At 32.6% G+C, this 288,358-nt stretch overlaps 4 protein-coding genes across 13 annotated transcripts in view; 1 reads left to right on the forward strand and 3 right to left on the reverse strand.

Annotated features, from left to right (window-relative positions):
• Nucleotides 1-3,475: 3,475 nt before the first annotated feature.
• On the reverse strand, nt 3,476-8,551 carry LOC114336324 (zinc finger protein 235-like). Its single transcript, XM_050653208.1, has 3 exons — nt 7,997-8,551; nt 5,134-5,368; nt 3,476-4,050 (listed from the first exon to the last, which is right to left on the reverse strand). The coding sequence occupies exons 1-3, from the start codon at nt 8,549-8,551 to the stop codon at nt 3,476-3,478; spliced, it is 1,365 nt and encodes a 454-aa protein (XP_050509165.1).
• A 10,730-nt stretch (nt 8,552-19,281) lies between these two features.
• Nucleotides 19,282-143,496, reverse strand: LOC126887491 (zinc finger protein 729-like). Of its 8 annotated transcripts, none has more exons than XM_050655089.1 (3): nt 143,113-143,496; nt 21,102-21,563; nt 19,284-20,597 (listed from the first exon to the last, which is right to left on the reverse strand). In XM_050655089.1, exons 1-3 carry the CDS (start codon nt 143,249-143,251, stop codon nt 19,537-19,539), a joined length of 1,662 nt encoding a protein of 553 aa, XP_050511046.1. In that variant the 5' UTR covers nt 143,252-143,496; the 3' UTR covers nt 19,284-19,536. The 8 variants fall into 8 exon arrangements, with proteins under 8 accessions (XP_050511043.1, XP_050511046.1, XP_050511042.1 ...); XM_050655083.1 differs by lacking the exons at nt 19,284-20,597; nt 21,102-21,563 and adding exons at nt 41,964-53,156; nt 88,670-90,631; XM_050655086.1 differs by lacking the exon at nt 143,113-143,496 and adding an exon at nt 78,891-79,559 and having other exon boundaries at nt 19,282-21,563.
• Nucleotides 143,497-148,190: 4,694 nt separating this feature from the next.
• Nucleotides 148,191-224,781, reverse strand: LOC126887489 (E3 ubiquitin-protein ligase listerin). Its single transcript, XM_050655060.1, has 20 exons — nt 224,482-224,781; nt 224,236-224,424; nt 221,285-221,551; nt 220,784-221,042; nt 218,637-218,848; nt 207,737-207,927; nt 205,393-205,810; nt 198,155-198,556; nt 193,436-193,640; nt 191,460-191,961; nt 187,006-187,348; nt 181,649-182,088; nt 180,444-180,621; nt 176,938-177,103; nt 169,014-169,362; nt 167,438-167,581; nt 164,484-164,617; nt 149,329-149,546; nt 148,965-149,153; nt 148,191-148,530 (listed from the first exon to the last, which is right to left on the reverse strand). Exons 1-20 carry the CDS (start codon nt 224,527-224,529, stop codon nt 148,303-148,305), a joined length of 5,082 nt encoding a protein of 1,693 aa, XP_050511017.1. The 5' UTR covers nt 224,530-224,781; the 3' UTR covers nt 148,191-148,302.
• Nucleotides 224,782-229,099: 4,318 nt separating this feature from the next.
• LOC126887500 (protein roadkill) overlaps nt 229,100-288,358 on the forward strand; it is a 506,726-nt gene continuing 447,467 nt past the window's right edge. For 2 of the 3 annotated variants that reach the window (XR_007699087.1, XM_050655117.1), the window contains exons 1-2: nt 229,100-229,314; nt 250,071-250,101. The gene's annotated coding sequence lies outside the window, so the exon portion shown is untranslated. The remainder of the gene's footprint in view (nt 229,315-250,070; nt 250,102-288,358) is intronic. The other variant, XR_007699088.1, reaches the window with a different exon arrangement.

A 288,358-nucleotide genomic window follows, 5' to 3' on the forward strand; every position in this document is an offset into this window, starting at 1 on the left:
AGGGTGCACTAATATCCAAGATGTCCCAAATTTTAGGTATATTTTAAAGATATTTTATAAGTAGGTACTATCAATTATCTAATTAGTCCAGAAAGCCACTGCGCATCCGCTAGGAAAAATGTTCCGATTCAGATTTTCAAATGTTCAGATTCAAAAATTGTTTAAACTTTTTTTTGAGCATCATTACAGTTGCTTTCCTGATGAGAACAAGAGAGTTTGAAATGGTCCATAGAAAGATGGTAATGATCTCTGAATCGAAATTAAATATAATGCCTTTTATCTACCCACGGTTTTACTCACGTATCGAGTACTAGGAAGCAGATTTGTTAATCTTTACCTCGGTGAATTGATATGTTGTGGAGTGCAACTATGTAGACTCCCCATGTCTCTACATCCATCACCCTTTTTCCTTGCAATTTTAGAAGGATGGGAATAGGTATAACAGAGAATCTGTTTCCGAACTAAGAAATCCAAAGATTTCATTATTTTTAAACATTTATTTGTTTGAAAATGGAGTCTTTTGGGTTTCGACATTTTGTTTTTTTTTTGAAGTTATACTTCTTTAGGCGCGATTGAGAGTAAAATTTCATAATACTGCGCGCATGCGCACACAGACAGTATGTACTTAGTTGCAATGAATTGTTCAGAATTAAAAAACAACTCCGAACTCTTGGGAGGAAACAGGTAACATTGGACTAGAGATCGAGAGGTCGCGGGTTCAAATCCCGGACGATTGACGTTTTTTTTTTAATTTTTGGTAGTTTTAATAAAAAAAATTTGAAAGTGGTAGGTAAGAAAGTTAGTTTAATATTTAAATAAAATGCAAATATAAACAGTTAAGTATATTTATTTCGTTAAAATTATATAATAGAAGTAGGTATAACTTCTTACGTGCGTACAAAGTACACACACATTCTTTTTTTTGCATGGAACAAAGCTTTGTATGGACAATACAAAATTCGGCCGCTCGCAAAAGCACCGATTTTAAAAATAATTTTTAATAATTAAATGCAATTATACTTTATAAATATTTTTATTTTAAGATAATATAAATCTTTCTTTAGTCAATGACTGTAAAATAATTTCTTAATTGTTATAAATCAAGGCACCACAATTTAAAAAAGAAAAAACAATTATATCGGCTTAAGTTGGTTGTAGAAAATTTTTATTTTTTTATAAACCTTCACTTCGTCTTCAGCAACAATAATCTGTAAGTTAGAAACTCATAGGATGTACAGGGCCGCTTCAGCTCTAAAAGTTTATACGAAATTTGCCCCCTTATTTTAAAACCCAAAAATTATCTCGGCCTCAGATCGTCGTAGAAATTTTTTATTTTTTTATAAATCTTTGCTTCGTCTTCAGCAACAATAATCTGTAAGTTAAAAACTCATAGGATGTACAGGGTTGCTTCAGCTCTAAATGTTTATAACGAGATTTGCCCCCTTATTTTCAAACGCAAAAATTAGAGGTTTAAAAATGTTTTACGCATTTATTTACATCAGAGTATAAAAATATAACTCTTTAGAAGGAGATTGGATGTTTCGCCAACTCTCTACGATTTTTTTTCAAAAAATTATAGCCTTCGACATTTGATCTCTTGGGAAAAACAATTTATATTATCTAAGCAACAGATTCGTTAATCTGGCTTTACAATTTTTTTTATGTTTGGAATTGAAAGAGCTTCATTTTAAAGCTTTAAAAAATAAAAAAAAAATCATTTGTACAATAAATAATGCAATTGTAAAAAACGGCCATTTTGGACCTTTAGCAGGCTGTTTTGCAATAACCAATAAACGAAATTAAACATACCATAGCTCAAATTGTAGGTTTTTAAATTCACTGCAACTTTCTATTAAATAGTTTTTCTCTAAAATCAATATCCTAAGCTGCAAAATTAAAAATCTTTAAGAACTGCAAATTTAACAAATGAAAATCGCAATTAAAAAAAAAGCGCACAATATTTTTGGTTACATTTTAGTAGAAGTTATTCCTGGCATCGTCCTTTACAACACCTGATAGGTTTCAAAAATTCCTGAATTATATCACGTTTTTTCTCCCACAGCCTGGGGTAAATACATAGTTGGAAAACTCGCAATTATGTGTTAAGCATGCACTTTTAGAGAATATCCGATAAATAAACCAGGACATTTAGAAAAAAATAAATCAATTCTTAAATACAGCACCTATAGACTTACAACTTTTTGCATTGTGTTCGAGATGGGGTCAGGAAAAAAGTGTACAATAGAAAAATGTTTGTAAATGCATTTACAGTGCATAAAATGCTTCCAAAGTGCACAAACACGTCAGGATCAGTATATTAAGGGCCAGATTTTGTTACTCTTGGATTTTTGGGGTCGTTGAACATGAATACGCCATCAGATTCGACTTCTGGTGCCCAGGGTCACTGCTAAGACATGTCATTTGGAGTTTCGAGGGTTTTAGGCATAAATTGATGCAAAAAGATTAATAATAGTCTCCCGTTTTATACCGCTAATGCGGCTTTGGGATTATAGCAGAATAGTCTGCTATATCTAGGGCCTACGGTATACAAGGAAGGTAACATGGTCAGTGCTATGCTTCAACGAGTCGACCTGCAGCAAAAAGATTACTATAGTGTTTTTAAGGTCGCTGAATACGAATATACTATCAGAACCCACCCCGGAGCACCTAGTATTCAGAGGGATGATTCTGATGTCGTATTCGTGTTCAGCAAAGTACCCGGATTAACATAAAATAAAACAACAATATCAATTTTAATTCGGAATACTAGAAGACTTTTAAAAATAGAATTTACACAATTTAATATTTGGTCAATTTTAAGCCGCTTTAGTATAAGGCAGCAAAATTTCGCTTAATTTACGAAAAGTAAGGAGTACAGTCGAACCCACTTATTAGAATATCGGTAAGGAATAGAAATTTGAGATTCCGAAACATTTCTACTAGCCACCAGTGATTGGTTATAGAAATACTTTTGCTTGGCACGAAGGCTATTCCAATAAGCTAGCTTATTCAAAACAGCTGTTTTGAATGTATTTCTAACAATGAAGAACTGATACTTTGGGTATTGGACGAATACACGTTACTTTGTAACGAGTAGGTACTCTTTTTACATCACTAATCTAAATAACTTTTTTGAGTAAACTTCTCTTCTTCTTCTTATGCAATCCACTAATGGATGTTCGCGATCATCACGTTTGACCATTTTTCTCTATCCATTGCAGTATGTATTAGGTCTCCTTTGTTTTTTAGTCCTGTCCATTGTTTGACATTACGGAGCCATGACATTTTCTTCCTGCCCACTCCACTTCTTCATTCAATCTTTCCTTCAATTAAGGTTTGCAGAAACTGGTATCTTTCGTTTCTAATTAGGTGCCCCAGGTATGCCGTTTTTCTCTGTTTAATTGTGCACATCAGTTGTCGTTCTGTACCAATTCTTCTCAGGATTTCTTCATTTGTTATTCTTTGAGTAAACTACTTAAGACAAATTTGAAAGTTCTTCGTGAATTTTCATGTGTTTATTTAAATTATGTTTTCTAGTAAACTGCTTAGGACAAATTTCACATTTATAAGGTCTTTCCCCAGTGTGAACTTTCATATGTTCATCTAAACCAGATTTGTATGAAAACTGCTTAAGACAAATTTCACATTTATGAGGTCTTTCTCCAAAGTGACAATTGATATGTTCATTTAAAGTACTTTTTTGAGTAAACTGCTTAAGACAAATTTCGCATTCAAAAGGTCCTTTGTGAACTTTCATGTGTTGCTGTAAATTATTTCTTCGAGTAAATTCCTTAAGACAAATTTCACATTTATATTCTCTTTCTCCAGTGTGAACTTTCGTATGTTGATTTAAATGACCTTTTTGAGTAAAATGTTTGCCACAAATTTCACATTTATAAGGTCTTTCTCCAATGTGAACTTGCCCTTCAGTCTGAACTTTCATATTTTGATTTAATGTTTTCTCTTCAGAGTGTCGATTTGTATACTTTTCTTCTTTATAAGACGAAGGTGGTTTCATAAATTTGATTCTATTCTCCTCCTCTGAATAACCTAAAATAAATACCAAGTATAAAAATTTTGCTACTAACAATTGTAAAATATCTTAAACAACTATAGAAAAATTATATGAAGTAAAATAATACAGCTTAATTAAGATTATTCATTTTTAATTGGTATCTATTGTAGGTAAAAGGGTTATCAAAATTTGGAGGAGCAAGCAAAGAAGAAAATAAAAAGACATCTTAACATATTTATTTGTTAAATTTTAATAAAAATATGTTTGATATATAATAATATGTGTATTTCATTTTAAATGCAGATATCATCTTTAAAAATTATGAATAAATTTATATAAAATAATTTTAGACTTTCAACATTGTTTAATAGTAATTAAACGCCATGTTTAAAATTTCTAAAAAACATTTTATATAATGTCCTAAAAAGGTTTGTTCGGCCGTCCTGCGTACGGATGATTTTGTAACATCGGACGTCCTCGGTACTAATAGTGATGTGGATTGTAGTTACTTTCGACTATTCGTTACAAATCGTTACTTTTGTATAAAGTAATCATTTACAGTATTCGTTACTTTGATTACTTTTGTATTTGAGTACCGGTAATCATATCGAGAATCGTATTTCTCAGTAGGTAGGTATTTTGTATAAAGTATATAATCATTTACACAGTATTCGTTACTTTGATTACTATGATTACTTTTGTATTTGAGTATTAGTAATCATATCAAGAATCGTATTTCTCAGTAGGTAGGTATTTTGTATAGGTATTCCGATACAACAGCGACCTTCACCAATCTGTTTAAGGGATAAAAATGATTTGATTACTACGATTATTTTTGTATTTTGTAACGAAGTAATCAGAGTAATGAAAGTAGATACAATAGCCGTTACTCGCTCTGATACGATTGGTACGAAGTAATCAGAGTATTCGTAAGTAACGAGTACTTTGTAACGAATAGTTACTTTTTCAACATCACTACTCGATATGTCCTCAGGACGTACGAATGTCCTAGTGGTACGTCCCAGGGATGTACTTGTGCTGTTTGGGTTCTTCGGGGTGAGTTTTCATATGTTTGTTGAAACCAAATTTATAAGGAAACTGCTTAAGGCAAATTTTACATTTATAAGTTCTTTCACCAGTGTGAACGTTCATATGGGCATTTAAATTACTTTTTGTAGCAAACTGTTTTGGACAAATTTCACATTGATAGGGTCTTTCCCCAGTATGAACTTTCATATGTGCATCTAAACCAGATTTGTACGAAAACTGCTTGTCACAAATTTCACATTTATAAGGTTTTTCACCAGTGTGAACTCTCATATGGATATTTAAAGTACTTTTCTGAGCAAACTGCTTAAAACAAATTTCACATTTATAACGCTTTTCTCCAGTGTGAACTAGAACATGTTTATTAAAACTTTTTTGTAGGGCAAACTGCCTAAGACAAATTTCACATTTATAAGGTCTTTCACCAGTATGACCTTTGATATGTTCATTTAAATGACCTTTTTGAGAAAACTGCTTAAGACAAATGTCACATTTATGAGATTTTTCCCCAGTGTGACCTTTCATATGGTTATTTAAACTAAATTTCCGACCAAACTGCTTGTCACACATTTCACATTTATAAGGTCTTTCTCCACTATGTATTCTCATATGTTCATTTAAAGTATTTTTTTGAGTAAACTGCTTAAGACAAATTTCGCATTCATAACGTCCCTTATTGTGAACTTTCATATGTTGATATAAATTATTTCTTCGAGTAAATTCCTTAAGACAAATTTCACATTTATAATCTCTTTCTCCAGTGTGAACTTTCGTATGTTGATTTAATGTTTTCTCTTCAGAGTGTCGATTTGTATATTTTTCTTCTTCTATTCTATTCTCCTCTGAATAACCTAAAATAAATACCAAGTATAAAAATTTTGCTACTAACAATTGTAAAATTTCTTAAACAACTATAGAAAAATTATATGAAGTAAAATAATACAGCTTAATTAAGATTATTCATTTCTAATTGGTATCTATTGTAGGTAAAAGGATTATCAAAATTTGGAGGAGCAAGCAAAGAAGAAAATAAAAAGACATCTTATATGTATTTGTTAAATTTTAATAAAAATTTGTTCGATATATAATAATATGTGTATTTCATTTTAAATGCAGATTTCATCTTTAAAAATTATGACTTTTATATAAAATAATTTTAGACATTTTCAACATTGTTTAATAGTAATTAAACGCCATGTTTAAAATTTCTAAAAACATTTTATATAATGTAAAATAATATAATAATATTAATTAATATAAATAATTTAAAATATAAAAAGGTTTGGTCGGCCGTCCTGGGTACGGATGGTTTTGTAACATCGGACGTCCTCGGTACGTCCTCAGGACGTACGAATGTCCTAGTGGTATTTGGGTTCTTCGGGGCAGTGGCGGCTCGTACCAATTTAAGAAGGTAGTGCCAGAACTCGGGCAGCCGCCAAAATTTTTAGTGACGGATTCACGGTATTGTCAAAAAAGGTATACTTACAACAAAAACTGAAAAAATATATGCGCGGATATTTTTATCTTATGTATATTATGTTTATTGATCTGAGGTGCCAAGCAATTGTCCAACATTGATCAAAACAGTTCCATAAATTAATTAATAATAAAAACCTCTTAACCTACCACCAGCATTTACTGCTGATAGTGCTTGAAGTTTGTTATTAAGATTTAGTCTCTATTTACCAATTTATAAAAATAATACTATTTCATTATTCACACACATGCACAAATTTTTGTAATGTCACTTTTAAAGTTTACGATATATGAAGTTCATTCTTCTATTTTTTGGTTGCAAAGTTTTCAATGTCTTTATTATTAAAATTATCAATACAATTTACAAAATGCTTTTCTGCAGATAGCATACCTAAAGCACTATGTTTTAACATCGAAAAACAGAGTTCTGCTTCAGATGTTGATATAGGAATGGTAACTAAAATACTTAAAAGTTTAATAGTTTCTTCAAATGTGCTTTTTAAGCCTTCCCTCTACAATAAAACCGATAGCTAAACAGCCCCAGAGGTAGTACTTTATTCGTCTCGCCAATACAGTACCTACTTCTAATTCAGTTTAACTCGAGTTTTGTTTAAAAATTAAAATTGTCTCCATATTTCATTAAGAAATGATTCGGAGAACTGATGCTTATAAGCAGAAAACTTCTCCGACATAAATAAATTAGAAGCAACTAAATGTCCGGAGAAGGTAGACCTTTGAAAGACCTATTTTGAATAATATGAACCTTTAAGTCGTTGTCTAATTCGGCGCCAAAATTGACCAGCTCCTTAAATATGCCTCTATTTTGTGAATTTTGTTTTTCGTCGTGACCTCTTAAAGCTAACTCGAAAGCTCCACAAAACCTTATAACATTTGTAGTTTTTTTCAAATATTTACAAAAAATATTCTTAAAAATTTAAATTTCTTAAAAATTTTTTTAAGATACTAATCTTCATTGTCAGTTAATAAATTAAAGTTAAGAAATAATCAAAATATTATACTACACACTACACCCACGATCATGATGCCCTAAAAGTTTAATTATAAATACAAAACTTTTTAACAGAAAATATACATAATAAAAGCGACAAACCAGCACGTAAAGAAACTCAACCTGGTGCCCGGCACAGAGATTCACATTTAAAGGTATACTATATAGTCCAATATAGCTCTTTCTCTGTCACTTAAATAGAATGCTCGTAAAATCTTTCTCTCTTTAGTCGTGTCAGTACTGACTTTGGCACGAAGGAGAGATTTTCCTGTGGAATAATCTCCGCTGTGGCAGGGATTGTATTACGCCCATAGTTGCCATATTTTATATAATTTATGAAGATCAAAAGAAATACACACAAAAAAATTAACAGGAATTAAAAAGTTTTGAAGATAAAAAATATGTTTCTGCATAGTTAGCAAGGTAGTGCCATGGCTCTATGGCACTACCTCACGGGCCGCCACTGCTTCGGAGTGAGTTTTCATATGTCTGTTTAAACCTATTTTATAAGGAAACTGCTTAAGGCAAATTTTACATTTATAAGTTCTTTCTCCAGTGTGAACGTTCATATGGGCATTTAAATTACTTTTTGTAGTAAACTGTTTAGGACAAATTTCACATTTATAGGGTCTTTCCCCAGTATGAACTTTCATATGTGCATCTAAACCAGATTTGTACGAAAACTGCTTGAGACAAATTTCACATTTATGAGGCCTTTCTCCAAAGTGAAAATTTATATGTTCATTTAAAGTACTTTTTTGAGTAAACTGCTTAAGACAAATTTCGCATTCATAAGGTCTCTTATTGTGAATTTTCATATGTTGATATAACTTATATCTTCGAGTAAATTGCTTAAGACAAATTTCACATTTATAAGGTCTTTCTCCAATGTAAACTTGCCCTTCAGTCTGAACTTTCATATTTTGATTTAATGTTTTCTTTTCAGAATGTCCACTCGTATATTCTTCTTCTTTATAAGACGAAGATGTTTCCATAAATTTCATTCTATTCTCCTCCTCTGAATAACCTAAAATAAATACTAAGTATAAAAATTTTGCTACTAACAATTGTAAAATTTCTTAAACAACTATAGAAAAATAATTATATGAAATAACCTAATACAGCTTAATTAAGATTATTAATTGTGTGGTCGGCGGACAAAAGTAGACAAGTCAATTTTTGAAACTCATTTTTGATTATTAAAAACACCTATAATAGTTATTTATGTACCAAGTCAGTAAAGTGACTCTTTATCGAACGAGTCTGATATTACGAGCAGAGAGAGCGAGGCGAGTAACAGACAAGTTCGACAAAGAGTATTTACTGACGTGGTGCATACAAAATTTTATCGCCAATCATAAAAAACATTAACATTTACTTAATTGCATCCTAATGCAAAAAGTGTGTGTACTTAAGAAGAGTAGTGTGTACGTAAGAAGTTATACTTGTATTATTATGATTTCAACGAAATAAATATATTTTAAATAGTTGAATCGTATTTTTATTTAATAAACTAATTTTAACACTTAAAATAAAATACCAAAAATTAAAAATACTGTTAATAATGATTAATTATTTATATAGGAAATAAGCCACAATTAAAATGAAAAAATAATTTTATTAACATATAAATAATTAATCATAAAAATGCCACAAGGAAATAGCTTCAGAACAATACTGTTAATAGTTACGTTATTGTTTATGAAGTGTAGCATCTCGCAGCGCAGTTGCTTTTCCCTTGATGAATACTAGAAAATCTAAATAAATATATTTGCTAACAAATTATCAGTAAATATCTATCACTGTCCTGTATATGTATAATCGAATTAACAAAAACACCATTTTATAATATATATTTGCATTAATACAAAACTTGCAAGATTTAAAAATTTTATTAATTTTAGACGAAATAAAAATTTTATTTGACAGTAATGACGATGACAGAATGCTTTTGCATGATGGCCGATTTCGATGTTTAATCGATCATTGTTATCAATATTGAATAAGTACCTAATTACTAAATCTGTAAAGTTTTGATTTATTTTATATGAATATAATTGCAAAATACTACAGAATTTCACTTTATGACATAAATTTAATTAATAATAACGTAAATCTTGTACAATATTTTTAATAATTAAAGTAAATAAATTTTAAGCTCAGTCAAATAAATAATAATCGATTACTGCCATCGACCACTTACATTCAATCTCAGTTAATTTGATTAATCGCGGCAGGTAAAGTAAAATTCTTCTTTCAGTACAATAAAGTGTTACTTTACTGCCGCAAATGAGGGCAATTGAGTACAATAATGAATGACTTTAGTGACGGTTGGCGATAAAAAAATTATCTACTGCTGAAATACAACAGAAAAATAAATTGTGATATGTGTAGTTCCATATCCAATAGTGACCTTTTTCAAAATCAAAATTTTAATTTTATTTAATTAGGTTTAACTTTAAAACTCAAAAAGTGACTTGTCTGCTTTTGTCCGCCGACCACACAATTTTTAATTGGTATCTACTGTAGGTAAAAGAATTATCAAAATTTGGTGGAGCAAGCAAAGAGGAAAATAAAAAGACATCTTAACATATTTATTTGTTAAATTTTAATAAAAATTTGTTTGATATAACAATAATATGTGTATTTCATTTTAAATGCAGATATCATCTTTAAAAATTATGACTAAATTTATATAAAATAATTTTAGACTTTTTCAACATTGTTTAATAGTAATTAAACGCCATGTTTAAAATTTCTAAAAAACATTTTATAATGTCCTAAAAAGGTTTGTTCGGCCGTCCTCGGTACGGATGATTTGGTAACATCGGGCGTCCTCGGTACTAGTAGTGATGTGGATTGTAGTTACTTTCGACTATTCGTTACAAATCGTTACTTTTGTATAAAGTAATCATTTACAGTATTCGTTACTTTGATTACTTTTGTATTTGAGTAATTAAAAATTTCTTAAACAACTAATAGGCCTTGGGCCCGCATATACAATTATTATTTATGACCACACCGTTGAAACTTTTTGTACTTGTTACTTGGGTGGAGTCGGACAAATTTTGAGCTTGGCGCATTATGGTAGTGGGGCGTTTATCTGTCAAGCGGTGACGAAGTTGTCAATTTTATGCAAGAAAAAAATTTATTACCACATTGGTCATTCTATTTTAATCAATGGATTTTGTTATATAAACAACGAAAACAATTTTGTCGGACAAAAATTTTGGGGCATATGACGCGTCGGACACGCTAAATATGTCAAATTTATGAAAATAATAAATTTATTACCACATCGATAATTTTAGCGGTATCTATCATAAAACCTTTTTACAATAATGTGGTAACCTTGTCGGACAATTTTCACGGGGCATATGCGCAGTCGGACGCGCCGAAGATGTCAATTTCCTGAAAATTTTTTATTTATTACCACAGATGTCATTTTTATTTTGTACTGTTCTTTTACATGTATAATGCATATTGGATCACTTGTCGGACAAAAATAATGGGGCGTTTTGGTACAATTAAAATAAAAAGTAATTTTTATGCATACAGGGTGTTTGGTAAAGAATGGGCCATAGCTTAACCTCAGGTCCCTGAGGTTAAAATAGGCCGATTTAAGCTAACTTACCTTAGTACAAAGTTTATAATAGCCGAGATACAGGGTGTCAAAGTTAAACTTTTTTTTTATTTAATATTGAATATTTCCTGATAGGTATGAGATAACAACATGAAATTTTATATCTGGGGGTTTCTTAAGTCGAGAAATCTATATTCCTTACCAAAAATTATGCATTTCCCAGAGGGCGCCACATATGCCTTTCAGCACTCATTTATTACGTTCAATTTTTTTTATCCCTCACTCTGTATAATTTTGACATTAAAATTCTTATTTTCCTATTAGTTTTACTTAAAAAAGGTATACTTCTTTCATCTTCCTAAACTCAACCGTTTTCGAGATAAACGCATTTTAAATATGCGATACACCATCATTTTTAGCATAATATCATTGTAGTTACACCCGAAAAATAACTTAAAATTTATGAAAATAATAAATTTATTACCACATAGCTAATTTTAACGAAATCTACCATAAAACCTTTTTACAATAATGTGGTAACCTTGTCGGACAATATTCACGGGGCATATGCGCAGTCGGACGCGCTGAAAATGTCAATTTCCTGAAAATTTTTTATTTATTGCCACAGATGTTATTTTTATTTTGTACTGTTTTTTTACATGTGTAATGCATATTGGATCACTTGTCGGACAAAAATAATGGGGCGTTTTGGTACAATTTAAAAAAAAATTAATTTTTATACATTTTTGACTTCATATTAAATTACGTATTTTTCGGCTCATATTACCCGTATGCGCGCCAATGGTGAATATTAAATTCTTAACTGTAGTTAAAAAATGTAGTTAATAATGTAACTGTAGTTAATACCCAAAATTAATTTTGGGTACAACTCTAAGTCATCATCATCATCATCATCATTTGGCTCAACCGAGAAAAACTGTTTTAAAATTTTTTTTGATAATACCTCCTCGTCGATAGCCTAAAATAATGAAGTTTTCTGTTCGTTTGCCCCAACATTTTTGTCAGACAGTTACATGTTTTGGTTAAGAATATAATTAGTTGTAACTTACTACTTTGTCGGAAAAATGGTTGTAAATATAGGGGATGCATGAACCCAGCATAATTTAAAAGTATAGTTTATTAATAAACATTAAATTTTTTGTCCGACTTTGGATTTGCCCCAATATTTTTGTCCGACACTTAGATTTTTTGATTTGGAATATAACTACTTATAACCCGATTTGTGTCGGAAATTTTTTTACTTCGAGAAAAAAAACTACAGAACTATGTTTGTCGTTGTTCAAGGATTATGTACGCAAATATCAGATCACAATTTTTCTAAAATTTTCCCTCTTGTCGGAAATTTTTTTGGAAAAATTTTGAGTACAGCTCTGCGTCTACCATTTTAAATGTTTTACTTAGTGTGTGTACCAATTTTGAGCTAAATCGATTCAAAAATAACCAAGAAAACTGTTAAAAATTTTTTTGATAATACCTTCTCGTCGATAGCCTAAAAGAATTAAGTTTTCTGTTCGTTTGCCCCAAGATTTTTGTCAGACAATTACATTTTTTGTTTAAGAGTATAATTACTTGTAACTTACTACTTTCGTCGGAAAAATGGTGGTAAAGATAAGGGATACACGAACCCAGCATAATTTAAAAGTATAGTTTATCAATAAAAATTAAATTTTTTGTACGAATTTGGATTTGCCCCAATATTTTTGTCGGACACTTAGATTTTTTTATTTGTAATATAACTACTTATAACCTGATACTTGTGTCGGAAATTTTTTTTATTTCGAGAAAAAAAACTACAGAACCATGTTTGTCGTTGTTCAAAGAGTATGTACGCAAATATCATATCACAATTTTTCTAAAATTTTCCCTCTTGTCGGAAATTTTTTTGGGAAAATTTTGGGTACAGCTCTACGTCATACCCTTTTAAGTGTTTTACTTAGTGTTTGTACCAATTTTCAGCTAAATCGATTCAAAAATTACCGAGAAAACTGTTTTAAAATATTTTTGGATAATACCTCCTCGTCCATAGCCTAAAAGAATTAAGTTTCCTGTTCGTTTGCCCCAACATTTTTGTCAGACAATTACATTTTTTGTTCAAGCGTATAATTACTTGTAACTTACTACTTTTGTCGGAAAAATGGTTGTAAAGATAAGGGATGCACGAACCCAGAATAGTTTAAAAGTATAGTTTATTAATAAAAATTAAATTTTTTGTCCGATTTTGGATTTGCCCCACTATTTATGTCGGACACTTAGATTTTTTGATTTTTTAATATAACTACTTAAAACCTGATACATGTGCTGAAATTTTTTCTTAATTCCAGAAAAAAATAGAGAACGATGTTTGTCGTTGTTCAAGGAGTATGTACACAAATTATCAGATCAAAATTTTTCTAAAATTTTCCCTCTTGGCGGAAATTTTTTTGGGAAAATTTTGGGTACAGCTCTACGTCATACCCTTTTAAATGTTTTACTTAGTGTGTGTACCAATTTTGAGCTAAATCGATTCAAAAATAACCGAGAAAACTGTTTTAAAAATTTTTTTGATAATACCTTCTCGTCCATAGCCCAAAAGAATTAAGTTTTCTGTTTGTTTGCCCCAAGATTTTTGTCAGACAATTACATTTTTTGTTTAAGAATATAATTACTTGTAACTTACTACCTTTGTCGGAAAAATGGTTGTAAAGATAAGGGATACACGAACCCAGCATAATTTAAAAGTATAGTTTATGAATAAAAATTAAATTTTTTGTCCGACTTTCGATTTGCCCCAATATTTTTGTCGGACACTTAGATTTTTTGATTTGGAATATAACTACTTATAACCTGATACTTGTGTCGGAAATTTTTTTAATTCGAGAAAAAAAAAACTACAGAACAATGTTTGTCGTTGTTCAAGGAGTATGTACACAAATTATCAGATCACAATTTTTCTAAAATTTTTCCTCTTGCCGGAAAATTTTTTAAGAAAATTTTGGGTTCCGACCTACGTCATACCCTTTTAAATGCTTTACTTAGTGTGTGTACCAATTTTCAGCTATATCGATTCAAAAGTAACCGAGAAACACTGTTTTAAAATTTTTTTTGATAATACCTCCTCGTCGATAGCCTAAAAGAATTAAGTTTTCTGTTCGTTTGCCCCAACATTTTTGTCAGACAATTACAATTTTTGTTTAAGAATATAATTATTTGTAACTTACTACCTTTGTCGGAAAAATGGTTGTAAAGATAAGGGATACACGAACCCAGGATACTTTAAAAGTATAGTTTATTAATAAAAATTAAATTTTTTGTCCTACTTTGGATGTGCCCCACTATTTATGTCGGGCACATAGATTTTTTGATTTGGAATATAACTACTTATAACCTGATACTTATATCGGAATTTTTTTTTTATTTCGAGAAAAAAAAAAACTACAGAACGATGTTTGTCGTTGTTCAAGGAGTATGTACGCAAATATCAGATAACAATTTTTCTAAAATTTTAACTCTTGTCCGAAATTCTTTTGGGAAAATTTTGGGTACAGCCCTACGCCATACCCTTTTAAATGTTTTACTTAGTGTGTGTACCAATTTTCAGCTAAGTCGATTCAAAAATAACCGAGAAAAACTGTTTTAAAATATTTTTGGATAATACCTCCTCGTCCATAGCCTAAAAGAATTAAGTTTCCTGTTCGTTTGCCCCAATATTTTTGTCAGACAATTAAATTTTTTGTTTAAGAATATAATTACTTGTAACCTACTACTTTTGTCGGAAAAATGGTTGTAAAGATAAGGGATGCACGAACCCAGCATAATTTGAAAGTATAGTTTACTAATAAAAATTAAATTTTTTGTCCGACTGTCGAGTTGCCCCAATATTTTTGTCCGACACTTTGATTTTTTGGTTAAGAATATAATTACTTATAACCTACTAATGTTGTCGGAAAAATGGTTTTAAAGGTAAGGGTTGCACGAACACAGTATTTTTTAAAATACAGTTTACTAATAAAAATTAAATTTTTTGTCCGATTTTGGATTTGACCCAATATTTTTGTCGGACACTTAGATTTTTTGATTTACAATATAACCATTTATAACCTTATACTTGTGTCGGAAATTTTTTTAATTGGAAAAAAAAATACAGAACGATGTTTGTCGTTGTTCAAGGAGTATGTAAGCAAATATCAGATCACAATTTCTCTAAAATTTTCCCTCTTGTCGGAAAGTTTTTTAAGAAAATTTTGGGTACATCTCTACGTCATACCCTTTTAAATGTTTTACTTAGTGTGTGCACCAATTTTGAGCTAAATCGATTCAAAAATAACCGGGAAAACTCTTTTAAAATTTTTTGATATTACTTTCTCGTCGATAGCCTAAAAGAATTAAGTTTTCTGTTCGTTTGCCCCAAGATTTTTGTCAAACAATTACATTTTTTGTTTAAGAATATAATTACTTGTAACTTACTACCTTTGTCGGAAAAATGGTTGTAAAGATAAGGGGTACACGAACCCAGCATAATTTAAAAGTATAGTTTATCAATAAAAATTAAATTTTTTGTCCGACTTTGGATTTGCCCCAATATTTTTGTCGGACACTTAAATTTTTTGATTTGGAATATAACTACTTATAACCTGATACTTGTGTCGGAAATTTTTTTTTTATTTCGAGAAAAAAAACTACAGAACGATGTTTGTCGTTGTTCAACGGGTATGTACGCAAATATCAGATCACAATTTTTCTAAAATTTTCCCTCTTGTCCGAAATTTTTTTGGGAAAATTTTGGGTACAGCTCTACGTCATACCCTTTTAAATGTTTTACTTATTGTGTGTACCAATTTTCAGCTAAATCGATTCAAAAATAACCGAGAAAAACTGTTTTACAATATTTTTGGATAATACCTCCTCGTCCATAGCCTAAAAGAGTTAAGTTTCCTGTTCGTTTGCCCCAACATTTTTGTCAGACAATTACATTTTTTGTTTAACAGTATAATTACTTGTATGCTACTACTTTTGTCGGAAAAATGGTTGTAAAGATAAGGGATGCACGAACCCAGAATAGTTTAAAAGTATAGTTTATTAATAAAAATTAAATTTTTTGTCCGAATTTGGATGTGCCCCACTATTTATGTCGGGCGCTTAGATTTTTTGATTTGGAATATAACTACTTATAACCTGATACATGTGCTGAAAATTTTTTTTTTAATTCGAGAAAAAAATACAGAACGATGTTTGTCGTTGATCAAGGAGTATGTACACAAATTATCAGATCACAATTTTTCTAAAATTTTCCCGCTTGTCCGAAATTTTTGGAAAAACTTTGGGTACAGCTCTACGTCATACCCTTTTAAATGTTTTACTAAGTGTTTGTACCAATTTTCAGCTAAATGGATTCAAAAATAACCGAGAAAAACTGTTTTAAAATATTTTTGGATAATACCTCCTCGTCCATAGCCCAAAAGAATTAAGTTTCCTGTTCGTTTGCCCCAACATTTTTGTCAGACAACTACATTTTTTGTTTAAGAGTATAATTACTTGTATCCTACTACTTTTATCGGAAAAATGGTTGTAAAGATAAGGGATGCACGAACACAGAATAATTTAAAAGTATAGTTTATTAATAAAAATTAAATTTATTGTCCGACTTTGGATGTGCCCCACTATTTATGTCGGGCACTTAGATTTTTTAATTTGGAATATAACTACTTATAACCTGATACGTGTGCTGAAATTTTTTTTTAATACGAGAAAAAAATACAGAACGATGTTTGTCGTTGTTCAAGGAGTATGTACACAAATTATCAGATCACAATTTTTCTAAAATTTTCCCTCTTGTCGGAAAATTTTTTTAGAAAATTTTGGGTTCCGACCCACGTCATACCCTTTTAAATGCTTTACTTAGTGTGTGTACCAATTTTCAGCTAAATCGATTCAAAAGTAACCGAGAAACATTGTTTTAAAATTTTTTTTTTGATAATACCTCCTCGTCGATAGCCTAAATGAATTAAGTTTTCTGTTCGTTTGCCCCAACATTTTTGTCAGACAATTACATTTTTTGTTTTAGAATATAATTACTTGTAACCTACAACTTTTGTCGGAAAAATGGTTGTAAAGATAAGGGATGCACGAACCCAGCATAATTTGAAAGTATAGTTTACTAATAAAAATTACATTTTTTGTCCGACCGTCGAGTTGCCCCAATATTTTTGTCCGACACTTTGATTTTTTGATTAAGAATATAATTACTTATAACCTACTAATGTTGTCGGAAAAATGGTTTTAAAGGTAAGGGTTGCACGAACCCAGTATTTTTTAAAAGACAGTTTATTAATAAAAATTAAATTTTTTGTCCGACTTTGGATTTGCCCCAATATTTTTGTCGGACACTTAAATTTTTTGATTTGGAATATAACTACTTATAACTTGATACTTGTGTCGGAAATTTTTTTTTTATTTCGAGAAAAAAAACTACAGAACGATGTTTGTCGTTGTTCAAGGAGTATGTACGCAAATATCAGATCACAATTTTTCTAAAATTTTCCCTCTTGTCCGAAATTTTTTTGGGAAAATTTTGGGTACAGCTCTACGTCATACCCTTTTAAATGTTTTACTTATTGTGTGTACCAATTTTCAGCTAAATCGATTCAAAAATAACCGAGAAAAACTGTTTTACAATATTTTTGGATAATACCTCCTCGTCCATAGCCTAAAAGAGTTAAGTTTCCTGTTCGTTTGCCCCAACATTTTTGTCAGACAATTACATTTTTTGTTTAAGAGTATAATTGCTTGTATCCTACTACTTTTGTCGGAAAAATGGCTGTAAAGATAAGGGATGCACGAACCCAGAATAGTTTAAAAGTATAGTTTTTTAATAAAAATTAAATTTTTTGTCCGACTTTGGATGTGCCCCACTATTTATGTCGGGCGCTTAGATTTTTTGATTTGGAATATAACTACTTATAACCTGATACCTGTGCTGAAAATTTTTTTTTAATTCGAGAAAAAAATACAGAACGATGTTTGTCGTTGTTCAAGGAGTATGTACACAAATTATCAGATCACAATTTTTCTAAAATTTTCCCTCTTGTCGGAAAATTTTTTAAGAAAATTTTGGGTTCCGACCTACGTCATACCCTTTTAAATGCTTTACTCAGTGTGTGTACCAATTTTCAGCTAAATCGATTCAAAAGTAACCGAGAAACTCTGTTTTATAATTTGTTTTTGATAATACCTCCTCGTCGATAGCCTAAAAGAATTAAGTTTTCTGTTCGTTTGTCCCAACATTTTTGTCAGACAATTACATTTTTTGTTTAAGAATATAATTACTTGTAACCTACTACTTTTGTCGGAAAAATGGTTGTAAAATAAGGGATGCACGAACCCAGCATAATTGGAAAGTACAGTTTACTAATAAAAATTAAATTTTTTGTCCGACTGTCGAGTTGCCCCAATATTTTTGTCCGACACTTTGATTTTTTGATTAAGAATATAATTACTTATAACCTACTAATGTTGTCGGAAAAATGGTTGTAAATAAAAAAATTTCAGGAAATTGACATCTTCGGCGCGTCCGACTGCGCATATGCCCCGTGAAAATTGTCCGACAAAGTTACCACATTATTGTAAAAATGCTTTATGGTAGATACCGTTAAAATTATCCATGTGGTAATAAATTTATTATTTTCATAAATTTGACATATTTAGCGTGTCCGACGCGTCGTATGCCCCAATATTTTTGTCCGACAAAATTGTTTTCGTTGTTTACATGATAAAATCCATTGATTAAAATAGAATGACCAATGTGGTAATAAATTTTTTTCTTGCATAAAGTTGACAACTTCGTCACCGCTTGACAGACAAACGCCCCACTACCATAATGCGCCAAGCTCAAAATTTGTCCGACTCCACCCATATAACAAGTACAAAAAGTTTCAACGGTGTGGTCATAAATAATAATTGTATATGCGGGCCCAAGGCCTATAAATTTCTTAAACAACTATAGAAAAATTATATGAAGTAATCTAATACAGCTTAATTAAGATTATTCATTTTTAATTGGTATCTATTGTAGGTAAAAGAATTATCAAAATTTGGAGGAGCAAGCAAAGAAGAAAATAAAAAGACATCTTAACATATTTATTTGTTAAATTTTAATAAAAATTTGTTTGATATAATAATAATGTGTATATTTCATTTTAAATGCAGATTTCATCTTTAAAAATTATGACTAAATTTATATAAAATAATTTTAGACTTTTTCAACATTGTTTAATAGTAATTAAACGCCATGTTTAAAATTTCTAAAAACATTTTATATAATGTCCTAAAAAGGTTTGTTCGGTCGTCCTGGGTACGGATGATTTTGTAACATCGGACGTCCTCGGTACATCCTCAGGACGTACGAATGTCCTAGTGGTACGTCCCAGAGATGTACTTGTGCTGTTTGGGTTCTTCGGGGTGAGTTTTCATATGTTTGTTTAAACCAAATTTATAAGGAAACTGCTGAAGGCAAATTTTACATTTATAAGTTCTTTCTCCAGTGTGAACGTTCATATGGGCATTTAAATTACTTTTTGTAGCAAACTGTTTTGGACAAATTTCACATTGATAGGGTCTTTCCCCAGTATGAACTTTCATATGTGCATCTAAACCAGATTTGTACGAAAACTGCTTGTCACAAATTTCACATTTATAAGGTTTTTCACCAGTGTGAACTCTCATATGGATATTTAAAGTACTTTTCTGAGCAAACTGCTTAAAACAAATTTCACATTTATAACGCTTTTCTCCAGTGTGAACTAGAACATGTTTATTTAAACTTTTTTGTAGGGCAAACTGCCTAAGACAAATTTCACATTTATAAGATCTTTCACCAGTATGACCTTTGATATGTTCATTTAAATGACCTTTTTGAGAAAACTGCTTAAGACAAATGTCACATTTATGAGATTTTTCCCCAGTGTGATCTTTCATATGGTTATTTAAACTAAATTTCCGACCAAACTGCTTGTCACACATTTCACATTTATAAGTTCTTTCGCCAGTGTGAACGTTCATATGGCCATTTAAATTACTTTTTGTAGTAAACTGTTTAGGACAAATTTCACATTGATAGGGTCTTTCCCCAGTATGAACTTTCATATGTGCATCTAAACCAGATTTGTACGAAAACTGCTTGTCACAAATTTCACATTTATAAGGTTTTTCACCAGTGTGAACTCTCATATGGATATTTAAAGTACTTTTCTGAGCAAACTGCTTAAAACAAATTTCACATTTATAACGCTTTTCTCCAGTGTGAACTAGAACATGTTTATTTAAACTTTTTTGTAGGGCAAACTGCCTAAGACAAATTTCACATTTATAAGATCTTTCACCAGTATGACCTTTGATATGTTCATTTAAATGACCTTTTTGAGAAAACTGCTTAAGACAAATGTCACATTTATGAGATTTTTCCCCAGTGTGATCTTTCATATGGTTATGTAAACTTAATTTCCGACCAAACTGCTTGTCACACATTTCACATTTATAAGTTCTTTCTCCAGTGTGAACGTTCATATGGGCATTTAAATTACTTTTTGTAGTAAACTGTTTCGGACAAATTTCACATTGATAGGGTCTTTCCCCAGTATGAACTTTCATATGTGCATCTAAACCAGATTTGTACGAAAACTGCTTGTCACAAATTTCACATTTATAAGGTTTTACACCAGTGTGAACTCTCATATGGATATTTAAAGTACTTTTCTGAGCAAACTGCTTAAAACAAATTTCACATTTATAACGCTTTTCTCCAGTGTGAACTAGGACATGTTTATTTAAACTTTTTTGTAGGGCAAACTGCCTAAGACAAATTTCACATTTATAAGATCTTTCACCAGTATGACCTTTGATATGTTCATTTAAATGACCTTTTTGAGAAAACTGCTTAAGACAAATGTCACATTTATGAGATTTTTCCCCAGTGTGACCTTTCATATGGTTATTTAAACTAAATTTCCGACCAAACTGCTTGTCACACATTTCACATTTATAAGGTCTTTCTCCAGTATGTATTCTCATATGTTCATTTAAACTATTTTTTTGAGTAAACTGCTTAAGACAAATTTCGCATTCATAACGTCCCTTGTGAACTTTCATATGTTGATATAAATTATTTCTTCGAGTAAATTCCTTAAGACAAATTTCACATTTATAATCTCTTTCTCCAGTGTGAACTTTCGTATGTTGATTTAAATGACCGTTTTGAGTAAAATGTTTGCCACAAATTTCACATTTATAAGGTCTTTCTCCAATGTGAACTTGCCCTCCAGTCTGAACTTTCATATTTTGATTTAATGTTTTCTCTTCAGAGTGTCGATTTGTATATTCTTCTTCTTTATAAGACGAAGGTGGTTCCATAAATTTGATTCTATTCTCCTCATCTGAATAACCTAAAATAAATACCAAGTATAAAAATTTTGCTACTAACAATTGTAAAATTTCTTAAACAACTATAGAAAAATTATATGAAGTAACCTAATACAGCTTAATTAAGATTATTCATTTTTAATTGGTATCTATTGTAGGTAAAAGAATTATCAAAATTTGGAGGAGCAAGCAAAGAAGAAAATAAAAAGACATCTTAACATATTTATTTGTTAAATTTTAATAAAAATTTGTTTGATATAATAATAATATGTGTGTATTTCATTTTAAATGTAGATTTCATCTTTAAAAATTATGACTAAATTTATATAAAATAATTTTAGACTTTTTCAACATTGTTTAATATAGTAATTAAACGCCATGTTTAAAATTTCTAAAAACATTTTATATAATGTCCTAAAAAGGTTTGGACGGCCGTCCTGGATACGGATGATTTTGTAACATCGGACGTACTCGGTACGTCCTCAGGGCGTACGAATGTCCTAGTGGCACGTCCCAGGGATGTACTTGTGCTGTTGGGGTTCTTCGGGGTGAGTTTTCATATGTTTGTTTAAACCAGATTTATAAGGAAACTGCTTAAAGCAAATTTTACATTTATAAGGTTTTTCACCAGTATGAACTCTCATATGATTATTTAAATTACTTTTTGTAGTAAACTGCTTACCACAAATTTCACATTTACAGTGGGACCTCGATTACCAGTCTCTCCATTAACTGTCACCTCTGTTAACCGTCAGGGTCCATACATAAGTTTTATTGACTACATAAGCAAAAATTGAGTCATCAATTCATTTTGTTTGACCATTGCGATAAGCCAAACGAATGGTTTAATTTGTGATAAGAATGCAAACAACTATCGACTGCTGACAGATGATGAAATCGTTGAAATGGCAACAGAAGCGGACAAAACAGATTCAGAAGCTGACACAGACTTGGAATTTGATGGTGGCGATGTCGCTGATGCTATTGTAAATGACACAAATTTGAAGAAGCTAGATTGGAGTCAAGAAGTTAGAGAAACTGCACCGCACATGCAAAAATTCATAGAGTGATATTCTCAACAAGAAGCCAATAAAGTAGATTGCATGGTCTTACACCGATTATGAAATTCACCGGTTCGTAAATGTGAAGAAACAGTAAAACAAAGATTTTAGAATATTTTAAACCAAATTTATTCGATGGTACGTACTTCTTATATTGTCAAAAATAACATACAAATAAAATTTGAGACTTGCACTATGAACTTTTAATATTTTTTAATGTTCTGTTAACCGTCTTTTCGATTATCCGTCATACCCTTGGTCCGGTGCCCTGACGGATAATCGAGGTTCCACTGTATAAGGTTTTTCACCAGTGTGAACTCTCATATGATTATTTAAAGTAATATGTTGACTAAACCGTTTAAGACAAGTTTCACACTCATAAGGTCTTTTACCAGTATGAACTTTCAAATGTTTATTTAAAGTACCATGTTGACTAAACCGCTTCAGACAAATCTCGCACTCATAAGGTCTTTCACCATTGTGACTTCTCATATGTTCATTTAAACTGTATTTTCGAGTAAACTGCCTAAGGCAAATTTCACATTTATGGGGTCTTTCTCCAGTGTGAACTGTCATATGATTATTTAAAGTAATATGTCGACTAAACCGTTTAAGACAAGTTTCACACTCATAAGGTCTTTCACCAGTATGAACTTTCAAATGTGTACTTAAAGTACCATGTTGACTAAACCGCTTAAGACAAATCTCACATTTATAAGGTCTTTCGCCAGTATGACTTTTAATGTGGTTTTTTAAATTACGTTTTATAGTAAACTGTTTAAGACAAATGTCACATTGATAAGGTGTTTCCCCGCTGTGACCTGTCATATGGTGATTTAAAGTACTTTTCTGAGTAAACTGTTTAAAACATATTTCACATTTATAAGGTCTTTCTCCAGTGTGAACTCTTCCATGTTGTATTAAATGATGTCTTCGAGTAAATTGCTTAAGACAAATTTCACATTTATAATCTCTTTCTCCAGTGTGAACTTTCGTATGTTGATTTAAATGACTTTTTTGAGTAAAATTCTTGTCACAAATTTCACATTTATAAGGTCTTTCTCCAGTGTGAACTTTCATATTTTTATCGAATGTTTTCTCTTCAGAGTGACGACTCATATATTCTTCTTCTTTATGAGGGGAAGGTGTTTTCATAAATTTCATTCTATTCTCCTCCTCTGAATAATCTAAAATAAATACCAAGTATAAAAATTTTGCTACTAATAACTGAGGGGATTAGATGCTAAGGGGGTGCAAGTGACAAAATATTGTAAACTGAGTTAAGTGCAGAAACTAATACTAGATAGTACTAAAAATTTAGTGGCAAAGAGATACAGGAGAATTAAACTACTGATGGTGACATATCGTAGGTTGTAGTTTGACTACTGACGAAATATTTAAAAAGAATTTGCGGCAAACAGGTATAACTACACTTGTATCCCTTTGCCTGTATGGTATTGGTTATTAAAAAGTGGCAAAGAGAAACAAGTGCAAAATTTTAAGCAAAGGGGTACGTACAAGTGCGAACGTTTTTTCAAATTTTCAAATATTTTGAACGAAAATAAATACTAACTCTACAAAAACTTTTACAATTAGATAAATTTAATGTATAAAATTAATTCAAAATAAGTCCAGAAGTGATTGTCTGTAGAATTTACTATGTAAATTTAACTTTGACTTCGTTTTTCTCAACTAAACCATTCTCATTGTACTTGTACTCCTTAGCATCTAGTCCCTCAATTGTAAAGTTCCTTAAACAACTATAGGAAAATTATATGAAGTAACCGAATATAACTTACTAAAGCCTCTACTAAAAATGGGAAATTTTTGATGTCTCAAATTTTCTAAACCTGTTACCCGATTTGAATAATTGTTTTTGGTATGTTATAGCCTTATTCTTTAAGAATATCGATGTAATACCACTGTTGTTAAACAGTTAATTGTCATTATATACCGCGTGTAACAATTATACTGTTTGTTTCCTCAAAGTTCGGAACACCCGGTGGAATATTCTAGCACATATAAAATATTGAAATTAAAACTCAATTATAGCCTTAGGCTTTCTTCATATTCTGTTTTTTAATTGATTCGCTTATGTTGGATAATAAAAAAGTTAGGTATGTTAACAACTAGCCATGTTTTTGATCAATAAATCCTCATTTTCTGCTTAGTTTAATAAAAAAAGCCTAAAGTAATCTATGGGAAATGAACAACTTAATTACATTAGGTATATTTTACTGCTGTCAGAAAAAGGAAAAAAAATGTTTATTTTACAAATAAGCATTGCTTTTCGCTTAAATTAAATGTTCAAACTTCCAAGAGGCAGGTGGTTGGCAGAAGCTTGTTTGAACATTTAATTTAAGCGAAAAACAATGCTTATTTGTCAAATAAATATTTTTTTCTGTTTTCTGAAAATAGAAAAAGCGAATTTTGAATTATATAAATTACATACATTCTCCTTTTTTGGCAATTAATTTAATTTAAAAAATTTTTTGGACACTGGGTATAAACAATTATGTTAATATACTTGGGTATACTATTGAATACCCTTTCAAATGAACTATCACACAACCCCGACTCTCATTTAAAAAATCATCGATTACGCCATCACGTCCATACGGATGACGTCACTTGTATGAAATATATGCCAAAATATCGTAATTTAAAAATAATAATTGACTTTCGGGATTTTTCCTTAAAGTCGCTGGTTTACGAAATATCGAATTTATTCCAGACATTTGCATCATACTGTATGTAATTTTCTGTAATTTCGAGGCTTTCCGATACTAAATTAATGCAAACAAAGTACTTGGGAATGTTCAGGGTTGCTGAGTATGTTTATGACGTAGTTTAAGGCCTCTGGAGTATCTGGTGTCTAGGGTGGAGAGTGGATAAAAATAAAAAAGAGTATAATAATAAATTAATATCGTTTGTTCTTAAAACCAGGTCTTTATTTTTTACAATCAAGAATTTTAACATTTTAGAGGTAATTTTACATTTACAATTAATTGAAATATATGTTTTATTACATAATTTATTACATTAATTTTCATCTTCCGCATCGTAGAACAAGCACCGTATGTTGCTCTATGTTGGATCCATCACTTAACCCATCAATTTGTTCCCACTTTCATCATTTATAAATAATAAGAGCGTTTATAAATACATAATAAGAGAATTTTTATAAATAATACGAGAGTTCATCATGAGAGTACTCGCGAAAACTGATCTTAGTGGACATGGTTCTGAGAGTAGAATGTGCGAGCACTATCCCATAGGTCAGCGGTGCTCAAAGAGTCGATCGCGATCGACCGGTCGACCGCCAAAGTTTTTGAAGTCGATCGCGATTCACCGAAAAAATACAAATGAAAAAGATGTGGACACTAATTTACTTCTGCATATATATGTGAGGTGGTTGAAATAATTAGTCCCGAAATAATTTCTTTTCTAGAAGAACGAGGGGAAAATTTACTTCAAAACGAAAAGCTCAGTGATCTGGCTTTCGTATCAGATTTATAAAATCATTTGAACTTCCTTAATTTGGAATTACAGGGTAAAAATAACAATTATCGATATGATGTGCGCAGTACATTCCTTTATCAACAAATTGTTATTCTTGATTAATCAAATAAACAGAAAGGATTTAAACAACTTTCTATCGTTGAAAAAAGGTTAACCGCCCATTTGAATTACATACATTTATTTTTAAGAAACTGACAGATATCGTAACATTCATGTCTAATCCATTTTCTTGTGAAGACGTGGAAAAAATTGCCACTGAAATATTAATTACTTTCAATATGGAGATTATTTCCGTGCAAAATGGAGATTCCTTTCAATATGGAAATCATTTCACTGAAAATAATTTCAGATACTTATATACACCTTAAGTCCAGAGCGGCTGATAAGAAATTTTGGTATTTCATACCGTATAACAAATATCCATCTTTGAGGCAAATAGATCTGAAGCTCATAGTATTCTTTGTATCAACGTACTTGTGTGAGTCTGCATTTTCCCAAATGAAGGCAGTGAAATCAAAGTATCATAATCGGATAACTGACGAACATATCTCATCATGCTTGCATCTGGCCCTCGGTAATTCCGTACTATCATATTATGAAAATCTTGTGAATATTATGCAGTGCCATGCATCAACATCCAAATAAAATTAGGATGAAAAACATGACTTTAATTGCAACTCTCTGAAATTACAACTTTTTATCAAATAGAAATGTGCAACAAAGTTTTTTATTTTCAAAACTGTTGTTTTTTACTAGCAGTCGATCGCGGGACGCTTGCAGTTTATGTGGTAGATCCCACACAGTATAAGTCTAAGCACCACTGCCATAGGTGCTCTCAAAGTGCTGTCTGATAGCAAAAATTCCTGAGAGTGCTCTCATGTGAACATACACCTGAGAGCACATGCCGCAAGTTACTCTCAGAAAAACTCACTGGCTTTAGAACTTAGGCAACATGTTCATTTAAACCACATTTGTACAACCACACATGTCGCATTTATAAGGTTTTTCACCAATGTGAATAAATTCTCATATGTCCATTTGCAAGGACAAAAATGGGGCAATTATCAGCGAGAAAGAACAAAACCAAGACGAAGAAATAATTCATCACACAGCAGAACAGCTAGTTGAGCAACCAACATTGGAAGAAACGATAAACGTCATAAAACATCTAAAAAATAACAAAGCACCTTGCACAAATGGAATAACTGCAGAACTGATAAACAATGGTGGACATGTGCTATGGAAGCGTATCCATAAACTAATCGACTGCCTATGGACACTAGAAGTCATCCCATGGAAAGTAGGAATCATACCTCCCATGTACAAAGGGGGAGACAAACGACTCTGCAAAAATTATGTTAACAGTTTTAAATGTCGTCTACAACATATTATCAGGAATTATATACAGCCGCCTGGAATCGCTTTTGGAAGAAATGATTGGTGAATACCAATGTGGTTTCAGACCAAAGAAGTCAACTATAGACCAAATACATATGTTAAGAGGTATACATGAAAAATGTGTTGAATATAATATACCAATTTACAAATTGTACATCGATTTCAAACAGGCGTTTGATGGCATAGATCGCAAGGGCTGATCCAGGACCAATTTTCGGGAGGGGCCATGAACTTTTTTTTGGGAGGGGGTACCGGGTGTCTGGGGGTAATTTTTAAAAATTAGGGTTACAATGGTGAGTTTTAAGGCACTTTTTACACTTTTAATTGCCATAAAGTCATTCAAAACTTATCGTTATTAAAGTATTATTAAAGTCAGTACCGATACCTACACAGTTCTTCAGATCCAAGTGCAGTTCTTTTAAAAAGTTTAATACTATTTTTCCGAATGCTTCTCCTGTCAGGCCTTGTTCTTCCCCTCTTTCTTGATTTTCACTGATTATTTTTATGTTCTCATAAGCGTCAATGGACTTAACAAATCTTCACGAATATTGTTATTGTGTATGTATCTCAATTTTAGAGAAAGCTGTTCCACGTGAGATACGTCGGTCGTTTCGTCAAATATGACACAGCAATAATTTGCACTTTGAACCTAATTCATTATTTGTTTAATTATTTCTTCGCTACATGTTATTAATTGATTTTGACTGATGCTACCATTGACTGGTACCAATGTACGTTGCTCGGGAAGATGCTGCGGATGTGTTGTTTAAGAGTCTTATCTCCTGATGCGATTTTAAACCTTCACAATTCTCCTCATTGCTAGATCCAGCACCTTCGTCCAGAAGCAGAAGGCCATCTACACGGCCTTTTACAGGCCTAAGAACACTATAGACTAGACTCTACTATTGGTCGTAGTCTTTTTCTATTTTCTTATATCTGTTTAGACCTTTGAGAGTCTATCTGGTTAATGACTGACTTTTGCGGGTTGCGATAACTTAGCTGCTTAGTAGAAAATCTAGCTCAACCTGAAGGCACTCATTGTGGTAGTCTGATGTTTTTTCATGATCTATCGCTCCGTCGTTGCCCATTACTTTGGCGAAAGATGTTAAAGGTTTTGGTTCGTCCACATAAGTAGGAATAACAATTTTTAATTTTCTTGTTTTTGTAAAGAATATTTTAATTCATTTTCTTTTCAATATTATGGGACACCCCGTATATACGAGTAGGCCAATACCTAATTCAGTGAGTATGTATTAATTTTTATCATTATTTTCAAGTAAAAACCTTAAAGTTTTTTGTATGTAATTACCTGCCTACTCGCCTCATTTTAAAAAGACAATTCGCCAACCAACTCTCTTGGTTAACAGTCACTTACAATTATTCCGAAAAGTGTATAGAAACTCAATATAGTCCTCGCGAGTGATTTATACTACTCAGCAATAGCAGTACGAAAAATAGCAGGCCTGCTCCAGCTTGTGCAACGAGAAATGACAAGGTAGGAAATATTTTTATTACAATTTACTTTAAGGTCTGGTTTTTTTACTGTTATTTTTTTTATTCTATTTTAAATTCACCCTATGCTAAACAGTCCACTAATAAAGCTCTCACTGAGTTAGTAGTCTCCTCCAAGATGATTTATTGATCCGTTACGAGCCTGATAGATCCATTTTCTATATTTTTTTCTTGCATTTTTCATTTTTCTAAGAGGGTAATATAGTCGGGGAAAGTTTCTTTTAAACCTGAATTGTTTGATTTTATTGTCATACTTTGCTAATTTACAAAGATCAGAATCAAATTCAGGTTATTTAACCGCATTTCCTTTGACTTTATTTTTTTGTTATTCTTTAACATAAGGCGATAAAATATTCTTTACAAAATTAAAATCACGTATCAATTAGTAAATTGGTTTTTTGTTTGTGCCGATCGTTAGTGGTACCTATACCTCAGTTAATGTTGTTTTTTAAGTAAAAAAGGAACACATTAATGTAAAAGTAATTATTATTAAATTGTCAACGTCGGCCAATAGACAAATTTTGTTATAATAATTATTATACAGGTTGACTCTATTATAGATGAAACTGTGTGTTTATTTTACACAGTAATTTTTATTTAAAGGGTTTATGTTTTATAATTATTTTTTGTCTATAAATATTCAAATAGCAGAGGACATAGTTTTCTATTTTATTAGCACAAAGTTCGGTTGTATTTTATTAATTTTCGTGTGGTGAACCTATTTTATTTCCTAACGCTAATTTCATATTTTTCTAAATTTATTAATTCTACATTTAAATTTACAAAATGGCAGATAAAATTAAAAAATATCAATCTTTAAGACAAGTTGAAGTGCAACAAATGACTGAAATTCATGCTGTTGCTTTAAAGGTAGCTGCTGACGATAAGAATTTTTACCCGGTTTTGGAAGTTATGTATGAAGGATTGGAAAAAATTCGTGACAATTTTTATGATCTTCATAATAAAATAATTATGTTAGTTTCTGAGCAAGATAATGAGGACGCGCTATTTAAAGTCGAAGATGATTGCCGTAGTAATTTTGACAAATTATATTATAAAATTAAATTAACATACGTGCAAGCCTTTAGAAAATCTTCAACATCAAGTCAGCAAACTACATCAACTTCACAGTCTCAAAATCCTTTACCTATAAATTATTTTAATTTACCGAAACCGGAATTGCCATCTTTCAGTGGAAAAATAACTGAATTTAGAAGTTTTATAGATCAGTTTGATGCTCGCGTTCATACTCTTACTTACTTACAACCAATTGACAAATTTAATTTGTTACTATCGTGTTTAAAGGGTGCAGCGCGCGATGCTGTGGATCATATTGACATCACAGCAAACAATTATCCAATTGCCTATGATCTGCTTTGTAAAAGGTTTAATAATGTTAGGGTAATCGCTGCCAATTTATGGAATAACCTTGAAAGTTCACCACAACTGACTTCAGAAGATCCAAAAGAACTACGCAAGTTGTTAGATACATTTTCGAAAAATGTGGCATCTCTAAATAAGCTAGGACTACCCACAGTACATTGGGATTTTATACTTGTTCAAATGATTTTAAAACGATTAACTGTTTCTTTAGTAACACGTTTTGAGCTTTTTCATAATAATTCAACCATCCCAAGCTATAAAAAACTGATTGATTTTTTAAATCAAAGTTGTCTCGCTTTAGATAATATTGATTTTCACACTAAACCAAAATCTAACTTTTCTAAAAAACCTAATTCTTCCAAATCTACATCATTGCTTGCTCAAACAGAACCTGAACCAAAATGTTCTATCTGTAAAACTAATGATACCCATGCCATTTATAAATGCTCCGTTTTTTTGGCAAAATCTCCTGTAGATCGATTTCAATTAATAAAAAAGAACAAGATGTGTATTAACTGTCTTGGATCACATCGTTCTAGCCTATGCAAATCTACATGGACTTGTCACTCGTGCCATAAAAAACATCATACACTACTTTGCTTCTCCTCTTCTAAGAAAGAAGAGAATGTTCAAGATTCGGCGGCATCCACTTTAAATTCAACGACTGGATCATCCGTTTCTGTGTGTTTTTCTTCCGCTGATAAAAGTACTTTGCTTTCCACTGCATGTATTGAGGTGCTTGATTGTCACGGTAACTACCAACCTGTTAGGTGTCTGTTAGATTCGGGAAGCATGACGTCCTTCATCTGTCAAAAGACCCTTAGGCGTTTAGGTTTACGTCCCATGAAAACTTCAGCTAACATCCAAGGATTAGGTTCTATGCAGTCGAACACTAATTTAGGTGGGGTTACCATTTCTTTTAAACCAGTACGTAAATCTTCTCCTATTTTGACAACCGATGCGTTAGTCTTGACAAAAATATGTGAGGATCAGCCTTTATGTAATTTAGAAGTTAATACTTGGCCCCATATTGCTAATTTAAAGTTAGCAGATGATAACTTCTTTCGTAGAGGATCCATAGACATTCTTTTAGGAGCTGATGTATTCTCTACAATTCTTTTGGATGGACGTATTTACGGCAATCAAGATGAACCTGATGCAATTAATACTATATTTGGCTATGTGCTTATGGGAAAAGTAAATATTTCAAAGGCACCTACTCTTACGTCTTTATTTTGCCAAGTTGAAGATACGGTTTCTTTGGATCAGCAAATAAAGAAATTCTGGGAATTAGAAGCAGTCCCTGAAGTTTTTTGCTTAGCTCCTGATGACGCTAAAGTGGAAAATATGTTTATGAATACTTATACGCGTGAACATTCAGGACGCTTTGTAGTAGATCTACCTTTTAAGGAAGAAAATCCTGTCTTTCCTAATATTAGATCACTTGCTCTTAGTAGGTTTTATTCATTAGAAAGAAGGCTTCAAAAATCTCCTGAACTTTATGACCAATACCGCACCTTTATGAAGGAATTTGTTGAGCTCGGTCACATGGAACCTGTCCCATTGAATAACTTCGATTCACCTTATGTTTACTATTTATCGCATCATTGTGTTTTAAGACCTGAAAGTCTAACAAGTAAATTAAGGGTCGTTTTTAATGGTTCCGGGCATCTTCCAAATCAACCCTCACTCAATGACAAATTATTCACTGGTCCTAAGCTTCAGACTGACATCTGTACAATTTTGATTAATTTTCGATTGCATGGTTATGTAATTACGGCCGATATTTCTAAAATGTATAGGCAAATTTTAATTAATCCTACTCAAACAGATTATCAAAGAGTACTTTGGCGTTCTAATAATTCTGAACCTGTTCGAGATCTTCGTATCAACAGAGTTGTTTATGGTCTCTCTTGTTCTCCTTATCTTGCTATTAGATGTCTACATCAGTTGGCTAATGATGACGGGGATTCGTTTCCTCGAGCAGCCGAGGCACTTAAAAGTGGAACCTACGTTGATGATATCGTTTCTTCCTGTCCTAGTTTCGAAAATGCCTTAGCACTAAGAGACGAACTTATTGGCTTACTTGCCAAAGGAGGTTTTGAGTTGAAAAAATGGTCCAGTAATGTACCCGATTTATTGAAAGGATTAGCTGTATCAGATTTAGCAATAAAACCTCTTACATTTAATGATGATATTTCGTCCAAAACACTTAAAGTATTAGGGTTGGAATGGGACGCTTCTTCGGATACATTTGCTTTTAAAGTTCAAGTTTTAGACTCTTCTTGTACAAAACGTCATCTTTTGTCCAATTTAGCAAAAATATTTGATCCTCTTGGATTTTTATCTCCAATAACATTTCTAATTAAACACCTTATTCAAAGAATATGGACTCAAAAGATTGGTTGGGATGATGCTCCATCAAAAGAAATTATCCGTTTGTGGAAAAAATACATTGATGATGTAGCATATTTGAGTAAATTAAATTTACCTCGTCGTTTATTAATTGACGATATTTTACGCTTAGAAGTTCACTGTTTTGGTGACGCTAGCGAGAAAGGTTACTGCGCTGTCTTGTACTTTCGATGCTTATCACCTTCAGGCCAACCTTTGGTTTCTTTTGTTATAGCTAAATCTAAGGTCGCACCTATTAATAAGGGACTTACTATTCCCAGATTAGAATTGTCTGCTGCGGTTTTAGTGGCTCGACTAGTCTCCTTTGTTTCTTCTGTTATTAAAGATAAAGTAGAAATCAAGGAAATATACTGTTATTCTGATTCTGCTGTTACATTACGTTGGTTACAATCTTCCCCTCATCAGTGGAAAACTTTTGTGAGCGATAGAGTAGCTTATGTGCAGGAACGAGTAACTTCTTCATGTTGGCACTATGTTCCTTCTGAAGAAAATCCTGCTGACATTGGTTCAAGGGGTTGCTTACCCTCTGAGTTAATTAACTATTCCAAATGGTGGGCGGGGCCAACCTTCTTACAATCTGATCCGCTAACGTTCTTTGAACTTAATTCAAAGGAGTCTACTAATGTAAATTTGGAAGTGCGGACTGTCGCATTGATTGCTGAAATTCCCAATAATTTTTTAGATATTTTATTGGATCGTCATTCGTCTTTAAATAGGTGTGTTCGATGTTTGTGTTACATTATTCGTTTTTTCCATTATGTAACCAAAAACCGATATGGTAATCTGGAAATAGGTTGTTTAAGTTTATTGGAGCAACATAACTCCTTACTGGTTTTTGTTAAACGAACACAGCAGATCTTTTTTAATACTTTAATAAATTTTATCCAAGATAAACAGCTGCTTCCAAAAAATTTAAGAAAGCTTTCACCTTTTATCGATGCAAAGGGAATTCTACGTGTAGGTAGTCGCCTAGCTAATGCGCCCATTTCGTATGATCGCAAATTTCCGGCATTACTTCCTAACAGTTGTAAATTAACTGATATGATATACACGCCGGGCTTCAAACTGTTCAATACCTAATTTCTCAGCGTTTTTGGATTATATCTTCCAAACGAGCCATTCGTAGAATACTGTCTAAGTGTGTTAAATGTTTTAAGGTGAATCCTTTGTATCCAGTTCCGTTAATGGGAAATCTACCGCTAGCTCGAATATCTCAACTAAAACCTTTCAGTAATGTTGGAGTTGATTTTGCGGGCCCTTTTCCTATAAGAGCTTCCAAACTTCGAAAGTCTCAAACTCTTAAAGCGTATTTGTCGCTTTTTATTTGTTTCTCAACAAAAGCTCTTCATTTAGAGCTCGTATCTGATTTATCCACTGACGCGTTTTTAGCTGCGTTTAAGCGATTTGTCAGTCGTAGAGGCCGATGTCAACATGTTTATAGTGACAATGGCACTAACTTTGTTGGAGCCAGAGCAGAACTTAACAGATTGGCATCACAAGCTGCTTCTCATGAATCTATTCAATGGCATCTTATTCCCCCTTCTTCTCCACACTTTGGAGGTTTATGGGAATCTAATATTAAGACGGTAAAGGGTCATTTAATTCGCACAATTGGAGAACAAGTACTAACTTTTGAAGAGTTATATACTATTTTTTCTCAAATTGAGGCCATCATGAATTCGAGGCCAATATGCCCGTTAAGTTCAGACCCAAACGATCTTAGTGCGTTAACTCCAGGACATTTTTTGACCATGGAGCCTTTGAGTGCTCCGCCCGAAGAAACGTTGCTCGATGTTCCGCACAATCGGTTGAATCGTTGGCAATTATTAAATAAGTTGCACCAACAGATTTGGGAACGGTGGTCTAAGGAGTACCTCCAAACTCTTCATCAAAGGGCTAAATGGAATTCTCCGTCTCCAAACGTCCAACTAGGTACCTTAGTGGTAATCCGCCAAAATAATATTCCCCCGCTACAATGGCCTTTGGGCCGTATAATTCCCTAATAACACAAAACATTCCATGAATGTTCCTAGAATGTACACACAGGACATTGAAAACATTCCTGGAATGTCCCCAAATGCACACGAATGTCCCTGGAAAGTCCCAGGAAAGTGCTGTGTCAGCATTTTAAATATTCTTAGAATGTTCTGTTGGAACATTCCATGAATGTCTACGAATGTTCTTTGGACATTCACAGTCTATTTTTTAGACTGAATGTCTTGTTGGAACATTCCATGAATGTTCTTTGGACATTCACAGTATATTTTTAGACTGAATGTCTTGTTAGAACATTCCATGAATGTCTACGAACGTTCTTTGAACATTCACAGTATATTTTTTAGACATTCACTGAAATATATCGTCAGTAATGTGACAATACCTCCTATATGTTTTTTCATGAGGTTTGCAGGAGACGAAAAACATTTTTTAAGGTCACTTTCTGTTTTCGTACGTATTCTGACTTTTTTGTAGTAAATAGATAGTTGAATTTACTGCAAAACAAGTCAAAAAATATATGAAAACAGGAGGTGGCCGAAACAAGTTTTTAGTCTATCTTACAAATCTCTTGAAAAAAACAGATGAGGTATTGTCACATCACTGACGATATGTGGCCATACCAAATAATACATCCTTGATAAATATAAACATTTTTATTGCAAAAAATCTTTACATACATTTTTTAATGTAATTTACTGACATTCCTAAATATTATAAAAAAATGTGTCACATTTGCTTTGTAAACCTTTCTTTTGCTTTTCGTAGCCACATATTCCGTTTCCTTTCTGGTTTTTTGTAGACCACTTCTCTCAGCTGATTCTAAAAGAAAATAAAATAAAAGGTAATTTTTCTATCCTTTACAATTATCAATCAGAAGAAATATTATTTACAGGTAATAATACGCATAAATAATAATAATAAAAAAATAAATATTAAATAATATTTAAATAAATAATAAATAATATTTAATAAATAAAATAATAATAATGAACATTTTGTATTTTGACAACGACATCCGACGTGGAAGTAGAAACCTTAATAAAATTATTTTTTCAAGTAAATTGTGGCTTATTTCCTCATTAGAATAGTTAATTACAAAAAAGCCACAAAGAAATAGATTTTTCACAAACAAATAAGTATTTAGTATTCATTATATTTATTGTTTTTATTATTTACTTTAATGTCCTACTGGTACATTATTTGACAAATAATGACATTTCGAAGTCTGTTAAGTACGATATAACGCCCTTGGGCATTAAATTTAAATAACGACTTAGATACTGTCAAGTTGACAAATATCAACCTAAGTAAAACTATGGTTACCACAATTATGTTACTACTGTTGCTGGTAAATGTACTTATTTAAAAACTAATCAATTCAAAATTCATTCAAATTTTTCGCATATAAAGAATAATTTAGTCAGACATTAAACGTTGAAGGCACCACAGGTATTATAATAATAACGCTTTCGGTCAACGTATATCCCTCAGGCCCTTGTTAAAAACACCATTGACCTCAAGCGTTATTATCCTTATAATACCCTTGGTACCTTAATAACTGTAACATAAGATTATACCTTAATTCTTGTTTTCTATTTCTGATGTTTTTATTTATTTACATTGAATATTAATCTGTTTTGTTGTATAATCTACTTCGCAATAATTATGTGATATATTTGACTTAAAATGAATTCAAAAATTTTTTGCAGTTGGGCAACAATGTCAACTTAGATCTCCGATGTAGATAATGAATTACAACAGTATCTATATTGTACAGACTGTATTATTAATTAGGTTATTTATTTATTGAAATATACATCCACCAGGTATAAACCCATAAAGGTGTACATAAGAAAACTACATACATTGACTGAACACTTGATGACAAAATATAAAATAAAATAAAGAATAACCAAAAATGTTTCTGTTGTTAATACACATACACAATAATAAACAAAGACCTTAATAAAGAAAAATAACATGGCATCAATTCGATAAGCTATTGCGTATTTCGCGTTTAAAGATGTTAAAACCAAGAAAAAAAATGCATATACCTGTGTGACATAAGCTATTGGAACAGCACAGTCTCTTAAACGAACAGATGAAAGTGAAGTTCTGTCAATATCTTTTTCTAAAAAGTGTTTTGAACATACTCCTCTATTAACAAATCTGATCTATACTTCATGTCTTCTTCGCAGGATCTTCTGGAAAGCTAAAAATACAAAATATATGCATTACTAAGCATTATTAACAAATTTTAGTTTTAAATAAAAAATATGATTAATGGACTCACAAAATATTATAAACAGCTTAGAAATTGTTTATTAGTATAGTCGGTTCCCCAAACTCTGACACAACTGGCTAGTGATTTTAGTAGGTAATTTTTTTTGTTTTTGGCCAATTTTGCCAAAATTACAGTAATTATTAACTATTTAGTTATTATTTTTTTTTTGCCAATTTTACCAAATTGGCAAAATTATTTACTAAAATCACTAGCCAGTTGTGTCTGAGACTCAGTAGTACTGAGACTGAGTTTAGCAAATCGACTATAATATTCTGTGTATTCATTAGTTGGTACTGCATATTATAGTGTGTGGTCTACCATCCTATTTATAAAGGCATACATTAGCAAAAACGCAAAAAGAATTACTTTAGTTTTACAAATCCTATTGTTATTATCTCTATTTACTATTTTAGTTAGGAATAAGCGAAGTTTGTGGCTTATTCACAATTATTATTAAAATAATAAATGGATATGACCAATTATTAACTTATAAAATAAAATAATAATTCTTCTGATTTATGCCTTTTATTCACTTTGTTATATCTAGGTTACTTAAAAGATTTTTTATGAATAGTATTATTAGGGTATTAATAGTATTAATTTATTTTCTGAAATACAGGGCATGCCTTCGTTTACATATTTGCATACTAACCTTTTAATAGGGCTTTTCATTCACAGTCATTTGTTTGGAGCTTCTGTCATAATTGAAACGTTATTCCTGCAGATTTTTTTATCTACATTTGTTTCTGCTACTCCAACTGCGTTAAAAACAGGACACCATTTTATTCACTATGTTAATAATACTATTAAAGCTATTATAAAAGTATCCGAATTAAAAAAATATTCTTAAAAAGCACAAATAATAAATAATACAAACGATCCACGGCAAAGCAAGGTGACCAAGATGAAGATGCCAAGATGGCCGAAGCGAGGTCGTTGGTTGGTCGTTTTTAGTCACGTGATGCCCTCTCAAGCGCCATGCACAAAAATATATGCACGGCGAATTTGAAAATGAACGCAAAAGAAATAAATATAAATGCCTCTCTTGGGTTTTGCATAAGTTATAAGTATTTTTTTTATTAACAAAATCGCATTCCAAATTGAATATTCGCGAACAATAATTTTTATTACATTTGTATGTTTATAATATTGTATTAATTGAACTTGGGAAACTCTTTAAATTTGACATATTATTGCACTGTAGGCCTAAAGTGTCACTTAGTTTGTCTGGTATGTTATAAGTAATGTTGTATCTGTTACACGTATGTATTATTTCGCAACTTAAAATATAAGAACATTGGTAGTATGTTCACAGAATGTCTTATGGTAACATTCCAGGAATAATTTAAACAGATGTTCACCGAATGTTCCCTAAATGTCCAGGACATTCAAATATTGATAGAACTTTGGTAGTACATTCCTGGAATGTTGTGTGTTGTTAGGGTTGAGGTTCATCCTGGATCTGATGGTATAGTTAGAGTGGCCACAGTGAAAACTAATAGTGGTATATATAAACGCTCTATAGTAAAATTATGTCCTTTGCCTTTTGAGCCGTAACAATACTGCGTATTGTGGTGGGCGGTTGTGGTTCGTCCACATAAGTAGGAATAACAATTTTTAATTTTCTTGTTTTTGTAAAGAATATTTTAATTCATTTTCTTTTCAATATTATGGGACACCCCGTATATACGAGTAGGCCAATACCTAATTCAGTGAGTATGTATTAATTTTTATCATTATTTTCAAGTAAAAACCTTAAAGTTTTTTGTATGTAATTACCTGCCTACTCGCCTCATTTTAAAAAGACAATTCGCCAACCAACTCTCTTGGTTAACAGTCACTTACAATTATTCCGAAAAGTGTATAGAAACTCAATATAGTCCTCGCGAGTGATTTATACTACTCAGCAATAGCAGTACGAAAAATAGCAGGCCTGCTCCAGCTTGTGCAACGAGAAATGACAAGGTAGGAAATATTTTTATTACAATTTACTTTAAGGTCTGGTTTTTTTACTGTTATTTTTTTTATTCTATTTTAAATTCACCCTATGCTAAACAGTCCACTAATAAAGCTCTCACTGAGTTAGTAGTCTCTTCCAAGATGATTTAGGTTTCGTGACAAGGCTTTGGGCTGTCATCCCCTTTATTATGACCATATTTTTCATTAGAAAAATAAAACGCAATACTTGCAAAACAATCCTTTTTGAATGTGCGAAAGTATCAATCAACTCATTTGTTCCAAGTGCTGGTGACCCAGGTAACGCTTTATTTCGTTTTGAAGTTATACTTCTTTAGGCGCGAAAATTTCATAATACTGCGCGCATAGACAGTATGTACTTAGTTGCAATGAATTGTTCAGAATTAAAAACGACTCAGAACTCTTGGGAGGAAACAGATAAGAGGTAGAGCATTGGACTAGAGATCGAGGGTTCAAATCCCGGATGATTCACGTTTTTTTTTTATTTTTGCTAGTTTTAATAAAAAAATTTTGAAAGTGGTAGGTAAGACAGTTAGTTTAATATTTAAATAAAATGCAAATATAAACAGTTAAGTATATTTATTTCGTTGAAATTATATAATAGAAGTATAACTTCTTACGTTCGTACAAAGTACACACACATTCTTTTTTTTTATTTTTTGTGTGTACACAATATAGAAACTGATACGATTTTGATGGCTACCAAGGTCGTTCTAACCATTGGCACTTTATAAAATTATCAACATTTTGATTTACACAACATCCTATCATTCTTGAAGCTTCCGTTACTGCTTTTGTTCAATTCTAGTCCAGAAGATATATTTATCCCCTGTTTTCTACGGGTACATATATATGTGTTTGAAACCGAAAACATTTGAACTGCAAATATTTAAATTTATATTTTTTTATTCTCGGAGGGGGCCATGGCCCCCTCCCTGGATCCGCCCTTGATAGATCGACAAAAGATGTTAAAGCAACTATCTATGTTAGGAATTTGGACTTTGGAGGGTTCCAAAGCTATGGTGAAAATACATGGAGATATGACAGAGGCATTTGATATTGAAAAGGGACTTTTTAATATCAATTTCAAAGGGCAAAGTGGTGTCTCATCAACAACACTTTTTAATTAACTTTAGAAGCTGTTAAATACTGCGCTTCATACAAAACTAACTTAATGATAAACTATGTAGAGAACAATATACCATATATTACTGTTCATTAATTATTTGATTCGGTGATTTGAATCTCACCGAAGCCTTTATTTGCTCTTAATCACAGTTAGACAAAATAGCAGAAACCGAGATGTTATTATTCACTATGCCATATCAACCGACTGGCCGACACATCGCACCCTCAGTGCAAGACTGCAGTAAGTCAAAATAAGTAGGTTTCGAGATAAAGACGATTTTGTTTATTTTCGTACTAATATTGGTGAAATAAGACACAAGTTTTAAGAAAAATTAACATTTAATTAGGTATGATTTTGCATGCTTTTTAAATTTAAATAAAATAATATTGATGCTAAAAAAATTAGGAATTTCAAAGGTACAACACTTTTGCACGGAGAAAATTGTTAATCACTACACATTTAGTATTAGAATTTCAAAGTTACAACACTTTTGCACGGAGAAAATTGTAAAAAGTGTAGACACATTTACTATTACACAGTTGTTTTCCTCTTCTCGTACATCATCTTGTGCCAAAATATTTTTATAAAAACTATGGTGGGCTTCTGGTATCATACCCAAATGGCATAAGTATACCAAATCTTTCTTTTTTGCCATTTTAATTTTTGGCTGTTCTTTGGCAAGTTTTCTGAGAATAGATATTTTTGACCTGTCAGTATTGTTAATACACAAGTTTTAATATAACTGTTTTTTCTTTCATGAACTTTTTGGTCGTAAATAATTATTAGTCTTAATTTATGTGTTTTTAATCCAATCTAACAAATAAATGGTCAAACTACATCGCACACATCTTATGGAAAATATAGTGTCACACAAAGGACATAAAATTTACATGAATAGATTGGTCTCGTAAATATTTGTGTATTGTCTCGGCCGTTAATGGATTACGTAGACACGCTGTATATTAAAATTAAACACCACAAATATAGATATTAAAATAACAAATATCTTACTTTTTTCGTGCCTTTCATTGCTTGTTATCGAAGCAATTGCAATGTTCCGTGCAAAACTGTTGTAACTCTGTTACATTAGAGTTTACAACAGTTTTGCACGGAACTTATGTTCAAAAACGAAAACTAGTTAAACTGTTGTTGTTGTTGTAGTATTTAGCCGGTTAAGCATTTGAAAGTTACTAAAGTTTTACAGGGGATAGATATGCATGTTTACAATCGAATTCCAGGATTACTTCATTTTCATAAAATTTTTGAGTTACTAGTCTTGCACTGAGGGTGCGACATGTGTGCAATATTTACGGCCCTTGTGTAAAGGTAGATTATTGACTTACCTATACAGGTTTAGTCAAAAAAAATTTTGTTCGAAGGGAAGAATAATATGGCAGAATTATTTGAAGCTTTACATCTCGGAATATGGGTTATAATGTTGACTTATTTATTATGTAAGATGAGAGAGTGGTACCTGGCTCAAATTATCGATGATTTCACACATTTCGATGAAAACATTATTTTCGTAAAGTCGATATGATGTTTAGTGGAAATGGCATGTTGTCACCAGAGCTGGGCCGGGTACTGATAAATTGTACTCGGGTACAGAGTACCGGGTACTTTTCATATTTGAGTAACTAGTACATTGCTCAAAGTACAATTACCCGAATTTCTCGGGTACTTATTTCGAGTACATTTGAATACAGAACCTGAAAAAAGGTAAGAAGGTAATAATTATCTCTGCCTCTCTAAACATATTTATTTATGAGTCATGAAAACATAAAATAACGTACAATTCCAACTTAAATAAAAAAATAAGAATTTTAAAAATTGATAATTGATTAATACAGTAAAACCTGTCAGTAACGGCCACTAAAAATGAAGGAATTATTGGCCGATATAGAAAGGTGGCCGGTACATATTTCCAGTTTTTGCAGTCCATAAATACATAAAAGATAATTGGAACTTTGTTTTATTTTGTTAATAAAAGCAAATATAATTCTATACATAAACGGAAACTACTAAAACTATTTTAATATCCTAATATAAAACAAAACTAGGTAGGTACATACTATACTAAGGAAAGAACAGATTAATGTTAAGCTTTTTAAAGAATTTTTCAACTCACTTTATTAATTTAAATCATACTTATAAATAGTGACCAACGTTTCTCTTTTACAAAGCTTTTACATTTTATTATCGGATTTTAGGAACCTTGTGACCACCGACCCGTTGCAGATTATTTAATCTCCTGTCTAGGCAGATACAATTCGCAAAATTAAATTCCAACAGAGGGCGCTCAAAATTTCAAAGATGGACGACAACGCTAGGAAAACAATTCATTTTGTCATTTGAATTCACAGTTCTAAAACGTTAAATTAAAATCATTTACAGGAGTGTTTTGCCAAAGTAACCACTAAGTTTTGCAACTAAGACATCTTATAAGTTAAAGACGACTCAAAATTATGTTTAATCTGTATGCATTCATTAAAATTTGATGCTAACTACTGATTTGTTTTTACCTTTTTTTCATAAAAAAATCTGGCCCCCGATAATCACACAGCGTTCTAAAAATTATTAATCTATCTTAGGATTTCTAATTTTGTTTTTAATTTAATTAATAGGTGCACTACAGTTTATTTTACACCGACAGATAACAATGTTTAATTAAATAAAAACTGGAAACTTGGAAACTAAGTAGGTGAATTTATTTTATAATAATTGTGTTCTGGAAATTACGAAGTGGTCGGGATATTTTTCATAACAATGTACATTATATGTACAGAATATATACTACATTTTATTCATTTATTTAATTTTGCAGTCGCTTAAACATTAAAGAATACTACGTTTAGTACAAACGTTAAATTAACAAAATGTGTGATTTGGCATTGGTTAATTTAGGTCATTACGTAGAGTATAATAGGAATGAATACTGAGGAACACTGCAATAGTTTTTTAAGTCGAAATTATTGTTAATTACAACATAAACTGACCGCAAATATGTACACAAGTTAATGGCAAAGTTAATGTTTTCCTTGAGTTGATGCTTTTCAATTTCGCCACCAGGCGTCGCCCACTTTGCTGTTCCTCGCCAATAGGTCCTAATAAATAGTACTGGGAATTTCGATCAACAAATAGCCAAAATTATTTTAACAAAATTGTTTTGGCCCACATTCACATTCAATTTCTAAATAACTAATTTTTCAAAGTTTCATCAGTTCTTCAGAGCATTTCTTCGAGGGCTATTAATTTTATAATGGCATAAGAGAAAAGGTGTTTACTTTTTTCGAATGGACTGATACTGAATACTGCGCTTTGCGTGTTGTTATTTAATTTGCTGTCTCACACGCAGCGACAAGTTTAGACTTGCAAAAAGTACTATACGGACTCAGGTACTGGTTACTGAGTACCCAAAATATAATTAGAGTATAAAATTCGGGTACTTGTACACGGGTATTGCCCAGCTCTGCTTGTCACAATATGCATGGCACATTTAATGTCTTTCTTTGGTGTGAATTTTCATATGTCTGTTTAAACTAGATTTATAAGGAAACTGCTTAAGGCAAATTTCACATTTATAAGTTCTTTCTTCAGAGTGAACGTTCATATGGACATTTAAATTACTTTTTGTTGTAAACTGCTTACTACAAATTTCACATTTATAAGGTGTTTCACCAGTGTGAACTAGAACATGTTCATTTAAACTACTTTGTAGTGAAAATTGCTTAAGACAAATTTCACATTTATACGGTTTTATTTCAGTGTGAACTTTTGAATGTCTACGTAAAGTAATTTGTTGAGTAAACTGCTTAAGGCAAATTTCACATTTATAAGTTCTTTTTCCAGTGTGAACGTTCATATGGACATTTAAATAACTTTTTGTAGTAAACTGATTACAACAAATTTCACATTTATAAGGTTTATCACCAGTGTGAAATTTCATATGGGTATTTAAATAGCTTTTTGTAGTAAACTGCTTACTACAAATTTCACATGTATAAGGTCTTTCTTCGTTGTGAGTTTTCATATGTCTGTATAAACCCGATTGATGAGAAAACTGCTTACTACAAATTTCACATTTATAAGCTCTTTCACCAGTGTGAACAACCATATGCTGCTTTAAATTACTAAGCAGAGTAAAAGGCTTATCACAAATTTCAGATTCATAAGGTCTTTCATCAGTATGAACTGACATATTATGTTTCTTCAGAGAGGATTTAACAGGAAAATCTTTAGAGCAAAGTTCACATTTATAACTCCTGTTATATTGCTTTTCTCCACTGTGTTGTCATATGATAATTTAAACCATTTTGTTGCCTAAACTGCTTACTACAAAGTTCACATTTATAAGGCCTTTCTCCAGTATGAATTAGAACATGTTTACTTAAAGTACTATGTAGACGAAACCGCTTAAGACAAATCTCGCACATATACGGTTTTTCGCCAGTATGACTTCTCATGTGTTTGTTTAAACAATTTTTGGTAATGAACTGCTTAACCCGCCATTACACGCGCTATGAGGGAATACCTCACCATATTTGTTTATAACCAATGAAATTGTCTTAACTAATACGATAACCTTGAGCACCCAGGAATGCCTTTAGCATCGTCCATGAGAGGGTATGACAAAATTATAGAATATTTCAGGCGGTCAGTTTGCTGTGATACTTGAAAGAAATGACCATCCCTCTTCAAGTGAGAGAATTCCTCACTGCGCGTGCAATCACGGTGAAATCACGTTTCTGTTATTTCAAAGAAACTTTTAGGTTTTTGTTTAATATTTGGGTAAGTTTAATTATGATATTATTGTTTAGGTTAGGTTAGGAACAGTGGCGCACCGAGGGGGGGTGTTTGGGGGTTAAAATCCCTCCCAGAGCATATAGAAATATATATAAAAGAAAGTAGGAAAATGTAACTTGTCTTTCACAAATAATACAAAAAACTTTCGGTGCCCAAGCCAACCCCCCCAGAAGAAAATTCTAGGTGCGCCACTGGTTAAGAACCCATTTTTAATTTTACCTATTCTAATTGGGAAATAAGCCAAAATTTAACTTGAGAAATTGATTTTATTGACATTTCGAAATGCACCTCGGACGTCGTTATCAAAATACACAATATTAATAGTTAATTACATAAATGCCACAACGAAATAGCTTCAGAACAATTATTAATTTTAATTTGCTTTTTTAGTAAAATGGATTCTCGTAAAGAACGTCAATTACTTCAGTGGCTTGCTGAAATTGAAAATGAAGAAAACAGCGAAGGTTATGAAAATAATAATATTATGAAAATACTAATATTGAATTGCCGCGAACATAAGAACTATCTCTGTATTGTTTCGAATGCAAATAAGGGACGATTTGGGAATTCGAGATGAAGCAGAGCCTGTAGAAATGAACCAAGTATCTAATAAATGTGCATACTGTCCTAAGAAGAAGAACAGAGAAACTCAGACAAAATGCTACAAGCTAAATTGTAGAAGATCAATTTGTAATTTGTAAGGAACACACAAAAATTAATGTAATGTAATTACTAGTGTAATTCCGAGGAAGAATCTGAGTAGATGTATTTATTATCTTTAGATGTGTGCAATATTTTTAAAACTTTTCAATTGTGTACTTATCTCTTTTGTCTTATCATATTATTTTTACTTTTGTTTTGCTAAATTAATAAAAAAATTGGTTTACGAGACTTTCCACGATATGTGAGTACAACCCATTTTATATTTATACAGGTTGACATTCATTCTTCCTCGAAATAAGTCGAATTGATGTAGGTGAGGGCGACGCTCATACGCGTGCAACCACGTCACAATAGAACACGCGTGTAACGGCGGGTTAAGACAAATGTCACAATTATAAGGTTTTTCACCAGAGTGAACTGCCATATGAATATTTAAACTGCTACGTTCACTAAACCGCTTAAGACAAATCTCGCACTTGTAAGGTCTTTCCCCAGTGTGAACTTTCATATGTTTATTTAAAGCACCTTTTTGAGAAAACTGTTTGAGACAAACTTCACACGTATACGGTCGTTCTCCAGTATGAACTAGAACATGTTGACTTAAAGCACTAAGGTGAGTAAACCGCTTAAGACAAGTTTCACACTTATAAGGTCTGTCGCCAGTATGGTTTCTCATGTGTGAATTTAAATAACGTTCTACACGAAACTGTTTAAGACAAATGTCACATTTATAAGGTTTTTCGCCAGTATGACTTCTATTGTGTTCATTTAAATAACGTTGTTTAGTAAACTGTTTAAGACAAATGTCACATTTATAAGGTCCTTCGCCAGTATGAACTATCATATGATTATTTAAAGTAGTACGATGACTAAACCGCTTAAAACAAGTGTCACACTCGTAAGGTCTTTCGCCAGTATGAACTCTCACGTGTAGGTTTAAATAACGTTTTAGAGCAAACTGCTTGGGACAAATTATACATTTATAACGTCTTTCCTCAGTATGAACTGTCATATGATTATTTAAAGTACTACGTTGTCTAAACCGCTAAGACAAGTTTCACACTTATAAGGTCTTTTCCCAGTATGAAGTCTCACGTGTACATTTAAATAACGTTTTGTAGTAAACTGTTTAAGACAAATTTCACATTTAAAAGGTCTGTTACTAAAGGTTTCTATATAATTTCTCGTTTCTAGGAACTTAATCCACATAATTATCGACGTATAATGACATAATCTACATAATTATTCGCCAATGGGGAGGCTGAAAGGAAGAATGTGCAGAAATTCGACAAATCTGAATTACTGGGTTTTACTGGTATGTCAATTTTGATGTACATTGTAATTTTGTTGTAAGGTTTGTAAATTATTTATATTAATATTTTAGATTTTAGAAGATGCTGTGTTTATTAAGCATAAGATTATTAAGTTTAATCCATTTGCAATAACTCTCAATAAATATATTAGCTATTTTCGAGGTGGACATTTTTTACCCACCCTTGGGCGTACATGGAACCTAAAAAAGGTTGGGTGTTTAAGGGTTAATGAAGAATTAACAAAATTAAGAACAGCATAGCCAGTTGTCTCAAAAGTTTTCTTTAAAAATTGTGAATTGAGTGGTAACCTGGCTCAAATTATCGATATCAGTTCTTTTATTTAAAGCAGATGGATTTTTGAGAATTTCACACATCTCGATGAAAGTGCATCTTTGATAATTTTGGTGAGTATTTTGCCTTTTGTGAAGTCGATATGATGTTTAGTGGAAATAGCATGTTGTTACAATGTGGATGGCACATTTAATGTCATTCTTTGGTGTGAATTTTCATAATATATGTGTTTAAACTAGATTTATAAGGAAACTGCTTAAGGCAAATTTCACATTTATAAGTTCTTTCTCCAATGTGAACTATAACATGTTCATTTAAACTACTTTGTAGTGAAAATTGCTTAAGACAATTTTCACATTTATAAGGTCTTTCTCCAGTGTAAACTACCATATTATGGTGCTTTAAATTACTTAGGAGAGTAAAATTCTTATCACAAATTTCACATTCATCAGGTCTTTCACCAACATGAACCGACATAATATTATTATGTTTCTTCAGAGAGGATTTATGAGAAAATTCTTTAGAGCAAAGTTCACATTTATGAGGTTTTTTCCACTATGAGTTCTCATATGATAATTTAAACCATTTAGTTGCCTAAACTGCTTGAGACAAATTTCACATTTATAAGGTCTTTCCCCATTATGAACTAGAATATGTTTACTTAAATTATAAAGGAAGACATTGCAAAAAACTAGAATTGAATGCAGTACTAGGAGACCCACCAAAGAAAACGGAACCGAGAATCAAAAAATAATAAACGAGATAATGGCAATAAAGAACTAGTTAAAATGCGAGGTGGAATATAAATTAAATTAATATTTATTGACGGAAAACTCCATTTTACAATTAAAATTAAAAGTCAAAATTAAACATTGAACACAAGTTAACTTACATTACTTACAATTAAACTAACGACATCAAAAAATTAAAATCAAATTAAAATAATTCACATGAAATAGTCCTTTTAAAAGCATTTAGTGTGACTCCCATAAAGTCTATATTTGGAAACTCATTTACACTAGAAACAATTCTATTTTAAGGCATATTTTCTGCATGACGTGTATTGCACGATCTAGCGGATAGCAAGGGAAATCTTCTCAAATTCCTAGCTGGAACATAAAAATCTATTCGACCCAGAATGCTAGGTGCAACAATAATACCATTTAACACCTTAAATACGAAATTAAGGTCAAAGTATCGCCTGCGATCCTCTAGACGGTGCAAATGAAACATCTGCATGACCTGACTGGAATTCAATTGCATTCCTCTAGTACCTAATCTATACCGCAGATATCTAACGAATTTATTTTGAATCGATTCAATTCGATATTTGTGATTCTCATAACTTGGACTCCAAATCAGTGAACAATACTCTAGTAATGAACGAACGTAACTCAAAAACAATCTCACAATTACAAACAAATTATTAAAATCATATGACATTCTGATGACTAACCCTAATGTCCGATTAGCACGCGCAATAATGGCATCATAATGGTCCACGAAACTTAGCTTACTATCCAGCAACACACCTAAATCCTTAATTACCTGAACCCTAGATAAATCCACATCTCCTATCTTGTATTTAAAATCACTGGTGGTCTTATTACGTGAAAAAATAATATATGAGCATTTCGAAGCATTCAATCTAAGATTATTTTCCTGGCACCAATGTACTAAAGAATCCAAGTCTCTCTGCAAACCCTCACAATCAGATTCTGACCTAATGCATTTAAATATCTTCAAGTCGTCTGCAAATATCAGATATTCAGATTTAAAGTTCCTACCAATATCATTTACCAACAACAGAAAAAGCTTAGGACCCAAATGGGAACCCTGCGGAACCCCTGACACGGCTTCAAATCCATTAGAAACACATCCTGCTGATCTTACTTGCAATGTTCTTCCTTGCAAATACGAAGTAAACCAAGCTAATAAAGAACCAGTGATACCAAAGTTTCTCAGCTTTGTAATTAAGACATTATGATCTAGTAGGTCAAAGGCCTTACTGAAATCGGTGTATATAGAGTGCACCTCGTAACACTCATCCATTGCTGTACCTATACTATCGATATACAAAAAGAAGTTAGTGAGAGTAGAACGTCCGCCTACAAATCCATGTTGGTTGTCCATAATAATGTTCCTAAAACAATTATCCAAACTTGGCAAAACCATTTTTTCAAATACTTTAGATAAGGCTGACTGAATACAAACTGGCCGATAATTTTTGATATCACTATGATCTCCTGCCTTGAAAATAGGACACACAAAGGAATGTTTCCATCTGTTCGGGAAAATTCCCGTCTGGAGAGATTTATTAAGAACATATACTAATGGTTCACACAAGGACACTGCACTTTCTCTTAGGAACAAATTCGGTATCAAATCAGGGCCAGCCCCTTTATTGGCATTTAATGACAACAACACATTCAGTAAATTGTCAAAAGTGACTTCGAGGTTACTAATTTCCACCTCCAGCTGCTGTGAGAAAATTTCATTACTCTCCAGGTTATCCAGAGATTTACCATTAAAGTGCTGTATACAGTACCAAAATGTTTCGCAAACAACTCTGTTATTTTTTGTTTGTCATTCTCACTTTCCTCACCTAGAAACATAGAGCCAGGGAGAGCACCATGTCCGTTGGTTTTATTTTTGATGAACTTCCAAAATTCACCAGCGTTCTCATTTATTCTCACTTCCATCTTTGAAACGTAAGCATTGTAAGACTGCTCAGTGAGTGATGAGCATTCATCTCTCAAATTTTTAAATTCAATATAGTGGTGATACTTATTTGTAGATTTATATTTTTTATGCGCAATCTTTTTGGCAATGACTTTACTCTTAAGTTCAGATGAGAACCAAACAGGAAAATTCGATCTTTTTACAGATATCTTTGGTCCAGGTCCCGGATAAGAGGATCATTCCAGGAAGGAAAACTGAAGCATCTAGTAAACGAAGCCAAAAAATATAAATTTGATCTGGTGGCTCTACGAGAGACTAAGCAACTGGGATAGAGCAGTCAGGAAATAGATGGCTACGTATTATTTAACAGTGGATACAATAACAGAATATTGGGCACAGGTTTTCCGATAAGTAAGAAATTAAAATAAACTGTTGTATACTTTAAAGCAGTATCGAATAGACTATGCACTATCAGGCTAAAAGGAAAATGCCAAAGATATCGTTTGTAAATATACATGCACCCTCAGAAGAAAAATAAATAGAAATAAAAGAGCAATTTTATAGCACACTAGACCAAGTATATGAGGCTATTCCCCAGTGCCGGTTTAACACAGTCTGCCGCCCGGTGCTGATACGGATGCCGCGCCCAGGCTCAAAAATATTTCTTAACTTTATTTCAATTAATAATTAAAACCGGTATAATTTGACTTAAACTTTCAATTGCTGTCAGCAGAATTGCTATTTTATTTTTTAATCAAACGTTATTCGCGTTCAAAAATGGCAATTTCTCGATTTTTTGAAAGTTCCACCGCGTTTATCTCGAAAACTATGCATCCTACGAAAAAACTTGTAAGAACATTTTTTGCTTAGAATTACCCAAGAAATACAAAAAATGTTTTATTTTGCAAAAAATCGATTTTGTGTAATTCCTCAAGTTCTTTGTTTATAACAATCTTATCGACATCCGGATCAACTGTTACCCAAAAAATTCGTGTTCTACGGGTCAAAATACATAAAAAAACTTGGGTAAGTCCATCTAAATAAAGGAGCCCGTAGCACCCCCTCCTGGACACAGCACTAATTTGTTTATAAGCCAAAAAATTGTTTATAACTTTAAAACATTGCTGAGGCTGCTTAAATAATCCGATTTCAATTCTGTAAAGTGCATTAGATAGGTGGAGTACTTCTTGATATGTAAAAAAATTGACAAATCTTTGTATGTTCTAGTTTTTGTTGTGCAATATTTTAAAAAATTTTAATTTTTTAAAAAAAGTTTAGATTGCAAAATTATTATGCAAAATCTAGTAAGTTAATTTTAATGAAATTTGGTGTACGGTCTTGACACATTAAAAAAATTTTCTAAGCGAATTAGGAAGGTTCCAAGTGTAACCTAAGTGATGGAAAATAATTGAATAAGGACAGGTTTGTTTTGCCCCCTTATTTTATATTTATTGCTATTTTGAAGCAAGGGTGATAAATTAAGACATTTTTAACAAATCGCATCTGATAGAAAATTGAATTATCTTTTTTTTATTCCTATAGGACTTTGTTCTAAAATGAATAGTTTTTAAGTTTTAAGCAAAAAAAGTATAAAAAAACGAAAAAGTTTTGAAATTTTTAAATATTTTATTTTTTTATTAATGTTCCGGGCATACTTGAGAAGGAGCATAAATTAATTATTATTAACGAAGTTATCACCTAACTTTATCCGCAAAAATCTGAATGCCACCTCTCACATCCACCTAAAAACAGATTCTTACTGGTCTAATTATATTCTTAAACGCTGTAAAATGATATAATTTTACGGCGCGCGGCATGTTTGTACGTTATCTGACATTTAGATAACATAAACTGAACACAGTGCATAAACCATATTCGCGGTGTGCAAGTACTTGGAAGGGAAACGAGAAACGACCGTGCGCGAGTCGCGGAGAAATATTGCAACTATCTTAAATAATTCATATTGTCAATTGAATTGTCAAATTGACGTATATTTCATACCTTCTGTCATTGAAGCAGAAAAATGATATATTGCTCCACAATATTGATATGATATGCAATTATTATATAAAGGTAAATTAAATTAATTGTATTTTGTTTGCAGTACTGCATTTTAATAACTAATTTTATTTACTACATACAATTGTTTACGTTTGCATAACATAACCTGCATCTTATTTTTTCTTCTTATTATTTTTTTGGACTATGGCCTTGACAATTATTCAGCAACCAGGACTAATATAATTGGCCAATATAATTAAAAGTGCGAATAAAAGTACAGAGCGTAGAAATAGAGGTCGCTTTGCCGAACTTGCACGGTCCCAATAGGTACGTCGACGTTAATAATAATTATTTATTTATAAATTATTGTTAAGTTTTCAAGTTAATGATAAACCAGAAAAATTTTTATTATTATATCATGTGGATTTGTATGCAAATTTTATTTTACCATAATCATATAATTTCGGAACAGCACGCGCTTCGCGCGTACCGCCCTAGAACCTTCAACCGCCCGGTGCTACAGCACCCAAAAGACCCCTGGTTAAACCGGCGCTGCTATTCCCAAGTATGATATGAAGATTGTCATAGGAGACGCTAATGCTAAAATAGGCAGGGAGCAATTATTGTTCCTCCACAATAGGAAAACACAGCTTCCATATATAGACAAACGAAAATGGCTACTTCCTAGTGGATTTTGCTAAAGAAAAGGGACTAATAATAAAGAGCACATACTTCCAACGAAAAGATATTCACAAAGGTACATGGCCATCGCCATATGGGAATAGAGTCAACCAAATTGTCCATGTTTTAGTTGAGATAGATGAAGAAAACTGCATAACAAAGGTGAGGACATACAGAGCATCTGATATGGATTTAGACCACTATTTGGTAGGAATACGGATAAGACAATTGGTGCCAATCCGCCGGAACAAAAGAAAACAAAAATATGATAAAAACAAGCCAATAAGATTACATACAGAAAATGAACGTTGATGGTTGTAGTTAAATGTAGTTGATGGTTAGGAAAACTAGATAAGATCAATTTCACATTGAAGGTCATTCTTTGGTGTGAATTTTCTTAACATGTCTGTTTAAATTAGATTTATAAGGAAACTGCTTAAGGCAAATTTCACATTTATAAGTTCTTTTTCCAGTGTGAACGTTCATATGGACATTTAAATTACCTTTTGCAGTAAACTGCTTACTACAAACTTCACATTTATTAGGTGTTTCTACAGTGTGAACTAGAACATGTTCATTTAAATTACTTTGTAGTGAAAATTGCTTAAGACAAATTTCACATTTATAAGGTTTTATTTCAGTGTGAACTTTTATATGTCTACGTAAAGTACTTTGTTGAGTAAACTGTTTAAGACAAATTTCACATTTATGTTTTTCTCCAGCGTGAATTTTCATATGGGTATTTAAATAACTTTTTGTAGTAAACTGATTACTACAAATTTCACATTTATAAGCTCTTTCACCAGTGTGAATTAGGACATGTATACTTAAAGTACTGTGTAGACTAAACCGCTTAAGACAAATCTCGCACATATACGGTTTTTCACCAGTATGACTTCTCATGTGTTTGTTTAAACAATTTTTAGTAATGAACTGCTTAAGACAAATGTCACATTTATAAGGTTTTTCACCAGTGTGAATTGCCATATGAATATTTAAATTCCTACGTTCACTAAACCGCTTAAGACAAATCTCGCACTCGTAAGGTCTTTCCCCAGTGTGAACTCTCATATGTCCATTTAAATTACTTTTTTGAGAAAACTGCTTAAGACAAACTTCACACGTATACGGTTTTTCTCCAGTATGAAATAAAACATGTTGACTTAAAGCACTAAGGTGAGTAAACCGCTTAAGACAAGTTTCACACTTATAAGGTCTGTCGTCAGTATGGCTTTTCATGTGTGAATTTAAATTTCGTTTTACACGAAACTGTTTTAGACAAATGTCACATTTATAAGGTTTTTCGCCAGTATGACTTCTAATGTGTTCATTTAAATAACGTTGTTTAGTAAACTGTTTAAGACAAATGTCACATTTATAATGTCCTTTGCCAGTATGAACTATCATATGATTATTTAAAGTAGTACGATGACTAAACCGCCTAAAACAAATGGCGCACTCGTAAGGTCTTTCACCAGTATGAACTGTCATATGTCGATTTAAATAACGTTTTAGAGCAAATTGCTTGGGACAAATTTTACATTTATAACGTCTTTCCTCAGTGTGAACTGTCATATGATTATTTAAAGTAGTACGTTGTCTAAACCGCTTAAGACAAGTTTCACACTCATACGGTCTCTCGCCAGTATGAACTCTCATATGTAGATTTAAAGAATGTCTTATAGCAAACTGCTTGGGGCAAATTATACATTTATAACGTTTTTCCTCAGTGTGAACTGTCATATGATTATTTAAAGTACTACGTTGTCTAAACCGCTTAAGACAAATTTTACACTCATACGGTCTTTCGCCAGTATGAACTCTCATATGCAAATTTAACTGATGTTTTTGAGCAAACCGTTTAAGACAAGTTTCACACTTATAAGGTCTTTTCCCAGTATGAAGTGTCACATGTACATTTAAATAACGTTTTGTAGTAAACTGTTTAAGACAAATTTTACATTTAAAAGGTCTTTCTTTAGCATTAATTTTCAAATGTGTTTCCGTATTTTTATTTAATGTCTTCTCTTCAGAGTGTCCACTTATATATTCCTCTTCTTTATGAGGCGAAGGTGCTTTCATAATTTTCGTCCTATTCTCCTCCTTTGAATAATCTAAAATAAAAACCAATTATAAAAATTTTGCTGATGACTTGGTAATATTGGCTAGGAGCAAAGCGAAACTGATGGAAACAGCCAAGAAGCCCGAGGAAAAAGCAGTGACCAAAGGATAATATATCAACGAAGAAAAAACAAAATATATGGACTGGCCAAACAAATAATTTACTCACTGTCAATACATAACGATGAAAACAACAAAATGAATCCAATATGGATTCGAGGAAGTGGAAAGATTCGAAAATACTTGGGCAACTTAGGAAGTATTTTCATAAAGGATTCTAATATCCAAGGAGAACTACGTAGAAGAATTATGTCAGGTAATTGTGCCGAATATGCTCTCAACAGTCTGTTGAGAACCAAAAATATATCCCGAGGAGCAAAGTTAAGAACCTACAAAACCGTAATAAGGCCAATCGTAACTTATGCATCTGAAACATGGACCACATCAAAAAAACAGCAAGAAATCCTATTAGTTTGGGAGCGACAAGTGCTGTGCAAAATCTTTGGTGGGAAGAATGTAAACGGTCAATGGATGTGAAGAACAAACAAGGAGCTATCAGAGCTTTATCAAGAACCTAATATACTAGCAGTAACAAGAACTCATATAATTAGATGGCTGGATCACGTCCAGAGAATGAGTTCAGCGAGAGTCCCAAAAATGATAATATCTAGTGCGTTGACAGGAAGAAGGAGAAGGGGAAGACCGAAGTCAAGATGGAGCAATGAGGTCAAAGAAGACATGACAAGACTTAACATAACCAACTGGAAAAGGAAAGTTAACGATAAGCGAGAATGGAAGAGAATAGTACATCCAACCATGAGCCTGCTAGGCCGGTAGTGTTCATATATTATTAATATATAAAAAGTTTGCTGACAGAGGCACCTAGAGACAGGTGCTGGGGAAGGCCAGGGCCCGACTTAGGCTGTAGAGCCGTAGGAGGAAGATATAAAAAATTTTGCTACTAATAATTGTCAAATTTATTAACACATTCGCTGCAACTTTTCACGAGAGTTGTTACCTAGAAGTGACCAAAATGTACTGTCTTAGAAATCATCAGATTAGTGTTCCCGATCGGAGTCATGAGCATACATAACCCTGTTTTTAAACCAGGAGGAGTAACATGGAGTTTATGAACATTTGTTGGTCAACTTGAATCACTCTTTTCTCCAGTATGAACTTTCAAATGATCATTTAAATTATTTGTTCGAGTAAACTGCTCACTACAAATTTCTGTTGATTTACTAGTTCTGTAGTATCTTTACTTTGGCCTAACTGCACATAATGAGTTCTGTTTTTTGAGTTAAACTATTTTATAACCTTTTGTTTAAAACCATACTACCTTAATTTTTTAATTAACAAATCTATGTCTATAGTTTCAAAAGCTCTTCTAAAGTCTAAGAATACAGCTACTACATATTTATTGTTATCAATAATTAGTTTCCACTTTGAGATGGTAAGTTGTATTGCTGTTTCGCATGAGTGGCTCTTTCAAAATCCAGACCGATTGCCGAGAAAAAGATTATATTTATTAAAGTATTCAATTATTTGGTTGTAAACGGCTTTTTCAAGTATTTTCTCTATACAATGCAGTGTATTGATTGGTCGATATGTAGACATTTCTGATTTAATTTGAGTTTTTGGGACATGTGTAAAGTTTTTAGGAAAGCTTCCATTCTTTAACCCTTAAACGCCCAAGGATGGGTAAAAAATGTCCACCTATTGCTTATTCCCTTGTAACATATTTATTAAGTGTTTAAAATTTTTCAAAAATTATTTATTGTTAAAAAGAATGCCCTTTATCGAATGTTAATTTGGTTTTACCGATGTTTTTAAAAATAAAACTAATATCTTGAGCTAAATATGGGTGGGCACAAAAAGTATATCCTTGGTAAAACTAGTCCATATAATTATCGACGTATAATGATATAATCTACATAATTATTCGCCAATGAGGAGGCTGAAAGGAAGAATGTGGAGAAATTCGACAAATCTGAATTACTGGCTTTTACTGGTATGTCAATTTTGATGTACACTGTAATTTTGTTGTAAGGTTTGTAAATTATTTATATTAATATTTTAGAATTAGAAGATGCTGTGTTTATTAAGCATAAGATTATTAAGTTGAATCCATTTGCAACAACTCTCAATAAATATATTAGCTATTTTCGAGGTGGACATTTTTTACCCACCCTTGGGCGTACATGGAACCTAAAAAAGGTTGGGTGTTTAAGGGTTAATGAAGAATTAACAAAATTAAGAACAGCATAGCCAGTTGTCTCAAAAGTTTTCTTTAAAAATTGTGAATTGAGTGGTAAACCTGGCTCAAATTATCGATGTCAGTTCTTTTATTTAAAGCAGATGGATTTTTGAGAATATCACACATCTCGATGAAAGTGCATCTTGATAATTTTGATGTTTGGCGAGTATTTTGACTTTTGTGAAGTCGATATGATGTTTAGTGGAAATAGCATGTTGTTACAATGTGGATGGCACATTTAATGTCATTCTTTGGTGTAAATTTTCATAATATGTGTGTTTAAACTAGATTTATAAGGAAACTGCTTAAGGCAAATTTCACATTTATAAGTTCTTTTTCCAGTGTGAAAGTTCATATGAGTATTTAAATGACCTTTTATAGTAAACTGCTTACTACAAATTTCACATTTATAAGGTCTTTCTCCAATGTGAACTATAACATGTTCATTTAAACTACTTTGTAGTGAAAATTGCTAAGACAAATTTCACATTTATAAGGTCTTTCTCCAGTGTAAACTAGAACATGTTTATTTAAATTACTTTTTACTGCAAACTGCATGAGACAAATTTCACATTTATAACGTCTTTCACCAGTGTGAACTACCATATTATGGTGCTTTAAATTACTTAGGAGAGTAAAATTCTTATCACAAATTTCATATTCATAAGGTCTTTCACCAACATGAAGCGACATAATATTATTATGTTTCTTCAGAGAGGATTTATGAGAAAATTCTTTAGAGCAAAGTTCACATTTATGAGGTTTTTTCCACTATGAGTTCTCATATGATAATTTAAACCATTTAGTTGCCTAAACTGCTTGAGACAAATTTCACATTTATAAGGTCTTTCCCCATTATGAACTAGAACATGTTTACTTAACGACGTTCTACACCTTCGGCAAAGAATTAAGGATTTACATGAAATTTTAGTATGTTATAGTTTACTTCAAAAAACTAAGACTTGATTTTTTAAAAATTGTTTTACCGCGCCGTTTAATTACTATTAAGGGTCAAAGTTACGTTTTAACATGGGCTCTTATGGGAATTCTTAAAAAGTTAATAACTTTTGACCCAAATTTACGATTTTTAATTATTTGTGCTTAAATTAAAGGTTTTTTTGTAAGGAATAACATATTAAAAAATGAGGATTGTTTACCGTACCATTTATTTTTAATTTATTTATTATAATTAATTCCGTAATTTATATTATAATTTATTTTTATAAAATATTCAATACTGAAACATATGATTTGAGTATTCTGCTATAAATGCATTGTTACCAACTTTCGCTTGCACATAAGTTTCCCCCCTTTCCTCTGAGAGGCATACCCCGCAACGAAGGTGTAGAACGTCGTTAAATTATAAAGGAAAACATTGCAAAAAACTAGAATTGAATGCAGTACTAGGAGACCCAACAAAGAAAACGGAACCGAGAATCAAAAAATAATAAACGAGATAATGGCAATAAAGAACTAGTTAAAATAGCAACGTGGAATATAAGAGGATCATTCCAGGAAGGAAACTGAAGCATCTAGTAAACGAAGCCAAAAAATATAAATTTGATCTGGTGGCTCTACAAGAGACTAAGCAACTGGGATAGAGCAGTCAGGAAATAGATGGCTACGTATTCTTTAACAGTGGAGGCAATAACAGAATATTGGGCACAGGTTTTCTGATAAGTAAGAAATTAAAAGAAACTGTTGTAGACTTTAAAGCAGTATCGGATAGACTATGCACTCTCAGGCTAAAAGGAAAATTCCAAAAGATATCGTTTGTAAATATACATGCACCCTCAGAAGAAAAATAAATAGAAATAAAAGAGTAATTTTATAGCACACTAGACCAAGTATATGAGGCTATTCCCAAGTATGATATGAAGATTGTCATAGGAGACGCTAATGCTAAAATAGGCAGGGAGCAATTATTGTTCCCCACAATAGGAAAACACAGCTTCCATATATAGACAGACGAAAATGGCTACTTCCTAGTGGATTTTGCTAAAGAAAAGGGACTAATAATAAAGAACACATACTTCCAACGAAAAGATATTCACAAAGGTACATGGAGATCGCCATATGGGAATAGAGTCAACCAAATTGTCCATGTTTTAGTTGAGATAGATGAAGAAAACTGCATAACAAAGATGAGGACATACAGAGGACCTGATATGGTTTTAGACCACTATTTGGTAGGAATACGGATAAGACAATTGGTGCCAATCCGCCGGAACAAAAGAAAACAAAAATATGATATGAAAAACAAGTAAATAAGATTACGTACAGAAAATGAACGTTGATGGTAGTAGTTAAATGTAGTTGATGGTTAGGAAAACTAGATAAGATCAATTTCACATTGAAGGTCATTCTTTGGTGTGAATTTTCTTAACATGTCTGTTTAAACTAGATTTATAAGGAAACTGCTTAAGGCAAATTTCACATTTATAAGTTTTTTTTTCCAGTGTGAACGGTCATGTGACTGTTTAAACCAGATTTAGAAGGAAACTGCTTACTACAAATTTCACATTTATAAGGTCTTTCACCAGTGTGAACTACCATATGCTGCTTTAAATAACTTAGCAGAGTAAAACCCTTATCACAAATTTCACATTCATATGGTCTTTCATCAGTATGAACTGACATATTATGTGTCTTCAGAGAGGATTTAGCAGAAAAATCTTTAGAGCAAAGTTCACATTTATAACTCCTGTTATATTGCTTTTCTCCACTGTGAGTTGTCATATGATAATTTAAACCACTTTGTTGCCTAAACTGCTTACTACAAAGTTCACATTTATAAGGTCTTTCTCCAGTGTGAATTTTGATATGTACATTTAAATTACTACGATGACTAAACTGCTTAAAACAAATCTCACACTCGTAACGTCTTTCCCCAGTGTGAACTGTCATATGTTTATTTAAATCACCTTTTCGAGAAAACTGCTTGAGACAAATGTCACATTTATAAGGTCTTTCACCAGTGTGAATTAGAACATGTTGACTTAAAGCAAAAAGGTGAGTACACTGCTTAAGACAAGTTTTACACTCATACGGTCTCTCGCTAGTATGAACTCTCGAATGTAAGTTTAAATTACGTTTTAGAGCAAACCGCTTGTCACAATTTTCACATTTATAAGGTCTTTTCCCACTATGAAGTCTCACGTGTACATTTAAATAACTTTTTGTAGTAAACTGCTCGTCACAAATTTCACATTTATAAGGTCTTTCTTTAGTATCAATTTTCAAATCTGTTTCCGTATTTTTATTTAATGTCTTCTCTTCAGAGTGTCCGCTTATATATTCCTCTTCTTTATGGGGCGAAGGTGCTTTCATAAATTTCGTCCTATTCTCCTCCTTTGAATCATCTAAAATAAAAACCAATTATAAAAATTTTGCTGACGGCTTGGTAATATTGGCTAGGAGCAAAGCGGAACTGATGGAAACAGCCAAGAAGCTCGAGGAAAAAGCAGTGACCAAAGGATAATATATCAACGAAGAAAAACAAACTATATGGACTGGTCAAACAAATAATTTACTCAGTGTCAATACATAACGATGAAAACAACAAAAAGAATCCAATATGGATTCGAAGAAGTGGAAAAGTTTTAATACTTGGGAAGTATTTTCACAAAGGATTCTAATATCCAAGAAGAAATACATAAAAGAATTATGTCAGGTAACTGTGCCGAATATGCTGTATGAGATTTCTAAACTGGCTCAAGTAGTAAAAGAATTAAACAGATATAATTTGAGCTTTGTTGGTCTATCGGAAGTAAGATGGTTGGGCAATGGTGAACATCATAATAATAATAATAATATCGTATGGTATTTTTGCCGGGGAGATCCTTTCGGACAGTTCCAGCGCCAATTACATCTTTAACCCTGTTTCAAGTAACTAGTGTCGATGTACACTAGCCCAGGGGGACCGACGGCTTAACGTACTCTCCGAGGCACGGTGAGACGGCTCGTGTCATTATTGGAAATGAAAATGGTTTGTCTTTGGCAGGGATCGAACCCACGTCTACTGGCGTATGAGGCCAGCGTTTATGCCGTTACCCACGGCCGCTCGGTGAACATCATACCCAAAACACTATATAATACACTATATAATAGAAGTTCTCCTGTTTGGGTGAACATCATACCCAAACAGGAGAACTTCTATTATATAGTGGTAAAGAAAATGGAAGTCACGAGAGCGGAGTGGGTCTTCTACTCAGTAAACAAGCCAAAAAAAGCCTCATTTCATGGAAACCCATTAATGACAGAATTATGACTGCCAGATTTTATACCGGATACCGTAAGATAACAGTTATTCAGTGCTATGCTCCTACGAACACATCTCTCCACGAAGATAAAGACATTTTCTACGAACAACTAGAACAAACGACCCAACAAGTAAACAAAGGCGATATCTTAATAGTGATGGGCGATATGAATGCTAAAGTTGGAGAAGACAATATTAATTTAGAAACCGTAATGGGCAAACATGGCCTGGAAGTGATGAATGAAAATGGAGAGCGCTTTACAAATTTTTGCTCCAATCATCGTTTAGTTATTGGTGGAACCATCTTCCCACATAAAAATATTCACAAGGTAACATGGACTGCACCTGGTCATACAAGAGAAAATCAAATAGACCACATCGCCATATCAAAAAGATGGAGATCATCCCTTCTTGATGTACGAAATAAAAGAGGAGCAGACATCGCAAGTGACCACCATCTGTTAATTGATACCATTAAAATCAAGATGGCAAAAAACAAAACCACAGGAAATACCAACAGACCCACATATAATCTAAACAAATTAAAAACGCTCCCAGGAAAACACATGTTTAGGGAGGAGCTTCAAGTAAAAACAAGAGAACGTGAAGTAAATAGCTGGGAAGACTTGGCAAATATTCTGACAGAAATAGCTGAAGACAAACTGGGTAAAAAAGAGAGAGATAGAAAGGAATGGATATCAGATGAAACTTGGAATCTTATCGAGGAAAGAAAACAACGAAAAAAAGATATCTTGCAAGCAAGAACTGTAGAAGAAAGAACGAACCGACAACAAGAATATAAAACACTAAATAAAGCAGTTAAAAGAAATGCAAGAAGAGACAAAAGAAGGTGGGCTGAAGAACTGGCAAAACAAGCAGAAACAGCTGCACAACAAAACAGGACTAGAGAGCTGTATCAAATTACTAGACGATTAACAAAAAATGGGCCTAACTGTTCGAACATTGTAAGATCCAAGACAGGTGAATTACTTACTACAACGGTTGACCAAGTAGAGAGATGGAAAGAGCACTTTCAGGAGATGCTAGGCACGCCCAGGGATAACGCAGATGAAATTGTTGAACACCCTCAGAATATAGACTTGCATATATCTTGCGACTCCCCTTCCAAAACGGAGATAATAACAGCTATCAAATCTCTGAGAAATAACAGGTCCCCGGGAATCGATAACATTGCTGCCGAACTACTTAAAACTGACCCGCATCTAACCGCTGAACTTTTGCTCCCCATAGTCCGAGAGGTGTGGGAAACAAACCGCATTCCAGCGGGCTGGAAAAAAGGTAACATTATTAAGCTTCCAAAAAAGGGCAACCTCACACTGTGCAAAAATTGGAGAGGAATAACCTTGCTTACCGTCATAAATAAAAATTTTACGACCATCGTACATAAAAGATTAACAAACAATGTTGAATTTCGAGTAAATCAAGCAGGTTTTAGACCAGAATCTTCCTGCATAGATCACATTAATACTGTGAGGGTAATAATGGAACAATCGGTTGAATGGAACACACCTCTATACATGGTTTTTGTTGATTTCGAACGTGCCTTTGACAGCCTATCTCATGCTGCTATATGGAAAATTTTAGAGCTAAGAAACATTCCACATAAAATAATTTCGATTATAAAGTCACTGTACACTGAGGCGACGTGCAGCGTGAGACGCAATGGGATCAACAGTGACGAATTTGACGTACTTACTGGAGTCAGACAGGGATGTGTGCTTTCTCCGTTTCTGTTTAACATAGCTCTAGACTATGTTCTCTCCAAACTAGACTTCGACACAAAAGGGATACGATGGACGTTAACCACACGCCTAAGTGATCTGGAATACGCCGACGATATCTGCCTGTTAGGACAAAGGTTCCAGGATGTGGCCGACCAATTGGAAACACTATCCACTGAGGCCAATAAAATAGGTTTAAAAATCAATATTAGTAAAACCAAATCCATGAGAATAAACGCAAGGAACAACACGCTATTTAATATTGACAACATGCAGATTGAAAATGTGGAAAACTTCACGTACCTTGGAAGTATCATAACAGAAAGCGGAGGTACAGAAAACGATATTCGTTATGAGGATACGAAAAGCTCAACAAGCATTCAGCATGCTTAACCCTGTTTGGAGGTCTGGGGAATATACTACAAGGACAAAGATCCGAATATTCCAGTCAAATGTTATATCTGTTCTACTCTATGGATGTGAAACCTGGAAAGTGACAAAATCCCTTACAGACAAATTGCAGGTCTTTGTTAACAAATGTCTACGAAGAATTGTGCGTATTTTCTGGCCAAACACCATCAGAAACGAAGATCTGCTACACCTGACCCAACAAAATAGGGTAGAAAATGAAATAAAATCCAGAAAGTGGGGGTGGATAGGTCACACACTCCGAAAAGATAGTTCCAGTATTGCAAAAACTGCCCTAGAGTGGAATCCCCAAGGAAAAAGAAAAAGAAGTCGCCCAGCACAAACTTGGAGAAGATCCATCATGGACGAGATAAGAAGTCAAGGAAAGTCTTGGAATGAGGTGAAGGCCCTAGCGCAAAATAGAACCCGATGGCGCGTTTTCACTGAAGCTCTATGCTCCACTTAGGAGTTCAAGAACATTATATATATACTGTGCCGAATATGCTCTCAACAGTGTGTTGAGAACCAAAAATATATCCCGAGGAGCAAAGTTAAGAACCTACAAAACCGTAATAAGGCCAATCGTAACTTATGCATCTGAAACATGGACTACATCAAAAAAACAGCAAGAAATCCTATTAGTTTGGGAGCGACAAGTGCTGTGCAAAATCTTTGGTGGGAAGAACGTAAATGGTCAATGGATGCGAAGAACAAACAACGAGCCATCAGTGCTTTATCATGAACCTAATATACTAGCAGTGACAAGAGCTCAAAGAATTAGATGGCTGGGTCACGTCCAGAGAATGGGTTCAGCGGAAGTACCAAAAATGATAATATCTAGTACTTTGGAGATGGAGCAATGAGGTCAAAGAAGACATAACCAACTGGAAAAGGAAAGCTAACGATAAGCGAGAATGGAAGAGAATAGTACATCAAGCCATGGGCCTGCTAGGCCTGTAGTGCTCATATATTAGTAATATATAAAGATTTTGCTGACAGAGGCACCTAGAGACAGGTGCTGGGGAAGGCCAGGGCCCGACTTGGGCTGTAGAGCCATATGAGGGAGAGACAAAAAATTTTGCTACTAATAATAATTGTCATATTTATTAACACATTCGCTGCAACTTTTCATGAAAGTTGTTACCCAGGAGTGACAAAAATAGCCAGTCACAACATGAGTATTAGTGTCATGTGTAGTGTGTATGTTGAGTAAGTGTCTTGTTTGCAAAGTCGACGTCATTGTCTTTGCAAAGAGACGCTAATTGTAATCCAATCGTCTGCGGTCCCTCCGGTGAGTACCGATCAATATACTGTCTTAGAAATCATCAGATTACTGTTCCCGATCGGAGTCATGAACATACATAACCCTGTTTTTAAACCAGGAGGGGTAACATGGAGTTTATGAACATTTGTTGGTCAACTTGAATCACTCTTATGTAGTCGGTCTGCGTAAATTGTTATCCTTCAAATCAACAAAATGAGTTTAAAGTGGTCAGAAAATGTTATGTTCAGATTTATAGAATTATAATATCATAGCCATGACTGCCTTTGAAATCATAAACGGGACTATTACAAAAATCAAGAAGCTAGAGAAAATGCATTAAATATTATATCGATGGCTTAAATTAAAGCACACTTATTGTATGTCCATTTTTTTCTATTATTGAGTTATGCACCGTACCTTGATGACCTCCTAACAGTCTATCATCCTGCACAGAAATTGCATGTCCTAACGTGTTTGGTGTGGTATAAATGACATTTCAAAACTGTGCACTATAGGGCTGTACTACAAGAGCTTAAGGGGCTATGCCAGTGTAAAAGTACGAAATTCATATATTTTTTTGGGAATTTCTAAAATAAAAAGTACTGTATCAATTGTTCTGAAAATTTGCATGTACATTTATTATAAAAAGAAGTACATGTAATAGCTATTTGTATAACAAGGGAGGAAAGTGCTACTTTTCCTCCCGAGAATGAAGTTTACTGCCCGACGCGTAGCGGAGGGCAGTAATCATTCAAGGGAGGAAAAGGCACTTTACTCCCACGTTATACATATAGTTTTTCCACCTTCCTCAAATAACAAGTCATTTTTTCATTTTTACTTAATTTATTTATAACTAACCAACAAAATTTATTAGAACTTAAACTAACACGTAGGTACAATATAACTGTCAACTGTCAAATATAAGTCAAATTATTAATGTAAACATTGTTAAATTAGAATAACAATTTACTGTTTTTTACCATTCTGCAAAATACAGAGTGTTTTTAAATAAACGTTAAAATGTATAGATACTTACGTATTAGAAAATAGATATTGTACAGGGCGTCAATAAGTAATATTTCATGATTGACATATCATGACGTCACTTTTACTTTTCCTCCCTAGGGAGGAAAAATATTTTCCTCCCTAGGGAGGAAAAGTACAACTTTGCTCCCTAAAATCAGGTCCGGAAAAGTATACTTTCGGTAGAGGTAGGTGGAAAAATAATTTTCATAAAACAATATTGAAAATTAAACGATTTATGCGCCACCTACTGGAACTGTGAAAATAAAAACATAGCTCCACTGCTGCAGTGATTGGGACTAAGAGATCCTGAAACATAAAATTTCAAAGTTATTAGTAAAATACAAGTTATTTTCTATTGGGACCGTGCAAGTTCGGCAAAGCGACCCCTATTTCTACGCTCTATACTAAAATTCGCACTTTTAATTATATTGGCCAATTATATTAGCCCTGGTTACTGGATAATTGTCAAGGCCATAGTGCAAAAAAATAATAAGAAGAAAAAATAAGATTCAGGCTATGTTATGAAAACGTCAACAATTGTATGTAGTAAATAAAATTAGTTATTAAAATGCAGTACTGCAAGCAAAATAAAATTAATTAAATTTACCTTTATATAATAATTGTATATCATATCAATATTGTGGAGCAATATATAATTTTTCTGCTTCACTGACAGAAGGTATGAAATATACGTCAATTTGACAATTTCAATTGACAATATGAATTATTTAAGATAGTTGCAATATTTCTCCGCGACTCGCGCAGGGTCGTTTCACGTTTCCCCTTCCAAGTACTTGCACACCTCGAATACCATGAACTAGGGGTTTTTTATTTGATAAAAAATGTCAATTTGACGGTTTTTGAAACTAAAAATATTTTAGCTAATTTGAAAAAAATTTTTCAACACTTCGTCATTTTTCTAAATTTTAATATTTTTCAAAAATCCTAGTTGATGGTATAGGAAATAACTTATATTTCAATAATCACTTTGACATTTTATGTTTCAGGATCTCTATTAGTCCCAATCACTGCAAGGGTTGGACAAAAATTGGTTTTAAAGTGTCATTTACTGAAGACAATAGTCATGATTTTACATACTTATGCCAAATATCTGTTCAGGCTATTAAAAAATGTAGTGAAGATTTTAAATGTACCTAATGTAACTAGTTTTGCCACTGACAATGCTGCCAATATGGCAAAAATTCGTAAATTTCTAGCTGAATCTATACCACTGGCGAAGCGTCCATGTCACCACTGTTACCATTGGTAACAGTTAAAAATCTTGCAATAAATATTTTATGACTGTTATGAAATAATTCCATTTATATTTTTTACCAACAGAAATATTTGTTAAAATAGTACCTAATTCAGTAAATAGCCAACTAGACGCACGAAAATATTGGCGAGATAAATGTTATGTTTATTGCACTTTATTATATGCTGTTACCGATACTGGCAGTGGTAACGCAGGAGAAACCTCGCTATCGCTCTAGTCCTGTCGCCAGGGGGGGTACAACGGCCTCCTTAATTCAGATGGACTTACCCAAGTCTTTTTTATGTATTTTGACCCGTAGAACACGAATTTTTTGGGTAACAGTTGATCCGGATGTCGATAAGATTGTTATAAACAAAGAACTTGAGGAATTACATAGCAGCGATTTTTCGCAAAACAAAATATTTTTTTGTATTCTTTGGGTGATTCTCAGGAAAAAATGGTCTTACAAGTTTTTTCGTAGGACGCGTAGTTTTCGAGATAAACGCGGTTAAACTTTCAAAAAATCGAAAAAGTGCAATTTTTGAGCCGGAATAACTTTTGATTTAAAAATAAAATAGCAATTCTGATTACTGCATTTGAAAGTTCAAGTCAAATTCTATCGGTTTTTATTGTTTGTATTGCTAAAAAATAAGTTTTTATTTGTTAAATAAAGGTATAAACACATAGTGTTTCCCGGGCCCAATGCATGCGTTTTAATGTACGTAGAAATTCTGCATGCGCGCCTACTCGTTCGATTTCAAATTAGAAATGCATTGAAAACATCATTCAATCACTATGTGTTGATAGCTTTGTTTAACAATAAAAAAATGAATTTCTAGCAATGAAAATAATCAAAACCGATAAAATTTTACTTGAACTTTCAAATGCGGTAAGCAGAATTGCTATTTTATTTTTCAATCAAAAATTATTCTGGTTTAAAAATTGCAATTTTTCGATTTTTTGAAAGTTCAACCCCGTTTATGCCGAAAACTATGCATCCTACCAAAAAACTTGTAAAATAATTTTTTGCTTAGAATGACCCAAAAAATACAAAAACATGTTTTGTTTTGCGAAAAATCGCTGTTATGTGATTCCTCAAGTTCTTTGTTTATAACAATCTTATCGACATCCGGATCGACTGTTACCCAAAAAATTCGTGTTCTACGGGTCAAAATACATAAAGAAAACTTGGGTAAGTCCACCTGAATTAAGGAGGCCGTTGTACCCCCCTGACGACAGGACTACTCGGGACTAGCTCGTTTCTGAAAATTTTGAAGGAGCAACGGCTCTGTTCGAGCGACAAGAGACGGCACGCTGTGTATATCAGTATTGTCACCATTTTGAGGATTGGTAACATTAGTTTAGTACCTATTACAGATTACAGTGCGCGTGCATTTAAACATGCAAGCGTGTTGCTACGTATTGCGTAATTGATCAACTACTTGAAAAGTTATTCTCCTTGTATATTTTTTTTATATATAATTTTGAAGAAAAAAAATGATATTATTGAAAGTGGAAGAATTAAAATATGAATAAAAAATAGTTTTCAAAATCTATGCTTTTTCCTACTTGTTCATTTTTTATGTTAATTTTATGGTAGAATAATATGTTTAGTTTGTTTAGTATTTATTGTTATACCTGTTACATATACATAATTACATACATATAATTTGGGAATAGTGATTTGTTTAATTTTATCCCACAGGATTGAAAACAAAAACTTATATTTGGGAGGTTCAAAATAATTTTTTTTAAATAAGATTTTTTTACATCTGGTTTGGTAACACTTTAGAAAAAGTCACGCGTCGCCACTGATCTATACCTAACGAATTAAGTAATAAAGACATAGATATAATTACATACGGATGTTCATCGCATTTATTAAATTTATTGGCTCACGACATTGAAATTCCTGGAGTTATAGAACATATCAAACAAATTGTCAAATATTTCAGAAACACACATGTTTTTGCAGCAAAATATCGTCAAGCTGGTGGCAAAATGCTAGTGTTGCCTTATGACGTCCATTGGAATACTATTGCTCACTGTTTGGAATCGTATTTATCTAACTGGCATATTTTAAGTAAAGTTTGTACTGAAAATCGTTTAACTTTTGATAAAACAATCAGGACTATCTCGCAAAGCTGAAAGTTGTTGCAACAGCTTTGGATAAATGCCAGATAAATACCTGCACCATAGCAGATGCAATAGACATTTGGAAGGACTTACTGGGTTATTTCCAAAGTGAAAGTGAAGCTCAACCTAACTGTTGTAGCAACGTGTTGGAACTTCATAAAGCAGAAGCACGTTTTCAAATGGCTATAACAGATGCGCATTATTTAGCTTATTTATTAGTCCAGAAGTACTTAGGTCAGAAACTCACTGAGGTGGAAGATGATAGAGCATTGTTATTTATTTCGGATTTTCACCCAAATGTGATGCCCGAAATACTGTCATTTCGTGCCTTAGCACCGCCATTTAATAAACCATATTTGTTTGCAAAAAATACAGTAGACAATTTAAGTTCTTTAACATGGTGGCTATCTCAAAAACAGTTTATTTCATCGGATTTGTTGCAGTTGACAACTCAGTTATTTTCAGCAGTTGCATCCAGTGCTGGAGTGGAGAGGCTATTTTCTGCATATGGTCTAGTTCACTTGAAATTAAGGAATAGGTTAGGAAGTGACAAAGCTGCTAAGCTAGTAACAATATTCTAACATTTAAATAAAAATATTTAAGGTTACATTATTAACCGTAAAAGCTCATTATTTATAGTTTTTATTTTTTTAAGGAACATTCATTGTTATTTTTATTTTTGAAGTTATACTTCTTTACTATCAAGAGTGAAATTTTATAATGCCGGGCGCATGCGCACACAGACAGTATGTATTTCGTTGCTAATCTTTAAGATGTATGTTCCTATGTATCAGCGCTGTCAGCGCAAATAAGTCATTAAAAGGATATATTAGTGTTTTTAGTAAATGTATTATTTATTATAATTTTTGTGTCTTTGGATTTGTCTTCCTCGGTATATTTAAAGTATTTTTGTAGACTTCACTTGGTCTATTAAATCTGTCAGTATATATGAGTAATCTTGTAACCTGTCAAAGCAAAGGCAGTTTGGCTCGGTGGTAGCGCGTTCGAGCGGAAATCGAGAGGTCCCGGGTTCAAATCCCGGATGATTCATATTCTTTTTTTTGGTATCGTTTTAATAAAAAAAAAAAGAATGTGTGTGTACTTTGTACGCACGTAAGAAGTTATACTTCTATTATATGATTTAAACGAAATTAATATACTTTTTATTTATATTTTGTTTAAATATTAAACTAATTTATACTTACTACTTCTCAAACATTTTTATTAGAACAGTGCCAAAAATTAAAATAATAAAAGAATAAAACACACACAAACACATTAAACAAGCCACAAATGATGTCTGAACATTAATTGTCGAAAAAAATTTTAACTAAATACGTATTTTCTGAAAATAAAAGTATATAATAAATATAATTACAATCATAAAATGTATTAAAAAAAAAACAAAAAAGAAAGTTTCTATTGGGACTCGAACCAGTGCTGATAAGCGCGGTTGGTATTGGAATTCATTCGCCTTCATCGCTTAGCCACGGACACTATGTGTCATTATTTACGAAGATCGACTAACTAAATGGATTAAACTTGTGATATTTTGATATTTTGAAAATTGATCAAATTTTGAATTGAAATGATTTAGAATTGAAAAAATACAACAAAACATAGAGTAGGAAACCATTTATTAGGTGAATATTGATAGAAATTTTGATGGTAATCAAATTATATAAATAAAAGTATTACATACTATGTATTTTGGCAGATCAAATAGGTAGGTTTATACCCATGATACATTAACAATTATTACGTACCTGTTGCTTTTAAAAACTATTTAAAAGTCACTACAATATTATAAACTTTTTTGTTTCTGTCCTCACAACAATAAAACTAATATATTATACATTTGTTTACCTTTACCTTTACTTCCAAACCACAGCTGTTCTACAGCTGCCATATTGGATAATTTTTGACATGTCATTTGAACATCCAATCAGAACAAAGTTATAATGCGCATGCGCCGGGCTGATAGGTTTTAACATATAAAAATTCAGCCTTATAGCGCCGGTAAAGAAGTATAACTTCAAAAATTTAAAAGAGGTAGGTAAGAAAGTTAGTTTAATATTTAAATACAATACAAATAACCTGTTAAGTATATTTATTTCTTTGAAATTATATAATGGAAGTATAACTTCTTACGTGCGTACAAAGTACACACACATTCTTTTTTTTTGTATCACATATCAGTTGCAGGATGTAGGACTGTGTAATAGATGCTGTTGTAATTCAATAATTATTTACTTAATTTCTTAATTTTCTTTTTCTTTCAACTTTATTAGGAGTATTGGTTTAGTTAATGTTACTACAGCACTCAGCACTGTCTACCAGTACTAGTATGCTTGCTACCTGAACATAAATAAAGTTTAGTCAGTTATTTTTTTGTAGTTTTACTTTTTACTTCGCATTAATATTGTTATTGCACCTACTTACTCTCTAATCTATGTTTGCAACTTTGCACATTAGCAAACACAAATGTCTTATAAAAATGTTGTTTAAATAAACAATAACGAAAAAAACTATGTTTTAAAACAGTGTTTTAAAACACAACTGTTTTTTTCCAGTGTTTTTAAACATGTCTTAAAACATTGTTTTAAAACCCTGGCAGTAATGGGGCCATTTTTAATATTTTTTTATGAAAATTGTTTTGCATATACAGTAGACTCTCGATTATCCGAGTCTAGCTTATTCGAGGCCCTCGGTTAACCGAGGCAAAAGTCATAACTGGTGAGTTACAACTTTCAACCTTTACGCAACATCATCGCCTCAAAAAGAGGAATGAAGCTTACGCAACCAATCAAAGACTTATAAAACAGTAATACCTATTGATAAGGTAAATATTTTTACTGTATTAGTTTTGTCATTAAAATATCCACAGTTATGGTTGTTTATGTGTTTTTCTATCAATATAACCAATCTCAGTGCCAACCGAGTTTTTCCGTGTCCGAGGTAGTCACGGTCCCAATTACCTCGGATAATCGCGAGTCTACTGTACTTTTTTTTATGATAAATGCCCATGCAAATTTTCAAAACAATTGGTACAGTACTTTCTATTTTAGAAATTCCCAAAAAAAGTACATAAATTTCATACTTTTACACTAGGATATTTATTTTTTTTTATTTATTGATTATACAGGATAACCCCATTAACAGTTACATATTACATATAAGTTATGATTTAAAACATAAATAATTATTTATAATATAAAATCAAAACAATACTATCAAAAGTTATATTCAAAAAGTTCACTATGTGCGATCTTTGATGTTCAGATCATACAATAGGGGCTGGTTCTATGTTTTTATAAAGGCGCTTGCTACCGGGTCGATAAAAAACTTAAACTTGAGCAAAAAGAATAAAATGATTAAATGAGGCGCAAAGAGGTCTACTTACCAATTCAATCCTTGCATTTGGTCTTCAAGAGGGCCCTCAGCTGCATTTAACACTGCACCAAATCCATATACGAAAAAAGCCTTACAAGCTAGGCTATTAACACCGGCAAACTAGCGAGCCGTTGGTTGTCGAGCAACTCTCTTCTTTCGCCTCTTTCAAAAACTATAATTGCACTAATCAAGCAGACCTTTTATATCGCGATAAATATCAAGAACAAAATAAAAATAGAGATGGGACTTATTGCCTTCCTCGTGCAAATAATTTAAAAATAATTAAAATCTAACACACTACATACTAAAACATACAAAATACAACAAAAATCAACTGTACCAATATACACAATATCACAAAGCAAGAGATCTTTTTAACCTAGTTAAAGTTTTAGTATTGAATATATCAATATCGAGATGATTTACAGCCAAACCACACGGACCATGCTGCCGTTACTCTGTGGATCCACAGAGTGGCTGACGATGATTTACCATGGGCTCTTATGTAGAGTGGCCGGCGTACCCCACACGAGCGAGTGTAGCCGGTCACAGTCGCTCGCATAAGAACCCACAGTAAACTACTTTTGTGGATCCACAGAGTAGCGCTGCAGCGTGGTCAGTGTGGTTTGAGCGTTAATAGCCCCATGTATCTATCCAATGGGTTGTGAATACCATAGGTTGTTCTGTGGAAATGAATGTTGAAAACATTGTGGTAACGTACAGCTTGGTTTGGAACATTAAAGTTAATCTGATTTAACAGATCAAGCCATGTATGATCTTATATTCGCGGTGTGCAAGTACTTGGAAGGGAAACAAGAAACGACAGTGCACGAGTCGCTGAGAAATATTGCAACTATCTTAAATAATTAATATTGTCAATTGAAATTGTCAAGCTGGCGTATATTTCACACCTTCTGTCATTGAAGCAGAAAAATTATATATTGCTCCACAATATTGATATGATATGCAATTATTATATAAAAGTAAATTTAATTAATTGTATTTTGCTTGCAGTACTGCATTTTAATAACTAATTTTATTTACTACATACAATTGTTTACGTTTTGATAACATAACCTGAATCTTATTTTTGAAGTTATACTTCTTTAGGCGCGATTGAGATTGAGGGTGAATTTATATTGATCTGTGCGCATGCGCACACCGACAGTATGGTATTAGTCGTTATACGGGCTGATTGGGTGTTGAAATGATCTGTCAATAATAAATAATTGTTCAATATGAAGGTAAACAAATGTATAATATATTAGTTTTATTGTTGTGAGGACAGAAACAAAAAAGTTTATAATTGTAGTGACTTTTAAATCGTTTTTAAAAGCAACAGGTACGTAATAATTGTAAATGTATCATAGGTACCTACCTATTTGAACCTGCCAAAATACATAGTATAGTATGTAATACTTTTATTTACATAATTTGATTACCATCAAAATTTCTATCAACATTCACCTAATATATTGTTTTCTTACTCTATGTTTTGTTGTAATTTTTCAATTCCAAATGATTTCAATTCTAAATCAAAATAATTTAATTTAATTCAAAAATGTCAAAAAGTTTAATCTGTTTAGTTAGTCGATCTTCGCACATAATGACACATTGTCTCCGTGGCAAAGCGCTTAAGGCGAATGAACCCAATACCAACCGCGCTGATAAGCTGGTTCAAATCCCAATAGAAACTTTTATTTTTTTATTACATTTTATGATTGTAAGTATATTTATTATATAATTTTATTCTCAGAAAATACGTATTTAGTTAAAAATTTTTCTGACAATTAATGTTCAGAAATCATTTGTGGCATGTTTAATGTGTTTGTGTGTGTTTTATTCTTTTATTATTTTAATTTTTGGCACTGTTTTAATAAAAATGTTTGAGAAGTAGTAAGTATAAATTAGTTTAATATTTAAATAAAATATAAATAAAAAGTATATTAATTTCGTTTAAATCATATAATAGAAGTATAACTTCTTACGTGCGTACAAAGTAGACACACATTCTTTTTTCTTATTATTTTTTTGGGCTGTGGCCTTGACAATTATCCAGTAACCAGGACTAATATAATTGGACAATATAATTAAAAGTGCGAATAAAGTTGCAGAGCATAGAAATAGGGGTCGCTTTGCCGAACTTGCACAGTCCCAATATAAATATAGCACCTGACATATCACGATGGTTCTTGAGTGGGGGTAAAGATAGTTGTTGTTTGATAAGGAAATAATCATGATTTCTAATATAGGATAGCCCCTTAAACATTCAAACTCGATTTTCTCAAAAAGTACATGCACAGACATACAATAAGTGAGATTTAAGCCATCGATATGTAACATTTTTTATGTTCTTTATTCCGTCTTAACATAATTGTCCTGAGTTGCTGAATCAGGACTAATACAGGATTCCTACTAATAATATTTATACTTCCGCGAATAACTACAGCTGGCGCCATTTTATTAAAACTATTTTCATCAATTTTGTTTAACCTTCCGTTACTCGCGCCAACTTTTTGTGATCGGATACTCGCGCACGGTGCAGGAGACCGGGTCCAAAAATATGGGCCAGCAGTGTTTTAAAATTATTTTTTTTTGCAAAATTGTGTACAATTAAATTATTTAATGAATATATGATCATATAATTTTGTAGATATGCGTTTGTGTTCACATTATATTACTTTAATCAAAAATTTAATAATTTTCATTGTTATCCATTTATATGTATATACAAAAGCTTTGGAAGTGAAAAAAAATTGAATATGGTTAAATTTGTTTACTAAGAACTTTAGATCTTAATTCAATACACAAAAAAATTAAAAATAAAGAGTAATTGTAGTAACAAAAAAAGTTATAAAAATTAATTAACGTTTTTAAAACATGAAATACACAATGGTGTCACATGTTCGAAACACAGATATTTTGAGTATATTTGGCAGTAAAACTTTGTTTTTCTATTTTTCTTCCAATCACAAACAGCACAGCGACCTGAAGTTCCTGGTGTTACGACTGGTACTTGTTCTGTTGGTAAACCACATATCTCCCTAAGCCTCATTCTGATGGTTCTGGGTAAGTTATTCGACATAGCCCGTACTCTTTGGTAGTCACGGGTTAGTGACATCGAGAGTTGCAGTAGAAATTCCTTACGAGGTGTTTTAGATTGTTCATTTAGAGTAGTATAAACTACAAAAGAGTTTATTCCTGCTACATTTAACACACTAAAAAAAGGCACCATGGGCCATCGTCTTGTGGAACGAGCGCAATTATACTGCGCGCATAATTTATCCACCACATCTACTCCGCTCTTCATCTCATTATATGTAATTATCATCTCAGGTTTATTTGTGGTAGGATCAATATCATCTCCATAGTGCATTGTAGAGATGAGTAGAACATTTCGATTTTTTTTTGGAATATGCGAAACTAAGGTAATTCCGTCGTAAAAACCAAACATTGAAGAGCCAATGCACCGGCCATTATTTTGAACAAATTCTAATGGCAACTGTTTTTTATTTTTTCGAATAGTACCTACTAAAGTTAATTTTTCTGATTTAAGACTATCAGCTAGAGGTACACTACAAAACCAATTATCCACAGTAACATTCCTATTACTCCCATAAATATGTGCACAAAGCCTTTCTACTACATCTTGAGTCGCTGTACTTACTTCAAAAGGGCCATTTGGTTGTTTTCCGACGTACAGTTCTAAGTGGCTGGTATAGAATTCTTCTGCATCGGAAATAGCAAAAATTTTTATGCCGTATTTATTAGGTTTGCTAGGAATATATTGCCGGAAACTGCATTTTCCTCGAAAAGCTTCTAGTTTCTCATCTATGGTAACATAACCAGTATGAGAATAGCATTTTTTAATGTTGCTGTTAAATTTCTCTAGCAATGTTCGTATTGGAGCCAATTTATCTGCTTGTATCCTTTCATGTCTTGTGTGAATGTTATCAAATCGTAGACATTGCAAAAGAAATTGAAATCTAGACTTACTCATTACAAGCCGAAAAGTTTCAATACCAGTGCCATCTGTTCTCCAGAGATCCTCTAAATTCATGTGGTTTGCTTTTCTAATACCAGCAAGATAAAGGAGACCAATTAGGGCTTTGATTTCGGCAATGTCTGTAGGTTTCGCATCTCTTTGTCTAGTATAATCATTGGTAAGTCTCAATTTTTATATTTGTACAGATAACAACTTGATTTAGCATTTCTTCATCAAACATGGAATTCCATATGTCAATAGGTGTTGAATGAGTTTTAACAAATTGTTTTATAGCTGGCAATCGTTCATATATATTGATACTGCGTGTTCTTACATTCTTCGGTGGACAATGTTTTATCCACTTTGTTAGTTTATCTTTACCCATAAAGTGCGGCTCCCTTCTGAAACTAATATTATCTTCTTCTGTTTGATCGTCTTCAAATTCTTGTTCAGTATCACTACATTCAGATCGTTCTTCTACATGGTCAATTTCACTTTGATCATCATTATCTTCATAAGTTTCCTCGTCAGTTAATACTTCCTCAAATAATTTTAATAATCTTTGAGTCTCCTTTTCATAATCCATATCTAAATATAAATAAACTAATCTATAAACATTGAAAATAAGGAAAAGATCTTAAATTACCTTACTAATTAAAAATATCGATGTGTGATCCAAACACAAAAATTGGTGTACAAATACTCGCACACGGTGTACGGGACCGTGTTACATAATAACAAAAGGACAGCACTATTTTTCACACTGCGAACTGACTTCACCCACAGTTGATTGACCACTGAGGAGGTATACGAAGTAGCCATTCAAAATCCCCACTACAAGCAGAGTTACAGGAATTTATTTACAGGCCTGGTCTCCCACACCGTGTGCGAGTAACGGAGGGTTAAAAAGTGTGAACAACAAACTTGATGATTTTAGTTGATACACTAAAATCGAACCCTGAGAATAGGCCTATAGAGGCCTGAGAATTTACCACAAAATACTTTTTATTATTTTTGGTACCACTTATTAACTGAAATACCTACCTATCGAGCTAGGTAATCTAATTAACTATAAGAGCAAAAACAGACTAACAAACCACTCTGCAGCACTACTCTGTGGATCCACAAAGCAGCTTCTATTGATTGGCAGTAAATTCTTATGTAAATTAAATGTGGCATTCCAGATGATCCTCGCCACTGTGGCATCGATTACAAAATCATTGGGGCTACAAAATCATCTGTTTCAGCCACTTTGTGGATCCACAGAGCAGCGCTGCAGAATGGTTCATCTGTTTTTGCACTAATAGTGGTGTACCACCGTAAATAATATGTACTATCCGTTGCAAGATAATTCGGATGGAATTCCCCAGATTTGAATAGATTTTCCTCAGAACTTTGGATAGAATTTAAAATTGAACCTAATGTAACGAAAGACTAAGAGTACTATTCATTACAGCATTAAGGGAGTACAGTCAGTTTGTGCTTGATATCGGCGAATCGACCCAGTCTCTTTATCTGGGGAATTCCATCTGAATGATCTTGCAAAGGATAGTACCACCAGTGGTATATGTAGCACAGATTGAGAACCGCTGGTCTATAGCAAATACATTTGTTGATATAAAAGCCAGTTGTTGATAAATATGCAAATTTTAAAATTTAAGATATTATTATCAGAGGTAAATGATTGTAAAAAGCAATAGTTTTAAGTACCTAGGATCGGTATTACAGAGTAATGGAGAAATAGATGGAGATGCATGCAGTAGAATTAGGGCTGGATGGATGAAGTGGAAAGAAGCGAGTGGTGTGTTGTGTGACAGAAAAATTCCAATGAAGCTGAAGGGAAAATTCTATAAAACAGCCATAAGACCAGCTATGATGTACGGAACTGAATGTTGGGCAGTGAAAAAGAAAGAGGAACAGCGAATGCATGTGGCGGAAATGAGAATGCTTAGATGGATGAGTGGAGTGACAAAGAAGGATAAAATTAGAAATGAGTATATTAGGGGAAGTCTAGGTGTGGCACCAATTGATGCCAAAATGAGAGAGCATAGGTTAAGATGGTTTGGTCATGTTCAACGTCGAGACGTTAACCACCCAATACGAAGAATAGCTGAAGTGCAGATTCCTGGAAGGAGTAGGAGAGGAAGACCAAAGAAGACCTGGGGGGAGACGATAAGGCAGGACATGTTGGTAAAGGGGATTAACATTGATATGGCCCAAGATAGAATTGTGTGGAGAAATGCAATTAGGGAAGCCGACCCCGCATAGGGATAAGGCAAAGAGAATGATGATAATATTATCAGAGGTAAGTCCAATATACGATAAACGCGAGACTTTCTATATTGCTTGAATTGGAATTGTAGAGACTATACAACATTTTTGAACTTACTTTTATTTCCTGACTCAGGTGAATATTTGTCAGGTTCGTCTTTCAAATCTGGGAGATGTACTTCTGTGGGCAGCTGACTGGTCACGTATCGTTGGTCATATTCCTCCAATTCCTCTTTAACTTCGACTTTAACTTCCATAATTATTAAATATCTCGAGAGCAATCGAGTTTACCACACTTGACGTAGAGTACAGTAGTTCTCCTGTGCAAGTCTCTAAATTTTAGCCTCAGTTCTCAGTCACAGTGTTTAGCCACGTTTAGCAAAAAGCTAAAAGAATTCTTTACAATTTACAAACATTAAATAAATTGAAGATTTGCAAAACCCACGCTCCACGCTTACAAAAACTTGGATCTGCCTGCAGACCGAGCGCGTCTCGTAAATTCCACGGCTTCGCGCAATCGTACTTGAGACATGTCATGTGTTTAAAAATTTGAGTACCCACTTATTGGAATAGCCGTCGTGCCAAGAAAAAGTATTCCTATAACAGGGATATTCTAATAACCGATCATTAAGCCTCGTAAAAACGTTTTGGGACCTCAAATTTCTATTCCTTAAACAGGGATATTCCTTTAACCGGTATTCTAATAAGCGGGTTCGACTCAAGGTTCATAGATAGGGGTTGGTTCGACTGTAGTATTTTTACTACAAAAGCGATATTACGTAGGTCAAAATTTTTGACGTAAGAGAACTGTCAAAATATTAGATTGTGACTTTTCATTATTGCCATGTTTATATAATAAACATGGGAATAAAGAAAAGTCACATTAGCCTTTAACATAGTCAACGATGAGGGAGAGCTGTTTTGGGTCACGAGAAGACATCATAGTCATAGTGAGTGAAGCAAAAGGTCAGTCAATTTATGTGAAAGATATTTTTATGTTCAGAAACTAAAATTTTGAGTAAAAAGCATATGAATTAAAATTCCAATATTTCAACAAGTAAATAGGAAATATAGGTAATCTTGCGAATACATAAATTTGTTTTGTTTTACCAAAGTCATCGGGAACAAACCGATAAATTGTTTTATTTTTAACTAGAATAAATTTAAGTGGTAAAAATTTCATTCGGACATCTGTGTCCACAGGTTTTAGATTTGATAGATTTTTAGAGTATTGATTTTGATAAATAAAAGACAATTCTGTATGTTTATTTTATATTTTGCTTTATTTGTTTTTCCTATTTTATCCCGATTAGGATCAACTAAGACATACTGAAACCACGAGAGAAGATAAGTATATAACGTAAGATAATTTAGACATTTTTTTAATATTATAAAAAGGCAATTAAATAATTAATCAAATAAATAATAATTAATATAAAATTAATAAGAAGCAGATCATAACAATATCTATCGACAACTAGAATAACTGTTATAAAAATGTCACCGACGTGCCTTTTTGAAGTTATACTTCTTTACCGGCGATAGAGGGTGAATTTTTATATGTTAAAACCTATCAGCCCGGCGCATGCGCATTATAACTTTGTTCTGATTGGATGTTCAAATGACATGTCAAAAATTATCCGATATGGCAGCTGTAGGTCAGCTGTGGTTTGGAGGTAAAGGTAAAGGTAAACAAATGTATAATATATTAGTTTTATTGTTGTGAGGACAGAAACAAAAAAGTTTATAATATTGTAGTGACTTTTAAATAGTTTTTAAAAGCAACAGGTAGTAACAATAATTGTTAATGTATCATGGGTATAAACCTACCTATTTGATCTGCCAAAATACATAGTATGTAATACTTGTATTTATATAATTTGATTACCATCAAAATTTCTATCAATATTCACCTAATATATTGTTTTCTTACTCTATGTTTTGTTGTATTTTTTCAATTCTAAATCATTTCAATTCAAAATTAAAATAATTTGATCAATTTTCAAAATATCACAAGTTTAATCCGTTTAGTTAGTCGATCTTCGTAAATAATGACACATAGTGTCCGTGGCTAAGCGTTGAAGGCGAATGAATTCCAATACCAACCGCGCTTATCAGCGCTGGTTCGAGTCCCAATAGAAACTTTCTTTTTTGTTTTTTTTAATACATTTTATGATTGTAAGTATATTTATTATATAATTTTATTTTCAGAAAATACGTATTTAGTTAAAAAAATTTTCGACAATTAATGTTCAGACATCATTTGTGGCTTGTTTAATGTGTTTGTGTGTGTTTTATTCGTTTATTATTTTAATTTTTGGCACTGTTCTAATAAAAATGTTTGAGAAGTAGTAAGTATAAATTAGTTTAATATTTAAACAAAATATAAATAAAAAGTATATTAATTTCGTTTAAATCATATAATAGAAGTATAACTTCTTACGTGCGTACAAAGTACACACACATTCTTTTTTTTTCTGTCACATACAATTTAATGCATTAGAAAGAAATCGAAAAACAGTGACGCACTGAAAGATGATCATGAGAAAAAGATACTACATTCATCTCGCTTAACTCAACCGGTTTCGAGATAAACGCATTTCAAATCTGCGATACAACATAATTTTTGCATAATATCATAAACACCCGAAAAATAAACATTAAACCATAATAATTGTGTCAGTTCTCATATGTCATTGCATCGCAAATTCCATTTGAAGAAATTTGCGATATATTTTTGTAAATTTTTATGTTAAGTTATTTTTCGGGTGTAACTACAATGATATTACTTATGCAAAAAATTATGTTGTCTCTCAGATTTAAAATGCGTTTATCTCGATAACGGTCGAGTTTAGCGAGATGAATGTAGTATACCTTTTTTATAGATGGCGTAGCTACTTTTGCTAAACTACTCAACGCTTAGCTACTCTACCTACCTACATACAATTTGTATAATTTTATCAAAAAAACAAGCATTTACTCTGCAAATTGTATATTTTGTTTTGCATTTTCATATCAAAATACCGCGGTATTAATCTTGTACTTTTTTTGAACTAGGTGTATTACTTAGGTAATATTATTAATAATAAAAAAAATTATATTAAAATACAATGTTAAAAACTTTAATATATTATATCAGTATATTATGAATCAGTAGAAACGATTATATTTAAATTTGGTAAATTATAACTCCGCACGACCACACAACTCAAAACACAAGTACGCAAATACGGTTGCGTGAAGCGTGGCTCGAAGCCGTGGAATTTACGAGACTCACTCGGTCTGTAGATCCTTGTCTTACACTTTGACAAAAGAAAATGAGGTTAGGGCAATGAACTGTCAACACGGATGGAAAGGAATGGCCCCATTCCATTTAAACAGTGAAGCGAGATTGCGGCCAACATACAAGTGAGAGGTCCTAGAGAGAGAGAGACAGAGCTTGTCAGGGAATATTTGCTACAACATGATGTGATTTTATAAATCCCCCACTTAGAAACTGAAATTCCCTCAAATCAAAGTTCAAACCCCTTAGATTTAAATTTTTGCCGCATTTTAATAAATTGGTAGTTAAATGTAGAGAAGAGTAAACAAAAATTATACTACTTATCAACAGACAACCCTGGAAATAATTCATAGGTCCTATCTTCTTCTGAAGACCTGTCCTATATTTTCTGACCGCGGCACCTCCTGGCACCCTGTAGATTTGTTAATCAAGTTATAAGGAACTATTTTCTAGTTCCTGCAAAAAGTTTGTGCAAAAAAATCAAATCGGAATAATTTCGCCCCTAACGGGGGCACCATACAGCCTGGACTACACAACCGCGAGCAATTCAAACTAATCGCACATCATTCGGACATTACGAACTTGGGTCTCCAGGTACTACGTCACGACTCCCTTCTCTTCGAGATGTGCAATACATTATCTTGTTTTGTCATTGTTATTTATACATAGTATCTATTATGCGTTAAACGATGGTTTGCTGAATTCAAACGCGTCGTACCGACAACAATGATACTGAGCGCTTCGGAAGGCCAAACTGTGGCAAAACGCAGTTATTCCTGAAAACATCGAAAAAAAAACACTGAAAATGGGGAATTTTTAATTCATTCGCTTATGTTGGATAATAAAAAAGTTAGGTACGTTAACAACTTGCCATGTTTTTCATCAATAAATCCTCATTTTCTGCTTAGTTTAATAAAAAAAGCCTAAAGTAGGCTATGGGAAATGGACAACTTAATAGATTACATTAAGTACATTTTACTGCGCTGTCAAAAAAGGAAAAAAAAATTTATTTTACAATTATTTAAGCATTGCTTTTAGCTTAAATTAAATGTTCAAACTTCCAAGAGGCAGGTAGTTGGCGGGAGCTTATTTAAACATTTAATTTAAGCGAAAAACAATGCTTATTTGTCAAATAAATATTTTTTCTGTTTTATGAAAATAGTAAAATGTATTTTAAATTAAATAAATTACATACATTCTCTTTTTTGGCAATTAATTTAATTTAAAAAAATTTTTTCGACACTGTATAAACAATTTAATATGATAGAATTGATTCAAAATATGACATAGCCCAGACATCCAAAGTGAAAGGTATCCTCCAACACCAAATTGTTCTATATGGTCCATATAATGTTCAGAAAAAAGTCACACCTTTTTGAGCGTTGGGTTTGGGGGGGGGGGGAGAAGTCGGTAAATTCGTAGTTTTTTAGGTTTTTCGTCAATATTATGAGGTTTAGCATGAACAACCTTCTATACAAAAATGTTCTACATTAAATTTGAAACAAAAAAGGGCAATACGCTATGCATAATCTTTCTAAAATGAACGGTTCCAACGTTACGGAGGTAGTATAGTATAATTGGTCCAAAAAAAGGCCTAACCCAGACATCCAAAGTAAAAGTTTTCCTCCAACACCAAATTGTTCTGTATGGTCCACATATTGTTCAGTAAAAAGTTACACCATTTTGAAGGTCCGGTTTGGGGGGGGGGGGAGATGGGGGAGAAGTCGGTAAATTAGTAGTTCACATGTGGAGGTTTTCGATACTTTTTATATTTTTTGAGCAATTGATGATAATTTTGGGTGGTGAGGTTGACGTTTCTTCAAGGGCTTATCACTAACATACCATTGGTCACTGAAATAGCAAATCTTGTTAAAAAAAATTTCTTTCAATCAGTAAAAATATTATAAATTGCCCAAAAAATATAAAAGAATGTGTGTGTACTTTGTATGCACGTAAGAAGTTATACTTCTATTATATATGATTATAAACGAAATTAATATACTTTTTATTTATATATTTTATTTAAATATTAAATTAATTTATACTTACCATTTCTCAAACACTTTTATTAAAACAGTGCCAAAAATTAAAATAATAAAAAAATAAAACACACACAAACACATTAAAAATGCCACAAATGATTTCTGAACATTAATTGTCGGAAAAATTTTTAACTAAATACGTATTTTCTGAAAATAAAATTATATAATAAATATACTTACAATCATAAAATGTATAAAAAAAAATAAAAAAATAAAAGTTTCTATTGGGATTCGAACCAACTTACCACGCGGCTGGTATTTGCGTTGTATTGGGATTCACTCGCATTAAAACTTCGCCACAGAGACAGCTTGTCATTATGTGCGAAGATCGTCTAACTAAACAAATTAACCTTTTGACATTTTTAACTTATGTAAATCAAATTATTTTGATTTTGAATTGAAATGATTTAGATTGAAAAAATACAACAAAACATAGAGTAAGAAAACAAAATATTAGGTGAATATTGATAGAAATTTTGATGGTAATCAAATTATGTAAATAAAAGTATTACATACTACTTACGTATTTTGGTAGGTTCAAGGTAGGTATCGGAGCCCGTATAACGACTAATAAATTTCGCAATCACTTGCGTCGTGCAAAGTGGCTATGTTCAAATATCTATCATAACAAAATTTGATCAACTATTTATAAAACACTTACCAGTGAAAGATTCTTTAGCTTTGAATAAGCGAGATCTGCGGCACTCATACTAGTCACAGTTTGATGAGCTTTCACATTGGCATGCAACAATCATCTCTTCTATGTAAATAAGTCCAAAAATATAATATGAAAACTATTTAAAAAGGCAGTATAACCATTAACTAACTTTTTGTTTGTTGTTTCTCTTCCTACAAATTTTAAAACGCAACAAGCATACATTATAACCAAACCACAGTCCCACAGCTGCCATATTGGATAATTTTTGTCATGTCATTTGAACATCCAATCAGAACAAAGTTATAATGCGCATGCGCCCGGTCGCTAGGTTTTACCATATAAAATTTCACCGTCATTACGCCCGTAAAGAAGTATAACTTCAAAAAGTATCGAAAACCTCCACTTTTCACCCTCCGTAACTCTGGAATCGTTGATTTTATAACAATTATGTATAGGACCTTTTTTGTTTAAAATTTGATGTACAACATTTTTGTATAGAACATTGTTTACGCTACAGCATATTTTTAGAAATATTGAGGAAAAACTACTAATTTACTGATTTCTCCCCCATCTCCCCCCCCCCCCCAAACCAGACGCTCAAAATGGTGTAACTTTTTTACTGAGGAATATCTCGACCATATAGAACAATTTGGTGTTGGAGGAAAACTTTTACTTCTAATGTCTGAGTTAGGCCTTTTTTGGACCAATTATACTCTACTACCTCCGTAACTTTGGAACCGTTCATTTTAGAAGGATTATGCCTTTTTTGTTTCAAATTTAATGTAGAACATTTTTGTATAGAAGGTTGTTCATGCTGAACCACATGTTTTAGAAATATTAACGAAAAACTTAAAAAAAAACTACCGATTTCTCCCCCCAGTCCACATTATGTGGACCATATAGAACAATTTGGTGTTGGAGGATAACTTTCACTTTCGATGTCTGGGTTTGGATCTAGTTATACCATACTAATTATGTTAATATTTATATTACTGAATACAGAATTGAATACCTTTTCAAATGAGCTATCACACAACCCCTACTCTCATTTAAAAAATCATCGATTACGCCATCACGTCCATATGGATGACGTCACTTGTATGAAATATATGCCAAAATATCGTAATTTAAAAATAATAATCGACCTCTTTCGGGATTTTTCCTTAAAGTCGCCGGTTTACGAAATATCGAATTTATTCCAGGCATTTGCACCATACTGTATGTAATTTTCTGTAATTTCGAGGCTTTCCGATACCAAATGGATGCAAAAAAATACTTAGAGATTTTCGGGGTTGCTGAGTATGTTTATGACGCAGTTGAAGGCCTCTGGAGTATCTGGTGTCTAGGGTGGAGAGTAAATACAAATAAAAACGAGTATAATAATAAATTAATATCGTTTGTTCTTACAACCAGCTCTTTATTTTTTTCACAATCAAGAATTTGAACATTTTAGAGGTAATTTTACATTTACAATTAATTGAAATATTTATATCGATGCCTCAGAAGCCAATCGGTGTAAGTCAATAAGTTTTTAAAATGAGATACTAAGATGTTTCTGAATGTAGTTGCAGAAATATAAGTAATTATTAAAAACAAATAAACCGTCTTTATTTATCATAATATGGGTAACATATTCATAAATACAAACAAGGAAATAATAATATACATATAGGGTGTCCCAAAAGTAGCGGAACGGACGAATATCCCGCAAACTAAACATCGGATCGAAAAACTGGAAAATACGTTTTCAATAATTTTTTAAAATCTATCCAATGACATCAAAGACGATCCCCCACTCTATTCCCTAGAGGTGGGGTGGGGGGTAACTTTGAAATGTTAAATGGAAGTCACGAGTTTTTATTTCAGATTTGGATTCCTTATGTAAAAGTGAGTAACTTCTATTCGAGACATTTTTTCGAATTACAGATAGATGGAGATATAATCGGAAAAAACAATTTATCGTGATACCATAGGTAAATTATAGAAACGGTCTAATATCTCGAGAAATGCACTTCCAAATGAAAACCCAAAAATATGTATTTAATATTTTTCAAAAATCTATCGAATAACGCTAAACATGACCCTCCACCTTACCCCTTAGAGGTGGGGTGGGGGTTAACTTTAAAATCTTAAATAGCAACCAATGTGTGTTAAACCGTTGATTGAAATATTACACTTCAATCAACGGTTAAACTTAAATAAGTCATTTTTAGGGAGAATTGACTTACACCGTTTGACTTCTGAGGCATCCATATATGTTTTATTACATAATTTATTATATTAATTTTTGTCAACTATCATATGACTTTTTAAATGAAAGAGTTGAATAAACTGCTTACTACAAATTTCGCATTCATAAGGTCTTTCAGCAAGATGAACTGACATAGGTATTATGTTTATTCAGAGTGGATTAGTGAGAAAACTCTTTAGAGCAAAGTTCACATTTATAACTCCTGTTATATTGGTTTTCTCCACTGTGAGTTGTCATATGATAATTTAAACCATTTAGTTGCCTAAACTGCTCGAGACAAATTTCACATTTATAACGTCTTTCCCCATTATGAACTAGAACATGTTTACTTAAATTATAAAGGAAGACATTGCAAAAAACTAGAATTGATTGCAGTACTAGGAAAACCAACAAAGAAAACGGAACCGAGAATCAAAAAATATTCAACGAGATAGTGGCAATAAATAACTAGTTAAAATAGCGACGTGGAATATAAGAGGATCATTCCAGGAAGGAAAACTGAAGCATCTAGTAAACGAAGCCAAAAAATATAAATTTGATCTGGTGGCTCTACAAGAGACTAAGCAACTGGGATAGAGCAGTCAGGAAATAGATGGCTACGTATTATTTAACAGTGGATGCAATAACAGAATATTGGGCACAGGTTTTCTGATAAGTAAGAAATTAAAATAAACTGTTGTAGACTTTAAAGCAGTATCGGATAGACTATGCACCCTCAGGCTAAAAGGAAAATTCCAAAAGATATAGTTTGTAAATATACGTGCACCCTCAGAAGAAAAATAAATAGAAATAAAAGAGCAATTTTATAGCACACTAGACCAAGTACTAGACCACTTGCAAGATAATTCGGATTGAATTCCGACAAAATATATACAAAAAGTACATATTTTGTCGGAATTCCATCCGAATCATCTTGCAACGAATAGTATATGAGGCTATTCCCAAGTATAATATGAAGATTGTCATAGGAGACGCTAATGCTAAAATAGGCAGGGAGCAATTATTGTTCTCCCACAATAGGAAAACACAGCTTCCATACATAGACAAACGAAAATAGCTACTTCCTAGTGGATTTTGCTAAAGAAAAGGGACTAATAATAAAGAGCACATACTTACAATGAAAAATTTTTTACAAAAGTACAGCTGGTTCCAAAAAAAACTGATACAACTCTTAAAGCGTATTTTGTAGAAAATTGCGCAGTGTATTTTGAAGGATAAATACTTATTATTTACATGCTGTCACTGCCACTGCCAAATCTTAAAATTTGTCAGATAACTTATTCTGTTCAACGTCAAAAAATGGCTGTTATTTTCTTATTTGTCTGTCATAATAAATATAATATACAATAATGTATCAATTGTAATGTCAGATCAATCACACACTGCTCAAAATGATCAAATCATACTATTTACAAGAGTCTTATCAGTTTTTTAGAAACCAGCTGTAATGGAAAGAAAACAAAAATATGATGGTCGTAGTTAAATGTAGTTGATGGTTAAGAAAACTAGATATAAGATCAATTTCACATTGAAGGTCATTCTTTGGTGTGAATTTTCTTAACATGTCTTTTTAAACTAGATTTATAAGGAAACTGCTTAAGGCAAATTTCACATTTATAAGTTCTTTTTCCAGTGTGAACGTTCATATGAGTATTTAAATGACCTTTTGTAGTAAACTGCTTACTACAAATTTCACATTTATAAGGTGTTTCTACAGTGTGAACTAGAACATGTTCATTTAAATTACTTTGTAGTGAAAATTGCTTAAGACAAATTTCACATTTATAAGGTTTAATTTCAGTGTGAACTTTTGTATGTCTACGTAAATTACTTTGTTGAGTAAACTGTTTAAGACAAATTTCACATTTATGTCTTTCTCCAGCGTGAATTTTCATATGGATATTTAAATAACTTTTTGTAGTAAACTGATTACTACAAATTTCACATTTATAAGCTCTTTCACCAGTGTGAACTACCATATGCTGCTTTAAATTACTAAGCAGAGTAAAAGGCTTATCACAAATTTCACATTCATAAGGTCTTTCATCAGTATGAACTGACATATTATGTTTTTTCAGAGAGGATTTAGTAGAAAACTCTTTAGAGCAAAGTTCACATTTATAAATCCTGTTATATTGCTTTTCTCCACTGTGAGTTGTCATATGATAATTTAAACCATCTTGTTGCCTAAACTGTTTACTACAAAGTTCACATTTATAAGGCCTTTCTTCAGTGTGAACTTTGATATGTCTATTTAAATTAACACGATGACTAAACCGCTTAAAACAAATCTCACACTCGTAAGGTCTTTCCTCAGTGTGAACTTTCATATGTTGATTTAATTCACCTTTTTGAGAAAACTGCTTGAGACAAATTTTGCATTTATAAGGTCTTTCCCCAGTGTGAATTAGGACATGTCTACTTAAAGTACTGTGTAGACTAAACCGCTTAAAACAAATCTCGCACATATACGGTTTTTCACCAGTATGACTTCTCATGTGTTTGTTTAAACAATTTTTGGTAATGAACTGTTTAAGACAAATGTCACATTTATAAGGTTTTTCACCAGTGTGAACTTTGATATGTACATTTAAATTTCTACGAAGACTAAACCGCTTAAAACAAATATCGCACTCGTAAGGTCTTTCCCCAGTGTGAACTCTCATATGTCCATTTAAATCACCTTTTTGAGAAAACTGCTTGAGACAAACTTCACACGTATACGGTCGTTCTCCAGTATGAACTAGAACATGTCGACTTAAAGCACTAAGGTAAGTAAACCGCTTAAGACAAGTTTCACACTTATAAGGTCTGTCGTCAGTATGGCTTTTCATGTGTGAATTTAAATTACGTTTTACACGAAACTGTTTTAGACAAATGTCACATTTATAAGGTTTTTCGCCGGTATGGCTACTAATATGATCATTTAAATCACGTTTTTTAGCAAACTGTTTAAGACAAATGTCACATTTATAATGTCTTTTGCCAGTATGAACTATCAAATGAGTATTTAAAGTAGTACGAAGACTAAACCGCTTAAAACAAATCTCACACTCGTAAGGTCTTTCGCCAGTATGAACTCTCATGTGTAGATTTAAATAACGTTTTCGAGCAAACTGCTTGGGACAAATTATACATTTATAAAGTTTTTCCTCAGTATGAACTGCCATATGATTATTTAAAGTACTACGTTGTCCAAACCGCTTACGACAAGTTTCACACTCATACGGTCTCTCGCCAGTATGAACTCTCATATGCAGATTTAACTGATGTTTTTGAGCAAACCGCTTAAGACAAGTTTCACACTTATAAGGTCCCTCGCCAGTATGAACTCTCGAATGTAAGTTTAAATTATATTTTAGAGCAAACCGCTTGTCACAATTTTCACATTTATAAGGTCTTTTCCCACTATGAAGTCTCACGTGTACATTTAAATAACGTTTTGTAGTAAACTGCTTGTCACATATTTCACATTTATAAGGTCTTTCTTTAGTATCAATTTTCAAATCTGTTTCCGTATTTTTATTTAATGTCTTCTCTTCAGAGTGTCCACTTATATATTCCTCTTCTTTATGAGGCGAAGGTGCTTTCATAATTTTCGTCCTATTCTCCTCCTTTGAATAATCTAAAATAAAAACCAATTATAAAAATTTTGCTTACGACCTGGTAAAATTGGCTAGGAGCAAAGCGGAACTGATGGAAGCAGCCAAGAAGTCCGAGGAAAAGCAGTGACCAAAAGATAATATATCAACGAAGAAAAAACAAAGTATATGGACTGGTCAAACAAATAATTTACTCAGTGTCAATACATAACGATGAAAACAACAAAAGGAATCCAATATGGATTCGAAGAAGTGGAAAAGTTTTAATACTTGGGAAGTATTTTCACAAAGGATTCTAGTATCCAAGAAGAAATACATAAAAGAATTATGTCAGGTAACTGTGCCGAATATGCTCTCAACAGTGTGTTGAGAACCAAAAATATATCCCGAGGAGCAAAGTTAAGAACCTACAAAACCGTAATAAGGCCAATCGTAACTTATGCATCTGAAACATGGAACACATCAAAAAACAGCAAGAAATCCTATTAGTTTGGGAGCGACAAGTGCTGTGCAGAATCTTTGGTGGGAAGAATGTAAACGGCCAATGGATGAGAAGAACAAACATGGAGCTATCAGAGCTTTATCAAGAACCTAATATACTAGCAGTGACAAGAGCTCAAAGAATTAGATGGCAGGGTCACGTCCAGAGAATGGGTTCAACGAAAGTAGCAAAAATGATAATATCTAGTGCTTAGAGATGGAGCAATGAGGTCAAAGAAGACATGACAAGACTTAACATAACCAACTGGAAAAAGAAAGCTAACGATAAGCGAGAATGGAAGAGAATAGTACAACAAGCCATGTTCCTGCTAGGCCTGTAGTGCTCATATATTGTTAATATATAAAGATTTTGCTAACAGAGGCACCTAGAGACAGGTGCTGGGGAAGGCCAGGGCCCGACTTGGGCTGTAGTGCCGTAGGAGGGAGAGATAAAAAATTTTGCTACTAATAATAATTATTGTCAAATTTATTAACACATTCGCTGCAAATTTTGACGAGAGTTGTTACCCAGGACTGACAAAAATATACTGTCTTAGAAATTACCAGATTACTGTTTCCGATCGGAGTCATGAACATACATAACCCACTTTTTAAACCAGGAGGGGTAACATGGAGTTTATGAACATTTGTTGGTCAACTTGAATCACTGTTATGTCCTCAGTCTGCGTAAATTGTTATCGTACAAAACAACAAAATGAGTTTAAAGTGGTCAGAAAATGTTATGTTCAGATTTATAAAATTATAATATCATAGCCATGACTGTCCTTTGAAATCATAAACTGGATTATTACAAAAATCAAGAAGCTGGAGAAAATGCATTAAATATGCTATTATTAAGTTATGCACTGTTCCTTGATGACCTCCTAACAGCCTATCATCCTGCACAGAAATTGCATGTCCTAACGCGTTTGTTGTGGTATAAATGACATTTCAAAACTGTGCGCTATAGGGCTGTACTACAAGAGCTTAAGGGGCTATCCTAGTGTAAAAGTACTTTGCGAATTTCTAAAATAAAAAGTACTGTACCAATTGTTTTGAAAATTTGCATGGGCATGTATTATAAAAAGAAGTACATGTAAAACAATTTTCATAAAACAATATTGCAAATTAAACGATATATAGTATTTTTACTACAAAAGCGATATTACGTAGGTCAAAATTTTTGACGTAAGAGAACTGTCAAAACATTAGAATGTGACTTTTCATTATTGCCATGTTTATAATAAACAGGAAAACTTACAGAAAAGTATACAGTAACCAAAAAACAATCAGATATTATTAGTTTTCCTTTCCATATTAGTCCATGTGCGAGGCCACTTTCGTATGAAAAATATTTCTGACCCGATTTATTTGCGGATTCCTGTTCAAAAATGTCCCCTTTAAGGCTATGGGTACATAATTCGCAAATATTTTACGGCTATCCCTACCTTTTATGTCTATACACGGCAAATTACGTGTAGTAAAATTCACACTGGTATGGATATACATACATACATATTACTAGAATGTCATTCTACTCGACAATGTCATAACTAGCTTAAAGAGATGGCTTTTGAATGTTCTTGGATAACTGTTATTTTTTGTATAATTGCATATTATTAATTCAGTTAATAAATGTGATAATTCTTTCACTAGCTATGTATTGAATGATTGTAATAATTTATATGTACTACAACAAAAACTAATACTCAATCGAGAAAAGTGTTAAAGTGATTTTTTTAATAATATATTGTTACTATGGAACGCTTACAATTTTGAACATCTTTACCAACAAAATACTTGGATCACAGAATATATCTTGATGTATTCTCTGCTTCTATCTTCCATAAATAATACACAATAAATAACGTTTTATAAAGTTCACCTCTTAAATCAATTATTTATCAAATACCCTATATTATATCAATATTATTTAATCAACAACTAAAAATAATTATTTAAAATTGTCACTGATTGTCAGTGTCTGACTGACAATATTCTATTCGACTAAGTGCGTTGTATGACAAAGATAGATTTGGAAAATATTACCACGGACATTGTGTTCATTTTTTCGAATCCTGAAAAAACCAATAAATATTTTTGAAAAATCTAAACGCAGAATGAACGACTAAATTATTACCGAGGGCCCAAAGTCCCTTAGAATAAATAAAAAGTTTATTTTGAATGAGATATTTGAAATTAAAAATAACATTAAATTTTCTCTTAGTTTTTCACCCCCTGTAACTTATTAAAATAAACATTATAGAAGTTCTCAGGGACTTTCGGCCCTAGCTAATAACGTAATCTTTCATTCTGCGTTTAAATTTTTTAAAAATACTTATTAGTTTTCTCAGGATTCGAAAAAAATGAATCCCCATTTGAATAGCATTGCAGCCGAAAAACGTACCGATCCTCTTAAACAAATCAGAAGGGTGCCGTAAAACAATTTTTTAAGCAAATTCAAAATTACTTTTTTGTCTCGAAAAATGTATTTTTAGGTTTCTTGGTTAATTATAAACAATAAAGGTCTCTTGTCATATTTCTATTTTGATAGTTTTCGAGTTATAAGCGATTTAAAATCTGAAAAATGCGAAAATATGCATTGATGCTTGAAAACTCTGCATTGATGCTTGAAAATATGCTTGAAAACTCTTAAATTTTAAAAGCATGACACATGATCTTTTTTATTTAACATGACCCAAAAATGCTAAAAACATATTTTCGCGGGATAAAAAAGTGAAGCTTTGAATTTGTTAAAATAACATTAAACAAAAAAAAATTTCGCACGGCACCCTTCTGAGTTTTTTATAGGGGATATTTTTTAACAAGAACCCACAAAGAAACCGAATCAGAACAGTCAGACACAGGCAGCATAAATCCGGACCCCGGAAGTGTCATATGTTTTCGAAACGGACCCTCAGGGAAACTAATTGGTGACCCCTGAACTAGAACATGTTTATTTAAATTACTTTTTACTGCAAACTGCTTAAGACAAATTTCACATTTATAACGTCTTTCACCAGTGTGAACTACCATATTATGCGGCTTTAAATTACTTAGCAGAGTAAAATGCTTATCAAAAATTTCACATTCACAAGCTCTTTCATCAGTATGAACTGACATATTATGTTTATTCACAGTAGATTTGTGAGAAAACTCTTTAGAGCAAAGTTCACGTTTATAAGGTTTTTCACCACTGTGAGTTCTCATATGATAATTTATTAGTTGCCTAAACTGCTTGAGACAAATTTCACATTTATAAGGTCTTTCCCCATTATGAACTAGAACATGTTTACTTAAATTATAAAGGAAGACATTGCAAAAAACTAGAATTGAATGCATTACTAGGAGAACCAACAAAGAAAACGGAACCGAGAATCAAAAAATAATAAACGAGATAGTGGCAATAAAGACAGAGGCGGCTCGTGATAGTATGAGGTGGTGAGGCACACTACACCTGAGGAATTTTATTATTATGGTTAGCTTCTCTTTAATGGCCAGAAGGTAGATTTTGTGACGTCATAACGCTAGGACAAATCTAGGACCAATAATACCGGACAAAAAATCCTCACAAATTATCCCTGGACAAGAAATACCCAGAGAAATAATCCCCGGACAAATGCTTTCAGCCGCAGTGCAGAGAGATATTTTGAATTCCAATTCCATATTGAAAACTTCAAATTTTACATAACAAAAGATTGTGTCTTAAAATAGTATATTGTACAACAAGAGAGAAAAAAGACATATTTCTCACGAGCGCAGAAGTTTGTTGGCACGAGTCGAGGTACGAGGCAAGTGCCGCAAAACAAGCGAGGGAGAAATATGTCGTTTTCTTACGTGTTGTACACTGTACTTTTTCTATGGATGCGTTTTTGTCAAGAGTTCAAATTTCAAAATTAAATAATTTAGGTGATTTTATGTAGATTATATGCCAAAATTGAAATAAAATACATATTATACAGATATGTAAGTATTTAATATTCTTAATATTTATATACTTTTATTTATTTAAAATTATAGTTACCAGTTATATTTGAACAATTTTGAAAGGTAACTCGTGCTAAGTTTTAATTTGATACATTTTATTTGACAAACACATTTGTGTTTGTATTGTGCATGTTACCCGTGCATAACCCGCGAGAAAAAATATTCCTCACTGCAATGACCGACTTATCTCACAGTCTGAGAAATTGTTCGTTTTGAATGTATGGAAGTAGTGAGAGAAGTTGCACATTGTATAGCATCCATAGAGAAACTACTTTTGTATGTAAACGTTCGATGTTAAAGTGGAAACGTTAATAAAATAATTTTTTAAGTTAAATTGTATAATTTTATTTCTCATTTAGAATAATAAATTACATAAATGCCACAAAGAAATGGCTTCAGAACAATATTCTAGGTGATGATGAATAATGATTTAAAATGAACACTGTTTTAAATGCATATCCATAAACTTCTAAAATATAATAATCCATTCGTATATACCGCGTGTACATAGAAAGCTATGATCTGCAATAGACTTGTGCTTGAACTATTTAGTCATTTCAGTTCGGCTATTCCCATTCCGTTCGGCGGAGCCCGAGGCAAGCCTCAAAGTAGGATGAATTTTGTTCCTAGAATCGGAGGCACATTTTTCAAATTTTGGCGGTTTTACTGTTGGCGTTGTCCCATACTGTTGCAGATGGTGTGAGGCATGCTTCAACGGTAATGATTTGAGAAAGTTGGAATGGCACATGGAAGACGGATATATAAGAAGATAAAGAGTCAGGGCCGTACCGATTTTAATTTTTTTCATAAAAATAAAGGTATTTAGGAAATTTCAAAAAGCTAAATTATATTTAAATAACTGATTATAAAACAACGAAATAACGTAAATAGTCGATTGATATACCGGTGACGCACTGCCTCACCTGCCTCATAGGACAAGCCGCCACTGAATAAAGAACTAGTTAAAATAGCGACGTAGAATATAAGAGGATCATTCCAGGAAGGAAAACTGAAGCATCTAGTAAATGAAGCCAAAAAATATAAATTTGATCTGGTGGCTCTACAAGAGACTAAGCAACTGGGATAGAGCAGTCAGGAAATAGATGGCTACGTATTCTTTAACAGTGGAGGCAATAACAGAATATTGGGCACAGGTTTTCTGATAAGTAAGAAATTAAAAGAAACTGTTATAGACTTTAAAGCAGTATCGGATAGACTATGCACCCTCAGAAGAAAAATAAACAGAAATAAAAGAGCAATTTTATAGCACACTAGACCAAGTATGTGAGGCTATTCCCAAGTATGATATGAAGATTGTCATAGGAGACGCTAATGGTAAAATAGGCAGGGAGGAATTATTGTTCCCCACAATAGGAAAACACAGCTTCCATACATAGACAAACGAAAATGGCTACTTCCTAGTGGATTTTGCTAAAGAAAAGGGACCAATAATAAAGAGCACATACTTCCAATGAAAAGATATTCACAAAAGTACAGCTGGTTCCAAAAAAAAACTGATACAACTCTTAAAGCGTATTTTGTAGAAAATTGAGTAGTGTATTTTGAAGGATAAATACTTATTATTTACATGCTCTCACTGCCACTGCCAAATCTTAAAATTTGTCAGATAACTTATTCTGTTCAACGTCAAAAAATGGCTGTTTGTTTGTTATTTTCTTATTTATCTGTCATAATAAATATACTATAATGTCAGATCAATCATACACTGCTCAAAATGATCAAATCTTACTAAGAGTCGTATCAGTTTTTTAGGAACCAGCTGTAAATGAAGATCGCCAGATGGGAATAGTCAACCAAATTGTCCATGTTTTAGTTGAGAAAGATGAAGAAAACTGCATAACAAAGGTGATTACATACAGAGGATCTGATATGGATTCAGACCACTACTTGGTAGGAATACGGATAAGACAATTGGTGCCGATCCGCCGAAACAAAAAAAAACAAAAATATGATAAAAAAAAAAGAATGTGTGTGTACTTTGTACGCACGTAAGAAGTTATTCTTTTATTATATAAGTAATTTCAACGAAGTAAATATACTTAACAGGTTATTTGTATTTTATTTAAATATTAAACTAACTTTCTTATCTACCAATTTCAAAAATTTTTTATTAAAACAACCAAAATAAAAAATATATATGAATCGCCCGGGATTCGAACCCGCGTCCTTCCAATCTCGGAGCTAACGCCCTACCAACTACTCCAGCGAGGTCCTTGTAATTGACACGTAAGTTTCGGATATAATTACACAACACGGCGACAAATAGACAGTGTAAAAATGTTATACCTACATAATATTTTATTATTTTACTACAGAGAAACACAAATCCAAAAACACAAGAATTATAATAAATAATACATTTACTAAAAACACTAATATCTTCTTTTAATGACTTATTTGCACGGATACAGATACATACATACCTATCTTGAAAGATTAGCAACGAACTACACACCGTCTGTGTGCGCAGGCGCGCAGATTTATGTACAATTTTACCCTCAATCGAATCGCGCCTAAAGAAGAATAATTTCAACAAGCCAATAAGATTACGTACAGGAAATGAACGGTGATGGTAGTAGGTAAATGTGAAATTGATTGTTAGGAAATCTAGATAAGATCAATTTCACATTGAAGGTCATTCTTTGGTGTGAATTTTCTTAACATGTTTGTTTAAACTACATTTATAAGGAAACTGCTTAAGGCAAATTTCACATTTATAAGTTCTTTTTCCAGTGTGAACGTTCATATGAGCATTTAAATTGCTACGTTCACTAAACCGCTTAAGACAAATCTCGCACTCGTAAGGTCTTTCCCCAGTGTGAACTTTCATATGTTTATTTAATAAATCATCTTTTCGAGAAAACTGCTTGAGACAAATGTCACATTTATAAGGTTTTTCACCAGTGTGAACTTGAACATGATTATTTAAATTTCTACGTTCACTAAACCGCTTAAGACAAATTTCGCACTTGTAAGGTCTTTCCCCGGTGTGAACTTTCATATGATATCTTAAAACACTTTTATGAGTAAACCGCTTGAGACAAATGTCACATTTATAAGGTCTTTCACCAGTGTGAATTAGAACATGTGTACTTAAAGTACTGTGTAGACTAAACCGCTTAAGACAAATCTCGCACATATACGGTCTTTCGCCAGTATGACTTCTCATATGATTATTTAAATCACCTTTTCGAGAAAACTGCTTGAGACAAATGTCACATTTATAAGGTTTTTCACCAGTGTGAACTAGAACATGGTTTTTTAAACTTCTAGGTTCAATAAACCGCTTAAGACAAATTTTGCACTCGTAAGGTTTTTCGCCAGTATGTCTTCTAATGTGTTCATTTAAATCACGTTTTATACGAAACTGTTTAAGACAAATGTCACATTTATAATGTCCTTTGCCAGTATGAATTATCATATGATTATGTAAAGTAGTAGCATGACTAAACCGCTTAAGACAAGTTTTACACTCATATGGTCTTTCGCCAGTATGAACTGTCGTATGTCGATTTAAATAACGTTTTAGAGCAAACTGCTTGGGACAAATTTTACATTTATAACGTCTTTCCCCAGTATGAACTGCCATATGATTATATAAAGTACTACGTTGACCAAACCGCTTAAGACAAGTTTCACACTCATACGGTCTCTCGCCAGTATGAACTCGCATATGCATATTTAACTGATGTTTTTGAGCAAACCGCTTAAGACAAGTTTCACACTTATAAAGTCTTTTCCCAGTATGAACTCTCACGTGTACATTTAAATAACGTTTTGTAGTAAACTGTTTAAGACAAATTTTACATTTAAAAGGTCTTTCTTTAGGATTAATTTTCAAATGTGTTTCCGTATTTTTATTTAATGTCTTCTCTTCAGAGTGTCCACTTATATATTCCTCTTCTTTATGAGGCGAAGGTGCTTTCATAATTTTCGTCCCATTCTCCTCCTTTGAATAATCTAAAATAAAAACCAATTATAAAAATTTTGCTGACGACTTGGTAATATTGGCTAGGAGCAAAGCGGAACTGACGCAAACAGCCAAGAAACCTGAGGGAAAAGCAGTGACCAAAGGATAATATATCAACGAAGAAAATACAAAATATATGGACTGGTCAATAGTGTTGCCAGGTCCGATTTGTTTTTAATCTGTACATAAGCAAAAACAAATCGTGATTTAGGGTTGTAAATCGGGACAAATAAACAACAATAGCCCAGTAGTAAATAAAAGTCTCTAGCATTAAAACTAAGTGAGTTACGCGCAAAATAAAGTTGGCTCCTTTTTTTATTAAAAAAAAATTGTGAAAATCTCCCTCTATTAGCACCGTCGATAAAATTAATCGTTACCGCTTTACCATCTATACAGGGTGTCCCAGACTAATTTACCCACGCTATATCTCTTAAACGAATAGAGATTTTCGAATGGGACAAAAGGTGATGTATTCTACTTGTAATATACTTTAATATGGCGTACAAAAAAACCATCCCCTAAATATTCATCCCTTAGTTATAACCCAAAACTTTAATTTTTTTAATAGCACCCTGTATATATTTTTTATAGTTTTGGATGTGGTCTTCTATCGTCTATGCAACACATTTTTTGAAAATAAAATCGGTTCGTAAATAACCAAGAAAATATCAGTTTAGTTTTGTTAATTATGTGTCCCAGACTAATTTATCAAGGCTATATTTCATAAACGAATAGAGATTCTCGAATGGGACAAAAACTGATCTATTACATTTGTAATACACTTTAATATGGCGTAGAAAAAAAATATCCCCTAAATATTCATCCCTTAGTTACAACCCCTAACTTTATTTTTTTTTAAATAGCACCCTGTAAGTTAGGGATGAATTTTTTCTACGCCATATGAAAGTGTATTATTACAAATGGGATAGATCAGTTTTTGTGCCATTCGAAAATCTCTATTCGTTTAAGAAATATAGCCTGGATAAATTAGTCTGGGACACACAATTTAACAAAAATAAACTGATAGTTTCTAGGTTATTTACGAACCGATTTTATTTTCAAAAAATGTGTTGAATAGACGATAAAAGACCACATCCAAAACTATAAAAAAATATACAGGGTGCTATTAAAAACATTAAAGTTACGGGTTGTAACTAAGGGATGATTATTTAGGGGATGATTTTTTTGTACGCCATATTAATGTGTATTACAAGTAGAATATATCACCTTTTGTCCCATTCGAAAATCTCTATTCGTTTAAGAGATAAAGCGTGGGTAAATTAGTCTGGGGCACCCTGTATATATAAAAGAAAGTCGAGGTTATGTTAGTTACACCATTTATAACTCGAGAACGACTGAACAGATTTTTATGAAATTTTACACGTATATTCGAGCGGACTGGGAATAGGATAATATGGAGTTTCATACCCGTACGTCATAAGGGGGGCTGCCCCCCTGATATATTTTTTTAATTTTTGGAAAAACAGTCTTTTACTATTTTTATGAGATGTAAAAGCAAAAGATACATACAATCCTAAATTTTCAATTTTCTATCTCAGACCGTTATTTTTTAATAGCCATTTAAATATTTTACATCTATATAAAAATGCTCCGGTCGCAGTATTTGTTACCATACTCCTCCGAAACGACTTGACCGATTTTTATGAAATTTGGCAGGTATATTCGACCGTACTGGGAATAGGTTTTTGTCTATATTTCATAGCCGTACGTCATTAGGGGGTTGCCCATGACGCCGTAACTCTCAAAATAATGAAGTGAAAAATATGAAATTAAGTAGGTAGACTCCTTGCTGAAACCGTACTAAAATTTTTTCTCTAGCACAATCGGTGTCCAAAATACAATATCTCAAGCCGTAGCAATATTCTGAGGACAGAAGAAGAACGAGTGACAAATTTCATAGAAGAGAAGTGGAACAGTTTAACTTTGGGACTCAAATTGGGCAAAATATGAATTTTTTAATCTTGCGAAATGTTCAAAAAATATCTCTAAACGGAACCGTAAGCAGGAGAAAAATTCTGAGCACACGAAAAGAACAAGCAGCAAATTATAAAATTTTATTTAATTTTAATTCATTTTGTTTAATTTTATTTAATTTAAGTATTTTATTTATTTTCGTTTATTTTAATTTACTTCATTTTATTAAATTTTATTTATTTTTATTAGACTATATTTTCTTTTATTTAATTTTATTATTTTTTAATTTACTTATTATTTTTATTTAATTTTTTTTAGCTTTATTTAATTGTATTTAAGTTAATATGATTTTATTTATTTGTATTTAATTTTATTCAGTTTTAGTTATTTTTATTTACGTTTATTCAATTTCATTTAATTTTAATTTACTTCATTTACTTTTTTATTTAATTTTAATTGAATTTAATTTTATTTAATCAACACCTATAGACTTGGAATCTCCCCGAACCCAATCATAAATAGAGGGTTGTTTTGAATGTAGATATAATAAAGCTGCTATATTCATTATAAGATAAACAAATTTAAGATTGTAACTGTTGCACTACAAAATTTATTTTGTTACTGCTAACTAAACATTATTATTTCAAACATCATGTGTAATTAATTAAAAATAATAATAAAACCTCATTCACATCGAGCATTTTTTGTTTATTAATTACGAATTCCTTTTGTTTATTTTAAGTTTATTGTATACAAAAGTTTGTTTTTATCTATTGAGGCAGTACGAAGTCTGCCGGGTCAGCTAGTTTACTTTATAATTTATTGTATCGTATTGTTTATACGATCTGTAAGGGTCGTTTCACTACGGAGAGCAATGGATTGTATCCTTGCCTTGTATCTATTGTTGTCGCCCCCCTTCGTATTTACTAAAGGCAAGCGTCCACAGACCCTCATCGTACGCAACGGATTTTAGTTTGCCTTGTACAAAAACTTATGTAACTGCGTCCACTGATCCGCATCGTACGGATCGCATCATCGGTAATGCCGAAGGATTGCTTCTAGAGGCAACTTTTGCGATGCGTGCCGATGAATCATTCGGAATGCCGACCAGTGGACGCACCCCACGCGCTCTGTTCGGAATTTTGCTTGGCCCAGTGGGAGCTAACTCAGTTTTACTTTTATTTTATATATAGGTATATTCAGGTAAAGATATTACAGCCCATGATAAGTTGATTATTAGGCCAATAAAGTTAGGTTTTTACTAGACATAACGGAAAAGACGAGGTTTGACAGTTGAAATGTGTAGTATGAGATATTACAAAAAGACTACCATCTTTGGATTCATCAATTTTTTAGTGGAACATTTTTTAAATAAACAATCAAAACGTCAAACTTAGTTTTTTACTCATAACTTAAAAACTTGTTTATTTAGAAATTTGACGTCCACAGTTAACTTTCTCAGAAAAAAAGATACATCGAATGAGATACGCTAAATAAAAATCGGTTAATAAACAAAAAAGTTATTGCAAAACGGATGACAAAATCACTGTTTTTGAATATAGTTAATAACAATTTTATTGTTTGTTAAAATACGTTTTAATATACCCAAAATTGAGGGCACTATGGTGTTTGAATGGTGTGCAAAAAATGGTCCAGATCTGTTAAATAGTTTTCGTAAAATTGAATTTGTTTATAAAATTTTTTGAAAAACGAGCTAATTTCTGAGGCTGGTCCAGTTAATATGGCTGAATGTATCTTAATAATCCGGGGCTCATTTCCTTCGTTAAGATGTATGCTAACAGCTTATGAAAAAAAAAGTAAAAAAAAATTACATACACGTACACAAAATTATTTGTTAATAAATAGCAGTTTTTAAGCTTATAAACAATTACAATAATTTCGTAGAAATTAGATCAAATTAAATGGCAATAAAAAATACGGAAAGCAGGTTAAAATACACAACTTTTAAAAAAAAATTTTAGGTCCTACGACCCTTGGGGTCTGAGATAGCCCTTTTTTTTTTGAAAAAATCACTGTTACGTTAATTAAAAACACTAAGAGCTGAAATTAACCAATCTTTTCGAAGAAAAGTCAAAGTTTTTAACAAAGTTTTAGTAAGAAAAAATGTTAAAAATTGTTTAAATAGGAGTGTTATAAACACAGAGTATTTTGCGTTCTGACTAAAGTAAAAAATAGCGGGCGTAGTCGACTGACTGAATAGTGGGCGCGTTTGGCGACCGGCATGCGGCGGCAACTATTAAAATTACGTTATCCCGACCACAAAAATCCACTTTAAGGTGAATGACAAATTTTCGTCATTCCTTATGTTTTCGAGGTCTCTGAATCCGAATATGGAGTTAATTTTTTTCTAGAATTAGTGGAACATGTTCAAAAATCAAATTTTATGCAAAAATGCGAAAAATTAATTTTGATGATTTTTCAATTTTAACTCACTGTATTTTTGGTCGCTGTAAATATTTCCTTTTGAAAATTTTACTGTGTTATCTTTGAAGCATTTAGATAACAATGAGATTTGTCCAAAATGACTCAACACGTTAAAAGAGAAGTTGTTAATTTTTAAACATATTGTCATCAGATTTCGTTAGTTTCATGTTTACTTAAAAAAGTTGAGTGACAAACTTTTTAGTTTATAATTTTAATTAACACAGAAATAAAATATAATTTATGAAGAAGTTTTCCAAAAAAATTTAATTTAAAATATGCAATAGGAAAAATGTTATGTGACTTAATAGACGAGCGGCACACCCCAAAAAAGCTTATTTCTCGAGGTACTGATACTAATTTTGGTCACACTTTATATTTTTGATGGTGCTCAAAACTAAAATTAGGGTTGTTTTGAATTTTACGTGGGGGAACATTATCAAAATCGCAACTTTACTCTAAAAATAAAAAAAATCACGTTTTTTGAGTTTAATTTGCTACAACTCTGTTCCATTGTAATATTTTTTTCTGATATTTTTATAGTATATATTTCTCACCTTTCTGAAGACAATGGGACCTGCTTCAATATTTCTGTCTTGTCATAAAGAAAGTTATAAATTGTTTGAAGTAAAAGGTGCAGATTCTTAAATTGCAAAGTTTAATCGCAAAAGTTGAGTAACAATATTTGAAATTTAGCTGTTTAATTAATTTTAAGCTAAAATCTAGAGTACAGAGAACAACATGTTTTATAGAAAAAAAGTGGTGTAACTTTTAATTTTAAGAAAAACGTGATTTCATTTTTTTTTTATTTTTAGGGTAAAATTGCGATTTTGACAATGTTTCCCCATCTAAAATTCAAAATAAATCTCATTTTCGTTTTCAGCACCATAAAAAGTATAAAGTAAGACCAAAATTAGCCATTCACCACACCGTGGTTGATATCTCGAGAAATGAGCGTTTTTTTTTGGGGGGGGAGTACCATGTACCACTCGTCTATAAGGTCGCGTAACTTTTTTTCTGTTGCATATTTTGACTTTGTGGCCTTTTTATTGTTATTTTTTAAATTCATTTATTTAAAATATAATTTTACTAAATAAATGTGCAACATAGTAATATTCATAAAATTCAAGTTTCTACCAAAATATATAAATATAATATTAAGCTTCAAATCCGGTATACTGTCAATGTTAAAAATGGGCTGCAACGGTCTAGCGCTAGCGAATGCTAGTCCGCGAATTTATTCTCATTCGGCTGCGCCCATCATTTTTTTTTACTTTAGTGGGAACGCAAAATACTCTTTCTTTATAACAATACTGTTTAAACAATTTTTAACATTTTTTCTTGAAAAAAACTTTGTTAAAAACTTTGACTTTTCTTATAAAAGATTGGTTAATTTCAGATCTTAGTGTTGTTAATTAACATAACAGTGATTTTTTCAAAAAAAGGGGCTATCTCAGACCCCAAGGGTCGTAGGACCTAAAAATTTTTTTTAGAAGTTGTGTATTTTAACCAGCTTTCAGTATTTTTTATTGCCATTTAATTTGATCTAATTTCTACGAAATTATTGTAATTGTTTATAAGCTTAAACTGCTATTTATTAACAAATAATTTTGTGTACGCACATGTAATTTTTTTTACTTTTTTTTTTCATAGGGTATTAGTATATATCTTAGCGAAGGAAATGAGTCCCTGATTATTGAGATACATTCAGCCATATTAACTGGACCAGCCTCAGAACTTAGCTCGTTTTTCAAAAAATTTTATAAACAAATTAAATTTTGCAAAAACTATTTAACAGATCTGGACCATTTTTTGCGCACCATTCAAACACCATAATGCCCTCAAGTTTAGGTATATTTAAACATATTTTAATAAACAATAAAATTGTTATTAACAATACTCAAAAACAGTGATTTTGTCGTCCGTTTTGCAATAACTTTTTTGTTTATTAACCGATTTTAATTTGGTGTATCTCATTCGATGTATCTTTTTTTTCTCAAAAAGTTACCTGTGGACGTCAAATTTCTAAATAAACAAGTTTTTAAGTTATGAGCAAAAAACTAAGTTTGACGTTTTGATTGTTTATTTAAAAAATGTTCCACTAAAAAATTGATGAATCCCAAGATGGTAGCCTTTTTGTAATATCTCATACTGCACATTTCAACTGTCAAACCTCGTCTTTTCAATTATGTCGAAAAACGGCTTATTTTTTACTAACTTGATTGGTCTATAAGGGGATTAAAATATCATAAATATTACTCATTTTAAAACTATTTACTCATTCAAAGTGTGCTACAAGTACAGTTTGGCCTTAAACCAAATTGTAAGAGCTTTGTGTATTCCTTTATATCAAATAGTATAATTAGTTAGAAAATGGGTGATATTATGCGGTCTACCGTCGTGTTTCTGCTATAGCTTGCGGTCTACCGAGAGAATTGGTGTATAAGCTGAAATATTTAAAATGACATATGAGAGTTTTATCAGTATACTGTTTAAAAACATAGAAAGTATTTTACCGATTTCAGAAAGGCAACTTTAATTATTAATCTTTGAAGAAACTTTTACTGATGTAGTTACTATTTTCCATTTAAACCAAATTGTAACAGCTTTGTGTATTCCTTTATATCAAAATGTATTAGTTAGAAAATGAGTGATACTATGCGGTCTACGTCGTCTTTCTGCTATAGCTTGCGGTCTACCGAGAGAATTGGTGTATAAGCTGAAATATTTAAAATGACATATGAGAGTTTTATTAGTATAGTGTCATTTTTAAATAATTTAATATCTTTGACATAGGTATATCAATATAAAATACAATGTGATCACTATTTGCAAATACACTTTTTTTTCATTGTTTTAAATGGTACATTGTATATTAGTATTGCATTTTGCAGTAAATGTTACAGGCTTTCTTTTAATATTAGGTTGTATGTACCTAGCATGTTTCGTTTTGTAGATATTTCGTTCAACATTTTACGTTTTTGTGGATTTTTTATTACTAAACAGATACATTAAAATATCATATTAATAAAGGAGGAGCTAACCAGCTGGAATCCAGAGAGTCTAAAATGTCTCCTAACAAGGTTGCCTCCCATATAGTATCTCTATCCAGAGCTCCACGAGATCGAACACATACTACCAACGTGAAAAGAGACTTAAGGGCATTAAAACAAATGAACAGAACGAACTCCGAATATTCAGCAAGAATACTTATTTCTGAAATCACACATGCGCTGAAAGAAATGAAATCAGGTAAAGCACCTGGCTTTGATGGTATCCATCCAGAGTTCTTGATACACAGTGGTGCATACACGAAACAGTGGCTTGCAATGTTATTTAATGATATACTTCAGTCAGGTAACATTCCTTTCTCACTTAAGCGAACAAAGATAATTGCAATTCCGAAACCGGGCAAATCAAACGATAAGCCAGAAAACTACCGCCCCATAGCTCTACTCAGCATGGTATATAAACTATTAGAAAAGCTTCTCCTCAACAGAATTAGTCACAGGATACTAGAAAATGTCCCCATTGAACAAGCTGGCTTCCGCCCTCATCGAAGCTGTACGGACCAAGTGCTGTCATTAACAACTTTTATAGAAGCTAGTTTTCAAAAGAAACAAAAGACAGCAACAGTATTTATAGATCTAACAGCAGCATATGATACTGTTTGGAGACAGGGATTAATATATAAACTGGCCCGCATTATCCCCTGCAGAAAGATAATTAACCTTATTGACAACATGCTGGCCAACAGAGCCTTCCAGGTTATAATGGGAAAGGAGACGAGTAGACAGATGAAACTTAACAATGGTCTTCCACAGGGTTCTGTCCTTGCCCCTTTACTTTTCAGCCTCTATATTGCTGACATGCCTGAAACCGAATCTCGGAAGTTTGGATATGCTGACGACTGGACCCTTGCAACAAGCCACCAATCTTTAGAAACTACAGAAATCACTCTCACGAATGACTTATCCATCCTCAGCGAATACCTTAAGAAACGGAGACTACAGCCAAGTACTACAAAAACTGAAGTATCAGCTTTTCATCTAAACAACAAGTTGGCAAACAGAGAATTGCGAGTGTATTTTAATAACAAGCTGTTAAAACACAATAAATACCCGAAATACCTTGGGGTTACTCTAGACAGAACGCTCACATTCAGAGAACACCTGACGAAAACAGCAGCAAAATTGAAAACACGCAACAATATAATACAGAAACTCTGCGGCACTACATGGGGGTCCACAGCATCAACATTAAGATCCTCTGCTCTTGGCCTGATATATCCGGTGGCAGAATACTGTGCTCCAGTGTGGCTAAATAGCAGGCATACCCACCTGGTCGACACCCAACTAAACCGTACTATGCGTATGATAACAGGCACAATTAAGCCCACCCCTACAATGTGGCTACCTACCCTTAGTAATATAGCACCACCCAACCTACGCCGCGAACATGCATTGGTTAAAGAATATAACAAAATAATGGACAGTCGCCAGCTTCTAGTCCACAACGACATCCCCGATATTCTTGGAAACCGTCTCCGATCCAGGTTACCCCCTCTACAATCTGCTCAAGCGCTGCAGCAATCCAACTTTGACTTAAATACCCGATGGAGAGAAGATTGGGAAAATAGGACAGATCCGCATTACCATAGTCTACCGGACATCATAGGGAAACCTGGCGAATTTGAACGTCCCCGTAAGATTTGGGCAGCCCTTAATCGAATTCGAACAAACTGTGGAAGATGCGCCGACTCCCTCCACAGATGGGGTAAACTCCCCTCGCCTTCTTGTGACTGCGGCGCTGCAAGACAGACGATCAGTCACATTGTTCAGGACTGCCCACGCAGAGCATACACAGGCGACCCTATAGACTTTGTAATGGCAACCGAAGGGTCAATCGAATATATAAAAAAATTGGACATCTGTTTGTGATGCATTGTATAATGCATAAATCTAAATATATTCTGTGATATACTTAAGCCATACGCTAAATAAAAAAAAAATTAATAAATGTAGTTAATATGCATAAATTCATTATTAAATTAAATAAACAACCAATAAATAAATAAACAACAAATTTTAAAGTCTACCTTAGTAATTTTTCTACCCTAGCAGGTAGTGGCATCGGCAATCCGATCGCTGCCGATACAGTGGACGCAGTATGAAAAATTAATCCGATGCGTACGATGCGGACCTGTGGACGCTTGCCTTAAGTGTTTTTTGTACGTTTGCCGACAGTATACCTGGTATTGGATACATGGGTACGATACATTGATCGGAGTAAGGCTTGGCGCCTCGTAATGAACAAACCCTAAGGTTTACCGGTTGGGACTCCTTAGTTTTGAAACAAATTGGTTTTATAGTAAAAAAAATTCCTAAAATATTGGAAAATGCCCTTTTTCAAAATAACTTAAAAAGTATTAGGGATACTAAAAATCTCAAGGAGTAAAAAGTAGGTAGGTTTTGCTTTTATAAATATGATACATTTTGTTTTTCTGTTAAGACAAAAATTGGTTCAAATATGGCTGTTCATATTTTGCATACACTCGTGATTAGTGACTCGTTCAGGCCCTTTCAATCATGTAAAAAATACATAAGTAAATTGTTTGTAAAGCGGTAACGATTAATTTCCTTTGGGGTGCTAAGTAGAAGGATATTTTCTCGATTTTTTTACCAAAAAAAAAGGAGTCAACTTTAGTTTGAGCATAACTCGCTTAATTTTGATGCTAGAAACTTTTTTAAAACATAAAAATAAAGCTTTATTAAAAAGTTTTAATTGGTTTTTCCCGAAAAGTGGTTCATTTCTTGGTTATTTCACATCAATATATTTGATTTGGAATTTAACGAATAAAAACGTATTTTTCATCAGTTACAACTTTGCTTTTGCTGGGTCTATAGACTTTACGAGTTCACAATGTTTTTCATTTTTTTATATTATGCTACATGTTTGCTAAGAATATTTTTTTCGATCAAATACTTACTTTTTGAGTTATTTGTGAAAATCGCCTGAAAACGCGATTTTTTTTTTTGTGGAAAAATAAACATTTTCATTCGTAAGTAACTCGAAAAGTATTAAGCAAGTTAAAATTCTATAGAACTAAAATTGCTTAGAATTAGTCAATTTATTCATCTCCGGACTTATTTTAAACGCGCGGTTTTCACCCCCCAACTAGGGGTGACTGTCACCTCCCGAGTAAAAGCAACCAACGGCACAAGCCGTCCAAATTTTCATGCAATTCGGAGTTGATCCTGAAAATTACACGGTATCGCCGTATTTCCCGTTCATTTACTGGACTACAAGGTGTTTCTAGAATCTGTATTTAATCCTACATAATAATAATAATCAGACGAAATTACAAAAAAAATCTTAGATTAAGTAAATTATTTATTTTTTATTAAAATTATATTTTTCATTCGATTTTGCCGCATTTAGGAGTGTCTTGTTTTTATAACATAGTTACAAAATTCACTGCAAGTCCTGCTGAAATTGGATTTCGTGGGTGAAAATCGGAACATTTAGTGTCCCGATCAGGTACAAATCGGTACGCGTCCCCAGACCCCTGAAAATCGGGACGTCCCGCGCAAATCGGGACACCTGGTAACGCTACTGGTCAAACAAATAATTTAGTCAGTGTCAATACAAAACGATGAAAACAACAAAAGGAATCCAATAATATGGATTTGAAAACACTTGGGAAGTATTTTCATAAAGGATTCTAATATCCAAAGAGAAATACGTAGAAGAATTATGTCAGGTGCCGAATATGCTGTCAACAGTGTGTTGAGAAGCAAAAATATATCCCGAGGAGCAAAGTTAAGAACCTACAAAACCACAATAAGGCCAATCGTAACTTATGCATCTGAAACATGGACCACATCAAAAAAACAGCAAGAAATCCTATTAGTTTGGGAGCGACAAGTGCTGTGCAGAATCTTTGGTGGGAAGAACGTAAACGGTCAATGGATGCGAAAAACGAACAAGGAGCTATCAGAGCTTTATCAAGAACCTACGAGCCCTAACAACTATATGTTGGAACAAGCAGTTATTTTACAAATAAAATGCCAATTTACCGAAATTCTTTTATTTATTTTTTTTTAATAATTATAGATATGCAATTAACAACTTTTTGTGTGTAGAATTATTTTTACAATTTAATTATATATTTTATGTTGATTACCATTTAATTAATTGTTAGATAATCAAAAAATGCTGACAACTAAATATTGGAACAAGCGGTTTTTAACAAATTAAAATAAAAATTAATAAGGCGTAACGTCGCCCTTAGCTTGAATAACAGCCTGAACTCTGTTAGGCATTGTATCAACTAGGCCTTCACAGAACTCAGAAGTGAAACTATCCCAAAATTTCTTGCAATTTAGTACGTAGTTGTCGCAAAGTATGCTGAGGGTTATTTCTTAGGCGTTGTTTCGATTTGTGCCAAAGTGTCTCTATTGGATTGAGATCCGGGCTACTAGAAGGATGTGACAAAACTTTAACGTCATGTTCTCCCATCCATTTTTTGGTAGATTTAGCCGTATGGCATGAGGTTCCGTCCTGTTGAAAGATAAAATCTCCGGATGGATACAACGTTGCCGCACTTGGTAAAAACGAATGTTCAAGGATATCTTGATATTTGGCTGCGTTTACTATGCCTTCAATAAAATGTGAAGTTCCCACCCCTTTGGCCGACATACAACCCCACACCATGATACCCTGTGGAAACTTTATACAGTCCTTTTGAGACAATCTTTATGGAATGCTTCTGTCTTTTCCCTAATCACACGCTTTCGGTAATCCCCCACACAGACACCAAATTTGCTTTCGTCGCTATAGATAACTTTGTCCCAGTCAAGTTTGGTCCACGAAAGTTTAGATTTAGCCAAATATAACGATTCCTTTTCTGAGTTTCCGTCAACAATGGTTTTTCTTTGGCCTGTTCAAATAAATAAAAAAATAGAAAATTTATATCGCAAATATACCTATCAAACATACCTTATAAAAACTAAGACCGCTTTTGTGGATATATTTGCGACAGCATTCTCTGGAAACATTCATCCCAGTTTCTCTATTCCATCTAGCGGTTACTTGTCGTAGTGTATTTCTTCTTCCCGACTTACATATTCTGATTAAATGTCTGACACTTCTTTGAGAAACAGCTTTTGGACGGCCTGAGATTTTTCCGCGAACATCAATACTGGCAGTTTCACCATATTTCTTAATTATATTAAACACAGTAGTTGTTGCTACCGTTAATTCACTGAAAATTTCACGCATTGTTTTCCCCTTGTGGTACTGATGAATAATAATTTCTCGCACTTTTGGATCAGTAGGTTTTCCACGTACCATTGTTGTATTTTACTGATAATAAAACTGACAGTTGTTAATTTATTCAAACTCAAATGACACGTTATAATTATTGTTGACAACAAACTAGCTACTCGTATGTTTGATTTCAAAGCCTTCTTTCCGTGAAGCTTATAAAACTTCACTCGTTTCTCGCCAGGCACGCTAGAACGCGAAGAAAATTTAAAATGTTCCAATATTTAGTTGTCAGCAGTTTTCGATTATTAAACAATTAATTGAACAGTTTTCAACATAAAATATACAATTAAACCGTAGAAATAATTCCATACATAATAAAAATTTTTGTTAATTTCATATTTACATTTAAAAAAAATTTAAATAAAAGAATTTCGGTAAATTGGCATTTTATTCGCCAAATAGCTGCTGGTTCATCATATAGTTGTTAGGGCTCGTAATATACTAGCAGTAACAAGAACAAGAATTAGATGGCTGGGTCACGTCCAGAGAATGGGTTCAGCGAAAGTACCAAAAATGATAATATCTAGTGCCTTGGAGATGGAGCAATGAGGTCAAAGAAGACATAACCAACTGGAAAAGGAACGCTAACGATAAGCGAGAATGGAAGAGGATAGTACATCAAGCCATGGGCCTGTAATGCTCATATATTATTAATATATAAAGATTTTGCTGACAGAGGCACCTAGAGACAGGTGCTGGGGAAGGCCAGGGCCCGACTTGGGCTGTAGAGCCGTACGAGGGAGAGACAAAAAATTTTGCTACTAATAATAATTGTCAAATTTATTAACACATTCGCTGCAACTTTTCATGAGAGTTGTTACCCAAGAGTGACAAAAATATACTGTCTTTACTATACAGCCAGTCACAACATGAGTATTAGTGTCATGTGTAGTGTGTATGTTGAGTTAGTGTCTTGTTTGCAAAGTCGACGTCATTGTCTTTGCAAAGAGACGCTAATTGTAATCCAATTGTCTGCGGTCCCTCCGGTGAGTACCGATCAATATACTGTCTTAGAAATCATCAGATTACTGTTCCCGATCGGAGTCATGAACATACATAACCCTGTTTTTAAACCAGGAGGGGTAACATGGAGTTTATGAACATTTGTTGGTCAACTTGAATCACTGTTATATCCTCAGTCTGCGTAAATTGTTATCCTTCAAATCAACAAAATGAGTTTAAAGTGGTCAGAAAATGTTATGTTCAGATTTATAGAATTATAATATCATAGCCATGACTGTCCTTTGAAATCATAAACTGGATTATTACAAAAATCAAGAAGCTGGAGAAAATGCATTAAATATCATATCGATGGCTTAAAGCACACTTAATGTATGTCCACTTTTTTCTATTATTGAGTTATGCACTGTACCTTGATGACCTCCTAACAGTCTATCATCCTGCACAGAAATTGCATGTCCTAACGCGTTTGGTGTGGTATAAATGACATTTCAAAACTGTGCGCTATAGGGCTGTACTACAAGAGCTTAAGGGGCTATCCTAGTGTAAAAGTACGAAATTCATATACTTTTTGGGAATTTCTAAAATAAAAAGTACTGTACCAGTTGTTTTGAAAATTTGCATGGGCATTTATTATAAAAAGAAGTACATGTAAAACAATTTTCATAAAACAATATTGCAAATTAAATGATTTATGTGCCACCTACTGGCACCGTGAAAATAAAAACAGCTCCACTGTTGCAGTGATTGGGACTAATAGAGATCCTAAAACATAAAATTTCAAAGTAATTAGTGAAATATAAGTTATTTTCTATACCATCAACTAGGGGTTTTTTGATCGGATAAAAAATGTCAATTTGGCGGTTTTTGAAACTGAAAATATTTTAGCTAATTTTAAAAAAAAATTTCAACACTTCGTCATTTTTTCAAATTTTAATATTTTTCGAAAATCCCAATTGATGGTATAGGAAATAACTTATATTTCACTAGTAACTTGCAAATTTTATGTTTCAGGATCTCTATTAGTCCCAATCACTGCAGTAATGGGGCCATGTTTTTATTTTCACGGTACGAGTAGATGGCTCATAAATCGTATAATTTTTAATATTTTTTTATGAAAATTGTTTCGCATATACTTCTTTTTACTAAACTAATTTTAAAAAAAAATTTCAACACTTCGTCATTTTTTCAAATTTTAATATTTTTCGAAAATCCCAATTGATGGTATAGGAAATAACTTATATTTCACTAGTAACTTGCAAATTTTATGTTTCAGGATCTCTATTAGTCCCAATCACTGCAGTAATGGGGCCATGTTTTTATTTTCACGGTACGAGTAGATGGCTCATAAATCGTATAATTTTTAATATTTTTTTATGAAAATTGTTTCGCATATACTTCTTTTTACTAAACTAATTTTAAAAAAAAAATTCAACACTTCGTCATTTTTTCAAATTTTAATATTTTTCGAAAATCCCAATTGATGGTATAGGAAATAACTTATATTTCACTAGTAACTTGCAAATTTTATGTTTCAGGATCTCTATTAGTCCCAATCACTGCAGTAATGGGGCCATGTTTTTATTTTCACGGTACGAGTAGATGGCTCATAAATCGTATAATTTTTAATATTTTTTTATGAAAATTGTTTCGCATATACTTCTTTTTACTAAACTAATTTTAAAAAAAAATTTCAACACTTCGTCATTTTTTCAAATTTTAATATTTTTCGAAAATCCCAATTGATGGTATAGGAAATAACTTATATTTCACTAGTAACTTGCAAATTTTATGTTTCAGGATCTCTATTAGTCCCAATCACTGCAGTAATGGGGCCATGTTTTTATTTTCACGGTACGAGTAGATGGCTCATAAATCGTATAATTTTTAATATTTTTTTATGAAAATTGTTTCGCATATACTTCTTTTTACTAAACTAATTTTAAAAAAAAATTTCAACACTTCGTCATTTTTTCAAATTTTAATATTTTTCGAAAATCCCAATTGATGGTATAGGAAATAACTTATATTTCACTAGTAACTTGCAAATTTTATGTTTTAGGATCTCTATTAGTCCCAATCACTGCAGTAATGGGGCCATGTTTTTATTTTCACGGTACGAGTAGATGGCGCATAAATCGTATAATTTTTAATATTTTTTTATGAAAATTGTTTCGCATATACTTCTTTTTACTAAACTAATTTTAAAAAAAATTTTCAACACTTCGTCATTTTTTCAAATTTTAATATTTTTCGAAAATCCCAATTGATGGTATAGGAAATAACTTATATTTCACTAGTAACTTGCAAATTTTATGTTTCAGGATCTCTATTAGTCCCAATCACTGCAGTAATGGGGCCATGTTTTTATTTTCACGGTACGAGTAGATGGCGCATAAATCGTATAATTTTTAATATTTTTTTATGAAAATTGTTTCGCATATACTTCTTTTTATGATAAATGCCCATGCAAATTTTCAAAACAATCGAATTGGCACAGTACTTTCTATTTTAGAAATTCCCAAAAAAAGTACATAAATTTCATACTTTTACACTAGGATAGCCCCTTAAACATTCAAACTTGATTTTCTCAAAAAGTATATGCACAGACATACAATAAGTGTGCTTTAAGCCATCGATATATAACATTTTTTATGTTCTTTATTAAACGCTTTTATTTAGTTCAATAGTTTGCGTCAAATCTTTAGACGTTAATTTGACTGCCTTTTCTCCAATGCAAATGAATGAAAATTTGCAGACATATGCATTCGCGGGAACAATTCACGAATAGTCAATAAAAAAAAATTGTTTATTAATTGTTTAACTAAAAAAAAACGATTTTAATGAAAATGCTTAAATTCTCTTGTTTTTTATAATGCGAAAACCGTTTATTCTATGAAGACGCGCCACGCTGTTTTTTGACGAATGTGTTGGATTTTTTCAATTTTTTTTATTTTTTGCTTTTTAGTTGATTTTTTATAACATTTTTAATTTTAGTCATTAGTAACTAAAGAAAAGCGTTTCTTAAAAATTTTTTTTTTCATATTTTTTTTTCGTCTTCACATAATTGTCTTGAGTTGCTGAATCAGAAATAATCCAGGAATCCTACTAATAATATTTATACTTCCGCGAATAACTACAGTTGGCGCCATTTTATTAAAACTATTTTCATCAATTTTTTTTAAAAAGTGTGAACAACAAACTTGATGATTTTAGTTGATCCACTAAAGTTGATCAACTAAAATCGAACCCTGAGAATAGGCCTATACTGAGAATGTTCCTCTCTTAACATGCCCGAGACCGCTTGTCGATCGTTGGTTTTCATGTTTTTTTATTTTTATTTATTTATTCACGGGCAAGCCCTATTCAGATATAAATGTTACAGCGTTCTAAATTATCATAAGTCGAATCCGCTTATTGGCAGCTACTCTCAAATGGAAATATGCAGGACACAACAGCAGACAAAGAGATGGAAGATGGAATAAAGCGATAACTCACTGAAGACCACAGACGGGAATGGGCAGACCACAGATGAGATGGTCGGATGACCTAAAAAGATACGCAGGACTAGATGGACGACCAGATGGACAGCATTAGCACTGAACCGAGAAGAGTGAAAAATAAGGTGGATGCATACGTTCAACTTTCTGCAAATGAAGGGCAATAGATAGATAGAACTTAACCTTGTATAATCACATTATCAGCCTTCACTTTTTTTATTATTTGGTATTATGTAATAAAGCTTAAGATTCAGATTGATTTACGCTAAATATCAATGAACTTTTCATTACAAATTTAGGAAACATTACAAAAATAGAAACAAATTTAATAAAAACTGAATATTCGCATTCGCGAATGTCGGTAACAGATATTCGCATTCGTATTCGCGAATGTTCAAAAAATGACATTCGTTATATCACTAATACATACATATCTTGAAAGATTAGCAACGAACTACATACTGTCTGTGTGCATGCGCCCGGGATTATAAAATTTCACTCTCGATCGTAAAGAAGTAAAACTTCAAAAATGTAATTTTTCTCTCTGATAGTTTAATTTTGTAAAGAGTTTTCCCCCTTATTGTTATACTTACTAATCATTAATTTTGAAATTAAGTAAGCTGTAATATAAAATTGTCATGTGCATTTTTTTTATATTCATTTTCTCTCTACTATATGTTAAGCAGGGGTACTTTTGAGATGTGCATTTAATTAAAATAATTGTCAGATTTAATAAATTTGCAACAAACCCCTTGCATTGAAACTAATGTAGAAAAGATAACATGTTAATTAGCATTTTGTACTATGATTATTTATTTTAAATTCCTCAGTTTCCTTTCTACAAAATTGAAGATGTCTAAAAACTTCATTAGCATTCAAAATATAAATCTCTAACTTTTAAAATTTTCTCAGTAACAATTTTACAATACTGCTGTTTTCAAAATATACTAATAATAACATCAAAACAATACACAATGAATTTATATTTTATTTATTGTACCAGGAAAACTTACAGAAAAGTATACAGTAACCAAAAAACAATCAGATATTATTAGTTTTCCTTTCCATATTAGTCCATGTGTGAGACCACTTTCGTATGAAAAATGTTTCTGACCCGATTTCTTTGCGGATTCCTGTTCAAAACTCTCCCCTTTAAACAAATCAGAAGGGTGCCGTGAAACAATTTTTTAAGCAAATTCAAAATTACTTTTTTGTCTCGAAAAATGTATTTTTAGGTTTCTTGGTTAATTATAAACAATAAAGGTCTCTTGTCATATTTCTAAAAAGTTGATAGTTTTCGAGTTATAAGCGATTTAAAATCTGAAAAATGTGAAAATATGCATTTGAGATGCTTGAAAACTCTTAGTTTTAAAAGAATGACAGATTATCTTTTTTATTTAACATGACCCAAAAATGCTAAAAACATATTTTCGCTGGATAAAAAAGTGAAGCTTTGAATTTGTTAAAATAACATTAAACAAAAAAAAATTTCGCACGGCACCCTTCTGAGTTTTTTATAGGGGATATTTTTTAACAAGAACCCACAAAGAAACCGAATCAGAACAGTCAGACACAGGCAGCATAAATCCGGACCCCGGAAGTGTCATATGTTTTCGAAACGGACCGTCAGGGAAACTAATTGGTAACCCCTGAACTAGAACATGTTTATTTAAATTACTTTTTACTGCAAACTGCTTAAGACAAATTTCACATTTATAACGTCTTTCACCAGTGTGAACTACCATATTATGCGGCTTTAAATTACTTAGCAGAGTAAAATGCTTATCAAAAATTTCACATTCACAAGCTCTTTCATCAGTATGAACTGACATATTATGTTTATTCAGAGTAGATTTTTGAGAAAACTCTTTAGAGCAAAGTTCACGTTTATAAGGTTTTTCACCACTGTGAGTTCTCATATGATAATTTATTAGTTGCCTAAACTGCTTGAGACAAATTTCACATTTATAAGGTCTTTCCCCATTATGAACTAGAACATGTTTACTTAAATTATAAAGGAAGACATTGCAAAAAACTAGAATTGAATGCAGTACTAGGAGAACCAACAAAGAAAACGGAACCGAGAATCAAAAAATAATAAAAAAGATAGTGGCAATAAAGACAGGGGAGGCTCGTGATAGTATACGGTGGTGAGGCACACTACACCTGAGGAATTTTATTATTATGGTTAGCTTCTCTTTAATGGCAGAAGGTAGTTTTTGTGACGTCATAACGCTAGGACGAATCTAGGACCAATAATCCCGGACAAAAAATCCTCACAAATTATCCCTGGACAAGAAATACCCAGACAAAAAATCCCCACAAAAAATCCCGGACAAATAATCTACAAAAATTTTTTATTCAAAATATCCCCACAAAGAATTCCGGACAAAAAATCCTCAAGAAATATTTGCTGTCGATTAGTTCTCTAAAACTTTTCCAGTGAATGCGATCGACTCAAATGCTTTCAGCCTCAGTGCAGAGTTATTTTGAATTCCAATTCCATATTGAAAACTTCAAATTTTACATAACAAAAGTGTGCGTTTTTCAAAAATCGTGGAAGATATGGGGAATGAGCTAAGGCTGTGGGAATCATGTTGCAATATTATTCGCTTAAATCTTTTGCTCACTCTGATTTGAATAAGTATGTTCAAAAAAATTTTACAAAAAAAACACAACCACATCATACAACATTTTTGAAACACTTAAGAACTACTTTTTTATGTAAATGTAATAAATAAATAAAGAAAAATAATCTATTATGTAGTTATATATTTTACAAAAAAAGCACAAACACAAAATACAACATTTTTGAAACACTTAAAATAGTTTATTGTACAAAACAAGAGAGAAAAGACATATTTCTCACGAGCGCAGAAGTTTGTTGGCACTAGCCAAGGTACAAGGTAAGTGCCGCAAATCAAGCGAGGGAGAAATATGTCGTTTTCTCACGTGTTGTACACTGTACTTTTTCTATAGATGCGTTTTTGTCAAGAGTTCAAACTTCAAAATTAAATAATTTAGGTGCTTTTATGTAGATTATATGCCAAAATTGAAATAAAATACATATTATACACATATGTAAGTATTTAATATTCTTAATATTTATATACTTTTATTTATTTAAAATTATAGTTACCAGTTATATTTGAACAATTTTGAAAGGTAATTCCTGGTAAGTTTTGATTTGACACATTTTATTTGACAAACATATTTGTGTTTGTATTGTGCATGTTACCATGGAAACCGCGAGTCTACGTGAAACCCTCGAGAAAAAATATTCCTCACTGCAATGGCCGACTTATCTCACAGTCTGAGAAATTGTTCGTTTTGAATGTATGTAAGTAGTGAGTGAAGTTGCATATTGTACAGCATCCATAGAAAAACTACTTTTGTATGTAATCGTTCGATGTGGAAGTGGAAACATTAATAAAATAATTTTTTAAGTTAAATTGTATAATCTTATTTCTCATTTAGAATAATAAATTACATTATTACATGTAAATTCCACAAAGAAATAGCTTCAGAACAATATTTTAGGTGATGATGAATAATGATTTAAAATGAACACTGTTTTAAATGCATATCCATAAACTTCTAAAATATAATAATCCATTCGTATATACCGCGTATACATAGAAATCTATGATCTGCAATAGACTTGTGCTTGAACTATTCAGTCATTTCAGTTCGGCTATTCCCATTCAGTTCCGCGGAGCCCGAGGCAAGCCTCAAGGTAGGATGAATTTTGTTCCTAGAATCGGTGGCACATTTTTCAAATTTTGCCGGTTTTACTGTTGGCGTTTTCCCATACTGTTGCAGATGGTGCGAGGCATGCTTCAACGGTAATGATTTGAGAAAGTTGGAATGGCACGTGGAAGACGGATATATAAGAAGATAAAGAGTCAGGGCCGTACCGATTTTAATTTTTTTCATAAAAATAAAGGTATTTAGGAAATTTCAAAAAGCTAAATTATATTTAAATAACTGGTTATAAAGCAACGAAATAACGTAAATAGTCGATTGATATACCGGTGAGGCACTGCCTCACCTGCCTCATAGGACAAGCCGCCACTGAATAAAGAACTAGTTAAAATAGCGACGTGGAATATAAAAGTATCATTCCAGGAAGGAAAACTGAAGCATCTAATAAACGAAGCCAAAAAATATAAATTTGATCTGGTGGCTCTACAAGAGACTAAGCAACTGGGATAGAGCAGTCAGGAAATAGATGGCTACGTATTCTTTAACAGTGGAGGCAATAACAGAATATTGGGCACAGGTTTTCTGATAAGTAAGAAATTAAAAGAAACTGTTGTAGACTGTAAAGCAGTATCGGATAAGGATAGACTATGCACCCTCAGGCTAAAAGGAAAATTCCAAAAGATATCGTTTGTAAATATACATGCACCCTCAGAAGAAAAAGAAATAGTAATAAAAGAGCAATTTTATAGTACACTAGACCAAGTATATGAGGCTATTCATAAGTACAATATGAAGATTGTCATAGGAGACGCTAATGGTTAAATAGGCAGGGAGGAATTATTGTTCCCCATAATAGGAAAACACAGTTTCCATACATAGACAAACGAAAATGGCTACTTCCTAGTGGATTTTGCTAAAGAAAAGGGACTAATAATAAAGAGCACATACTTCCAACGAAAAGATATTCACAAAGGTACATGGAGCTCGCCAGATGGGAATAGAGTCAACCAAATTGTCCATGTTTTAGTTGAGAAAGATGAAGAAAACTGCATAACAAAGGTGAGGACATACAGAGGATCTGATATGGATTCAGATCACTATTTGGTAGGAATACGGATAAGACATTTGGTGCCAATCCGCCGGAACAAAAGAAAACAAAAATATGATAAAAACAAGCCAATAATATTACGTACAGAAAATTAACGTTGATGGTAGTAGTTAAATGTAGTTGATGGTTAGGAAAACCAGATAAGATCAATTTCACATTGAAGGTCATTCTTTGGTGTGAATTTTCTTAACATGTCTGTTTAAACTAGATTTATAAGGAAACTGCTTAAGGCAAATTTCACATTTATAAGTTCTTTTTCCAGTGTGAACGTTCATATGGACATTTAAATTACCGTTTGTAGTAAACTGCTTACTACAAATTTCACATTTATAAGGTGTTTCTACAGTGTGAACTAGAACATGTTCATTTAAATTACTTTGTAGTGAAAATTGCTTAAGACAAATTTCACATTTATAAGGTTTTATTTCAGTGTGAGCTTTTGTATGTCTACGTAAAGTACTTTGTTGAGTAAACTGTTTAAGACAAATTTCACATTTATGTCTTTCTCCAGCGTGAACTTTCATATGGGTATTTAAAGAACTTTTTGTAGTAAACTGATTACTACAAATTTTGCATTTATAAGGTCTTTCCCCAGTGTGAATTACGACATGTCTACCTAAAGTACTGTGTAGACTAAACCGCTTAAGACAAATCTCGCACATATACGGTTTTTCACCAGTATGACTTCTCATGTGTTTGTTTAAACAATTTTTAGTAATGAACTGCTTCAGACAAATGTCACATTTATAAGGTCTTTCTCCAGTGTGAACTTTCATATGGGTATTTAAATAACTTTTTTTAGTAAACTGCTTACTACAAATTTCACATTTATAAGGTCTATCACCAGTGTGAACTGCCATATGCTGCTTTAAATAACTTAGCAGAGTAAAATCCTTATCACAAATTTCACATTCATACGGTCTTTCACCAACATGAACTGACATATTATGTTTCTTCAGATAGGATTTAGTAGAAAACTCTTTAGAGCAAAGTTCACATTTATAACTCCTGTTATATTGCTTTTCTCCACTGTGAGTTGTCATATGACAATTTAAACCACTTTGTTGCCTAAACTGCTTACTACAAAGTTCACATTTATAAGGTCTTTCTCCAGTGTGAACTTTGATATGTACATTTAAATTACTATGATATATAAACCGCTTAAAACAAATTTCACACTCGTAACGTCTTTCGCCAGTATGAACTTTCATATGATCGTTTAAATTAGCTATTTGAATAAAGCGCTTGAGACAAATGTCACATTTATAAGGCCTTTCTCCAGTATGAATTAGAACATGTCTACTTAAAGTATTATGTAGACGAAACCGCTTAAGACAAATCTCGCACATATACGGTCTTTCGCCAGTATGACTTCTCATGTGTCTGTTTAAACAACTTTTTGTAATGAACTGCTTAAGACAAATGTCACATTTATAAGGTTTTTCACCAGTGTGAACTGCCATATGAATATTTAAACTCTTACGTTCACTAAACCGCTTAAAACAAATCTCGCACTCGTAAGGTCTTTCCCCAGTGTGAACTTTCATATGTTTATTTAAAGCACCTTTTTGAGAATACTGCTTGAGACAAACTTCACACGTATACGGTTTTTCTCCAGTATGAACTAGAACATGTTGACTTAAAGCACTAGGGCAAGTAAACCGCTTAAGACAAGTTTCACACTTATAAGGTCTGTCGTCAGTATGGCTTCTCATGTGTGAATTTAAATAACGTTCTGCACGAAACTGTTTAAGACAAATGTCACATTTATAAGGTTTTTCGCCAGTATGAATTCTAATGTGTTCATTTAAATCACGATTTTTAGTAAACTGTTTAAGACAAATGTCACATTTATAACGTCCTTCGCCAGTATGAACTATCATATGATTATTTAAATTAGAACATTGACTAAACCGTTTAAAACAAGTGTCACACTCATAAGGTCTCTCGCCAGTGTGAACTCTCGTATGTAGGTTTAAAGAACGTTTTATAGCAAACTGCTTGGGGCAAATTAGACATTTATAACGTTTTTCCTCAGTGTGAACTGTCATATGATTATTTAAAGTACTACGTTGTCTAAACCGCTTAAGACAAGTTTCACACTCATACGGTCTCTCGCCAGTATGAACTCTCATATGCAGATTTAAATTATTTTTTCTAGCAAACCGCTTGTCACAATTTTCACATTTATAAGGTCTTTTCCCACTATGAAGTCTCACATGTGCATTTAAATAACGTTTTTTAGTAAACTGCTTGTCACAAATTTCACATTTATAAGTTCTTTCTTTAGCATGAATTTTCAAATGTGTTTCCGTATTTTTATTTAATGTCTTCTCTTCAGAGTGTCCGCTTATATATTCTTCTTCTTTATGAGGCAAATGTATTTTCATAATTTTCGTCCTATTCTCCTCCTTTGAATGATCTAAAATAAAAACGAATTATAAAAATTTTGCTGACGACTTGGTAATATTGGCTGGAAGCAAAGAGGAACTGATGGAAACAGCCAAGAAGCCCGAGGAAAAGCAGTGACCAAAAGATAATATTATATCAACCAAGAAAAAACAAAATATATGGACTGGTCAAACAAATAATTTACTCAGTGTCAATACATAACAAGAAAACAACAAAAGGAATCCAATATGGATTCGAAGAAGTGGAAAGATTCGAAAATACATAAGAAGTATTTTCATAAAGGATTCTAATATCCAAGGAGAAATATGTGGAAGAATTATATCAGGTAACTGTGCCGAATATGCTGTCAACAGTGTGTTGAGAAGCAAAAATATATCCCGAGGAGCAAAGTTAAGAACCTACAAAACCGTAATAAGGCCAATCGTAACTTATGCATCTGAAACATGAAACCACATCAAAAAAACAGCAAGAAATCCTATTAGTTTGGGAGCGACAAGTGCTGGGCAAAATCTTTGGTGGGAAGAATGTAAACGGTCAATGGGTGCGAAGAACAAACAAGGAGCCATCAGAGCTTTATCAAGAACCTAATATACTAGCAGTAACAAGAGCTCAAATAATTAGATGGCTGGGTCACGTCCAGAGAATGGGTTAAGCGAAAGTACCAAAAATGATAATATCTAGTGCTTTGGAGATGGAGCAACGAGGTCAAAGAAGACATGACAAGACAACATAACCAACTGAAAAAGGAAAGCTAACGTTAAGCGATAATGGAAGAGAATAGTACATCAAGTCATGGGCCTGTAGTGCTCATATATTATTAATACATAAAAATTTTGCTGATAGAGGCACCTGGAGACAGGTGCTGGGGAAGGCCAGGGCCCGAATTGGGCTGTAGAGCCATAGGAGAGAGAGATAAAAAATTGTGCTACTAATAATTGTCAAATTTATTAACACATTCGCTGCAACTTTTCGCGGGAGTTGTTACACCAGGTTACTGTTCCCGATCAGAGTCATGAACATACATAACCCTGCTTTTAAACCAGGAGGGGTAACATGGAGTTTATGAACATTTGTTGGTCAACTTGAATCACTCTTATGTCGTCAGCCTGTGTAAATTGTTATCCTTCAAATCAACAAAATTAGTTTAAAGTGGTCAGAAAATGTTATGTTCAGATTTATAGAATTATAATATCATAGCCATGACTGTATTTGAAATCATAAACTGGACTATTATAAAAATCAAGAAGCTAGAGAAAATGCATTAAATATTATAATATAATATCGATCCCAGTTGTCTATCAAGTCTCTTAGTGATTAGACGTGTTTGATTTAAAAGTCGATTCACTAATTGCCGCAAAAAATACACAGTTTGTTTACCTTTTACTCATTTATTTGGTTAAGTTTTTTGGATTTCTACAAGTCGATTCATTACTTAATTTATCCTGGGAAATTATACTTAAAAATCCGACATCTGTCTGGGACGGATGTCGGGAACTTCACCTGGCGGCGGGAAGCCGCCGCGATCTTCAAATATAAGAATCGAGGATATCAGGGTTCTGGATGGCATGGAACTCGACGATTCAAATGTAAATATTAATCAAGATGGTTTTCGCGGATTTACAGAAGCCGATAAGAATAATATTGCAACAGCAAATAATTTAGACCAGCCAAACCAGTCTTTCAAACGCGATATTTCCATTAATAATCGATTTACGTCAAGAGATACAGGTCTGTACTTAATTTTTGTGGAACACGAAGTTTTGAATGTGGGAAGATTGCATCCAATGAGACTTGGTGAAAAACTGTTAGCACTTTCGGAATACGAAAAATCGATCTTAGAAATTAGTAGCGTGGGTCGTAATAGACTTAAAATTGAAGTTAATTCAGGGTTAGTTGCGAACAAATTAGTGGAAAATTCGGTATTCAAAGACAATAAACTGATAGCTTATATCCCCTCACATTTAACTGAAAAAAAAAGGTATTGTGAGATCGGTCGATACATATCTGACTGAAAATGATCTTGTTAAAGTTATAAAATCAGAGTGTTCTGTTCGTAAGGTGCAAAGAATGTTTCGAAAAGTAATAAAAGACGGAGTGATTGAAAAAATCCCCCGTCAAATGATAATTGTCACATTTGCAGGGAACAAAATTCCCCAATTTATTTATATAAATAAAGTGAGATGTCCTGTAGACACGTACGTTCATCCTGTTATGCAGTGTTACAATTGTCTTCGTTACGGTCACTCTGCATCTCAATGTAAAGGAAAAAAGAAATGCCGAAACTGCGGCAAAGAAAATGATAACGAATGCACTCAATGTGATAACTTCTGCATTTTTTGTAACTAACTCGACAAATCGAGATTGTTCAGAGTATAAAAAAAAAACGAAGTAAGGAAGGAATGGCACACCTTAATATTTCTTTCAAAGAGGCCGAAAAAGTTATTGACAATCCTGCCTACACTAGTATTGTTCAAAAAAACAGATTTGCTCCGTTACTGTCATCCACTACTGAATTCCCTTCATTAGTTTCCAGGCCAAATACCTATTCCAATATTGCTCAAAGCTCATCAAAACATTTGCCTTCCATTGCAAATATTTCAAATACTGCAGCTTCTACTAGAAAAAAACGAAAAATACACCCATCGTCTCCTACGCTTATTACCGCTCCAAGCGAATTTAGCTTTTGTGCTAGCCCCGTATTCCAGTTCGGAAACTATAATAAAAATGTATCTAAAAATAACGATGAACATCTTAAAAATGAATTCGCTACTACTTTGAAGGATTCAATCAATAATTTCTTTTCAGACATTCCTGCTCGAAACCCTGCGATTAATAGTTCAGTTCCCTCTATACAAGATGTAGAAAATATAATTAACAGCGTGATTAAACATTTCTTTACCTGATATGGCCGGTTTAAAAATTGTCCAGTGGAACGCTAGATCAGCGTACTCTAATAAAAACTCTATTACGCAACTTTTTACAGGAGAACACTTTGATATAGCTCTTATTTCGGAAACTTGGTACAAACCTAAGTATGAAATATCCTTACAGGGATTTAATATTGTTAGAAAAGATAGACGTAATAAACGAGGTGGAGGTGTTAGCATAATTATCTCTAATAATATTAAATACAATAATATAGTATTCAACCAAACATTTAATAAAAATATTGAAGTTTGTGGCATTGATATTGATGTTAATGGCACCAAAATATCTGTGGTTAGTATTTATCGTCCAGGTAGCATTGCAGTCACAGTGAACGACTATGTTTCTCTTTTTCAACAAATTCCGTATAATTTTATTATTGGTGGCGACTTTAACGCCCATCATGGAGCCTGGGGCTCTATAAACAATGATCATAGCGGTAACATACTCATGGAAGCTTTAGAATACTTCGACAACTTTATCATTGCAAATGACGGATCTCCTACCAGAGTATCGCCCCTGGCTCTCCTCCATCATGTGTTGATCTTACCCTCATTTCGTCCAACTTTAGCTCACAATTCTCTTGGTCTGTTAAAGCAGATACGTATGGCTCTGACCATTATGCTTTCACATTTGTGTTACAACAACTCAGAATTGATAATATTAATATTACCCCCCTTCATAAATGGTCTCTGCGAGAAGCTGATTGGGCATTGTTTCAAACAAAAATTGATAAAGATTTCTCCGAGATTCCGCTTTTCAACAATACTAACGAAATGATTAACTTTATCACCAATTCAATGACATCCTCGGCGGATTCAGCTCTTAAAAAAACCTACCCCTTCTCTCCTAAAAAGGCTCCTCATCCCCCTTGGTGGGATGAGGAATGTCAAGTTAGTTACCCAAAGGAAGGAAGCTTACAAAACGTACAAGCGCAATATGATAACTTCAAATTATATCAATGTAAAAAAAATAGATGCGCTCTGCAAAAGAACCTTCAAATTGAAAGCCAAACAGGCTTGGGCAGACTATTGTACTCAACTCAATAGGAATTCAAATCCCTCGGAAATTTGGCGCCGGATTAATAGATTTCAAAAGAAGAAAAATGATATCCAACCATTTGAAGAAAATGAGGCGGAAATACTTTTTCATAAATTAGCTCCAAGTTTTGTTAGTCCTTACATTCACTACACACCCACCAGTAATCATGATCATTCTCTTCTAGCCCCAGTTACACTAAGAGAGTTAGAACTTAATATCAAATCGTCAAAACTTACTGCTCCAGGCTTAGATGGCATCAATTATATGATGATTAAAAAGCTCCCTGACTCGGCGAAACACTTTCTTTGCAAAATATATAACAATATACTTTCAGGAGATACGGATTACCCCTCACTAAAACAGTGTCTAATTATTCCTATTCCTAAGGTCAGTGACAACAAAGCTCTGCGACCCATTTCTCTAATGTCTTGTGTATTAAAAACTTTGGAAAGAATTATCAAACTCAGATTAGAATGGTGGTTAAAAAATAATAACATCCTCCCCCAATCCCAGTTTGGTTTTCGGCGAGGTAAAGGTACTCTCGACTGTGCAGCCAATCTTGCAACGGAAATTCAGTTGGCTTTTTCAGAAAACCATTATTCAGCTGCCTTATTTTTAGATATCTCTAGTGCTTATGAAAGCGTGCTGTTGGATTGTTTATATGAAAAGTTAACATACATCCATATACCACCACAATTTGCATTTGTTCTTATTAATATGTTCCTCAGACGACAGATCTTTATAAAATGCAATACAAATACTCTAGGTCCTAGAGAGGTTAACTCGGGTCTGCCACAGGGGTCGGTGTTGAGCCCGCTTCTATTTAATATCTATACCCTCGATGTTCACAACCTTGGTATGAACGCAAGAATTTTACAATATGCTGACGATTTTTCTATATACACTACTCATAAAAACTACTCTCAATGTGTTAGTAATCTTAAGTATATAGTGCATTGCTGCTTTAAATACTTTCCTGAACAGGGATTTGAAATATCACCTCATAAATCTGCTATTGTATTTTTTACCAGACACCAATTGCCAGAACTTAATAGCCTTATAATTCAAAATCACACTATACCTGTTTGCAAAACATACACATATTTGGGTATCACATTTGATTGCAAACTGACCTGGTCCGATCACATATCAAGATGCATTAAGAAAAGTGAAAAAAGTCTTAATATCCCAAGAGCAATTAACAGATATCATTGGGGCGCTGACCCTAACATTAACTTGATTTTCTACCGAGCGTACACTCGATCTATCCTAGATTATGGTTGTTTCTTGTATGGATCAGCCACTAATTCCAGACTTTCACAAATAGATAGGGTACAGTTCAAGGCTCTACGCATTGTTCTTGGTGCATTTAAATCCACTCCCACAGCTGCTCTCCTTGCAGAGTGTGGCGAACCCCCCATGCAACTTCGACGACAGTTACTAGCTGAAAAATTCGTCGTTAAACAAAAACGATTTACACACAACGACCTTATTAAAAATTTAGGCATCTTAACTGCATATAGCTACACTAATAAATACTGGCACAACAGAAACTGTCCCCCTCTAGCTGATGCATTTGCAACAGTCTCAAACATCGAACTACGTGATGATTCTGGTTTGCCGTTCTTCACGGCTAAATTCGATATATGTCTTACACAACCAAATATTATTTTTCCAGAATATAATGATAACCCAGCAATTAATAACATATCTATGCAAATAGAATTAGAGAAGTTAGGTAATGTACATAAATTTTTTACAGACGGATCCAAATCTCCTACTGGAACAGGATGTGCAGTGTACAGGGAAAACACAAACGAAAGTTTGTTGTTTAAACTAAACAAAAACTCTACAATCTTTACAGCAGAGGCACTTGCTATATTTAAGGCTTTGGATTGGGCAAACAATTCACTGCTACCCTTGTCAAACTTGGCTATAATATCGGATTCGAAATCTGTTTTATCAGCTCTGGTGTACCCGGTTACCTCCATATTGTTATATTTCTATTTGATCTGAAAATTAAATTTTGATAATTATAAGCAGAATTCAATTTAATATAAAATATTTTCAATTTTCTCAACCACGGGCATATAAATTTAGAACAACCTGTATACAACAAATTGTTATATTTAATTTTAAGAAGTGGTTAGACGAAGCTTACGAAACTCGGGACAATGCGCTTAGAATAAACAAAGTGAATGGCGCGTACCATTATCGTAGTTCGCGGAAGGTTCGATCATTAGCCTATGCTAAATAAGACTCAGTTGAAATCGATAATAGGTCATTATCGTTGTTCGCGGAAGGTTCGATCATTAGCCTATGCTAAATAAGACTCAGTTGAAGTAGATAATAGGTCATTAAATTTTGTAAATAGTAGAAAGTAATTTTAGAATGGGAATTAACTATTTTTTTTTTAAATCCATTAAGCATATTTAGAAAGATTAAAAATTGGTTTTGAGGAAGACTGCGAATGAGAGTTGGTGGTGGAAGGTTGATTTGTGAATCTGGAAGGGATATTTAGAAAGTAGGGGAATGAATGACAAATATAGATCAGAATGTTTTGAGCTGTCGAGAAGAGAAGTCCAGTAGTAGACGGTAGTGTACGGAGAGTGAGAAAGCCGGTGTAGTTCCGTGAGTGTGGAGTATCTATCGTGGAACGAGAGGTAGGCCAGGTTGAGAGTAAAGAACCTCCTTGAGCCAAGAGTGTCCCGGTAGCTGATTGAAGTTTCGAAAAAGGTAGAACACAGCATCACGACAGAAGCAGGAACGAGAGCTATACGAGCTAGTTTTCAAAGGAGAACATTACTGAAAGCCAGGACGAGGTTTTGATCGCAGCCAAGGATAGCAGGAAACGGGTCTTGTGTGAAGACATTCTCAGTTCACCAGAAAAAGGTCAGTCTCATTTGTTTGGACATGAATGTATGGGTTTTTCGTATTAAATACCACATTAAAAATTGAAGAACATAATCAATAATATCAGAAAAGCTTCATAAAACTTAAATAGAATTGTTACTAATAAATCCTAATAGTTAAATGTTAATAAAAACTTTCAATTGGAAACCAAAAGGAAATAAGATTCCCATTTGTAAATGTTATGTTTAAGAATAATAAGATCTAGCAAATATTAAGCAGTGATTGCCATTTAAATAAAATAAACAATATTTTGATTATAATTGTAACCCATATGTGTGTATTATTTTACTCTTTTCTTTCCTATCCCGATTAGGAACCATTGAGAAATACTTAGAAGCCACGTAAGTAAGTAATTAATTTTATAATTCGCCCTGAGATTAAAAACATATTGATATGTGATCTGGTTAATTAATTAGATTATTATTAATACATTGATTAAATTAAATGACATATAAGAATATTATCTCATATCAATAATCAAGATCACATCAATATACAATAACTCAATAATCGTGGAAATTTTGACAACCTTAAGAGCCTTAGATTATAAACAGATAAATACATTCTTCATATGGGCCAAAGGGCATTCCTCCATAACGGGAAACGAAACAGCTGACAAACTGGCAAAAAGAGCTATCACTGATGGCAAACAAGCCCCCGAATTAACGCTACAAGACGCATTATCTATATGTAAGCAAAACTTAAGAACTAAATGGGCAGACAAATGGACAACAATTAGATCTAACAATGCATTTCAGTACTGCACGCTTTTTCCAACACTTCCTTCTACAAAGCTTGCTAAAAGAAGCCATCCCAATAGAAAAATTAACACCAAATACATTAGGTGCCTCTTTGGACACGGAGCAGTCAACTCCAAGCTTTATAAGATGAAATTGGCCACATCCCCCCTCTGTGACTGCAGTGACAGTTTTGACGACTTTAATCACTGGATTTTTCAATGCAGTCATAATTCTAATGCCACCTCTTACCTTATTACGGAACTAACTAAACTAAAAATCCCGTTTCCTCAAAATTATCTTTCCATTATGCTGGAGTGCATCCATAATCCCGAAGTAAGAGCTATTTTTTGTAACTTTTTGGGTCGTACGAGGAGACGCTTATAATTTCCTCAACTTTTAGGTCTGTATCAACCAATCCAAATTGTATTCAGTTAGGTATTAAATATATATGTATAGATTTGTAAAAACTGTATTTGTACCAAATAATTGTATTCAGTTACTGTATTTATATGTACAGATTTGTAAAAATTGTATTTGTACCAAATTGTGTTCAGTTATATGTATAGACTTTTAAATGTTATAAATTTTCGTGGCAAAACGGGTTCTTCCCAAAGCCAATAAACAAAAAAAAATAATATCGATCCATGCAACGAAGACTATCGTAACTCAAAAAACGTTACATTTGACTTACTATTATGGTATTATTATTGGGTGCTTTCGGACGACCATAGCGGCTGACTGTCAGCAGAAATCGGCTGCGTGGTTGTATCCAGCCTTGATAGGGAAAGCTTAGTAAATCTCTCATCGGCTGACTTCCAGCGGTGACGTCTGACAGCTACTGCTGGCTCAGCTGTCCAGCCGCTGTGGTCATCCGAACTCACCCATTCTTTTTAAGCTTTATTTGGTGGAAAAGTATGGTAAATCAAAAGTATGAATTTTAAGGCAACCAGTAAAGTATTTGCATGTGTATAGTAAGTTTACTGACACACACTCTTGCAAGCGAAAAGTATTCCAAATTTGAGTTAAACTGTTTGACTTACTATAGTTTCCTCTAGTTAAGACTGTAATTTTAGTTATTCCGATTAACTATAGAATAAATATTTGCTTCAATAAATCTGTTACTAGTAAGTCTAGTCTAGAATATGTATTTTTCGTACTTCCGGGCCTAAAGTGACAACTTCACTCCCTTGTGACAGGTACTAAAGTGTCACATTTAATCCCTCCGGGATTAAATATTGACGAAACTCCCGGAACGATTAAATCACAAACAAACGAATTTAAGGGATATTTTATTGAAAAATATAATTAATTAGAATGGTAATTAACGTTAATATTCAAATTAATATTGTGACAGTTCGTCATATTGACCAGTCTTTCCTGGGTTAATGCAGCAGGTAACTGACGAGTAACAGATAGGTCCTTTTCATATTGAACTGGTGTTTGTTTCGAAGATCCTGCGGAAACAGGAAGCGAGAATGAGGACTGTGGCATAACTATAGTGGACGAATCGGCGACTTGACCAAATATTTTATCTGAAATTTTTTGTTTATTTTTAATAGACGATTCAATATATCCCTCGGCCACGTTGGAGGATTTCCATCCTCCATGTCTCTTCAGCACGTCTATTGTTGCTCCCGAATCAGCTAACAAAGACGCAGATGTGCGTCTAAAACAATGTCCCGTATAAGACGTCGCATTTTCTAATTTCAAGAAAGCTGCTATTTGCCGTGGAATTGTACCAAACATGTTTTTTCCTACTACTCGCGTAGTACATTCTTTGTTGATGTATTGAACAAAAAATTTTGAATGAGTTGTCCCTGTCTTTCGCAATGCCACATATTTCCGAAATATCGCCACAAAACTGATGGCACTGTTTTCTGAATTTTTGATCACAAAATTTCGGTCAATTTTATTTTTGGTGTTTCTAATCGCAATTAGGAAGGAATCGCCCAAATCTCTCACATCGTCGATTTCTAAATCAACCAACTCTTTTCCACGACAAGCTCCCGCAACGCCCAAAATAAGTGCAACCTACAAAAAAATTGATTTCTTAAAATTTCTGAATATAAACAAATTTCCAAATTTACCTTAAGCATTAAATATTTATCATCCGGAGCCTCCCGTAAGAACTGATCTACCTGCTCAGACGTGAGAATTCTTGACTTCTTTGGCTTAAATCCCTCATTTCTTCTCTTCAAAAAAGCTAATAATTTTGGAAATTTACTTATATCAATATCTTCTCTAATGTTAATAACCGATTTCAGCATTGAGTAATGTGCCCAGAGAGTTGAGGCACAAACCGCTTTTGATTTATCATCGAAGTAGACTAACAGCGCATTTTCAGTAGGTTGTCTCACATTTTTTAAGCGGCACCACTTTTTAAAAGCATCGTACTGCTGCTCGTATAGTTTTCTAGATTTCGGTGGTAACAATTCTTCACCTACTTCGGCTGCTCTTTTATCAATATCAGATACACCTTCTTCACTCATGATACCAATAATTATCAATAACAATGTTTCTTTACAATGACACTAGTAATGACAATGTTTCTAAATTATAACTGTCACAACGCAATGTTACTATGGTAACTTATTTTAAAGACAGTTTATTAAATGAGTTGAAGAGAGAAAAAACTGATTGAAATTATTGAAATAATTAATAAAATCATACCGGAAGTACGAAAAGTATCGTATATACCTTGCGACTGAAGTACATTTAATCCTTCAGGTAAATTATGGCCCTCCCTGCGGTCGGGCCATAAACTTTACCTTCAGGATTAAATGTACTACTTCAGTCCCGCGGTATATAATGTACTATTTTCGGTAACTGTTTCGACGAAAACTATGGTAAGTCTACAAAATTTAGCAAAAAATCTGTTTTTTGTTATGTTTGATCTGTGCAATCCCTTAAAACCTTTTATACATAATATAACAGAAATTTAAATTTGTAAGACATATTTCTTCCAACGATAACGTCATTTATTGTTACTAAGTCTAGAGTAAGTATTATTTTTTCCTTAATAGGGCAGTCAATGAGAGCAAGAACAGCAAGAACCTCCGAATTCTGTCCTACTGCATGGATTTTAATGAAATTTTAGGAATAGCCTGAAAACATCTCCTTATTCAAAGTCTACCCTATGCCGATGTGTGCTTTTGTCTTGGGGGCGGTTCCCACCCCTTCTCGGGGGTGGAAAATTTTTTGGTTAAACAACTACGGAACTTGCTAGAGAACCTAATTCTAAGCAGAAACTGTTCTATAATTTTTTTTCGAAAACTTAATACTTTTTGGGTTATTCGTGGTTGAAAATGGGCTATTTTCATTGAAATATAACACCTTTTCAAACGGTTTTTTGCGAATACCTTAAAAACAATGCATCTAACTAAAAAAATTATATAAAACATTTTTGTAGCTCATAAAAAAACAAAGAGATTCGTTCCTTCTTCAATATTCTAGTTATAATACAAAAAGAGATATGGTAGGTAAAAAGAGTTTTTTTTTTGGTGCATGCTCAAATCAGTGTATTCAACTTAAAATAACAGAGAAACGGTCGATTTTAGGTGTATAATGCTACCAATACCTATTATTGTGCTTGAAAAGTCCTTTCAAATAAGCAATATTAAATGTCGATTACATTCAAACGAAGCCAGATATGTTGCAAAAAATTGATGACTAACGAATTTTAAGAAAAAAATTGAGAAGTATATTTAACCCCTTATCCACAAGAATTTAAATGCATCATTTTCCTTCTACAATGCATTTAACTACAGTGTTATTTTTATGTTCAAAAAGTTGAGCGGGATTAAAATGAATGGTTTTTGAAAAAAATAAGATCAAATTATAGAGCGCATATTTAAATTTTCTTAAAAATCTTCCTTTTTCTGCATGTAACTTGAAAATGATAAGAGATACTGTTGTAAAAAATAAAATCAAAATGTTTATCTAAAAGAAACCTACATTTTTAAATGGCATCTTTTTTTTGGAATCGCTGATCATTTTCGAGTTACATGGAGAAATAGGAAGATTTTAAAGAAAATTTAAAAATGCGCTCAATAATTTGATCTTATTTTTTTCAAAAACCATTCATTTTAAACCCGCCCAACTTTTTGAACATAAAAAGAACACTATAGTAAAATGTATTGTAGAAGGAAAACGATGCATTTAAATTCTTGTGGATGAGGGGTTAAATTTACTTCTCATTTTTTTCTTAAAATACGTTAGTCATCAAATTTTTTACAGTTTATCTTGCATAGTTTGAATGTAATCGACATTTAATATTGCTTATTTTAAAGGTATTTTCAAGCACAACAAAAGTTATTTGTAGCATTATACACCTAAAATCGACCGTTTCTCTGTTATTTCAAGTTAAATACACCGATTTGAGCATGCACCAAGACAAGTTTTTTCACTTACCATATCTCTTTTTGTGTTATAACTAGAAGATTCATAAAGGAAAGAAACTCTTTGTTATTTTATAAGCTACAAAAATGTTTTATATGGTTTTTTTACTTTATAGATGCATAGTTTTTAAAATATTCGCAAAAAACCGTTTAAATGAAAATAGCCAATTTTCAACCAGGAATAACTCAAAAAGTATTGAGTTTTCGAAAAAAAAAATATGGAACAATTTTTGCTTAGTATTAAGTTCTCTAGCAACTTCCGTAGTTATTTAAGCAAAAAACCGCTCCCAAAACAAAAGCACACATAGGCATAGGGTAGACTTTGTTTCTTGGGCTATTCCCTACTTACTGTGAAAATATCACGTAAATCGATATAGTAGGATGGAATTCGGAGCCACATACCCTCATTAACTGCCCTATAATTGCTTCGACGAAAACTATAGGAAGTCTACAAGATTTAGCAAAAAATGTGTTTTTTGTTATGTTTGATTTGTAAAATCCCTTAAAACCCTTTAAATATAATATATCAGAAATTTCAGTGTTTAAGGAGTATTTGTTCCAAAGACATCGTCATTTCTTACAGTGAACTCTGTGAAAAATTTTCAAACGCGATTATCTCAGTTCAACCAAAATTGAGTTACATGGGTCACTATTAACAATTTTTATGTTTTTTATTTCGTCTTAACATAATTGTCCTGAGTTGCTCAATCAGGACTAATCCAGGAATCCTACTAATAACATTTATAGTTCCGCCGCGAATAACTACACTTGGCGCCATTTTATTAAAACTATTTTCATCAATTTTGTTTAAAAAGTGTGAACAACAAACTTGAAGATTTTAGTTGATCCACTAAAGTTGAACAACTAAAATCGAACCCTGAGAATAGGCCTATACTGAGAATTTATTTATTTATTTATTGTTAATAAATGGGGGCAAGCCCATTGACAAAAAGTATACAATTAAGCAACATTTATAAAAATTACAAACAAATACTAAATAAAATACAAAATCATAAAATAAATATGTATATAGAATTACAATTAAATTTAACGCTTTAGAGATTGTTTAAAGGACAAGTTAAAAAAATCTGTCTCATGAGGCAACCGATTAGAATGAGCAAGAAATCTGACCAGGCCTATATTCACAGAATAATTAGTTCGACGAAAAGGAATATGAAATAGTGTATTCTCACGAAGGACACGGGAAGCAATGTGGAAACAAACCAATTGAAGCAGTTCAGGTGAATGTATAATTCCGTTAACCAATTTAAAAATGAAGATGAGATCGAAATTAACTCGTCTAGTAGACAGAGGATCAAGTTCTAAGTATCTCATCATATCAGAATATGAATAAGGTCTGTGTAATTTAAAGGCACAGTGCATAAAGAACCGTCTTTGTACTCTCTCCAACTTTTGAACAGAGGATTGGACAAAAGGAGACCAGATTATAGTGGAATTTTCAAGTTGAGATCGGACCAGAGAACAGTATAAAATTCTCAGCGAAGAAATGTTATGAAAATCCCTTGTATGCCTCTTAATAAACCCTAGCTGCCTAAGTCCCTTATTACAAATAAAATCAATATGCAAATTAAAGGATAAGTCTCTCTGAAAAATGACACAAGATCCTTGACGCTAGTGACTCTCTCAATCAAAAAACCATCCAAATTGTAATCAAAATCTACCATTTCCACTGATCGATGAAACTGGATAACCTGACACTTGTCACGATTAATGACTAATGTGTTATTTTATTATCACACCAATTCGCAAATAAGTCGAGAGATTTCTGTAGCCTAGCACAATCAAAGTAATCCCGAACAGAACAAAACAACTTTATGTCATCGGCATATGCGAACACTTCGCAGTCAGTCAATGATTTAATAGCATCGTCAATAAAATTAAATGTATCAAAGACAAAAGCTCTAATTTTAACCAGTAGCTATAAGTAGAACAAAATCAATATAAATAACATTAATTTATCCATAAATGGTGAAAAGATTGAAATAACAACAACTATTAAATATTTACGATTTCAACTTCATAACACTCTTTCATTGGAAGATCATTTTGTTTATATACACAAAAAATCAGCAAGAAATTATACTATTTTACAAGAATAGCAAAAAATTTATCTTTAGAAACTAGACTTACTGTATATAATTCAATAATCCAACCTTATTTTGATTATTGTGCATCAGTCTTATATTTGTTCAACCTAAATAAAATGGGGCAACTTCAAAAATTACAAAATCGTGGTATGCATATAATATTAAGAATGGGCCGATTGACACCAATAAATTTAATGCTGAATACATTGAACTGGTTTTCGGTATATCAAAGATTTCAATATTTTGCATTGATTTTGGTTTATAAAATTAAAAACAATATAGCTCCCGATTATTTTCAGCAATTTATTAATTTACACACATACACGATACTCGAAATAAAAATAACATATACTTCTCTAAAATGAATTAGAGCAGCTCAATGAATTCATTAATATTTAGAGGTTTCAGAGAATTTGATGAATTGCATAACGAATTAAAAGACTTGTAGGACAGTTAAAAGTTTTAAAGATAAATTAAAGGTTTTCCTTAAAAATTTAAAGTAGTATTTGAATTGGCAGAGGATGTGCACAATAATTTTTGTTTATTTTTATTGACTTTTATTGGTTGGTGAACTTGTTAATTTGATTATAATTCGTTATTAATTTTGATTATAATTTGTTATTAATTTTAACCTCCCCAGTCCATAGGTCCAGCCAGCTGGACAATGTTTACTAATTTATTACACGGTGACTATTCGGGTTGGGCATCGCTGCATCCTATATTGCAGCATATTGGACTTCCTATTTATCAGTCAAATTTACTCATTTGAAAAATTCGACAACAGCGCCTACCTCGGTGTAGTTTGTTGTTACATGTGGTGAAACTTTTTAAGATATGATGTTTTTTTGTACTTTAAAGTATTGATTGTTTTTAATGTAGGTTACTTGATGATTTGATGTATTTGTGGTAAATATATATTTGAAAATAATTAGAACTGGGCACGTTAGCGGTCGTCTAAACTTTTTGTCCAGCATTTTGGATATTGGGACTCAGTTAGCCAAATATGTTACCATACTCACTTTTTTTAAGTTTAGTTACATATAGTAAAAGGATATTGATGGAAAGCGCATTGGAGGCAATTTTGCCAGATAACGATTTTTTCTTCAGTGAAGATAGCGATAATGATCAAAAGAAATTGTTTTACAGGAATTTAAGCTGTATGTTGGAAGGTCACTAGCTCTAGGTGGTAAGCCTGCAAGTGGGAGACAAGCTAGTGCATCTACTTCAAGAAAACCGAAGACATCTGAAGATGAAGTGCCCATAATTCCTGTAAAAAGATCTACAATTTTCCAGTTACCGCCTATAGATGTAAGAAAAACCAGTAATGACCATTTGTCAATATGCTCTGTCAGCAATAGAAATTCTTATCGCGTTGCCTAAACCTCTTGAATGCACTAAGAAGGCGAGATTCTTTTGTACAAAATGCAAAATATATATGTGTATTTCTCCTGAACCAGAATGTTTTTTCAGTTTCATACTTAAATTAAACGAAAGCTAAGTCCTGATGTCCATTATGCTGGACTTGTCATATTATGTCTGTCAAATAATTTTTTTATAGTTTTTATAGATTTTCATTTATTGTTTTCACGAATGAGGAGAGAAAATAGAAAATATTTTTAAAATAATAAAAGCTTTTTTCTTAGGGCTGAAGAGATTAAGAATAAATTAAAGGTTTTTCTTGGGATAAATAGTTATGTTGAAATGACAGTGAATGTACATCATTTTCTTGTATTTTTTTTTATTATTGAATTTTTTTTTATTTATTTATTTATCAACGGGCAATCACCCAATTAAAATACAGTAAAACACAGTAAAACATTAATCACAGGAGATTTATAACCTAACCTAAAGTAAATTTAAAAATTGTAATCATACAAACTAGGAACATTAAATAAATAACAAACAGTTTTTAAGCTGTGCTATAAATTCATTTGGAAAACTGTAACAATCTAAAGCTTCCAAATATTGGTTAGCAAACCTAGGTGTTCTGGATATGAAGGAGTTGTGTCCGTAGTTAGTGCGATGGGGTCTAATGTAAAAAAGGTTGACTTAGCCTCGTTTGTCTACTGGGAACATGGAGGCTAATTTTCTCCAATAGTTGAGGACCAAAATTATTGGAGTGTAGTATATTGTAAAACATTGTGAGATCCTTATGCATGGGTCGGATTTGGAGAGAGGTTATGTTGAGAGATTTTTCTATACTAGAATAGTTAATTTCATCAACCCTCTGGTTTTGTTTAAATGCAACAAATATTAAGAACTTGTGCTGAACTCTCTCCATAGCTAGACTATGGGTGTTATAGTGTGGAGACCAAACACATGAACAGTAATCTAGGTGAGCTCTCACAAGTGAACAATACAATACTTTTATGGATGGGATATTTAGAAAGTCTTTTGCACAACGTTTGATAAACCCTAAAAGTTGAAGTGATTTTGAGACAATAGATGAGATATGGGGGATGTAGGATAAGCTGGAATCGAGCACAACACCTAGGTCTTTTATCTGAGATACAGAGTCTAAAGGACAATCCTTAATAGTATAGATATGATTTGTAGGAGTTCTATTTCAACCAAAAACCATTAAGTGATATTTTTTAACATTAAGTTCCATTCCGTTGCTACCACACCAATAGCTCAACCGATCCAAGTTAGATTCTAATTTTTGATAGTCACCATCATTCTCGATTTTCAAATATAATTTTAAATCGTCAGCAACATTAGGAAAAAAGCAAAGTGGAAACAGGAGGCAATATCAATTGTTGGCTCTCATGTTGCCCAACATATTAACCCCTCTCATGTTGCCCAAGAAGTAGTACGGCGGCCCACACTTGTTTTTTCCATTATTTTACCTTCCATGACAAGGTGAAGTATGTCATATTTTTCTGGGTGACGCATTATATATGACCAAAGTACAGTAATACCCTGAACTTGAACCTAATGACCGAGCGATAATCGTATAAGTCGAATTCGTGTATGTCAGGGTATAATTTCGTATATATGTATGTTTGGATGATATTATTACTCTTTCAAGTCTTCTTAGATATATTATCTATACATAGATTTAATACATAGTAGGTATCCAAAATTTCAAAATATACTCGTTTTTCGAGATATGTATCATGCCTGTCTTTTTGGGGTGGTTATCATTATGAAAATCTTTGAGATTTTGCACCAGTTTTCTTATTCTATCTCTGAAATAAATAATGTTAGTTGACTGATTTTGAACAACATTGAATATATATCAAATCGGTTTAGGCAAACACTTTCTTAAAAATATTTAAAAGAGTATTAAACGAGTAATCATTTAAGAAAGTTTTCAAACCGATTGCTTCACAGATCAAGATATCACATCACAACTTTCAAAATTGTCGCCTTCGATAATAAATTAAAAAAACTTTCAAAGGCTGTCCAAGAAAATCTGCTACAGTGGAAACTAACCGAGGTTTAAAATTTCATCGCGTCTAACAAACTGTTTGCATTTTTTTCGAAACAAATTGTTCTAAAACAGTAACAGTAAGAAAAGACGATATTCTTAATTTTTTTTTGAACGTATCCTGCAAAACTAAATTCATTCTGTTCCCATGACAGTGAGCAAATAAAGCTTGTGGTGCAATAGTTTTAACTTTTGCCTAGAGACCGTTCAATTCACCAGATATCACGGCAGTGCCGTCATAAGTTTGCCCTACCAATTTATTTTTGATATCAAAAAATTTTAATCTGTTCTTTAAAATACCAAAAACATATTCTGCCTTATAGCTTTTATTCACGTCTGTAAAACCTTAAAACCTCTCATAAATATTACCATATAACGTGTATGGTTTAAGCCTAAATCCGACTAAATGTTCTTATATTTCATTTGGTCGTATAAATAATCTAACAGCTAATAGATATGTTCTTAATGATGTAATCTTGGATTCAGTTACTGAGATTAAAGATTTGGGTGTATTATTGGATTGTGCATTGACATTTAGAAGCCATTATCTTAAAATTAAGGAAACAGGATTTCGCAATCTTGGTTTTGTTTATCGCAACAGTCATGATCTCTCACCTACTGTATTAAAATTACTGTACTGCTCTCTAGTGCGCTCAGGACTTGAATACTGCTCTGTTGTTTGGTCTCCATTTCATCAAGTTTACATTGATGGATTGGAGAGCGTTCAGTGGAAGTTTCTAAGATCCTTAGCTTATAAAGCACATACTAATATAAGAAATATTGAAAATTTCGTCATAGATTATTCTGGAATAATGTCTCAATTTAATATTGCTACGCTGATGAACTGCAGGTTGAGAGCTGATATGTTGTTTCTATTTAAAATTCTAAACAATGCTATCAATTGTCCATCGTTATTGGATAATGTGTACTTAAACACAATACATAGAACTCGACACACTGCACACTTTTATATTCCTTTTCATAGGACTGAGTATGCTTGTCATTTTCCGTTGTCGAGAATGTTCAGCTTATGCAATGAAATGCTACTTGATCCATTCTGTCCAAGCATCAATGTCTTCAAAAGGCAGCTTCAGAGTTTATTGATTTAAATATGTGATATTTTTCATCTTCTGTTATTGAATTTACTGTCTTATTTTACAAATTTTGTTGTTTAATTGTCTTTTATTCGTTGATTTTTGATGTTTTTTGTATATGATTTTTTACTTTTACTATTTTTTTTGTACTCGTTTGTAAATGGTTCTACCGTTGAAATAAATAAATAAATAAGTATTGGACAACAATTGAAAATTATTGTAAATGACATGATAATCAGAAGTTTCATCTACTTCTAGCGAAAAGAAAATGGTTTTCTGAATCTCAGATCCAATAACGTTACTCAAAATGTAACTAATTAATTATATTAGTTCATTCTGTACTGTTTTAGACATGCCGCTAAATATCTTAGAATCAGAAAGTACATTAGAAAATCCAAATCGTATTCCTAAAACAATTTTAATAGTTATCTATAATTATAATTATATGATGTAACGATTATACGATATTATATATCTATAAATAAATGATAATTCCTGACAAGTTAAAAAAATTACAATATCAATTAAACAACGTAAAACAGCGTGATTATTTTTTACAATTTTTGCTGATGCTTCCAAATGAAACCGGCAGATTTAAATATGCCGTACCTGCCGCTTAATGCCTAGGAGAAATATGTTTGGTTGCTCATCGACTTGTATTTTTTGTTGAGTTTTACGTGTAAATCGTCAAGCTATGGAGGAGCTGGGGCCGGCTAGCCGAACAGTCAGATGAATGGCTCGGGTTATTCTGTGTTTGAAAAGTCTCTTTATGCGCAGGGATCACTTAATGCTCGGATTGGTCGAATCCTTTTAAAAACCATGAATAAAATTTAGTCTGTATTATCTGACAGTTTTTTTTTTTATTTCACAGATACAAAAAATGACATAAACTCTAATTAAATTGAATATTAAAAAAATCTATATCTATAAATGTGAGGGTCGGCACTGCCGACCCTGACCGGCCGCCACTGGCCACTGACTATACAACATTTTTGGACTTACCTTTATTTCCAGACTCAGGTGTATATTTGTTAGGTTCATCCTTCACATCTGGGAGACGTACTTCTGTGGACAGCTGACTGGTCACGTATCTTTCGTCATATTCCTCCAATTCCTCTTTAACTTCGACTTTAACCTCCATAATTTTATTATTCAATATCTAAAGAGCAATCGAGTTTACCACACTTTACGTAGAGTCGTTGATTGGGGTATTGGACGGGAAGAGTCAGGTAGAGTACAGTAGTTCCCCTGTGCAAGTCTCTAAATTTTAGCCTCAGTGCTCAGCAGTCACAGTGTTTAGCCAAGTTTAGCTAAAAGAATTCTTTATGAATTCTTTACCAGGAGGATTTGCAAAACCCACGTTTACAACTGACAAATGAAAAGGAAAAGAGGTTAGTTATGTCATATGTCATGTCTCATGTCACCAGTGATGCCACATCACTGCCATAGAGTTATATATTAGCATAGAGAGAGTGTCATTCAGAGCGAAGTGACGACACCATCTTTTTTATTTGGATTAGTGCTGTTTCACTCTTACGCATAGTAAAGCTGCTACAGTTGTCCTCCTCTTCCGTGCCTATATTCACACTGAATGTCATCATAGATTTTCGATACAATGTGTTAGAAAGAGATGCAGCAAACCAGTCCATGAGATCTTGTCGTCAGGAAGCGCGGAAGGTAGGCTCCCTCTATGTTAATATATACCTCTATGATCACTGCATGTCACACAAAAAATGACGTTCTTCTTCATTTTCTTTTTATGGACTATGCTTTTAACAATCCACCTAGATAAATTTCTACATGTCCATCCATGATACCATGATACTAATAAAGTTATTTATAGTATCATGCATGATACTATAAATAACGTTATTTATAGTATCATGCATGATATTGATTATTGAATATTTTGGTCTTTTCACTTATCCGTCTATCAATTACTCTCTCCCATATTTTCATAGTGTGGCTAAGCAGTTTTATAGCCCTGTAGTTTGTACATTGTTGTATATCTCCTTTGTTTTTGTAGACCAGGTACCTACTCCTACTAGTATACTGCTTCTCCATTCGTCTGGCATTTGTCCAACTTCCATAATTCTATTAAATAAACCTGCCAGCCAACTTGCTCCCTATGCTCTCCATATACTTCCCCAGGAATATCATATGGTCCTACCGCTTTTTCTTTCTTTATTTTTTGAAGCGCTTGAGCCACTTCCACGTTTGTTATTTTGGTGACCATTGCTGCTACTGTCTCCGTTGACTCTACAGGCTGTCTGTTAAATTCTTCATTTAATAAGCTGTCAAAGTACTTTCTCCAACTCTTTTCGACATCCTTTTCGTGAATTAGTATTTTATTATTTTCATCTTGGATACATCTAATCTGGTTAAAATCTTTTGCTTTCTTTGCTATCTGTTTGGCTATTTTATATATCTTTGTTTCGCCTTCCTTGGTATCAAGTTGATCGTATAGGTTTGAATACGCTTCTGCTTTAGCTTTTGCTACTGCTAGTTTTGCTTCCTTTTTGGCGACCATATAGTTTTGAAGATCTGTGTCCAATCTATTTTCTTGTCACTTTTTATATAATTTTCCATTCTCTTTTATTTTTCCTTGTACTTCGTTTGACCACCACCAAGTGTCTTTATCCTCAAACTTCTTTCCTGACGTTTTCCCAAGTATTACAATAGCAGTCTCTCTAATACTGCCGTGCTAAGCCCAAAGGCGGTAACTGATTTCTTATCGAAAATGACATTTTTGTATTTCTAGGTAGGTTTCATTATATTATAATGCTTCTACAACTCCAAAGACTTTGTAAATATATTCTAGATACCCATTATAATAGTTCTACAACTCCAAGGACTTGGTAAAAATATTCTAAATACCCTGCTCTACGTAGAAATACAACAATCTCATTTTCGATAAAAAATCAGTTACCGCCTTTGGGCTTAGCACGGCAGAATACTACTGGCCCTTTTTCTCCAAATTGTATTAGGGCTTCCTTTCATGTTCCAACATATTTTCTCTACTATTATTTCCCTGAATATACCTTCTTTCTCATCTTTTAGCATCCACCACTTGATTTTTTGTGGGCTTCTCGGATATTTTGGTTTAGTTTCACTTTTTACTTCGATGTCCAGAACAAGCAGCTTATGTTGTTGGCTTACTGTCTCACCAGTGGCGGCTCGTATAACTTTAGGAAGGTAGTGCCAGAATCCGGGCAGCTGCCTAAATTTTTTGTGGCGGTTTTACGATATGGTCAAAAAGGATATAAAATATAAATAAAAAAAAAATATCGATTCTTATCTACCTGTTCATTATGTTTAATTAGAGTAAGTATCACGATAAGCTGAATTTAATTGGGTTTTTATATTTAACTTACCAAGCATTGAAAAGCTAAAAACGTTATTCATGTGCACTTTAGATTTTTCATGGGATTTCAATTTCTCCCATATATGTACAAGATCATCGGTGCCTTTGTTTGACCAAGTCTCGTCACCTCCAAACAAAACGCATACAAAACAGAAGAGTTTATTAGTTTGTTCGCAACCACACAACCAGCTATTTTTATCATAAATAATTTTATTAAACTTACTACAGCGAAGTTTTTGTCCATTTCCACTTTGTTTTTCAATTTTTAAATCGGGTAAAGGCCGACCGAGTTCTTTAATTTGTAGTTTTTTTTCTAACGAAAAACCACCAAAAGAGTTTTTTAATATACTAATTTGATTCATTGTCAATAAATAAATTAAACGTAGAAAATAATCAAAATATTATTTTTATACCTACGACACCCACGATCACAACGCACTAACTAATAATTACAAATTAAAAAATATAGTAGAGTATAAACACAAATATACAATACAGTAGTAGACAATAAACACAATAGCGTCAAGCGAACGCGTAAAGAAACTAGAAATATGTAGATCTAAAACACTGTATCTTAAGATCCACTAACTTCCTTTTCGAGATTTCGAGCCTGGCACGGAGACTCCAATTTAAACGTATGTTAAAAGTGCAATACCGCTCTCTCTCTCTGTCACTTACACAGGATGCTCATACAATCTTTCTCTTTTCTCACGAGCCACTATGCCGTTCGGCACTGGGATTTTTATGATTTTCATCCTTTATCCGGTCAGCTGTGGGTGGCCAGAGTCGGTAGATTTGCATTGCGCTACACAGTTGCCAGATTTGATATAATTTATAAAAATAAAGAGAAATATTCACAAAAAAATAAACAGGCATTAAAATGTTTTTAAGATAAAAAATATGTTTCTGCATAGTTAGCAAGGTAGTGCCATGGCTCTATGGCACTACCTCACGGGCCGCCACTGTGTCTCACTAACTATGACCTAATGGTAAGAACAGCACAAGTGGGTCGCGGTGGAGGTGTCGGTCGTGGTCGATATCCATGTAAAACAAACATATTGTAATGAATGGAAGCGAACAGAGCAGGTAAGTTGCGGTGAAGGTTTAACGCGATGCCATCCAGGAGGTTTACATCGATGCTTTTGAAAATAAAATATAAATAAAATAAAATAACAAGAAACAATATAATAACAAAACTTGCCGGAACAACTTGGGGTGCTTCTGCAGATACTCTTCGGACCTCTGCTCTAGCTTTGGTTTTTTCAGTGGCAGAATATTGTGCACCAGTATGGTTAAATAGTGCACATACAAACAAAATCGATGTCCAACTTAATCAAACCATGAGAATAATCACTAGAACAATAAAATCAACCCCAGTGAGATGGCTGCCTACTTTGAGCAATATTGCTCCACCAGATCTACGCCGTACAGCAGCATTAGTGAGAGAGTATCAGAAAATTGTAGCCAACATACAATTACCAATCCATCAAGACATACCAGACATCTCAAAAGAGCACCAGCGACTGAGGTCTAGAAATCCTCCAATCAGATCTGCCCGAACAATTGGTGATTCCTATGATATACAAAGGCAATGGTCCACAAGATGGATGCCAACAATAGCAGCAGACTATATTCAGATATCCACCCCAACCCAGGGTTTCATCGGATCGGGTCTGCCCCGGTCCACCTGGGCGAGGCTTAATCGCATACGTACCGGACATGGTAAATGTGCTGATTCTCTGTTCAAATGGGGTCGTGCGGAAAGTCCACAATGCGACTGTGTATCGCCTAGACAGACCATAAGTAATTGTTTCAGATTGCCTAAATCGTGCCTACCGTGGAAACCTCCAGGACTTTGTGGAATGCTCCCCAGAAGCAATTGAATCGCTATGCAAATTGGACATTAATATTTAGATTCATTCATTATATTTTAGTGTTTAAATAATATATATTATATTTGTGTATTTATCGTACTGTGAAAGTCCATACGCTAAATAAATAAAATAAAATGAGTTTGTTTTACATGGATGTCTACTGCGCGGCCTACAAGGATGCTTCCCTGTGATTGATCCGTTCGAAGCCAAGTTGTCATTACCTGCGCTATCTGAGTTGATACTTTTTATATAATCCCTTTTTTGTATTCAGTTTATTTATGAATTTCTAAAGTAATTAAATTCAGTAAATTTTTGAAATATGAAGGAGGATCTGATTATATACGGCTGACATTTCAACACTATCATCACTTGAGTGACACAACATCGCAAAAGCACAGTCTTTTTGTCATTCAAATTTCATTAAACTACTTCACTTGATAGTGGTTCTAGCTCGACTGACAGCGCAGGTGACCTCCTTCACTCCTTGCTATGTGCTGTCGACATCGACCGCGACTTAACTAGTAGCATCCACCGCGACCTACACCTCCACCTGGACCCACTTGTTCTGTTCTTACCTTTACAGCCCTTGCAACCCCACTTTGCAATGTAGCAATAAAATAATTACTATACATATTTACTAGACAGTTCAGACTGGAACCAGTGACCTCATGAAGGTTAAAACACTTTTAAGTCCGCCGACACGGCTCCCGTGTTTACACTGTTATCAATCAGGTGCTACCGACACGGCTACCGTGTTTACATTTCCAACAATTTTCCAATGACTATATAAATCGGCAGATATCTGATATTGGCCCGGAGATGAAAGTGTTAATGAAATAAACTTATATTCCATGAAAATATATTCTTTATTTTTAGATCCATTTTAAGAACCAAGAAAAATAAACATATTTAGAAATAACAATTTCTATTAACAGTCAACATAAAATTCTGGTTTTAAAATAAATTTCTACAAATTGGACAAGAACTCTTGTAGCTCGTTCGGAACCACTTGTACAAGCAAGCAGAATGGAATTTCTTCTTGCAAGTCTGGCATGATAACTTTGGTAGTTGGTACGTTCCTTGGTGCAAAACAGCAAAACAGATATAGCATTCCTCCACGCCATCAAACTTCTTTTCTAAATTGTTATTCCACAAAGAGAGACCATTCCATATTTTTCCATTCTAAAAATTAAAACAGTAATGAAAGTTTATAAATTTCAATTTAACCATGTTTATTCAACAAGATTCAGAGACAATCACTTAATGCTTCCACAACATCGTTCTGTTTTGTTGGAAGGTAGCACACATTATGCAGCCATAAGTTTCTTTAACAAATTGCCAATAGATATACGAATGAATTTACATCAGCCAAACTTTCGGAGGTGTGTACATCAATACATTTGTGAGCTAGAGCCATATTCTAAAATTAACTTTTAAGTATGTTTTATCGTATTTATTAATTTATATACTTTTAAGATGTATGTCTGTAACTTTGACTTGTCTCATACATGTACTTTGTATAATGTCGCATGTGATCAATAAATTTGACTTGACTTGACTTAGCAGAGAGCCGTGGTAAAAATATCTTACAGATTTTAAATGTAAAAGATATGTACCTGATGTATTACACATTTCTTAAATTGTAACAGCCATTGTTTAATACTGGATCCAGCAATCTGTTTTTTACATTGAAGTGTCAGTCCACCAAGAGGGTAGTTTTGAGGTAAACTTATAACTAAATCTTCTTGTATCTCGTCTACAGTATATATTGCTGTGATTTCTCTTGCCACGTGCGATACTTTAAGCTGGAAAGTAAAACAAAGTTATATTAATAATGTACCGTGTTATTTTTCAATTAGACAAAGGGTACAATTCGCTGTGAGCCGATAAGTAGAGGGGGTTAAAGAATAATTTTTGCAAAAAACTGTTGTTTTACTGGTTAGGCCCGGATCTTATTGATAGAACAAGTTATGTGCTTACCACCATATTTTTAAATTTGCTCTGATATGTCATTACATCGTTCAACTCTTGTGTAATAAGACGAGGAGATACGTATATTTGAGTTACTTTCTCCACCACTTGCGCTAATTTGCTATCCAAAGTTGTCCACCATTGTCGGACTAATGCCGGTAGTTGTGCTAGAGCAGATGAATAAAGCCAGCATACTAGTTGTTCAATCTTCTCGCTGTCACAAGCATCTAAAAAAGAAATGTTAAGAATAGAGTTTCATCATGGTGTAGAAGATCGAGTAGCAAGAGATAATTTAAAAACAGAGCCTTAGCTATTATTTACAAAGCAATGGACAAGCGGAGAAGAAAGGAGATTAAAAATACATGAAAACAATATTTAATAACTAGGTACCTAGGGGTGGAAAAACTAGAGCAAAAACAGGATTATTTCGGAAGAAATAAGAAGTCCCAGATGTAAACAATAAATCTAAAACTTCGTGTGGAACAAATTTCTGAGTACATCCTTAATATCTGTCTTTTACAATTTTTTTTTGTTTTTCCTTTTAAAAGAAACGTCCTGCCGTTTTTTTTTCAATACCGTTTTCATGATTTAATTTAATTTAATATTTCCCGAGATATTCAATTTGTTTATAAGCCAGAAAATTGTTTATAATTTTAAAATATTTCTGAGGCCGCTTAAATAGTCCAATTTCAATTTTGTAAAGTACATAGATAGGTACAGTGCCAGCAAAAAAAATCTTTACATTGCCAAATAAATCACCAAATTTGAAGACAATTTGCATGCGTTCTGTCTGCGCTTGGAGAAGAGGGTAGGGGAGGGGGGATAGCGTCCTTGCGACGGCAATTATCTGTAGTTTATGGACCACTTGGCTTATTTAGGGTATTCTGCGCGTTTGCACTGTAAACAGTTGCCTTTTTGTCGGTAGTCAGTGTTAGACTTCTTCTCATTTACCGCGTAAAGTTTGAGATCGTCAAATTCTAAATTGAACTGACAAATATGGCTCAAAAGAGATTCACAAAAGAGGAGAAGGTTCGTGCTTTAACATTACTGGAGAAATTTGACTCTGTAATTACCGTAGCACGTGATATTGGTGCTTCAAGAGGGGCTTTTATCAACTGAAACGTTCAGCTGCAACGTTTCAGTTGATAAATAGCCCTTCTTGAAGCACCAATATCACGTGCTACGGTAATTACAGAGTCTCCTCTCTCCATTGTGTTAAAGCACGTACCTTCTCCTCTTTTGTGAGTCTCTTTCGACCAATATTTGTCAGTTCAATTTAGAATTTGACGATCTCAAACTTTACGCGGTAAATGAGAAGAAGTTTAACACTGACTACCCACACAAAGTTAACTGTTTACAGTACAAACGCGCAGAATACCCTAAATAAGCCAAGCGGTCCGTAAACTACAGATAATTGCCGTCGCAAGTACGCTATCCCCCTCCCCTACCCTCCCCTCCAAGCGCAGACAGAACGCATGCAAATTGTCTTCAAATTTGGTGATTTATTTGGCAATGTAAAGATTTTTTTGCCGGCACTGTACACTGTCTTTTTATACAAAAATCATAGTTATTCTAATGTATCATAATTATTGTGGTTATTGTAGCGACCGTAAATTTTTAATTAACAATTCAATTGTTGCTAAACTGTTCATTCAATTTCCATCGGCTTCTGGAATTATAATCTATACGAAAAGAACTTTCATGTTACCAAGTTATTTAATTATTAATAAACAATTACTTTTATCTCTATGTAGAATTTAATTACGGTGAATTTTTATTTGGGTGTTTTTGGTGTAAAGTTAAAAACTTTGGAGTTATAGAGCAAAAATTAAAAAAAAACACGATTTTTGGCCGCCATTTTGTTTATAAAAAAAGTAGCACACTATCTGCGGACTTTGCATACCTATATTATTAATATATACAATTACAAGATTCGATTCCAGCAATAAAATTGCTGGTAAATACATACATACATACATAATCGGTTGCCTCTTTTACCATATTAGGTGTCGAGGATTCCTCCTTTATATAATACTCTCTGCAAATTTACGCCACTTCTTCCTATCTGCTGCTAAAACTTTTGCTTCTTGCCACGATGTTCCTCTTTTCTTGAGTATTTCGTTTACACTAGTGTTCCAGCTTTTCCTTGGTCTGCCCCTCCTGCTTTTACCCACTGCTTTGGCCTCCCATGTCATTTTCACTTGTCTCTCACCACTCATTCTTATCATGTGTCCAGCCCATTTTAACTTCTTTTCTTCAACTTTTTCGTTGAGCGATTTTACCTGTAATTCATGTCTTATATCTTCGTTTCTTCTTTTGTCTAATCTTCTTGCTCCCACCACTTTTCTTAAGTATCTCATTTCTGTAGCTTGTAATCTTTTTCTTTGTCTGTCATTAAGTACCCAGTTTTCTGCCCCATATATTGTAATTGGCATATATACAGTTTTATATACTGTCATTTTGGTTTTCCTCGATATTTCTTTTTTGTTTAGGAAATTTTTATACAGTGAATAATAAGTTCTCGTAGCCAATTTTATTCTGTTTCCAATTTCATCTTCTTGTGTACCTTTGTTGTTTAACATTATTCCCAAATACTTAAAGAGGTCTACTTGCTCGATTTTTTGCCCTTCGATTTCAATATTTACAGTTGCTTCTTTGTTGGCTATTGTCATTACTTTAGTTTTCTCCATATTTATTATTAAGTTGTAGTTTTTTAGTTCTTCAGCCCAGATTCTAATGTTATCTGCGAGAGCCTTTTCAGTTCTTGCAACTAATACAATGTCATCAGCAAATGCACAGGCTTCAATTTTTATTTGTTGCAAATTTCTATACCCTATAGCGCATTTTTTAGTTTTTTTCCAACACTTTTTAATAACTTCATCCATAACGGAAATAAATAACAGTGGGCTCAACACTCCACCTTGTCTAACCCCGTCGTTATTAGAAAATTCGCCGGAGATTAAGTTACTTGTCCTGACCTGGTTTTTTGTGTTGACATACAAACTCTTTATTACACTTACAAGTTCTTCATCTACTTCCTTGTTTTTCAGGCTTTGCCATATTCCTTCTCTATTGACCATGTCAAACGCCTTTTTCATATCTAAAAACGCCAGGTACAGTGTATCGTTTTTTAACAGTGTTTTTTCAGTAATTTGCTGTAGTGTGAATATATGATCTTGTACGCTGTGTGATGGTCTAAATCCACTTTGTATATCCGCCAGTCGAGGCTCAACTATTTCTCGTAGTTTCTTTTCTAGGATAATTTCGTAGATTTTCAACGCTGAGCAGAGAAGTGATATACCCCTATAATTACTGCACTCTTTCGTGTCTCCCTTTTTGTGTATAGGCAGTATTATTGAAATGTTCCAATCCTCTGGGATTTTTTTGTTTGTCCATGCTAAATTTAGTAGGTCATGTAATTCTTGTTTACCCTGTTGTCCAAGATATTTCAATAATTCAGCATCTATTCCGTCGATCCCTGCTGCTTTACCAACTTTTAGTTTTTCTAGTGCATCTTCAACTTCTTCCATCTTTATTTTAGTTTCATAAACGTCTTCTTGCCCTCCTTCAGGTGTTTCGTCTGTTATCTGTGTGCGATTCTCTGCTGTTGTATTTTCATTGTTTAAAAGTTCCTTGAAATAGTTCCGCAATTTTGAGTGCTCTGATATTTCATCCGAATTTCGGAAATATCGAGAATTAGAAATTGTAGGAGTGAACTGTGAGCAAATAATATACTACAACAAAGTGCTGAGAGTGTTAGTGACACAATAGGACTAATAATATTCGAGGTAGGCTGAAATCAAAATAACGTGGCGTCTTATCTGTTGGTAGCGATTTATCTATCCGCAAGGTTGAATTGTAGATGATCGTTGGCGCTAGCAGATAGGCAACACAGATTACACATTCCATAGGCGTATCAGAGGAATACGGAATGGATGAAATGAGCGGGATGGTTAAAGAAGTAACAAACGGAATGAGAGAGATAGCAAATGAAATGAAAGAAATGAGAACTGAGCGTAAAGAATTAATAAAAATTGTCAAAGATTTAACAAGTGAATGGAAGCAGAGTTTGGAAGAAGTAAAAGAGATTAGAAGAGAAAATGAAGTAATGAAAACTAAAATCAGGGTGCTAGAATATAAACTTGAAGCTATGGAAAAGAAAGAACGTCGAAATAACATTATTATCACCGGATTTGAAACTGCAGGAGATACTATAGAGCTAAAAGAAGATATAGAGAATCAGTTGCAAACTTTTCTTGGAACAAAGTGTGAGATAAAAGAGATAACGAAACTGAATAAGAGAATGTGCAAGTTAGAATTGAGTACATATGGTGATAAAGCAGACATAATGAAAAATAAGAACAAGTTAAGACATATTAAAGGAAGAAAACTTTTTATTGATGATGACTATACGATCCAAGAAAGAAAGATTCAAAAACAACTAAGAGAATATGCAAATGAACAGAGGCAAAAAGGTAATGTTGTAAAAGTTAAATACCAGAAGATCATTATAAATGATGAAATATGGAAATGGAATATGGAAACTGGCACAATTGAAAAAGAGAGCAACAGAGCTAATCCAAAAAACTAATAAAAGCAGAGGCGGACAAAACGATGACAAATTCGGCAATGAAAACGGAAAAAGAAATGGAACTGAAAGTTATAGATAAGAAAGGAGAGGTATGGAGAACAGCGACATGGAATGTTAGAGGAATAAGTGGAAAAGAGTTAGAATTAGTAGAGACCCTTAGCAACACAAACTATGCTGCAATAGCCATCACTGAGACAAAAAAAAAGGGAGCTGGGACACAAATAATAGGAGATGGAAATCTATTAATATACAGTGGTGTAAAGGAAACTGAATGGGCCAGAGCAGGAGTAGCCTGTTTGATACCCAAAGATAAAGTAAAAAGTATAAGAAATTGGGAGTTCATCAATGAGAGACTATTGAAAGTATCAATGAATTGTAGTAAAAGCGATATTATAACTTTGATTGTAATATACGCACCTGGAGAAAGTGACAAAGCAAACGACAAAAAATCAATTTTGGGAACAACTACAGCAGACAGTAGAAGATTATGAGGGAACACTCATAATATTGGGAGACTTCAATGCTAGAGTGGGAAACGAAAACATGAAATGGCAAGGAGCTATAGGTAGGCACGGAGAACACACAATTAATAAAAACGGGAAAAGATTGCTAGAGTTTTGTATAGATAATGATTTAGTTATAGCCAACACTTTCTTTGCTGGTAAATAACTTTTCCGAAAAATGGCCCATTCTCCTATAATCTGCCCAGACTATAATAGGCTATTGATTATGTACTATTGGGACCGTGCAAGTTCGGCAAAGCGACCTCTATTTCTACGCTCTGTACTTTTATTCGCACTTTTAATTATATTGGCCAATTATATTAGTCCTGGTTGCTGGATAATTGTCAAGGCCATAGTCCAAAAAAATAATAAGAAGAAAAAATAAGATGCAGGTTATGCTATGCAAACGTAAACAATTGTATGTAGTAAATAAAATTAGTTATTAAAATGCAGTACTACAAGCAAAATACAATTAATTAAATTTACCTTTATATAATAATTGCATATCATATCAATATTGTGGAGCAATATATAATTTTTCTGCTTCGATGACAGAAGGTATGAAATATACGTCAATTTGACAATTTCAATTGACAATATGAATTATTTAAGATAGTTGAAATATTCTCCGCGACTCGCGCACGGTCGTTTCTCGTTTCCCTTCCAAGTACTTGCACACCGCGAATAGAAAGGAACTACAACGTTAACGGGGTTTTATTATTTCATATGGTCAATGAATCTCTATATATGAAAAAACCGCGGAGTGCTACCATTTAAAGGGGTGCGTTTTTGAGAAATGGGTGAATTAGTCCCCGGGCACAGGTTACATTAGGGTGAATTCTATGCACTTTTGGTATAAACACGTCTACATAAAAATTGTTCCTGGGTAAATTTTCCTATCTAAATATAACTTTTTAAAGTCACAGATAATTTTTTTTTAGAAAAATATATTCAAAAGAGGAAGCACAAAGAAACCCAAAAGAAAGAAATTTTGTTTTTTGTCCCATAACTTTTGTCCACGGAGATATAGGTACAGACATTGCTTCAGAGAAAAAAAAAACTTACATATTTTCTCTTTAAAATGATGTTTGGTAGAGGTCATTGGGATTTAAAGTTTTCGAAATATGATTTTTCAAAATTCGCCACTCACAGCAATTTTGGGCAATTTCCCTTGTTATTTCGCAAATATTGTTCTGTAACTTTTTTCTACGCAACTTTAGGCATATGCAATGGTACAAGTAAGAAGAATAGAAATCAATTACGTTTAAAATGTTCTACTGTATAATGTTGTACGACTTCTTTTAAAGAGGTTATCTTTTTCAAAATTTTATACTTTTAACGAGTTTCTATATTTGTTACGATTATTTTTTAAATTTTCCAATATAACTTTTTTTTCTACATTTAGGTATATTTTATATAATAAAAAAGAAAGTTTATTCTGTTTAATTTAAAATGGTGTATTATAAAAAATTCTAGGATTATTTTTGAATAAGATATGCTTTTTCAAAATGTAATAAGTACTTCGGTACGCAGTAATAAGTATGCAACGGTTCTTGATTTTAGGATTATTTTTTCAATTTCTCATTATAACTTTTTTATGCGATTGTGTGTTATGATTGAATCTTATTTTTTATAGGTAATACTTTGGATCCACTTGACTCGGCCGGGCAAACTTCAAAATATGGAATAATTCCAATATTTACTATCAAAGCTCCTGCACCACAAGCTTTGCTTGAAAAAATTAGCATGTAAATGTACCAAAGGATGTACAAAAAACTGCGGTTGTAGGAAGATAGGAATTAGTTGTTCAATATTCTGCAAAGGGTGCATGTGCATGGGTACTAATTGTGGGAACTCCAAGATAACTGAGGTGTCAGAGGAAGATAATGAAGCTAATGCTAACGAAGAGATGGACCTTTAGTCCAGAAAGCCACTGCGCATCCGCTAGGAAAAATATTCTAATTCGGATTTTTTGCACAACCTTACTCAAAAAGGACCCCTTTTAACAAATTTGCATGTTGCCAGGACCAAAAGTTGGTCAAAAATTTTTTAAACGTTTTTTTTTTTGTTTTTTTCTTAATATTATTTTTTTGGCATGGAACAAATTTTTTTTAGGTTTTTTGGATTATTCCAAACAGAAAAGCTCTTTAGTGACTTTTCTCTAAAGTTGATAGTTTTTGACATATAAGCGATTAAAAATTGAAAAATTGCAAAATCGGCCATTTTTAACCCTCAAAAACTATGTGAAAAACTGAAAATTTGAATGTTGCCAAGGTAGGCAGATATTCCTTAAACATCGATTGATGAAATCACGAAGAGTTTTTTGCAATAGAATATCAAAAACCCCTTTGTTTTTTAATTGCCAATCAAGTGTGCGCGACACTATTTTCCACTGTTGCATGTGTATGCAGTATGGTGCCAATGAAAGGAGTAAATTCGTTATTTCGTAAACCGGCGACTTTAAGGAAAATCCCGAAAAAGGTCGATTTTTATTTTTAAGTTATGATATTGTAACATATATGGTATACTAGTGACGTCATCCATCTGGGCGTGATGACGTAATCAATGATTTTTTAAATGAGAATAGTGGTCGTGTGCTAGCTCATTTGAAGGGTTCTTCAATTCTCTATTCAGTAATATAAATATTTACATAATTATTTATACAGGGTGTCCAAAAATTTAATTTTTTTGTCAATTTGCCAAATGATTTAATTTAATAAAAATTTTTTGTACACCCTGTATAAATAATTATGTAGATGTTTATATTACTGAATATAGAATTGAAGAACCTTTCAAATGAGCCAGCACACGACCCATATTCTCATTTAAAAAAATCATCGATTACGTCATAACGCCCATATGGATGACGTCACTAGTATACCATATATGTCACAATATCATAACTTAAAAACAAAAATCGACCTGTTTCGGGATTTTTGCTTAAAGTCGCCGGTTTACGAAAAAACGAATTTATTCCTTTCATTTGCACCATACTGCATAAAAGAAAAGTCACTAAAGGGATTTTCTGTTTGGAATGATCCAAAAAACCTAAAAAAATTTTGTTCTATGCAAAAAAAATAATTTTAGGAAAAAAACAAAAAAAAACGTTTAAAAAATTTTTGACCAACTTTTGGTCCTGGCAACATGCAAATTTGTTAAAAGGGGTCCTTTTTGAGTAAGATTGTGCAAAAAATCCGAATTAGAATATCTTTCCTAGCGGATGCGCAGTGGCTTTCTGGACTACTTGATTTTGAAAATTTTTTAAATGTCAACGTTTAAATAATTTTTACTAAAGTGATGTTTTCTAAGACTAATGTTTATGTAATTTTTGTAAAAGAAATAATTTTAAATAATACAGGTAAAAAAATATCAAAGAATCACTTCATCATTCTCTTTGCCTTATCCCTATGCGGGGTCGGCTTCCCTAATTGCATTTCTCCACACAATTCTATCTTGGGTCATATCAATGTTAATCCCCTTTACCAACATATCCTGCCTTATCGCCTCCCCCCAGGTCTTTTTTGGTCTTCCTCTCCTACTCCTTCCAGGAATCTGCACTTCAGCTATTCTTCGTATTGAGTGATTAACGTCTCGACGTTGAACATGACCAAACCATCTTAACCTATGCTCTCTCATTTTGGCATCAATTGGTGCCACACCTAGACTTCCCCTAATATACTCATTTCTAATTTTATCCTTCTTTGTCACTCCACATAGCCGGTCTTATGGCTGTTTTATAGAATTTTCCCTTCAGCTTCATTGGAATTTTTCTGTCACACAACACACCACTCGCTTCTTTCCACTTCATCCATCCAGCCCTAATTCTACTGCATGCATCTCCATCTATTTCTCCATTACTCTGTAATACCGATCCTAGGTACTTAAAACTATTGCTTTTCACAATCATTCCACCATCCAAAGATACCATTTTATTTGTAGTAACTCCATCTTTACCAAATACTCTGTCTTTGTCCTACTAAGTTTTAAACCTTTTTCCTCCAGAGCTTGTCTCCACTGTTCCAGTTTTTGTTCTAAGTCTCTTTCACTATTTCCTACTAACACGACATCATCAGCATACATTAAGCACCATGGAATGTTACCCTGTATTTTCGCTGTTATCTGGTCCAAAACTAATGAGAATAAATACGGACTAAGCACAGAACCTTCATGCAATCCTACTTTCACATGAAATTTATCAGTCTCTCCCACACCTGTCCTAACACTAGTCGTTAAATCGTTAAAGAATCACTTGATTTTCATTATTTAAATATAGATGATACACCATCTTAAAGAAGATAAAGTAAGCCCCCTTTATTGAACAATATATTATAGTACATTCATGTACAAGAAAAAAAAAAGTTATGAGGAATTTAAAAAATAATCGTAAAAAATGTAAAAAATAATATTTTTTTATATTACGCATTATATAATATATATTATAATATTATATTATATATTATACAGGGTGGTTCATCTTATTCGCCTCGGTCTCTGTACGGAAAACCACTTGATATTTTAAAAAAATTTCTTCACAGAAATATACAGGGCAATAAAAATAATGTGAATTATACAGGGTGTTCTAAAAAAGAGTGGTATATCAAAGTTATATTTTTTCTTATAGAATGCCCTATATCTGATGACATTATTGAATTGACCTTAAAAAATAAGCTATACTTTCATAAGGGTTCCCTATACCTAAATACAGGGTGTTTTGATTTATTTCGATTTTTATAAAAATGTAAGGTTTTAGAAAAAAAATAAATATCTACGAATCTAAGAAGCAGTAACAAATTCTTTCTTGGATCTTAATAATAGACTATTTAGCATACTTAAACAGATGCTTATTGCAACAAAATTTCTTACAGGGTGGTCAAAATATGAGATTGTTCTATTAACAAATTCAAGCTGTAATAACTTACTTATTTTAAATGGTACACCCTGTAGCTTACTAGTCTATCGAGTAGAAAGTTTACTTAGCTTTCAATTCTTATTAGGGTTTCCTATACCTATCTCCCTTCATTTTTTAAATATTTAAAGATTTCCGAATTTGTAAGCTTTAAAAATTAGAATTACATAAGTACCTATGTCGTGTTTATGTACAACAGATCACCAACACCGGCAATATACTTAGACAAGATACTGTCATTAATAATAAAATTTTCATTGTTATGTAATCACACAGAGTGTTGTATTATTTTAGTTGATTTTGGCCTACATGTGAAATTGGATAATATGTTTATTTTAAACTGCATACCCTATATTAGATGCCGTATTCTGGAAGATATTTAAATTATATTTTATTCCGTATAAGTATTTTCCATATCTTAACCCAACGGTTATTAAGTAAATTTAAGAACACCACTTTTTGTTTGAATCTTTAAATCGCAATTACAAACAATTAAATGCAATGGCTACTTTGACGAAAACGAGCCTATTGTACAAAAATATGTAAAAATGGGTATTTACAGAATAGCATGGGAATTTATATTTACAGAATAACATGTGTATTGAGAATGTTAACATGGAATTGAAGAGATTTTAAATATCTTCCATTATAAAGAATAGAATATCGAGTATGTCATTTAAAATAAGAACACTCTGTGTGATTAAATGATAAAAATGTGAATTTTATTAATGAAACTATCTTGACTAAGATATTTAAGTATATTGCCGGTGTTGGTGATGTATTGTACATAACCACGACATAGGTACTTAATTCTAATTTTTAAAGCTTACAAATTAGGAAATCTTTAAATATTTAAAAAATGCAGCTAGATAGGTATAGGAAACCCTAATAAGAATTGAAAGCTAAGTAAATTTTCTACTCGATAGACTAGTAAGATACAGGGTGTTCCATTTAAAATAAGTAAGATATTACAGCTTGAATTTGTTAATAGAACAATCTAATATTTTGACCACCCTGTAAAAAGATAGGTATAGGAAACCCTAACACAAATTGAAAGCTGATACGTATAGGAAACCCTAACACAAATTGAAAGCTAAGTAAATTTTCTACGCGATAGACTAGTAAGATACAGGGTGTTCCATTTAAAATAAGTAAGTTATTACAGCTTGAATTTGTTAATAGAACAATCTCATATTTTGACCACCCTGTAAGAAATTTTGTTGCAATAAGCATCTGTTTAAGTATGCTAAATAGTCTATTATTAAGATCCAAGAAAGAATTTGTTACTGCTTCTTAGATTCGTAGATATTTATTTTTTTCTAAAACCTTACATTTTTATAAAAATCGAAATAAATCAAAACACCCTGTATTTAGGTATAGGGAACCCTTATGAAAGTATAGCTTATTTTTTAAGGTCAATTCAATAATGTCATCAGATATAGGGCATTCTATAAGAAAAAATATAACTTTGATATACCACTCTTTTTTGGAACACCCTGTATAATTCACATTATTTTTAGGTTGTAGTATTAAAGGCCCTGTATATTTCTGTGAAGAAAATTTTTTAAAACATCAAGTGGTTTTCCGTACAGAGACCGAGGCGAATAAGATGACTTACTTACTTACTTACTAGCCAACGCCCACCCTTGGCATGTTAGCCATTTGGCGGCGCGCTGACCAGTATAGACGAGCCGTTTCTCGTAGGCGATCTTCATCCTCCTCGGGTGGGTCTGTTATCAGGGCTGGGCACTCTGGGAGGTAAGCAGCATCCATCTGGGGCTGATTACATAGTGGGCAGTTGTCATTTTCACGGACGCCGATGCGATGTAGATGGGAGGCCAGGTAGTCATGCCCCGTAGTTGTTCTGAACGCGGCTACACTGATGGGTCTCGGCAAGTTGTGAGGGATTGGTGACTCTATTAGGTGGGCCCAAGATTTTCCAGCACCGGCTTGTATTTGCTGGTCTTTTATCTTCGCTTTGATTCCTCTTTTAATGGTGGACTTTGCTGATGTGTACGATTGGAAGCTAGGGGGCTGTGGAAGAGTAGTGCCTTCTTTTGCAAGTTCATCCGCCGCTTCATTCCCTTCAACACCGACATGACTAGGGATCCATTGTAAAGTAATCAGCCACCCTTTTTCCAGCAAGTTCGATAGTTGGACCCGGCAAGATATTGTTTGGGCACAGTCGGTATATCGATTTGTCGACAGGGCGAGGATTGCGGCTTGGCAGTCGATGAAGAAGGCAACTTTTTGGGGGTGTTGGAGATTCTCGAGACTTTTAGCGGCTTCGTGTATAGCAGCAATTTCGCCATCATAGTTGGTGAGAGGGGGAACCCACAGCTTTGGAGCCTTTGAAGAACGTTGAGACATATCCTGCTCCTGTTCTGCCCGAGTCCGGCATCGAGGAGCCATCGCAGTAGATGTGGAGCCACTCATGCGCTGGGTAATTGGTGTGTATCGTCTCTAGGGCGGCTTTCCTTAGGACAATGTCTGACGATAAGTGCTTCGGGTCGTTATGGTTTTCAAGACGCAATTCTGTGTTTGGTAGACAGCGGGCGAGTGTAGTTTGCGCTGGGAAGGGGGCGGCTTTCGACAGGTTAATGTGGTATTTTTCCATGATTTGATTTGCTACTGTAAGCGGAGTGGTTTGTGTTTTAAGACGTGAGGCTGCTTGTCTATATTCGTCCCATTTTTGTGGAAGTATTCGTCTTTGCCTTTCCCAGAAGGTTAACGCGTGTTGCTCTCTGCGGTATTGTATTGGTTCAATACCGGTCTGGGCTTCCATTGATGTAGTCGGTGTTGATTTTGGAGCACCGGTGATGACGCGAAGGGCAGTGTTCTGGGCGACTTCAAGCTTGGAGGTGGTGTTTGTACTCGCAGTTATTGTAGCTTCACTCCCATATTCTAGTATCGGCCGGACATAGGTTTTGTATGTTGCTACCAAGACATCTTGCGTGGCGCCCCAGTTTGTTGCTGTGAGACGTTTGAGCAGTCGACATCTCTTTGTGGCTTTCTCTGCAATGTCGTCGATTTGAGGTTTCCACGTCATTTTCTTATCTATGTACACCCCCAGGTATTTTGTTACATCCTCTCTTTCCAGGTCGACTCCTTTGTATGTCAGCTTGACAGCAGTCTGCTTTGTTGAAAGGGTAAGTACTTGATATACGGTTTTGGTTGTACTGACAGTTAGGCAGTTTTTATCCGCCCATTTTTCTAGATTTTTGAGAGCCTGGTTCATTACTCCCTCGAGCGCTTTCAGACTGCTACTTGATGCCCATATTAGGAGGTCATCGGCATACAGGAGGGCATCAACACCAGGTGTCTTTCTAATCATTGCGAGCACATCGTTTATCATTAGGTTGAACAATTGACAGCTGATGACAGCTCCTTGTGGCAGCCCTTGTCTTTGTAGTCTGATACCATACATAAGATGAACCACCCTGTATATTATTTTATTTTTATATTATATTATAAAAAATCGTTAAAAGTATAAATCTTGAAAAAAGAAGTCGTACAACATTATACAATAGAACATTTTAAAGGTAATTGATTTCTATTCCTCTTACACGTACCATTACATATGCCTAAAGTTACGTAGAAAAAAGTTACAGAACAATATTTGCGAAATAACAAGGAAAACTGCCCAAAATTGCTGTGAGTGGCGAACTTTGAAAAATCATATTTCGAAAACTATAAATCCTAATTAGCTCTACTAAACAACATTTTAAAGAAGAAATATGTAGGTTTTTTTTTCTGTAAAGCAATATCTATACCTATATCCTCGTGGACAAAAGTTATGGGACAAAAAACAAAATTTCTTTCTTTTGGGTTTCTTTGTGCTTTTCCTTTTGAATATATTTTTGTAAAAAAAGTATCATTGACTTCAAAATGCGATATTTAGATAGGAAATTTAACCAGGAACAAGTTTTATGTAGATATGTTTGTACCAAAAGTGCATAGAACTCACCCTTATGTAACCTGTGCCCAGGGACTAATTCACCCATTTCTCAAAAACGCACCCCTTTAAATGGTAGCACTCCGCGGTTTTTTCATATATAGATGTCCATTGACCATATGAAATAATAAAACCCCGTTAACGTTGTAGTTCCTTTTAGCTACTTATCTTATTTTGAATATAATCAATAGCCTATAAGGTACGAAAGGAACTTTCTACATCAAATTTAAAACAAAAAATGTTCTATACATAATTGTTACAAAATCAATGGTTCCAGAGTTACGGAGGGTGAAATGTGGAGGTTTTTCGATACTTTTTATATTTTTTGGGCAATTGATGATGATTTTGGGCGGTGAGGTTCGCGTTTCTTCAAGGGCTTATCACTAACATACCATAGGTCACTAAAATAGCAAATTTTCTTTACAAAACACAATCCTGTTAAAGAAAAATTTTTTTCTTCAGTAATAATATTATAAATTACCCAAAAAATATAAAAAGCATCGAAACCCCAAACTTTTCACACTCCGTAACTTTTGATTTTATAACAATTATGTATAGGACCTTTTTTGTTTTAAATTGTATGTAGAACATTGTTTACGCTAAAGCATAGTTTTAGAAATGTTGACGACAAACGTAAAAAAAACTATTAATTTACCGACTTCTCCCCCATCTCCCCCCCTCCAAACCCGACGCTCAAAATGGTGTAACTTTTGACTGAACAGTATGTGGACCATATAGAACAATTTGGTGTTGGAGGATATCTTTCACTTTGGGTGTCTGGGTTTGGGTCTAGTTATACCATACTAAACTGCCACTTTTTACAAATATCCTTTTATTGTTGCTAAGTGATCTATGTCCCTATGCATTGCTTAAAGATCTACGTGACAAACACTCTCCAAACGGCTACAAAAAATGCCAACAGATCTTTTAAAAGTGCATTGGCATAGGGACATACATCACTTAGCAATAATAAAACGGTTGTTGAACGGATACATTACAGAAATAGCGACAAATCGAGTCGAAAGTAGAAATAATCAACATGCTGTATCTCTGATAATTTTACTCCGATCAATCCGAAATTTTCAGAGAGTATTCTTGAAGTTATGCACTTTCATTCAAAATAATGAAGTTTGAAAATTTCAAACCATACCCCCCCCCCCTTAAATATCAGTAAATTTAGATTTCATAAATACATTTCAAACAACAAACCTTTTGCGCACATTTGAGGTTTCTTTACAAAATGGTCCATAATGCACTTCGATTTCCCTTCACCATAATGTAGAACTTCGGTTGGCATCAATTTAAACAGATTGTTTAAAAAAGTGTTCAATAAATTTTCATTCCTAAAAGATGTTCAGAATTAATATACTTTATCCATACCTAAATCTGTGCAGAATAGCAGTCAGTCAAATTATAGCACATTAAAACTGAGCTTTAGTTGCTATTTGCAGTCCATAAGGTGAGGATTTGCCCTCTGAACGAGCAAGCCACGTGGTGTGGGAAGCCCTGTGTTACCTGATGTTAAATTTTAGGATTATTTTAAACATCATAATTAATTTAATATAAACATGTAAATTTTCTTAAAACGACATTCTACACCTTCGTTGCGGGGTATGCCTCTCAGAGGAAAGGGGGGAAACTTATATGCAAGCGAAAGTTGGTAACACCGCATTTATAGCAGAATACTCAAATCATATGTTTCAGTATTGAATACTTTATAAAAATAAATTATAATAAATTACGGAATTTACGGAATAAATTAAGGAATTAATTATAATAAATAAATTAAAAATAAATGGTACAGTAAACAATCCTCATATTTTAATATGTTATTCCTTACAAAAAAACGTTTAATTAAGCACAAATAATTAAAAATCGTAAATTTGGGTCAAAAGTTATTAACTTTTTAAGAATTCCCATAAGAGCCCATGTTAAAACTTAACTTGACCCTTAATAGTAATTAAACGGCACGGTAAAACAATTTTAAAAAAATCAAGTCTTAGTTTTTTTAAGTAAACTATAACATACTAAAATTTCATGCAAATCCTTAATTCTTTGCCGAAAGTGTTGAACGTCGTTAAGGGACTGTACAACATTTAAAGTGTTTCACCCCTATATTTTGGTGGCTCACGCACGTAACAACCTGTTAACAGCACTGTTGATGAACTCTTTAGTTCTAAAACGCTCTGTGATATGTCTCTTTAAGAAATTTTAAATTAAATATTAGACCAGTAAGGATCTGTTTTTAGGTGGATGTGAGAGGTGGCATTCAGATTTTTGCGGATAAAGTTAGGTGATAACTTCGTTAATAATAATTGATTTATGCTCCTTCTCAAATATGCCCGGAACATTAATAAAAAAAAATAAAAAAATAAAAAATTTCAAAAAATTTCGTTTTTTTTTCTACTTTTTTTGCTTATAACTTTAAAACGATTCATTTTGGAACAAAGTCGTACAGGAATAAAACAAAGATAATTAAATTTTTTATCAGATGCGATTGGTTAAAAATGTCTTAATTTATCACCCTTGCTGCAAAATAGCAATAAATATAAAATAAGGGGGCAAAACAAGCCTGTCCTTATTCAATGATTTTCCATCACTTAGGTTACACTTGGAACCTTCCTAATTTGCTTAGAAAATTTTTGTAATGTGCTAAAACCGTACACCAATTTCATTAAAATTGACTTACTAGATTTTGAATAATAATTTTGCAATCTAAACTTTTTTAAAAAATTAAAAATTTTTAAAATCTTGCACAACAAAAACTAGAACATACAAAGATTTGTCAATTTTTTTACATATAAAAAAACACTCCACCTATCTAATGCACTTTACAGAATTGAAATTGGATTGTTTAAGCAGCCTCAGCAATGTTTTAAAGTTATAAACAATTTTTTGGCTTATAAACAAATTAGTCCTGTGGCCAGGAGGGGGTGCTACGGGCTCCTTTATTTAGATAGACTTACCCAAGATTTTTATGTATTTTTTGACCCGTAGAATACGATTTTTTTGGGTAACAGTTGATCCGGATGTCGATAAGATTGTTATAAACAAAGAACTTGAGGAATTACATAACATCGATTTTTCGCAAAATAAAAACATTTTTTTGTATTTCTTGGGTAATTCTAAGCAAAAAATGTTCTTACAAGTTTTTTCGTAGGATGCATAGTTTTCGAGATAAACGCAGTGGAACTTTCAAAAATTCGAAAAATTGCAATTTTTGAACGCGAATAACTTTTGATTAAAAAATAAAATAGCAATTCTGCTGACAGCATTTGAAAGTTTAAGTCAAGTTATACCGGTTTTAATTATTTGCATTGCTAAAAATTAATTTTTTTATTATTAAACAAAGCTATTTGTTTATAAGCCAAAAAATTGTTTATAAGTTTAAAACATTGCTGAGGCCCATTCAATAATCCGATTTTAATTCTGTAAAGTGTATTAGATAGGTAGAGCACCTCTTTATATGTAAAAAAATTAGACAACTTCTAAATGGTCTACTTTTTGTTCAGAAAGATTTTAAAAAATTTGAACTTTTTTAAAAACATTTAGATTGCAAATTTATTATGCAAAATCTATTAGGTCGATTTTAATGAAATTGGTACACGATTTAAGTATGTTACAAAGAATTTCCTAAGCGAATTACTAAGGTTCTAAGTGCCACCAAAGTGGTTAAAAACATTGAATAACAACAGGCGTATTTTGCCCCCTTATTTTGTATTTATTGCTATATTGCAGAAAACGTAATACGTTAAGACATTTTTGACCAGTCGTATATCATACAAAATTCAATTATCTTTATTTTATTTCTGTACGACTTTGTTCCAAAACGAATCGTTTTAAAGTTAAGAGCAAAGAAAGCAGAAAAAAATCGACGTTTTTCGAAATTTTTAAATATTTTCATTTTTTTAATAATGTTCCGGGCATATTTGAGAAGGAGCATAAGTCAATTATTATTACTGAAGGTGTCACCTAACTTTATCTGCAAAAATCCGAATGCCACCTTTCACATCCAAAAATAGACGTTTTTTCACAGATCCTTACTGGTCTATATACCTTTTATAAAGGATTTTAACTAATTATTACTAAAAATTTCTCAAATTTATTAGGAAGATACTTGCTTTTACTATGTTAATTGTAATAGAGGAAACAAAAATAAATACCTGAGCCAATCAGCATATTGGAAACGAAGTTCAGTGCTAGCACTATCGCACAGCGTCAAAAGAACATCCCAAAGAAGTAGATACGCCAGAGTATAAGTATACGAATCTGTCATCGGTTCAACTCTGCAACTATCTTCACCCAACCTAAAAATATGAAGTATAATACTAAAACACATTATATTTAACAAGTCATTATTTTATTCCAATTTCTATTGATTTTATTCATTTCTTAACTTTCTGTTTTACTTTTTATCTAAAAATAGTTGGAGCCCTCTTCTTTTATCACGTAAATATTTTATATCTATCACACAACACACAACTGTTTATCGTTCCCGTATTCAAAGGCAATGATTAAGTTAATCATAGTTATACATATATACATTTTCTATGCCGCACTTCATTTGTCAGTTGGCAACTCTTGACTTCCGTTCCCTTCCGTCATTTCAGTCTCAGTTTAAATCGCGGAAGTGGCAATATTTTTGTAATGTCTTGTGTCTACTTAAGACGATGTTTCTTTACAAAATTAATTTATATCGTCTAATATCTCTTGGGGTGAGTACTGTTTTTATTTTATTAACTTGCTGTGGAACTGGGTACTTGTAAGTTGATTTACACCACTATGTGGTAAAAGAGTGACAGCTACGCGAAGCCTTAACAATCGGCTCGCGTGGAGTTTTATCATTAACTCCCAAACTTTCTGTGGTAGTTCGAATATTAAAACCAAATGTTAAGATATTACTCACTTGTTTAGGGCTTAGATCGCACTTACTTAAAGACTAGTTGATTATTTTCCTTAGATTCATAATAATAAGCTGCTAACAGAGACATCTACATGTCAAATATTTCATTCATGTTATTTACTTATTCTCTCTTTTTTAGCGTTTACAAGATATAAACAGAGCAACATATCTTCAACTTATGAACCGTCTTCTAGTCTAGGTACCAAACCAATTAAATATTGATGTTTGCACTCTATTTGTGATTCTTCCTATTTTTGCAGTTTTCATTTTCAGATGTATGTTGTTCTGAAGCTATTTCCTTGTGGAATTTTTATGATTAATTATTTATATGGGAAATAAGCCACAATTAAATTGAAAAAATAATTTTATTTTAAAATGATGTTGCCAATATTTAAATCATAAATATTGGCAATATCATTTTAAAATCTTCTACTTTAAAATGTATAATATAATCTGAATTGCCAATATAAATGAGTCAGATTAAATAAATTATTAGAAGAATTTTTACTTAGCAACAACATTTTTGTTTAATTTAGTAGATAGTTTTTTGTAGTTTGACAACGACACCCGATTTGGGCGCCGAAACGTTAATAAAATTATTTTTCAATTTAATTGTGGCTTATTTTCCATATAAATAATTATTCATTTTCAGAATTGTATCTTGTATATAATAAATTGTGTTGTAATGAATTGTGTATTTTGTGATGAATCCAATATTATTATATATTAATATTTCCCCTCATTATTGTTATTTATTTAATAGAGCTGGTAAGTTAATAACGTTAACCTGTTGCTTTTGGATTAAAAGGTACTTAAGGTTAAGATTTGATACTTACTTGAAGCCCATGAGCATGCTATTAATAATTTCGTGTGTTTCCACCAATTTTTCCTTAAACTGCTCGAAAATCAGGCCATTTTGATGCGGAGTATTAGTAATAACAGCTTCATTATCAATTTTGACCAAACCTGGTACCAAAACCAACAACATTTTATATCCCCAAGATTGCAAGTTTGGCTGCGAGTTTACCAGCAAGACACAACCTTGCTTTAAGAATTTTGTCCACTTTGGTAATTCCGATTCGCTTAGTTTAAATATTGTATCACAGTTTATGTTATCAAGGAGCTTCGATAATTCTTGTATCAGGGGTATATATTTCATAATATCCTTCTTGTCCTTAAGTTTATCTACAAATTTAAAATAGAATATAGAATGCAAAATACAATCCGACAGAATAGTATACATAGTAGAATACAAATACACAACGACGAATAACACTTGCATAGGCGGCGTATGGTTCACTAAGAGACATATTTAAATCAACATCTCGATAGCTATGAAACGGAAGACATTTGACCAATGCGTTCTTCCTATTATGACGTACGGAGCAGAAATAAATATAGTTTCAACAGGTTATTTGTATTTTATTTAAAGATTAAACTAATTTTTACTTACTACTTTCCAAAAAATTTTTATTAAAACAATACCAAAAATAAAAAAAAATAGAAAAACGGATTCGAACCGGGAACCTCTCGATCTCCGGTCACACGCTCTACCACTGAGCTATATTCCCTTTGCTTTGACAGGTTACAAGATTTCTCATACATACTGACAAATTTAATAGACCAAGTAAAGTATACAAAAATGAAAGACTAAGTTTTTCAACCTAATAAAAATATTTGTAAATTAAATATCTTTAAAAGATTTTTAATTGAAAAACTTTATTGGCCCATTTCCTGGTGACAACCTCCAAGGCTTCTACAATATGCAAGCACATGGATGCTGCAGTGAAGACTAAGGGGAAGGAATTCTACACTATGCAATTCACAACCCCCGTCTGCAGCGTGGTAAAGTTCCAGCGGAAAATGGACCTAGTTACTCTATAGGAGTAATACTAATAAAAATAAAAATGTATACCATTTTTATTCATTCAGTTGCGGTGCATTTTTATTTTTATTAGTATTACTCCTATAGAGTAACTAGGTCCATTTTCCGCTGGAACTTTACCACGCTGCAGACGGGGGGTTGTGAATTGCATAGTGTAGAATTCCTTCCCCTTAGTCTTCACTGCAGCATCCATGTGCTTGCATATTGTAGAAGCCTTGGAGGTTGTCACCAGGAAATGGGCCAATAAAGTTTTTCAATTAAAAATCTTTTTAAGATATTTAATTTACAAATATTTTTATTAGGTTGAAAAACTTAGTCTTTTATTTAGCAGATGCCGCTAGGCACCTACTACCATCTCGTCAGTTGCGGTGGGAGATGGATATGTCGAAGATTTTTACCTGGGCCAGAGAAAAGCAGCCTATGCAGTCTCTGATGAACCTCTAAAAAGAGGTGAAATCGTCGATAAGAGTGCTGGCTGCACTCTCTGATCTGAGTAAAAATTAAGACAGTTTTGGTTTCGCACCGCAACTGAATGAATAAAAATGGTATACATTTTTATTTTTATTTATACAAAAATGCTTTAAATATACTTACTATTATTATAAAATATCTTATTCCCAAGGAAGACAAATCCAAAGACACAAAAGTTGTAATAAATATATTTACTAAAAACACTAATAATATATTCTTTTCACGCACACCTTATTTGCGCTACATAACTTAAAAGATGTAGCGACTAATACCATACTGTCGGTGTGCGCGCATGCCCCATGGAATGTAACAATTCACCCTCGTGCCTAAAGAAGTATAACTTAAAAAATACGTATAGGAAAAGACCGATCAACATTCAACAATATGAGAAAAGTACATACTTTGCAGCAATGATCTGGGTCTGCAACTCAAAGTATGAATACTGAGGTATTTTCTGTGTTATTATATGCACTGGAGGATTGAATGCTAAAAATGGATATAAGTTATAGAAGAGATGTCACCTTATAGAAGAATTTTAAAAATAAGTTGGGTCGATTCCTTTACCCAAGAAAGTCAATGCAAAAAGATGTGAGGATCACACACTCATTGAGTCACACTTTAAAGATATTCTTAAAAAATACTACATCAAACATTATACAAAAATACATCAGTGATTCTCAGTTCGGGTTTAGACAAGTTTTAGGAACAAGAGAAGCAATAGTAGCAACACAGGTGTTGGTCCAAAATTGTTACAATCAGAGGAAGGACGTGTTCCTATGCTTTTTAGATTGCGAAAGAGCGTTTGATCGTGTCCAACAGCGCAAGTTAATGCAGATCTTCAAGGAAACTTTATATAGACCAAAAAGACATAAGATGCATTGAAAACTTGTACTGGTATCAAACGCCACAATTAAAAATATACAATTCTATATCCAAATCCATACATATCAGAAGGGGTATTCGGCAGGGATGTGTGCTTTCCCCTCTTTTATTTAACATTTATTCGGAAGCCATATTTTAAGAGTCTTTGGAAGATGCAGAGATGGGAATCAAAGTGAATGGAGTATTCATCAACAAAATACGATATGCTGATGATGGTGTCTTAACCGCTTAACGCACACATTTATTTGCAAAAATACGTCAAAAAATTACCTATTTATTTTATTACAGTAAAATAAACTACGAACAAGACTATTGTCACTAGATATAATCTAAAGTAAAAAAACGCATATTTTGTTAGAAAAATATAAAATAACAAATACCCTCATGCGCTCACCCGAGTTAACTCGGTCGTAACTTTTTACATACAAAATACTACAAGTAAGAGAAGAAAATCGCAATTATTCCAGTATAATAATGTCAAATATTACTAACAGTGTGATACACTCTAAAACAAGGGGTTACACACAAAGGTACGCCACAGTCAGGGCAGAACGTGACGTCAGCAAAATAGAATTCTACTCATCGTGATTCCACCCCAGTCGGCAGTCGATCGTAGAAAGTTTAAAATTAGAAACGAGAAAACAAGTGGGCATGGGTGCCCATATAAAAATTTTTAGGGGGGGGGCAGACGTGAAGATGTTGCAGATTACATTTCGTATACTTTGGATAACCATATATAGTTTAAAGCACCCGAAAAGCTAGGGAGGAGGGCCACGGTCCCCCTGCCCATAGGTATGGGCGCCCATGCAAGTGGGGATACCGTTATTTAGCGCTAGAGGAGTTAAAACGCGTAGGCGCCTTATATATCGTACAAATATTTTAAACACGAGTTAACTCGGTTAAGCGAAAATAGAAACGTAGTTTAAAACCGAGTTAACTCGGGTAAGCACGTTAAGCGGTTAATTTGTGACAACATAGTCGATCTTCAACAACTTGTTACTTGTTACTCGATCTTGTATTTCAGAGAATAAAGTAAGCGAATGGGATTAGAGATTAATACTTATAGCGACACGCTTCATTTATTATTTTGTTTAATTGCTAATTTTAAATATTAACTTTTTTCTCAAAACGAAATAATATGGGTCATATAAAATTCACATTTAATATACAAACCAGATGTTAAGAAGGACCGTTAAGTTTTACGAAACGAAATGTATCCCTAACCAGATGTTTTTGGTGTGTTCAGTTTAACAAACTGAATTCCCCATAAATTAATTACCTTATCAGACCTTAATTTCAATGGGTCTATTGAATAAAAAGAAGTATTTGCTTTTACTTACACGAATTTAAGTATTTACTTAATAGTACTTGAATAAAGTTATTTCTTTAATGCTTTAAATCCATTACTATTAAGTAAATACTTAAATAAGAGGAAGTAAAAGCAAATACTTATTTTTATTCAATAGACCCAATAACTCACTTTGGAAATGCATTCGAAGACGTTTCTTAAAACCGCAGAAATGATTCTAATTTATTGCCTTTCTGGCCAGATGGTAGAAACACAAACATATTAGCGTTTGTGGTTTTTTTCAGTATAGTCACAGCAACACTCGGCGCGGACACACCACCATACTTGCAAAGAATAATAAACCCTCTTTCGAGAAATTTTCACGCTATTTTACCGATACAAATAAATATATTATTGACAAGTTGTTGTTTTTACACTTATTTTAATTTAAGTTAATCTTTCCCGAACACCCACGGGACATACCAAAAATGTACTGACCTGTTCAGAGTTCGATCTTCAACTCAAAACTAAGGTTTACTAAGTGTTACGTATGGTCGGTGCTGCTATATGGGCAATAAGTGCTACGTATGGGCTAGAGGGCTGGACACTCAAAACGAGGGATATAAACAGATTAGAACACTTCGAAAGGTGGCTTCATCGCAGTATCCTAAAGGTACCATGGACGGCGAAACTCACAAATGTAGATGTCCTTAAAAGAACCAACCAAGAACGCTAACTTTTCAAAACCATCAAGAAAAGGAAAACGGCATATCTGGGTCACATCATCCGAAACGAAAAATATCAGGGGCCTGATTCTAATTCATTTCGACAGTCGCAATTTCATTTCGACACCGCCATGACAGCCGCAGAGTATAGCGATTCTTATTCATTTCGATATTAGTTACAACTGGGGATATTAACCTTATCATGTTGAGACTGCTCAGAATTTGGGTTGGCGCTCCGGTTTATTGGAATTTGTTGATAGTCTGGGAAAATTATCGAAAAAATGCCATTTTTGGGAAAAATTATTTACCAGCTATTTTATTGCTAAAATCGAATCTTAAGATTGCATATATTAGTAATATGGGGTATGACAAGTCCGCAGAAAGTGTGTTATTTTATTTATAAACAAATTAGCACTCCTAAATCTTCTTTTTTTTTCAATTAGTGGTCTGTAACTCCTAAAATTTTTCCTTTGAGCCAAAAACACTCAAATAAAAATTCACCGTAATTTAGTTCTGCACAAAGTGATTTTTTTTCCGATTTCCTTCAACAAAAATTTTACTCAGAAAATCCGAGTTTTCCCAAAAAATCTGCAATTTTCAATTAAAATTTTAGGGAAGTACCTAATTATTTATCAATAATTAAATAATTGATGACATGAAAGATTAAAACGGACGATTTTGGAGCAAAATCCCGAAAGAGGTCGATTTTTATTTTTAAATTACAATTTTTTGGCATATATTTCATACTAGTGACGTCATCCATCTGAGCGTGATAACATAATCGATAATTTTGTTAATAGGAATAGGGGTCGTGTGGTAGGTCATTTGAAAGGGCGTTCAATTCTCTATTCAGTAATATAAACATTAATATCATTAGGTATTTATACAGGGTTGCCAAAAAATAATTTTTAAATTAAATTAATTGGTGCAAAAAGAAGAATGTATGTAATTTATTTAACTCAAAATACATTGTACTGCTGTCAGAAAATAGAAAAAAAGGTTTATTTCACAAATAAACATTTCTTTTCGCTTAAATTAAATCACAAACACCCTCCCTCCTACCTGTTGGCAGTTTGAACATTTAATTTAAGCTAAAAGCAATGTTTATTTGCAAAATAAACATTTTTTTCTATTTTCTGACAGCAATAGAATGTATTTTCAGTTAAATAAATTACATGCATTGTTCTTCTTGCGTCAATTAATTTAATTCAAAAATTTTTTTGGCCTTCCTGTATAAATAATGATATTAATGTTTATAATAGGGCTTTTCATCGATTGTCATTTGTTTCGAGCTCCTGTCATATGTTGAATAATCTGTGTATAATATTAATATTTACGGATTTTACGAAATATGACAGAAGCTTGAAATAAATGACTGTGAATGAAAAGCCCTATACTGAATAGAGAATTGAACGCCTTTGTAAATGAGCTACAACACGAACCCCTATTCCTATTTAAAAAATAATCGATTACGTCATCACGCTCGGATGGATGACGTCACTAGTTTGAAATATATGCCAAAAAAAATTAATTTAAAAATAAAAATCGACCTGTTTCGGGATTTTTCTCTAAGATCGTCCATTTTAGAGAAAATGAATTTATTCCATAATTTAGCCCCTCTCTGTATATCAGGAGACCGGCGACAATCTAACCAATAGTTTAGCAATAAATAAAATGTTAATTAAAAAATTTCGGTCGAAATAATAACCAGAAAGATTATGATACACCAGAATAACTATGATTTTCGTATAAAAAAGCACTATACCTATTCAACGTACCTTACAGGATTTTACAAGAAACATTTTTTTGGTTTATAAACAAATAGAACCCCTCAGAAAATATTAGATTAAATTAAATTAAGTTAACGCTGTTGAAAAGGGCACGGCTTCTGTGCCCTTTTCGAAGAAAAAAAAATTGAATTGCGAGGAGTGATTCCAGGTATAACCGGTTAAATTTGACCGGCATTTGCGACAGAGTTATAAACAACAGGATTTTAATCTTTGAACCATTAGATACCTTTTAATTCCGGTAATCTTTGTACATACAAATTTTCATATCTTCAAGACACTCATAACAAAAAAGATTTATGTCACTGTCACCAAATTATTTAATTATTGATAAATAATTACTTCTCTCAAATTTTAGTTAATTAAAGATTTTGTTTGGAAAACCCGAATTTTCCGAGGAAAATTTCCGTCGAAGGAAATTGGAATAAATTATCAATGTGCAGAATTAAATTACTGTCAATTTTTATGCGAGTGTTTTGGTTTAAAGTTAAATTTTCGGAGTTATAGAGCAATAATTAAAAAAAAGATTTCGGGGCGCTAATTTGTTTATAAACAAAATAGCACACTTTCTGTGGACTTTGCACAGCTATATTACCAATATAGGAAATCTTAAGATTTGATTTCAGCATGTCCAGCAATAAAATAGCTGGTAATTAATTTTCCTTGTTTTTTACCAATTTTCCCAGATTATTACCTTACATCTTTCATTGAGTTGATGATTCATGTTGTGGACATTCTCAATTATTATATTTCTAATTTAATACTATTCTATCTACGTCCTCAAAACAAGCAAATTTCAATTAAACCCAGCCATATTAATACCTTTTGCTTTAGTTTTCCTTGCAAGAAATAAACAAAACACATCTAAACTAAACCTAACCTCGCTTTTGGCCATTCATTCATCTCCGTGTCAAATAATTTCGACATCGAAATTATAATATCAACCACTTTTTTGGAGTCGCTATTAATTTCGATAGTCGCTATTTCGTGACGTCATTTCGTTAGTTCAACTAAAATCCACAAGGCTCGCACAGTCGCATTTCGACGTCGCCATATTGAAAGCGACTTGTATAAGTGTCGAAATTTGATTTAGAATCAGGGCCCAGTTCCTTCAACTTATAATCGAGGGTAAAATTGAAGGCAAGAGAGGAATGAGACGCAAGAAAATGTCCTGGCCTCGAAACATAAGGCAATGGACAGGGATTAACGACATACAATTTCTGATACACATTGCAAGAAACAGAGAGTTAATGGAAAATATGATCGCTAACATCCATTAGTGGATTCGCATCTGATGAAGAATAAGTCGATAAGGTCGTCATTACGAACAACGACGTTTTAAAGGAATGATCAAAGAAAAGGAGATATTAAATACAATTAATATAAGAAAATTAAAGTAACTAGGTCATGTCATGAAAGATGAGAGATATGCGTTGCTGCAGATCATTGTACAGGGAAAGATACTGGGCACGAGAAACATAGGCCGACGACGTATATCCTGAGTAGACAATTGGAGACAACGGTACAATTGTAACTCTGTTGAAGTGGTTAGGATAGCAGTATCAAAGGTGAAGATACCCGTAATGATAACCAACCTTGGTAAAGGAAACAGCACCTAAGGAAGAAAAGAAGGACTCCAAAAGTGTATGGTAAATTTTAATTAAACTAAGAAAAAATCATAAATTTCAATAATTATTTTTAATAATTCACAACACTACTTACCAGCGAGATATAGCCATGTTTGTAATAAATCAGAATGTATACTTTCCACCAAAACATCTTGCCATTCGTCAACAAAACTGCTTGATACATCCTTTTGTTTTAATTCTTTAATCTTGTTGTCTGTATTGACGTATAAACTAACCACCGAACAGAGTATTGCTTGGTACTAAAACAGGATTTGTAAGTTCAAAATATTTCATGAATAACCATGAAGTGAAACATGACTAAAACTACTTTTATGAAAATGAAGCCATTTATTTGCAATAATCATCTCAGTTTAGAACTAAGACAAAGAATGGTTAAGTGCTATATTTGGTATGTACTTTTGTATAATGCAGAAGTGTGGACTCTAAAAATATCAAAAATGAACAGAATTGAAGCATTGGAAATATGGATTCATAGACGGATGCTGAAGATACCTTGGACAGTTAGAAAAACTAATGAGGAAGTACTAAGAAGGGTCAACAAAGATAGAGAATTATTAAAGACTGTTAAACATCGTAAAATGCCTTAATTAGGACATATAGCGAGGGGAAATTGATATAGACTACAACTGACCGTTAAAGGCAAAATAGAGGGCAGTAGAGGCGTAGGAAGAAAACAAGTTTCTTGGTTAAAAAAACATTTGTGAATTAGACCAGGGCGCATTTGTAAAAATATTGGTACATTTGGACGTTGAGAGGTGACTCAAATTTTTTTGCAGAAATTGCTTGAAAATAACTCAAATAATAATATTTGAGTTATCCTCCCTCTCAAAAAGGTCCGGAACATTGTTTAAATAATTAAAATGTCAAAAAATGAAGGAAAAATTCGATTTTTTTCTTCGTTTTTTGATTATAACTTTAAAAGTATTAATTTCCTAGAAAAGTTGTACTAACATAAAAGTTGCGTAATTAAATTTCCTACAATATAGAATTGGTTAAAAATTTAAAAAATAGTCACCCTTGTTGCAAGATAGCAATAATTGCGAAAAAAACATGCAAAAACAAGTATTCGCATTTTATGTTTTTCAACCATTTACGCTACACTTAGGATCTTCAGGTTTTACACTGTAACACTGTAAATTTCATTAAGATCGGTTCAATAGATTTTGCAATCCAGCTTTCGCAAAAAAAATTCATTTCTTCAAAATGTTACAGGACTGAAAATAAAGCAGGTAGCAAGTTGAAATTTTTTTTGTTTATAGAAGTGTACTGTAACTCATTTGCAATTTTCAAAATTAAAATCGATTAACTACCACGGCGTCAGGAATTTTTTTAAATAAACATTAATTATTGGTGCTACGCGCAGGCCAGCGGATAGTTTACCCTGATTGGGCATTCCAATGACCTTTGATAATGATTGATACATTTTAATTTTTATTACATTTGGATATAAATAAATAAATTTGTTTATTGCAAAATAAAAATACATACTCTATCTTTTGAAGTACCACTTTTTTTAGCAAAAACTTTCTTTGTTCAGATATTTTAACATATAAAATAAAAGTTTATTATTTTTAAACATATACAATTGTTTAAACAATATTTCACAAACAATAATAAAATTAGTTTGATTTTTGTGGAATTAAAATATTAAAATACAACAAAATAAAGAGTAAGAAAATAATATATTAGATAAAGATTGGAAGAAATTTTGGTGGAAATCAACTTGTGTGAATCGAACACCACTGTCCTGCGCGTAGCACCAAAAATTAACGTTTATTTAAAAAATTTCCTGACGCCGTGGTAATTAATCGATTTTAATTTTGCAAACTGAAAATGAAAGGTACAGTACACTTCTATAAGCAAAAAATAATTCAACTTGCTATCTGCTTTATTTTCAGTCCTGCAACATTTTAAAAAAATTAAATTTTTTTGCGAAAGCTGGATTGCAAAATTTATTTTGCAAAATCTGTTAAACCGATCTTAATGAAATTTACAGTTTTATTTTACTATATCATGAAGTTTTTCTGGGTAAAATATGAAGGTCCTAAGTGTAGCGTAAATGGTTGAGTAACGTAAAATGCGAATACTTGTTTTTGTATGGTTTTTTTCGCAATTATTGCTATTTTGCAACAAGGGTTACTATTTTTTAAATTTTTAACCAATTCTGTATTGTAGAAAATTTAATTACGCAACTTTTATGCCAGTACAACTTTTCTCAGAAATGAATAGTTTTAAAGTTATAATCAAAAAACCAATAAAAAAAATTGAATTTTCCTTCATATTTTGACATTTTGATTATTTAAACAATGTTCCGGACCATTTTGAGTGGGAGGATAACTCAAATATTATTATTTGAGTTATTTTCAAGTAATTTCTGCAAAAAAATTTGAGTCACCTCTCAACGTCCATCTCAAAACAGATGCGCCCTGGACTAAAAGGACTCAGATATCAAATGCAGGACAATTATTATTCCATATTGCAGAAGATCTAGAAGTCTTCGCAATGGTGATCGACAACGACGGATAATTCTGATATGGTAGAAGAAAAATCCGTTGATATGAGATTCGTTCCAAAAGATAGCATTTGTACGATGCCTTAAAAATAGTTTGGAAACCAATTAAATTATTTTAGTGATGTTCCTAATAATATATTATAATTTAACCTTTATCTATTTTCATACTATAACAGGGCTTTTTATTCACAGTCATTTGTTTCGAGCTTTTGTCATATTTCGTATAATCCGTGTATATTAATATTATACACAGATTATACAACATATGACACAAGCTCGAAACAAATGACAATCGATGAAAAGCCCTATAATATATCAATTACGGTTTCACTACCTGTATCATAATGAACTTCATTATGATACAGATGTTCATTACGATACAGATTTTTAACCAATAGGGCTTTTCATTCAGTCATTTGTTTCGAGCTTCTGTCATGTGTCACTAAATATTATTATATCTACGTCATACGTTATTGGTATGTCCAATGATACAAACCAAAGACGTATGATGTAGATATATTAATATTATGTGACACATGACAGAAGCTCGAAACAAATGACAATCGATGAAAAGCCCTATAGAATCGCGATATAGCATTCGCGATGAAGGTGGCACATGCGCAGTGACCAATGGCGAGTTAAATACATACGCTTTGACAGTTCTCAATATTATGTAAACAAACTGATTAATTAAAATCTTTTTAAGAAAATGTCTGAAGTCGATAGGGATATTAAAAATGTATTCTTAAACTCATTTTAATAATTATTGTAATATTGAAAATATAAGTGTATGTATGTCTGTATGTATCAACAAAATAATAATTAATTTAACCATATAACTACTTACTTAATTTGTTTTCGTTACAAAATTAATAAATTTGAATATATTTTTTGTTGTGAATGATCATAGAAAAAATCGTGTATACCACTTTCATTTAATTATCATTATGAAGCTCGTACTCTATACGAAACTCGCCGCTAGGCGGCTAGTTTCGTATCCGTCATACTCACTTCATAATGACCATCATTAAATGATCGTTGCATAATATACTATTATAATACTATACCTGAAGTGAATCATATGAATCCTTAAATTTTAGACAATTTGTTGCCCATGACACTAGAGACAAAACAGCAAAATCCCAATGTCTTTGGCTAAATGTGTTAAATTTATGTTCCATCATAGCTGCGCACAATCTAATAACTTCAACAATTTCTTGACAGTCTTGCCAACTTATATCACGACTGAAAAATAAATAGAGTAATATATAAAATGACTATAATGATATAAATGATAAAAACAGAAAAATTTTCGTTTTATCAACTAAACTTAAATTCTTATATTTTACTGGTAACACAGGTCGACAAGCCCAGAAAATGAAGTATACTTTTCAGAAGGTTTTGAGTACCAAATTCGCGCTGGTTTTTGAGATATTCTAACCTAAGATTGTTTTTGGCAATTTTTAAGGTTATGTAGACCGGTTTGTTTTTTCTACCCTAAAATAATACGCACAACATCTTAAAGCAGGGGGCTTGGACGTGCCGAAATGTGGCCGATGACAAAAATACGCCATAACAGAAGAATAGTAGGAAATCTATTTGAATAGAAAAAGACTGTGTGACTCGTACATACTTCTATATAAGTCAAAACGGCAACAGGTGTATGTTCTCAAAAACTGATAGTATTAATGTAAAAAGTATTTATCAAAATCAGCTAAGTACTTTACGCATAGCAAATGCCATCATCAGAATCAGAGCTTCGTATTATAGGTATAAAAACCTCATAGAAGAGTAATTGTTGACAAACAAAATATTAAAATTAAATTGATACAGAACTAGGCCTCTGACCTAGGGTGAAAGTTAAATTTAAATAAAGAAAATTCTTACAAATATTAAATATCACATCAATGTGCTTAGAGACCATATGGCTTCACGTTACAATGTGGTAGTAACCACATCAACTTAAAAGTTACAATTGAGGCCCTTAGAACACAAGGGGTATAAGAGACAATTTTAAAAAATTTGTTTTTAAATACAAAAATGGACTCCCAAACAAACACATAGAAAACATGGGGGCTTCAAACTTTCTACATAAACTAACAATAAAATGATCAAATATGACATGTTATTGAAAACATGCTGACTAGTATGTACGTAGATTTTTAAATTTGGCTAGAACTTTGAACAAAATTTTCTCAAAACTTGGCTCTTATCCCTTGTGTTCTAAGGACCTCAATTAATAGTTTAATTGCAGGTAAACTAATTAACTTACGTATTATACAGGAAGTGCGGCACATTCTTACTTCTAATTGCTTCCATTTGCGTAAAAACTTCAGCTATTTGAACATCAATGTCTTCACACTGAATTAAACTACGCAACGAGACAATATTATCAATCGCATCTGCTTTATTATGAACGAGATCGTAATTAATATTCTGACTAAAAGTTTGAGTCAAATGTAACTCATAAGAGACATCCGTTTTTGACGTATCCTGTACAAATTCTTTATACACGGCTTTTAGATCTTCGGGTAGTAACTCTGAATACAATAGATAAGCCACTGCAGGCCATTGCCAACCGTAATTTCTACTATTTTCTTTTATAATCCTTTTAAGATTTGATCTAAACGACTTGTCGGTATTGGTTAATGTGGTCTTCATTTTCATTTCTGTTAATACGTAGAAATGCACAATGGAGTCAAAGTAGAGCGTCTGAAAGATAAAAGCAATAAGAGTTGAAGAGTAAGAATTGGGAACTTGCATAAATTTTTAAATTCGAAAAAAATGTTATAAATCACAACACAACATAATTTAAAACATGTATCAAAGATAAAAAAGTTTTGTTTGTCTTTCGTTTGGCCCCTAAAGACGATTAAAAATTCAAATTAAAACAGGTGGTCCAAAACGCTTCGTGACGTCACTTGGTTTTACATTTACATTTTTCCAATAAAGTAAACAGAATTTTAAATTAGACGTTATAAACGTCAGTAGAAAATACATGTATGTGACGTTACAAGTGTTTTTGATCATTTGAACTATTCATAGAAAAATTCGTACTTTTACAAAATGGTTTTATTTTCAATAGTAAACCTTTGTTCCTTTCCTTCAAAAACAGTATAAAACTACAATTTTAACAAACTGGTATATATTATTACAATGACATACGATAAATGTCATTAGAATATAAATATTTTTGACTTATTCCACGACGATGAGCTTGCCAAATACCCAAGTAGGTGGAGGCCAATAAACTAAAGAAGGAGAAGAAGAATATACCTAAATATAAGATTGTGTCTAGGTATACGTTACCATGTACGCAAATAAAAAAGTTAGAGTGTCAGTGATTTCTTATTTTTTATTTGTTTAGTGTTTGTTTTTAAATTAACTACGGAGTGTGGACAATTATTTAGTTCTTTTAATGAGTTTAAGAACATTTTAAAACAGTACGAAAAAGATAAGAGACTATAAATTAATATATATTTTTTTAGTTATAAATGAAATAGTATGTATTAGACCTAAAGCTTTCACAATAATAATTAACTTGTTCTGAAGCTATTATCCTTGTGGCATTTTTGTAATCAACTATTCTAAATGGGAACTAAGCCACAATTTAACCAAAAAATGATTTTATTAACGTTTCGACGTCTAAATCGGACGTCGTTGTCAAAATACAAAATATTATTAAATTAAACAAAAATGGTGTTGCTTAGTAAAAAAAATTTCTAATCATTTATTTAATCTGACTAATTTTTGTATTTTGACAATGACATCCGATTTGGACGTCGAAACGTTAAAAAAATCATTTTTTTAGTTAAATTGTGGCTTATTTCCCATTTAGAATAGTTGATTATAATATATAACTTACGGATAAAAATTATTTTAGCAATATTTTGTACGTGTCATATCAACTAAATACATATATTTATTTTGCTAACCTAAATATATACTTTTATATATATGTACATTGATTTATTACAATTAAGTTTGAAACATCTAAATAGTTCTGCTTCCCTTCCCTTAACAAGTATTTTTCTATCAAACAAACACTAAACATATCAAAATAGCATGTACCAAAATATACAGTCACTGCGCACGTTAAATAATGAAGTCACTGGCTTGATCAAGTTTAATTCGCGTGTACCTAACTTTTTTTATTTGCGTACACGTTAGAGTGTACCTAGACACAGCGAAATATAACCATAATAATAACTAATGTAAAACTATGTGACGTCACGGGTCGTATGAACTATTTTATACCGCAGAAGACTTTAAATATGTATTTCTAAGTTATTACGAGTTTTTGAAGCGTGAAATTTTGGAAATCTCATTTTTAAACAAAACTGAACATTATTATGTAACAAAAAAAAATATGCAAGTTCCCTATTCATTAATAAATAATTCATAATAAGGGTCATATTACCCGTATGCGCACCAATGGTGAATATTAAATTCCTAATTGTACATCAAAAAATGCGCAACAACTACCTCTTAAAACCCACCAAATTTCATTTGCATATCTCAACCGGTTCAAGAGCAATAAATAAATCGTCAGTTTGTAAGAAAAATTTCAACACCCCCTATCTCGGAAACGAAGCATTTGCGGACACACTATACGTTTATAAAGCAAATTGTCATTATTTTTTCATGCAGAATTACTCCTTAAAGTTTGCCATACTTATTTAAAAACACCCTGTATTGATGAAAAACAAGGCTAGTTGTTAAAGAACCTAACTTTTTTATTATCCAACAAAAGCGAATGAATCAAAAACAGAATGTTAAGAAAACATGAGGCTACAGTCGGGCTTTAATTTCAGTATTTTATAAATGCTAGAATATTCCACAGGGTGTTTGAGAAAAAAAATCACAGTTTGATTGGTACACCCTGTATAAAATGACAGTTTACCTGTCTAGCAACGATATTATTAAAGAATAAGGCTATAACATGTTAAAGAATTCACTTTAATCGGACAACAGGTTTAAGAAATTCGAGACATTAAAACTGGCCAATTTTTAAGGTGATCCTTATCAATTGTTGAGCACTGTATCTGGTGTGGTTTATGGGTCAGTGGAATCATCGCTCCATATTTCTTTAAAAGAGAGGCCGGCCAGAATGTTACTCTGAATGGAGACCGTTAGCGCACCCTGATATCAAACTGTTCAGTGACTGAAATTGAAGCTCTTGGTCTAGACGAAATTTGGTTCCAAAAAGAATGCTCCACTTGCCATACAGCCCTTGAAAGCTTTACTGTGGAAACGATTCGGTGAACAATTTATTTCACGCTTTGGACCAGTGAATTAGCCGCCTAGATCCTGTGACATCACACCTCTAGACTTTTTCTTTTGGGGCTACCTAAAGTCCAAAGTCTACATTAATAAACAGAATAAGTTTGAGGCATTGAAGGCCAATATCACTCGAGTCATTGGTCAAATACCAATCGAAATACTCGAACGCGTCATCGAGAATTAGAACTTCAGAATGAACCATCTTAACCGCAGTCACTGCTAACATTTGAAAGAAATTATCTTTAAGAAGTAATAGGAAAGTATGGTTCTTTTTATTATAATGTTTCGTTGGTGGTTTACGGAAACAATTAAATTAAATTAAATTAAGTGTAAAACAACGAACGAATGTGGCCAGAAAATGCGATAAATGACTAAATCTGGCGTTTTAAAAGCTGAGAACCTTTCTGTAGTTTTTAAGAAGTTGACATAAAAACCCTGAAAAAACCATTAATTTTATACAATCTGGTTTTGTATTTTAGGAAACACATGTGAATTTAACATGAGACGTATTCTTCCGTTTTGAGAAAAGTTAATATTTAAAATTAGCAATTAAAAAAAATAATAAATGAAGCGTGTCGCTATAATAATAAATATTTTCAAATAAAATTCATCATTTTTTTTTCATTATTTTTTCTTGGTTTAATTTTTTTTTTTTTTCAAAAAAATTCAAACAATAGGTTTAAGTAATTAGTAATGTACATATCTTTGTAAATAATAACATATTGTAAATATTAGAGGTAATGCCACAAAGTTAGCAATAGCTACATTATAAAACAGGGTGCTTAATGGAGCATCCTGTACATGTCATAATCATTTATCAACAAAGACGCTTATTATCATTACTGATAGATTGCAGAATAAAGGAGTTTAAAAAAAAGAATGTGTGTGTACTTTGTACGCACGTAAGAAGTTATACTTCTATTATATAATTTTAACGAAGTAATTGTATTCTATTTAAATATTAAACTAACTTTCTTATCTACCACTTTCAAAAATTTTTTATTAAAACAACTAAAAAAAAATGAATCGTAGAGGATTGGAACCCGAGACGTTTCGAACTCTGACCGAACGCTCAACAACTAGACCACCGAGGTGATGTGATTGACACGTACGTTTCGGATATAATTATGAGTGCAGCTGATCTCACTACTACCAACTTTGTTAAATTTCGAAACAGTAATTTCACTTTTATTTAATAATGGTACGGTAAACAATCCTCATTTTTTAATATGTTATTTCTTACAAAAATACCTTTAATTTAAGCACAAATAATTAAAAATCGTAAATTTGGGTCAAAAGTTATTAACTTTTTAAGAATTCCCATAAGAGCCCATGTTAAAACTTAACTTTGACCCTTAATAGTAATTAAACGGCACGGTAAAACATTTTTTAAAAAATCAAGTCTTAGTTTTTTGAAGTAAACTATAACATACTAAAATTTCATGCAAATCCTTAATTCTTTGCCGAAGGTGTAGAACGTCATTAAACTTGTGATATTTTGAAAATTGATCAAATTATTTTAATTTTGAATTGAAATGATTTAAGTGCACTTTACATCAACAATAAATTGAACAAGAAATTGACAAAGTTATTCAAGGCCAAATTTGACGAGTACAAAATGTATGGTTTGTAAAAGAAAATGAGGGAATTTGATGAAATAGAACAATTGGATATGTTTTATTTTGTCAAATTTCTTTATTTTCTTTTTATTCACGGCAAAATTGGATGTAGAATTGTGTTTTGTATAAGCCAAATTTGACCTTGAATAACTTGTTGTCAATTTCTTATTCAATTATTGTTGATGTAAAGTGGACTTTAGAATTGAAAAAAAATACAACAAAACATATAGTAAGAAAACAATATATTAGGTGAATATTGATGGTAATCAAATTATATAAATAAAAGTATTACATTATTACAAACTATGTATTTTGGCAGATCAAACAGGTAGGTTTATACTCATGATACATTAACAATTATTACGTACCTGTTGCTTTTAAAAACTATTTAAAAGTCACTACAATATTATAAACTGTTTTGTTTCTGTCCTCACAACAATAAAACTAATATATTATACATTTGTTTACCTTTACCTTTTCCTCCAAACCACAGCTGTCCTACAGCTGCCATATTGGATAATTTTTGACATGTGATTTGAACATCCAATCAGAACAAAGTTATAATGCGCGTATGCGCCTGGGTGATGCGTATGCGCCTGGTTTTAACATATAAAAATTCACCCTCATCGCGCGTAAAGAAGTATAACTTCAAAAATATTTTTTCTTTTGGAAAAAAATACCTTAAGATGAATCACCCTTTATATAAATAATTGATTTTAGTACTTACATTTTTAAACGTTTCAATATATACTTGACATACACATAAATCATGTAGAATTTGTGCAACATACTTTTCTGGACGGTCAACAACTTTTAAAATAATACTAGGTTTTTCAATATCGCCACCAGAAGTGTCTTCCTTATCTTCGTCCTCATCCTCATCGTCATATTCGTCTGGTAAAATATCTTTAAGAGTAGACGCCACTATCCCAAGTTTAAAATAGATCCAAGTGAAATATCTAGCAATATCAATTTTATCAATTGCGCTTGAACTAGATTTAATTTCTTCACGAGGATTACTCAATTCTCCACTGATGTATTTCGCTACTTTGCACAGGTCTTCTATATAACTGTAATATAAAGACTTTTTTATTTTCTATCAATGAACTACTAACTGTAGTCTATTTTTTGTACTGTAACTTGGGTTAAATCATATTTAACATAAAAATGATGCAAAAAAGAAGATGGCATGGAAAAAATACATGCAAACGGGATTAGACAATAAAGAAAAATTTTACAAGCAGAGACGATTGGTAAAAAGACAGTCACACGAGCAAAAGCAAAATCATGGAAAGAATTTGGAGAAGAACTATCAGAATGAGATGTAACAAATAATAGACACTTTTGGACCAGAATATGACACATGAAGGGAAGAAAACGAAGGGAAATAAACGCAGTAAGAGATACATCAAAGCAAATCTAAATAAACCCGGAACAAATAGGAATGGTATGGAAAGAATATGAGAAAAAAATTGATACCGAAGTAAAAATGGAAGACAAGGTAATAAATGAAAGCGAAGAAAACATAGAGCAATAAACTGGCTATGGAAAATATAATACAAAGAGGCGTGGGAAAAACAAACAATTCCTAAAGAATGGCAAAACAACATCATCGTGCCAATATATAAAAAAGGAGAACATGTAAACTGCGATAACTATAGAGCTATATGTCTGTCACCGGTATGCTTTAAAATAAATACGAAAATAATAGAGAAGAGACTTATGCCCGATTTCACCAACGATACCTAACAGCTGCCTTATTAAGTAATTCTTATCGATAGGAACTTCTTAAGTCAATACTTAGGAACAATCGTATGTCACAACTAAAAGAACTCTTATCTAGGAAATGCTTTCCTAGGTATTACCTAGGGTACGTTTGAACTATTTTTGATAAATAAAAAGAAGAATAAGATGACATTTCCTTACTTTTTCGATTATTTGTCATTATTGTTTGTTTGCCAATTTGGTTTTATTCAGTTTTGTACTGTTATAGTTATTTTATTTAGTAGTTAGTTATTTGTGCATTAAGTTTGTATATAATAAATATAGTCTTGTATGTTATTTGTATACAGTGCTAGTCAAAAGTCCGTACCCCCCCTCGTATCTTTTGAACGGTTATACCTATAATAGTGAAATTTGGAGATAGGAAATAAACGGACGTAAGCTTCTTAACTAGTCATGACAGGTGACGTAATAGTGACATATGACTTTACAGCGCCACTGTGACAGATAATTTTAAATGGGACCTTATGGCAAGTGACACATCGTTTGAAAGGTATTGAAAATACCTATTCAGTCATACTAATATTGTTTAAGTTTAAGCTAATTTTGACGAATTAATGAAATAAATATAAAATTGTAGTTTCATTTAATTAATTCAAAATTCAAAATTCCGCCTATGATTACTTGTCAAAAAGGTTGACGTTGACGTAAAAACTACTAGAGAATCGAAAAACGTCAACTTTTTTGACAAAAAAACCATAGGCGTACATTTGAATTTTTATTAATTAAATGCGAAGCTACAATATTATATTTATTTAATTTATTCACCAAAATCAAAATCAACTAAAACACAAAAAAATTAGTATGGCTGAGTAGGTATTTTGAATACCTTTCAAACGAGGTATCACTTGCCATAAGGTCCCATTTAAAATTATCGGTCACAGTGGCTCTGTAACGTCATCTGTCACTATTACGTCACCTGTCATAACTAGTTAAGAAGCTTACGTCAGTTAATTTCCTCCATCCAAATTTCACTATTATAGGTAAAACCGTTCAAAAGATAAGAGGGGGGGTACGGACTTTTGACTAGCACTGTATAATATTATGTACAGTGAAATGGACGAAAAGAAAAGAGTTGTAAATTTCACATATGACGAAAAATTGAAGTTAGTTGAATTGTCATTAATGAAATAATTTTAAAATAAATAATATGTTGAAAATTGCTTTTTATTATTAATTTTTTAATGACACACTTTTAGTTATATCATGAATGGGTTTTTGAAACACAACACTAGTTTGTTAGGTAGTAGGTAGACTACATAAGTTGTCAACCGACCTGTAAAAAACTCCAAAGGATTTTCTATATTTTCCAACACATATTATATTAATAATATAAAAGAAAATACAAAATTACAACTAATATACCTAATATTACAGAATAACAGAAAAATTAAGGTAAAAAGCAAATTATTGACAAACGTCACAAGTACATTAGTCAAAATTGTAAAAATATAACCTGACTGTCAACGATAAGTAATACCTAAAGTTTAGGGAGATCGAAATCAGTATCCTAACGTAAGGTAATGCTTAAGCGGTTTAGGCAATTCTTATCGTATGGTGAAATCCGTTTTAAGAGTTATGAAGTACCTAAACCCACTTAGGTAATTCTTAAATATTTAGGTATCGTTGGTGAAATCGGGCATAAGACAAGAAGTAGAAATGGAATTGGTAAAAAGAACAAGCCGCAATTAGACCAGGAACATAGACAAATGACAACATAATGTCCCCGAACATTTTTTTCTAAATTTATCCGTTTGACCAAAAAACGAAAATACATTTTGATATGCAAATTGAAGTCTGGCAACAACGCGCAACTCAAAAATCTAGATTAAAAAAGTAGGTTTGTAGGTCAATTGCAACTGGTAGGTAAAATAATGTAAATATCAACCAAACCCATATCCATTACTTTGCAGGTAGGTACCTATGATGTCAACAACCCCAAAAATCACACCTTAATAATAAATAAACAAGGGGTTATTAGGTTAAATTTCCACAGTCACGGCAAGTTTTTCTAGGCTACGTTGCCATGTCATTCAAATTTATGAAAATAAAAATTCACTTATATGAAGAACAATGTAATTTTTTTCTTGAGAACGGTAAACTTTGGAAAAAAATGTTATAGGACTTTTTTGTTCTAAATTGTGTATTATATCCATACCTTAACGGAACGCACTATTTTCGGAGACATCCTGTATATACCATTAGGAAGCTAATAGAAAGAAGCATAGACACGGGAAGAAAACTAGCATTGGCATTCATGGATCTAAGAGCAGCATTTGACACAATAGAAAAACCGATTATACGGAAATGCTTGAGGAAAATAAACGTACCACATACATTGATAAAAATTATAAAAAGTATGTACTTACAAAGAGGTAAAAGGAAGAGTACAAATAACGGAAAAAATAGGAAGAATTTAATTGGAAGAGAGGTATTAAACAAGGAGATAGTCTGAACCCTTTGCTATTTATATTAGTAATGAACGAATTGAAAAGAAAAACTAGAGTAAGAACCAATCAAATACAGACAATAATAGGATAGAATAGATTACAAACAGTAACAATAAAGTCCTTAATGTATGCGGACGACATAGTACTAATAGCAGATTCTGAGAATGAACTAAAAATGGAAATAAACGAGGAAAAAATTAAGATAATTATAATCAGCGGCAAAGAAGATAACGAAGATATTGAAATAAAGATAAAATGTAAAAAATAATAATTGAAAATAGTTACAACTTACCAATACCTGGGAAGTATAATTACTAACGACAGAAAAATAAACTGAGAAATACCAAATAGAGCAAAGAAATCAAACAAGTTATACTATGCGTTAGCCCCAATACTGGGAAAAAGAGAACTGACATGAAAGACAAGAATAAAAATAAATATTACAATAGTGAAACTGGGCAATTCTGGAAAAATATAAGAACATGATAAATGCAATGGAGATGCTACCTAGAACGATAGTTGGAAAGACAAAATGGGATAGATTAAGCAACGAGACTTGGGTGAATGGCCAACCAAGAAGCAATAACGAATAAAATAGCAAAGAGACAAATAAACTGGTATGGGCATTTGATGAGGATGCAACCCGACAGAATTACAAGAAAAGTCAACGAAGAAGCAAAGAACATCGTAAAAAGAAAAAAGAGGCAGACAACAAAAAAATGAATACAGCAAATACTAGAGGCGGGAAAATTTAAACAAAAATCACTCGAGGAATTGAAAATAATGACAGGAAATAGAAAAGAATGGAAGAAATGGGTGAATAGAAATTAAAATGGGACAAATCCTACATACTGTTAGGGTAAAAGGGGAGAAAGAAAGAAATAATTGTGCAGTTAAAATATGTATACATGTAAAAAGAAACCCAAAGGTAATTTTGAAGTTGACTTACCTTTTAGATGAATTTATAAATTTTCTTTCAACGAATACCATTAAGAATACAGTTAAATGTAGAGGTAAACTTTTATAAACAGCTCTTAAAGTGTTAACAACTACATTGATTAAATAATTTACATTTGCCTCGTCTAGATTACTTTTCAAAAACTCTTCTTCTACCACTACAGCAAGTTTAGACACTAACGTTAAGCTGTCTTCTTTACTCATATTTTTACACAATAGAGTAACAGCGTCTTGCCAAGCACTGGTTAGTTCATATATCGTTTCTGTCGATATAATTTCGTTATCAATATTTGAATTACAAGACAACCTGAAGAGAGCCAGTAGCAGTTGATCGCTGTATGTTAACAATAGATTGTCGGTGTAGATGATGGCACAAATGTAAGCTGCAAGGCTCGTACAGGTATCAGCAGTAACAACGTGGTCCGAATAGTTTTCTACTACTGATACCAGCTTGGATATTATTTCGGCAACAGCAGAATCACAAATAAAAAGTTCTGAAATACAAAAAAAATAAATAAACCATTTTTTAGAAAAACTTATTAGTTAACAAGTAATTGGACTTCGTAAGTCCTAGGTTTTCACCCAAAGTAATCGAAATTAGAAATGGAAGTCGATATCTGAACTCTTCGTGTAACTTTGCGTCGATTGACATACGATTTTACTAATTTTGAGTTATCTTTACTAAACTGGGTCATAATTGTTTAAATAGAATTGAATTTAAAACTGAAACTAAAGATTCAAACTCGACTTTTCAATGAGCTTCGATTGATGTGTTACATGTATTTCTGCGACTATAATATGGCACTTGTCACGTTGAATAATATATCGCATATATAGTACTTCGAGCACTTTAAAACAGTACTTACGGTTGCAACTCTAAAACCTGAAGTCCGTTGTCACATTGTTCATCTTTAATACCATTCTTGGGCTATAAGCTTTCATTCGACACCTCATTTGTCATTATATCTATATTAATAACGGAGGAGTTGTATTCGCGGACGGACGAACAGCCAGTCATGAAACCGGGAGTATACATTTGTTCTCTTCTTGCGAAGGCGAGTCCGGTATTTTTAAAACAGTACTTCCGGTAGCATTTCTAAAACCCAAAGTCCTGGGTCAAATTTATCACCTTTAGTACTATCCTTGGATTATAAGTTTTCAGTCGAAACCTCATTTGTCATTCTACCTGGTATAGTCACCGAGGAGTTATATTCGGGGTCGAACCGACAGACAGTCTAGGTCAAATTTATCACCTTTAGTACTATCCTTGGATTATAAGCTTTCATTTGACACCTCATTTGTCATTCTACCTGGTATAGTGACGGAGGACTTATATTCGCAGTCAGACGGACGGACGGACAGACCGCCTAGGTCAAATTTCTCACCTTTAGTATCCTTGGATTATAAGCTTTCATGCGACACCTTATTTATCATTCTATCTGATATAGTGACGGAGGAGTTATATTCGCGGTCGGACGGACAGACAGCCTAGGTCAAATTTCTCACCTTTAGTAGCATCGTTGGATTATAAGCTTTCGTTTGACACCTCATTTGTCATTCTACCTAGTATAATGACGGAGGAGTTGTGATCACAGTCAGACAGACGGACGTGGATAATTCAACATTTTCACATTTTTTCAAAATTGGTGAAAACAATAAGGAAAGAGAGCTTTACAAATAACGTATGCCTCAGCATAGAGGTTAATGCATCTACCATAGTAACAAAACTTTGAACTTTGAAATCATACAATACAATTTAATCGAGGAACCGATTGCAACACTAGGAAGTTCAATTAGAAATAACATTCTTTGGCAATTTATCCAGCATGAAGTTGAATGGACTCTAATTATTAAGCTATTAATCGATATAATTCACAATTATACCGGTGAAACTATACAAATTTGGGGAGTTAAGATTAATGTGAGATTACAAATTAAGGTAATAATTTGTGATTGAACAGGTCTTACCTGAATCTTGATTCTCAGTTAGCGCAACCTTAAACAATGTACTTAAATCTGGTGGACATTCATCAACTATAATCTTGTCAGTGATTGACACGATGAATTTACTAATTTTCTCTGTTCGTAACCACTTCTTTACTAATTCATCTTTATTGTAGGGATGAGATAAAGCTTCTGAAATGCACCAACTTAAGCATTCTTCTGATGTTATCTACAACAATAATTTTTGAATATTTATATAATTATAAAAAGAATGACCAATGCTATAATATCAGCTGTCCTCCATTGAAATCCCATTTTATGACTGTTTCATCTGGCCATATATAAATAATGTACCTATAGGAAAAGTCAAACAATAAGGAATATACATAATTTTCCCCTTGTTGCTATATTCTAAATTTGAAAAAATTTATAGGGAATAATCAGATTTTTTTGACATGCCATTCCTACTACAGCGAGCCATAGAGGTATATATTAACATAGAGTGAGCCTACCTTCCGAGCTACCTGACGACAAGATCTCATGGACTGGTTTGCGGCATCTCTTTCTAACACATTGTATCGACAAACTAAGATTAAATTAAGTGTGAGTATAGGCACGGAAGGGGAGGACTACTGTCGCAGCTTTACTATGCGTAAGAGTGAAACAGCAATAATCCAAATAAAAAAGATGGTGTCGTCACTTTGCTCTGAATGACACTCTCTCTATGCTAATATATAACTCTATGCAGCGAGCATCACATTGGCTAGAATTAGTGACGAGTTTATATGACGTCATTATTATATTTGGTGAAATTGTAAATGGTAACTGACGTCTGTCATAATATTGGAGGTTAAATATAATGTCAAATTATTATTTTCAAATTATATTTTATTTATTTGGTTTATATTTTAATCACAATTAACAGCAATATATTTATATTAAAAATATTGCAACAATTACTAAAATTATCAGCTTCAACATATAGTGTTAAATTTGTGTGGGTTAAGGGACATTCAGACATATTGGGTAATAGTATTGCGGATTCAATAGCTAAAAATCCACTAAAGTACCCTCAAATATTGATTGAAGAACTTAACACATGTGATCTTTTTGCATATGTTAAACAGCATATTAAATGTAAATGGGATAGACGTTGGATTCAGTTCGGTGAAAGTACAGGCACTAATTTGTTTAAATTACAACCAACAGTAGCTGTTAACCAATTTTACAAGTTATTGCACTAAGTAGAAATACAGTGTCGACCATCCTAAGATTAAAAGTAGATCATGGATGTTTTCCGAAGCATCTACATAAAATCGGAGTTCTCCCAACAGGCAGATGTGACTGTGGAACTAGCATAGCTAATCTAAATCACATATTTTTTAACTGTCTCTTACATCTTAATGCAAGTATGTGGCTGCTACAAGAATTGCTGAAAGCAGGTTTAAGTACTCCCCTAGACTTAAATGTACTATTAAGTGAAGATAACATTAAAATTTTTAAACTAATTATGACATTTCTTCAAAAAATTCAATTAAGTGTGAATGTAAAACTAATCGTTTGAATGAATAGGTATTTCCTTTGTATTATGTAATGTATGAATGAGATATTTCTTGTAATTAATTATATTATTTTGTAATCTATGTATGTTCGAAAAAAAAATTATATATTTAAAAAAAGATTAAAAAAAATAATAAAAAAATATATTATAAAAAAAATAAAAAAAAATAAATAAATAAATCACTAAGAGGTTCTAAATCTCCGCGAGGATGAATCGGATTTAGTTCTTACCGCAATGAAGAGAAAAACAAAACAAAAAAAATTAATATAGTTGTATTTATTAACATAGTAAGTAGACATTGTTATTTGTAAGCTTTATTTTTTATTATTCTTTATTTTTAAGTGTATACTGGACAATTTTATACTTATGAACGAATAATAATTTTATACGTAGTTACGTGGCTAAAGGTTCTGAACCAAGGTTAGAATCAAAACAAAAAAAAAATTCGTTCATTTTTTAACCAATTTTACTTTCCCTTCCCTATCCTTGATTGGTCGATTATATTTGTAATAGTTTTGTTGTATGGTAGGTTTAGTTAGGCGTTAATTTTAAGAAGTGTTACTGGCTACATGATGACAGCTCCCAAAGGTCATAAAAGAAGGAAAAAAAAAGAATGTGTGTGTACTTTGTACGCACGTAAGAAGTTATACTTCTATTATATGATTTCTTAAAAATAAATATACTTTAAACAGTTTGTTTTAATTTTTTTTAAACACCAAACTAATTTTGTGCGTTCAAAAAAATAAAAAAAAAGTATAGGATTGCTCCGGATTCGAACTTAAGACCTCTCGATCTCTGGCCGAATGCTATACCAAATACGCTACGAGGACTGTGTCTGTATCGGTTCGGACGTACCTAATGACAATTCACGGTAACAAACAGACAAGGTGAAGTATTCGCGGTGTGCAAGTACTTGGAAGGGAATTGAGAAACGATCGTGCGCGAATAGCGGAAAAATATTGCAACTTTCTTAAATAATTCATGTTGTCAATTGAAATTGTCAAATTGACGTACATTTCATATCTACTGTCATTGAAGAAGAAAAATTATATGTTGCTCCACAATATTGATATGATAATAATATGCAATTATTATATAAAGGTATGTAAATGTAATTAATTGTATTTTGCTTGCAGTACTGCATTTTAATAACTAATTTTATTTACTACATACAATTGTTTACGTTTTAATAACATAACCTGAATCTTATTTTTCTTATTATTTTTTGGACTATGGCCTTGACAATTATCCAGTAACCAGGACTAATATAATTGGCCAATATAATTAAAAGTGCGAATAAAGTTGCAGAGCGTAGAAATAGGTGTCGCTTTGCCGAACTTGCACGGTCCCAATAATAAATATATAATAAAATGTTTTAATAATACTCATCTTACTCCTGAGGAAGACAAATCCAAAGACACAAAAATTATAATAAATATATTTACTAAAAACACTAATATCATTGTTTATATAGGGAGATAGTTGGTCAACCCAATAGGTAAATATGTTTGATTCAAATTGAGACAGTCACCAGATGTCCCCACAATTTCTGTCAGGGTCGCAACGTCAAAATGCATAGACACCAAGTTACGATCCTATTCATAACACCCCAACTCGCATACATATTAAGAAAAATAAATATATAGAAGAGTATAATATTTAGAAATTGAATTAATGATGTCATGCTACTATACATTATATATAATAGCATGACATCATTAATTCAATTTCTAAATATTATACTCTTCTATATATTTATTTTTCTTAATATGTATGCGAGTTGGGGTGTTATGAATAGGATCGTAACTTGGTGTCTATGCATTTTGACGTTGCGACCCTGACAGAAATTGTGGGGACATCTGGTGACTGTCTCAATTTGAATCAAACAAATTTTCCTATTGTGCTGACCAACTATCCCTATATAAACAATGCTAATATATTCTTTTCACAACTTTTCTTGCACTGATATATTTATACATAACTTGAAAGATTTAGCAACTAAACGCCATACTGTCTGTGTGCGCATGCGCGCAATATTATGAAATTTTACTCTCAATCGCGCCTAAAGAAGTATAACTTCAAAAATAAATAAACAAAAATCTTACATAACCTCCCATAGGATAACATGACTTTGACACTTATATTACAGCTACTTATCTTTGTCTCACACTCTTTAAGAGAAAGAGAAACAGTGTAGCCGGTAGTTGCTGTGGTAAATATATACAGTGGGAAAAATAAAAGAATACCCATGAACGATCACATCAATTACTTATTTTGTATTTGCTATCTTTTTCTATAACAAATGTTTGTTATTTATAGAAAAATAGAGCAAATACAAAATAAGTGATTGATGTAATCGTTCATGGGTATTCTTTCATTTTTCCGACTGTACATGTTTTTATTTGGCAACAGCGCTTTCCTGCAAAACTTGACGGTAGCGAAAAAACTAATATGAGGAAAATATAATGAGGAAAAATTTGTTGGCCGTCAAGTTACCGGTGGGTTATCACGTCATGAAATCTAGACGTGCATACCTAATTGTTTGACTTTTAGTTTATATACAAACCATTTTAAATGGTTTTCAAAAAAATCGTTAAAATAAAATGTATCACAAAAGTTAGCTTGTAGATGATTTACAGGTTAACAAAGGATACTATGTGCCCCGGTATATTAGGCTTCAACGCCCTTAGAGTTTGAGGCTCAGTAATATGCTGGTCTGATCAACCTATAGGGGAGCAGTACTGCCAGGGATAAGAGTTTGAGGCTTATTACTGAGCCTCAAACTCTTATCCCTAGCCGTACTGCTCCCCTATAGGCTGATCAGACCAGCATATTTCAGTTCAAGCCTCAGATTCATTAGAATTTTCAACTACTGCGTTAGCCTTTTATTTTTCTATTCACCGGGCCAGGGTTTGAACTCACATACCTCGTAGTGAGGCGAAGATCTGACCGACGTTAACAAAGGATTGTGTTAAAGCAAAATTTAAAGTAAATGAAAAGACTAAAAAGGGATAGTTCCCTGGGTTGGCTCTATACCATATAAATAAAAAACTCTAACATTGAAGTAAAACAACTTCTATGTAATAGGTATAATATAATACAATCCTAAAAAATCCCAATGGATTGTATAAAAAATGTGTTCAGAACGAATGTGTGTTTCCTGTAAATGAAAAGACACTTACCTTCGAAAATGTATTTAGAATCTGCTGTTTTTCCGTACTCTCAAGGTATTCAAACATCAAAAAAATTAAACTAACAACATGTTTGCAACACAACTCTGGACTAACGAGCCACATATGAAGAATTTTGGTATATACATCGATCGGTTTTGAGTCAGGTACCTTTTGCTTCATCTTTTCGTTGAGGTTCGAAAAGAAGTTCTTCGTGTCAAAATCAATCACTAGTGAGTAAAGGTGTTTAACCAAGATTCGCGACTTCTTTTCAGAAATGTACTTAACGTAATCTTCGCAGATGTCGTAGACGAGTTTGTTCAAATGAGTGTAGTACATTTTATCGTCACTAGTTGTTTTGGAATGTTTTTGTTTGGAATCTTGATTATCAGTTTCCTCGCTGCTGAATTTAACCTAAAATATAATTATTATTATTAAAGTAAAGATATGACAAAGTATTATGAAGTGAAGACTTCTGTTGTGTATATTAGTATATGCATTTATTAAAAATTCGTTAAAATATATCCAAAAGATAATGGAAAATCACAAAAATCACAAAACGGTTTCGGTTTTAACTGAACATCTCCAGTATGGACGTTTATCATAATCAGAATACAAGACAAACAGTTTGGATTCATGAAAGGCTTAGGTACGAGAGATGTACTGTTTAGTCTACCGGTATTATTCCAAAGAAGCAGAGATATGACTTGCGATATTTACACCTGCTTTGTGGACTACCAAAAAGCATTTGATGACAGTTCAAGACCGAAAAATGATGGATGTTCTAACAAAAACGCAAATGGATGATAAAGACCGGTGTATAATACAAAATTTATACTGGAACCAATCAGCCACAATAAGAACAAATCTTGGAGATGGACCGACGGCGACGGAAGCGATCCATATTCTGCGAGGCGTTAGATAAGGATCTATACTTTCACCTATATTACTTAACCAATATTCAATAGTGATGTTGAAAAAGTAACTATTCGTTACAAAGTACTCGTTACTTACGAATACCAAAAGTAACGATTACTATACAGAGAGGCAAATCGTTACTTTGATTACTCTGATTACTTCGTACCAACCGTATCGGAGCTAGTAACGACTATTGTATCTACTTTGATTACTCTGATTACTTCGGTACTTCATACCAATCGTATTAGAGCGAGTAACGGCTATTGTATCTACTTTGATTACAGTATTTCTCATGATCACCTTTCAGTGCGTCACAGTTTTTCGATTTCTTTCTAACGCATTAAATTGTATGTGACAGAAAAAAAGGCACGTCGGTGATTACATTTCGTCGGTGACATTTTTATAACATTTATTCTAGTTATTCTAGTTGTCGATAGATGGCGCCATAATAAAAAAATAATTTTTTTTTAATTAGATAATAATATTACAAATATAGGGGTGTATTCTGTAACACTTCCGTTAAATTTTAGTGGCCTCTAAAATTTTAGCGCCCGCTAAAAATATTTTGGTATTCTGTAAATCATACATCCGTTAAAATCATAACCTAAACCGTTAAAACTCCCTCTAAATAAAATATTTTAGAGGATGTCAAAACGTACCCGCTAAATTTTTAGCAGTCCGTTAAATGTGGTTTGATTATTTTTGTTGGGTTATGTTTGTATGAATAGTAGTTTGTTATTCTTGTATTATACTGGAGATAAATATTTAAAAATGGAAAATGGCTTTTTATAATGTATTTGGCGAAGAAGTACTTAATAAATAATAATGAAAGGTAAGTCTCATTTTTACTTTACAATTGACACACTACACCTATAAGTAACAAAATTCAAATGTTTGTTTCTTTTTGTAGAGCTGATTTCAGATTAAAACATAAACACAAAGTAACTAATTGACCTGAAAGTAAATAACTACAATTACCATTTCAAAGGAAGTAGGTACCTACCTAAGTACCTAGAAATGTTATTGAAAAAGTGTTGGAAGTCAAAGATGTTTGTCAAAGCAATTAAATCCTGTTAATGCAGTTAAAATTATTTAAAGTTATTGTGGAACATTACAAAACGTACCAAATGATTACAAAGGTAAAGTTTCAGAAGGTTTATAACCAGATGCAGATTAATAAGATGACCTTAATGTCATTGAAAATAGACCATTTATTTGACCAAAATTAGTGTCGAAGGGGAGAAGAAAAATAAGATATGCATTTTTTCAGCAATATTTTAATGTATAACTTTATAAATAAAAATGTTTAATTGGAAAATATGAGTTTTACTAAAAAATAATTAAATATAAATATTATTTTCTAGGAAACTGTCATTTTCTTCTTCTTCTTAAGGTTTTTGGCCTCCAACAGTCAGTTTTCGGTCAATCTCTAGGTTAAAAGTAGTTCAAAACGATCAACGTGCGACGTTGCCGTATTTGTTCCAAAACCTTTTAGAGGATTCCTCTAAAATAATATTATTTTAGCGGTCCTCTATAATATGTGTATACAGAATGACAATCTAACCGAAAAGTTTTAGAGGACCGTTAAAAGTTAAATTTTAGAGGCCTCTTAAATTTAACGGAAATGTTACAGAATACACCCCATAATCTGTATAATTTATAAGACTATACAAATCAAAGAAAATACCATTTTATAAATGCAAGAAACACATTTGATTTGTTTTTATTCCAAATTGAAAATAAAATGTGACAACTGTCAGATTTAACTAAAATGTCATGTTAGAATAAATGTCATAAATGTGTATTATCACGGACTTACCCTTTTTCCTATCATTTGTTACGCACTGAAAAATGATCATGAAAAGGACAATACTTCTTTACTTCGTAACAATCGTATCAGAGCGAGTAACGACTATTATATCTACTTTGATTACTTTGATTACTCTGATTACTTCGTACCAATCGTAACAGAGCGAGTAACGACTATTGTATTTACTTTGGTTACTTTGATTACTCTGATGAATTAAAATATTAAAATACAACAAAACATAGAGTAAGAAAACAAACAGTTGGTAATCAAATTATGTAAATCAAAGCATCACCTACAACCTACAAGGTAGGTACTTAAATTTTACATTTTCCAAATAGGTACCTATGTAATTTTTTAATACAATACTGAGACGTTTACAATTACGTACCTGTTACTTTTAAAAACCTATTTAAAAAGTCACTACAATTATAAACTTGCTTTTGTTTCTGTCCTCACAATAAAAACTAATATACACAACATATGTTTACTCATAACCGACATATTGAACAATTATTGACAGGTCATTGTAATTACCCAATCAGAGCACATATAACGTTTGAGCTGCGCCCAGGACCAAGACTTTTTATGAATTCGCGCACATACAGGGTGAGTCACCACTAACAGGACGGAAGATTACAGCTAAACGGTAAAAGATTTGAAAAAAATTTAAATTGAATAGTTTGTAAGTTGATAAAAGCTACATTCTAAAATTATTTTGAAATATACAGGGTGTCCCAATAAATTGCGGCGGGTATTCCATAACTAATTATTATACATTTGTCTACAGGGTGTTCAAAATTTAGAGTTTCATTATTGGAGTATTCAATGTGTCATATGATGCTTATTTTAAATAGAACACTATATATATTAATAAATAATTATACTAACCAAATTTACCTCTTTCGAATGGTATATGAATGTCCTATACCTAGGTGTCATAGTTTTTGCGTAATTTACAATTATTTAAATTCTTAATCTGTAAATCGATTTTAAAACGAAAGATTAATGTCATTGTATGACATTGTCAGTTTATGACAGTGCGGTCTGGTAATTATCAAAACTATAAACATCCGTGTATGATATTCAACTTTTTTTTACTTAAAAATGGCTTTGGAAGAGCCAATTACATTCAGATTTAATTGTTCCTAAAAATGAATAATCACACTATCTATGAAAGAGTAGACATGCTACTTTGCATTGGGGAATATTTTTAAAATTTTCTCTTAGCTTCTAAAGTTTACGCTTAAAAGTATCCTGATAGAGGACACCCAAAAAAGGACGTTTTTGAGAAATTTCCCGATAGATTCCGTGCTGCTGGTAATTTTGCATAGGTAGGAAAAGTTAAATGGAAGAATGGAAGACATCATGGATATCCACCATACATAAAAAAGGCAGACGGGATCAATGTGACAACTACAGAGGCATCGCTGTAACGAACTCGATCAGCCGAATATACGGAAAACTGATTAAAAATAAAATCGAAAACGAATATAAAGATATAGAAGCTGAAGAACAGGCAGGATTCAGGGCAGGGAGATCAACGGTTGACCATCTGTTTTGTATTACACAGATTATTGAGAAGAAACTGGCCGTCAACCAGGAGGTGCATCTGTTATATGTGGACTTAAGAAAAGCGTATGATAGCATCCCACAAAACAAACTATGGGAAGCATTAGAGAAAACCAATATAAGCGCAAATTTAATAACAGCGACGAAACAATTGTATACCAAAACTGCATCAAGGGTGAAAGTTGGAAGCAGGCTATCGAGAGGATTCCAAATTAGCAAAGGCCTAAAACAAGGGTGCTGCCTTTCACCGACATTATTTAAGATCTACCTCGAACAAACTCTAAAACTTTGGAAACGCAAATGCAAAAACATGGGATTACCGATCAGCAACAATACAATATACACTTTGTCATTTGCAGACGACCAACTTGTACTAGCGCAAGACTACGATGATATAGAATATATGACAAGGAAATTAATAGAGGAGTACAAAAAAGGTGGTTTGGAAATAAACATAAAGAAGACCGAATATATGTGTATCGGTGGGACACAGCAGGACCTTACACTGGGGAATGGCGAAATTATTAAACATTGCGACGCATATAAATACCTTGGTATGACCATCACACAAGAAGGAAGCGTAGACCGGACGATAGAAGAAAGAAACAACCAGGGAAGAAAAGCAATTACCCTTCTTAATAGCATCCTCTGGGACCAGTCAATATCAAACAACAACAAACATAGAATATACAATACAATTGTTAAGAGTATAATCACTTACAGCAGTGAAGTATGGCAAATAAAAGAAAGATACAAGAGAAAACTTGAAGCAACAGAAATGGATTTCTGGAGGCGCTCAGCAGGAAAATCAAGATTAGAAAGGGTAACCAACAACAGAATTAGGGAAATAATGAATGTGAAACACACAATAGTAGATGACATTAGTACCAAACAGCTTAGATGGTATGGACACGTACAAAGAATGTCCGAAGAACGACTCCCGAAACAAATCCTAACGTGGACCCCTCATGGTAGACGAAAAAGAGGAAGACCCCGCCTGAGTTGGAGAGAAGGCATAAATCGAGAAATGAGAGAAAGAGAATTGGATGAAGACCTTTGGATGGACCGAAGTGAATGGCGACTAGGCATCGGAAGACGTAGGAGAACGTTTTAAAACCGATATATATATATAAGGAAAAGTTAAATAAAAATAAACCATTTATTTTTGATGACGTCAACGAACTTGATGTCCTGCTTTCTGTTACGGAAAACCCAAATACTAGTACCTACGTAAAAAATGTCGAGTCAATTGGAGATCAGTCTAACAAGTGTATGTAGAATACATAAGAAAAACCACTATTATCCGTATAAAACTCAACTACACCAGCATTAGACAGAACAGGAACGTTTAACTTTTCGTTTATAGACTTTAGAATTTGGAGAAGATCCTGATTTTTTTAAGAATGTATTATGTACAGACAAATCTACCTACTTTTAATAATAATCGTCTAGTTAATAGACATAGCTTTCATTTTATTATGATACAGTAAACAAACATTTTAATGTTGATCGCCAACACCGATGAAGTGTTAATGTTTGGGGCAGTATTCTGAGCCAGTACGTTATCGACCCATATTTTTTTGACGAAAATCTGAATGGAACAACTTTTTTAAATTTCTTAAAACAAGTTTTTTGAATCCTTCTTAAAACCTTCCACTTAGCGTGCGAACAAACATGTGGCTCCAAGTGGACGGGGCTCCTGCTTATTTTCGACGTGATGTTAAGAACAACCTCAACATAAAATTTAGAAATAAATGGATAGATTGATTCGGTCCATATATTTGGCCACCTAGGTCACCAGGATTGACCAAGATGAATTTTTTTAAATAAGGTTATATTAAAAATATTGTAAATGCTGCACTTCCTAACCCAGAAACCTGTGTTTAGTACAATCTTTGATTAATATACATGGTGTTCTAATAAAATACCCATCATATTATGCTACATTGAATAATCTAGTAATTAAACTGTAAATTTTGAACACCCTGTAAATAAATGTGTAATAATCAATCATGGAATGCATTAATTATAAGATAATTACCAGACCGTATTGACATAAAGTGACAATGTCATACAATGACATTAATTAACTTCATCTTTTGTTTTAAAATCGATTTACAGAGTAAGAATTTAAATAATTATAAATTACGCAAAAACTATGAGACCTAGGTATAGGACATCCATATACTATTCGAAAGAGATAAATTTGTTAAGTATAATTATTTATTAATATACATGGTGTTCCTTTTAAAATACGCATCATATGACACAATGAATACCCCACTAATGAAACTATAAATTTTGAACACCCTGTAGTCAAATGTGTAATAATTAATCATGGAATACGTTCAACCAATATCCAACTATTTAGATGTAAAAGTAATGTTTTTATAATTTCTTAAATAACTTGAGAATAAGCCTTCTTTTAAAACTTTACATTTTAAGAAAAGTCAACATAACTCAGAACACTCTGTACATAGGTATAGGGAAGCCTTATGAAACTATACCTTATTTTTTGCGGACAATAAAAAAATGCAATAAAATACAGGCTGTTCCATAAGAAAAATATAACTTTGATACGCCGCCATTTATTGGGACACCCTGTATATTTCAAAATAATTTTAAAATGTAGCTTTTATCAACTTACAAACTATTCAATTTAAATTTTTTTCAAATCTTTTACCGTTTCACTGTAATATTCCGTCCCGTTAGTGGTGACTCACCCTGTATACATTTATTCTTAAACGCGCTTAAAGCAGTATAACTTCAAAAAGAATGGAATAACCACATAACCAAAATGGGAGAGACGCATGTGTGTTAAAAATAGCAAGAACCAATCGGTAGAAGTATTGCACGACCGCGCAAAAGATGGAGTGACAAACTTCCATAGAGGTATCAATCCGCCAATGAACAAGCCGAATTACTTATAAAGAGGAAATTTTTAGATACTTACCTTAAATTGTTTCTTTGATTTATGGGTAACTTTCAACGATTGTAGCAGATCCAACTGCTTATCGGCGACTTTTTCTACGCTATGTGCAGGCAATTCCTTAACATTAAACAAAGTATCTCTAAAAACATCTCTAACATTTTCTAAAAAGAATTCTAGGCAAACATTTAAGTACTCGGAGTCTAAGTTTCGGCTCCAATGCTGTACTAACGTCGATATTTGATTAAATAAGGTTTTATAGTTTACTTGATCCTCAATTAGACACCATTCTATCGAATTAACGAGATGTGCTTTTATAAGAGTTTTACAAAAAGGGAGATCCGATTGCCTTTTTAAAATCACGTATTGAAGGCACTCCACGAATGCTGTGGCTACCGCTACTGATTCTGAACGACTAGATACAGTGGATTTTTGATTGAGCCTAAAAAAAAAATTACAGATGTTTATACGCCAGTCAATGAGAGCAAAAACGGGATATTATCTCCGAATTCTATCCTACTGCATGGATTTTAATGAAATTTTGGGAATAGCCTTTACTTATCTCCTAATTTAAAGTCTACCCTATGCCGATGTACGCCTTTATCTTGGGGGTGGTTCCCACACCTTCTCGGGGGTGGAAAATTTTTGGTTAAAATAAGCACAATTCTAAGCAAAAACTGTTCTATAATTTTTTCTGAAAACTCAATACTTTTTGAGTTATTCGTGGTTGAAAATTTGCCGTTTTCATTGAAAAATGACACCTTTTCGGACGGTTTTTTACAAATACCTACCTTAAAATTATGCATCTAAGAGAAAACTACATAAAACATTTTTCTAGCTTATGAAAAATCAAAGAAATTCGTTTCTTCATAAATCTTGTAGTTATAATACAAAAAGAGACATGGTAGGTGAAAAGATTTTTTTTTGGTGCATGCTCAAATCGATGTGTTCATCTTAATATAACAGAGAAATGGTCGATTTTAAAGGTATAATGCTATGAATATATTTTGTAGTACTTAAAATATCTTTAAAAGGAGCACTATTAAATGTTGATTACATTTAAACTAAACGAGATAAAGTGAAAAAAATGATGACTAATTTATTTTACGATAAAATGCGAAATATATTTAACCACTCATCCACTAGATTTAAATGCATCGTTTTACTTCTACAATACCTTGTAGTATAGAGTTAGTTCTGTGCTCAAAAAGTTGGACGGGTTTAAAATGCATGGTTTTTGAAAAAAATATTCTCAAATTATAGAGCGCATTTTTAAATTTTCTTTAAAATATTTTTCTGCATGTAACTCAAAAATGGATACAGGAATGAAAGAGATACAGCAATGAAAGGAAAAAAATTGTTAAGTATCTGAAAAAACCCTACATTTTTGTACTGTATCTTTTTTTCATATCTCTTATCATTTTCGAGTTACATGGAGAAAAAGAAGATTTTCAAGAAAATTTAAAAATGCGCTCTATAATTTGATCTTATTTTTTAAACCATTCATTTCAGACCCGTCCAACTTTTTGTACATAGAAATAACACTATAATAAAAGGTATTGTAAAAGGAAAACAATGCATTTAAATTCTGGTGAATGAGGGCTTAATAATTTTGTCTTAGTCATCAATATTTTTGCACCATATCTCGCTTAGTTTGAATGTAATCGACATTAATTAACAGTGCTCATTTTAAAGATATTTTCAAGCTCTACAAAAGGTATTCGTAGCATTATACCCCTAAAATCGACAATTTCTCTGTTATTTTGGGTTGAATGCACCGATTTGAGCATACCAAAAAAATATCTTTTTTCACCTACCATATCTCTTTTTGTATTATAACTAGAAGATTTGTGGAGAAATGAATCTCTTTGATTTTTCAAAAGCTACAAAAATGTTTTATATAGTTTTTTCGTTAGATGCATAATTTTCGCAAAAAAACCGTCCGCCATTTTGCCGCCGTTTGCCATTTTTCAATGAAAATGGCAAATTTTCAACCACAAATAACTCAAAAATTTTCCACCCCCGAGAAGGTGTTGGAACCAACCCCAAGATAAAAGCGCCATAGGATATAGGGCAGACTTTGTTTCTTGAGCTATTCCCTACTTACAGTGAAAATATTAAGTAACTTGATGCAGTAGAATGAAATTCAGAGACAAATACCCTCACTGACTGCACTTTTATTAAAAATAACGAAATAAAAAATAAATCAGAATACAAAAAATAGTATTTCTACTTTAATTTTCCTTAAACTTGCTATATTAAGTCTTACTCCAGGGAAATAAGTAAAAAAAAGATCCTACTCGAGACTTTGGACAATCCACGTACATATATGACAACTTTTCAAACAAATACGAGGTATTATACTTACCCTAACCATAGATTTTCAAAAAATAAATTGTAAAATTGGGGTGCATTATCATCAATTGTCTGAGGTAGATGAGATATCAAAGGCAACAAACTTGGATATATAATCGAGGCATTTCCTTGACCTCCTTGTTTGAGAATCTTCCACAATTTCGGTAAAAATAATTTTTCTATATTTATATACGTCCACCAATCCTAAAAATAAAGAATCTTAAATGTTGTATTTGTTAAATAATAATGGTAGACTATTCGCTCCGTGCATGACTGACGCAACACCCAGCGTAGTGGCCTGAAATTTTTGGCGAACACAATTTGACGTTAAACATATGATACACATATGACATATTTGATGTTAATGAAATATTTATTTACCATTTTTGATAAAATTTATTATACAAACAATAAGTTTGAGTGTCAAATAAACGTCAAATTAAAAAACGAATATTTGAAAGTTCTCTAAAGAAAATATAAATTTTAAGGGTTTTTCTTCACTTTTCCGATATAGTTCAGTTATTGCTGTTAACATTAATTAAGTGTACATTGAAAGCAATTAAGCAGTGTGAATTATTATTACCAGATTAGCTGGGACTAATGAACTATTACTTTTGTGGTGTGTGTCTAATATAAAATGAAAATAGATGACGATAGGAATATACCACCAGATCAGGGAAGGAAAGAAAGTCAGTATGAAAATATAAAAATAAATAATAAATATCTAAACGGCAATAATAAGGTGAGCAAAATATCTATTGAAAATGAAAAAAATTATTATTCAATCATTATTCGCCAAAGTTGTCATCTTCTTCTTCTCTTCATTTGAATGGCCTTAGCTACTAGGGCTATCCGGCCAGGATCCGTGAATATAGACTTGAATATTCAAGAGCCGTACCTGAGGTACATCTGGGCTTAAGCTCATAGCTCCTGAATCTGAAATAATTAAGAGCTAAAAAAAAACTTTGTAATTGTTTATAAGTTCCATAACTAAAGTTCTACTATTAATGGTCTAGTACTACCACGCAAAACCGCACTAAGCACATGCATTGCAAGCAAGCATAAAGTCTAAAGTTTTTAAGCAAGCTACACACGAGTCATTGTTGATGTTAAAAACTTTTGCACTGCGATTAATGTCTTTGAGTTTAAATTTTTAAACAACACATCAGTTAATGTCGGATCACGTTCTAGTTCCCTTCTAAGCAACTGGGACTCTCTTTGGAACCTATTACATTCCAATAAAACATGTTGTAAAGTTCCTACACTGCCACATAAACACTGGTTTGAATTCACTACCTTCAATCTAAATAAATGTACAGGAACACTACAATGTCCACTTCTCATACGACACATTTGTGTGATTATACCTCTCCCCAGGTTGGGAAATTTTGTAAACCATGCCTTTTTATATGGAACTGTAACTTGTGAGCAATAAGTAATTCCTTTTGCCTGTCCTATTTGTTGGAAACGATTTTCCCAACCAATCCATAGATTTTCTTTATATTTAATTTGAAAATCTTTAAAGGGGGCCTTTGGTTCTTCACTAATAGGCAGCTTTCTTCCAAGATTCGCAAGATGGGCAGCTCTATCATTCCCAATAATTCCAGTGTGACTTGGAATCCATGCAAATTTAATTTCTCTTTGTTGTTCATCAAATTCACATAGTTTTTGTTTTAGTTGGAGAGTTTGTGAGTCTATTGCCGCCTTGTAGCTTGGTCTTGTGATTTTTTCTAGAGCACTTTTAGAATCACTACAGATGAGGCACTTTGTAAAATTATTCTGTTGGATTAACTCTAATGCTTTTTTAATGGCAAATACTTCCGCTGAGCAAATTCAATTAGCGGATGGTAATCTTGCTGTTAACTGTGTTCTCTCGTTAAGGTATATCCCAATACCTACATTACCTTGTTTATCTTTGGATCCATCTGTGAAAATAAGTTTATATTCTGACCAGTTATTGAGGTACCATTCCATAAACTTGGTTTGGTTATTTGCCTCTTTGCCCATATTGACAGTTTCATAAGCCATAGGAGAAATCTGAATATTAAGTGGAAAGGAGTGACAAGGAAATAAGGAGCTATGTGCTACCTCATGAATTTCATGTAAAGTATTCTGGAAAGCAGCCAGTATTGGTGGGAAATATTTTCTTCTCCAAAAACTAAAGTAACCCAGAAAAACATTGTGAAATTGCTCAATTGAGGCATATATTGGGTTGTCATAGGCTACTACTTTTAAAATGAATTTAGATGCTAGCCATATTCTTCTAAGATCTAACGGTGTTTCTCCACACTCTGACAAAATTATATGAACTGGAGAAGACCTCATAAATCCCCCTACTACTCTAAGAGCTCTATACTGAACCTTATCCAATTTTGCAAGTAGAGAACGTGCACAACCTCCCAGAAAAATAGATCCATAGTCAAGATGTGATCTAATGTATGCCTTATATAGAGTGAGTAAAGTTGCAGGATGTGCTCCCCACCAAGTTCGACACAAACAACGAATAATATTGACTCCACTGGAAGCCCTCAATGCCATCTTTTCAATTTGACTTCTCCAAGAAAGGGAACTATCTAGAATAACTCCCAAATGAGAAACTTCTTGTTTCCAATCTAAACGTGTGCTATTCACTGATATTAGTGAATTCGGAATATTATTCCTATTTCTATCAAAAAAAATTGCTTGACTTTTGCTAGATGACAGACACATTCCCATATCATGAAGTTTATTAGAAATACTTTCTACTGCACCATTTAATTTTTCCACAACATCCACCCAGCTGTTACCGGAGCAATAGAGGGCAACATCGTCTGCATACTGAGTAATTAGAACATCCTCTGGCACACAAAATGAGATTATATTGATGACAATATTAAATAGTACTGGACTCAAAGGGGAACCCTGAGGAAGGCCCACATTGGTAGTTCTTGGTCCTAGCAGATTTAAGGAAATGGGATCAAGAACAGACACCAAACGATTAGTCAATAAATGTTTAACCAATTCAATAAGGAACAATGGCAAATTGAGATCTCCCAAAGCGTCCAATAATTGGATGATTGACACTTTATCATATGCAGAAGAAATGTCTAACATAACAGCAGCTGCTGGTTTCCTTTTTGAGATATTCATTGAGATTTCATTGACCAGATGAATTAAGTTTTCAGACACCCCTCTACCTTTACGAAAGCCAGTCTGGAAAGGCGATAGGATCATAAAATGTTCTACATACCAATCTAACCTTATTTTTATCATGTTCTCTAAAAGTTTACTAACACACGATGATAAAACAATTGGTCTCCAGCCCGAAAGACAATTTATATTTTTATTGGGTTTGGGAATTAAACACACTGTTTGTGATTTCCATTGAGTGGGAATATGCATTCCCTCCTTTAAACATAAATTGAAAAATTTTAACAGGAACTTGATTGCTGACTCTGGAAGATGTTGCAACATAGAAAATGTTATACCATCCTGGCCCGGCACAGTATCCTTTCGTTCAACCAAAACCAATGAAAGTTCGTTTAAAGTGAAGAGTTCACACTCGATAGTATTAGATTTCACTGGGTGAGACGCAATGTCCTCAAATACAGGTGGAGTCAATGAACAAAGCATTTCCTCCCCTAACGATGAATTACTAGGAGTTCTAACTGAGGCTTTAGTGAAAGCCTTATGGAAACTTCTCACTTTTCTCCACATTACTGATATTGGAGTATCAGGTGAAATTGTGGAGCAAAACACAACAAATGATTTTTTCTTTTTGGATTTAAGTTCTTTTTTACAATGTGCCCTAATTTTTTTAAAATTAATGAAGTTTTCTAAAGAAGGTACCTGTTTGAACTTCTTGACTGCCTCCCTCTTTGATTTAATTAAAACTGAACACTCTTCATCCCACCAAGGTAATTGTGGTTTATGGAATCTAACACGCTTTTTCTTAGGGATGAACCTGTTTGCTGCGTCTAATATTAGGTTTTGAAAATCTGTGTAAGACTCATTAGGGATGTTGTTAATGTTAGACTCAATATATTGGTTGAATTGTTCCCAATTGGCTTTTTTCACATTAAAGATACTGCGATCTTGAAGAGAGTCATTTCCTTGGGGACTATTTCTATCCTGCCCGTAACACACTACAAAAGGAAAGTGATCACTTGCTCCTATCTCTGGAAAAACTTCCCAGAGGCAGTCCACAGCCAAACCTGGAGATGCTATAGCTACGTCAGGGACACTGTTTGAGTCAGGCGGTGAGATTCTTGTCGCCTCACCTGTATTGAGAAAACACAAGTTATCCTCCTCCAAAAGATCTGCAAGACGATTGCCGTTCGGATTGTTAGATGATGAACCCCATAAAGAATGTTGGCAATTCAAGTCACCTATGAAGAAAAACGGTTTATCACACATTTGAACCAATTCTCTAAAGATCTCCTTACGAAAACGAACATCTGGTGTCTTATACGATCCTATAATAAAAAATGTTTCAAATTTGATAATGATAGCCTGCCATTTTTCAGGCAAGTGAATATGTGAAATGTCTATCCTATCAGCTGCCAGAGACTGATGAATAAGTACAGCTATTCCACCCCATCCATCAATCCTATCATCCCTATAGCAGTAAAAATTGGGAATATGCAAGTGCTGTGAAAATTTCAGATGTGTTTCATTTAGAAGAATGATATTAACATCATATTCGTTAAGAAACACCATTAGATCTTGCTTATTGTTAAAGAAACCATTAATATTCCAATGCAAAATATTAAATATCATAACTATATATATAATTTGTTACTATTATTATTATTTTTTCTTTTTAATATAAAAAATAATATATTATATTATCTGTAAGAAATAAATGAAAATTCAGTCAACACTACTTTTACTAAAATTAGATGTATTATGTGCCTCATCAAAACCTGCAAAATCCATATTATTATCAGAGGTTAAATCAACGTTTTTTGAAAATACACTATCCTGAGAATGTACACGATTGCTTGTTAATGAGAGTGCAAAACTTGGGACTTGTGATCCCGTATACTTTTGTGAATCATTTAATTTGTTTAAAATCGGTAATCTAGGTAAATTTCTGCTTAGATCCTCATTTAATAAAGCTTTATGCGCCTCTTTGTCATAACTAATGTCTTTAAGAATTACTTTATTTTTCCTTTTAACTGGGACCACATGACTTTGACTCTGGAAATGGGGAGTGGAGGATGGGGATTTTTGAAGGGCTTGAGTAAATGCTCTGGGTGAGCTGGATAGTAAAGAAGGAAAATCCCTACTTCTCCTCTGAAACATTCTCGAATTCTCTGGTTTTTCCTTAATTGGGGGAAACAGCTTGGCAGCTTCAAAAAAGGTGAGATCTTGGAAGACCATTACTTCATTTATCTTTTTTTGCCTTTCGAATTCTTTGCAAATTTTATTTGTGGCAAGGTGATCAAGATCGCAGTATAGGCATTTTGGTACAGAAACTGTGCAGCTTTGTACTGTATGTTCATCGGAACATTTCGGGCATCTTGCTTTTCCCCTGCACTGTCTTTGTGAGTGCCCAAATCTTAGGCATTTGAAGCATTGCTGTACAGGAGGGATGTATGGATCTACTGTTACCAAGTTTGAATATATGATTATTTCTTTAGGGGGAGTTCTTACGTCAAAGAGTAGTTGTACAGTTCCTGTTGGAATGTATGTAACGGTCCCATTACTATCTAAAACTCTTCTGTTAAGTCTTCTGGCCGATATAATTTTCACGTTTTTTTGTAATTTACTGTCGTTAACTATGTTTTCCATTGAAATATTTATACTTACATCTCTAATAATACCCCTTGATGTTAGCATTTTTTGAGGTATATAAGCAAGAAATCCTTTCTCAAGGATTTCTGTGCTATTTAGTACCATATTTGCCTGTTTGGAGGTGTTAAAAATTACTCCAATTCTATTCATGCCTTTTCTACTAATTTCTTTAATTCCAGTCGTACCCATTGTATGAAATACTTTCCCAATATCCATAGGATGGATATTTCCTGCTTTTCCCTTGTCACTCCCTATCATAATAAGGAATGGGCCGAAGTCAGTGTCCTTGTATTCAACTTTTCTTCTACTAATATTTTCAATCCTAGATGATAAGTTATTAACTTCTGTTAACATGATCTGATCGTTTTGGAATTTATTTTTTAAAGCACAGAGTTCTTTTTCTATTAAATTAATGTTATTTTTATGTCTCGGGGCTAGCATGTGTATGGAATTTAAAAAATTTTGCGAGTTCAATGAAAGCAAAGCATAGATCCCGCCCCCTTTGTCAGGGGGGCCGGGAGAGTTTGTGTCCATCTCCTAAGCCAGCCTCTACTCTACTATACTACTGCTACTATGATTATATAAAGGCAAAACTTACAGAAAAGTCCTTAGTATTTCTTATTCACTACTAACGTATTAACCCGTTTTAACTTTTAACTTAACTACTAAATTAATGTTCAAACACTAACTAACTATATCTACAGTATAATTACTTAATTTATAACAATTTTAACGCGATGATTTTCAAATCGAAAGTTCAACAACGAAACACTTGTCAACATTTTCGCCTTCCATTTATGATCTTTTCCAAAGTTGTCATATTTCGCCGCTTCGGGCGCTGGCATAGTTTCGTGTATCCCCACCATGGTCACGCACGGAGCCCATAGCCCTTGTTTGTATGAAGACTCTGAGTTATTTAAGGCATTTTGTATTATACTGTTTTTGATATAAAAGTATTGTTGGGTTATTACTGTACTGATTTATTTATTTGTGAACTATTACGCAAATTGACTTTTAATTATTATTAAATAAATAAAAGACTCACTTGAAATTGTTTAATTTATAACACTTACAATTTAACACTTAATTTTACAACAATATATCTAATTTATTTTACACTTACATACTAACTTATTTAATTCATTTGCAAATATTTATTTATCTACTTTAAAAATACATTTCAAAGCCGTTCACAAAAACGTAACAATATAATATCGCGTCGAAATTAGTAACTGACTGGCCTGCGAATGAGTTTCGGTTCTTTATATATACTTCGGCAGCGCTCGCTCCGAACGCCGTGGATAGGAATGGTATTAGAGAGATATCGCAAATGCATTTTTATCGCACGCTAATAGCGGAATACGCTATTTTGACATGTACGCAAGCGCAGAATGAATGTTACGCTAATACCGGATAGCGTGTCCCGCTATTTAGGTTGAAATAAGGGACGGTAATAACGTTAACGCTAATTTGACATTTGGGATGAAACATAAAAATAATGTATAGAATACAAATTTTATAAACTAAATACTGTGAATCATCTTATGTTGAGAAATACGTGCATTTTTATTTTGTCTACAATAGACTACTTTTTGTGGTTAGGATATTATTTATTCAGATATTTTATATTATTTTTATACTAACTATTTATATTTATTGTTGGTTAAATCATTAAAATTAAAATGCATGTCAACCAGCTCAATATCCAAATTCATTTTTCAAAAACAAACAATTACAGTATTCCTCAAAATTAATTTCTAGGTTACATTGTAATACCAAACGTCGGTTGTCATAATAACGTTAAGCCCCGCCCCAGAACATTTGCGATAACTCTCTTGTTGCCTGTGCTGAAATAGAACGTTATACGTTATTTACGTCTTGACACGATATTATCGTTTGCATTTGCGATATCTCTCTATTGTCTCGTAACGCCGAGAAGCTTCGGGAAGAAATACCGTCACAGTATGATGATTTATGTTAAAAACAATTTAAAAAATGTATTTTTTTAAATACATGGTTTTTCGAAAAAAAAAGTGTGATGGTACATATATGTTACAAACAGTTTAACAAAAAATACCAGACTTACCGCCGGTTTCACAAACAATAAATAAATCAGTCAATAGTTATTTGTCGAATAAAATTTATTAGTAGATTATATTTTTATTGCGTTTCAATACAATTTTGATCATTTAAATACGCCAGTCAATGGGAGCAAGAATAGGATATTACCTCCGAATTCTATCCTACTGCATGGATTTTAATGAAATTTTGGGCCTAGCCTCTACTTATCTCCTAATTCAAAATCTAGCCTATTCCAATGTGTGCTTTTATCTTCCACCCTTTCTTAGGGGATGAAATATTTTTTGTTTAAAATTGCAACGGAAATCGCTAGAGAACCTAATTCTAAGCAAAAATTGTTCCATAATTTTTTTTTGAAAACTCAATACTTTTTGAGATAGGTATTCGTGGTTGAAAATAAACCATTTTCATTGAAACATAATACCTTTTCGAACGGTTTTTTGCGAATAACTTAAAAACTATGCATCTACCTAAAAACTATATTAAACCTTTTTGTAGGTTATAAAAAACCAAGAGACACTTGCCCTCATAAATCTTCTAGTTATAATACAAAAAGAGATATGGTAGGTGAAAATAGTTTGTTTTTTGGTACATTCTCAAATTGGTGTATTCACCTTGAAATAACAGAGAAACGGTCGATTTTAGCTGTATAATGCTACTAATACTTTTTGTAGTGCTTGAAAAGACCTTTAAAATGAGCTGTATTAAAGGTACATTACATTAAAACTAAGCTATGCTGCAAACAAAATTGATAACTAATGTATTTTAAGAAAAAATGAGAAGTAATTTTAACCCCCATCCACCAAAATGTAAATGCATCGTTTTCCTTTTACAATCCCTTTTATTATAGTGTTATTTGTATGTCCAAAAAGTTGAACGGGTTTAAAATGAATGGTTTTTGAAAAAAAAAAGATCAAATTATGGAGCGCATTTTTAAAATTTCTTAAAAATCTTCTTTTTGAAGTTATACTTCTTTAGGCGCGATTGAGATTGAGGGTGAATTTATATTGATCTGCGCGCATGCGCACACCGACAGTATGGTATTAGTCGTTATACGGGCTCTGATTGGGTGTTGAAATGATCTGTCAATAATAAATAATTGTTCAATATGAAGATAAACAAATGTATAATATATTAGTTTTATTGTTGTGAGGACAGAAACAAAAAAGTTTATAATTGTAGTGACATTTAAATAGTTTTTAAAAGCAACAGGTACGTAATAATTGTAAATGTATCATAGGTACCTACCTATTTGAACCTACCAAAATACATAGTATGTAATTCTTTTATTTACATAATTTGATTACCATCAAAATTTCTATCAATGTTCATCTAATATATTGTTTTCTTACTCTATGTTTTGTTGTATTTTTTCAATTCTAAATCATTTCAATTCAAAATCAAAATAATTTAATTTAATTCAAAAATGTCAAAAGCTTAATCCGTTTAGTTAGTCGATCTTCGCACATAATGACACATTGCCTCCGTGGCGAAGCGTTTAAGGCGAATGAACCCCAATATACCAACCGCGCTGATAGCTGGTTCGAATCCCAATAAAAACTTTTATTTTTTTTTATACATTTTATGATTGTAAGTATATTTATTATATAATTTTATTTTTAGAAAATACGTATTTAGTTAAAAAATTTTCCGACAATTAATGTTCAGAAATCATTTGTGGCATTTTTAATGTGTTTGTGTGTGTTTTATTCTTTTATTATTTTAATTTTTGGCACTGTTTTAATAAAAATGTTTTAAATAATGTAGTAAGTATAAATTAGTTTAATATTTAAATAAAATATAAATAAAAAGTATATTAATTTCGTTTAAATCATATAATAGAAATATAACTTCTTACGTGCGTACAAAGTACACACACATTCTTTTTCTCCATGTAACTTGAAAAGGATAAGAGATACAGTAATGAAAAATAAAAAGGAAATTTTTATCTGAAAAAGCCCTACATTTTTGTGTGGTATCTTTTTTTCGTATCTCTTATCTTTTTCGATTTACATGGAGGAAAAGGAAGATTTTTAAGAAAATTTAAAAATGCGCTTTATAATTTGATCTTATTTTTTTCAAAAACCATTTTTAATCCAGTCCAACTTTTTGAACATAGAAATAAAACTATAATAAAAAGTATTGTACAAGGAAAATTATGTATTTAAATTCTGATTTAAATTCTCATTTCTTCTTAAAATACATTAGTCATCAACTTTTTTGCAGAATATCTCGATTAGTCTGCGAATTAGTTTTAATGTAATCGACATTTAGTATTGCTCATTTTAAAGGTCTTTTCAAGCACTACAAAAGTTATAAGTGTTTATACACCTAAAATCGACAGTTTCTCTGTAATTTCAACTTGAATACATCGATTTGAGCATGCAGCACAAAAATAAACTCTTCTTACCTTCCATATCCCTCTTTGTATTTCAACTAGAAAATTTATGAAGGAACGAATCTCTTTGTTTTTTTATAACCTACATAAATATTTTATATAGTTTTTTGTTAAATGCACAGTGTTTAAGTTAAGGTATTTGCAAAAATTCGTCCGAAAAGGTGTCATTTTTCAATGAAAATGGCCAATTTTCAACCACGAATAACTCAAAAAGTATCGAGTTTTCGAAAAATAATTATGGAACAGTTTTTGCTTAAAATTAGGTTCTCTAGCCTCTTCCGTGGCTATTTTAACCAAAACATTTTTCACCCCCAAGAAGGGGTGGGAACCACCCCCAAGATAAAAGCGCACATCGACATAGGGTAGACTTTGTTTCTTAAGAGTAAATATTTGGTAAATAAACAAAATAAGTCTTTAACATTGGTGAAATGTAGATATGTCAGTTTTATTGGTTGAATAACTTTATTCATCGAATAAACCACTATTCATCTTTGGTGAAACCGTCCATAATAGTCCAAGGAAAAAATAATAAAAACTAGATTGATTAAAAATGTGGTCAAATATATACAAGGGACGTTATGCCAGGAGATACTCAAAATCCAAAAATCGTTTAATTGCAGGTGATTACGAAATGTTTAACATAAGTATAACTACTTACCTTTATGTTGGACATTGTCAAAAGTGTGGCTTCCCAAATTTTAGGTAAAACTGTTGGATCATATTCATCAAGACCAACAAAGACACTGTTGACAACTTGAGATCCTTTATCATCAAAGAGAAAAGTAGCCTTTTGACAGATTACTGATATAATATTAAAAAAGGAAGCCCTTACATGAGCCACTTTGCTTTTAGAGAATTTCCAAAATTTTGCTAAAAATAAAAAATAACAGTGAATACAGAACATTCTTACTGTAGCTTCGAAGCCTTAGATAGGACTGCTTTGGATTTGGAGACCAAATGCTTTGGTGATCTTTGAATTCAGAGCTTGTCCTATGGGTAGCCTAATGTAATTTTGTGACTCAATTAGAAGTAATCAGTAGAAAAACTCAAAACTGGACCAGCATAGTATGTGTTCCCACGCATTGCTACTGTGATCTAGTGGTTTACAATGACATTACTTACAGTTGGCTACATGGTTTTTTACCTTTGCATCATTAATACTTGGTGAGATAAAACACATCCTTTTTATCTAGCATCATTGTCTTCTATGCATGAAACTAAAAACGAACTAGCTACCAGCTGATATTAAGTAAAGACACATGTTATTTTTATGAAAGACTCTAGACTCAGTATGTTGAAAAGAAATAGGTACAAAAAGACACTTGAAGATGTGTTCAGATTTTAAGTACAATTTGTGACATTTCAGATTGGTTTACTTGTGGCTGTCAGTTTGTTGAATTTTTTGCTGTTTTTGCATTTAGAAGTGCAAACAGTTGTTTTCACATCTAATTTATTATTGGAGTTTGAAATTTTATAGTAAGTGTATTTTATTTTGCCAATAATTTACATACAAAATTAACCTTATTCACACAGTTAAGGAATGATTTTGTTTAAGTTTCCGCCAAAGTGAAAGAAATGACAAAAAGAAAATGTTTGATAGAATTTTTTCTGGAAAAACTCTTAGCTCACAAACACAAGAACCCATTTTAAATTTAATATAAAAAATTAAATTTAATCTGAGGAAATTAAACATTTTACATTTTATTGAAGTTATACTTCTTTAGGCGCGATTGAGATTGAGGGTGAATTTATATTGATCTGCGCGCATGCTCACACCGACAGTATGGTATTAGTCATTATACGGGCTCTGATTGCGTGTTGAAATGATCTGTGAATAATAAATAATTGTTCAATATGAAGGTAAACAAATGTATAATATATTAGTTTTATTGTTGTGAGGACAGAAACAAAAAAGTTTATAATTGTAGTGACATTTAAATAGTTTTTAAAAGCAACAGGTACGTAATAATTGTAAATGTATCATATCTACCTATTTGAACCTACCAAAATACATAGTATGTAATACTTTTATTTACATAATTTTATTACCATCAAAATTTCTATCAATGTTCACCTAATATATTGTTTTCTTACTCTATGTTTTGTTGTATTTTTTCAATTCTAAATCATTTCAATTCAAAATTAAAATAATTTAATTTTATTCAAAAATGTCAAAAGCTTAATCCGTTTAGTTAGTCGATCTTCGCACATAATGACACATTGCCTCCGTGGCGAAGCGTTTAAGGCGAATGAACCCCAATATACCAACCGCGCTGCTAGCTGGTTCGAATCCCAATAAAAACTTTTATTTTATTTTTTTTTATACATTTTATGATTGTAAATATATTTATTATATAATTTTATTTTCAGAAAATACGTATTTAGTTAAAAAATTTTCTGACAATCAATATTCGGAAATCATTTGTGGTATTTTTAATTTGTTTGTGTGTGTTTTATTCTTTTATTATTTTAATTTTTGGCACTGTTTTAATAAAAATGTTTGAGAAGTAGTAAGTATAAATTAGTTTAATATTTAAATAAAATATAAATAAAAAGTATAGTAATTTCGTTTAAATCAAATAATAGAAGTATAACTTCTTACGTGCGTACAAAGTACACACACATTCTTTTTTTGTTTGATAACGTCAAATTGTATAATAAAATTTGTCACTTACTGTTGAAAATTTCTGACTTATTTTGTATGTTTTAAATGATGACGCACGGGTAAACAACCACGGACTTAACTGTACTTTGAGTCATACATGAGCTGTGAACAAACATTTAAAAATTAAAATTTCTGCTCACCGTTAGAAATAATGATGTTATTCAACTCGGATGTATTTCTTATTTGTTCAGTAGATACTTTCTCCAGGTATAAGCAATAACCCTGTAGACAAGATATCAATACTCGTTCGTATTTTGCTTCCGCTTCTTCTACTGATACATGTTTAAGATTGCTTAATGTCTGGGCAGTTTGAACTAGTAAATTATCACTTAGATAATTGAGAATCTCTTCTTGGCAAAAAACAATTGCCTCTTGAATTTTATTTGGAGGAAAAGCATCCTAAAATATAGAAGGAATCTTTTAAAGAAAAGTGATGAAATATGCATACCATATTAACTCATACCGTATTAACTTCATACTGGGCGAATCATATATGAGTCACATGGATTTTTCTCATAGACCAGTGTCTCACCCTTGAGCCGGGGATCGCATTGCACATAATCGTAATTTAAAAAGCTATGGTCTGTGAGAACAAAACTTAAATACCCCCCTTTAGTGAACAAGTTAAAAACTAAACATACCGTAAAAGATTGTGAAGCAGCACTGGCAGCAGGTGCGTAAGTATCATATTGCGAAGTAAACCAAGGAGCCATTAATTGCTTTAAGTAAGGAGCAATATTCCTTTTCACTTTAAGTATTATTTGGTGATGCACATTATGTGTTGCTTCTCTGACTCTATTGTCAGTATCTGTGACAAGAACACTATAAAATCTTGGCCACATTGGCAATAATGTCTTCACAGTATCATGATCTGACTCTTTAATCAGAGCTGCTAATTCTTGTAGTCCCTACAATAATAGAATAAAAAATATAATAATAATTAAGATCTGTTGTACACACACAGTTGTTTCAATGGATCTTTGCACAAACGTAATTATTAAATTCCAAACAAGTAAATCCAAACGATAAGTGAAACGTATGGCGCATCTACTGTCAATGTAATTATGTATTAGGAAATGGCTATTATCCCAGTGGTTATATTTAGTTATTTTATTGAAGTGTTTGATCTTTTTTTACTATTGAGGAGATTGATGGACTCAACTTTAAACAGCTTGAACATCATACTGACAATTACTATGGTCTGTTTTTAAACCAAGAGGAGTAATTGAAATTTACCGTAAAGTAATGCTTTGCAATTTGATTTGAATGTTATTTACAAGAAGTAAATATAGTAAATGGTCACAATTGCCCCCTTAAATATTGAGCATGGGGTAAATGAAAACACCTGTTAGGGGTAAATGGAAACAATGTGACTTAAATGGAAATCAAATTTTTATGTTAAGGGAATTATTTTATTATAAGTCTTGCCATTTTCAAAATGATGAGCAAGTACATACGGAAGAGAGAACCAACGAAATACTCGAAAAATTTAAAGAATTATGTTGTAAATCATACTACTGTAATATTTTGAGTAATATAGTATTTTTAATGCTTGTATTGTAATGGAATATTTTAAGTGTTTTTTTGTTTTTGTTTTTATTTTTATTATTATGAATTGGATATTGTATCTTCATAACACTTTTCTATTGTCAAATAATTTAAATTGTATATACTTACATATTATAAAATATCTCAATTGTAACTGTATATTAGGGTTACCTAATTTTGAATAAATTCTTCTTCTTCTCTTTGAATGATTTAGAAAATGTGGTGGCAGACATTAAAACAACAAAAATAACATATAGGGAAGATGCTGCTTACTAAAGTATTCCACATTGCATTATTTACAACCGCATAAAGGGTAGAAACATACGAACTGATAAGATGGAACTAGTGTGTCTACTGCATGGTCAGCCAAAATTAAAAACAATATTGTTACTTAAATGTTTAACAGCCTGAGATTGTTGTTTACTTATACCCCGTTTTTTAGTTTTTTCTTAAAATTTCTGGGGTAAATGGAAACTTTGAATATCTTATTTTTTTTGTGACTTTTGCTTACTAGTTTTTAAGACATTCTATTAATTAATATTAATACATTCTTAAGACATTTCCCATAGAAAATACTTAATTAAGACATTCTACTGTAGACTTATTGTATAAGAGCTACGAGCTTTTATTTTATTATAATATGAAACAGTATATTTTTAAATAAATTTGGAATTTAAAGAAAATATATAACTTTTTTTTATTTGTATTAAAATTTTATCTAAAATGATCCAAATTGGATAAAAGTGGGTACATCTATAGTACAAAAATCACACAAACGTTTTTGGACCAATCAGTCCATCATCAGGTGGTAGAAACTTTAGATCCAAAGTAGTTGGAACTAGCTACATAGATAGGTCAAAAGACCTTAATTTTACAATAATTATGCCATTTCAATAATTTACCTACAAGTGAAGTTTTACTTCCTTAGTAAGTTTTTTATTATGGTATACAGCCAATGAGAGGAATCTTTTCCTTTTTAAATTATATAAATTCCATAAAATGGAAACTTTGAATATCTTATTTTTTTTTAGTGACTTTTGCTTACTAATTTTTAAGACATTCTACTGTAGACTTATTGTATAAGAGCCACGAGCTTTTATTTTATTATAATATGAAACAGTATATTTTTAAATACATTTCAAATGGTTAGATGTCATGAAATTTCAAATAGTGTTTCCAATTACCCACATTAACCCTAACGCTCAAAAAATTACGGGATCTGGATTGGAATGCATATCTTTTTTTATAATTCCCGTATCAAAGTTATGCATGAAGTTAGTTGTATTGATGACAGTTGAGAAAACATGGGCGACCCATTTAAAAATGGGGTATTCGTGATGAAAAACAAAGTAGCTGACCTCTGGTGGAATAAATTTAAACTACTATAAGTGGTATAAACAAACCAGAAAATTGTTGATTTGAATGGAATATGGTCATTATTAAGAAATTTTTAGTAAATTTCAGCATTATGAGTACATTAAAATATTTTAAATCAAATCGGTATTGTTCTATTCCTCAATTGAATGTTTGTCTATACCATTTATATCGGCCATTTTCTTGCATTCGACCTGCCCTCTATATTCTGTTTCAATCGCGAATAGTTTCTGTAAATAAAAAAGGGACCTAGAATTAAAAGTAATTCGTGAATAATTGCATGCATGTCCAAAGATCAGCTGGAACAACTATACAGTAATAACCAGCAAAATAATGCAAAAGATAGAAAACATAATACATTGTGAAGTAAAATGAGATGAAACTAGTAGAGGTGGAAACTATTGATATAAACGTATAAATTAACATTACATTACATAGTTTCCCAGCATTAGACGTATTGGAGGAGTATGACAACTGTCGCTGTGACAGGAGAATTTTATAAAACACTCCTGCCACAGACATCTAAAGGTGGGAAACTATGTAATGTAATGTTAATTTATACGTTTATATCAACACTTTCCACCTCTACTAGTTTCATCTCTTTTTATTTCACAATGTTTTATGTTCTCCATCTTTTGCCAGCACGCTCATCACTGTATAACATATTAACCTTAATCTTTGTAGTAGAATCTTTTTTTGAAATTTTCTTGAATATCACTTGAGTATTTGGGTCCAGGGATGTGTCTATCTCATCAGTACTGCAGGAAAAGCCAAAAGGAGTATCTTTTATTCCTGAGAATCCCGCAAACTGTGGTATAGATGTACCCAGAAGTTCTGCACTTCTTCCACTATTAGATGGCTGGAATTAAAAGAAATATAAATATATTTAAGAAAATATGGAATTTAAATTTGTTACCCTTGCATTGTTTTTTGTTCTATTTGCCACTTTATGCTTGCCACCCATGGTGTTACTTATCACATATGATTGTTCAAATTATTCGCAAGTTTGATTTCAAAAAATTCTAATAAAACTAAAGCAACATTTATATTCTGGTTAATTGCATCCACAAAACTATATAACTTCGCAAAATCAAAATAACCATACTTTGACAAGTCTACACTTTACTTCTTCTTCTTCCTAAAACCTCGAGAGTCGAGAGTATGATCGAGATCACTAGACTCAAGAGTCAAGAGTTGCTGCTTGTCAAATGGGTTTGTCAGTAGTCGCAGTCGCTATACAACCAAGCACACCAAAGCATTGTTGCCAATCCTCAAGCAAGCCTTTTCCCTCAACTTATAAAAATTTCCACTTTTATGAATTCAACACAAAACAATCCTAATCCTCTCCAACATAGATAAGGTAGTAAGGTCTCCAAAACCAAACCCAACAACACACAGAAGAGGTAAAAGAACTGCATCTACAAAATACCCTGCGAATGCAACAACTTCTATGGGAGAAACTGTTTAGATCACTAAATAATGTTAGTGGAGCTCAAGCTGGGATTTTTGGCCCCAAGTTACTCGAGCACGTCAGATTATCACATGGGAAGAAACCTTGTACCCTGTAAATGTACCTCTACCATATATTGGCTTTTAATACATGGGGGTTCGTTAAGGGGGGTCCGAAAAAAAATCTATCCTTAGAAAAACTCGAAATCGTCAGATTAAGATAAGGTACAGCTGGTTCCAAAAAAAACTGATACGACTCTTAAAGCGTATTTTGTAGAAAATTGAGCAGTGTACTTTCTTCTTCTTCTTCTTTTTGTTTTGGTCTCGCTACAAGGCAATTACCAGCACGATTTGTAGGCGATCTTGATGTAGTCTGGCTCTGAGCCATATCAAAATCGCTGACTATGTTCTTGTAAAAAGCTTTTGATGAGGTGTGATATAATGAATATGAGTTTAATTATATTTAATTTATTATATTTTGAAGGATAAATACTTATTATTTACATACTGTCACTGTCACTGCCAAATCTTAAAATTTGTCAGATAACTTCAACCTCAAAAAATGGCTGTTTGTTTGTTTATTTTATTATTTTTCTGTTATAATAAATATAATATAATGTCAGACCAATCATACACTGCTCAAAATGATCAAATCTTACTAAGAGTCGTATCAGTTTTTTTTGGAACCAGCTGTAAGTTAAGTACATGCAAAAGAATGTATTGAGCGTAAATGGGCGAGTCACAAAATTTCACAAAAAAAGCGAATATTTCGCGAAATGAACATCAGAAAAACTGCAAAATATACGTATTCAATATTTTTGATAAATCTATCGAATGAACGAGTGAATCAAATCTAGACGTGCCTAGATTCTGTTTTTTGAACTACCTTAGTAACATTACCTCAATAATGGCACCATACATGACTCCCCACGGAGGTGGGGTGGGGGGTTACTTCAAAATCTTAAATAGTAGTCGCCAATTTTATTGCAGATGGCAGATTTGGATTCTTTACGTAAAAATAAGCAATTTTATTCGAGAATTTTTTTTTAATTATGGATAGACGGCGCTATAATCGGAAAAACGATTGTTGGAAATGGAAAATTAAATTAAAAAAATGGAAAGTCCCCACTTTATGGAAACTAAATTTTTTTGGTTTTAGGACCTACTCTCTACTCTTGACAACCCAATCGGTCCCCATAACGCTTGAGTAAGTGCAAATTTAGCATACTTTCCTCCCCTACTATAAGCATGAAACATACATCAAAAACAGGGATTTCGACAAATCACAGATGGAATGGTCTATGGTTAGACGTTTCCGAAAATCGAATGGTTTCCTTCTATCGGACGTGAATCTATGGATCACGTTCCATTGAACTTCTCTCTTCCACGGTGTGGTGATCGCTGATGTGAATATCAGCCAACTAAAGTCTTCAGGGAGACTTTATCCAGGATTTTCTCTCGCTACTGGTCAAAAGCGGTAAAATATATCTCAAATATGCCGGTATTTTATTTTTTGGGTTTATTTAAATTTCAATGAACAGTACAAACTTAAAATCTGATAGGTTATTTCATTTTTAAACCGTCAAATCTCACTAGGACTTTTTATTTTCAACTTTTTACCAACTATATGTATCACATTGTAACATTGTATATTTTCTTTTGTAAATTGTACTATATTTGTGAAAATTGTAATAAATAATTTAGTAAAGTAGAATTCGTTTTTGCTTATTACATATCTTTTTTCCAGTTTCACTTCAAAAGGGTAGTTGGTTTAGGATGAAACAACATAAATTTTACATTAGGGAAGTTTATTTAATCTATATACAGGGTGTCCAGAAACTCTACCGACAAACGAAGACAGGAGATTCCTCAGATAATTTTAAGTCAATTTAACCCAATTTACCTAGTCCGAAAATGCTTCCTAAGGGAGCTAGAGCTCTTTGAAGATGGCGTCTTTGAACTAGTTTTTCTTAAATACCTCCAGAACGCTTCTAGTTAGAAAAACGAAAATTGGTGCACATATTTATCTTCTAGAGCTAAATCGATTTCATCTATTGTGAATTTCTAGTACCAGTCATAGGCGTCCGTTTTGGGTGGGGCAACGGTTACTTTATCGCATAACTTTTTTGTCTTTAACTTTTAAGCATTTCTGATACTGGATTATTAAATTGTGAGGTATTCTAGTACTAAAAGGTACTCTTGCTTTAAGTCAGTAGGACACACCGTTTTCTAGAAAAATCGATTTGAAAACTTTTTGTTTTGTGAATATCAAAAAAAAAAATTAAAAAACAACTATTTAGAAAAACGAAAACTGGTACGTTTATTTATATTCCAAAGATGAAACGATTTCATTAATTGCGAATTTCTAATACCGGTCATATGCGCCCGTTTTGGGTAGGCCAACGGTTATTTTATCGCATAACTTTTTGTCTTTAATATTTAAGAATTTTTGACACTAAATTATTAAATTATGAGGTATTCTAGCTCTAAAAGTTACTCTTGCTTTAAATTGGTAAAATACACCGTTATTTTTTGAAAAGATTTTTCAATTTTTTTATCAAATTCAGGAAACGAAAAATTTCAAATTGATTTTTCTAGAAAACGGTGTGTCCTACCGATTTAAAGCAAGAGTACCTTTTAGTACTAGAATACCTCACAATTTAATAATCCAGTATCAAAAATGCTTTAAAGTTAAAGACAAAAAAGTTATGCGATAAAATATCCGTTGCCCCACCAAAAACGGACGCCTATGACTGGTACTAGAAATTCACAATAGATGGAATCGATTTAGCTCTGGAAGATAAATATGTGTACCAATTTTCGTTTTTCTAACTAGAAGCGTTCTGGAGGTATTTAAGAAAAACTAGTTCAAAGACGCCATCTTCAAAGAGCTCTAGCTCCCTTAGGAAGCATTTTCGGACTAGGTGAATTTGGTTAAATTGTCTTAAAATTATCTAAGGAATCTCCTGTCTTCATTTGTCGGTAGAGTTTCTGGACACCCTGTATAGTATTTTTACTACAAAAGCGATATTACGTAGGTCAAAATTTTTGACGTAAGAGAACTGTCAAAACATTAGAATGTGACTTTTCATTATTGCCATGTTTATTATAAACATGGCAATAATGAAGAGTCATCAACATTCTAATGTTTTGACAGTTCTCTTACGTCAAAAATTTTGACCTACGTAATATCGCTTTTGTAGTAAATTTGTTAATTTGCTGAAGAGTAAGACTGCCGCCCTCCATTTTAGTTTGTTCAGGATCTCTGTCTGGTTTTATTTATCTAATTTCTGTCTTATTCTTCCAGCTCTCCTTTTTTCACGCCCAAATTATTTCATAAAGAAATCTGTTTTAATTTTATTCCTTTCTCTGGCCCTCGAATCCCACCTTCTTTTTGGTTTCTTGTTTCTCGAGCTACTTAGCCGGTACTCTATTCTATTCTTCTTCCTTCCTTCTTCTCTATTCTATACTTTCTTCACTTTATTTCAAATTGCATGCTAATTTAGACTATCTTTCTTTTCTAAAGTCGACTTTAGCGTTGCACATAGAATTATAAAGACAGAATAATTAGAATTTGATGTATCATTACGGTATACAAACAGCCAGCTGATTTCTTTCTAACCAAAGCTGGCTGTTGGTTACAACCATCAAGGCAAATACATGCAAACCTGGACGTGTCTAGATTTTGTTTTTTGAACTATGTTATGACATTACATCAACAATAACAATTGGCGGTTACACACAGCTTCTAACAAAATTCATTTTTAATCTTTTTTGAGGACGATTTCCGGAGTAAAAATCGAAACGTCAGTATTTTTTACGTAATAATCTAATTTTCATTACAACCAAACTGTGGCCAATCCAACGAACTATTGACAGTTCGTTGGGCCAATCCCATATAAACATAATACATACTTATAAATTCTCTTTAGAGTAACTTTTTCTCTTTTCCCTTTTGTTAATAAATCGCGGAAAGCGGAACATTTCGCTCCTGTTGGCAACACTGCACCAAAGAAAAAGCTTTGTTCATTCGTTTTAAATGACAATTGACATAGTTGTATTGACAGATGCTACCATCTGCTGTCAATATTTGGAAAGTAGTTGAAAGTTGGGCGAGTGGGCTCTAGCAGATTTTTCTGTGGTGATTTATAAAATTGTTTTTTAAATATTAATAAACTGATTTTAAGTGATTTTTTTGTGCAAATAACGTGACATATATTTATATTTTTGAATCGGACTGTTAGGACATGCTTGAATATGCCATTTACTGTACCAGAGCAGTCTACTTATGCAATATTTGGTGAGTATACCAGTGTTTTGAAGGTTATCTTCAAATTTGATTTACATTTTATACATTGCGAAGCTCTATGTCTCCTTTTCAAATCAAGGTGGTCATATATCATTGAGACTTTTGAAAGAAACGGTGATTGATGAACTCCTAAACTGCTTTTCATTGTGTACAGTTTGGTTGTCATTATATTTATAAACATCAGATCAGGATTATTTTTACTGAAATTGGAATAACTATCGATTGCTATGATCTAGTTTTATAAAAAGAAATTCAAGTCAGGCCAAGGGCTTTAGTATTTATACCTACATTTGTTTATCTATAGCAGATATATGGCTTTATACAAGGACAGTTTTTTTATTAAAAAAACTACATTAGTGTTTTGCTAGTGTAAAACAGGTTTCTTCTTTATTAGAGACTGGCTAGTCTGTGATTTTAGGAAGCAAATAAGAAATTAATATCTATACTATTGATACAGTGAGAATAGCTATGATTTGGGTAATGCCTTTGTCACCCAACACCTGCTTTCTGTCTTTAACATACAACCTTCACCTCTCCCCTTTGAGCATCTAATGATTCAGTTTGAGGCAATGTTAGTATCTACCAGTGCTTACTCTAACAAAATTGATTTTTGTTTCATATTTTTTGTGTTTCTCTGAAGTTGGTTAAGCCTAGTTTGCCTTTTTTTCCTCTACTTACTGCAGTTCTGCATTCATCATACTATTCCGCATTTCTTTGCCTTTTGGTTTTCCAACAGTTTCCTCTGTAGATTCCGTTATTGTTGTTTTCAATTGTCTCCATTCCACCTTTGAAGTAGCTTTCTTTCTGGTCCCGCTGAGTTTTATTTGGACAGCATTTTGATAGTTTTGTCTCTTTGTTGGACTTCTGAATCCTTCAATATTCCATTTTTTAATTCAACTATTTGCCACTGTTGTCATTTTCTGCAGCAATTTTGCCCCCACAAGGTAGTGATGTGAGTCAAAGTTCGTCCCGTGATATGTTCTGACATTAGTTCTGTGGCTTGGTTCTAAAAGGCCCACTGTCAATATTTCACTTTCTTGTACAGCTTTATTTAAAATTTAATATTGACAAAACAAAACGCAAAAAATTGACATTGGCCATTTTAACACCAAGCCACAGTATGTAACTGTTAAAATGGCCAATGTCAATTTTTTGTGTTTTGTTTTTTCAATATTAAATTTTAAACAAAGCTGTACAAAAATGTGAAATATTGACATTGGCCCTTTTAGAACCAAGCCACAGTTTGTTGCCATCTTTTTGAGATGAGGATATGGTCAATTTGATTTGCTTCGTTACTTCCTGGTATTTTCCAGGTTCCTTTATGGATATCTTTTCTCTGAAAGTTAGTATTGACAACTACATAATTATCTATAATGCTGCAAATTGTGCAACCCTAAGAGAGGGTTGACACGATTCAAGAAGGCTTGGATTTCAATTTCTAACTTGGACAAACTGCACTGTACAAGTGAGGAGCATACATGCAAAAGCCGATAAATCCACTTTTTCCAATTTTGAGATAAAAGCCGAGAACTTCTACAGCAAAATCCCATAACAATTTAAAGAAACTCATATTGGAAGTAAATAGTTGTTAGAAAATATCAATAGTATTTAATCAACAACTCAAAATATTCCTGATGCCATGTCAAATATTTAAAATTGTCACTGATTGTCAGTGTCTGACTGACAATATGCTGACAATATTCTATTCGGCTGAGTAAGTTGTAAGACAAAGATAGATTTGGGAAATATTACCACGGACATTGTGTTCATTTTTTTTTAATCCTGAAAAAACCAGTAAATATTTTTGAAAAATTTAAACGCAGAATGAAAGACTAAATTATTACTGAGGGCCGAAAGTCCCGTAGAATAAATAAAAAGTTTATTTTGAATGAGATATTTGAAATTAAAAATCACACTAAATTTTCTCTTAGTTTTTCACCCCTGTAACTTATTAAAATAAACATTATAGAAGTTCTCAGGGACTTCCGGCCCTCGCTAATAACGTAATCTTTCATTCTGCGTTTAAATTTTTCAAAAATACTTATTAGTTTTCTTAGGATTTGAAAAAAATGAATCCCCATTTGAATAGCATTGCAGCCGATAATACGTACCCATCCTCTTAAGCAATCCAGTATGCCATTGAGTACCAGTCAAGTTCTTTCTCCTAATTTTTATCGAACTGTTGATTTAGAGTTTAAGGGATTTTTCCCTTTTCGGGGATACCCCGAGTCAACTCTTTTTCTGAGATGGTCAACTCAATATCGGAAAATTTTGGTTTCAAAAGTTTTTCAAAATTTTCCAATCCACTGGTAAGATAATAGTTTTGGAATGATTGTATTTTTATTAATTTGCCATTGTTAAATTTTTTTAGTACAATATTCTTTGTATTGGCTAGCGCTTTCACTGTGTTTAAGCCAACTTGAAGCTCTTTTATTTTAAACAATCGCCAATCAGTGCCTATCTTTTTAACAATTTCAATTTGTTTGTAAATTTCTTCATATTTCTCTCTAGAGAGAATTATGGATTTTTTCCTTAGAAGCCCTTCTACTCTCTCAAATGCCCTGTCTGCTGGCAAATACGAATGGCCCCTGACTGGAAATACAAGTAATATTTCTGTTACTTGGACTGGAGCTTTAAATCTAAGTCAGAAGTACAGCGAATTAATAATATAGGAGTGTTTGTTTCGTCCACCGCATCCGTCACAAAAGAGGTGAAGTTACAAACTACTACCATAGGCAAAGAAGTATACTTCTTTGTTTATGTTACTAATAAAAAGGAAGCCAGAAATAGCATAAAGAAACCTGTAATAAGTACCTACGATATTATGGATTTACATCATAGATGATGAATTAATTAAAGATATATTGGGTTTTGCTTGAAATTTGGATTTATCGGCATTTGCTCAAACCAGTCAATTTTGTATATCATTTTAAAGGGAAAATATCGGTTTTTGTTGGAATTTTATATTCTAGAAACAGAGGGGGCTACCAAACTTATATGAATCCATATTCAGGTTAAAAAATTCAAAAAATGAATTTATCGGTTTTTGTATGTATGCTCCTCAAGTGTTCTTGAACCAAGTTGGTTGCCACAGTTAAATGACTTGGATGTCAAATAACCAGATGGAAGTTATTGCGGAAAGTGTTCTAGTAGTTGCTGATATGTTGATACATGACCTTGAAATCCAGAAAAAAATGAAGAGATTGACTTGTAATTACTCGACCATAATGCTTCCTCAACTTCTTATAAGTCCATGAATCTAACGCTCTCCCTTCCAGACCATTTTCTTTTTGTGTTTACTTCTCAGTTTCGATTTTTTGACACTGAGCCATTTTACAATACAATACAATTCGACACTACTTCGATCTAAGAAAGTGGTCAGTGTCCTACTTAACTTGGATAGAGCCTGTTGATACAAGTGTACTAGGAGGAAAAGGTGACAGGATCAAAATAGCTTCCAAGTGTTGAGCGCACATCATCTAAGCAGACTTTAAGCAAGTACACTTGGATTGTGTCAACCCGCCTTCAGTCTATTTTGACTGGTTTCACTATGCAAACTATGACAACAACAATACGAAATAAAATAAGAACAGTTGAGTTGGACGTATAAGTAGATGTCTACAAATCACTAGAGAGGATAGAACCAGAACAAAGGAAATATAGAACAGAAGAGAAGTAGACTGCTCAATTACAAAAAAGTTGGAAAACAGAGTCCTGCAGTGGTATAGGCATGTACAAATAATGCCAGAGCTTAGGTGGCCAAAAAGAATATTGAACAGGGACCTAACAGGAAAAAGACTGGGGGAAGACCTGCTATGAGATGGAAGACATACATAGGAAACGCTCCTTTCACACATTAAGAATTCAAAACGTGTGAGGGTTAGAACGCACGATGCCATTCCAATGGTGGGTTCGAGCAGTCATTGGAACCTTTCTCATTACACAGCAGCAGCAGTTGGGACAATCTGTGTAATGTGAACGTTATTATGGGATTGCTTGAGCCACCATTGGAATGTCATTGTGCATTCTAACCCTCGCATGTTTCAAATTCTTAATTTATGAAACCAGGGAAACGCTATGATAGATAGATACCTCAGAAAAGGTGACTGGGAGAATAGAGTGCTGTGTAGGATGAAAACAGTAAACTCATAATGGGAAAAAAGCCAAAGAAGAAGAAGAAAAATATTTTAAATTTTTTAATACAAATTAATAGCCATACTTACTGTATTATTAATGTCTTAAGGTTATAATTACTAGGTTTGAAGTTGATTGATTTTATTTACTTCTTTATCTCAGACCTCAAAGTTATATTCTGAATATATTTCTGATATCTTTGTTTGATATTCAATGGTTATGGTCTAAAAATGAAAAATAATAACAGAGTTGTTGGAGATAGTTAAAAAAGTAAGGACAACCTTGAATTGTTTTCCTTTGGCCTATTTATTAATAAACAAAAATATTCAAATGCATTCATTCATTTTAATAATTAGCCGAATGGGTGTTACATTTAGGACATTTTGATTAAAGTTATTGTAACAGGTTTAATTTAACATAACTATAAATAAACTTTGTTAATGATAATTGCTTTAAAGTTAACTAACATATTAAAGAAACAGAGATATTAACACTGAGGTGAAGTCAAGAATTTATAAAGCCAGTGTAAGACCAATAATGACATATGCATCAGAAACAAGACCCAATACAGCCACAACACAAAGACTACTGGAAACAGCAGATATGAGATTACTGAGAAGAATTACAGGAAATACTCTGAGAGATCAAAAGAGGAGTGACAACTTTAGAAGAAAATGTAAGGCAAAAGACAAAATGTATAAAGAATGGACACTAAATAAAAAAAGAATGGAATAACCAAATAATCAGAATGGGAGACACCTGTGTGCTCAAAATAGCAAGAGACAAATCACCAATTGGTAGACGAAGTATTGGTGGAAAACACAAAAGATTGAGTGAAAACTTTCCATAGCGCTATCAATGCACCAATGAACAAGCAGAATTACTTATAAAGAGGAAGGAGTAGATGAGTAAGAAGATTTTGGAGGTTATGCACGTAGTCAAACGCTTGAATTATTATTCTATCAATTATGATTTTAAACAAAATCTAAAGAAAACCAAATTTATCGAGATAAACAAGGCACAGCTCCTGGAGGAGATCTGATTGTTCATAAAACAGTCAACATAAAAATATGCTACCAATATTGGAGAACTTAAATAACTTTTATAAGAAAAGTCAAACAATAAATGTTGCACTTAATTTTCCCCTTGTTCGTCATTATTACATTTGGTGAGATTTGGAAATTTTGTCTGTCATAATATTGGAGGTTAAATAATAATGTCAAAATATTGTTTTCGAATTATAATTTGGGAATATGAAATACAGATTGATCATCATCATCAATGGTGCTACAGCCCTATGAAAGAGCTTTGACCTTCCCAAGTCTATTACGCCAGTCAGTCCTATCCATTGCCAACCCTTGCCAATTTGCTGTGCCTATTTTTCTCCCATCCTAATCTACACCATCCTTCCATCTAAGTTTTGGCCTACCCCTATTTCTACTTCCCACATGTTGTGACATAAGGATTCTTCTAGGACATCTAGGAGGGTTGTTATGCTGTGATCTTGCTAGATGTCCTGCCCATCTTAGTCTCCCTATTCTTATAAGAGATACTACTTCTTTACCCCCAAATATATGTTTATATCTGTGGTATACCTCGTAGTTGTACCTTCTCCTCCAAATACCATTTTCACAGATGCCACTGAATATTCCTCTCAGGATCCTTCGTTCAAATATAAACAGAGGTTTTCATCTACCTTGGAGATGGTCCATGTCTTCAATCCATATGTCAACACACATGTATATGTATATACAGATTGATATATTATTGTTTTAATACAATTTCAGTTAACATATGCAACAATTTGAATCAAAATAAAATCGAGAAACTAAAGTAACAGAATTTAGTGTGTAGATAGTTTCATACAACAGTTTATATTTTAACCAACTTCACATCTATAAACAAAAATCTTACATAACCGTCTATAGGACATGAGTTCTGAATAATTTGTATGTTTGCACATTGTCTTGGTCATTAATTCCCACCTGTTGCAAGACACCTATCAGATTGTCGTAGATGACTCAGTCAGGGGCCTTTTCGAAGTTTATAAAACGCATACATACCGGTTGTTCTATATTCCTACAACGTTTGTTTATTAATAAACTAAATAAGTAAAACAATCTTTAAATAATTTTACTGTTGTGAACAGCGCAATTAAAATTATTTAAATCTTCCTATTGTTTTTGACTTTATTTTTAATATATCATCATACTCTTTAAACAATTGAGTATTACGACCACGTGAAGAAAACCTACCTATAAAACATTACGCATTTTTAGAAGTGCGAAAAAAGTGGTTCTTTTTATATTCTGCCTTTATTATATCACGAAAGGTTATCCACACTGTGTAAATCGTCTGACAAGGTACACTCTTTTACAGCCGAAAATCCTGACAGAGTCTTGGTATAAAAATATAGATTTTTCAAGATCGATATTGTTACTATCTCTCGACTATTCGTAAGTGGGAGGAGTTTTACAAGATGGGAGACCTCCGCCCCCTTAAGGGACAGACCCAGGCCACGACGGTAGTAGTACCGGTACCAGTGGCAAATGTTATGGCAGACAAAGGCTACCTTAGAGTTGGCATCGTAAGATGTCAAATAGAAAAGAGACTCAAGGTAATGAGGTGTAGCAAGTGTTGGGGATACACCCACAGCACAAATGTTTGTAAAGGACCAGACCGAAGCGGCACGTGCTACCGGTGTGGAAAAACCGGCCACAATATAAAGGAGTGCATTGATGTGGAATGGTGTGTTCTATGTGACTCACAGCACAGGACGGGCAGCATGGACTGTCCAGAATTCAAAACCGCCCTAAAAAGGGCAAGAAAGAGCGAACAACAAGGACATAGTTCCCTAATCCGCTTTACTCCTCCTTCAGTTGAACCTGAGAAAAAAGATATAGCCCTCGCCGAGGAATCGCATCCTCTAAAACCCCCGCAAAATACAGAAACTGCGCAGGACTCACTTCTAAACGAGTTTGACCAGGCCTGCGACGTATTTACAGTGCGACAGGTCGAAGTACCTACTGAAGAAGCCGAAGTTCTCGAAGACCCTCTTATGATGGAGTTTTCGAAAGCCTGCGACGAAATACAGATGACACTCAGCGAGGCTCGAATACCTGAAGCTGCAAGTCAGAAGGTGGACGAACTGTCGCCGGATAGTGTCCAGAAAATTATCCTTGGATAATCATAATAACAGACACCACCACCCATCTAAGTGACATAATAAGTTACTGGTAGATATTAAAAATGGATTCGATAGGGACAAAGAGACTAAAAATATTACAAGTCAACGCCGGAAGAGCAAAGGTAACACACGACTTAATTCACGCGAAAGCCTTGGAAATAGAAGCAGATCTCTTGATCGTCCCAGAACCTAATAAGAGAATAGCTACGAATAAAGGTTGGATATATGATAATAACATCGACGTAGCGATAAAAATACTAAATAGAAACGTGTGCATCAATAAAATAGTAAGAAAAGAGGGGCATGTAACAATAAAAATCGACAAAATAACCATAATAGCATGCTATATTTCCCCGGATATTACTAGAGAGCGTTACAGACAACACGTGGAGAATATAATAGACACGACACAGAGGGAGAAACATTTTTTAGTAGCCGGAGACATAAATGCAAAGTCCATTCTAAGGGGATCCCCCCGAAATGACGAGAGGGGTGAACTTTGGAATGAGTGGATCTCCGCGGCGGACCTCATAGTGCTAAACAATGGAAAACCAACCTTTGTGAGAGGTACATCGAAAAGCCACATAGATGTCACCATAGCTAGCGGTGGTGTTGCCAAAAAGATCAGGGATTGGGACGTACTGGACGAGAACCTTTTCACCTTTCACCGGTACATCACCTACGAAATTGGCACCAAGGTCACGAAATACGGCAGGAAGAGAGCAGTATTCGACAAAGAAAAATTTAAAAGAGAAATAAATAACCTACAAGAAGAAACTACCAACTTTAACGAGCTCCGAGAAAATATCATAAATGCACACAGAAGACGTACCATAAATAGGCACACTACATATACAGTACCCTACTGGTGGAATGACCAAATCCAAAATAAGCGAGAGGAATGCTTAAGACGCGGGCGAATAGCACAAAGGCATAGAAACCAAGAAGAACATAAGGAGGCATATAAGAGAGCCAAAAAAGAATTAAGTAGTGAAATTAAAAGGGCTAAACGCACATGTTGGCAGGATTTGTGTGCCGCGCTGGAAGAAGACATATGGGGCGAAGCATATAAGATCGCCATGAAAAGTCTAAGGTTCGAGTCCCCATATAACCTTTGTGCAAAACGAAAGATGGAAATAACGAACACTATTTCCAAGGAAGCCCGACAACACATTCCTACGGATAGATAATAATATTAGACCTGCAGAGTTGACTACTGAAGAGATCATACAAGCAGCAGAAAGTATAAAGCCAGGAAAAGCACCAGGTCCAGATAAAGTAACGCCAGAAGCAATAAAACTGGTAGTAAAAGAGAAACCTGAAGTGATGCGTAAAGTATTCAATGAATTGTTGAACACACAAGAATTCCCAGATAAACTGAAGTTGGCGAGACTCGTATTATTACCAAAACCAGGAAAGAACCCGGACGAAGCCAACTCATATAGACCTCTATGCTTCTCTTCATTCAAAACTAGTTTGTTGGATAAGAAATAACTGTTGATGGTGGATAGTATATGTGTAGTTTTATTTTGCAAATTTTGATCAATGTTCCTGTGACTAGAATGTTGGTATCATCCGCATAACTGATAATGTTAACCCGTCAGTGAATTAGTTACCAAAGCTATATCATTAATAAATACTATAAAAAGTAGAGGACCCAATACATGGCGTATTCTTGTTCAGCAACCCCAAAAACAGCCGAGTAATTTGTTTGCATCAATTTAGTGCCGAAAACCCTTGAAACTTCAGATGTAACGTGCCTTAACTGTGAACCTGGGCTCCGGTGACCGTTTCTGATTGCGTATTGGTCTTTAGTGACACCAAAAAGCCCCGAGTAACAAAATCCGGCCTTCAATATACTTATTTTGACTTTATGCACTTTTGGATGCATTTATGCACTTTAAAATGTAACTATGCATTTGCACCCATTTTTCTATTCGCGGTGTGCAAGTACTTGGAAGGGAAACGAGAAACGACCGTGCGCGAGTCGCGGAGAAATATTACAACTATCTTAAATAATTCATATTGTCAATTGAAATTGTCAAATTGACGTATATTTTATACCTTCTGTCATTGAAGTAGAAAAATTATATATTGCTCCACAATATCGATATGATATGCAATTATTATATAAAGGTAAATTTAATTAATTGTATTTTGCTTGCAGTACTGCATTTTAATAACTAATTTTATTTACTGCATACAATTGTTTACGTTTGCATAACATAACCTGCATCTTATTTTTTCTTCTTATTATTTTTTTGGACTATGGCCTTGACAATTATCCAGTAACCAGGACTAATATAATTGGCCAATATAATTAAAAGTGCGAATAAAAGTACAGAGCGTAGACATAGGGGTCGCTGTGCCGAACTTGCACGGTCCCAATAGTAGACTTTTTCTTGACATCATGCTGAACATAATGCAAAAAATTGCAAGTTTTAGGTGCTGTATTTAAAAATCGATTTATTTGGTGTTAAATACCCTGGCCTATTTGTCTACTTCCGCGATAAAATTCTAACATTAAATTTTCTTATCTTATATTTTCAAAGTTCCGCCGCTGGTTATAGTTCCTTAGACTATTATCAAAATGTAAAATGTAGGTTCGAGTGAATGTAAGGTTTCTTTTAGTTCAAGTAACAATCGTGGGTACTTACACTTACAGCAAATAACTTAGAAACTTTCTAACTTTATTCGAACTAGCTCATTGAATAGTAAAAAAAAGTTTCGAAATCGCGTGAAAACTGGTGCTTTTATCTTAATCAGTTCATTTTAGTTTTACTTTCGAACTTTTCAATTTTACTGAAATGGAAAGTATGGGTAAATAGGCATTTTTATGTAGTTTTGTTTATGGTTTGGTTTTTATGACTGGGAGTAAAATTTGTGGATTTTATTGAAACTAAAGATATTTTATAAATATATGAGAAAAAAAATTCATTTATATCCAAAGGGGAAATATACTAAAAAAAAGAATGTGTGTGTACTTTGTACGCACGTAAGAAGTTATACTTCTATTATATGATTTCTTAAAATATACTTTAAACAGTTTGTTTTATTTTTTTTTTAACACCAAACTAATTTTGTGCTTACCGCTTTCAAAAAAAGTATAGGATTGCACTGGATTCGAACTCACGACCTCTCGATCTCTGGCCGAATTAGCCGAGGCATTGAAGCACAAAAAAGGCCTTACTCTCGATTTTTGGCGCAGTAAGACGGATTTTAATGCAGTTTGGTGCGTTGGATTCGTGAGAATGTCAGGAAATTTTGTGAACTATTGTAATGAATAAGAAATCTGAAATTGCATTTGTGCATAAGAAAAATTAATTTAAAAAGTGCATTTTGAAATAGGCAATTATTATAAATTTGCAACCCGGTAAATAGTTAGGCAACATCCCGATTAATTATTTTAATTATTTTTAATCATTTATAAGTCCATATAATAATAGTCTAAGATGTCAATAACCATTAATAATAAACAAAAAAAATTTCCTTATGTGGGAATCGAACCAAGTACTAACAGGTCCGTAGCTACATACACATACCGCTAATCTACGCAGACACTTACTAGACAACGGCGATATTAGGTATAAACAAAACAAATTGGTAAGTAAAAATTGTAAAGAAAATTACTACATACTTAAATGTATTATAAAATTAATATATTCCTAAATTTTAGAAGAAACATTCGTAAATAGGTATTATTAATATCTATTAATGTTACTAAATGAAATATAAATATTTTGACATTTCACAATTTGACAATTCACTTTTAACTGCAGTGCCTTAAAATTTTTAAAGCACCGGTGCTTTAAAGTAGCATTTTTAACGCTCCTATGGAGTGCTATAAATTGCATCTTTAACACGTTTGTAGAAAAATATATTTAAAATCACTAATATATTCTTTCCACACCTTTTCTGGACTGATAAATACATAAATTAAAACATTTAGTAACGAACTCCATACTGCCTGTGTGCGCAGATTACTAAAATTTCACCCTCAATGAAATCGCGCCTAAAGAAGTATAACTTCAAAAAGGCAGTATAACTATTAACTAACCTTTGTTGTTTCTCTTCCCACAAATTTTAAAAACCATACATATCCAAACCGTCAACCGTCCACACCACAGCTGTGCTACAGCTGCCATATTGGATAATTTTTGACATGTCATTTGAACATCCAAGCAGAACAAAGTTATAATGCGCATGCGCCCGGATCGTAGGTTTTAACATATAAAAATTCACCCTCATATCGCGCGTAAAGAAGTATAACTTCAAAAATGGTGAAATGTGATAAATTATTTCAGACAGGAATGTGTGCTGTCTTCATATTTCTTTTTAACATAGCTGTAGACTATGTTTTACCCAAACTAGTCCCCGACAAAAGAGATGTACGTTAACCACACGCCTAAGCGGTCTAGAATACGCCGATGATATCTGCCTCTTAGGACAAAGGTTCCAAGATATGGCTGACAAATTGGAAACACTTTCCACTGAAGCCAATAAAATACACTGACCAGCACGAAAAACGGGTACCCCACAAAATGGGCCATTTTTGATGTCTCGAATTTCCTAAACCTGTTGTCCGATTTAAGTGATTTTTTTAATATGTTATAGCATTACTCTTTAACAATATCGCTGTAATAATATTGTTGCTAGACAGGTACATTTTCATTGTATACCAAACTGTGTTTTTTTTTCTCAAAGTTCGCAACACCCTGTGGAATATTCTAGCATTTATAAAATACTGAAATTAAAACCCAACTATAGCCTCAGGTTTTCTTAACATTCTATTTTTTTATTCATTCGCTTATGTTGGACAATAAAAACGTTAGGTACTTTAACAACTAGCCATATTCTTCATCAATACAGGGTGTTTCTAAATAAGTGTGACAAACTTTAAGGGATAATTCTGCATGAAAAAATAATGACCGTTTGCTTCAAAAACATCTGTCCGCAAATACTTCTCCGAGATACGGAATATTGAATTTTTTCTTACACACTGAAGATTTATTTATTGCTCTAAAACTGTTGAGATATACATTAAGCACATAACCTCATTTAAATGTTAGAAATAACGATTTTGATAATCACCACACGGGCTGATTGAAAGGGGGGACAAAAATCGTTATTTTTCATATTAAATGATGTTATGTGCTTAAAATATGAAAAGAAAATCATCGAAAAATGCAGATTTTCCGAATTTAGAGAGTATGTCTCAGTATGAAAAAGTCCAACATGGCCCTTCTATAAAAGAACGGAAAAAATAGATGAACGGAAAATCGTTCTTTATTCACATGCATATGTGTTAAAAATATTACAAAAAATATCAAAAAGAGGGTTTGTCGTATTTTCAACATGTTCTGAAAATGGCAAACTTGATACCGCTATTATAAATAACAAAAAAAAATTATCAAGAATCGATATTTATTGACATGCAATTGAGTTTTTGCACTAAGAACATGGGGGAAACCAACAAAAAACGATTTTTTTTGAATTTTGAGGAGGTTCCGGAGAGAAAATAGCAAATCTAACCCCACCATTCAAAAGAACGGAAAAATATACACGAAAACTAATTATTTAGAAGTTTGCGAAAAATTGGCTCAAAAAGTCGTATGAAAAATCATGCGTATTTATGAGCATCAAAATAAGTTAATATTTTTTTTCACATTTTTTAAAGCAAAGAATCGCTCAGGAATTTTTTTTCTTTGAAACAACAAATTTTTGTAATAGGAATAGGGTACTTCTGGGCCTGGGGCCACTTATGGAGCTAAAATTTTTGCTACAGATGTTTTTAAATATATGTATGTATGTACTTTTGAGTGCCCAATGCCAAATAAGAATCTAGCCGAGTAGTACAGATCTTACCATCTTATCCCGCTATATAGCCTTTAATGTATACTCATAAAATGTGATTGTCTACATAATATATAGTTCAGAGAAATATGGAAAAAATATCCTGTTGGTGACACAACCCCCTCCAGGCCGAAACCAAATTTTTTGACTGGTATGGACATATTAACCTATATGTTTCCTGCAGCCGATTTTGATGATATACATAGTTATAAACAAATGAAAATAAAAAAACGGTAAATTTTCGCTTTTTTCGTCTATTACCAAAAATTTAAGCATTTTAAACAAATTTGAGAGTAAGAAATTCATAAATCGTATAAAAAAACTTCAAAATAAATTTCAAAGTAATTGGTCAAATAGTTTAAAAGTTTGTTTATCCCAAATTAATTTTTTTTGCAACACTATAAGTCAAAAAATGATGAAGTTACAGTAATACTTTGGATAGTTTATGAAAGAAGAAGATTTACGCTATTAATTTAATTAAAAAAGATGACAAAAAATAATTCTAAATATCGCAAAATTATTTTGCAAGATGTGAATTAAAAAAACTAGGGGGCTAACTTCGTGCCTAATTGTCCTAGGACAATTGTTTTCTTTATAAATGTGTATAAAAATTCAGTCTTTCTAAATATGAAAAAATAATTTTTCTACGGGTAACTTTTAAAAATTTATTCTAATTGTTTATAAATAAGCAAAAAATCGACATGTTTTTGCAAAATAATAATTTAATAATAATAATTTTACACTGTTTAAAATTACTTTTTGTCATTTTTTTTTTAATTAAGTTAATAGTATGAATGTTCTTCTTTCATAAACAGTATTATTGTAACCTCATAATTTTCTGACTTAGGATGAATTTGGGAAAAACAAATTAAATAACTTTTTTCTACAACCGTGTTAAAAATGCAATTTTTAGCACTCCATATGAGCGGTAAAAATGCTACTTTAAGGCAGTAGTGCTTTAAAAAAATTTTAAGGCACTGCAGTTCGTATTGACCGTATATGCAATTTTGATGTAATGTCAAAAAAATATAAAATTGGAACGTCAGTCAAGTTCAAGTAAAAGTTTTTGTAGATATTGTCCTGTAATTACGTTTGTAGAAAAAATATTGTATGATATGCGTGTTAAAAAGTAACTTTTTAAGGCACTCATGTGAATTGCAGAACTCGCTATCGCTCATTCTGCAAACTTTCACATGCGTGCCTTAAACGTGTACTTTTAACACTTATATCATAAATAACTATTAAACTATTTGACCAATTGCTTTCAAATTTAAAATATAATTTAAGCACAAGAAGTCTCAGCATTCCGTGTAATAAGAATGTTCTAAGTTAATTTTTACATAAGTTAAAAACATTTATAAAATCTCAAAATTTATGACTTATTTTGCAATTTTTTAAGCAACAAGTAAGGATAGAGATATTCAGCGAACGCCATATTGAAGTTTTTTATATGATTTTTGAGATTATTATTCTCAAATTTGTTTAGAATGCTTCACTTTTTAATAATAGACGAAAAAAGCGAAAATTTACCGTTTTTTTTTTCATTTCTTTATAACCACATATGTGTATATCATCAAAATCGGCTGCAGGAGACATAATATAGGTTATTAATTCCATACTATTCAAAAAACTTGGTTTCGGCCTGGAGGGGGATGTGTCACGAGAAAAATCTTATTTCTCTGGACTAATAAGGTATTTTTTAAGTACCTATATTAAGAGAAAACAGTAGCGATCAACAGGTAGCAAAAACGCGTTCCAAGATTGCGGCTGTAATTTTGAATATTCTTTCGAGATATTTGGCACACTTATTCGTAATATAATAAAGTATGGCGGTACAGAGCCCAATTTGAAAAATATATTAATATGTGGAAATTACTCTGTAATTAAATACAATATTAAAAAAACGAGCCTGTACCGCCATTAAGAAGAACAAAAAAATACACTTTCTTCAAATAAACTTTTTTATCCAATGCCTAGATTTTGTGTCATTTTGGAACTACTAAAATTTTTTATTTCATTAGTAGTTCCAAAATGACACAAAATCTAGGCATTGGATAAAAAAGTTTATTTGAAGAAACTGTATTTTTTTGTTCTTCTTAATGGCGGTACAGGCTCGTTTTTTTAATATTGTATTTAATTACAGAGTAATTTCCACATATTAATATATTTTTCAAATTGGGCTCTGTACCGCCATTCTTTATTATATTACGAATACGTGTGCCAAATTTCTCGAAAAAATATTCAAAATTACAGCCGCAATCTTGGAACGCGTTTTCGCTACCTGTTGATCGCTACTGTTTCACCTTAAATTTAAATGGCTTTTACAAATATTTCGGAAACATTTTCACATACCACCACCTACCTAGACCTTCGAAATATTGCCGTATATATCGGATAGTTCGTTTCTGGCTTATATGTCTTTTCACAAAATTCAAATAGTCTGGATTACCTTGAATTGTAATTGTTTTTATATAACACAACAACGAAGTCTATTATTTGAGAGTAAGCTGAAAGCGGTACGTAATATGACATTAAATATCTGCCCACCTTTTTTCGACATTGGACTTCCTCAATAAAGAGTTACGATTGTTTTAGGAAAATTAATCGACCTCCTTTTTCGTCTGTATGTCAAATGTAATAAGCGATAAATTAAACTTACAGGGTCATCCGTTTATATCATTGAAGTAGGTATATACAATAAGCAATAAATAGGACTTAGAACATTGTAATAAATTCAACATTTAAATGGAGTGAAAGGGAACATCCATAAATTACGGCGTAAAAATTTTGAACTTTTTACCCTCCCTCTCCTTCTTCGTAAAGCGTCGTACAGTCGAGGTCCTCCCCTTAGTTCGACGTCGTAATTGCAACTCATGGCCTCCTTTTCAATTTACGTACTTACTTCGTGACGTTACAACCCTTCGTGGGGTTTATGTCCTTTCGACAACATGCTTTAATTCGTCTCTGTCTTAAGGAATCTTCATCTAATTCTCATCTTACTCATTGCTTTAAGGTTTCCTGCTGTAAGATCTCGCCACCGACGTCGAGGGCGTCCACATTAGGGTGGAACGAAAGGATAGGAAAAAAAATTTTTTTTTCAAAGAACTTTCTAATAGCACTCGAACGTTGCCTTATCATGTCTACAATAAAACTACAAAATATTTTTGTTCTAGGTTTACATCTTGAGGTGCCGCAAGAGCTTTAAAAAGATAGGTTTTTAACAAAAAAAATATATGAAATAAATGGCGACTCGATTCTAGTTTTCTGTTGACCTAGATATCAAAATATCAACAGGCACCGCTGGGAAATATTCCAAAAATGCGGTTCAGAGAAACTATATGAAACGAGTCTTTGTACTCTTATACAGAGTATGGCATTAGTAAAAATACAAAAATAGACGGTTTAGTTTTGATTTAAATCTGTCTCCTGCCATCCCCCGATAGCGCTATTTCTAGGTCTACCTTTTGTCAAGGAGGCTATGCAAGAAGACAAATTCAAATCAAAACTTCCGTAGTTCTCGGTATACAATAAAACTATTTATACCGGAGTAAGGTTAGAACGCCCTCTAACGGGGAATAAGTGAAATAAATGGCGACTCGATTCTAGTTTTCTGTTGACCTAGATATCAAAATATCAACAGGCACCGCTGGGAAATATTCCAAAAATGCGGTTCAGAGAAACTATATGAAACGAGTCTTTGTACTCTTATACAGAGTATGGCATTAGTAAAAATACAAAAATAGACGGTTTAGTTTTGATTTAAATCTGTCTCCTGCCATCCCCCGATAGCGCTATTTCTAGGTCTACCTTTTGTCAAGGAGGCTATGCAAGAAGACAAATTCAAATCAAAACTTCCGTAGTTCTCGGAAAGTTGATTTGAATTTGTCTTCTTGCATAGCCTCCTTGACAAAAGGTAGACCTAGAAATAGCGCTATCGGGGGATGGCAGGAGACAGATTTAAATCAAAACTAAACCGTCTATTTTTGTATTTTTACTAATGCCATACTCTGTATAAGAGTACAAAGACTCGTTTCATATAGTTTCTCTGAACCGCATTTTTGGAATATTTCCCAGCGGTGCCTGTTGATATTTTGATATCTAGGTCAACAGAAAACTAGAATCGAGTCGCCATTTATTTCACTTATTCCCCGTTAGAGGGCGTTCTAACCTTACTCCGGTATAAATAGTTTTATTGTATACCGAGAACTACGGAAGTTTTGATTTGAATTTGTCTTCTTGCATAGCCTCCTTGACAAAAGGTAGACCTAGAAATAGCGCTATCGGGGGATGGCAGGAGACAGATTTAAATCAAAACTAAACCGTCTATTTTTGTATTTTTAAAAAAAATACAGAAAATTTCAAGTATTTTATATATTTAACCTGGTGCCATAGCTAACATTTCTTAGTCAAATATTGTTTCTAATAACAGTTGACATTGCTATCATTGCTATATGTACACATTGCTATAAGATTTCTTTAGTTACAATATTCATCTTGATACTTAAATAAATTGGTTTTTTGTCTCAAACTTGGGCATAATCTTTTGGGAAGCAATGTGTGCTGTAACAAAGCCATTTTTGCTTTAAGACCATATACATTAAGAGATGACTCAGTCACGAGCTTTATGACTTTTTTCACTGCCTGCGTATGACATGGAAAACACGGAAAATCCACACACTGCACCTGACAACTAGGGTCTCTTGCTTCACTTAGGTATATACTTTTTAAGTCCTCGTCAGTTATGTTTTGTCATAGTAATTATTGCTCAATAATTTCTTGTTCCGTCCAGTTAATTATATCAATGTAGTCATTGGTATTAAAGTTAAGCTTCGGGATAACAAACTTCCTTACACCATTTATGAGTTCCGATCTTGCTTTTAAAAGTCGCAGGAGACCTAACTCCCTTTTCTCTTGTCACATAACATGGAGAGAAGCACATTTTCTGGGTGAAAGAAGTAACCATTCCTTTGAATTACTGGATCAATTATTTGGAGATATTCTTCACAAAGATAACGTGAAAATTTGATGAGTCTTAATAGATGTTTTAATCCATTTACACAAAATGGTTTCAGTTTGACATCAAACCAGACTGGAGCATACACCTTAATCACATACCCACATAGTTAAAGTTTTCAGATTATTTGAAGGATTCTCTGTTGCAACATATACCTAACCAAAGAAAGCGATTGGTCAACGTAAGCCATCGTTAATAAGAAGAACATACACCACTGGAGATTGCTTTGCACACTTCAAGTAAATATTTTTGATCTGTGCTTATATCACCCTTAATCTCTAGAATAGAATTAGTTTTTTTTTTATTAAAGCAATTACACCATTGTTAACACTGCTGTTAGTGGCAGTTCCATCACATCCGACAGCTGTTATATTGTAAATGTTCAAAGGATTTTCACCTTGAAAATGTTCCATTATGCTATCTTTTATAGCTTCATCTGTTCCGGAAGCAGGAGTTATATGCCCTAGGACGGTTGATCCAGGTTCATCTACTATTGAAATGTGCTCTTCTGCCATAGTTAGAATGTTAATTTATATTAAGGAATGAAATAAATATTTACTATGAAATATTTCTTCAAATGTGGAATTCAAGTTCAAACTTTGCTAGTTTTAGTAAAAATATATATTGGATTGTTGTAAGTTAAAACTAAAATTATCTTGAAAGAGTAGTTCTAGAGTGTGTATTTATCATTTAAAATAGGAATTAAGATATTACAATAGCTATTTTTTACCAAACCAAAATCATTAAAATTCGCAAAATTTAACTAAAAATTCTAACTTTCAACCCTTTTGCGGCACCTCTAAAAATATTTTGTTTGGAGAAATATTTTATTTGTGGCTTAACAATGGCTATAGGCAACTTTCTATCACTATTACACATTGAAATTATAAAAACGTTTTTTTCGTTCCACCCTAGTCCACATGGCCTTTTTTCAGTTGGAACTTCTTTCCATACCAGCCTTGCTGTTCTTTCGTTCCGTCTTCCGTCCATTGGAGTCTCTAGACTCTATTTCTTTTATTATGTTAGCGTCTGGGTATAATAGTTCTTCGAGCTCTTTGTTAGTTCTTATCCTATATTGTCCTGCTGCTTCATCAAGCATAGGCCCAAAGATGTCCCTTGGGATTTTTCTTTCCCAAACACGTGGTCTCCCTTCGTTTGCCTTTGTTATCGTCCACCTTTCTCTACCTAACATCACTATTCAACGATGACGTCATATCACTAAATTGGGACATCCGGTATACATTATTATTGTATGTCAAAAATGACAATTTGAAATACTAATCGACGGGTCCAAGCATTTTTCAAAAAAACAATTAGTACTTATTTGAATTATTGAATTTATTCCAAATTACAGACATAACTTTGTTATTTTTTATTATCTCGTAAATGGTAAAGAATAAAAATTTGATATTTTGTAGTTATGTATAACTTTACACACCCTATCAAAATGACAGTGTTGCCATTTAAGATAATCAACGATGATGCCATATCTTTAAATTGGGACATCCTGTATACATTATTATTGTATGTCAAAAAAGACAATTTGAAATACTAATCGACGGGTCTGAGCAATTTTCAAAAAAACAATTAGTATTTGAGATATTGAATTTATTCCAAATTACAGACTCACTCTGTATAATTAAGATAATATGTTAGCAAAATATATTTAGTATTACATAATTAAGTAGAGTCATATTAAGTATTAAAAACAAGAAAGCAAAATATTTAAATAAATACTTCATACTTTTCCAAACATTGGTTAGGACTATTTTATGGGGAAAGGATTAGAAAAATCAGAATAGAGTCATGGAATCTTGTCAATATTTGTTCAATGTCATATTTCAGTCTGTCAGTTTGAAGCCAAGATGAAGACCACATTATAGTACCACTGCATTTATAAATTCTTTAAACATCGACTTATTGTCGACATTGTTGTAGCCGAAATGGCCTGATTATTGTAATTTTACGGTCTTTTGACCTAACTATGTAGCTAGTTCCAACTACTTTGGATCTAAAGTAGGTAACCACATGTTTTAATTTTCTTAACTTTCAAACTGTCAAACATTTCATCTTGGCCTCTTTTAATACAGTGGTTTGCTTATTTTTTAGGTTTTCTACCTGATGATGGACTGATTGGTCCGAAAACGTTTGTGTGATTTTTGTACCATAGATGTACCCACTTCAATCCAATTTGGATCATTTTAGATAAAAATTTTAATAAATTTATATACCATTTACCTACAAGTGAGGTTTTATTTCCTTAGTAAGTTTTTTATTATGGTATACAGCCAGTGAGAGGAATCTTTTCCTTTATATTGTATCTATATTATTTTGAAAATATTTGAAAATATCTAATAAAGTAATTTTATGAAAAAACAAAAGATGTAGATCTTTGAAACACACTCAGTGATCAAAAGATCCACAGGTACTGGTTTGGACGACCACTCGTACGAAAACAAACAAATGAAATAGAGAATGCGGAAAAATCCCCTTACGAACAATTCACACATCCACTACTTTTTAATTTTTAAAAAATTTAAAAAGTAATTTTATTTACAGATCATCATGCATTCGACTAGAGGCAATAACTGTAAGTATTTTTTAATAATGTGTTTTATTTTTTGGGTAATGTACGCTTAAGTTTAAGTCACATATGCAAATAGTAAGCATGAAGAGCTGTATAAAGTGACGAGTGCGTTAAGAACCGGTAAAATAGCGCAAAAGATGGAAAACATAATACGTTGTGTAATAAAGAGGGATGGAACTAGTAGAGCTGGGAAATTATCGATAGAAACCTATAAATTTACATTACATTACCACTATCGATAGCTTCCCTTCTTTAGACGTTAGCATAAGCATTTGCTTCATTGTCTTCAATCAGTTTTTACTTCACTTATGCGAAATTAAAAAAATGTTAATGTCATGTTAACGTCATACGTATACATAATTATGACTGAAGTCAACTAGTTCAAGCTAACGTTTAAAGGTGTGAAACTATCGATAGTGGTAGCCCCTACTATAACATATCTTGATTGTTAATGTGTATAAATAAACAAAAATCTCCACATCTAGGTAACGTCAACAAGTCTCTAAAATTAGTTGATTACTACTCAACCTCTACCTACCAGTGACATTATTTAACATTGCAAAAAGCACAAAAGCGATCAAAAACAAGATTATTAATTTTTGTTCTGTGCAATTACCATTGCAATTTTATTTTCCTATTAGGTACGACTATTATTTGTAAATTAATCATGAATAACAAAAATCAAACGAGGAAAACCTCGAAGTTTAATGCTAACGGCACGGTATTTGTACCAATTAAAACAATTTTAAATAAAAGTCACCTTGCTGCTAAAGTACTATGCCGAGAACTGACAATGATAATACTAGAGAGTGTACTTACTACGGTCGCATATTTTATTTTATGAAGTCATATACATTTTTTTAAATTAATTATGGATTTAATTTGATTCATGTAAGCCAGATCATCGATTTTTAGAAGAATCTCGGTCATCCTTTCCTCGTTCCTCTTGGGCTCCATTCTGCAACCTTGTTATCCATGTACTTTCTGCTCTGCGTGGCCGTACCATTTTAGTTTTCTCTCATCTATATACTGCACGGCATCTTTTCCCACTATAATTCTTCTCCTTATTGTTTTGTTTGGTTATCTGTCTCTTCTGGTCAGACCACAGCATCTTCTTCAGTATTCCATTTCGGCCAGACTGCTCCTTTGGTTTTTTTGTTTATGGCCCAAATTTCTGCTGCATATGGCATGATACTCTTCCGTTTTCCGTTATTCCGTTTTCTTCATATCTACATATTTCCAGGAACGCTTTTCTGTATTCCTCATTTAGTTTTCTCTCCATGTAAACTTCCTCGTCTTAAGCCATCACCTCATAGTCGTCTGCGAAACCCAATGTGTGGAGAGTAGAGATAATCGTCCCTTATCCCATACCCCTACAATTTGACTTCCAAGTTGTTAGTGCGTGTTCTAAAAATATTATAAATAGAGTTGGTCATCCCTGGTTGTAGTCCTTTGGTTGTTTTGAAGCTGGCAACTATCTTGTTTCCGATTTTTATATATACATACTTCCCCATACATATACATTCCCCTTGATTGCTTGTGTAGGTTATATTGATATTGTATTTGTATAATTACAAACGCCATGTGTACATCTCTATCCTTAGCTATTTTCTTCTTTATTAAATGTTGTATTGTGTAGATATGATCTAGAGTTCTAGACATTATTTCCCTGCTGTGAATCTTGGTTGCTCTTTACCGATATTACCTTCTTTACTTTTATCTATTTTGTTGATGAAGATTCTGCCATAAAGTCTTCCCACTGTATCGACGACGCTTATTCCTCTGTAGTTTTCGCATTTTTTTCTATTTCCTTTTTTATGTATCGATGTTATGTCCGATAGCTTACGAATGTCCTCTTCATTTATTGCTCGTTCCATGATTCGCCATATCATTCTTCCTAATTTCTCTGTTCCGTATTTGATCCGCTCCTCTACAATTCCTCATGGTCCTCCAGCTTGATTGTTCTTCATGGAATTTATTGCTTGTTTCATCTCTTTGTATATTATGACTGTTTTTTCTTCTTCTGTGATCATTGTTTTTTGTTCGTCTCCATCAATGCTGAATTCTGGTCTCTGTTCTATCAGTAGATTTTTGTAGTGGTTCTCCCACTCGTCGTCCTGTCTGTGAGTCCATCAGAATCAAAACCTGCTAAATCCAAGTTTTTCGTTCTGCTAAATCCAAACTAAAAGTACAAATTTCTGAAGATGATTCTGAAGACATGCAGAAAAATGACAAATTCGTGTGCCATTCTATGATATTTATTGATGCCCCTTTGATTGAGAAATGCCGGATACTTTTTGGAAAATTTACATTTTTAACGTTTTTTTAGCCTCCTGACAAAATTTGAACATATGGATCTAGCAGGTTTTGATTCTATAGGCCTCATGTATTGTATAAAAACTTTAAAACTTTAAAAAGGGTAAACCCTGTAGTCCAGGTTACTTCATTCCACGTTATTGTATAAAAGTTTTCTCTTTCCTGTGAGTTCGTAATGATTTCACAATTTTCCAGGCTTCTGAGCTTCTTCCTCGTTCCATAAATCAGTTCAACATGTGTTTATTTTATTACAATTAGGTTAACGTTTTATGTCCGTTTAAAGTATTTCCTGTGGTAAATTCCCAAACAAAATGTTTGACCCCTTCGTATACCGCTTAAGGTCTAGTCAGCCCCGGCCCCCTTGATTATAAATGTACGCCCAATGTTGCCCGTTTTATCATTTATTAAAAACGTTGACAGTTACTTGAGGGTGGCGGTTATCACTCATATTTTAACTTACCTGGATTTGATCTATTGTTACAAAATATACCTATCAAAATCCTACTTTTGGTTGAACTGTTCACACAGTGGCATAATATCGTTACAAACGGCACATCTTAGCTATTTTATTTTTAAATAATTAGTTTATTTTATTTTCTTTAATATTTCATTAATAATTATCTTCTGTATTTGTTTTAACTTGATTTCCCCGTTAAAAACTTGTTTGGCGCCCACTTTTGTAATCCTCTATTTCCTATCTCTCTTTTCATCTAACATCTAATTTAATCTAAGAAAAACTAGAAGTGTTACACCCAGAAGGAATCATTTCTTGAACTTAATTTTTGACAACATAATGACTATATTTAAAGCATGATATGATAACAATATCGATGTTTTATAAAATCCACGAGGAAAATAAACTTCCTGTAGCTGGCTGTATACCATAAATCACAAAAATACCAAGTTTCTTGTAAAAGGTATATATTAAAATACCCTAAATAAGGGTCACAATACAAAACGTTTTCGGATTAAGGAATCCATCATCAGTGTTTAAAAGCCCTAAAATTAAGTATAACCTAATTAAATGAGATAAAAGTTAAAATTGACAGAGATTTTCAAGAACAAGAGGTCATACTTACAAAATTTGCATGCCTGAGCCACCAAAATGTGTAGGGTAAAAACCCTTTAAATGTAAATAATAAAGATATTTTACATATTTATATAAAATTCATCGGATGTTATAGATAAACCTGGATGTTACCCAGGGCAACACAGGACTCTCCCCACGTGGTTGGAACTTTTTTTGGAGAAAACCTCACATATTGGATTTCAATGGCCAACTGACAAGTGAATTCAAGAGAAACCCGAAATGACATCAAGAACTGTCAATGTAACCTAGTTGTAATATTACTTCAGCCACAACGTTAAAGATTAATTTAAATGTTTTAAGATAAAAAACAGTATCAAATTTACAAATAGTAAAAATAAAAGATGTTCACAAAATATGACAGATTTTTTCCCTAAAAATAATGCATTAATTAAGTATTCAAAATAGGGAAATGAAATGTTTACGTTACAGGAAGTTATGCAGTCAACAATACCAATAGGTGTTGTATTAGTGGTATGAAATTGTCAATACGATTAGACAAATAATGGTAAAGGCCTTATACTAGGAACACAAAATAGTATGTAATGTGTACATATGTGTACGATTTTAAGAGTATTGATGAAATGATAATTGTTTAATGACTGATAACTTTCTTGGTAGTCGACCCAACATAAATTGTATAATGATAGAAAAAGTGATATGATAATTGTAAAAATACTGTTTTGTTACAATTTCATACCACTAATACAACACCTATTGGTATTGTTGACTGCATAACTTCCTGTAACGTAAACATTTCATTTCCCTATTTTGAATACTTAATTAATGCATTATTTCTAGGGAAAAAATCTTTCATATTTTGTGAATATCTTTTATTTTTACTATTTGTAAATTTGATACTGTTTTTTATCTTAAAACATTTAAATTAATCTTTAACGTTGTGGCTGAAGTAATATTACAACTAGGTTACATTGACAGTTCTTGATGTCATTTCGGGTTTCTCTTGAATTCACTTGTCAGTTGGCCATTGAAATCCAATATGTGAGGTTTTCTCCAAAAAAAGTTCCAACCACGTGGGGAGAGTCCTGTGTTGCCCTGGGTAACATCCAGGTTTATCTATAACATCCGATGAATTTTATATAAATATGTAAAATATCTTTATTATTTACATTTAAAGGGTTTTTACCCTACACATTTTGGTGGCTCAGGCATGCAAATTTTGTAAGTATGACCTCTTGTTCTTGAAAATCTCTGTCAATTTGAACTTTTATCTCATTTAATTAGGTTATACTTAATTTTAGGGCTTTTAAACACTGATGATGGATTCCTTAATCCGAAAACGTTTTGTATTGTGACCCTTATTTAGGGTATTTTAATATATACCTTTTACAAGAAACTTGGTATTTTTTCGATGTTTTATCTTTTATACTTTTTGTAAAAATAAAGTTTTATCTTTAAATTTTTTTGTGAAGAGATCGATTTATGAATAACGACTGGTACAGAAATTTTTAGTTATTGTTCCTCAGTCTAATTTTCTCTTCAGCGTAAGAAAATGCCTCGAGTTCGAAGACACCATAATTACGACCTTGTTAGCGATTTTGACAGGGATAGAATTGTTGCCTATAGGGATATGGGCTTGTCGTATCGCGAAATTGGCCGTCGTGTTAATTGTACGGCAATGACGGTTAGACATGTGTGTTGTGTGTGGACAAACGAAGGTAGAGGAACACAAAGAAGACCGACTGGTCAACCGAGTCGTACCGCAGAACGTCAAGATTTGGCTACTACGCGTCAAATCGCTGACCAATGGTTTGGAGTAGAAGGTAGACCAGTTACTATACGTACACTGTACCGTCGTACACGAACCTTTGGACTGGTTTCATTCCGCCCACACTAGTGCTTCGTTTGACTGTGGACCACTGCCATCAACGTTTGAATTAGTACAAAGAACAGCAGCATTGGGTGGCAGAATGCCATAATGTAACATTCAGAAATGAATCGCGATTTAGGGATGCATGATGGTCAGACGCTGCCGTGGAGAGCGACGAGATATCGGGTTTGCTGTTGAGAGGCATGTACACAAGACAGTAGTTGAAGTAATGGTTTGGGGAGCTAATTATCTATGGTAGCCGATCACCACTTGTGTTTAGTCGAGGCGGTATGACAGCTGCGCGTTTATCAGCAAGACAACGCGCGTCCTCATATTGCTCTTCGAACAATGGACTTTTTCCAAGAAGCTGGCGTTAATATTTTGCCGTAGCCAACCCATTCACTGGATTTAAATTCTATCGAACGTGTGTGGGATATGATGTGAAGAAGTTCAAGTTGCTTGGAACAAGGTGCCATAAGCAGACATCGATCATTTCATTTTGTCAATGCCTAGGCCTAGACGTGTATAGGAGTGTATGCAACTGCGGGGTTGCCAAACACATTATTTCCTTTTTATGATCACATGTCCATAAAAAGTCTTGCCAATGTTATCGTTTCATTATTGACGTAAATCTATCATGTTGCCAAAAAAAAATTAGGTTTAAGAAATTATTTCCTGTGGGTGTAACACTTCTAATGTCACAAGTATACAGGGTCGCGAAAAAGTATGGCAACACGGTAATTTCTCGGAAACCGCTAGAACGATTTTTATAGATTTTGGTGGGTTAGCGTGTTCTAATGCGGCCGATATTAAAGTGGTAATTACATTGTTGTCAAATCTTCCGTTTTTCTGGAAATCTAATGAACTTTCTTATTTTAAATGGTACACCCTGTATATTTTGTAAGTTTTGGAATCCTTAAGGGATACTGATTATTTTTCATATAATATCCCCTATACCTAAATGCCATAATTTCGGAGTTATTGCTACATTTATTAAAAAAAAAATTTAACAAAAATATAAAAATCAATTTTTTTTGGCTCGGGTAGACATTATTTTAGGTTCTTTGAATCATTGGGAACAAAATAGGTCTTTTGTAATTTTCCTAGTTAATCGTTTCAGAGTTATAAATAATTTAAAACTAAAAAAAATCGAAAAGTGACGATTTTCTAGGTTCGAAAACGCAAGTAAAAAATATTATTTTTGAAACTACGAAGTGCCTAAATTCAAGTTAAAACCTTATTGTATCAGTTGCCGATAAGTGATTTGGTATGCAGGATCGCCCGTCCTCTCATATGCGCTTCACTAACAATTAACAAAAACAATGTTTTAGAATAAAACGTGCCAAAAAATTCTTACATGGAGCTGATAGAAGAAGGTTTGATCTTGAATTTAGGCACTTCATAGTTTTAAAAATTATTTTTTTGACTTGAGTTTTTGAATTTTGATAATCGTCATTTTTCGATTTTTTTCAGTTTTAAATTGTTTATAACTCGAGAATGATTAACTTTAGAAGAAAATTACAACAGCCCTTTTTTGTTCCCAGTGATCCAAAGAATCTAAAATAGTATAATACAGTGTGCGGCAAAATAAACAGTACTGAAATGAATATTGAAATGTTTATGATTATTTATATAGGTATAATACATGATATAGCCTTGCAAACATCATTAACGGCGACGCACGTTTCCGATAAAACAGATGTTAAAGATGCCCTCTGGCCAGTGGCGGATCTACGGGAAGGGAAAATGAGGAAATGTCCACTCTAACAAGGTTCAAAATTAAAGAAAAAAAATTGTTCAAACATAAAAATATATTAGCTCACATGAAACAGAAACCACAGAAAGCCAAATTCAACCCAATAAACACGCTAGTTAGAAAAATTAAGGGAACTTAATGCCTATAAGTTATTATTTATGTCTTTTATGTAATCTGAGTTTATCTCTTTTATGCCTTTTGGTTGGTTATTCATTGGAAGTTCCCCCTAAAGCAAATTGCCCCTCTCAAGGCAAATTTCTAGATCCGCAACTGCCTCTCTGACACGAAAAAAATCTTTAATTTTAGTCCTCAATTCCGAAATGATAGACGGTGACCCCTTCAGCATTCCCCATATGTACGCATCTGGTGGCGTTAGTTCTGGTGAGTGAAAGTTTCAAAAACGATCGCACAGAAGGGACTCTCTGGCAGTGTGACAGATTGTTCGTCCTGCTGAAACTATTGTTGATTTTAAGCTTGGACCATTTTCGTGACCTTTTCCGTATGGCCGAAAATAGTACTCCATTATAAAAATTTTTTCTGCAAAACTGAAAACCATCCTGAAGTATCTAACATTAACATGATATTGACAAACGTTATAACAACGTTCAGAAACCACTCAATACGTTTCGGCACATGGCACATACAAATTTGAGGCATACGAATACTGTTTATTTTGCCGCATACCGTATATCTATCTACTCGGGCCGAAAAAATTGACTTTTATGATTTGTTTAATTTTTTTTTTTTAATAAATGTACCAATTACTCCGAAATTATGGCATTTAGGTATAGGGAATATAATATGAAAAATAATTACTATTTCTTAAAGACTTTCTCTAAAAATATACAGGGTGTTCCATTTAAAATATGAAAAGTTCATTAGATTTCCAAAAAAACGGAAGATTTGACAATGTAATTACCACTATAATATTGACCGCATTGGACGACCCTTACCTTACCCACCAAAATCTATAAAAATCGTTCTAGCGGTTTCTGAGAAATTACCATGTTGCAATACTTTTTCGCTATATACCCTGTACATTTTTACGCTTAATTTTTGTTGTTTTGCTCATAATAATGCGGTTAAAATTGCGGTACAATTTGTGATGGACGTCAACGACGATAAAATTATATCATAATAAAGTTACCGACTCGTTATAGTTTCCTTAATTACGCTGACAATTCAAAACGTACCTATATAATTATTCAAGATTACTGAAAAATGAAAACTGTAATCGTAATTATTTTGATATTAGAATTATATTTTTATAAAAGCTTTGCAATTTATTTCTTCTTAATAACAGTCAATAAAAATGTCATCAAATTTTGGCCGTTTAGAGAGGTGGCCGCTTTAAATGGATACAAACTCTGGGAATTATAAAAAAAATAAAAATTATATTCTACGTATACGTATGGGTTTTCTCACGGCCTTTTTTCAGTGCCCCATTCTTTCTAATACTTGTTCTAGAATTCTAGATAGTAACAAAAAGATTGTATGTCCGTGATTATTTATCAAAAAAAAACCAACGTATTACATCATCCAAATATATTCATATATTGAAAAATATGACACCAAACACGACCCCCGGCCACACCCCCTATTAGAGTTGCACAAGTTTGACTTGAATGTTTGAACTTGACTTGAGTTTGACTTAATTTGAAGTCAAACTCAAGTCAATCCTTCTGACAAATATTTCAAGTCAAGTCAAACTAGTCAATCGTACCAGTTTGAAAATTCAAACTGTTTGTCAAGCTAGTTTGAAAGAGTTTGAAAAATAATTTATTTAGTAGATATACTTTTTTGTCGAGATTGACATGTTAGTTGTCAATTAAGATAAGAAAATTAATAATACAATGAGTGCTATATAAAAGTAACAATACAGGAAGCGATTATAATCAAAATAGGGTCGTAAATTTAAATTTCTTGAAAATGATTTCTGAATGCTTAGAACTACTTGCTGGCAAGTTTCGTTTTATCCATAGAACTTTTTTGTATTTGAGTGTTATTTACTAGATTAAAACAAAGAATTCGTTGGATAGTATTTTTATCATACAAAGTGTAATTTAATCTACTTTGGGAGCGTTCAAGTATTGGGGGGTCATGTAAAACGTTACAGCGCGTTACACGGAGAGGGGGTAGGATGGCTCGAACAGCGCATTACGTAACATTGTTTTTTTAACTTAAATAAAAAAAACTACCGAATTACAATCTTCCACCTTTTCAACTTTCGTTTATATTTTACATAGAACCCCTGGATTGTATTATGTTGCCCCCTCACGCTCCGCTCATGTTACAATAGGACAAAATAGTATTCAAGTGAAAAAATCTTAAAATTTGTATTTAACAGATCAAGCACAGTAAAAACATGTGTCTCAATGGACAGCTCAAAATAAAATGATTTGGAATTTTTATGACTTTCTTTTATTAAAAAAGGCATTTAATTATCAGTTCGAAAAAACATCTGGTACCAAGCTGCTAGTTCACTCGAAAATACAATACAAAAGTATTGATGTATTTCTGGTATTTCTTTAATATTCAAAACTAACCATTGGGTTATTAGACCTGGATCCTGCGTACCAAAAAAAGTTGATTAATAGCAAACTGAAAATTTGTTAATAGCTTAACGGTGTCTAGTCGGACAAACTTAGATCTACGGGAACACTGGAACGGTGGAAGTTTTATTTGTGGAACAGTTTAAAAATTTGGAACGTCAGATTACGAAAACGTCCCATATGTATTTCCCATAACATCCAATTGATTTGTTACCCTTTCATTAAACTCTCATGCAAAAATCAGACTTCTATTACTAACCAACATAATTCCTGTCATTTGACATGTTCTTCATGTTCCACTCATTAAAATGCCCAGTTGGCGATAAACACCAGTCTGATTTTTGCATGAGAGTTTAATGAAATGGTAACAAATCAAATTGGAAGTTCTGTCCGACAAAATACATGTAACTTTTACGTAGTCTGACGTTCCAAAGTTTTAACCTGTTCCACAATTAAAACTTCTCCTGTTCCAGTGTTCCCATACATCAAAGTTTGTCTGACTAGACACCGTTAAGCTATTAACAAATTTTCAGCTTGCTATTAATTAACTTTTTTTTGGTACGCGGGATCCAGGTCTATATGGTTTTATATCTACAATTTAAATTTCTTTCGGATATAGGCTACATGTTGGGTTTAAATTTTTAAAAAATTAATGTATAAATATGCATTATAGTATGTATGGTATAACTAGACCCAAACCCAGACATCCAAAGTGAAAGTTATCCTCCAACACCAAATTGTTCTATATGGTCCACATAATGTTAAGAAAAAAGTCACACCATTTTGAGCGCCATGTTTGGGGGGGGGGGGGAGAGGGGGAAAATCGGTAAATTCGTAGTTTTTTACGTTTTTCGTCAATATTTCTAAAACTATGCGGTTTCTAAAGGATTCTACATAAAATTTAAAACAAAAAAGGTCCTATACATATTTGTTATAAAATCAACGGTTCCATAGTTACGGATGGTAAAAAGTGGAAGTTTTCGATACTTTTTATATTTTTGGGCAATTTATAATATTATTACTGATGAAAGAAATTTTCCTTAACAGGATTGTGTTTTGTAAATAAAATTTGCTATTTCAGTGGCATGTTAGTGATAAGCCTTGAAGAAACGTCAACCTCACCAGCCAAAACCATCATCAATTGCCCAAAAAATATAAAAAATATCGAAAACCTCCACATTTCACTCTCCGTAACTCTGGAAGCGTTGATTTTATAACAATTATATATAGGACCTTTTTTGTTTTAAATTTTATGTAGAACAATTTTGTATAGAACATTGTTTATGCTAAAGTACAGTTTTAGAAATATTGACGAAAAACGTAAAAAACTACTAATTTACCGATTTCTCCCCAATCTCCCCTCCAAACCGGACGCTCAAAATGGTGTAACTTTTTACTGAACATTATGTGGACCATATAGAACAATTTGGTGTTGGAGGAAGACTCTTACTTTGGATGTTTGGGTTACGCCTTTTTTGACCAGTTATACTATACTATAGTATTTTTACTACAAAAGCGATATTACGTAGGTCAAAATTTTTGACGTAAGAGAACTGTCAAAACATTAGAATGTGACTTGTGTTTATTATAAACATGGCAATAATGAAAAGTCACATTCTAATGTTTTGACAGTTCTCTTACGTCAAAAATTTTGACCTACGTAATATCGCTTTTGTAGTAAAAATACTATATATACCTCCGTAACTTTGGAACCGTTCATTTTAGAAGGATTATGCATTGGGCCTTTTTTATTTCAAATTGAATGTAGAACATTTTTGTATAAAAGGTTGTTCATGTTAAACCGCATAGTTTTAAAAATATTGACGAAAAACGTAAAAAACTACGAATTTACCGATTTCTCCCCCCTCGCCCCTTCAAACCCGACGCTCAAAATGGTGTGACTTTTTTCTGAACATTATGTGGACCATATAGAACAATTTGGTGTTGGATGATAACTTTCACTTTGGATGTCTGGTTTATGCCATTATTTGGATCAATTGTATCATACTATAAGACGCTATATTAAGCTTTCTTAATAATTATTATCCTAACTGGCGCGTTTATTGGGTTTTATTTGTCTGTCTGCGGTTTAAATATCATATCAGCCAATACATTTCTGTTTATTGAAATTTGTCAAAAAAAATTTTTTGGACCTTGTTGGGAGGGGAGGATTTCCCCTACCCCTCCCCCACCCATTACTCCCCCCCCGTTGATCCGCCACTGAACAAACAAACACGTCGCGTAATATTCAAACTTTTCAAACTGTTTGAAGAAGTTTGAATTCAAGTCAAACCTAAAGATATCGAAATCAAGTCAAGTCAAACTTTTTTATACAAAAAGTTTGATTTTCAAGTCAAGTCAAGTTTGTTGAGTAAAATCAAACTAGTTTGACTTGATGCATCTCTACCCCCTATAGCGAGGTGGAGGAGCAACTTTGAAATCTTAAATGGGGACCCCCATTTTTTATTGCAAATTTGGATTCCTCATACAAAATAGGCAATATTAATTGGAAACAATTTTTTTTTCGAATTGTTGGTAGATGGAGCTATAATTCCCCCCCCCCCCCCTACGAAAGGGGGTTTCTGGGAGAAAGTCCCGGGGTAGGAGTGGCAAACTTTTTGCATCTTTTTTGGGGTTCCAAAATTAATATTCTCAGCAAAATTCAGCTTGTTGGTATGATTTTTAGAAGTACAATGGCGTTTTTGTCGCTGATGACTTATAGGCATGGTAACGTTCTGGAATTATTTTCTTGTGGCAGGTTTAAGTTTAAGTATTGTTTGTTTGTTAGCCACAGTTATTGTAATTCCAATTACATTTTTGTACCTAAAAATATTTTGACGTTTTGATTTTCACTACGGAAATCAGTTTCAAAAAATGTTAATGAAGAAAAAAAATTTTTGGAAGAATATGGAAGATCAATAACTTAGTCATACAGGCAGTTATACAGGGTGGGCTAAAGAAAAGAGCCCACCTCGATATTTGGCAGTAGTTATTAGATTTTAAGGAAATGCCGAAACAGGTCGATTTTTGTTCTAACGGGAACACATTTTTACGATACATTCATTTGTCAACCCACTTCCTTCCACGCCCAAACACCTTATGTTTAAATAGGGAATAGGGACGTGTGGTAGCTCATTTGAAAGGGTATTCAATTCTCTATGCAGTAATGCAAACATTATCATAATTATTTGTACAGGGTGTCAAAAAAAAATTTAATTGAAAAAAAAAGAAGAATGTATGTCATTTATTTTATTTAAAATACATTTTATTGTTGTCAGAAAACAGAAATAATAATAAACATTTATTTCTGTTTTCTAACAACAGTAAAATGTATTTTAAATAAAATAAATTACATACATTCTTCTTGTTTTGTCAATTAATTAAATTTAAAAAAATTTGGATACCCTGTATAAATAATTATGATAATAAATTGAAAAACAAATTGAAGAGTCTCAGATGCAGAATCCACCAAAAATGGTAAATAGTTATTTAAATCTGAGACTATTCGTGTTGAAAGTTCTTTCTGGTACACTTCGCGTCAAAAAAAACTGATACACTTTTTTTTCCCAATGTAAACCTGTGTTCAGACTGGACACAATGGCTCGTGAATCACGGCGTTGTTGCTAGCACAGATAATGGAATTGCACTAAATCTAAATACAAAAAATAACGTTCAAAAATCATGGTGGTGAATCGTAAAACGGGCCATAGGTAACTTAATGTAAAACTCTAAACTGTTAAATTCCTGCTTCCCTAATCATTTTACAACAAAATCCATGAGAAGCTATTTGTATGGGATTAACATCTGTATTAAAAACAAAAGCTAAAATTATTGTTCTAGGATTTAAACACATTCCAACATTTTAAAAAATACCTACATTTGCCACAGTAGGCATATGTGTGTAAAAGTTAGGCCCACGTTATTATTTACCTTATTGTTCGTACACTATTGACTGAATAAAACATTTTTATTATTATTACTTTCTCCTCAACTGAGGCTATCTTATCAATTTTATTATTTTTTTAAACAAGAAATGATAAAATAAAAATGTTGACAGTTCAAATTGTCAATATTTATAATAACTTCACTGTGACGGAACGCAACCGATACACATTATGGTAATGTGTGTGGCCTAACTTTGGCGTATTTCTGTGAAAAATTCTTTTTATATTTCTCATGATTCGAAAAAAAAAATGAATACATTTAATAAAACACATTGAACATTTTGACAGGCGACATTTTCCACCTATGTGCTTAATATTTCAGCAGTTTCGAATTTTATTGTAATACATAATATTTAAGTTTCACAATTGTTCACTGTAAAAGTTATTCATTTTGTATTAATTTCAAATTTTAATTTTTCCAGTGTGTTTTATTTATTAGTATCCCACAACTTTACGAGAAACCCTTCACATTTCTCGATTTTAAATTAAACATAATAATTTAATGTCATGTCTAGAGTTATTATCTGTCATTCATATTATATCTGTCATAAATTATAATAGAACATTAATTAATTTATGGGTACTTAATTGAGATGATAGAACATTACAAAATTAATAAGAGAATTTTTTAGGATGCATGTTTAAATAAATGTGACTGACTAATCGAGAATGCTCGATGTTGTTTTAATTTTTAGTAAACCTACTAAAAACTTGCGGTCTGCCGCACAGCCCTGCTTTTACCTGGTTTGATATAATATTTTAGTTGAACTGGCAACGTTGCCTAGAAATAAGAATGACATATGTGACAAGACCAATTTACACAACTAGAAAAACACGATTTTCGGTTATAAGACTTGTACCAGTTTTTTTTGACGCGAAGTGTACATCCTTAATCTGCGACTTTTTCAATTAATAAGACCGCAGACGACGAATATAGAAAACAAAAAGGAAACGATCACATTCCGCTTTCATTCGTCTAGGAAAAAAGGACAGAACAGGAACTTACAGTACTCAAATCCGAGTAAAGGAAATAAAAATAATAAATGATGGTTTTGCTTGTTTTCGATTCAGAGGGATGCACACCCGCTGGACAGGCTGTTTCTACCATTGCAGGCGTCATCAGCAGCGTTCGTTAGCGTGCACTCCTCTGAATCTAAAAACAGCCTGACCATCAATTTAAAGGGAATCTGAAAGATAATTCAAAATCCCCATTAGGACGCGATACAGCGACAACAACCAAAACCATCATTTATCAATTATGATAATGTTTTTATTACTAAATACAGAATTGAATTTACTTTCAAATGAGCTACCACACGACCCCTATTCCCCTTTTAAAAATAAGGTGTTGGGGGCATGGAAGGGAGGGAGTTGACAAATGACAGATGTATGTATCGTAAAAATGTGTCTTCCTTAGAACAAAAATCGACCTGTTTCGGTATTTCCTTAAAATCTAATAACTACTGCTAAATATCGAGGTGGACTCTTTTCTTTGGCCCACCCTGTATATTTTTCCAACACAATTTTTGTTCTTCATTAATATTTTTTGAAAATGATTTCCGGAGTAGAAGTCAAAACATCAAAATCTTTTTAGGTAAAAATGTACCTAATTGTCCTTAATATACAGAGTGAGTCTGTAATTTGGAATAAATTCAATATCTCAAATACTAATTGTTTTTTTGAAAAATGCTCAGACCCGTCGATTAGTATTTCAAATTGTCATTTTTGACATACAATAATAATGTATACAGGGTGTCCCAATTTAGAGATATGACATCATTGTTGATTTTCTTAAATGGCAACTTATTGGCAACCTCATTTTGATAGGGTGTGTAAAGTTATACATAACTGCAAAATTTCCAATTTTTATTCCCTACCATTTACAAGATAATAAAAAATAAAGTTATGAAAAACGTAATCAAATAATAATTGAATTTAATTATTTCAATTAAGCAAATGATCATAATGTTGCCCATTGACTATTTGACAATAATTGAGGGTAACATTATGAGCATTTGCTTAATGGAAATAATCAAATTCAATTATTATTTGATTCCTTGTTTTTCATAATTTTGTTATTTTTTATTATCTTGTAAATGGTAGGGAATAAAAATTTGAAATTTTGCAGTTATGTATAACTTTACACACCCTATCAAAATAGTTATCAAAATGAACGTGTTGCCATTTAAGAAAATCAACGATGACGTCATATCTCTAAATTGTGAAACCCTGTATACATTATTATGGTATGTCAAAAATCACAATTTGAAATACTAATCGACGGGTCTGAGCATTTTTCAAAAAAACAATTGGTATTTGAATTCTTGAATTTATTCCAAATTACAGGCATAACTTTCTTATTTTTTATTGCATATCTTGTAAATGGTAAAGAATAAAAATCTGATATTTTGCGGTTATGTATAACTTTACACACCCTATCAAAATAGCTATGAAAATTACAGACTCACTCTGTATAGGCATAATATTATTGCTGAAAAGATTTTTTCCAACACAAAATATGCAAAATAAATATGCACAAAAGTTTCTTTAGCATCTAAAAATTATCCTTGGTAATAATATTTTTGGTTTCTCAATAAAAAAATGGAGAAGGACTTATTATTCCAGAAAACTGGAGTTATGAGGAAATTGGCAACTGAAACTGCTATTTTCGAGTCTCGTTACGATATACTTGCTGCATCTAACAAGGTAAACCAGAACGAGATTACGAACACAGGCGTCACAATTAAATATCTTTTAAGGATACAATTAAAAAGTAGTTTCTCTAATGTTATATAAATTAATTTTATTGATGATATTTTCTGTAGCAAAGCGTTATAGCTTTTGCGTTTGTAGCGGTATCCTATTATTAAGTTTAGGACAGTGTAGTTGTTTCGTATTTGCTGTTTTTTTATCTAAGACATAATTAATATAGAGCCATCGAAACAAATCTAAGGATAAGCCCTATGCTGATTCTATGCTGAACCGAATCAAAAACCAACACGGCAGATGTGGTTACATGATGCACAAATTGCATCAACCACAAACCATCTGTCATATCACAGAACAGTGTCCCACAAGATCATATCATGGCAGGTCAGAGGATTTCCTAATGGCGACTCCAGAATCGATAGACTATGTAAATAAGCTAGATGTACGTTTGTAAACCTATGTATTATGTTTTATACAAAATATATGTAAATGTGTCAAGTGCCATACTAGTCCTGTCGCCAGGGGGTACAACGACCTCCTTTATTCAGATGGACTTACCCAAGTTTTTTTTATGTATTTTGGCCCGTAGAACACGACTTTTTTGGGTAACAGTTGATCCGGATGTCGATAAGGTTGTTATAACCAAAGAACTTGAGGAATTACATAACATCGATTTTTAGCACAACAAAATATTTTTTTTGTATTTTTTGGGTCATTCTAAGCAAAAAATTATTTTACAAGTTTTTTCGTAGGATGCATAGTTTTCGAGATAAACGCCGTTGAACTTTAAAAAAATCTAAAAATTGCAATTTTTGAACACGAATAACTTTTGATAAAAATTAAAATAGCAATTCTGCTTACCGCATTTGAAAGTTTAAATCAAATTCTATCGCTTTTGATTATTTGCATTGCTGAAAAATAATTTTTTTATTGTCAAACAAAGCTATAAACACATAGTGCTTGAGTAATATTTTCAATGCATTTCTCGTTCAAAATCGAACGAGTAAGCGAGCCTACAAGCGAGGTGTTTCTACGTAGCATGAAATAAAACGCATGCATTGGGCACGGGAAACACTATTTGTTTATAGCTTTGTTTGACAATAAAAAAATTAATTTTTATCAATGCAAATAATCAAAACTGGTATAATTTGACTTGATTGCAATTTTTCGATTTTTTGAAAGTTCAACCGCATTTGTCTCTAAAACTATGCATCCTACGAAAAAACTTGTAAGAACATTTTTTACTTAAAATGATCCAAAAAAATACAAAAACATGTTTTGTTTTGCGAAAAATCGCTGTTATGTAATTCCTCAAGTTCTTTGTTTATAATAATCTTATCGACATCCGGGTCAACTGTTACCCAAAAAATTCGTATTCTACGGGTTAAAATAAATAAAAAAAACTTGGGTAAGTCCATCTGAATAAAGGAGGCCTTTGTACCCCATCTGACAACAGGACTATACGATAAATAAAATAGGGACAAGCCATGGATTCACATAAATACTCGGCTGTTTAATAAGTTTTGCGGTTCGATAAGAGAGGGTAATTTTAATTGTAAACAGGTAAAGGGTAAACAAATTTTTTACAATTAAAACAATCAAGTATCATGCAGTGATTGAAAATTTACTTTTGGAATGTCTAAAAGCAAAGGCAATTTATGAACGAATGTGAAAGTGTATAAGGACTCTTCGGCTTCAATTAGTACAGTAGAAAGATGGGTTGCTCAATTTAAAGGTAGTCCGTAAAAGCTTTGAAGACGATCCACATCAAGGACGTTCAAAAACAACAACAAGAACACAAGCAATGTAGTCTATTACAAAATGATATGAATGATATTATTAGATTGGTGTAACTTATCAGGGTCAAACAAGATAATTAACTTATTCTAACCTCGACGAAATTAAAACGGGAGTTGCGCAGGGTAGTGTCCCGGGGCCGGTTCTCTATTTACTATTCACAAGTGATTTACCAGAGTTAGGATGACATTACTATATCCACTTTCGCTGATGACACTGCCATTCTGGTAGTTGGTAAAGATAATACAAGCTCAACTATTAGTCAAATGCAGTCAATAAATTCCATAACTGGATCAGGCAGTGGAAAGTGCCCCTAAATGAAGGTAGATCGGTTCATATAGAATTTACTGACAATCGTGAGGAATATAAACGGACATGAAATATATATGCCATATGCCAAATATCTGGGTCTAACTCTAGATGCACAGTTTAACTGGAAAGCAGACGTAAAGAAAAACGGGAAGAATTGGGTATCAGATTCAAAAAGATGTATTGGATTCTGAAAAGACACTCAGACTTGTCAAATCATAACAAGCTTTTACTCTACAAGCAGAGCAGATTCTAAAACCTAAATGGACGTATGGCATGCAACTGTGGAGTTGTACCAAAGAGCTAATAGTAAAATAATCCAGACTTTCCAAAATAAAGTATTGAGGTACATTGTTAACACACCTTGGTACATCCGCAACCAAGATAACCAAAGAAACCTAGGGGTGGAGTATGTTGATGAAGAAATACAAAAAATCGCCTGCCGGCACGAAAAAAGGCTTTCACAGCACCAAAACGTCGAGGCCATTCCGCTTCTGGATAACTCTAGCCAAAAAGAGAATACTCAAAAGGATGAAGCCATATGAGTTAGTGTAGTGCATAGTGTAAGTTAGGTAAAAAAGCAAGCAGCTTTACATCAAGGCTATGCAAGTCTCATGCTATGCAAGTCCGTCTTGCATGGCATATATCTTGCCTAGCCTGACCTTTTTACATCGAGCTATTTCTGTGCAATTTTGGATACCACTTTCATTGTTGCCAATAGAAGAAATATATCAAAATAATAACTTTAGATATTTCACTTGGAAATTTTAGTCCATAATTAAATATATTCAAATATAAATCACAAATTACTACATCCAATAAATACCATTTTCCGCAAATCGCCAGGAAATTTTGACATTCCTGTCAAAATTTCTTGAAGAAAGAGTCAGGACTTCTTACTGTAAGGAAATGTCATTTCCTTACTGTAAGGAAATGATATTTCCGTACAGTTGTTAGTGTTCTACATAAATGATAGAAAGTTTGACAATTCAACCTCAATACGTTTCCATAGTAACCCAAGTAATTTTATTAGGAATTTCAAAGCACCATTTATTTGGGAATAAAATTATCGCGTTTTTTTTAAATCAATCAATATCTGTCGAATTTTAAACGATTTGCGGAAAAATAGTATGTTTACCTCGTAGGAAAAGCCACATTCCTGGACTCTGTGTTGCTAAGTCTCGGCTTGCGCCTCGACTTAGCAATCTTCACAGTCGTCCAGGAATGTTAAGCTTTTCCTACCCGGTAAACAATGTACTATTAAACTTACACAATAAGGTTCAGTTTTTTTCTAACTATAAATTTTGTCATATTGGCAACATGAATTTTGACAGGACTTGCATCAAAATTGCATGAAAAATAGAACACGTTTTAATTTTTCGTCTAGCACAGGAATTGCATGGAAATAGCGCGTGGGCATGCGCAGTGGCGTGATCTGTCTTGCATGGCTCTTGCCTAGCATGAAAATAGCATAATGTAAAACTGTCTTAAGAAAAAATTGTTTTGAAAATTAAAAAAATCTAAGCATACACCACTGGGTGATTCTTAGATTAAATAAAACGTTACTGATTGGTGTCTTTGACTAGATTGTAGCATTAAATATACAATATAAAAAAATGTATAAACATTTTCAATTTCTTTGCAACACGAAAATGCAGCAACTGCATAATACTCTTGTTAAATCGGAGAGTGCAGGAAGAGTCTATACCGGTTTCGGAGGTCTTTTCCCCCTCATCAGTAGTCCCATATCCTCTTCTCTCCGATTTCTCCACGTATCATAGATCTCCATATTTGAGATTTTCAAAATTTATAAATCAAACAGGATGCCGAGGAAATTAAGATGAGAGAATTTGAAATAATTCACAACTCATCTGCTCAGCGTGGTAAAAGTTCCAACAAGAAAGATTCCTTAATACCCCTAAAAAAGAGTAAATGAATTAAAAATGTATAAACATTTTCAATTTCTTTGCAGCACGAAAATGCAGCAGCTAATGAGGGGGAAGAGACCTCCGAAACCTGCTGCATTTTCGTGTTGCAAAGAAATTGAAAATTTTTATACATTTTTAATTCATTTACTCTTTTGTAGGAGTATTAAGGAATCTTTCTTGTTAGAACTTTTACCACGCTGAGCAGATGAGTTGTGAATTATTTAAAATTCTCTCATCTTAATTTCCTCGGCATCCTGTTTGATTTATAAATTTTGAAAATCTCGGTAGGTTGTAACCAAAGAAAGTATTCCACCTGTTGTCAATCTGTTGGTTAGAACGATATTTATTGTCGTTTTCTGTGCTACTTCGATTGATAACTTACTTTGTTAATTTGTTAATATAAAAAAACTTTTATTATTAAAAAAATGTATATGTATTGCGTACGCCTTTGACTGAAATATTGTGGGTCGATTTGCCTCCTCCACTGTTATCATCATCGAACTTACAGCACAAGCACAGCGGAGTGCAGCTTGGCTTGGCGAATGGCGTGGACATGGAACTTGTGCCAGTTCTCGTTTCATTTCGAGGTGGCCCAAATATCGACAGTTCTGGAAATTATTATAGTACATCGTGATTATGTAGTCCGTAGTCAGCGGCAGTGGTCGGTTCGGTAGTATGGGTAAACGACTATTACTACAACAATAACACGATCAAGGAGATCGCCAAATTTCTTATTCTTTGTCTGATTATTCTGCCGTTGCCGTAGAAAATGCGGTGCGAGACTGTTACGCCGATCGAGGCCAAGGGCTTTTATTTTACTCGTCTTTGGCCGAGTTCACACACTTTACTAAAACTGTGGCTAGATCTCAATTTTTTATTTTTCAATTAAAGACCGCAACCAAAAAAATTATTTACATAAAAGATTAAAAAAACAGCACAAAACTTCGTCTAAAGTAATCCACAAGGAAAATAAACTTCCTGTAGCTGGCTGTATACCATAAATCACAAAAATACTAGATTTGTTGTAAAAGGTATACACATTAAATACCCTAAATATGGGTCACATTAAGACAAAACGTTTTCGGATTAAGAAATTCATCATCAGTGTTCTAAAAGCCCTAAAATTAAGTATATAACCTAATCAACTGAGAAAAACGTTAAAAAGTTGACAGAGGTTTTAAAAAACAAGACGCCATACTTACAAAAAATAGCATACCTGAGCCACCAAAATGTGTTGGGTAAAAACCCTTTAAATGTGAACGGTTATGTTACGTTACATATTTATATAATGGTTATGTAACGTAAAATATGTACGTTAAATAATATGTAACGTAACATAACCGTTCACATTTAAAGGGTTTTTACCCAACACATTTTGGTGGCTCAGGCATGTTATTTTTTGTAAGTATGGCCTCTTGTTTTTTAAAACCTCTGTCAACTTTTTAACTTTTTTCTGAGTTAATTAGGTTATATACTTAATTTCAGGGTTGGCATAGAATTTTCCCATCTTATAAAACCCAGTGGGTTTTTTCGGGTTTTTTCAATTGATAAAACCCACTATTATTAGGTTTTTTGGGGTTTTCAGTTGAATGAACGTCATATACATATATTTATTTCTGAATAAAAACAAAAACTAGCATAAATACCATGAAGTAAGTAGTAGGTGAATACAAAACGAGAGAAACTGCAACTAAACTAATAAAACACTTATTTTAAACATGGTATATAGACAAATAAAAAAATAAACAAGTTTCTTGTTAAACAAAGCATCAGTGCTTTTATTCTTTCAATTTTGCTGCTAATTAAAATTTTACAATGTTTACATTCGGCTTTAAGCTTTCCTTCCGTTTCAATTTTGTTAACGTCTGCCCAACTGAAATCTAATTTTCTTCCACATCTACTGTTATTTGCCATAATTTCAGAATGATGTAATTTCACAACTCCAGAACGCCACGGCAAAACGCATTCATCAATGCATCGCACAGTTAAAATTGACAAAATTAACACGTTAATCGCCATGACACCCAACAGTTGGGTTTCAGATCTTATGGTTGTACACGCTCTGACACCCATACGGCAACCTTCACTACTAGTATGAACATTAAGGTCTGTCTTAATCATTTGGGCGATTAACGTGTTAAGAGGTTTGTGCTCTAAATAAATCCCCGAAGAAATATCGGTGATTCCCCATTATCCGGCTGTTGGCGTGGAGGCAAATGACGTAGTGCAGGTGCTGATGCACTGATGGCCAGTGATGCCAAATGTATTTATTTATGTCAAGTTGCTTTATTTTGTAAGCATATTTTGTTATTTTATTATTTTTGCAATAAAATTCATAATTTTTGTAAAACTTTTGATAGAGCAGAAACTACATATCAAATCTAAATAAAAAACTGAAAATCCCCAAAAAAACCTAAAAAACCCAAAAAAACCGTCGGGTTGGGCTTTTTAAAAAAACCCGGGTTTTTTCCAACCCTGCTTAATTTTAGGGCTTTTAGAACACTGATGATGAATTTCTTAATCCGAAAACGTTTTGTCTTAATGTGACCCTTATTTAGGGTATTTTAAAATACATATACCTTTTACAACAAATCTAGTATTTTTGTCTAAAGTGCGAACATCGAAATACACTTCTCCAAGAAATTAACGCACCACCTTAAAATGTGTCATTTTTGAGATCTCGAATTTCCTAAACCAGTTGTACGATTTAAGTGATTTTTTTTATTAAGGTATAGCCTTATTCATTAAAAATATCGCTGTAATAATATTCAAAAGGTAAATTATCATTGTATACCGGGTGTACCAATCAAACTGTGATTTTTCCCAAAGTTCACAACACCCTGTGGAATATTTTGCCATTTATAAAATACTGAAATTAAAACCCAACTATAGTCTCATGTTTTCTTAACATTCTGTTTTTTGATTCATTCGCTTATGTTGGATAATAAAAAAGTTAGGTACTTTAACAACTAGCCTTGTTTTTCGTCAATACAATGTGTTTTTAAATAAGTATGGCAAACTTTAAAGCGCAATGGACCGTGATAGTCGTGACGTCAAATCAATGTTGGCTACTCTGAAAAAGGTTTCCAAACAAAGCAAACAGCTGTCAGGCACACGTGGTGTTTGTGGCAAAAGTTTTATTTTCGTTTTTATAAATGGAATATATTGCTTGTACGTTATTTAATTTTTACACAATGATAATGTAACCACTGCATTGACTAATGTTCAAAAACAACGATTATCATTTGATATGTAAGTACTAAAATATTATATACAGTCGGAAAAGTGAAAGAATACCCATGAACGATCACATCAATCATATATTATTCAGATTATTAATAATCTATCTCTCTCGTTTGTTATTTATGGAAAAGAAACAGCAAATACAAAATATGTGATTGATGTGATCGTTCATGGGTACTCTTTCATTTTCCGACTGTAAAATATCTTTAAAACAATTCAAAATGTCATCCATTTGATTACCAAACCACGTGTATAATAGTGACACATCTTCGTTTTGTTTGGAAACCTTTTTGACGTTTTGACGTCACACTATCACGGTTCATTCAGCTTGAAAAATAATGACAGTTTGCTTTATAAACATATGTCCGTAAATGCTTCGTTTCCGAGATAGGGGGTATTAAATTTCTTACAAACTGACGATTTACTTATTACTCTAAAACCGATTGAGATATAAAAATTAAATTTCACTATTGGCGCGTATACGGGTAATATGGCCCGTATGCACGCCAATGATGATAATAACATACTTAATTGTATGTGAAAAAATGAGCAATAACTACCTCTTAAAACCCACCAAATTTCATTTGCATATCTCAACCTGTTTTAGAGCAATAAATAAATCGTCCGTTTGTAAGGAAAATTTCAAAATAAAGCAAACTGTCATTTCTTTTTCATACGAAATTACCCCTTAAAGTTTGTCACAATTATTTAGAGCCACCCTGTATTGATGAAGAACATGGCTAGTTGTAAAAGTAACTTTTTTATTATCCAACATAAGCGAATGAATCAAATCAAAATACCGAACATTAAGAAAAGATAAGGCTTCTAGTTGGGTTTTAATGTCAGTATTTTATAAATGCTAGACCAGTGGTTCTCAATATTTTTGACTAGTGTATGATCGAAGTGAAGATCGGATATGCGCATTTTATCAATGACATTCGATATTTTTAAGACATTCCAGAAGCCGCTAGAAGATAAAATGTTTTAACAACCCATTAATCATTCAGAATTAGTCGACGGATATTAGTACAGTTAAAATAATTGAGACGATAATGATTTAATGAGTGAAATTTAAAGTTTTTTCTACTTTAATGACAAAAAAAAGCAAGCTCATTAACAGAACCCAATTAAAAATTATTTCGCACACCATATTTGAAACGTTTGGTTGAAAAGTCTCATTTTTGTTGGCAAAAAAATATATTAATTTGTCTCGACTAAATTACAGTTCTGTTTATCCCTAAAAGGATATGTTACTATCAACATTCACACAGTGTTGCCAAACTGAATTTTGTTATTTTGAGTGTAAATTTTCCCAGCGATCTCCGAGGGTACAATACCACACAATACGTTTTATTATTTTTTGTACCACCTAACTGAAATACCTACCTATCTAGCTGGGTAATCTAATTATGTAACTATAATAGTAGTGCTGATTTTGGCTCCTTTTGCGTTTTGTGTACCACCGCAAATAATGATGTGTACCACCAGTGGTACATGTACCACATATTGAGAACCGCTGTGCTAGACTATTCCACATGGTGACGCGAACTTTGAGAAAAAAATTCACAGTTTGGTTGGTACACCCGGTATACAATAACAATTCTAGCAACAATATTATTACAGCGATATTGTTAAAGAATAAGGCTAGGTATAACATGTTAAAAAATCACTTAAATCGGACAACAGGTTTGGGAAATTGACATTAAAAATGACCAAGGTGGTGCGTTAATTTCTTGGAGAATGTACATTAGACAGAGCTTATTAATCAAAAATAAAAAAAAAAACTACGAAAAAATGCTGCCATTACAACTACTTTCAATCAGTTTCTTCATCAGTATAAAATATTGAGTTATTTTCAATCTTATTAAAAGAACCACAGTGTAAATCTATTTTTAGCCTTCTCCAGAAATCATTCTTCAACTTTGAAATGTTCTTAATGTTTTTTTTTTAAGAAAATAACTGTCATGGCACTGCACATACGACTTCTATATACAGGGAGGGTCGAACAGAGGAAAGGGTCTTTATGAAACCGAATCGGTAGAGGTCATGTAATTGTAACGACCTCGCTATAAGGAATAACAACGCATTATTAAAGAGTCGTTACTATTAATCTTATAGGAAATTATTGGGTCAAATAAATTTGTTTTACGTAAGTTAACGAAAAAAACTGAAAGTCTTCTTTTGTGTTTCATTTAATTTACATCAAGGGCATGTAAATATTGATAGAAATATCCATTAAATTCTAGGCCTGGATTCCGCGTGCCAAAAAAAGTTGATAAATAGCAAGCTGAAAATTTGTTAATAGCTTAACGGTGTCTCGTGGGACAAACTTTGATATATGGGAACACTGGAACAAGAGAAGTTTTAATTGTGGAACAGGTTAAAAAATTTTAAACGTCAGACTACGAAAACGTCTCATGTATTTTGTCGGACAGAACTTCCAATTGATTTGTTACCCTTTCATTAAACTATCATGCAAAAATCAGACTGGTATTTATCACCAATTGGGCATTTTAAAAGTCCGACACGTAGAACATGTCAAATGACAGGAATTATGACAGGTGATAAATAGCAGTCTAATTTTTGCATGAGAGTTTAATGAAAGGGTATCAAATCAATTGGAAGTTCTGTCGAACAAAATACATGAAAGGTTTTCGTAGTCTGACGTTCCAAATTTCTAACCTGTTCCACAATTACAACTTCCCCTGTTCCAGTGTTTACGTACATCAAAGTTTGTCCGACTAGATACCGTTAAACTATTATCAAATTTTCAGCTTGCTATTAAGGTGATACAGTAGCGATCAACAGGTAGCAAAAACGCGTTCCAAGATTGCGGCTGTAATTTTGAATATTTTTTCGGGATATTTGGCACACGTATTTGTAATATAATAAAGAATGGCGGTACAGAGCCCAATTTGAAAAATATATTAATATGTGGAAATTACTCTGTAATTAAATACAATATTAAAAAAACGAGCCTGTACCGCCATTAAGAAGAACAAAAAAATACACTTTCTTCAAATAAACTTTTTTATCCGATGCCTAGATTTTGTGTCATTTGGGAACTACTAAAATTTTTTATTTCATTAGTAGTTCCAAAATGACACAAAATCTAGGCATCGGATAAAAAAGTTTATTTGAAGAAAGTGTATTTTTTTGTTCTTCTTAATGGCGGTACAGGCTCGTTTTTTTAATATTGTAATTAATTACAGAGTAATTTCCTCATATTAATATATTTTTCAAATTGGGCTCTGTACCGCCATTCTTTATTATATTGCGAATACGTGTGCCAAATATCTCGAAAAAATATTCAAAATTACAGCCGCAATCTTGGAACGCGTTTTCGCTACCTGTTGATCGCTACTGTTTCCTCTTAATCAACTTTTTTGGTACGCGAGATCCAGGACTATTCCTTAATAATCGTTAAAAATGTCCGGATTACTATTAGAAAAGTCATCAGCGATAAAAAACTGTAAATCCGTGGAATTTTGAGAATCAACACCGATGAAAATTTGGATTTAAGCTCGGTTGACCCTCTTCTTCAAAAGGTCTTTATACTTCAGTGATAGCCATATAAGTAATAATGGAGAAAATGCATTTAAATGTTAAAAAACACAGTTTTATTACAAATAAAACTACATTAAAAAAGCTCTTATAAAAGTTTATCTTGTATATATTTTTTTTAAATATTGCATCACTGATCCTGTCTAGACGCCGTATTTGTTCTGAGACAAATCACAGAAAAGGCTATCGAGTACAAAAAACCAGCATATCTGTTTTATAGACCTGACAAAGGCTTTCGATCGCATTCAGGTCGAAGACGTCTTACATCTACTGTATAGAAGAAACATACCAATCAATATTATATAAACCATCGAAAACATCTACTTCGATCATCAAATACAGGCAAAGATAAATGGAAAACTAACACAGTTTATACCAGTACAAAATGGAGTCAGACAAGGTGACTCGTTAAACTCACTGCTCTTAATTATAATAATGGACGAAATAATAGAAGCAGTACGTAAAGGTCATGGTTATAGAATGAGAAATAAAGACATCCAAATATTATGTTATGCAGACGACGCCGCATTAATCGCCGAGACAGAAGACGATCTCCAAAGATTAACACACATCTTCAATAAAACAGCCAAGAAATACAATATGATAATATCAGCAGAAAAAAAGAAATGTATGGCATCTAAATACCCACTACGATGTAAAATCAAAATTGATAAGAAAATAATAAAGCAGGAAGCAAGGTTTAGATATCTGGTAATAGATATAACCAGTTACGGAGATGTTGAAGAGGAAGTACGACAACAAAGCTTAAAAGGAAGTAAAGCGGCGGGATCTCTTAATGACACAATTTGAAAGAACAAATACCTAAGACAAGACACAAAAGCAAGAATCTATAAAGCAGCAATTAGACCTATATTAACATACACGGCGGAGACAAGACCTGACACATCTAAAACGAGACGACAACTAGAAACAACAGAGATGAAAATACTTAGACGAATATCAGGGAAAAGTCTGTTGATAGGGAGAGAAGCGAAATTATAAGATCATGCAATGTAGAAGACATAAATGAATGGGTGACAAAACGGAAACAGGAGTGAAACGAACACATTAGTAGAATGCCAGAGGATAGGATACTACGAATAACACGAGATAAGTCACCAAATGGACAAAGAAGTATTGGCAGACCAAGAAAAAGATGGTGCGATAATTTAAACAATTTAGGAGGCTAATATTGAAGAAGAAACAGGCTTTAAAATCTACATACAAGAAGGAAGAAGAAGCATTATTTATGTCTATTAAAAACTGTGCCACTTCTAAGTACACTAGAGCTAGGTGTTTATAAATTTTCTTTAATTAAGCACATCTATGTAACCATTTGTAGTAAGATTTTCGTTACGATTCTGTGTTGGATTTTGCTGTTGTTTTCTGGTCTGGATTTACAATCGTAACAGTTTTGTTCACTGGTGTGTTGTTGATTGCCGTTTTATCATCATCTAGTTTAAAAGACCAATCACAATTACTGGATGAATTACTCGGATTATTTAATTCCTTACGGACATAAATGTATTTTTGGTCAGTTTTAGATAAACCTTGTTCAGATTCGTCTAAAATTTTTAGGTTGTAGGTATGATTGCAGGCATTAAATCGGATATTTATAGGCTGTTCATGGCTGTCTACAGTTTCACTGACAAGACCGTGATAAAACACATCGATGGGTAAACTTCTTTCACTAAACCATACCTTTAAAGAATCGGTTGTAGCATCATAGTAGTATTTATCATCATAGTTTGGAGTGATGTCGTCATTCAAATGTACCTTGTAATTAAAATCTACGAATGCAATTGTTTCTTTGTATGTTCCCGTAGAGTCCTTAAATCTACTATTACATATATATTTGTAATTATGACTTATTGTATTAAAATTACCCACTCCATTCTGGCTAACATACACTAAGAAGTCTCCTTCTGAACATGTCAGTTCATAATAATCATTCTTTTTTAAATCCACACCTTTATGGACAGGAAAGAGTTCGAAAACGCGAACAATTTGGAAAGAGCAGAACACAGTGTATGTCTGCAAGTTTTCACTGTACACCAAAAGCACTAAAGTCATTAGTGTCAAATAGACTAAACTCTTATTTTTAAAAAACATGATTTAAACGAATCGATTGTTAGCAACATATACACTGAATCTTTAATTTGGATTGTTTACTCATATCATAATTTATATAAAGAATAAGAACAACTGATAGCAACCGCAATGTTTGGGGAGAAAATTTGGTTTTGAAATCATATCCTCTGATACAGGCTAACGTACAAGTTTTGGATCTCTACAATTAACCACAGATACAGTTTACTGCTGTCGCCAGGGGGTACAACGGCCTCCTTTATTTAGGTGGCCTTACCCAAGTTTTTTTATGTATTTTGACCCGTAGAACACGAATTTTTTGGGTAACTGTTGATCCGGATGTCGATAAGATTGTTACAAACAAAGAACTTCCAGAATTACATAACACTGATTTTTCGCAAATCAAAACATTTTGTATTTTTTGGGCCATTCCAAGGAAAACTGCAATTTTTGAACCCGAATAACTTTTGATTTAAAAATAAAATAGCAATTCTGCTAACTGCATTTGAAAGTTCAAGTCAAATTATACCGGTTTTGGTTATTTGCATTGCTAAAAATTATTTTTTTAATGTTAAACAAAGCTATAAACAAATATTGTTTGAGAGTTTTGACGCGTGCCTAATGCATGCTACGTATAAATTGCCTATTTCCTGGCGCTTGCACTTGTACCAACTCGTTTGATTTGAAATGAGAGATGCATTGAAAACATCACTCAAGCACTATGTGTTTATAGCTTTGTTTAACTATAAAAAAATTAATTTTTAGCAGTGAAAATAATAAAAATCGGTATAGTTTGACTTGAACTTTCAAATGCTGTAAGCAAAATTGCTATTTTATTTTTTAATCAAAAGTTATTCGCGTTCAAAAATTGCAATTTTTCGATTTTTTGAAAGTTCAACCGCGTTTATTTTGAAAACTATTCATCCTACGAAAAAACTTGTAAGAACATTTTTTCCTCGGAATATCCTAAATAATACAAAGAAAAATGTTTTGCTTTGCGAAGAATCGCTGTTATGTAATTCTGCAAGTTCTTTATTTATAACAATCTTATCGACATCCGGATCAACAGTTACCCAAAAAATTCGTGTTCTACGGGTCAAAATACATAAAAAAGCTTGGGTAAGTTTATCTAAATAAAGGAGGCCGTTGTACCCCCCTTGGCCATATAGGTACGACAGTACTAGCTGTTCCAACAGGTCTTTACACGTGCATGAAATTATTCATGAATTACTTTTTATATCGGGTCTCTTTTTTACTCACAGAAACTACCTCGTTTTTTAAATAGGAGGAGTAATCAAAATTTACCGCGCCGTAATGCTTGTTTGTAATTGGCCCAACTGCAGGCACTGAATTTACTTTACTGAATTATGAAATTTTGGGACATCTTGGATTTTAAAGCACCCTATGTAACGCACAGCCGGCACAGCTGAATGTGGCTGGATTTTTATGTTTGTGCATCACAGTGTTGCCATTCTGGCATTCTGCCGTTCTAGGTTGTCTGTCCGTCTGTCTGTCTGTCCGCGAATATAACTCCTCCGTCACTATACCAGGTCGGACGGACAGGCGGACAGACAGCCTATGTCAAACTTCTCATCTTTAGTACCATTCTTGGATTATAAGCTTTCATTTGACACCTCATTTGTCATTCTACCTGGTACAGTGACGAAGGAATCATATACGCGGTCGGACAGACAGCCTAGGTTAAATTTCTCACCTTTAGTACCATCTTTGGATAAGCTTTCATTTGACACCTAATTTGTCATTCTACCTGGTATAATGACGGAGGAGTTGAGTTTGCAAACAGACAGACAAGACGGACGTGGACAATTCAATGTTTTCACATTTTTTCAAAATTGGTGAAAACAACAACATAATAAACTTTACTTAATTGGTGTTTCAAAACTACTTACTTTTAACACATTAGGTACAAATATTACAAGGTTTCTAGCAAGTTAAACGTCACAATGATTTAAAATAATCAAGTAAAAACCTATATATACATAACATATTAGAACATACCTAAAATACACAAAAATGATACATTTCACACACAAATATAATATCACAAAAAATTGTAACGTGATAGTATAAAAAAATAGAGGATACGGCAACGGTGTTACATGTGACGGTCGGACTGGGCCGGAGTCAATGCCAATATCTACACAGACATATTAGGGTGCTTTAATAACCAAGATGTCCAAATTTTGACACTAATGGCATGTAAAGTTCATAGGTTAATTAAGTTATTCTTTTAATTTTTAGATTAGAACTCTTCAGCGACTTATTAGTATAATATAATTTATGGATTATCGTCAAAGTCGGACATGATCAATAAAAAAAAGGTGTGACATTAGGGGGCGTTGAAGTATTACGTAACGCGATTTTTGAAGATTTTTGACCCCCCTCCCCCCTATGTAACACATCGTAATGGGCCGTTAAGTATTACGTAACGCAATTTTTGAAGATTTTTGACCCCCCTCCCCCAACCTACGTTACGTAATACTTGAACGGCCCCTTATTGGGTGTGAATATGTCGTTCAAGTTTACTCATCCTGTATAAAAAGCGAGGTATAGTATAAGAGTAATATTACCCGTATGCACGACAATGGTGAATATAAAATTCCTATTATTTTATAAAATTCCTATTATTTTATAAAATTCCTAATTGTATATCAAAAAATGTACAATAATTACCTCGTAATATCCACGAAACGTTTGCATATCTCAACCGGTTTTCGAGCAATAAATAAATGGCCAGTTTGTAAGAAAAATTTCAACACCCCCTATCTCGGAAACGAAGCATTTGCGGGCATACGTTTATAAAGCAAACTGTTATTGTTTTTTCATGAAGAATTACCCCTTAAAGTTTGCCATACTTATTTAAAAACACCCTGTATTGATGAAAAACAAGGCGAGTTGTTAAAGTACCTAACGTTTTTATTATCCAACATAAGCGAATCAATAAAAAACAGAATGTTAAGAAAATTTGAGGCTATAGTTGGGTTTTAATTTCAGTATTTTATAAATGCTATAATATTCCACAGGTTATAGTGAACTTTGAGAAAAAAAATCACAGTTTGATTGGTACACCCGGTATACAATGACAATTTACCTGCCTAATAGCAACAATACCGGGTGTCCACTCGGCTGTCCCAAGTAGAAACACTGTAAGCGCCAGGGTTGGAAAAAACCCGGTTTTTTTTAAAAGCCCAACCCGACGGGTTTTTTGGGTTTTTTAGGTATTTTTTGGGGATTTTCAGTTTTTTATTTAGATTTGATATATAGTTTCTGCTCTATCAAAAGTTTTACAAAAATTATGAATTTTATTGCAAAAATAATAAAATAACAAAATATGCTTACAAAATAAAGCAACTTGACATAAATAAATACATTTGGCATCACTGGCCATCAGTGCATCAGCACCTGCACTACGTCATTTGCCTCCACGCCAACAGCCGGATAATGGGGAATCACCGATATTTCTTCGGGGATTTATTTAGAGCACAAACCTCTTAATTTTGTCAATTTTAACTGTTCGATGCATTGATGAGTGCGTTTTGCCGTGGCGTTCTGGAGCTGTGAAATTACATCATTCTAAAATTATGGCAAATAACAGTAGATGTGGAAGAAAATTAGATTTCAGTTGGGTAGACGTTAACAAAATTGAAACGGAATGTGACAAAAATACAGATTCTGATTTTCCTGATAACTAATATGCTTTGCTGATGCTTTGTTTAACAAGAAACTTGTTTATTTTTTTATTTGTCTATATATCATGTTTAAAATAAGTGTTTTATTAGTTTAGTTTCAGTTTCTCTCGTTTTGTATTCACCTACTACTTACTTCATGGTATTTATGCTAGTTTTTGTTTTTATTCAGAAATAAATATATGTATATATGACGTTCATTCAACTGAAAATTTGCTATTTTTGAAAAAACCCGAAAAAACCCACTGGGTTTTATAAGATGGGGAAATTCTATGCCAACCCTGGTAAGCGCCAATTCGAAAAATGTTCACCAGAGTAGAAAACGTAAAGTGGTGAAGTGAAGATGGAATGTGATATAATGTGTTTCGTAGCAATGTTAAATTGCGGTTCTACTCATTTTTTATTTTTTTTTTCTTTGGTAAATGGTAGATAACAACACCCTAAATCCAAAAATGCAATAAAAGTGATTTTGAAAAAAATGGATATACAGTGTTTCTACTTGGGGCAGCCGCACTGTCCACTTATATTTTCCCCCAACTGCCTATAACTTCTAAACGGTTCAAGATAGAAATATGCGGTTTTCGCTGAAATGTTTTATTTTAGTAAAAGTTTTGTCTGAATTGATTGAATTTTTTATATCGCTTTCAAATACGAAAAAAAAATGGCGGATTCTTGAAAAAAACGTTGTTGACTTTTTTTTAATGGAACACCCAGTATATTTTTTGTAAATTGAAAGAAAGGTCATTCGCATATCCAGCGATATAAAGTTTTTCAAAATCGGTTGTCAAATCACTGAGTAATGAGAGGTGCAACATAGATATCACATACATACCTAAATAACATAACTAAGCAAATTGATATTATGTTATGTATGTGATTTCCACATTGCATCTCCCATTTTAAAAATTAATTGCTCAGCCATTTATTGATAACCGATTTTAAATTTTTTTATATCGCTGGATAGGTAAATGACCATTTTTCAAGTTACGGAAAAATATACTGGGCGTTTTAATAAAAAAAGTCAACAACGTTTTTTTTCAAAATTCCGCGATTTTGTATTTAAAAGCGATGTAAAAAATGGTCATTTACCTAAAAACTTGAAAAATCGTTCATTTACCTATCCAGCGATATAAAATTTTTTAAAATCGGTTGTCAAATGACTGAGCAATTCATTTTTAAGATGAGAGATGCTATGTGGAAATCACATAACATAATAATATCAATTTGCTTAGTTATGTTATTTAGGTATGTGATATCAATGTTGCACCTCGCATTTTAAAAATTAATTACTCAGTGATTTGACAACCGATTTTTAAAAACTTTATATCCCTGGATAGTTGAATGACCTTTCTTTCAATTTACAAAAAATTATACTGGGTGTTCCATTAAAAAAAAGTCAACGTTTTTTTCAAAAAACCGCCATTTTTTTTTCGTATTTGAAAGCGATATAAAAAATTCAATCAATTCAGACAAAACTTTTACTAAAATAAAACATTTCAGCGAAAACCGCATATTTCTATCATAACCGTTTAGAAGTTATAGGCAGTTAAAATGGGGGAAAATATAAGTGGACACCCGGTATTATTACAGCGATATTTTTAATGTATAAAGCTATAACATCTTAAAAAAATAACTTAAATCGGACAACAGGTTTATGAAATTCGAGACATCAAAAATAGCCCATTTTTAAGGTGGTGCGTTAATTTCTTGGAGAAGTGTATTTAGGGCTGCTATAAGTAAAATAAGAATTGCCATATTGATATTGAATATTGAACCTTAAGAAGAAGAATGTTCAGTAGCTCTTTAATTTTATTTTTCTAATTCTCAGGTTTTTAGAATGACAGTGACGTTCCCTTTACTAGCAGGTAAAATTAAAATGTCCATGTCAGCATTAAGGTCCGTAATTGCTCTCTCTTTTCCAAAAACACGAGATTGCTTTTAGACTGTTTGGCTCGTCGCAATATTCGTGAAATTGCGATCTGGATTTCATCCGCGATAGCCTGCGGTAATTCACGAATTCCCGACTCTACATTAGTAATTACGTCCTTAATCGGTGTTGTGTTTGATGTGATAGTAGAGTTTCCACATTTGGATAAAACATTCACTTCTGATGTTTCCTAATATTGTTCGGAAGCTATTTTTGTGACATTTTAATATTTTTTTTTTTTAATAAAGCGTATAACTTTTTTTGAGATGGCTGCAGGTGTAATTTATTTTTTATTTGGTGTATTTTATCTAAAACTATACTTCTAATGATTTTCAGATTTTTTCGTAAGGTGCGCCACCTTCAAAAATTCGAAAAACTAGTTTTTAGTGGGTTTTTGAACTGAGTAACTGAGTCCTTTAGTAGATTCAAAAATTGGAGAAACACTTTTAACTATTTATAATGGGAAATAAACCATTTTAAAGTCTTCTACTTTAAAATGTATCATATGTATCTGAATTGCCGATATAAATGAGTCAAATTAAATAAATTATTAGAAGAATTTTTTTTACTAAGCAACAACATTTTTGTTTCTGTTAGTAGTATTTTGTATTTTGACAACGGCACCCGATTTGGGCGTCGAAACGTTAATAAAAATCATTTTTTAATAATATTGTGGTTTATTTCCTATTATAAATAGTTAAAATTGTAAAAATGCCACAAGAAAATAGCTTCAGAACAACATTTGAAGAAACACGTTCAAACCCTCAAAAAACGTGGGGTTTGTTCTGAATGTCCTAAACGACTCAGTTATTTCAAATTATATATTATAACCTATAAAAAACCTTTATTTGATCTATTTTGCAGTCTATAAAATGGAAAAAATCTCCAAAATCCCCCAAAAATCCAGTTTTTCGTATTTTTGAAGGTGGTGCAGCTTATGGAAAAATCTGAAAAAAATTAGAAATATACTTTTTGATAAAATGCACAAAATAAATTAGACCTGGAGCCATCTCAAAAAAAAATTTACGCTCCTTTCAAAAAAAAATAAAAATAAATTTTGCAGTTATGTATAGGGTTATTCCCTATATTTGGACCCCCTGTAAACTGATTTATTTACAGAATTAGAAAAAAATGTATTATTCGATTTTTAAATTATGATTTTTTGACATATATATCGTACTCGTGACGTCATCCATTTGGGCGTGATGACGTAATCGACTATTTTTTAAATGGGAATAGGGGTCGAGTGCTAGCGCATTTGAAAGGTTATTCAATTCCCTATTCATTAATATAGACATGATTAATTATACAGGGTGTCCAAAAATAATTTTTTAAATTAAATTAATTGACACAAAAAGAATAATGTATGTAATTTATTTAATTCAAAATACATTCTACTGCTGTCAGAAAACAGAAATAAATGTTTATTGAACAAATAAACATTACTTTTCACTTAAATTCAATGTTCAAGCTGCCACCCATCTGACTCTTGGCAGTTTGAACATTGAATTTAAGTAAAAATCAATGTTCATTTGTGCAATAAACTTTTATTTCTGTTTTCTAACAGCAGTAAAATGTATTTTAAATTAAATAAATTACATTCATCTTTCTTTTTTTTGTCAATTAATTTAATTCAAAAAAAAAATTGGACACCCTGTATAATTAATCATTTCAAATGAGCCAGCACTCGACCCCCTATTCCCATTTAAAAAATAGTCTATTACGTTACCACGCCCAAATGGATGACGTCACTAGTACGATATGTATATATGTCAAAAAATAATAATTTAAAAATCGAATACATAAATTTGTATTTTACATTTTTTTCTAATTCTGTAAATAAAGCAGTTTACAGGGGGGTCAAAATATAGTGAATAACCCTGTACATCCAACCTGTGGGTAAAAAAAATAGATATGTTTTGGAGAAGCCTCAGCTATGCACATAAATTTTTTGAAATTTTTAAATTTATTGCATCCCTCCTAAAAAAATTAAAAACGAAAAATTGAAGTTTTTGGCGGAAGGGGAGAGGTGGGAGATTGAGGAATAAAATTATTGAGCTGAGTTTTATTTTTTAATCACATAGTAGTGTAGGAAACAGAGGTTGAACCTTGCAAAATGGACACAAGTCCGGTTTTATTTTTTTTCTGGCATATCAAGGGGTGCTTATTATAAGACTAACTTTTTCTGAAAAAATTTCGCCCGGGAACCCCCCTTTTCACCCCTTTAAAGGGGGTAATTTATGGTTTTTGCAGAACGTAGCCCTTCCTCTACCTTTTACAAAAAATTTCTTTTATAGAAATATGAAGAGAACTATATTTTCTACGATTTATTTCCGACAGCATCTCTCTATCATCTACCGTTTAGCAAGGGTGGCGCCCCAAAGTTGACAAGTTTTTAAAAAAGATGTTTTTAAAAAATATATATTTTTCCCTAACTGTAACGGAAATTAAAAAGAAATGCTTCGGAGATTATTCACAAATAGATGTTTGATTTTTTGGTATAGGTTTCACTTAAGGGTAATTGCCCTTTTTTTAATTACAGGGTGTTACATTTTAAAAAACCCCTTTTTATACCATCTGAACCGTTTATGCTAGAGTAAAAAGACTTTCAGCGATTACCCATGTACTGGTGTTATTTACAAATTTGTATAATTCACCCCTATTTTTTCCCCGGAACCACCCAAAAAAAAAAGAAGAATTAATAAATAAAGTGATTTTCTTGGAATCCTTCACACACAATGCCCTTCATTAATATGCTTCATATATCATTTTGTGCAAGTTATTATTACCCATGCATGGACACTAAAAACGATTTCCTAGTGCAACCCCGGTAGCCAAAAACAATAAATAAAATGGAGGGTTGAAATTTTTTTTTTGTTTTTTGCTTTTTGATCCTTATGGGCATATGCTTCATCAATAGTGCTTTTCAAAAATATATATGGTTATTGCAACATCCCTGCGCAAACCACCCCTATCCTTGAAAATATACTGCAGAAACTACCCCTATACCTTATCCAGCATGTTTTTACGATTTTCTCATTACCTATTCATTTTTTTTAAACAAAACTTATACAAAGTTAAAGACCACTATTTACTCTAAGAATTAGGTCCTATTCATTTTTTCCGTTTAAGCAACCGTTACGGCACAGTGGCGCCGTAAACCTCATATATGCTTTGACGGGCTCCAGTTTTTGTTTATTTTTTCGTCATCTGTTTGTTTTATTGATAAAGTACTTATGTTAAATAAAACAACACAGTGTAACCTAAAAATCATGACCTATGCACATTTTACATTCTTTGCTCCCCAAAGCTACAGTGGTGGCCCAAAATAAATTATTTCATGTTTTCGCCACCTACACGCATTTTATTACGTTAATGCTACCTTAATAGCACAATATTCACCCCTAAGTGGTGGCTAAGCAGTGGCGGATCCAGGGAGGGGTGATGGGGGCAATCACCCCCACCCCTCTCAAACCAAGTGATATTATATTTGAAGATTATA

The sequence above is a fragment of the Diabrotica virgifera genome, chromosome 6 (genome assembly GCF_917563875.1).
Source record: "Diabrotica virgifera virgifera chromosome 6, PGI_DIABVI_V3a".
Taxonomy (NCBI): Eukaryota; Metazoa; Arthropoda; class Insecta; order Coleoptera; family Chrysomelidae; genus Diabrotica; species Diabrotica virgifera.

What these genes read in the sequence shown, in the direction of transcription:
- LOC126887491 (XM_050655081.1), bottom strand. Translation starts at nt 143,251, where the DNA reads ATGGAGGTTAAAGTCGAAGTTAAAGAGGAATTGGAGGAATATGACGAA. An exon ending in ACCTGAGTCTGGAAATAAAG is followed by an intron (nt 123,470 to 143,112) that starts GTAAGTCCAAAA and finishes TTTTTATTTTAG; the next exon opens with ATCATTCAAAGGAGGAGAAT.
- LOC126887489 (XM_050655060.1), bottom strand. Translation starts at nt 224,529, where the DNA reads ATGGGTGGCAAGCATAAAGTGGCAAATAGAACAAAAAACAATGCAAGG. An exon ending in TTCTAAATACATTTTCGAAG is followed by an intron (nt 193,641 to 198,154) that starts GTAAGTGTCTTT and finishes TTATTGTTGTAG; the next exon opens with ATAACATCAGAAGAATGCTT. An exon ending in CCGCACTTCCTGTATAATAC is followed by an intron (nt 180,622 to 181,648) that starts GTAAGTTAATTA and finishes TTTATTTTTCAG; the next exon opens with TCGTGATATAAGTTGGCAAG.
- LOC114336324 (XM_050653208.1), bottom strand. Translation starts at nt 8,551, where the DNA reads ATGAAATTTATGGAAACATCTTCGTCTTATAAAGAAGAAGAATATACG. An exon ending in AAGCAGTGGCGGCCCGTGAG is followed by an intron (nt 5,369 to 7,996) that starts GTAGTGCCATAG and finishes ATTTGTTTTAAG; the next exon opens with CAGTTTGCTCAGAAAAGTAC. An exon ending in TGGTGAAAGAACTTATAAAT is followed by an intron (nt 4,051 to 5,133) that starts GTAAAATTTGCC and finishes TATTTATTTTAG; the next exon opens with GTTATTCAGAGGAGGAGAAT.